General features: G+C 40.8%; 7 protein-coding genes, 1 long non-coding RNA gene, 1 other non-coding gene and 2 pseudogenes across 33 annotated transcripts; 4 read left to right on the forward strand and 7 right to left on the reverse strand.

Annotated features, from left to right (window-relative positions):
* Positions 1-14,552: 14,552 nt before the first annotated feature.
* On the reverse strand, positions 14,553-53,955 carry LOC113599385 (uncharacterized). Of its 3 annotated transcripts, XR_008294598.1 has the most exons (5): positions 52,996-53,955; positions 52,157-52,264; positions 32,937-33,125; positions 30,709-30,826; positions 14,553-15,575 (listed from the first exon to the last, which is right to left on the reverse strand). It is a non-coding gene; the product is annotated as an uncharacterized LOC113599385 (long non-coding RNA). The 3 variants fall into 3 exon arrangements; XR_008294597.1 differs by lacking the exon at positions 30,709-30,826; XR_008294600.1 differs by lacking the exons at positions 30,709-30,826; positions 52,157-52,264.
* Positions 20,690-20,815, reverse strand: LOC113599720 (uncharacterized; annotated as a pseudogene).
* A 7,201-nt stretch (positions 53,956-61,156) lies between the features above and the next one.
* HPDL (4-hydroxyphenylpyruvate dioxygenase like) lies at positions 61,157-63,507 on the forward strand. The gene has a single exon (XM_015066770.3). The coding sequence runs from the start codon at positions 61,714-61,716 to the stop codon at positions 62,830-62,832; it is 1,119 nt and encodes a 372-aa protein (XP_014922256.2). The 5' UTR covers positions 61,157-61,713; the 3' UTR covers positions 62,833-63,507.
* A 102-nt stretch (positions 63,508-63,609) lies between these two features.
* Positions 63,610-71,219, reverse strand: MUTYH (mutY DNA glycosylase). Of its 9 annotated transcripts, none has more exons than XM_027059333.2 (18): positions 71,087-71,212; positions 68,101-68,234; positions 67,914-68,018; positions 67,678-67,798; positions 66,979-67,127; positions 66,849-66,888; positions 66,653-66,726; positions 66,473-66,514; positions 66,326-66,397; positions 66,137-66,250; positions 65,954-66,051; positions 65,730-65,874; positions 65,585-65,648; positions 65,217-65,408; positions 64,977-65,113; positions 64,740-64,892; positions 64,507-64,548; positions 63,610-63,806 (listed from the first exon to the last, which is right to left on the reverse strand). In XM_027059333.2, exons 2-18 carry the CDS (start codon positions 68,146-68,148, stop codon positions 63,675-63,677), a joined length of 1,728 nt encoding a protein of 575 aa, XP_026915134.1. In that variant the 5' UTR covers positions 68,149-68,234; positions 71,087-71,212; the 3' UTR covers positions 63,610-63,674. The 9 variants fall into 9 exon arrangements, with proteins under 9 accessions (XP_026915134.1, XP_026915133.1, XP_053069262.1 ...); XM_027059332.2 differs by having other exon boundaries at positions 66,979-67,160; XM_053213287.1 differs by lacking the exon at positions 65,217-65,408 and having other exon boundaries at positions 66,979-67,160.
* Positions 71,220-71,273: 54 nt separating this feature from the next.
* TOE1 (target of EGR1, exonuclease) lies at positions 71,274-74,746 on the forward strand. Of its 4 annotated transcripts, none has more exons than XM_027059337.2 (8): positions 71,274-71,405; positions 72,079-72,221; positions 72,312-72,352; positions 72,486-72,582; positions 72,710-72,868; positions 73,123-73,382; positions 73,584-73,743; positions 73,826-74,746. In XM_027059337.2, exons 1-8 carry the CDS (start codon positions 71,354-71,356, stop codon positions 74,444-74,446), a joined length of 1,533 nt encoding a protein of 510 aa, XP_026915138.1. In that variant the 5' UTR covers positions 71,274-71,353; the 3' UTR covers positions 74,447-74,746. The 4 variants fall into 4 exon arrangements, with proteins under 4 accessions (XP_026915138.1, XP_053069290.1, XP_026915139.1 ...); XM_053213315.1 differs by having other exon boundaries at positions 72,528-72,582; XM_027059338.2 differs by lacking the exon at positions 72,710-72,868.
* On the reverse strand, positions 74,646-205,727 carry TESK2 (testis associated actin remodelling kinase 2). 3 transcript variants are annotated; one of them, XM_015066854.3, is made up of 11 exons: positions 205,382-205,727; positions 177,447-177,756; positions 141,070-141,191; positions 114,202-114,250; positions 87,119-87,265; positions 78,377-78,459; positions 78,053-78,137; positions 77,719-77,802; positions 77,426-77,512; positions 76,597-76,714; positions 74,646-76,330 (listed from the first exon to the last, which is right to left on the reverse strand). In XM_015066854.3, the coding sequence occupies exons 2-11, from the start codon at positions 177,666-177,668 to the stop codon at positions 75,606-75,608; spliced, it is 1,722 nt and encodes a 573-aa protein (XP_014922340.1). In that variant the 5' UTR covers positions 177,669-177,756; positions 205,382-205,727; the 3' UTR covers positions 74,646-75,605. The 3 variants fall into 3 exon arrangements, with proteins under 3 accessions (XP_014922340.1, XP_053069274.1, XP_053069281.1); XM_053213299.1 differs by lacking the exon at positions 87,119-87,265 and having other exon boundaries at positions 205,382-205,724; XM_053213306.1 differs by lacking the exons at positions 177,447-177,756; positions 205,382-205,727 and adding an exon at positions 171,514-175,181.
* LOC106970158 (60S ribosomal protein L36-like) lies at positions 157,312-158,198 on the reverse strand (annotated as a pseudogene).
* A 2,986-nt stretch (positions 205,728-208,713) lies between the features above and the next one.
* CCDC163 (CCDC163 homolog) lies at positions 208,714-212,336 on the reverse strand. Of its 10 annotated transcripts, none has more exons than XM_015066861.3 (9): positions 211,619-212,255; positions 211,496-211,529; positions 211,136-211,326; positions 210,963-211,044; positions 210,612-210,798; positions 210,431-210,498; positions 210,078-210,145; positions 209,243-209,359; positions 208,714-208,988 (listed from the first exon to the last, which is right to left on the reverse strand). In XM_015066861.3, exons 1-8 carry the CDS (start codon positions 211,694-211,696, stop codon positions 209,333-209,335), a joined length of 735 nt encoding a protein of 244 aa, XP_014922347.1. In that variant the 5' UTR covers positions 211,697-212,255; the 3' UTR covers positions 208,714-208,988; positions 209,243-209,332. The 10 variants fall into 10 exon arrangements, with proteins under 10 accessions (XP_014922347.1, XP_026915140.1, XP_026915141.1 ...); XM_027059339.2 differs by lacking the exon at positions 209,243-209,359 and having other exon boundaries at positions 211,619-211,812; positions 211,993-212,239; XM_027059340.2 differs by lacking the exon at positions 209,243-209,359 and having other exon boundaries at positions 210,078-210,231; positions 211,619-212,287.
* Positions 212,258-221,305, forward strand: MMACHC (metabolism of cobalamin associated C). The gene is made up of 4 exons (XM_015066856.3): positions 212,258-212,470; positions 214,414-214,608; positions 215,341-215,493; positions 215,976-221,305. The coding sequence occupies exons 1-4, from the start codon at positions 212,390-212,392 to the stop codon at positions 216,393-216,395; spliced, it is 849 nt and encodes a 282-aa protein (XP_014922342.1). The 5' UTR covers positions 212,258-212,389; the 3' UTR covers positions 216,396-221,305.
* Positions 217,561-231,031, reverse strand: PRDX1 (peroxiredoxin 1). Its single transcript, XM_015066863.3, has 6 exons — positions 230,884-231,031; positions 228,744-228,860; positions 225,964-226,117; positions 225,459-225,581; positions 224,662-224,792; positions 217,561-217,913 (listed from the first exon to the last, which is right to left on the reverse strand). Exons 2-6 carry the CDS (start codon positions 228,847-228,849, stop codon positions 217,828-217,830), a joined length of 600 nt encoding a protein of 199 aa, XP_014922349.1. The 5' UTR covers positions 228,850-228,860; positions 230,884-231,031; the 3' UTR covers positions 217,561-217,827.
* A 5,456-nt stretch (positions 231,032-236,487) lies between these two features.
* LOC113599728 (U6 spliceosomal RNA) lies at positions 236,488-236,594 on the forward strand. The gene has a single exon (XR_003420628.1). It is a non-coding gene; the product is annotated as a U6 spliceosomal RNA (small nuclear RNA).
* The last annotated feature ends 22,041 nt before the right edge of the window (positions 236,595-258,635 follow it).

Consider the following 258,635-nt stretch of genomic DNA (forward strand, 5'->3'; position numbering starts at 1 on the left):
TCTACTGTTCCTCAGAGAAAGACCTAAAGAAACTAACATCAGGGTTTCTTCAACAAATGGCTTGTGCAGGTCTGTCCATAGGGAGACTCAAAGTCAATAAGCCCCACTTCATGCTCAAGCTTCTAATGAGCTCTTCAACTTGTAATCATGAACAGACAACCAAAATTATCATCTCTCTGAAGAAAGCCTCTGACATGAAAGACATAGATCAAAACAACCAAACAATAAACAAACAAACAAAAAAAACCTCTGAGGAGATAAAGCCTCTACATGGAGTAGAAAATTCCTCAGACAGAAGACAGACTAGAACATCTATAAAACAAAAATAGTATGTCATTAATAAATTAATGAAAGGAGCATTCAGAAGGAAAAGAAAAATCCTCTCAGGGATGGAGGGCATCAAAGTGTACAAACTTAAAGTTGTAAGTCATATAGATGTGACATATAAACATATAAACAAGTCATAGAGATGTAACATATAGCATGGTGACTATAGTTAATACTTTATTGCACATTTGAAAGTTGCTAAGAAAATTGCTAAGTTGCAATTCTCATTGCACACAGAAAAATTCTATAACTATGTATGGTGATGGTTGTTAACTAGACTTATTGTGATCATTTTGCAACATATACAAATATTGAATCATGTTGTATACCTGAAACTAACATAATGTTTTATGTCAATTATACCTCAATAAAAAAATAATTTCTTGGAAATTAAATATATGATAGCAGAAATCCAAATATCAATAGATAAATTTGAAGAAATCTCTTAAAAGTAGTACAAAATGAGTTAGAGGTGGAAAATAAGAAAAGATGAAAATTAGATGACCAGTTCAAAAGTTACAACATCAGAATGATAGGCATCCTAGAAGAAGCAGAGGGGAGAGAATCATTAATGAAAGAATTCAAGAAAATATCCCAGAATCAGGGCGCCCGGGTAGCCCAGTCAGTGGAGCATCCAACTTTGGCTCAGGTCATGGTCCATAGTTCATGAGTTTGAGTCCTGCGTCAAGTTTTGTGCTGACAGCTCAGAGCCTGGAGCCTTCTTTGGATTCTGTGTCTTCCCCCTTTCTCTGCCCCTCCCCCACTTTAAAAGAATTTTTTTAAAAAGGAGAAAATACCCCAGAATTAAGGTTTCTAGATTTGAAAGAGCCATGGCAAAAAGTTTGAAGTTACTAAAGCATGAGGAATTTAGGACCACTTGGTAAAGGACCTTTAAGCTATTCCTAGGAACTTAAATTTTATCTCCTATAGGCACAGCAGAGATTCTTTAGTAGGGAATGACCAAATTAGATTATATATTGAGGAGCTGGGCTGGAGGTGGGGAGAAAGCAGTAGGATAAACAGTAATATGGAGGAGAGAAACAATAATGACAATGAGAATGTTTCCAAAACTATTGGAAATGGTTAGGAAAGAAATGTTGAAGCAGATTTAAGAACTATTTAGAAGGTGGACTAGGCAGACTTGGAGCAATAAAGAAAATTTAAAGGAAATTAAAGAAAGTAGAAAATGTTTTCCAGGTTTCTAATTTGTATTATACAGTAAAAGTTAAAGTTAATAACCAAAATAGAAAATTCAGGAGTAAGAGATTTAAAGGAAAGGATTATGAGTTCACTTTGGGACATATTATGCTTGAGGTGCTTGTGAGACATCTAGGTATAAATGGACTGAAGCTCAAGAGAGTAACTTAGGACAAGGGAGAATTTGATCTGGCTTAGGGTAGGAGTTGGGGTCTTATAGAACAAGTGGGATCACCCTGAGCAAGTATATAGAGTTGGGGAGTGGGGCAAGCAGCGAGGACTAGAATGAAACCAAGTGATCACCAACAATTAAGGAGTGGACACACAGGGAGAAGCAAACAAAGGAGAGTGGAGTTATACAAGAAAGAGAAAGTGAGATCATTCAAGCCCAATGAAGAATGGAAGTTAAGGAAAGGCAAAACAAAGCATTGAAGAAGTAGGATAAGGATAGAAAAAAAATTGGATTTGACCATTAAGAGATTCAGTTTTAATATTGTGGTGGGTGATGTACCAGATTTTAGTTTCTTAAGGATTGGGTGGGAGAGAAAGAAACAAGGACATGTAAACACAAATAATTGTAATACAAGGCATATGTGTATTGTAGTAGAAGATAAACATATATTATTCTATTCTGCTAGTAGTAGTCTGCTACGCATGGTCTGTTGTCTACATAATAGCTGCCTTCCTTCAGACTGCTGGCCTCCAAACTACTCAGACAATACTGCCCTTGTCCCAACCTCTAATACTCCTCCCCTTGCCTATTCAATAAGAGAGCACATTCTGCTTCCTAGAGCCAGCAGCTCAGTAGAGCTGATGAGCCTCTCATACTCAAGATTTTCTTCTGTTCAGCAATCTTCTACTAGAATACACAGGCACTCAAGAAGGGGTTGGAGAGGAGTAGATTAAATTATGGTCAGCATACTTTCCCCTGCAAGCACACACCTGAAATTTCTGTTGCCACCAGTCTCCAGGTCTTGTCATTCAGTCTAGTCCCCCGTGACAGACTTCTTCATTCATGAGGTTTTTCTCTCAGAAAATCTATGAGCTCTCCCTCAAATCCTGTTCTGCAGACAGGTATGTATATGCCAAAATTCAAACACGAGACAAGTTCAAGTTTTTTCCCAGATTTGTGGACTTGAAGCAAACCACAGAATTTCAATGGAAATATTGTTCAATATCCTCAAAAGTACTATGGCAGATAAGAAGCTGGAGATAGGTGGGGAAATATGGAGAAAAATAATAATAACATAAATTGAGCACTTACTGTGCATCAGGCACTGAGCTAAATTCTTTATCTGTATGTTACAGGTTAGGAAACTGATTCAGAAAGTAACAAACTCTGTTGGTAAATAACAGAGACATTATTTGAACATATGCAGTGTTAGTCCAGAGCCCTTACTAGGTTAAGGGCAAAGAATTAAGCTCTGAATTAAAAAAACAAAAGTACATTGTCTCTAGCCCCAATTTATCCATTTTATTTATTTATTTATTTATTTAGAGAGAAATTGTGCACACAAACAGGGAAGGGGCTGAGAGAGTGAAGAGAGAGAATCTTAAGCAGGCTCCATGCTCAGTGCAGACCCTGACGCAGGGCTCGATCTCATGACCCTGAGATTATGACCTAAACTGAAATCAAGAGTCAGGTACTTAACTGACTGAGCCACCCAGACACCCTCCAATTATCAATTTTAAACTGGAAGTTCAGTTTAATAAAAAGACTAAAAAGTAAATAAAGGAAATGTCAAGGAAGCATAAGAGCCAAATACATAAAACAAGGTATCAAAAATAGAATTAAATATCAATTATAATGATAGAGGTAAGCAATTTAAAACCTTGCATTAAAGGACTAAAACTGAGAAAGTCCATGTCAAGCTGCTAATTTGGGCACAAGAATTTAACTCCCTTTGTATCAGAGTCCAGCCTGATAGGTGAAAGAGAAATATACTAAAGGATGAAGCTCACAGCTAATCCATGAGGATTGCTAGGTGAGCACTAGTAGGCTTCCTTCATGTTGCCAAAAAAACAGTTCACTGGAACCATGAAATGAAGTATCTTTCGCCTATGACCGTGTAGTGTCCCTCCAGAACTCTCTTTTGACAAAGGCTAATATCAAACCAACTGACATAGTTTACATAGTTTACAGGGTCTATTACCAAAAGTGGGACAAAGAAGAATGCATTTGGATCTAAGAAACAATAGATTAATAATTGATAGAGTTCATCCCTTAACTTCCTTCTTTATATACACCTTTCTTCATACAAACTTCCATACAACAATAAAATAACTATTTCCACCTAATAAGTTAGCCGACAGCAATTTGTATAGAAAATAATAAAAAGGAAAGAGAAGAACAAAATAGTTAAATATACAAATAAATATACTACACATAATAAGTGAAGAAAAAATAGACAAAGCTAGTACAGTCCTCATTTTGGTAATTGGTCATGAGGTCACACTTAGTATCTGTGACTTCCTTCTTCCACTAACCACAGTAACCATTCTGGTCTTTTATACATTAGGGTGATCTGAACCTTCATTTTGGAAGGGCTTTCCAATAGTCCTGCCCTTGTTTGATTGCTATAGTTTTCCATAACCTGTACTTTGTGTGTGGGATTATTAAAGGTAGCCCCAGGGATCCCCTGGTTCCAGAATCACTCTTTTTTTGCTCTATGTAGCAACAACTTGATTTACCCTTGGTAATCAGGGAGTAAAAACCCAGTAGAGTAATTCTTTTGTCTGCCTACTGGTTCAGTGACATAAAAAGCCCAAATAGCCAAATGGAGTTTCGTCTTCGAATTCAGTGGAACCATTGTTGTATTCTCCATTAGAAGCAAAGATTTCCAAACCAGCAGAACTCGGAGTAGCTGAAAGAGGAAGCAAAAATCCTGTGAGTGGGTTATTAGGTATTAATTGTGAGAGGAGCCATCTCCACTTCCTACCCTTGATTTCCAGATCTAAATATAGAGGGGGCAGTACCATGTAATGGTCTCTGATTCAAAGCATAAACTGTATACTGTAAGACAAAATCCTATCCTTTCATGGTGTCATCTCCTAACCTGATAATCTAGTCATTCTTTAAGATTCATCCAACTTCTGCAGAGACCAAACAGGTATGTTAAATGCAGATGTGATAGATATCAGCATCCCAGCATGTTTCAAGTCTTTGATGGTGGTACTAATATCTGTAATTCCTGCAGAAATACAGTATTGCTTCTAGTTTGCTATTTCGGTAGAGAGGGTTAGCCTTTCTACCACAATGGTTCTCATAAACATGTTTATTCCATTATACATTCAGGGACTGGGGAATAACCATAGGATGTATCTGTGGACCAACTGGTTCTACCTTTGCTTAGGCTAAGACTCCATCTATTACCTACCGATCATAGTCTCCACTGTAAGCCACAGTGTTATTTTGGATCCCCCCATGATTAGCATTAATACCTGAAAGACCTAGATATTCCTTTTTTTTCCCCAGTACACAACCACTCTAGCAAATGGGTGAACACCCCTTGAAGAACGCCTGGAGGAAGATTTATGATGTATTCATGCTGCAAAATCATTCCTCATGGGAAGGAAGCCTCCCAGTCAATCAAAGGATTCTACATTTGTGAACTGGCTTAAGTTTGGAAACTGGGCAAGAGGCCATGACTCTATATTGTGGTAACTCAAGTGAGATTTTTGGCCACCCAACACAGACCAGGCTGTTTATCTATTTTACTCCAAGGGATGTCATGATCAATTAATTAGCCATAACCAATGGTCCCTATGGACCAAAGTCTTATTACTAATAACATACCTCCTGCCCTTTAGAGTACCATGCCCAACTTGTCTTTTATGCTTAAGTGCTGCTACTTGACCTGTTACTTGGGATCCCATCATTTCTAGTGAAATCAGGGAGTTCATCACAATGACAGCATCTTGCATGGTCCTACCTTTCCCACAAAGGAGAGTAACCGCAAATCTCTCTAATGTATTTCTCAATGTTTAATATTTCTCTTCTCACTAATATATTTCTCAATATCTTAGTGACAGGAGTGCCTTCCAGACCTCCCCAGGAGTTATAGTTGGGGGACAAGTATGACGTTTGCACATGATAAATTTACTCCAACTTTCCTGTCTCCTTAAGTCTTTGGATACCCTTCTTTACTTCAGGCCAGTGAAGCTCTGGTATCTTATCTTCATTCAACAGGCCACCAATAAGTCACAATTTTCATCAACCAACCCTTTAAGCTGTTAGAGCCACCTCCATTTGTACGAATTAACACATTAAATCGAATCTCTAGTAAGCAGCCCCATATCAATGAATTCTTCCTGATCTAGTTATGTTTTGCCCTCTGTGCTCTGATACCCTTAGAATTTGCTCCTACACACATTTCCAAGTTTTTTGCTGACACTGTATATATTAGCTAAACCTTGTGATAATTCAGGGGGAGGAGCCAAATGGTGGAAGAGCATGGAAGCTTTTTGTGTGTCTCATGTCCATGAAATACAGCCAGACCAACACTAAACCACCCTACACACCTAGAAAACTGATTGGAAGATTAACACAACAATCTGCACAACCTGCAGGTAAGCAGGTAACCAGGTAAGCAGATACATGACACGAAGAGCTGAACTTGGGGAGCAAGAAGCCGCAAAAGGAATTCACCCCAAAAGAAAGAGCACAAAGAAACGACAGCCAGGGATTTAACCAACACAGATACAAGCAAGATATCTGAACCAGAATTTAGAATCACAATAATAAGAATACTAGCTGGAGTCGAAAATAGATTAGAATCCCTTTCTGCAGAGATAAAAGAAGTAAAAAATAGCCAGAATGAATTTAAAAATGCTATAACTGAGCTGCAATCAAGGATGGATGCAGCAGCGGTAAGGATGGACGAGGCAGAACAGAAAATCAGCGATAGAGAAGACAAACTTATGGAGAATAAAGAAGCAGAAAAAAAGAGGGAGATTAAGGCAAAAGAGCACAATTTAAGAATTAGAGAAATCAGTGACTCATTAAAAAGGAACAATATCAGAATCATAGGGGTCCCCGAGGAGGAAGAGAGAGAAATAGGGGTAGAAGGGTTATGTGAGCAAATCATAGCAGAAAACTTTCCTAACCTGGGGAAAGACAGACATCAAAAACCAGGAAGCACAGAGGACTCCCAATAGATTCAACAAAAACCGACCATCAACAAGGCATAGCATAGTCAAATTCACAAAATATTCAGTTAAGGAGAGGATCATGAAAGCAGCAAGGGAAAAAAAAGTCCCTAACCTACAAGGGAAGACAGATCAGATTTGCAGCAGACCTATCCACGGAAACTTGGCAGGCCAGAAAGGAGTGGCAGGATATATTCAATGTGCTGAATCAGAAAAATATGCAGTCAAGGATTCTTTATCCAGTAAGGCTGTCATTCAAAATAGAAGGAGAGATAAAAAGTTTCCCAGACAAACAAAAATTAAAGGAGTTTGTGACCACTAAATCAGCCCTGCAAGAAATTTTAAGGGGGATTCTCTGTAGGGAGAAAAGATGAAAAAATATATATATATTTATTTATTTATAATATATATATTTATAAATATATATTTATATATATTTAATATATAATATTTATAGCATTTTATATTTTATATATTATATATAGATATATAAATATAAAAAATATAAATACATATTTGTATACATATTTATATATTTATATTAAATATTTTATAATATATTATATAATATTTATATATTTATATATGTTTATAATATTAATTAATATTTATAATATATATGAATATATTATAAAAATATATATTTATAAATAAATACCAAAAGCAACAAAAGATTAGAAAGGACCAGAGAACACCACCAGAAACTCCAACTCTATGAGCATCATCATGGCAATAAATTCATATCTTTCAATACTCACTCTAAACATCAAAGGACTCAATGCTCCAATCAAAAGACATAGGGTAACAGAATGGATAAGAAAACAAGATCCATCTATATGCTGTTTCCAAGAGACCCACTTTAGACCGAAAGACACCTACAGATTGAAAATAAGGGGATGGAGAACCGTCTATCATGCTAATGGTCAACAAAAGAAAGTTGGAGTATATATAAGTATATAAGCCATACTTATATCAGACAATCTAGACTTCAAAATAAAGACTGTATCAAGAGATGCAGAAGGGCATTATATCATAATCAAGGGGTCTACAGACCAAGAAGACCTAACAATTGTAAACATTTATGTGCCAAATGTGTAGCACCCAAATATATAAATCAATCACAAACATAAAGAAACTCATTGATAGTAATACCATAATAGTAGGAGACTTCAACACCCCACTCACAACAATGGACAGATCATCTAATAAAAAAATAAACAAGGAAACAATGGCTTTGAATGACACATTGGACCAGATGGACTTAACAGGTATATTCAGAACATTTCATCCTAAAGCGGCAGAATATACATTCTTCTCCAGTGCACATGGAACGTTCTCCAGAATAAACCTTGTGATAATTCATTTGATGTACTAACTACTCCTTTTTGGGCCATATTATATACCAGACCCCCTAGAGTAGACTGAGATTTGACCCCACTTATAGTTCTAGTGGCAACCAAGTATGATTGTGGTGTTTTTACAGAGGGTGCACACCCCCTTGTAAGTCATCTGTCCTTAGTTTACTGCCAGGTTTTTAAGCAAAACAAGGCTGGTTTCCTCAGAGCCCTGCCTTTTAGAGATGATGGGTATGTTTATGGCAGTAGTTTCACGGATATACACTTATCTCTGGACTCATCAAGTTGTATGCATTAAATATGTACAGCTTTTTGTATGTCATTCGCTTTTTGAACTCAATAATGTGGCTTAAAAAAAAGAAATTTAGGGGCACCTGGGTGCCTCAGTCGGTTAAGTGTCTGACTTCAGCTCAGGTCATGATCTCACAGTTTGTGATTTCGAGCCCCGCGTCAGGCTCTGTGCTGACATCTCGGAGCCTGGAGCCTACTTCAGATTCTGCGTCTCCCTCTCTCTCCCTCTGCCCCTCCCCCCAAAAATAAATAAACATTAAAAAATTAATTAAAAAAAGAAATATAAAATGAAAAAAAAATTATATTGCCTTACACTTTGCCCATCCCTCTATTAGAGGAAGAAGGAGGTGGTAAGAAGTTTACCACTGCTTGGGAATGCAAGCTGGTGCAGCCACTCTGGAAAACACTATGGAGGTTCCTCAAAAAACTAAAAATAGAACCACCCTACGACCCAGCAATTGCACTACTAGGTATTATCCAAGGGATACAGGTGTGTTGTTTTGAAGGGACACATGCACCCCAATGTTTATAGCAGCACTATCCACAATAACCAAAGTATGGAAAGAGCCCAAATGTCCATCGATGGATGAATGGATAAAGAAGATGTGGTGTACATATATATACAGTGGAGTATTACTCAGCAATCAAAATGAATGAAATCTTGCCATTTGCAACTATGTGGATGGAACTGGAGGATATTACACTAAGTGAAATTAGTCAGTCAGAGAAAGACAAATATCATATGACTTCACTCATATGAGGACTTTAAGAGACAAAACAGATGAACATAAGGGAAGGGAAGCAAAAATAATATAAAAACAGGGAGGGGGCAAAACAGAAGAGACTCTTAAATATGGAGAACAGAGGGTTACTGGAGGGGTTGTGGGAGGGGGGATGGGCTAAATGGGTAAGGGGAATTAAGGAATCTACTCCTGAAATCATTGTTGCACTATATACTAACTAATTTGGATGTAAATTAAAAATAATAATAATAAAATAAAACAAATAAATAAAAGGATAATAAAGAGAAAAAAAAAGAAGTTTACCACTGCTCAGGAAGTTCTCCTCTCTAGTCCTTCCTTCTGAGTTGCTGCCACCACCTGAATCAAACAGGCAACACAAAGCAGTCTCTGTCACTAACACACGCTACCCACTATTGCCAGTTGTCCCCACAAGTGTTAGGTCACAGTTTCCCAAGTCAATATGACTTTTTTTAAATACTGAAAATATATGGGGACAAGGAGTTTATTTGAGAGGAGGGAACCTAATAAGTTTCAATTTGTCTCAGTTGCCACATTTAGGAAGAACACTGATTTGGGATAACAGCTAAAATTGGGGGGAGGAGGTTTAAAGAACAAACAGCTATTCTTTTTTTTAAATTTTTTTTCAACGTTTATTTATTTTTGAGACAGAGAGAGACAGAGCATGAACGGGGGAGGGTCAAAGAGAGGGAGACACAGAATCTGAAACAGGCTCCAGGCTCTGAGCTGTCAGCACAGAGCCCGACGCGGGGCTCGAACTCAGGGACCGCGAAATCATGATCTGAGCCGAAGTCGGCCGCTTAACCGCCTGAGCCACCCAGGCGCCCCTAAACAGCTATTCTTTAAAGAACTAACAACTATTAGGTGCCTCCGTAGTGCAGTAGGTAGCACTTCAGTCTCATAAAGAACTAACAACTATTAAGATCACTGGCAGTTATTCTTAGTGGTAACAGGTGCTTATGTCCAAATAGAAATGGAGAAATAGTGCTATGAGAAAAGCAGCGTTAGAAACATAATCAAGTTACATAAATCATGGGAAATTTCTAGGAATGATCATGTATTTACAGTAAGCTTACTCTCCTTGGTCTGGTGAAAGATCTGAAGAAGGAGAAATAGACAAGTAACATATTAATCAAAGAATATTATAAAAAATTTTTGAAATAAAAAGTGCATCTAGAATCCATGAATTGAATAAGTTCATACCTTCTTTTTGACTAATGTTATACTCTATGATTTCCACATTAGAGGATGCATCTTTTGGGGGCCCCTAAGCCATATTATTTGGCTTCCCACATTTATTTATAACTAAATTATTAGTTATCCTTTTTAAGTTCAAACCATAGCTCTGTAATTGTTACCCATGCAGTTGTCCTTTCAACATGTTACCCATATGGTGAGAATAGTGCTGACCATGATGACATCAGGATTCCTTATGGAAAATATTTAGCAAGCTAATTACTTTGTAGTTATAGCATATGCAGTTGCCTTTAGGCCACAAGTTCTGAGAGTAAACATTTTTTTTTTTTTAGAGTAAACATTTTACAATATAGGTTCAGACCTAGGAAAAAAATCCCTGTCTTTTTCCTCCCAGGAACAAAAACTAAGATCAGATAAGAATCTAGAAAGTTACTTATCAGTATACAAGAATAGGCTTAGAGTCTCTCCTTTGCTGTCAGAGTGGTGCTGATTTCAGCATAAAGGCATCCTTCAGTTGAGAGGCCCTGTCACTCATCAGTGATGTTCACTTTGGTTAATTAGAAATACTAAAATAACATGGGAATAATTTTACTAGCCTAAAAGAGCATGAATAAATTATACAAAAGCCATGAGTAAACAGAACATTCACATTAGCTTTTCATAATGGTTCCCATCTCAACTTCATAGACTTAAAACGTCTCCAAATTTCAATGTAATTTAGTCAGAATAAGACTCAACTGGGTTCAACCACACTTTAGATATATAACTAGTTCTTGTGCAACAGAGGGGAGGCTGCAGGGGCTAGGAATCAGCTTCCTTGAAATGTATATTGGCCATACAATCATGTGTACTTAAATAGAATAAGGGATAAATTTCTGACCAAGGATGCAGTGTAACATTAGGATAAATTATTTTATGATGACCGACTTCAGAGGCTTCACTGGAAATAGTGGTGGGGAACAAAATGTAGTAATTACCCTTCTCTTGGGTCTCAAAGATGCAGAGTAATGGTTCTTACCAGAATGAATGATATCACATAGGAGACAAAAGAACCCCCCTGACATGCGGTTTCTCTCCTCTTCTCAGGAGGACAACCACAATCCCAGTCATGGCTGCCCCTAGAGAGTTCAAGGTATGGAAAAATTTTTTTGTATAAAGCCCCTCTCTGTATAAAAAATTTACTTAACCAAAACCAGCATGTCAGCACCATTCTGGTGATCCAATTTAATGCAATCCCATGAAAGAATACCTTGATGACTAGTGAATATCTAATCTCTAGGCCACCTTCTGAAACTGGGATTCAGCCATGGGACCCTAGAACAGCCCCATCCTATGAATTTCATAGTTACTCAGAATATCTGATCAACTCCATGCATGGCATAGAAATAATTAGAAAATAATTTAATTTTCAATAGCATCAAAAAACATCATGGGGCACGTGGGTGGCTCAGTTGGTTGAGCATCCAACTCTTGATTTCAGCTCAGGTTATGATCTCATGGTCGTGAGACTAAGCCTTGCTTGAGATTCTCTCTCCCTCTCTTTCTGCCCCTCCCCTGCTCATTCTCTTTCTCTCTCCCTCAAAAATAAATAAATAAATAACCTTAAAAAACATCAAATTTTTAGGTATTAATTTAACAAAGTATGTGAAAAACGTATACACTGAAAGCAACAAAACCAAGAAAAATTAAAGACCTAAATAAATGGAGAGATGTATCATATTAATGGATCAGAAAATTCATTATTGTTAAGATGCCAATTCTCCCCCAATTGGTCTATAGATTCAATCAATTTACACAAGGGTGTTGTTTGTTTGTTTGTTTGTCTGAAATTGACAAGCACTTTCATGAATGTATGTGGAAATGCAAAGGATCTGGAAGGAACCAAATGATCCTGAAAAAAGAAACAAGCTGGAGGATTTATACTACCTGACTCCAATATCTACTAAAAGACTACAGTATTAACATGTGTGATGCTGGCATATAGGATACAGATATATATGGATAGACATATAGATCAATGTAACTGAATAGCAAACCCATAAATAGACTCATATGTATATGGTGAGTCAAAGGCACCAAAGCAATCCATTAGGAAAGGAAATGCCTTCAATAAATAGTGCTCAAACAGATGATTATCATACAAGGAAAATGAACCTCAACTCTTACCTCATACCATGCACAAAAATTAATTCATGGGAGACCTAAATGTAAAACCTAAAACTAAAACTTTTAGGGGAAAAAAAGGAGACATGGGAGCAGGCAAATTTTTTTAGACATGACACACAAAGCAATAATCAGAAAAGAAAACAAGTGATAAATTAGACTTCACCAAAATATAAAACTTCTATTCATCAAAAATATCATTAAGAAGATAATAGGCAAGCCACACAATGGACGAATATATTCATAAAACATATATCTGACAAAGGATTTATAATCAAAATATATGAAGGATTCCTAAAGTTAACAATGAATAGGCAAAAGTTTGACATAGATTGTTCAGAAAGGAAGAAATATGAAAGGCCAATATGCACATGAAAAGTATTCAACACCATTACTCACCAAGTGAATACAAATGAGGCACTTGGGTGGCTCAGTCGGTTAAGCCTCCGACTTAAGCTCAAGTCATGATCTTGCAGTTTGTGAGTCCAGGCCCCACATTGGGCTTTGTGCTGACAGCTCAGAGCCTTGAGCCTGCTTTGGATTCTGTGTCTCCTCCTCTCTCTGCCCCTCTCCTACTCATGCTCTGTCTCTCTCTCAAAAATAAATAAGCATTTAAAAAAAATTTTAAAGAAAGAAAATGCAAATGTAAATCACCATGAACTACCGCTAACACCCACTACGATGGCTAAAAAATTTTAAAACTAGTATCACCAAATATTGAAAAGGATGTGAAGCAAACAGAACTCTGAGACATTGTTGGTGGGAATTTAAAATGGAACTCTTTGAGAAAAGGTTAGGCAATTTTTTACAAAGTCAAACACAAGCCTATACTTTATTTAGAAATTTCATTCCTAAGTATTTAAGCCAAAAGAACTAAAAATACATATTCACAAAAAGACGTGTACAAGAATGTTCAGAGTAGCTTTATTTATAATAGCACAAAACAATAAACAACCCAAACATCCTTTAGCAACTGAATGGATAAACACATTGTGGCATATTTCTATGATTAAATAATTACTCAGGAAATGAAGAAACAAAGTCCTGATACATACACCAACATGGATAAATTTCATGAACATAATGCTAAGCAAAAAAAGCTATAAACAAAAGAATACATACTGTATGATTCCATTTAGAAGAAGTTCTAGAATAGGTAAAACTAATCTAAAATGAAAATAATCAGAACAGTGGTTCCCTCTGAGAGGCAGAGAGAAGGGCTGATGGAGAAAGACAGGATGGAGCTTTCTGGGACTGAAACATTTTATATCATGATAGAGGGGTGTGAGTTATATAGGTGTATCCATTTGTCAAAATTACATAATTAGCTTTTTTGCATTTCAATATATGTAAATCTTACCTTAAAAATAACCACAAAAACAATAGTAACAAAGAGAGGTAAGTGGGTGAAAGCGTAGATAAAATAGGAATAACAACATTAAAATTATTAAAGCCAGATGATAGATACATCGAGTTCATTATATTATTCTGCTTACTTTGTATATGCTTGAAGTTTTTTACAATAAAAAGTTTTAAAAATTAGCTGGGTCCACCACATTTCCTGGTAAGACCCCTGTGGTCAAAAAGCTCATTTTCCTACTACCTAAGACTATTTTAAACCTCCTCCTCCACTCTCCAACCTTCCACCTTCCCTATCTCCTAGTCACAAACAGTTCCTCCCACCACTAAACCTACAGGTCTACTAGTATTCACATCCACACTTTTCTCCTCCCTTCTGTTCCAAAGAAAGAGGTGGCATTTCTTCTTTCCAATGTCAGTCTTTCTGTCTGAGCCTTACAGTCCTGTCCCCACCCCCACCGCCACCATCCCACTTTCTCAGAAATCTTTTGCCTTTGATTATCACTTTCTTCTCTTATCATCTCTGCTGGCTCCTTTCCCATCAACTTCTAACCACTTTCAGGCCTCTTCTATCCTAAAAACAAAAAACATAAAACCTCGATTCCACATTTTCACTAACTACTGCCTGTTACCCTCCTTCTTCAGAACCAAATTTCTTGAAAGAGTTGTGACACTAATTGTGTCAACTTCTTCCATTTCCATCACTCTTTGGTCATTCCAGTCTGGCTTCCACCTCCGCCACTTCATTTGAAATGTCTCTTATTAAGTTCACCAATGGCCTCCATGTCACTAAGGCAAAAGAATAGTTTCAGTCCTTACCTTGCTTAGACACTAGGTAATATTTATATCTCCTCCTTATCAAAAACCCTCTCAAAGTTTCTGTGACTCCATATTCCCTGGCCTAAGTCTCATTTGTTAACCTCTTGTCCCTTTCCAGAACCTTATATGTCTGAGTTTCCTAGGTCAATCTCTTACGTCTCTCTCAAAACATTGTACCTCTCCTGGATGATCTCATTTGCTTCCATCTGTATGCTAAGGACTCCCAAATGTACTTCTCCAGCCTAAATTTCTGTTCACACTCCAGAACAATATATCCAACTCTTTATAGTGCTCTTGGATATCCTAGGGGCATCTCCAACTCTGCATGTCCAAAGTTGAACTCTCACATTTGTTTCCCACAGGATTCCCTGTATCAGCATCTGGCACCACTTTCCACACAGTAGCTCAAGCCAGAGATCTGGGCATCCTTGACTTTTACATTTCCCACACCACCCACATCCAATAAATCACCAAATTTTGGAGATTCTACTTTTTAAATATCTTTCAAACCTTCACTGTCTCTGGTTCATCCTAGTCCAAGCCACTATTTTCTCTTTTTAGACTCCAGTTATAGCATGCATATTGATCTTCTTGTCCTCAGTCTCCCAAGTCTCCAGCCTTTTTAACATATAACAGCTGGAGTGGTCTTTCTAAATTTACATTTAGATCATTTTTCAAATTTTTCAAATTTACATTTGATCATTTTTCCCACTCCTCCCCAGTCTGTTTAAAAACATGCAGTGACTTCCAACTGCCCTAATGGCAAAGTAAAAAATACTTAGCATGGTCTAACAAGTCCTGTGTGTTCTGGCTTTGCTTACCTCTACAGCCTGGTTTTAGGCCTCTCTCCTTCAGTCTCTTTCTTCCAGCCATACCAAGACAAGTGTGGCAGTTGAATCTTCCGGGAAGGAATGCTGAGATGGAGTCAGGAAGGCAAAAGGTTTATTGGGAGTAAGACCTATGAAAGGAAAAGGGAGCAAGGAGGATTGGGCAAGAGGAGCCATGAAGATAGCAATACAGGTCTGTCAAAGTATTTGCCAGAGAGCTGTGGAGGAATGACTGCACATTACAGGACTCCCACATTAGGCAGAAATGGCCAGGTTCTTAAACCACAATCTTAGTTACTGGCTGAAGCCATGGGAGAAGAGCATAACCTCCTCACAAAAGCTGAGGTGGAACTAAAGGAGTTAAAGGCTGGCAGCTGGCAGTAGACCTTACCCCTAACAATCCTTTCTTTGAATGGGGAGCAGCCATTTTAGTGTCTACCACAAGGGGGCATATCACAAAAGCCCCTTTTGAAGCCTCTGGTTTTGGGGAACACTTCCTAAAGAAATAACATTTGTGTAGATTAAAATTGGCCAGGGAACAGTGAAAGTATACCAGACTAGGAAACAATAGTATGTGGAAAGGCCCTAAGTGGCAAGGGTGTTGGATTCTTGAAGGAACTGAAAAAAGGACCCAAGTGACTGAGCACAGTGTATTGAGAACAATGTTGGCTTCCAGCATACACTCCAGAAATGAATCTTTTAGGGTGCCTAGGTGGCTGTCGGTAGCATCCGACTCTTGATTTTGGCTCAGGTCATGATCTCACAGTTCGTGAGTTCGAGGCCTGCATCGGTCTCTGCGCTACTGGTATGGAGACTGCTTCAGATTCTCTCTCTCTCTCTCTCTCTCTCTCTCTCTCTCTCTCTCTCTTTTCTTCTCTCCCTCTCTCTCTCTCTCCCCCTGACCCCCCCTACACACACTCTCTCTCTCTCAAAATAAATAAATAAACTTTAAAAAACAAAAGAAATGAATCTTTTCCAAACTGAATGTGTGTAAGATGTTTTTGAGGACCTCTAATTAAAATTGCAGACCCCTGGGCCCCACACAGAAATTCTGATGCAGTAGGTCTGGTGCAGAGCCCATCACCTGTGTTTTAATAAGCACTTTTTCCTGGGGATTCCAAAACAGGTGGTTCACAATATACACCCTGAGGATTGTGATCAACAGTAGCTGTTATTATTATCTCTTTACTTGTTCATCTCCCATAGATTGAGCTTCTCTCAGGGAGTTTCCTAGCACCGAAAGTAAAATATGTATTGATAAATATTTGAGGAATGAATAAATGACAAATAAAAAATGGAGGCAGGGCCATGTAATAAGAATAGGATACCTAAAAGCACCTTGTAAACTATAAATAAAATTTTCTATGCTGTGAACAGTGACTTTCAATTTTTTTGACCATGTGAGACAAAAAGAAATACTAAGAAATACATTTTACTTTGTGACCTACCGCATGCACACACTATACGCTCTACACACAACTATAAAACAACAGACATACCAATACTTATCCTTTACTGCATTCTGATATTTTCTATTCTATTCTATCCTTTTTCAGAAAATAAATTGTTTTAATAGGTCATTAATGAGTATTGTACAGTTTAAAAAACAATGAGTGAAGTGATATTTTTTTCCCACTACTCCTTAACCCACCCTGTCTCCACTCCCCAGCTACGATTTGGCCTTGCTAAATTAGCAACAGGTACCTAGTTCTGTGAACTTAATTCTCAAGTCTGTACAGGTGCTTCCTCTGACTCAAAAGGCCCTTCTCCCTTTCCTTACTTGAGTAATTCCCATTTATCCTATCCTGTCCTGTGTCCTGGGAACCTTTCCCTCTCCTGGGCTAAGACAGCATAGTGTTCTTATCTCTGTCACTCTGTATGGAAATTGTCTGTTTAGGTATCCATACCCCTCAGCAGACTCAATACTTAAAAGTCAAGGATTGAATAAAATGAGCACTCAAAAAATGCTTTTCAAATACCTGAATAAAACCAAAGTGCTGTTATGTTATTTTGAGAGGGGAAATCTGGGTGCTGGAGGGACAAAGGAGAGGCATAAGCTAAATGATATAATTTGTGTTGTTAAAAACACGAAGCTTCTGTAAACAGACCAAGAGAAACCTAACATTTTCAGATCCCTCCAATTTCTATGACCCACTAAAACCATATATTAGTTAGGTTTTAGTTCAAGTAGAGTGCAGGTTTTTGCTCTGGTTTTTTACAGAGCCTAAATATTCAATTGTTTTAAACATAAATATTAATAGAGATATTGACTGAGAAGTGATAAAGGCTTTGGTGCTGGAATCAAACTGATTGGATCAAAGACATAACCTCAAAGTGCCCAGTATGATATGGCCATAAATGAGGTGGACACATAGCTCTTAGAGGGGGTAGAGAGGCTCTGCTCCTCAGCACACCCAAAAGGCACCTTGGCTAATGTCCACATACAAAGTGAGGAATTAAAATTACAAGGTCTTGTCTTGTCTTTATTCATACAGTTACTTCTGTTAGTTGAATGTATTCATACTGTATTTTGGGGACAGTATTAACAAAATCCAATAACATTTTTTAAAGTTTTTATTTAAATTCCAGTTAGTTAACGTACTCCAATAACATTTTATTTTTTAAGTTTTTTAATTTTTTTAATGTTTATTTATTTTTGAAACAGAGACAGATAGAGCATGAACGGGGGAGGGTCAGAGAGAGAGGGAGACACAGAATCCGAAGCAGTCTCCAGGCTGTGAGCTGTTGGCACAGAGACCGACACGGGGCTCGAACTCATGAACCGTGAGATCATGACCTGAGCCGAAGTCGTTGGCTCAACTGACTGAGCCACCCAGGTGCCCCATCCAATAACATTTTAAAGATGTTTGTATTGTCTTTATAAACTGTTTAGTCTTTGTGAAGACTTAAAGTATTTTTGTCATTTCTTAGTCCCCTTCACTTTACGCATTTCTACTTAAAGAGGCTCTTGACACACTCTCTCTCTGTCCCTAGAGTCTTTCTTCTGTCTTGTATTCCTCCTCTTCTTTTGAGTAATCAGAAACCAAAAGTATCTTTGAAATTCAGCTCTTTGACATTGAAGGAGGTAAGGGACTACCTTTCACCACACTTTATAAAGGCGGATGCCACAGAATGAGGCTCAGCCCTTGACTGCTGAGAGGTAGGGCTGGTGTTCAGCAGAGGTGGCAGTAATGCAGGGATCTGAGAGAAAAATGAAGATGTATGGTTACTTATGAAATGTCTATTGTGCAGTCTCATTCTGTTCTTCTAGAATACTGACACTAGGTGAACTCAATCAACCCAGATTTAATTTTTATAATCTTCATTTATTCTATTAAGATTTGAAAAGTGCCACATAACAGACCACCAGATAGTTGTATATTTACCATATGCACTTGTGAAATGGCCTTGCTTCCATTCTTTTCTTTTTTTTTTTTTTTTTGCCTGACATTAAGTGCTTTGTTTTTTTTTTTTTTAATGTTTATTTATTTTTAAGAGAGAAAGAGAGACAGAGTGTGAGCAGCGGAAGGGCAGAGAGAGAGGGAGACACAGAATCTGAAGCAGGCTCCAGGCTCCAAGCTGTTGGCACAGAGCCCGACGCGGGGCTTGAACCCACGAACCGTGAGATCATGACCTGAGCCGAAGTCAGATGCTCAACTGACTGAGCCACCCAGGCACCCCTTAAGTGCTTTATTTACACCATTTTATTTAATCACAATAGTAATTCTGTATGGAAGGTATAATTTATCCTATTTAAAGATGAGGAAAATAGGGTTCAGAGATGGTGATGTAACTTGGCAAAGTTCATACAGCTCTTAAATAACAGAAATTGAACGTGACCCCAGGTATGTCTAACTCCAGTTACCATGTGCTTATTTGTCTTGCCCTTCAGGGCAAGTTACTATCTAACTGAAGATATTTAAATATGATATATTAAAAGTATTAGGCAGCATAGCATAGTAAATGCCACATATACAACAAGATAATGTGAAACAAGTTCTGTGAAAATTTGATGAACAAGGGAGCATATCCAGCTGAGGTATGAAGATGTAAGTTTTGACCTAGATCCTAAAGATATAAGATATGACTGATGGGGTTGGTGGGTGGGAAAGAACAATATGCATTTGGGGTTGGGAAAACCACCTTCTTCAGATGTGTTGAGATGGAATAACACAAGTTGTATTCTGTAGACGGACCTGCTTCCATTCTGAAAGCATGTGGTCTAACACTGAGCAGCCTGCTTGTTCATGCTTAATACAGAAGAGAATTAAGAGAACTGTCATAACATTTACAATGAATGCTATGTTGTAAATATATATTTACAATACTATGCCTATTGAGACCTTTTGTCTTTTGAGAGTTTTTTCCAACATCCAGAACCCTTGTCAGTTATGAGTCTATATGACAATATTAGTAAACAATATTAGTAGAAATAAAAAAAATTACTCTGAATCCCGTGACTGCAACAAATCAATACTTTTTATTCCCCCTTGTTTCCTGTCCTTGACTATGTATCTATTAGACGTTTCACTTGCAAATGACTAAACAATAAAGGAATTGCTCAAGATGAGCTTGAGGCTTGACCTAGCAGCTCAAACTAAATCACCAAGTACCAAGTTTCTTTCATTTACTCTATTCTGCCTACCACTGTGTTGCTTTATCCTCAGGCACCATGTGGTAACCTTAAGGAGTTCCAGGCCCTCCCAGTATGGTAGCAACAGCTGTAGAAGTTCTAGATCCCACATCCTCACACTTCATCAAGCCCTAGCAAACAGGCTCTGATTGGGTTACCCACCCATCCATGAACCAACTTCTATGGAGAGGGAGATAAAGTTCAGATTGACCTGAATTATCAGGATCCACCTACATAGCTGAGAACTGGTGAGAAGTGGTTTCCTTAAAAACAAACACATGTGGGGCACCTGGGTGGCTCAGTAGGTTGAGCGGTTGAACATCTGACTTCAGCTCAAGTCTTGATCTTGCAGCTTGTGAATTTGAGCCCTGTGAACATTGAGCTCACTGCTGTCAGTGCAGAATCCGCTTCAGGTCTTCTGCCCCCTCTCTCTCTGCCCCTTCCCCATTTGCACTCTCTCTCTCAAAAATAAATGAATCTTAAAAAAAAATGTGCTCTTAGGAAAAAACAGAGAAAGGATGCTAAGCAGCATAAATAATATATGCCTATTACCATGTGCAAGCTTGATTTATCATTGTAATCATGGCCTGGATGTGATTTTATATTCTGCTCTTTAAATGTAATCTTTCATAGAATTATATTTCAATATGTTGGGCTGATAGTAAGCATACTTTCAATTAACAATAACCGCACCTCAGATAAACTCCATTGGCTACGACACTGCCACTGCACAAAGCTTGAGAATAAACATACTTTCAATGCTGTTAGATTTATGCCATTTTTAGTGACTCTGTCGTTTAAACTTGAATGTAAATATTGTTGATACTAATGAAAAAGCTAGTGACAAGTCATTCAAATAATATAAGCATGTAAAATTAACCATTTGTGGAAGCTGGTGTATCATAACAATGATCAAAACATATCTTTGGGGGGCACCTGGGTGGTTCAGTCAGTTGAGCATCCAACTTTGGCTCAGGTCATGATCTCGCTGTCCATGAGTTCAAGCCCAGCATCAGGCTCTGTGCTGACAGCTTGGAGCCTAAAGCCTGTTTCAGATTCTGTGTCTCCCTCTCTCTCTGCCCCTCTCCCACTCATGCTCTGTCTCTCTGTCAAAAATAAATAAACATTAAAAAAATAATTTAAAAAAGCCGTATCTTTGGTATACAACCCAACACCAAAAAATAATAACAATAATCCAATTAAAATGGGCAGAAAACATGAACAGACATTTCTCTACAGAAGACATACAGATGGCCAACAGACACATGAAAAGGTATTCAATGTCACTTATCATCAGGGAAATGTAAATCAAAATCACCATGAGATATCATCTCCCACCTATCAGAATGGCAAAAGTCAAAAACACAAAAAACAGGGGTGCCTGGATGGCTCAGTAAGTAGAGCATGTGACTCTTGATTGCGGGGTCATGAGTTTGAGCTACACTTTTGGGATAGAGTTTACTTTTAAAAAAACAAAAATTAAAGGGGCACCTGGGTGGTTCAGTTGGTTGAGTGACAGACTCTTGGTTTTGGCTCAGGTCATGATCTCTCAGTTCATGAAATCAAGCCCCGCGTCGGTCTCTGTGCTAATGGCATGGAGTCTGCTTGGGATTCTCTCTCTTCCTCTCTCTCTCTCTCTCCGCCCCTTCCCTACTCGTGCTCTCACTCTCAAAATAAACAAATAAACTTTTTCTTTAATTAAAAAAAAACAAAAAACATAAGAAACAAGTGTTGGTGAGGACGTGAAGAAAAAGGAACTCTCTTGCACTGTTGGTAGAATCAAACTGGTGCAGCCACTATGGAAACAATATGGAGGTTCCTCAAAAAATTAAAAATAGAATTACTGGGGCACTTGGGTGGCTCAGTCGGTTAAGCCTCCAACTTCAGCTCAGGTCATGATCTTGAGGTTCATGAGTTTGAGCCCTGAATCGGGCTCTGTGCTTGACAGCTTAGAGCCTGGAGCCTTCTTCGGAACATGTGTCTCCCTTTCTTTCTGTGCCCTTCCCCTGCTCATGCTTTGTCTCTCTCTGTCTCTCAAAAATGAATAAATATTTTTTAAAATTTTAATAAAATTACCATATGATCCAGTAATTACACTACCAGGTATTTACCCAAAGAATACAAAAACACTAATTTGAAAAGATAAACACCTCTATGTTTACTGCAGCATTATTTACAATAGTCAAATTATGGAAGCAGCCCAAAATGTCCATCAATAGATGAATGAATAAAGAAGATTATGGTATATACATACAATGGAACATTACCCAACCATAAAAAAAGAATGAAATTTTGTCCTTTACAACATGGATGGATATAGAAAGTATAATGCTTAGCAAAATAAGTTAGTCAGAGAAAGACAAATGCCATATGATTTCACTCATATGTGGAATTTAAGAAACAAAACAAAGGAAAAAAAGAGACAAACCAGAAAACAGAACTTTGTTTTTTAAGTAACCTCTACACCCAACATGGGACCCTAACTCATGACCCTGAGATCAAGAGTCACATGCTCCACTGACTGAGCCAGCCAGGCACCCCTAGAAAACAGACTCTTAACTATAGAGAACAAACTGATGGTTACCAGAGGTGGTGGGGGGGGGTGGGGTGGGGGGGAGGGAAGGAATGGGTAAAATAGGTGGAAGGGATTAAGAGTACACTTATCTTGATGAGCACTGAGTAATGTATAGAAATGTTGAATCACTATATTGTACACCTGAAACTAATATAAAACTATATGTTAACTCTACTGGAATTTTAAGAAATTAGGGGTGCCTGGGTGGCTCAGTTGGTTCAGCATCTGACTTTGGCTCAGGTCATGATCTTACAGTCTGTGAGTTCGAGTTCCACATCGGGCTCTGTACTGACAACTCGGATTCTGTGTCTCCCTCTCTCTCTGCCCTTCCCCCACGCATGCTCGCTCTCTCTCTCTCTCTCTCTCTCTCTCTCAAAAATAATAAAAACATTTTAAATATTGTTAAAAATTTTTAAATAGAAAACAATATCTGCTAAGGCCGAAGAAAAGAAAAAACCACATCTTTGGTATGGCCAAGAGTTTAAGGCCAAGACTTTAAGTGAATATTTATTCACTGGTTTATTTGCTTATTCAACAGATGTTCAACAAGTGCTTGTGTGTGCCAGTGTGTCCTAGAATTGTAGGGAATACAAAGATTAATTAAACCTGGTCCCTGAGCTCAAGGAATGTATGATTTTTTTTAAGGTTCATTTATTTATTTTGAGAGAGAAAGCACGCACATGTGTGTGCCAGGTGGGGGTGGGGGCAGAGAAAGAGGGAGAATCCCAAGCAGGCTCTTTGCTGATGTGGGGCTCAGACCCACGAACCATGAGATCATGACCTGAGCTGAAATCAAGAGCTGGATGCTTAACAGACTGAGTCACCCAGGTGCCCCAAAGAATGTACGGTTTTTATCAGCCTTTTCCCCAAACTGCATTCGGGGTTTTGCAATCTTGTTTTCTATATAATTTACTTTCATGTAGCAAAATTCAATTACAACCTCAAGTTTATATCTCTGATAAGTTTCTTCCCTGGGACAGCCAGGACATTATTTCAATCTTCAGACTGACTCTCGAGCCACAGGACTGCAGTGTCTGACTACAAAACAGATCCCTGCATATCTGTTTATGTGCTTCCAGAACTTATTATCAGAATATAATAATAACTATAAAGGAATATTTGACTAAATAGAGATAGGTACCATATTCCTGGATGTTGGTCCTTCCCCAGTTCTTTCTTTTTTTTTTAATTTGAGAGAGAGGGAGAGCAAGAGCAGGAGAGTGGAAAGAGGTAGAGAGAGAACCTTAAGCAGGCTCCATGCTCAGCAGGGAGTCTGATGTGGGCTTTGATCCCATGACCCTAGGATCATGACCTGAGCTGAAATCAAGAGTCTGACACTCAACTGACTGAGCCACCTAGGCACCCTCCCAGTTAATGTATTTTTAAGTATAATTCTAATCTTCATCAAATTAATTTTTAACTGTAACATGATTTAAAGATAATTTTAATACCTTCTGGAAGAATATAAAATAAAAAATGAGTGAAGATTTCCCCTTCCCAGAAACTTTAAGTGTTTTAAAAACTATAATTAATTAAAATAGTGGTAAATCTCTCAGAAGAATTCCAAATAACATATGTAGAGATTCCACCTCTAGGGTGCCTAGCTTAATTTCTGCTCTCTCCCCTCCAAGGGTCAGCTATACTTACTAATTCTATGAGAGGACAGGGCAGAGAAGGGGAAAAACAGTGATTTTATAATGGAGAAACTTGCTAACACAACCTTAACCAAGTGATGAAAATTAACATCATCAGTGAAGTCACATGAGTATCATTTACCCCTGATGGGATAGGCAAGCGCACTTGACCTCTGTGATATTCTTTTCAACAGCTCATAAGCCCAGTCTAATTATGAGAAAACATTAGACAAACTCAGATTAGGGGACATTCTACAATATACTTAGGCAGTACATCTCAAGACTATCAAAGTCATTAGAAGCAAGGAAATACTAAGAAACTACCACAGACCAGAGAGACTAATAGAAGTCATAGAAACTAAATGCCCTGGATTGAAACAGAAAGAGGACATTAATGGGAAAAGTGGATGAAACTCAAAGTCTTGCACCTGGCTAATTATAATGTACCAATGTTAGTTTCTTAGTTTTGACAAATGTACGGTGGTAATTAAAGTAAGATGTTAACAATGGGGGGAAAACTGAGTGAGGTGTATACAGGAGCTGTCTTTGTGGTTTTTTTCAATTAAAAAATTTTTAATGCTTTAATTTATTTTTGAGACAGAGAGAGACAGAACATGAGCAGGAGAGGGGCAGAGAGAGAGGGAGACACAGAATCTGAAGCAGGATCCAGGCTCTGAGCTATCAGCACAGAGCCTGATGCAGGGCTCAAACTCACGGACTGTGAGATCATGACCTGAGCTGAAGTCAGACACTTAACCGACTGAGCCACCCCGGCGCCCCTACAGGAGCTGTCTTTGTAACTTTTCTGTAAATCTAAAATTATTCTAAAATAAAAGTTTATTTTAAAAGATAGCATGGGGGCACCTGGGTGGCTCAATGGGTTAAATGTCTGATTCTTGATTTGGGCTCAGGTCATGATCTCATGGTTTGTGGATTCAAGCCCCATGTCAGCACAAAGCCTGCTTGGGATTCTCCCTCTCTCTCTGTCCCCTCCCCACATGCACTCTCTCTCTCAAAAATAAATAAATAAGTAAATAAATAAATAGCATGATGTAGGCATAATTACATGTAGATAGAGCAATGAGATTGAAGATAATTGCCTAGAAATAGTCTAGGTATATAAGAATATAAGAAAAAGAAGGTGTTATAAATTATGGGTAGTATATATATTATTCAACAAATAAGGTTGGACCACAGTTGTTCAGCAATTTGAAATGAAATGAAATTTGACCCTTACTTCTATTTACTCAACTATGAATAATCTATAAATATTATTGAGCACCACCTACATGCCAGGCATTATGTTAGGTATTAACACTGCCCCTGCTCTCAAGGTGCTTACAATTTAATGGGAAATGAGACATGAAAAAGCAATTAGAAATGTAATTATTGTAAAGGGGAAATTCTGAGTGCTCAAAAAGTGTTCCTAACCTCGTCCAAGGCATCAAGAAGTCTTAGACTCAGGGCATACATTTAGGCTAACATCTGAAGACCAACAGAAATTAGCCAGATATCAAGGGGATAAAGAGTATTCTAGGAAGGGAGAACAACCCAGGTAGAGACCTGAGATGTATGAGATGACCTACAGAGAATGGTTTGTGTGGCAAGAAAAGAAAAAAGCTAAGGAAGTAGGGGGCGCCTAGGTGGCTCAGCTGGTTGAGATCATACTTCAGCTCAGGTCATGATCTTGTGGTTCATGAGTTCGAGCCCCACATCAGGCTGGCTGCTGTCAGCGCAGTCCACTTCAGATCCTTTGTCTCCCTCTTTCTCTGTCCTTCCCTCCACTCTCTCTATGATAAGTAAACATTAGGGACACCTGGGTGGCTCAGTCGGTTAAGCATCCAACTTTTGATCTCAGCTAAGGTCATGATCTCACAGTTTGTGAGTTTGAGCTGCACATAGGGCTCTGCACTGACAGTGTGAAGCCTGCTTGGGATTCTCTCTCTTGCTCTCTCTCCTCTTTCTCTGCCCCTCCCCTGCTCACTCTCTCTCAAAAATAAATATAAATAAATATACAAACTTTAAAAAAAAAAAGCTGAGGAAATAGTCCTAAAATACCCTAACATTAAACAATGAATGGTGGAGGAAGAGCCAGGCTTAAGGCAGGGATGTACGGGGAGAGATGTACAGGGAATTCCAAAGGAGAATGCAATATTAAAGCCAAGAACAGAAATTGTAAAATGCTGCTAAAGGTGTCCCTTGGATTTAGCAACATAAGATTATTGGTAATCTTTTTTTGGGGGAGGGGGCAGGGGAGGAGAGAGAGAGCGAGAGCAGAGGAGAGGGGCAGAGAGAGAGAGAGAGAGAGAGAGAGAAAATCTTAAGCAGGGTCCACGCTTAGTGTGGAGCCTGACCCAGGGCTCAATCCCATGACCCCGGGATCATGAGCTGAACCAAAATCAAGAGTGAGACGCTCAACCCACTGAGCCACCTAGGTGCTCTAAGATTATTGGTAATCTTAGCGAGAGCATTAGAATGATAGGAATGAAAGTCAGATTAAGTGGTTTGAAAAGGGCAAGATATAGGACTTCTGGTTTGAAGATGGCAAAATGATCAGTTACAGCAGTCTCTTAAAAATACACTCCTTTCACCAGACTGAAAAATGCACTGGAAAGGGGGCATAGCATCCTTGAAAGGCTCTGTATTGCCATTCTCTGCAAGAGAGTGGGAAATGCTATCATTGAAATGGGCTCCCTGAATTCAACGTGTGATAAGAGTGATGGAGGCCAAGTGGAGCACTTTAAACTGTTAGAGATAACGTAGGCGTCTCTCTCTCTCTCTTTCTCTCTCTCTCTCTCTGTGGTGTGCGGGGGGGGGGGGGGGACAGTGTGCACTTATGCAAAGATAACCAGAGTGGGGCTCGCTCTCCCTCTCACTCTCCTTCTCTCTCTCTTCCTCGCTCACTCTCCCTCTCGCTCTCCCTCTCTCTCTCTTCCTCTTGAGAGGAAGAGAGAGAGAGGGAGAGCGAGAGGGAAAGCGAGAGAAAGAGGGGACACTTTTACTTGGCAGAAACAATGCACCTTCATTATCTTGTCTCGAGTCTGTGTTGACTCTCCAACTTTCTGTCATAATTTAGACTGTATAGAGACTTTGGTCATATCACCTTTCCATATTTCCTAACCAACTTCCATAGATAGTTAATTCACTACCTTGATAACATCGTGCTGACTGTACCTAATGAACAGGAAATTGCTTAGCAAATACCCTAGAAGCCTTTGTAAGACACCTGCATGCCAGACGGTAGAAAATAAACATTATAAAAATTAAGGAGACTCTTACATTGATGAATTTTCCAGGGGTCTAGTAGTCTGACGCATGTAAAGATATATTCTCCAAGATGAAATGGAGAGTAGAAGAAAAGATGCCATTATTCTCTGAAGTCAGTTTACAGCCAGATATGTGGGAAGACATGAAAGCCATAGTAGCTTCCCAGGAAGCTCTTGAACACCACCTGCTTCTATCTCACTACTGCAGACTAAAACAATTGGCTCTCAGGTTTTTGAGAATCACGGCACCCTCTCAGCGCTCTTGAGAATGACTCATTTATTGGTGTTTCAAAACAATATTTTTGGTAGCACCCCCTGATCTTTGATGGTGGTTTCTTCAACCTTTACTATTCTGCTTGTCCAATGGTTGTATAAGCCCCTAACTCATATATTAAACTTTTCATATCTGGACAACATAGAATAGTTCCTGTTTTCTGATCCAGTCCCATAGAAATCTAAATGTCTAAGTGGTTGTACAAATATACTATGCTATTGACTCTGTGGGTTTCCTCTTTTATGAATTAGCCATTTGTTATTATTTGTCCATTGTTCTGTGGTTGGTATCATGGTTAGTTTTGTATGCCAACTTGACTAAGCTATAGTACCCAGCTTCTAAATCAAACACTAATCTAGATATTGCTCTGAAGATACTTTGTAGATGTGGTTGCCATCTATAATCAGTTGACTTTAAGTAGATTATCCCCATTAATGTGAGTGGGTGTCATCTAATCAGTTGAAAGTCTTTAAAAACAAAATCTGAGGCTTCCCAGAGAAAAAGAAATTCTATCTCAAGACTGCAAGACTGCAGCATCAACTCCTGCCTAAGTTTCCAGCCTGCCTCATATCTCCCCTATTGGTTCTGTGTTTCTGAAGAATCCTAACTGATGCAGATTGATACAGATTCTGGTTTAGAAAATGGAGTGGTTCTGTAACAAATACCTAAAATTGTAGAAGTAGCTTTGGAATCGAGTCATGGGTAGAAGCTAGAAAATTTTTTAGGCACATGATAGAAAAGGCCTAGATAGCCTTGAAGAGACTTTTTTGGAAATAATGGAGATTAAGGTGCTTCTGGTGAGGTCTCAGAGGCAATGAGGAACCTGTTACTGGACACTGGAAGAAAAGCAATCCTTGTTGTAAGATGGCAAAGAACTTGGCTGAATTGTGTTTTACTGTTGGGTGGAAAGTAGAAATTGTAAGCAATGAACTTAAACATTTAGTTCAAACAATTTCCAAGAAAAGTATGAAAGGTGTGGCCTGATTTCTCCTTATTGCTTATAGTAAAATGTGAGGGGAAATAGATAAGTTGAGGAAGGAACTATTAAACAAAAAGGAACTTGCACTTGGTGATTTGAAGAATTCTCAGCCTATCCAGATAGCATGCTGTAGAAACAGAGCCAAGAGTGTTGCTGGACAAACTTTTGCTGAGGAGATTAAATTTGTGACTTATGGGTCTAAATCAACCTTCTCAGCATGATCCAGGAATAAAAATGGGTTCTCCAGAAAAAAATCTTTGGAGAACCCTCTTATGTAATGGCATGAATCCCCTTGACATATATGGAAGATCAACACAGTTTTTTGAAAATGGTATATCAGCAGAAACACTGCCAGTTTGGACTGAAGGGGCCAGAGACAGAACTAAATGAAGGAAAGTTGTCAGACTTCAAAGATTCTAACCAGCAGGAAATGAGCTGTATTCAACTACAAATATGTGCTATGCTTCAGGTAAAAGGAAGAATGACTCCAAGGGCAATACTGTAGACACAGACACAGAGGCACAGGCTATAGAGGCTTCCTCCAGCCCAGAGGGCAGATCAAGCCACAAAAAATGATTCTCAGGCCTTGAAACCAGATGGAATTTGCCCTGCTAGGTTTTGAACTTGCTTAAGACTAGTTACTCTTATTCCTTCCATTTTCTCCCTTTCAGAATAGGAGTATCTATCATATGTTTGTCTCGCCATTGTATTTCAGAATCAATTTGTTTTCTAGGTTTAGAGGTCCAGAGATGGAGAAGAATTTTGTTTCAGGGTGGTCCATACCCCGAATCTCACTTATACCTGATTTAGATTATCTATATTGTGAGATTTGGGATTTAGAGTTGATACTAGAATAAATTAACATTTTGGGGGATTTAGGATAGAATAAAAGTTTTTTGCATGTGGAATAGATATGAATTTGGGGGTTCAGATGGCAGATGGTAGGGGTTTGAATAGTGTCCCACCAGAACTTCAAAATGAGACCTTGCTTAGAAATACAGTCTTTGCGGATGTAAGTAAGTTAAGATTAAATCATGCTAGAGTAGGGCGGGCCCCAAATATAATGACTGGTGTCCTAAGAAGCCCATGTTAAGACACAGAGACACAGAGAATAAGGCCATGTGAAGACAGAGGCAGAGACTGGAGTGATGCAGCTACAAGCCAAGAAATGCCAAGGTTTGATGGCAATCACCAGAAGGTAGGAGAGAGGCATGGAATGATTCTCCTTTAGAGCCATTAGAAGGAATCAGTCTTGCTGATGCCTTGATTTTGGACTTCTAGACTCCAGGACTGAGAAAATAAATTTCTGTTTTTCAAGTTATTTGGTTTGTGGTAATCTGTTACAACAGGCCTAGGAAACTAACACAGTCAGTATTAAGGTGTTGATTGGTATGTCTTAATTATATATATATATAATTGGACGTTTCTTCCAACCTGCCACTTAGCTTTTCACTTTGTCTATGAAACCATTGAGGTACGTAATTTTCAACACAAAAGATATAAAATTTTTCATTCATGGTTTGTGCTTTTTGTGTCCTGTTTAAGAAATCCTTCATAACTTGGGGTGCCTGGGTGGCTCAGTTGATTAAGCATCCAACTTCAGCTCAGGTCGTGATCTCACAGTTCATGGGTTCGAGCCCCGCGTCAGGCTCTGTGCTGACAGCTGAGAGCCTGGAGCCTGCTTCCGAGTCTGTGTCTCCCTCTCTCTCTCTGCCCCTCCCCCACTCATGCTCTGTTTCTATCTGTCTCAAAAATAAACATAAAAAATATTTTAAAGAAATCCTTCATAACTTGAAATGATGAAGAAATTCTCCCATATTTGTTTCTAAAAGTTTTTATGAATGGTATGAAGTACGATTGTAATTTTTTTCAATCAGTTCCTCCAGCACCATTTAATAAATACCTATTCCTCCTCCATTGGCATGCAATTTTATCTTCAACATTTATCACATTCCATATTTGCAGGATTCTATTTTTGGTCTCTTTCTTCTGTTCCATGGATCCTTTGTCTATCTTTACACCTGTAACACATTAATTACTATAATTTTACAGCAGTGGTTCTCACCCAGAAGTTATTTTACCTCTCAGGGGACATTTGGCAATACCTGAAGACATTTTTGGCTGTTATAAACTGGGGGCAGGGGGCATGCTACTGGCATCTAGAGGGTATAAGCTAGAAATGCTGCTAAACATCCTACAATGCACAGTACAGTACCCCCACAACAAAGAATTATCCTGTCCTAAATGGCTCTGTTTTGACAGCCCTGTTTTTTTTAAGTATAATTAACATAGACTGTTATATTAGTTGCAGATGTATAATATGATTCAACAACTCTATACATTACTCAGTGCTTATCACAATCAGTGTACTCTTAATCCCCTTTACCTATTTCATCCATCCCCTCAACCACCTCCCTGCTGGCAACTACCAGTTTGTTCTCTGTATTTTAAGAGTCTGTTTTTTTTGTTTGCCTCTTTTTTCCTTTGAGTGTTCATTTGTTTTATTTCTTAAATTCCACATATGAGTGAAGTTATATGGTAGTTGTCTTTCTGTGACTGACTTATTCCGCTTAGATTATACCCTCTAGGTCCATCCATGATGTTCCAAATGGCAAGATCTCATTATTTTTTATGGCTGAGTAATATTCCAGCATGCATACATACACACACACACACACACACACACACACACACACACACACATATATATATATATATATATATATATATATATATATATATATATATACAGCCCCTGTTCAAATTATTGTAAAATCCAGGTGCACCAGCTGGCTCAGTCAGTCAAGCATGCAACTCTTGATCTCAGGGTTGCAAATTTGAGCCCCAAATTGGGTATAAAATTTACTTAAAAATAAAATCTTTAAAAAACTATTGCAAATTCCAAACTTACACAGTAGAACTTACACAGTAGAACTTACACAGTAAACTTACACAGTAGAACTTTACTGTGTTTAGGGGTATATAAATGTAGGGCAATAAGTATATAAAAAGGTATATAAGGATTGGACAGCAATGTTCGTGAAAAGACCAACAGTTAAATCCTTTGTTTGGAGAAAATGCTCATCAATTGTGTCTGAATTAATGGCAGAGAATCTGTGATAAAAACCACAGAATGAAAGTTAGCACCATTTAATCTCCCTCCCTCCACCCATCCCAGCTTTTCAGAAGTTTGGAAGGAAGGCCTGCAGGGTCATTAAATTCTCTCTGTGGTAGCAGGATGGATGTGTTAGTCTCAAACCATCCATAATAGATGGATGTCTAGCCTAGCCTTAGAAATCTATTCATATGCTGTTTGCTCCAAAGCTTCCCTCAACAGTTAAGTGTTTTTAGAATTTTAATATTTATTAAATCCAAACCTCATCAACTTACTTCCAAAGCCCAGATAATGGCAGGCAAGATCTGTTGTAATTGATTCGTCACCTGTTCTTCCCTTGCCAGGTTCTCATTTTACATGCCAGGCACTTTCCAATGTCAGACTACTTCCTTTCTCTCCTAATTGCCAGACTTTCTTCTATTTAGTCTTACATCACCTCTATCCTTCTCTCTTCCCATTTGTGCCTCTCCTCTCCTTTCCTGGGTGCTTGACTTTCAGTCTCCTTTAGATCCAATTCTTGGAGCACTTCTGATTCTAGCTGCTAGATTTTGCAACTTTTCAGTTACCTGCCTTACTTTTTCTGAACAGTAATGCTTTAGGCATAGGATTAAAATATCTACTTGTGTGTCACTGCAGCTGGCTAAGGGAAACTGATGCCTATTTTGTACACTATTTCGCCTGTGTAGTTCTCTCTCCATTGTGCACTTGTGTCCTGGTCTCCCCCTTCTCACACCTCCTTTTCTCCACTTCATCTCTCTCCTCCAGATAGAGGTATATAGGAGAGGTATATTTGTAGCTCTCAGAATGGAAGTTCAAGAGGGTAAAATGGAATGACTTAGGAGCAAGGCAAGGAGAGAGGGCAGGGTCAGTTGAGGGCATGTATAGAACAGGTGGGAGGCAGATTCAGAAAGGAAACGTGGCCCCATTGAAGAGGATTCATCCCGGGAGTCACATGGAAGAAGCAGCATTAACCCTGATCCTTATTCTCCCCAGTGCAGTGGTTTTTTTTGTCCTACCTTAGGTGAATTCACCTCAGATGAATTTTACTCCAAGTCTCAGGAAGGAGTGATTGAACCAGAGTCATCTGTTTTTCTCACAGATAAAGGTGGCAGGTCTGTCACTTCTGAAGAGAAGGTCTCAGGAGAAGAGCTGGGCTCCTCTAGTTTCTATCCTGCCCTAATCTTGCAGCATCATCTTGGCTGTATCTGGAAGTGGGAGATAAGAATACTGTTTCTTATCTGTAATACACTGGCTCTTTGCCTATAGACCTATTTAGATTATAATCTCCTAGAACCACATTTAGCAATGCTACATAGAAAAAAGCATAAACTGTTGTATCAGATAGACATAGGTGCAATTTTCAGCTCTGCCACTCACCAGCCATATGACTTGGAGCAAGTCAGTTAGTCTCTCCAAGCCTCAGTTTTCTCATGAGGATTAAAGTACCTATGGGGCACCTGGGTGGCTCAGCTGGTTGAGAATCCGACTCTTGGTTCTGGCTCAGGTCATCATCCCTGGATCATGGGATGAAGCCCCACATTAGATTGCTTAGGATTCTCTCCCTCTGTCCTTCTCCCCTGCTCTCTCGCTCTCTCTCTCTCTCTCTCTCTCTCTCTCTCTCAAATAAAAATAATTTCACTACATTTCATAACACTATGAGGGCTGAGACTGTGCCAATTTGCCCCCGTTTGTATTTCAGTACCTGGCACAGAGTATGCCCTCAATAAATATTAGTTACAACTGAATGAGTGAGTAGGCACCTAACAAACTGTAGCCAGATATCTCTTTGTCCAGGCTGATTCTGGCTGATGGTAATGATACTGTGCCCTGACACAGTCCAAGAAAAAAAAAAAATCACTACATCAAGGGGCACCTAGGTGGCTCGGTCAGTTAAGCGGCTGACTTAGCTCAGGTCATGGTCTCATGGTTTCTGAGTTCAAGGCTCGCATCAGGTTCTGTGCTGACAGCTCAGAGCCTGAAGCCTGCTTCGGATTCTGTATCTCCCTCTCTCTCTGCCCCTCTCCCCCGTGCTCTCTCTCCCACCACCGCCTCTCTTTCTCAAAAATAAATAAACATTAAAAAATTCACTACATCAAATCCAGAGATAGTGGCACGCTAGTCTAATGTGCCTAGGGGATTACATCATGTCCCACGGGGTAAAAGAGGCTTGTGTGAAACGCAACTTTCAATAGTATTGATTATGCCCACTGAGGAGTTTAATATAGTGCTTCTTAAACCTTAATGTGCCTCTGAATCACCTGGGGATCTTGTTAAAAAGCAGGCTCTGTCTGTGCCATCTCTCCATGCTGTCATATGGTGCATATCAGTGTCCTGACTGATGCTGTCAAGAATATCAACAATGCCGAAGAGAGGCAAACACTAGGTTCTTATTAGGCCATGCTCCGAAGTCATTGTCCAGTTTCTAATTGTAATGCTGAAACATGGTTACATTGATGAATTTGAAACCATTGGTGATCACAGAGCTGGGAAAGTTGTTATGAACCTCATGAGCAGGTTAAACAAGTATGGAGTAATCAGCCCCATATTTGATATGCAACTCAAAGATCTAGGAAAATGGTAGAATAACCTGCTCCTATCCCCTTGATTCGGCTTCATTATACTGACAGCTAGTGTCATGGACCATAAAAAGGCAAGACGAAAAAGGAGAAGAGGGGAAATCCTGGGTTTCTTTTCCTAGGGATGTAATACATACATGCAAATAAATGCCTCAATGGATTTTAAAAAAAAAATGAGATTTTGATTCAATAGTTCCAAGTGGAGGCCGGACAAGCTCCCTGGTGATACTGAGACTCCTGGCTTAGGGGCCTCATTTTGAGTAACAGGAGTCTACCACAGGAGTCAACAAACTTTTTCTGTAAAGGACCAAATAGTAAATACTGTAGCTTTGTGAAATGTATATTTTCTGCTGCTACTGCAGAACTCTGCTGGTGTAGAACAAGAGCAGCCATAGACAACATGAAACAAATGGGTGTGGTTGTGTTCCAATAAAACTGTATTTACAAAAACTAGGCCTATGGGCTGTAATTTGCCTACAGCCGGTCTAATATAGTTAAGATCAATATATCATTCTTATAATAAACATCAGTGAGCTTGTCTCCTAAGCTCCCAGTAATTCCCACATACATGACAATTTGCCCTTCCTACAGATCCACCTCCCTTTACCGACAATCTACATGATTCCAGGAGCAGAGCACCCACCGCCAGGTTCCCACAACAGGACTGACTCCAGACTCCAGCTGATTGGTACAGGGTAGGTAGTGGCATGATTCACATCCTATTCTACAAAATGTTGTGCTCCATGGGTGCATTTTGAATAGAAAACAGGATGAATGGCAACCTCTAGAGTTGTCCAACTTAATTGAACTCGGCACTTGACTGAAGTAGGCTACTCATAGTCTTTCCTCAAGATTCTGGAATTAAATCTAGGAGATCCCTACTTCAGTCTTCTGTCCTCTTTTGTTTTTAATTTTTTTAATGTTTATTTATTTTTGAGACAGAGAGACACAGAGTGTGAGTGGGAAAGGGTCAAAGAAAGAGGGAGACAAAGAATCCAAAGCAGGCTCCAGGCTTTGAGCTATCATCACAGTGCCCAGTGTGGGGCTTGAACTCATGAACGGTGAGATCAGACCTGAGCCAAAGTTGGACGCTTAACTGACTGAGCCACCCAGGTGCCCCTAAATTTTTTTTAAGTTTATTTATTTTGAGAGAGAGACAGAGAGAGCAAGAGGGGGAGGGGCAGAGAGAGAGGGAGAGACAGAATCCCAAGCAGGCTCCACACTGCCAGTGCGGAGTCCAATGCGGGGTCTGAACCCACAAAATGTGATATCATGACCTGAGCCAACATCAAGAGTAGGACACTTAACCAACTGAGCCACCTGGGCATCCCAGTCTTTTGTCCTCTTAAAGGGAGGGTATATAAGTAGAGATGGAATCCTTTTTTTAACCCTCTTGATTGGGATGCAGAGAAAGTTAGTAGTGAGAAGGAACGAAGCAGATATTCAGAGAAACAATGGTGAGAGGGCTTCCTGGGTTCTCTGTAGCACTGCAGTCCTTGGCTCCAGGACATTTCTGAGGCCCAGAGGCATCCTTGACCTTGGGTTCTATGAAAGGACCTGTATCCTTATATAAATTCATTTTGCTTTTGCTTAAATCCAGTAGAATTCTGTCACATTCAGTAGAATGCATTCAGTAGAATGCAAACCGCAGTCTAATAGCATTAACTAACCACAAAAGAGTACTTCAATAAAATTCAAAGTTGGTAGGATTTTTTTTTTTTAAATCAATGTACAGACTATTTCAGGAGCACACATTTTTGTTTGAAACTGGAGTTCCCGGACAAGAAAGTATGTGAAATTTCATAAATATTAAAGTACATCTGTATCCTAATGATCTATATAGTAATAAATAATTTTGTCAGCTGTACAGTAATTCTCAGCCCCTTGCTTCAGGTAAAGTTCAGTGGCAGAGGAAAAAAAAAAAAAAACAACTATTCCTTGGGGGGCAGAAAGGGATTTATTGCAAGGTATCAAATGGCTTACAATATTGTTAGATGGGCTAAAGAAACTCTAGGCTGATCTTCCAGGAGCAGTTTCTAAGCCAGACCATAGAACTGGGCTATGAAGGAAGCTGCTGTTCCTGCCAAGAACAGGAAGCTACCTGCTGAATCAGAAAGTAGCCACTAGTAGTCACAAGCTCTGGAATCATGCCACCTTTTCCATACCAGGAAGCTACCTGCCAAAGGAAGGAACTATCACCTCTGCTTCCAGGTCTAAACCAAACTGCTTGCCTCTAAACCACCAGGACCAGCAAGATAGATGCCTCAAATTTTCCCTTTCTTTCCCCTCTTAACTCAGTTCATTTTCAGGTCCCAGGTGAATGCATTTGATTGAAGAAACCCATATCTCATCCAAAACCCTAGCAACAAAGGAGTCTGGAAAATGTCGTCCTAAGCTTTTCAGTTTTCAGCATTCCAGGAAGACACACTATAATGAGACTAGAACAGATGTTGAGTGAGCCAGTCCACAGAATCAGTCACACCTCTAATTGACCACACAGTTGTAAAACAAAAATTATATTTTTGTGAAGAAAATTTAAACATGAGCAAACAAACAATAACACAGTAGTTCACTCCATTTGTCAGACTGATGCTAGCATAATTCAGACTTTCCCTATTTTTGCCAGATAATGTTACTTATGCATTTATTCCTATTTAGGCATCTGGAAAATCTTTTAACATCTGAATGATTATGATGAGTAAACAGATTTATTCACTCATTCATTTATTCAACAAATATGTTTTGAATGCCTGCTAAGTGCCAGGCATTGCTTCTGTGCTGCAGCTACAACAGGGAACAAAGGATGTTATATTCTCCAGGTCAGGATTCCCTGTGAAAATTTCCTCCATCCTCTGTGAGGCTGAAGGATTCAGCAGGTTCTGTTGACCGAGGTAAAGACAAAGCAATTGCACTGGGGGGTGACCCTTCAATATTTGGCCTTTTAAACCCAAAAGGTGCAAACATTTGGTCAAAGGATGCAACAACATATAAGCCAAGTATATTGACTTAAAAATTGGGTAAAAATCTAGATTTAAGATATATATTTTTTTTAAAAAACTTCTCGTGACCAAAATTCCACCATTATTTGATGATCCTTAATAATTTTGTCTCATCTGTTTTACTCTTATGCCAACTAATCTTTGGTAGTATGTAGTGAAAGAGCAAATATAATTAATCTTTCCTTGGACTAAAATTACTCAGTTAAACACAGTTGTTCAAGGGTCAGATAGTTTTGTTGACTTTTTCATCCATATGGATGAAAAATTCTATAAAGTAAAACACAGAGAAAAGTCAAAACAAAGTTTCAGACACCTGTTAGTAACATGACTAATATAATTACTGATTGATGCCAAATTAAAAAGCAAATAAAGGAAACAAAGTAGTATTCATGAATTTGCTGATTCATTCAGTAAATAAGTATTTATTGAAAACCTATCATAGTAGTTATCTAGCATGCAGAGGGGCATTGGGTGGCCCAAGGCATGTCCCATCAGGTTCACATGGAACAGCCTCTTGGACCAAGAGCTCAACTTGTAGAGCCTAATGTGGGGTTTGATTCCATTACCTTGAGATCATGACCTGAGCTGAAATCAAGAGTTGGATGCTTAAATGACTGAACCACCCAGGAGCCCCCAAAACATTTTATACTCAGAACGTAAATTACAAAATCACCAACTTAAATTATTTTAAAATACAGTAAAACCTTGGGTTGCAAGTAACTTGTTCTGTGAGTGTTCCACAAGACCAGAGCATTTCTAATAAATTTTAACTTGATAAGTGAGCGATTTCTCACAAGTAGTACGTGACGCTGAACATCACATGATCACAACTGAGCCAATGGCCCAAATTCGCTTTGATATACCAGTGCCTTGGATTACAAGCATGTTTCCAGAACAAATTATGCTCACAAATCAAGGTTTTACTGTATTAAAAAATGGAGCTGATAAGTTGCTGAACCTTAAGAACAAAGTTTTGTTTGCCACTTGGTAAAAGCAGCCAAAACTCACAAATAAAAGATGATGTCAACTTAGCAAAATAGGTATAATTCAACTATCACCTTGAGTCTCCCAGTCTGCTGGGGTTACTCTTTAATATCCAAATAAAAATTACTCAAGACACTGTCACAAGGAATGCAGAAGTTTATGCCCTCCCAGTGTTTTGTACATCCTTTGGGAAGGACCCATGTTTTCCTTCTCACTCATTCTCCTGTTCTCCAGCTCACAATGATTTCTTTTGCCCAAGGCTCTTCCTAAGACCTAGCCTTCCCATCTTTTCAGTGCTTCTCCTCACTGCTCTACTTTCTCCAAGTAGCCCAGGCCTATTGCCCTAGCTGCTCCAAAACTCCAAATTCCTCTCATTTCTTGCTTTCTTTGGCAGATCAGTTCTGCTCTCTCCAGTCCTCTTCTCCCCTACCCATTCCTCATCCCTCCTAAAACTCATACATTGTTTTCCTCAACAATAAGAACCATCTATGTGTGCCACGAATGCTGTTCCCATCCTGAAAGTGAAAATGAGTCATGCCTTTTTTCTGAAGAGCAATTTTTCCCAGGACACAGAGAATATTATTCCTTTAACATCAACATTGGCCTTTCCTCTGTCCCTCAGCATATACTGTTCCCTCTGCCTGAAACCATACCCCCCCCCCCCACACACACACACTCCTCCCAATCCCTCTCATGGCCCATAAATTCTATACAATTTCAAATCTCACTCAGGAATCATTATGTCCGGCACCTGGTATGTGATTGCTGACTAAATAAATACATTAATTATTTCTTCTCAACTGTCAAATACAAATCACATTCATTTCCAGAAAAGATCTTCGGGAAAAACAGACCAAAATTTACTCAGATTTAATCTAATCAATCTTATATTCTAAGCTTCCATGGCCATCAGTTTCCGATTTTTCTGCTTTGTCTCTAAAATTTGTATTGGCTCCTCCAGGTTGAAGATTAGCCAAGACTAGAACATGCTTCTCTCTCCTTACTCCTTCCTTATATTAATTTACTCCTGTAATTGATGTATTTCCAGATGGATCATGCTGCTTGTCAGAAACCCAGCTGCTTCCCGGTGGTCTTTTTTAAAAGACCTTTCTGGCATCTTGTCATTTGGTCAACATTTTAGGTTTGCATTTCTGCTTCTGCAAGTGGAATAACTGCAGCAAGGGCTATTGGCTAACACAGTGCTTTCAGTTTCTTAAACATTTATTCTTTAGATTGTTTAGAAAAGGGCTGCTTTCATACTGTAAGAAGCAAATTAGAGAAAAGAGTGCACACATTAATTCAGATTCAGTCTTAAGGTGGGGACAGATAATAATATGGCAATGATGTTATAATAATTATTTATTGTGTTGTTGGTTTTATTTACCCAGAAAATTCTTATATACATTACAGGTTAGCAAATCAAATATTTCATCAGCCTCAATCTTCTGCAAAATGTCGTATCGATAACCTGTAATATCTTGGGTGTTCTGTTGTCACCCTTTCAATACATTACAAATGGGAAAGATATCTATTATCAATAAGTTTATTATTTCCTGTTCCTGAAAACACTATTTGTACCACCAGAGAGATTCTTGCCTTTTTTCTTACACAGATTTTATTATCTAGTGATAATCTGACTATAAAAGAGGCTTGTTCAAACTTGACTATTGAGCAAACAGGAGAGTAATGCAAGGTAATGATTACTACATGGGCTTTGAAATCAACATCTACATACTGGCTCTGTGATTTTAGATGAATCATTTTAATTCTATGAACTCTAGGATGCTATATTATAAAATGGAGGGGCAGCATATTGACTACTTCAATTAATGACTGTAAGAATCAAATGAGATTAGACTTGTGGCATAGTAAGCATAGAGCCTGAAATACAGCAAGTGCTTCAACAGGAGTCACTACTGTTGTTGTTGTTGTTGTTGAGCCCTGTCATGCAATTTTATTAACTGTATGATATTTTTTCCAATTTTATTGAGGAATAATTGACATATATCTCTGTATAAGTTTAGGGCTACAGCATGATGGTTTGATTTATGTACATCATGAAATGATTACTAACATACATCTTCTCATATTATTGTGGTGCTTTTAGAATCTGAAAAATTCTATTCCCCTCAAGGTTCCTTTTCAGTTTTGATCAGTGTCCAAGGAAAACGTATAAGTAGTAAGTATCCTATTTTCATTCATGATTTGTTCATAAAATCTTGCATCAAAGTCAAATGTATGAAAATTTAACTTTGTCAAAGAAGGGAAAGGAGCTCTATTCTCAATAAGCAAATACATATGCAGATATACTTTTTCCCCCTTAAAACGAACACAAAAAAAGGGGCACCTGGGTGGCTCAGTCGGTTAAGAGTCTGACTCTTGACTTCGATTCAGGTCATGATCTCAGGGTTGTGAGATTGAGCCATGCATAAGGCTACACACTGAGCATGGAGCCTGCTTAAGATATTCTCTCTCTCCCCCCCCCCCCCCCACTGGCACTCTCTCTCTCTCTAAAATAAAATAAAATAAGACACAAAATAAACCAAGTTAACACTAATGGACATCCAAATGAAAATAAAGAGTTAGCACTTTCAGGTTAACCATTTGGTAGCCATCCCAACTGCAATGTATTTATAAGATATATACATTTGATCACCACTATCAGCAATTTCATCTTTCCATTTTCTTTTTTTTTTATTTTTTTTTTAATGTTTATTTATTTTTGAGACAGAGAGAGACACAGCATGAACAGGGGAGGGGCAGAGAGAGAGGGAGACACAGAATCTGAAACGGGCTCCAGGCTCTGAGCTGTCAGCACAGAGCCCGACGTGGGGCTCGAACTCACAGACCGTGAGATCATGACCTGAGCCGAAGTCGGACGCTTAACCGACTGAGCCACCCAGGCGCCCCTCATTTTTCCATTTTCAATTTATTTATGTAAAATATCAGTAAAATGCACAAAATATTTAAAGTTGGACTAATAGTGCTGCACCTACAAACACAGCAAAATCAAACTGTTGCTTGCCACAATGTAACAGATCAATATGTTCACTTATCAGCAGATGTACAAAATGTTTTATTTAGAGGTATAAGTTTAATGTATAAAAGTACAGGTTGTAGGTAACCCAAGAACTACACCTACTGCTCTTTTGACAATTTTTCTTTCTTTTTTTTTAATGTTTATTTATTTATTTTGAGAGACAGCACGCATGGGGGAAGAGCAGAGAGAGGAAGAGAGAGAGAGAATCCCAAGCAGGTTCCACACTGCCAATGCAGAGCCCAACACAGGGCTGGATCCCACGAACCCTGAGATCATGACCCGAGCCTAAATCAAGAGTCGGTTGCTTAACCAAATGAGCCACCCAGGCACCCTGACAATTTTTCTAAAGTTAATGCCACTAATACTTTTTGTAACAATCATTCACCCGAGAATGTTAATAAGCGACTCTTTTTTTTTTTTTTTTTAGTATTTGTTTATTTTTGAGAGAAAGAGAGACAGAGTGCGAGCGGGGAAGGGAGGGCAGAGAGCCTGACACGGGGGCTCAAATCACCAACTGCGAGATCATGACCTGAGACAAAATCAGACAGACACTTAACCACTTAACCCACTGAGCCACCCAGGCACCCCAGTGGGCAACTCTTTTTAATGATGGTGACATAAGGGAGCAGAGGAGACTTCTGGGCAGAAAATGCTGGGAAGTAACCCATTCTACCTTTTCATTAGGCTAGCTACTTCTAGGTGATATATGTTAGTAAGGCTAGTTAATTTCTTGGGTATGAGCCCACTGCTCATGGACAGAATACCATGACAGTGGATAAAGCATTCTCAAGAAAGTTTACAGATGTAGAGCTGAGAGAACATTACAGGCAGGGTTGGAAAATCCATATCCATAAAATGTTTATTCCCCTGAGGATGAATTTATGACCTCTCCATGATGGAAGAGATATAATGTATTCAGCTTGCTATCAAGTAGCTGGCTTTTCCCCCTAGGCAATGCTGCCATATTGAGGACTCAGTGTTAACATCATGTTAGCAGGTTAGGTACTCAAAAGCAGCAGTAGTCAAGTCAGCTTCCTTAAGGGGCAGTCCATGTTTTTGAGCCCATGAAGACTTTTCATCCCTACTACCATAGCCACATTTTCCATGAGTTCATTAAACATGGACTGGGGTGAGGGGCGCCTGGGTGGCTCAGTCGGTTAAGCGGCTAACTTTGGCTCAGGTCATGACTCGTAGTCCGTGAGTTCGAGCCCCGCATCAGGCTCTGTGCTGACAGCTCAGAGCCTGTTTCAGATTCTGTGTCTCCTTCTCTCTGACCCTCCCCCATTCATGCTCTGTCTCTCCCTGTCTCAAAAATAAATAAACGTTTAAAAAAAAAAAAAAAAAACATGGACTGGGGTGGATGATGAAAGGTCATATATTTGCTCAAAAATCCTAGAGGTCTATACTGTGATTCTCCTACTGGTGCTTACCTAACATTTTATTCACCATTGTTATTTGCTGGAGACCCTTGAGTGTCATTAGATCTGCTGGATCATAAGGACCAAATAGAAGAGCATCTTACTTTACAGCCTGGACATGTTGCAGAGCCTTTTCTTGCTCTGTTCCTCATTTTAAAATGGCAGCCTTATGAGTGATTCCTTAGATGATTCCAACTCAAAATATGGTACATATTACCTCCAAAATCCAAAAAGGTCTACCAATCATTGTAACTCTTTTGTCATGGTAGGCTATCCATCAACTCTTCTGTCACCTTGGAAAGGATAACTCAGCATGCTTCAGTCTACTGGATTCCCAGAAACTTCATTGAGGTCGCAGACCCCTATGATTTTTCTCACACTTCATGTTTATATATATCTTATAGGCTTCCAAATTAACTGCTAGTTTCTTATCCTCAGATCCAATCAGCATAATATCATCAACATAATGGACAAGAATGATGTTTTGTGGAATATCAAGACATTCAAGATCTCTGCTGACTAGGATATGGCAGAGATTGAGAGCTGACATAGCACTGAGACAGACAGTAAACGTGTACTATTGACAATGCCAGGTAAAAGTAAGCCACTATGGTTGTTCTTACAACTTGGTATGGAGAAAAAAAGCATTAGTCATATAACACGTGCTAGGGGCTCTTGATATATTCCAGTAAAACATCTCTTTTATAAAAGGACATGTAATTGAAGTCACACCCTAATTAAGTTTATTGAAATCTACAGTCATTCTCCAATGTCTATTGTACTTTTTCCCCAGCCAATGAGTGAATCAAATGCGGATATGCTAGATACCACCATTCTTACATGTTTCAAGTATTTGATGTTGCACTAATCTCTGTATTTCCCCCTAAAATTCAGCATTGCTTCTGATTTACTATCTTGGCAGAAAGAGGAAGTTCCAGGGGCTTCTTAATGACCTCATCCCATGGATTAGGGCGCCAATGCTCCCTAATATATATATATATATATATATATATATATATATATATGGATTTATTTATTTATTTCTGGGCTCTCAATTCTATCACATTGATGTCTATCCTTATATTAATAGTCTTTTTTTTTTTTTTCAATGTTTATTTATTTTTGAGACAGAGACAGAGCATGAACAGGGGAGGGGCAGAGAGAGAGGGAGACACAGAATCCGAAGCAGGCTCCAGGCTCTGAGCTGTCAGCACAGAGCCCGATGTGGGGCTCCAACCCGAACCGTGAAATCATGACCTGAGCCAAAGTCGGACATATTAACCGACTTAGCCACCCAGGCGCCCCTAATAGTCTTTGTTTTCTTACCAGTAGATCATTGTGATTAAGAATGAGCCCTGAGGGGCGCCTGGGTGGCGCAGTCGGTTGGGCGTCCGACTTCAGCCAGGTCACGATCTCGCGGTCTGGAGTTCGAGCCCCGTGTTGGGCTCTGGGCTGATGGCTCGGAGCCTGGAGCCTGCTTCCGATTCTGTGTCTCCCTCTCTCTCTGCCCCTCCCCCGTTCATGCTCTGTCTCTCTCTGTCCCAAAAATAAATTAAAAACGTTGAAAAAAAAATTATAAAAAAAGAATGAGCCCTGAGGGGCATCTGGGTGGCTCAGTCGATTAAGCATCTGACTTTGGCTCCAGTTATGATCTCAGGGTTCATGGGTTCAAGCTCTGTGTGAGGCTCTGTGCTGACAGCTCGGAGCCTGGAGTCTGCTTTAGATTCTGTGTCTCCCTCTCCCTCTGCCTCTCTCTGTCTCTTTCAAAATGAATAAACTTTCAAAAAATTAAAAAAAAAAAAAAAAGAATGAACTCTGGGTTCAAAAATGCTGAATTCAAATCCTGGCTCTACTATTTATTTACGGTACAACTTTAGGCAATTACTTAACCTCTCAGAACCTCAATTTTCACATCTGTAAATAGAGATATTAAGAGTACCTATTACCAGGGAAGGCTGTTAATAAAACTAGGATAGTGTGCATAAAGCAATATCTGAAATATAATTAGTACTCAATAAATATTGTTATTATACAGTATGTGTCAGGCAGGAGCAGGCAAAAAGACCCACCATTTCTCCAGAAACATTGAAAGGAGCTATGTAATAGGTGTGGTACTTCAGCTTGTTCAGATTGAGCACCTGATACATGTAATAAACTACAGAAGATGCCAAAATGAGTAAGGTATAGCCTGAGTCTCTTTCTACTTTTGTTGAAATTATTGATGGCTTAGCATTTAGTCCACAAAATGTGTCCAAAAGGAACTCAGAGGCTGCTGCATCTAGGTGAGATGGTACATGAAGATAAGTGATTCCTACAGATTCTGTTTTGGGGTCAGACCTACAAGGCTGACACTCAAAATGGCCTCAGGCTGCTTAACATTGGTCAGTCCAATCATGTGATACAAGTGCAACTCCAACCACAAGGTAGGCATCATAGGCTGGATTTCCCAGAAAGTACAACCTCATGTTCACATGCAGATAGTTTACTTTAGGAGGTAATCCAAGGGACCAAAGTAGAGGACTAGTGAGAGGGAAACACAAAAGAAGGAAAGCTAATTCAAGAGGGCATACCTGAGTTGATCACAGCTATGGAAACTGGGGCTTGATCTTGTTGGAACATTCTGAAGAGCTGTGAAAAACCACTTCAGAATTGTCTGCCCATATGCCAGAGGAGGGAGCATTTATCCTTCAACTCCCCTCTCCTTTTGGTCAAGGGTTGTCTCATGATGTGGTAAACCCTCACACTTCCCAGAGCACCAATATGAATGCCAGGTGGTTCTTACAGAACCTCTGAGACAGCAAGTAAGATATATGGAGAAGCCGAGATGAGGTGCTGTCACATGACATTTGTGTGAATGAAGCTGGTTCCCTGCAATGGTGGTGTCAAAGGAGGGCCTAGAAGGTATGAAGAAAGTACAGGAGATAGCCAGTATGGTGAGTAAAGCAGCTATTGGCTGGCCTTCAACACAGGATTTATTGTTGTCTTTTCCTGGTGGTTGACATCATCTACTGGCAGGAGCAAGGAGCTGAGATTAGAGTCCTAGGGGAACAACACATCTCTGTTCTTTATCTCTTGCTGAGCTCTTCCCCAAATTGGGAACTAAGTACATGCCTTCCCCTAATTACAAAGGCTGGTGATTTAAAACAGCTAAGGATAAACAGATACAAGTTCCTAGAAGAGTGGAGACAAAGCCTTGAATGTAGAAGACAGGATGACAAGTGTCTCAGTGAGGGGTTTGCCACAGGAATTGAGAGGAAGAAAGATTATCCATTGGGAAAAATGATGAGGATTCAAGCAAAAGGTGGCATTTGGGACAGTCCTTGAAAAAACAAATGGTGTTGGGGAGGCATGTTCTTGGGTTTAAGGATTCAGCAGTGTCCTCAAAGGGGCCTCTGCCTGGGTGAAAATTGGGAAAAGTCTAGCAGATCTTAGAGAAAATAGAGAATAATCTAAAGGGATAAAAAGAAACATAGATCAAAAAGTGACTCTTACTGTTGCCCCTGTGGGAATTAGATAGCCAGGAGGGTGTATTAGTTTCCTATTGCTTTTATAACAAATTACCACAAAATTAACAGCTTCAAACTATACAAATTTGTTATCTTATAGTTCTAGAGGTCAGAAGCTCAAAATGGGTCTCATTGAACTAAAATCAAGGTTATTGGCAGAGCTGTGTCCTTCTGGAGGCTCTAGGAGACAATCCATTTCCTTGCTTTTTTGGAGGCCAGAGGCAATCCTCACTCCTTGACTCATGGCTCCATTCTGCCTTCAAAGCCCTCAATGGTAGATTGAATCCTTCTTGCATTGAAATTACCCTAGCCATGGCTTCTGGTGTTACAAACCCTTCTCTGACTCTGATTCCTTTTCTGCCTTGTCTTCCACTCTTTAAAGACCCTTCTGATTATATTGGGCCCACCTCAATAATCAGTCAGCTGATTAACAACCTTAATTCCCCTTTGCTATATAATATAACATAGTCACAGGTTCTGGAGATTAGGACGCAGGTTTCTTTGAGGGGCTATTATTCTTCCAACAGAAGGGATAAGGGAATAAAAACTCTTTCCAGTCCTGTCCATGCTCTCTGAACATCCCAGCCTCCATTGTTGAGGGAGGTTTCAGCGTTCACAACTTTACTTTGGCCAGAGCCACCTGGTAGCACATCTTGCCTGCTGCAGTCTCTCAGAGGGGTTAACAGCAGTGACAATGTGTGTTGCCTTCTCAAAGAATGCCCTCTCCCCCATCTACCTACAAGGTTGGGACCCTGGGGCTTGGCAGCCATGTTTATCTGTCTTGACTCTGACCCCTTAACCTCAGCTGATTGGACTCAAGTTGGGCCAATCAGATTCTCTCTCCCAAAAAACTTGGACTTGGTTTTGGCCCTCTTGTCTCCACACATGCCATACTATCCCTCCAAGATGCCACTCTCCCCCACAGCTTCATTTCTATTACAGTGACTCCCAAACCTATATCACTAAATCAGACCAGTCTCTGAAGCTCCACAGGTGTCCATCCAGCTGACCCCTGGGCAGCTCCACTTGGATGTCTCACAGGCATCTCAAACTGTCTGATCCTTCACTTTGCTTACATCAGAGGCTGCTTTCTATTATCTTTTCCTGATGAGAACTAACACCCCAATGAAAACCTCTAGGTCCAGAGGTAAGGACTGTGTCCTGGATTTTTTTTTTGCGGGGGGGGGGGGGGGTGTCTTCCACAGCATCTGACACAAAAACTCACACTTGGTTAACACTGATTATTCAGTGGGTTAAGTTTGGGCTACCTACTGAGATCAATTATAGGTCCATTTTAGTAAAGTCTGCAGGCAGATATTGTCAGGGTTGAATTACTTTGGGATTGGCAGATAATGTTTCGGACTTTTTTAGCTAAATCAATATACTAAAAATAAAGTTAACTCCTAGAGTTTCAGTTGCTTTCAGACATGATGTGATTTATCACAATTCCCACCCCTAAGGAGCAGAGGAAAGCCCCAGTGCTTAAGAAAGTCAAGAGGTGCCTTAAGGCTGAAAGCTTTATTTATCTATGGAGTTCTGGGACTCTCTGAATACACTGCCATTGTCTGCTCTTCCCATTAGAGACAAAAAAGTAATTAGCATAACTGAGTCCTTGCTGTTTGCTGGTTACTGACATATGTCTATATCCCTGTTATAGGCTGAATTATGTGACACAAAAATTCATATGTTGAAATCCTAATCCCCCATTACCTCAGAATATGACCATGTTTGGAAATAGGGCCTTCGAAGAAGTAAGTAAGGTAAAATGAAGTCCTATGACTTGGCCCTAATCCAATATTCCTGTTGTTCTTATAAAAAGAGGTTAGGACACAGACGCATACAGAGGAAAGACTATGTGAAGACACTGGAAGAAGATGGCCATCAACAAGGAGAGAGGATTTAAAAGAAAGCAACCTCTTAGAAATCTTGATCTCAGACTTCTAGCCTCCAGAATTGTGAGAAAGTAAATTTCTGTTGTTTAAGCTACCTAGTCTGTAGTACAGGCCTATTTTAAATATATTGTGGGTGTAGTTCCAGACTACTGCAATAACGTGAATATTCCAATATAGAGAGTCAAATGAATTTTTTGGTTTCCCACTGCATATAAAAGTATGTTTACACTATAATATAGTCTACTAAGTGAACAATAGCATTATGTCTAAAAAACTATATATATATATATATATATATATATATATATATATATACTTTATTAAAAAATGCTAACCATCATCTGAGCTTTCAGTAAGTCTAATCAGTGATCATATATCACTATAACAAATACAATAATAATTAAAAAGTTTGAAATATTATGAGAATTACCAAAATGTGACACAGAGACACAAAGTGAGCAAATGCTGTTGGAAAAATGGAGCCAATAGATTTGCCCAACACAAGGTTAACACAAACCTTCAATCTGTAAAGAACAGTATGTGCAAAGTACAATAAAGCAACATACAATAAATTAAGGTAGCCTGTATAGTACTTTTCATGGCAGCCTGAGCAAACTAATAAAGTTCTATTTAACCCTCCTACAAACCCTGCAAAGTAAGTTCATTAGCTCCATTTCATAGATAAGGAAACTGAGGCACAGGGAAGTGAAGTGACTTTCCTGATCCTCCAGCCCATAAGTGACAGGGTAAGGATGGAAGCCCAGGTTTGCCTGATACACAGACCCCATTGCAACCAGTATCTTTTGTTCTAGAGGCTACAGGCCATTTGGAAATTTGACAGAAATGTGGTGTGCTCCTGCTGACCTCCCCTCTCTCCCTGACCTTTGTGGGTTGTTTTGATCTCTCCCTCCTCTGAGTACCTCCAGCCCAACCCAGGCATTGTCAATGACTCCCTGGCACAATTAGCTCCTCGGTTTCATTCAAATTATTTAGAAATTTTGTTTATAAAATTTATTCACCTTAAAAAACATTTTTAATGTTTTTATTTATTTTTGAGAGAGTGAGCATGAGAGGGGTAGGGACAGAAAGAGGCGGGGACAGAGGGTCTGAAGCAGGCTCTGTGCTGAGAGCAGAGAGTCCAAGTTGGGCTCAAACCCATGAACTGTGAGATCATGGCTTAAGCAGAAGTCAGATGCTCAGCCAGCTGCACCACCAGGAGCTCCAAATCACTTAGAAATTTTCGAGTGCTGTTGTGTAGATGCTCTTCCTTGAAACCCTCACATTTTAGGGCTTGTTTTACCCCAAGCTTCCCACCTAGAGTTGGGGAGGGCGTCTCCACTACTTTTCACATCTAGAAAGCCAGGCAGAGAGCAGGACAATTGTACATGCAGAACAATGCACCAGTCTGACCCCACAGTGGTTCCCATTCATCATTTTATTTAATCCTCACAACAAACCTATGAGTTTGGCATTATTATCATCTTCATCTTACAGATGAGAAAACAGAGGCATCAGGCAGTTAAGAAACTTGCCTAATGCCCATAGGAGACTGAAGGGTCTGTGAAGACCTCCTTAGGAAAGTATACTTAAACTGAAGGAGGAGTAGAAAATGGAAAAAAGCATGTGCAAAGATCCTATGGCAGGAAAGAGCCTTTGTGTTTGAGGGGCTAAAGGAAGAACATTCGCAGAGTACGAGAGAACAAAATGAGGCAGGAGCCAGGCTAAACAGGGCCTCCGAGGTCTCACTAAAGGTTTAAGTCTCTGTCACAAGAGCAACAGAAGCCATCATTAGGTTTTAACCAGGGGATAATGGGATCAGGATTGCAGCTTGAAAAAAAGTTTCTGGGGCGTCTGGGTGGCTCAGTCAGTTAAGTGCCAACTTAGGCTCAGGTCATGATCTTGCAGTTCGGGCTGTGTACAGACAGTTTAGAGCCTGGAGCCTGCTTCGGATTCTGTGTCTCCCTCTCTCTCTGCCCTTCCCTCATTCATGCTCTTTCTCTCAAAAAAATTTTAAAAATAAATAAATAAAATTTTAAAAAAAGGAAAAGACCTTTTTTTTTTTTTTAATGTTTATTTGTTTGAGAAAGAGAGAGACAGAGCGTGATGGGGGAGGGGCAGAGAAAGAGGGAGACACAGAATCAGAAGCAGGATCCAGGCTCTGAGCTGTTAGAACAGACCCCGACATGAGGCTGGAACCCATGAACTCTGAGATCATGACCTGAACGGACATCAGACGCTTAATCGACTGAGCCACCCAAGAGCCCCAAAAAGATCTTTCTGAGAGCAGTGCAGATAAAAAATGAGAGGGAGAATGAGATATAGGGAGACCATTAGGGTCCATGGCAGTAATCTAGGCAAGAGATGCTGGGAACACGGATTAGGACAATAGCAGTGGAGATAGGAGTGGAAGTGGAAGCAAGTAAATGCTTTTAAGAGCCATTTAAGAAGGAAAATTGACAGCATTTGGTGATGGATTGGGCATGGGGTGAGAGAAGTTGAGGTCCCAGGTTTCTGACTGGTGCCACTAGCTGGGTGTTGCATAGTTTCTTCAGATAGGGGACACTGGACAAAGAGAAGGTGTGTGCAAAATTATGTGTTCAGACACATAATTTAACATAGGCATGTTAAACTTAAGGTAAGACACCCACATGGAACTATCAAATAAGTATGTAGATGCGAAGGTTTGAAGGTCAGAAGGGAAGTATGGACTAGAGATGGATACTGGGGAGTTGTATCCAGGGCCAACTAGGCACATTAGTTCCCCAATATTTCTAGAAACCCACACACAAAAAAATGCTTTACTCTTCTTTAAATCGGAAGTAAAAACAAACTTTTAAATCAAAGACGTTTTAGAGGCACCTGGGTGGCTCAGTCAGTTAAACGTCTGACTTGGGCTCATCATGATCTCTCAGTTCCTGGCTTTGAGCCCCACATCAGGCTCTGCACTATGTGGAACCTGCTTGGGATTCTCTTTCTCCCTCTCTCTCTGTCCCTCCCCCTCTCAAAATAAATAAACTTTAAAAGAGAGGTTTTAATGTACAATATTAATATATGCATCTTTATGCCAATGCAATCATAAAAAATAATTTATTTATTTATTTTTAATTTTTTTTCTTAATGTTTTTATTTATTTTTGAGACAGAGAGAGACAGAGCATGAGCAGGGAAGGGGCAGAGAGAGAGGGAGATACAGAATTGGAAGCAGGCTCCAGGCTCTGAGCCATCAGCACAGAGCCCAATGCGGGGCTCGAACTCACAGACTGTGAGATCATGACCTGAGCCGAAGTCGGACGCTCAACCAACTGAGCCACCCAGGCACCCCATAAAAAATAATTTAAAAAGAAATTGTTCCGTAGGAAGGGGACCACAAAAGCCATAATGCTTCCCTGGTTGTATTGCTAAGAATGCTTTCTGCTACAAATATCAGAAAGCTCACTCTAAATGGTATCAGCAGTGACAATATTTAAAATTTCCCTTGTTTGAGGAAGTTCAGCATTAGGGTGGCCTCTGGGGTTGGCAGACTGAGTGCTGTCAAGGACAAAGACTCCTTCCAGCTCTGCGCTCTGGCATCCCTGCTGTTGGCTTCATCCTCAGCTGTTAATACGACTGCATTAGTTCCAGGCCACATCCAGACTTGACAACATTCCCAGGAAGAAGAGTCACTGTTGCTTCCAGTGGTTCTCTCCCAGGAGTGAGGAAACCTTTCCCAGAAGCCCCCCCAACAAATGTCCCCTTAGCCTCACTGGATAGGACCAGCGCATAGCCCCATTTCTAAGCTGATTATTACCAGCAAGAAGGATGGAATTAATATGATGGACTTACAGTAATCATCTGGGGTGGAACTGAAGTTAGGAAGTCAACCATAATGCCTTCCCTAGAAGTCTTCCTCCAGGAGATGAGAATTGAAGCCAAAAGCATGGATGAACTCACCTAGGGAGAACGTTTGGAGGGAGAAGCACGAAGGACATAGGAGTTTCAGCATCACCAACATCTACTGAGGGCTAACATTGCAGATTGAGTCAGTTATGGGTCCTGCTACAGAGGGGCTTCCTGTCTGATGGAAGAGATGCACCAATGAACACAGTTATAAATGGACTGGAACTATAGTTGGAAGTCAGCACAGAGCCTGAGAGCAGACTGGGTTGGAGTCTCAGTGTGTATTAACTGTGTGTCCAGGCAGGTTTCTTTAGCTCTCTGCCTCAGTTTCCCCTCTGTAAAGTACCCTTTATATACTAAGTATCAAATAAATGCATCTTTTATTATTTCATTATCATTCACATTATACAATATTTAGGCAGTGGGAAGCCATTGGAAGGGAATTAACAGGCAAGTGTCCTGTCAGATTGGTGTCTTGGTTAGATGGCTTGGGCAAGCTATGCTCTGTCCCTGCTCTGGGTTTCCTCTTCACTAGGTCACCATGAGCCACTCATCGAGTTTCCTTCCAGCTGCCCCCAAGGCTGAGCCCCTCCAGGCCCCAGCATCATCTCCACAAAACCTCTGTGTTGGTTTTAGCAGCGTTCCTGTGCCTTGGAATCAGGATGAATTACTGTCCCTCCTTTCACCCCTGTCCGCTTGCATTGTTGCCACTCAAAGAAATTAATCAGGCTTATTAAGCATGACCTCCCTTTTGTAAGCCCTGCTCCCAGTCTGCCACTCTGTACCTGTCTGCTGCTCTCCTAGCTTGCTTCCAGTCATAGAGGCCTCAGCTTCCCTTGGTTCTCTGATGGGGGCAGGGGCAGGCGGTCAGTGGCCACATCTTTTGTTGTTTGCAGAGACTGACGCACCGGACTGGATCGGACAAAGGCAGAATGCTCTGCTGTAGTGAGCACAAGGCTCTTTGTTGCCATGGCTGTGGAAAAAATAGGAACAAAAAGGATAGATGTTGCATCCAAATATGCTAATAATTAACACTTAGCACCATAGATATAAAAAGCACTTAATACTAAATTACTATGGTCATAATAGCTGTTCTTTATTCAGCCCTACTCCATATGGCATCATGGCTTGGTAGTTAAGTACACGTGAGCTGGAACCTGACTGCCTGGGTCCAAATCCTAGGTCTGCAATTTATCAGCTCTGGGACTTTGGGCAGGTTACTCAAACTTCTCAAGTCTCAGTTTTGCATATATAAAGCACAGACAATGAAAGTTATAACTCATGGGGCTAAATGAGTCCATACTATGCTTATAAAGCACTTAAACATGGCATGCCACATAATACATACTCAATGAATATCATACTTTTTAAGGCTTTATATACATTGCATAACAAATTTAGACCTCAAAACAAACTTGTGACATAGACATTATTATTATCCCTATTTACCAGTTGAGGAAATCAGGACTCAGAGAGGTTGTGTAACTTTCCCAAAGTCTCTCAGCAAGAACATAGCAGAACCCAATTCTGTTTGACTCTAAAGTCACGTGCTTTCCACTGCACCAAGTTACTGTCTTCCATGAGTGACTGGCAAGAGGCCCCACATCAGTGGGATGATACATTGTTGGTGACTGTTTCACAAAATCCTTCTCCCTTTAGTCAAATTGGAATATGTGAGGTATTTTTAGAATGTCGGACAAAAGAGTCCTGCATACAAGGACTAATTGCATAATTGATAGTTTCTCTCTTCCCCAGCCTGCCTTTATGCCCAGTATATGTGGCCCGGTTCTCTGGTAGAAGGTGGCAGGCCAGCTAGGGAAAAGCAGAGAGCCCAGCTCTGGGGAGGACTTCCTAAAGTTCCAGCTGTCTGATGACTTGACTGGCAGTGGAGCCATGGGCAGAACCTGGCCACAAGGCACCAAGCCATACCAGGTCCAGGGGCTGGGCAGATCTGGGGACAGATCTTGTACCCTAATAGTCTTTGGACATCACCAAGGAAATAAAGTGAAACTACATATCCCAAATCACCTTCTTGCCAGAGAAGTTTAAATTCTTTGTTTTTTAATGTAATGGAATCCAAAGTCTTATTAAACCTCCTGTACAGTAGACATTTGGCTGCCAGACCAATGCTCATCAGGGCCCTGACCACTGCCCAGCCCAGTTAGGCCTCTGCCCATACTGCTACTCAAACAAAGTCAGTCCTCTGCACATAATTCTACACGACAAACTCTTGTTTAGTATTCAAAAGCAGCTCAGGGGCACCTTGCTGGCTCAGTCGGTTGAGTGTCCAACTCTTGATTTTGGCTCAGGTCATCATCACAGGGTTGTGGGATCAAGCACCGCATCAGGCTCTGTACTGTGCATGGAGCCTGCTTGGGATTCTCTTTCTCTCTTCCTCTGCCTTTCTTCCCCCCACCCACCCCCACCTCTAAAAACAATAAAAAAGCAGCTCAATTGCTAAATAAATCCCTAGGCAAAAATAAAGCTCAGCCTTACAATATCTCTAGGAAAGAGAAGCAACTGGCTGTATCATTAATTGCAACCATTCACTGAGCCCACACTTTGGGCAAGGCACAGCGCTTAGCATAACACTTCTCACAGATTCCACCCATCCTCCTACCCCTCACCTGTCCCTCTAGTTTATGGCTAGCCTCTGATGGCTCCTCCCCTGTGCATCTCCCATGTCTCGATGTCCATTTGCAATCAAATAAGAACTGGCTGGGTTCATCCTGGACTCTGGAAAACATGACCCTGGCTCCTCAATGAGGACACAGTTTGGTGTTAAGACAACAGCCTGTGAAGGGGCCTCCCTGGAGATCCCCAGGCTATGTCCATACCTAGTTCAAGATGGCAGAGCCCACTTATGTGTGGACAGGCAAACTGTCTATGCTATGTGGACCCCCACATACACCTGACCACAGGCCTCTTCCTCAATCTCTTCTACCCACACCTGCCTCTTACCTCCTACTTACACCCCCCTGGACTCCCAAATGAAGACCAGAGCAGGAGGGAAATGGTGAGGCTATAGATTCATTAAAAATAGCAGGAGATGGGGCACCTGGGTGGCTCAGTCGGTTGGGCATCCGACTTCGGCTCAGGTCATGATCTCGCGGTGCGTGAGTTCAAGCCCCACGTCAGGCTCTGTGCTGACAGCTCAGAGCCTGGAGCCTGTTTCAGATTCTGTGTCTCCCTCTCTCTCTGAACCTCCCCCGTTCATGCTGTCTCTCCCCGTCTCAAAAATAAATAAACGTTAAAAAAAAATGTTTAAAAAAAAATAGCAGGAGCTCTGTAGTCAGATAGACATAGGTTTAAATTTCACTATTTTTCTAAATAGCTGTGTGACTTAGGCTGGTCACTTAACCTCTCTGAGTCTCATTTTCTCATCTCCAAAAGAGGAATTATCTTCTGTACTCTTAATATTTCTGTGAGGATTAGAAACAATATATATGGGTTATGCCCAGTGGCATTCAACCAATGGTAGCATTGTCAGACATAGGTGTGTCCTTTATGCTCATTTAAAGTATATATACATTCGGTCCCTAAATTCTTACAACCACCAGTCTGCAAGGTCAGCACACCAGTGGTGTTACTGTGATGAGCTTGGCTGGGTTATAGCTAAGCTCTCCTGCGAGACCTAGACCTTAGTCTCGTGCAGATATGAACATTTTGGCCCCTCTTCCCTGGTTTGGCTGGGATTGTCCCAGTTTTAACACTGAAATTTCCACTCCTGGGAGCACTGGAAGTTCAGTCTTGGGAAAACAGGAATGGTTGGTCACCCTATCAAGGCAGCTGACCCAGAGCAGATGGAGAAGGTGTCAGACCTGAGAGAAGAAGCTGGGCTTCCAATAACCTTTCCCAGCTGGATGGACCAGCCAGGCCCTGTATCTACTCAGCCCCTCATTCCTGGTTCCCAGCCAAGTCCTGGTTAAGCAGAGGTCAAGGGTGACACCTAGAGGTTATGTTAAAAACTGCAGTATGGGAGCGCCTGGGTGGCAGTCAGTTAAGGACTCTTGATTTCTGCTCAGGTCCCAAGCTCATGGTTTGTGAGTTTGAGCCCTACATCCAGCGCTGTGCTGACAGTGCAGAGCCTGCTTGGGATTCTCTCTCTCTTTGCTCTCTCTCTTCCCCTCTCACGCACTCTCTCAAAACAAATAAATAAACTTAAAAAAAAAAAGAAAACAACCCTGTAGTCTGATAATCACCCATCAGCCCCTTGAGGCCTTAGTTTGTTCATTTATAAATATTGAGGCACTGGACATAAGTCTTGGGGGTCTTGGAAGACATCCTCAAACAAGTTAAATTTAAGCTGATATCTACTGATTGATAAGTTGTTAGCCAGGTACAAGGCAGGTGGGAAAGAAAATGTATTCTAGGCAGGAAGGAACAGCAAAGACAAAGCTCTGAGTGGGAAGAAGCATGACACTTTCAAGAAACTACAGTATGGAGGAGGGGATAGTGGTGACAACAAAAGTTGGAAAGGTTGTCAGGGGTTAATCAGCTAGGGGAAATTTTTTTGTCTTTACCCCAAGTGCAAGCAGAACTTAGTGAAGGTTTTTAAGCAGGACAGTAACATAATCAGATCTACATTTTTCAATGCTAACTCTGGCTACCGGGTGGAGACTTGTTAGGACAGTAGTAAACCTAAAGCCAGGGAGGCAATTAGTAGTGTCCAGGTGGTGTGGCAACAGTGAGACCTTGCACTTGGGTGGTACAGGGGTATGAAGAGGGAGGTGATGGTTGGAGAAATGTTATGGAAATAGAATGGGCAGGGATATGGTGATTGACTGGAGGTGAGGGGTGAGTAACAGCAAGGTTAAAAAATGATGTAGTTTCTGAATAGGACCACTGGAAAGCAATGGGACAGCTGCTGAGATGGGAGCATAAGAAGGAGGACAGTGTTGAGCATGTTGAATCCAAATCAAGCCAGCAAATAAGCAGTTGAAGAAAGATTAGGAAGGGAGACATAAATGCAGGGATCATCTGGAAGGAGATGGTAACCAAAGCCCTGAGGAACACCAACATTTAAAAATGAGCATAGGAAACCAATTTGACAATAAATTTCATATATTGAAAAAAATAAAAAATAAATAAAATAAAATAAAAATGAGCATAGGAGAGATAATGAGACCAAAGGAAAACCAGGTGAGTATGATGTTATAAAAGCCAGGGCAAGAGTATTTCAGAAAGAAGACAGGGGTCAGGTCAACTGCAATAAAATATTTCTGAGAGGCAGTAAGATGAGATCTGAAGATTGTCCATGGGACAACTGAAGATCATTGGTGACCTTAGATCCTTTTAAGGTGGAATGATGGACAGAAAGAGTATATGATTTCACTTATATGAAGCTCCTAGAGTGATCAAAAGTAGACTAGTGGTTCCAGGGGTTGGAGGCAGGGGAGAGTGGGGAGTTATTTACTGGGGACAGAGTTTCAGCTGGGGAATAGGTTAAGAGTTCCACAGATAGATGGTAGTGATGGCTGTGTTGCAGGATTTTTTACTTTCAATACCCTGGGTTCGTGGTCTCACCCCTTCGAAGAATGAAGAGGTGGACACAAAATGAGCAGCAGGCAAAAGTTTATTAGAGTATAAGACCAAAAAAGAAGAATAGTATGAAAGCTCTCTTTACAGAGAGAAGACATTCGAAAGTGAATGCCAGAGATGATAGGCAAGGGCCTTTGTTTTATAAGGTTCTGGTCAGCACCCCCTTCCCTTCCCTCTTGTTCCTTCTCAGATTCTACCTTTATTGGCTAGGTAACTCTAAAGGCCTAGTCATTCCTTTTTGATCAGCTCATTTCCATTGTATGAGGTGTGGTCTTAGGCCATACCATCTACTACTTCTTTTAAGTCAGGTCTTTTGTCAAATTCCTGAGGGAAACCTGAGGGGGAGGTAATATCTGTTACATTCTTAAGAGGAACCTTATGCCTGAGAGGGTTTGCTGTGGTCGGACACTCCCAGCATTGTTCCAAAGTATGTTCTTTTCTCTTTTCTCCTCAGGTCCTAATCTTTCCCTCTCTGCCTACTGATTCCTAAGGTTTCCTATCATAGCTGCACAGTATGAATGTATTTTTTTCTTTTAAGATTTAATTTGTAGCTAATCTCTACACCCAATGTGGGGCTTGAACCCACAATCAGCAGATCAAGAGTCTCCTGTTCCACCGAGTGAGCCAGCCAGGTGCTCCACAATATGAATGTACTTAATACCACAAACTGTACACTTAAAAATAGTTAACACAGTAAATATTACCATGTTATGTGTATTTTACTACACACACATACATACATACACAAAATTCACCTTCTCTGTAAGGTCTGCCAGGTCACCGCTTGTAAAAAGACAAGCACTCCTTAGACTGGAAGAGAAGTGGAATCAGGTAGAGGCAGGGCGAGAAAGGCGGGAACTTCCGGGCCCGCCTCCTCCAGGGGAAGGGGCTTGAGATAGGCGGGTTAAGCTGAGACCAAGGGTGACACCTAGAGGTCACGTTAAAAACAGCAGCTGATAGTCACCCACGTGGCCCTAGAGTGGAGGGGAATGGCGGGGTGGGACCAGAGACGCGCGAGTTCAAGCACCCACCTTTTTAGGCTGGGAGAGAAGAGACAGGACAGGGTGGGGGTCAGGATTTTTAAGGAAGAGAGTGCACCTCCTCTAGCCCCGGGGCTTAAGCTGACTGACAGCTGCAGGAGGGGCGTGGCTCCGCCGGTTTGGCTCCAGGTCCACAGTCCCCACCTCCACCTACGCTGCCCTGGCCACTGTGGAAGGCAGATGTGGCAGAAGGCCTCCTGCAGCGCCATCGCCTCACCCCCTTAGACCTGCGTACTCTCCAGAGCCCACCCCTGGCATCCTTATCCCCAGGAGAAAGACAACGGCGGCCAGGCACGGAGGACCCATCAGGCGAAAGTTCCGCAGGGACTGCTAGGAAACAGGAGTCCTACGTTGGTCACGGCTCAGATGCCAGCAGGGCTGCAGGAATTGGAGTCTGGCCTGGAGGGAGACCAACATCAATGACCACCTGTACCCCACCGCGCTGGCTTCCTAAGCGCTGAATCTGTGCCCAGGGCCAAGGTCAAGCACAGTGCCCTTGTAAGGCAACTATGCCCTAACCAAGATCACCCTTTCTTTAAAACAGCCCCACTTGGCCTTCAGAAATCTACCCTCTCCCTCAAGAGCAAATGGGAAATGATGGGTCAGGGGTCCTGTTTCTGCTCTGTCCATCCACACATAGAGTCCTTGAGAGGAAACCCCTTTGGCTGGACCAAAGGCCTGGGGGCACTAGAGCTGCTCACCTGGGGCCCTGACCATGATAGTCTATTCTCTCTTGGGGCCCTGACCATGATAGTGGGGGCAAAAGATAGCCTATTCTGCCCCAGCTCTCACGGAGCACTATTCCCAGGGACCTTCCCCCAGAATCCACAGCAAAGCCAGGACCTTCATAGTGCCTTCCCAGTGCTCAAGCCTAGGGAGAGAGGAGTAGTCCTAATGTGGCTGTTATTCTGGGACCTACTGCAGCCCCCTCTCCTTGTGACATGTGTCCCTACCCAGCCCACTTTGTTTGCTCTGCTCCCACATAACAGGCCCAGGCTCACAGGTTAAATCCTAGATCCTTTGCCAGGCTGCAGCATATTCTACCTTAATCACAACAACCCTATGAAGTAGGTACTATTATTATTCCCATTTTTACAGAGGAGAAAACTAAGGCTCAGAGAAGGTTAGCAACTTGCCCCAAGTCATACAACTACTAAATATTGGAGGTAGTTTTCAAGCCCAGGTCTGTCTGGCTTTTGGAACCCATGTTCTAAATTTACTAGTCCACAGAATAACACCAAGTGCCTTTTACCACCACTGATCAGCTTCTGGGTACTGCCTTCCTGGCTGCAAGCCTGAACACCCTGCCAGACCTCTTTTTCTCAGCCCTATCCCTCCATCACAGCCTTCTTCCTCTTGCCAATGAAACTCAATGGTATTACATCAGGCTCCCTGACAATCTCCTTTGCAATGCTTTGAACCATAGTATCCATACCAAATGTCTCCCCAATTTTATGCTCTATTGCTCCTCTAAGGGTTTGGCTCATGTTCCTCACTGATTTGACTTTTTCTTTTCTTTTCTTTCCTTTTCTTTTCTCTCTTTCTTTCTTCATATTTTAGGTTCTACATCCAATGTGGGGCTTGAACTCACCACCCCAAGATCAAGAGCCACATGCTATACTGACTGAGCCAGCCAGGTGCCCCTCCTCACTGACCTTTTGCTTATCTTTACCCTTCTTGGAGTGCCCTTCCCAAACCCTCCAAGAGCCACTAGCTCAATTCAGGGTCTCACACAATTCTTACACAATTCTCACAAATCTCACACAATTCTGGGTCTTAAGGCCAGAAACACTCACAGAAAACTTCTCTGGCCCAGTACCCAGTCAGGAAGGTGCAAAGAGCAAGGAGGGCTTGAGTTCTAGTCCAAATAGGGTCAGGACCTGGAGAAAGGACACCAGTGCAGCTGTTTCTTTCAGATCCTGAGCCACCAGATTTTTCTCCAAATCTTTCTTGCAACAGGGGATAAAAGATTGTTGAAAGAGAAGTGGGGCTGAAGAAAGAGATAGGTGCAGTTGAGAAATTATCAGAGAGAAAGAAGAGAGTTTTGTAGAAGCTATATAAATGACCTATCTTTGTACAACATGTTTCTCTGGACCAATTTGGGGAAGGTAAGAAAATCTGTAACTTAAAACATTTAATATATATTTTTTAACGTTTTAAAGGAACATCAAGACTTAAAGGCAAAGTTCTCTAGGACTCTTTTTTTTTTTTTAATGTGAGGCTTGAATTCATAACCCTGAGATCAGGACCTGGATACTTAGCTGACTGAGCCACCCAGGTGCCCCCTCTAGACTTTTTAAGGTAAAACTGGTAGAAATGACACTGGTAAGAAATTCAGGGCTTCGGGAGGGGGTGGGAGGTGGTAGGGAGACGGGGAAGGATTCTGGCTTCTCCCCCAGCTAGGGCTTGTTCCCTTTGCTCTGGGTTTAAAGGATGAGAGAGCCCAGCGTCCAGCACCGAATGAAGGCAGCTATTGTGATCTCCGGGGGCGGAGAAGGGAGGCTCAGTGCCAAAGGGTGTGGCCCAGCCAGAGGCTCTGGGAAAGAGCAGCCTTGCGTCCCTACAGTACCCTCGGCGACTGCGTCTGGGCGGGAGGGGAAAAGTCTGCAGAGTCCCGGGCTCCGCCCCCTCCCTCCTGCTCCGCCCTAGCTCTGGCTCCACGTGGTTTTCACCAAGCGCAGCGCAGACCGGGTGGTCGCAAGGCAGACCCGGATTGCAGAGGGCGTGGCAGGGAGAACCGCAAGCCCCTAAGGGGGTCGGGTCTGTGACTTCTCCCCGGAAAAGAGCGAGGAACGCGCTCTGCGGGAAAAACTGGACTCCACAGGCTTCCGACGACAAGCCTGGGACGAAGAGTCCGGGAGTTCTCAAGGACAGGTGAACGGCCCCAGGAGAAGGACAGGCAGGGTCACCATCTGGACCGCCATGGCCGCGTCCGCCCGTCGTCTGTGCCACATCGCTTTCCACGTGCCCGCGGGGCAGCCCCTTGCCCAAGATCTGCAGCTTCTCTTCGGGTTCCAGCCCCTGGCGGTGCGGGAAGCAGACGGCTGGCGGCAGTTGGCCCTGCGCAGCGGCGACGCGGTCTTTTTGGTGAACGAGGGCGCTGGGCCCCAGGAGCCCCTGTACGGCCTGGACCCACGTCATGCTGTGCCCAGCGCCACCAACCTGTGTTTCGACGTGGTGGATACGGGCGCTGCCGCCCGGGCGTTGGTTGCGCGGGGCTGCAGCGTGCCGGTGCCCCCTGTTAGCGTGAGGGATTCTCAGGGCACCGCCACCTATGCCGTGGTCAGATCACCTGTGGGCAACCTCAGCCTGACTCTGCTGGAGCGCGCCGGCTTCGGAGGGCCTTTCCTGCCGGGCTTCAGGCCTGTGCCCTGTGCAACCCGCCCAGGCTGGGTCAGCCACGTGGACCACCTGACCCTGGCCTGCACCTGTGGCAGCTCCCCCACATTGATGCGCTGGTTCCACGACTGCCTAGACTTTCGCCACCTGCCACTGAGCCCAGGTGAGGATCCGGAGCTGGGCCTCGAGGTGACAGCAGGATCTGGGCCAGGGGGACTGAAGCTCACCGCCCTGCAGACCACGCCAGGCAGCGCTGCCCCCACCCTTGTACTGGCTGAGTCCCTGCCAGGGGCTGCCAGTGGACAGGACCAGGTGGAGCAGTTCCTAGCCCGGCACAGGGGACCAGGACTGCAGCACGTGGGGCTGTACACGCCGAACATAATAGAAGCCACTGAACGGGTAGCAGTGGCGGGGGGCCAGCTCCTGGCTCCTCCTGAGGCATACTACCAGCAGCCGGGCAAGGAAAGGCAAATCCTAGCTGCTGGGCATGAGCCTAGCCAGCTAGCCCGACAGGGGATCCTGCTAGATGGCGATGAAGGCAAGTTTCTGCTTCAAGTCTTCACCAAGTCTCTCTTTCCAGAGGACACCTTCTTCTTGGAGCTGATTCAGAGGCAGGGGGCGACAGGCTTTGGCCAGGGCAACATCCGGGCCCTGTGGCAGTCGGTGCAGGAGGAGCAAGCCTCCAGGAATCAAGAAACCTGAGAAGGGTTGGGGCTGGGTTCACCCTCCTGTCCTGGAGCACAGGGCCTATTGCAACGGAGAAACACCCATGGAGGCTTGGAGTGGAGAGGGCTTTGTCCCCAGGGCCATACCTGCCAGAACTTGAATCTCTCACTGGGGTGCCAAAGAGGTGGGATTTTATTTTTTCTTTTAAACTATGAAATATTCTTACATAGTCTATAACTAATATATATGCAAGATATAAAGAATAAAGGAATTACGTAATTAGGAAACAGAATATATCAATACTTTTGAACCTTCCTTGTGACCTCTGATCCCATTTCCCTTCACCCCACCCCTAATTTTATTAACTCCCTGATTTTCTATATTGTTTCACTACATATGAAACAATACAGATATAAATTTAGTATTTGAGGTAGGAATTTATGACAGAACAAATCCTCCCCTGTGTTTCCCTTCTCCCCAGGGAGCAGCCTCTGCAGGTGGGGAAGGGTTGGGTCAGGGCTGAGCCCAACCACCTGCTCTAAGACAATACCACTACTCCAGTCAGAGCTGACCAAAGACCTGGACCAAGGGTGTTGGGTGTCAGCCACTGGCAGGGGCCCCCTAAAGCTGCCTTCTCCTTCTCTCTTGGAGGTTAGGGGAGGACAGATCACTTTGGACAGAATGCCCACCTCCACTGCCCAGGGCTGGCTGGGAGCTTGGCCAGAAGTCAGCACCAAGCAGGACTTTACCACTTTCTGGGATCCTCAGAGGGAAAGAATGAGAGGACTAGGAGGAGGGCAGGAAGTCTCCAAAATGACTACAAAAATAAGCACTTTATGAAACAACAGGATTCTCAAGAAGTAGGGGCTCCAGCGGTGTCACTGCGCCATACTGTTGAGGCTGGATACATCAGTGGGGTGGTGGGGCCGAAAGAAACTATCCAGGACTTGCTGGCCTGGGCTGGGCTTTCTCTGCGTGGATGGAGCAGACACCTGGGATCTTTTGGAACCCTGTGCAGAAGCCAAAAGAAGGAGGTACTAAGGGGGCAACAGAGTCCTCTCCTTCCACTCCTCTCCCCATTGCAGTGATAGAGCTCAGTGGTTGTAAAGCTTCCAACCTCTTCTATCAACTCTATATGGCAGCCCAAGGTAGTCTTCCTAAGATACAAACCTCACTCCTCTCCACCAAAAATGCCTTAGTGGCCTGGTGTTCATGGCCCTGACTGGCCTGCACAGACCCTGCTATGCTTACAGCTCCTTGAGCACTGCAGACTGCATTGTGGCACCTTTGCTCATGCTACTCTTGGGCCTGGAAAGAACATTCTTACTGCTGATTCCCCTCCCAGACCTGGAGAAAATGATTCATTTCTTGAACCCAGATTACCAGCTGCATCTTCTAAGCAGCCTTTCCTGATCCTTGCCTCCCAGATAGAACTGAAAGCTCTCCACCTTATAAACCACAAAACTTGGTACAAGCATTTCACATACCTGTGACCCTGTTGTTAACATCATTTGTTCTTATTCCCTTTCCACCCTGGACCCTAGACTGTAAGGTTTCAAGATAAGAACTGTTCCTCTCCCTATGGTGAAGCCTGGTGTGGATAATGTTCATCCACAACTGAACTGAAAACCTGTGTGTCATTTAACTCAACTGAAAACCTGTGGATTCGGGCCCGGGGAGAGATGCCTGGGTGAGGGCCAAGAGACTCACCTTGCAGGTCCCCGGCCGCTGGCCCTCATACACACGGAACACCTAGCCAAGGACAGAGGGGGAGAGTGCAGGACTGGCATCTTTCCCCAGAAGAGCCAGACCCCTTTGTTCTCTCAACTTCATGCCCTAGTACATCTGTTTAAAATATGGTTTTTTCCTTTTACACAGTAATAGGTTCACATAGAACATATAGGAAGCACAAAAAGGTACAACGAAGACAACACAGGTAGTGCCTTTTTCATGGCGGTGGAGACAGCTGCGGTGTGAAACTCCTCCCGGGTCAGCCAGCGAGCTCCAGGTGGTGTGGTGGTCACTGGGATCTGCCCTTCCAGGGCCAAACCATATACTTGATATGTCAGCTTGATGTGAGAGAAGGTGTGGACCACCTGAAGGGAGGGTCAAGGGACTGAAACAGGCCTGTGGATATGTCCACAAAGCCATCACTCCTGCTCCTTCCACTGGTCACTCACCTGCCCAAAGTGCTGGAGGTGGGTGGCTGGGAGGGGCCCAACCCAACTCTGTAGTTCCCGCAGCAGGGCCTCACGCTGACATTGCCCTGAGGGCTCTGCAGTCACAGATGGGAACTCCCACAGTCCTGCCAGCAGACCTGAGAGGAAGGACAGCCAGGTGTGGTTGGGCCTTAGCTGCTGACTCCTCCATTTCTTCCGTGTTGCTCATGCCACTGCCCTCCACTCCGAGGATCCAGGTACCTGACTTAGGCCTCTGCACCAGCAAAATTCGAGCACCCCCAAGGGCCCTGGGCTGCTCCAGAACACAGGTGGCAGAGCACTCCTCCCTGGGGGGCCTCCGGCTGGCCTTTCTGGGAAAGTTGGCCACTCCCAGGGTCTGGTCCCAGGGCTCTGTGGGAGGCGCACACAGCTGGCACTGTCCAGCGCTGGGAGCTGGGAAGAGAGATCCCAAAGACCCACTCAGGCTTAGGTGAACTTAGATGCCAACCCCAGAGAGCCGGCCGTGGCCCAGCTCTGCAGAATCTTATTCAAGTTGTAGGATTAACTAGAATGATGCTTCCACAAGCAGCTCCATGACAGTGCAGTGAAGGGCTGGGGCTGGTACTTACCACACTCCTCCACATCAGGACTGCCTGGCAGGCTCTGTGAGGCTACAAGCTGTTCCCGCTCCACCTAAGAGGCATAAGGCAAGGTGTCATAGGGAAGGGGGTCACCCTCTAGGACCCCTGCCTGCCCCTTCCCCAGATGGCTCACCCTCTGGTGTGCCCGGCACACGCTCTGCACAGGGCACTGGCTGCAGCGTGGGTGCTGTGGGGTGCATACTGTGGCCCCCAGCTCCATGGCTGCTTGGTTAAAGTCCCCTGGCCGGGCTGGGTCTACCAGCTGCTGGGCTAAGCTCCTACAAGGAAACATTACTGTAAGCCAAAGACACTTTGGAGACACCCTTCCCAGTCTCCCCTATTACCCCAATATCCTACCAGAGCTGCTGGGAGACAAAGGTGCTTCCGGAATCAGCACCAATGGCTCGGACACGGCACAGCACCCGTACTACATTCCCATCTACCACACCAGTTGCCTGGCACAGAGGAATCCAGAAGTCAGCCTGGTCTGGGAGGAAGGTGGGTGGGCACACACAAAGTAGGGGTGGGCTATGGACTCACCTGACCAAAGGCAATGGAAGCAATAGCTCCAGCTGTGTACCGCCCCACGCCAGGCAGAAGCTTCTGCAGAGTCTCTGCTGTATGTGGCACATGGCCCCCTAGCTCTTCTACCACCTGATTGGGGTGGGAAGGCTCAAGGTTATGTGCTACCTGAGGCCCTGGGGCTCACCCTCCCTGTCTCCCCCTTACCTTCTGGGCTCCCTCCTGCAGCCGCCGGCCTCGAGAATAGTAGCCCAGGCCAGCCCAGAGCTGGTTCACCTCCTGTGGGTAGAGTCAGAGAGATCAGTGGTCAGTCCTCAGTTGTCCCCATTCCCCCTACCTTAGGGTGGCACTCACCTCCAGGGATGCACTGGCCAGGTCCTGCAGCGTTGGCCACTTCTAGAGCCCGAAGGTGATCAAAAGGAAGTAAGGTCAAGGGTGAGAGAGGTGAAGGAAGCCTTCTTTACCCCCACCCCAAAGGCTAGGCTTTCTCTGGGGTCTGGCTCAATGACCCTCCCCTTCTTTCCCTGAAGTCACCTGCATCCATCGGGTATAATAGTCGATCACCGTGGCAACCTGGGTCTGCTGCAGCATGACCTCTGAGACCCACACTGGGGGAGAGGGGTTGGCATGAGGGCACTGCTGAGATGCCCTGCTCCCAGCCCACAGCCCCTACACCCCAGACCAGTGGGCATCCAGGCAAAGCAGCCCTGTTCTCAGGAGATGCACTCACCAGCATACGCCCGCCTGTCAGGGTCCATCTCACCCTCTGCCTGCCAATGCAATCCCAGACAAGGAGTTAGTGTGGAGGGGGCCTGGCACTAACCCCCCACTCCACTGTCCCTGCCCCCTAGCCTGCTTACCCGCCTTCTCCAGGGCAGGTCCCGTTTCTCTCGGTCGTACCAGCTCAGAAGGTTCTCCCGAAAGACTGTGACCTCGGCTGTGTCTCTGAATAGATGGTATGGGGAGACAGAGGCCCGTAATACCACCTCCTTCTGCCGCCTGGCCAAGCCTGCTGGGGCCTCAGGAAACTTAGGCATAGTTCCTGCACGGACAGTGCACCAGGTACCCAGGGCACTGTAGTCTGGCTGCTCCACCTTAGTGCTTCCCCCAAACCCTTGCTTAAGCTTTGAACCTGGAGTCAAACCAAAATGCTGTGTATGTAACCTTAACCAAATTTCTAGCCTTAACTTTCCTAGGGTGGTAGTGCTGGCTCCTTTGTCTCTGGGTCACGATGAAAATCCAACAGTTTCAGCCAAGCATAATGTGTACCTGTTCAGGACTTTCCCATTTACAAAACACTTTCAGGCTCATAAACTCATCTGATCCCACAAAAGCCACAGGAGGAAGGAAATACACAAGCTACCACTCCATGTCACTGGTAAGAAAGCAGCCACTCAGAGAAATCATCCCAAAGTTACACAGCAAAGTCAGAATTAGATCGTAATTAGTCCCTTGAAGCCTTGATGCACAACCACGCTGTCTTCCCAGCCTGAATCGACCTTTCTTTCATGGCCAACGAAACCAACCCCTTCACCTTTGACTCAGACCAAGCTCCTCACCATCAGGGGTAGAAGGCTTGACCTGGCTGCTGCTAAGGACCTGCTTCTCCCTTCCCTCATGGCCAGACGCCTGATTCTGGCGACAACTCCTCACAGCGGTTTGTGGCTTCTTCATGATGGCCTAGAAGAGAAAGGCCCAAAGTAGTCTGTCACAATGAGGTTGAATCTTGGGGCCCTTCAGTGAGTATAGCCACTTTCTCTACAGCACTTATTATAGAGTGTCTAGCTTTTCTTACTCTCCAGATGCTCATGGGGTTGCTCTTGGCTGGCTGTGGCACTGAGGTATGACCAGTAGGGCTGTTTTTGCAAGTGACTTCAGAGGGACCAACATTAGCATAGTCCTGGAGACACACACAAAAGAAGAGGCTGGGGCTGGGCTGGGGGCTGTACAGGAGCACCTGTATGTGTGTCCCTGATGTTTACTGTGACTGTGTGTGTGGACAGGGCTTCTTTAGGTATGTCTAAGAGCATGGGGCAGGTAGGAAGTTTATCTGCTCAGAGATGTGGCACATTTACACCGAAACAGGCTTTAGCAGTCATGCAATCCAACCACCATTCTGCAGAAAGGAGAAACCAAGGATCAGAGATGTTAAGATATTTTTTTAGGGTGCCTGGGTGGCTCAGTCAGTTGCACGTCTGACTTTGGCTCAGGTCATGATCTCGCAGTTGATGAGTTTGAGCCCCACGTCAGACTCTGCTGACAGCCTGGAGCCTGCTTCAGATTCTGTGTCTCCCTCTCTCTCTGCCCTTTCCCCGCTCATGCTCCGTGTCTCTCTCTCTCTCTCTCTCTCTCTCTCTCTCTCTCTCTCTCAAAAATAAAAATAAGCATTAAAGATATTAAAAAAATACCTTTTTTTTTAATGTTTGTTTTTATTTTTGAGAGAGAGAGAGGCAGAGAGACAGGGAGACACAGAATCCAAAGCAGACTCCAGGCTCTGAGCTGTCAGCACAGAGCCCAATCCAGAGCTCAAACCTACAAATCGCTAGATCATGACCTGAGCCGAAGTTGGATGCTTAACTAAACTAAGCCACCCAGCTGCCCCAGAGATGGTAAAAGATTTGCCTGAGAGCAGATGGCAAGTTGGGGTGGTGGTGGGAGGGGATGAGCTATTTTTTATTCCTAATCTTTTCCTGATCTAGTAAATCATAGCTGGCTGGCCACTAGTAATGAGAAATAGGTCTCAATTTCAATGAGAAATTGATCTTCACTACTCCCTTACTGTTCTTTTGGTGCCCTTTTCTCTATATAGCTAACAATTAGTGAAGGTTTGCCATATGCCAGACCTTATGCTAAGTGTTTTACCAATTTCTCGCACAATCTCCAGATGACTCCATTAGGTACTTTCTAGTATTACCTCCATTTTACTGATGAGGAAACTGAGGCTTGTAGAGATTAGGCAACTTGTCCACCCAAACCCTAAAGGTCTGCTTCCAGAGACTGCACTCTTGTGCTGTGCTATACTGCAGTCCCTGAAGCTTCAAACTCTCTCCTTAAAACTTAACTTCATCACCTCATTTTTATCAAAAGAGCTTGCTTGCTCCCTCAGAGGAAAAAAAAAAAAAAATGAATGTACAGATTTGCTACACTCTACACTTATCTGCATTCTCCTTTTCCTTCCTCCCATTAAAGAATGGTCTCTCCTAAACTGTCCAAGCTCAGGGCCCTGCTCCTCAATCCCTTTTACAACACCCACTCTCCCCTTCATAGCCAAACTTCCTTCACCAAACTCACTAGCTCCGTAATTCATTCTACAATCCATTCTCCAAAGAGTAAAGCAATCTTATAAGACATGATCGTGTCACTTCCTTACTTAAAACTTTCAATGGCTTCCCACTAATTCACTGAATAAATATTTATGTAGTGCCTACTTTGTGCCGAGCAGTTTTAAGTACTTGGAATACTTCGGAAATAAAACACCAAAGGTTCCTGTTTTCATGGAACTTGTATTCTAATGGAGAGCAAAAAATAAATAATGCACATAAGTAAATTATATAGGCTGTCAGGTGGTAAATACTAGGATAAACATAAAAAAAATATGTGAAGGGAAATAGGAGTGGTGGTGGTGGAATGTTGCGATTTTAAAGCACATGGATGGTCATGGTGGGCCTTATTAAAGTGGTATTTGACCAATGATTTATGGCAGTTAAAGGAGTTAGCCATGTTCTAGCCACGGGAAAGTCATACTAAAAAAGATCTAGTGGAATAGCCCTAAGGAAGGTGCCTGTTTGCAGAATAATAAGGAAGCCAGTGTGGTTAGAATAGACTGAGGAAGGATAAGTAGTAGATGAGGTCAAAGAGGTAAAGAAGGTGGGGGGCATAGAATCACTAAGTACCTTGTAAGCCACTGGAGCACTTTGTCACACTCATTGCTCTGAAAAGCCAATCCTCTTAAAATAGTTCTGTAAGCTCCAAAGATCCCCACCTTCCTCATCCCCTCACTCACTTTGCTCCAGCCATTTGTTTGCCTAAATAGTTGCTTCAATCATCCAGGTATCTGTCCACCTTGACACCTCACCCAATCCTTCCCCTCTGCTTGGACAGCTCTTATCCTGTGCTTCATCCAAGTTATTCATTCTTTCAGGTCTTGACTTAAATGTCCAAATCAGCCCCCAGTATTATCCTCTTGTGTAATTCTCCATTTTTCCTCTTACACTAATTGTAATTTTACATTTGTGTTTGTTTGATGACTGTCTGCTTCCCCCACTTGACTATAAAACTCCATGAGCAAGTACTGAGTCTCTTGTTGACTATTGAGTCCCCAGAGCTTAGCACAGTGCTAAGTAAGCTGTATACGATAAACAGGATGGGAGAAACCCAAACAATTCTGAATAATGATGAAAAAGACTCAGTAGAGAGAGAAAAGTTGAAGATGAGCTAGAAATAGTGACTAACTAACGAAAGGGTTGACTCCTTGTGGGTCCAGAGATGAGAACGGGAGCCTTTGAGAAAGAACAGGTCTCTCGCGGTATCAGGAGTCAAGTCTAATCACCCTCTAGGTCAAATATACCTCCTAAGTGCTTACAAGTTGTCCCTTCCTTGCCGTCCCTACTGCCGGAGCCTTAACTCAAGTCCTTATTATCACTTCCCTATATTATTTCAAAGGCTTCCTAGCCAGTCGGTGGCTCTAATCCCTCTGGCAGCCTCGTCTCGCGTCCCCCTCTCCGTCTTTTCACTTCCTGGACACGAAGCTCCCATTCCTCCCTGGGAACTTGCCTATTCCCAAAATATCCTTTCCCCCACACTCCCGTCTCTGCATAACTCCTATGCGTGCTTTAGGCTGCACCTGGGTACCACCACCTCCTCTGGGGAGCCCGGACCCCATCCCCAACCCTGGGCCGAGCGGACGAAGACAGCGTAAAGCTCCCGCCCACGTTCCCACAAGGTGCATGCGGGGAAGGAATTACCTACCTCCCGCGCAGTCTCCAAGGCCCGGCGTCCGACGCACGCCAGAGGGCGTGGCTCCAATCCACGCTGTGCCAGCCAAAGAGGTCCAAGCGCGCGGTGGGACACTTCCTCCGCGCCAGACCCGGGTCGTGTGAACGGAAGTCAGACCCGTCTGCGACTCGGGGCGGGGGCAGGCCCCGCCCCGATCCCTACAGCAGAAGCCGCGCGGAGAAACGAAGCGGAAGCCCCGAGTACCCCCACACACCACTCAGGCGAGGGGCCCTCCGTGTCATGGCCGCCGACAGTGACGATGGCGCAGTCTCAGCCCCAGCGGCCTCTGATGGTGAGTGGCTTCCCAGGGCTTCCTCCTTAAAACTCTGTGCGCTCCGGCAAGGGGAAGGCCTCGGGCTTACGGCTCTAGAAACTGACTTGGAACGTTCAACTAGCTCACCTCCGAACCAGCCACGAGGAGACTACAAGTCCCGGTGTGCACCGCAGCTCGGCTGCAAAAGCCTTGCATGTTGGGAGCTTAGACGGGGACCGTGGGGGCATGTCGGGAGATGTAGTCTAAGGCTCATGGTTAAGTGTAGCGGATTAGGAGTCGTGGTCCAAAGAAGTGGGACGTGTTGGGGGCTTGGGTGTGAGGAATTATTTATGAGGCTCTGGGGCATAGTGGCTACCATCGCTTTTGGCTACTGGGGCACAGATCGGACTGGGCCACAGTCCGACCTTCCTCTTCTGCGGATTGTGTTGCTGAAGGGAGAAGTTATTTTCCCAAAAGCTCACATAAACCACTGGAAGACGCAGGCTTTCTCTCCCCAAATTCAGGGTACTGCTCATTTCAAGGCCTGTGTGCAGAGCATGTATGATACAAAGGGTTTGAGGAGAAAGCTGCCATTTCTTGCCTTAATGGAAACTGCCCCCCAACATTCCGCCCCCAGCCATGGCCTGGCTTGGTGTTGGTTTCCCTGGACCCCTGCCTGAGCATTAACATCCATTGCTCTCCTTACCCTCAGGTGGTGTCTGCAAAACCACAAAATCTGGGGAGGAGCTAGTAGTCCAGGTTCCTGTGGTGGATGTGCAGAGTGACAACTTCAAGGAGATGTGGCCATCCCTCCTGCTGGCCATAAAGACAGCTAGCTTCGTGGCTGTGGACACGGTGAGGGTTGGGGAATGGGGAGGACAGGTAGTTTGAAAGGGCTGGTTGGTGCTGGGAACCTAACACAACTCTCCCTTTACCCACTCATAGGAACTGAGTGGGCTTGGGGACAGGAAGAGTTTGCTGAACCAGTAAGTATAAGCCCCGATCTTAGTGTCAGCCTTGGCAGGAGGGGAAGACCTCATCCCTGGAGTAGAATTCACAGTCCTGGGTGGTTTGAGGGCTAGCTCCCAGCCACAGCCACCCCCTAAACCCAACCCCAAGGTGCATCGAGGAACGTTACAAGTCCGTGTGTCATGCTGCCAGGACCCGTTCTATTCTCTCCCTGGGCCTCGCCTGCTTCAAGCAGCAGCCAGATAAGGTATGGGCTGATCTCACATCTATCCCTGGTCTTTGGCTGGCAGGGAGGAGGGTTGAGATCCTGGAGAACATCAGGTGTGAGGTGTTTTTATCCCAAATCCTGATATAGCAGATCCTTTCTCTCCCAGGGTGAACACTCATACCTGGCTCAGGTGTTCAATCTGACCCTGCTATGCATGGAAGAGTATGTGATAGAACCAAAGTCTGTGCAATTCTTGGTACAGCATGGCTTCAACTTCAACCGGCAGTATGCTCAGGGTATCCCTTACCACAAGGGTAATGACAAGGTAGGTCTCCAGCCTTGAGACTGCCCCTTCTGTGGCTTCATTTCTTCCTAACCTAGGCTGGGTACGTAGGGAGGATCTGCTCAGTATGGGAAATCACTAGGGACAGGGCTGGGGAAACAAGCCTGATACATAGAATAGCATTGGGTAAGGCAGGGAGGTAGAGCTTTCCAGGTAGGGGAGCCAGGGCGAAGTGTCCTGCAAAAGAGGCTCCCTAGGGGACTGTTCTTCCTGATGACCCCTTTCTTTCTACCCAGGGTGATGAGAGTCAGAGCCAGTCAGTGAGGACACTCTTCCTGGAGCTAATCCGGGCCCGCCGGCCCCTGGTACTACACAATGGTCTCATAGACTTGGTGTTCTTGTACCAGAACTTCTATGCACACCTTCCCGAGAGCTTGGGAACCTTCACTGCGGACCTGTGTGAAATGTTCCCAGCTGGCATTTATGACACCAAGTATGCTGCTGAGTTTCATGCCCGCTTCGTGGCCTCCTACCTAGAATATGTTTTCCGGAAATGGTGAGGAACTGGTTGAGGTTTAGGGATGGGGCCTGGTATAAGCCTGACTGTTTCATTTACGTAAGGTATTTATTGAGTGCCTACCATGTGCCAGGCACTATTTTAGGTGCTGAGGATTCAGCAGTGAGCAAAACAGACAAAAAACCCTGTTCCTATGGAATTTATACACTAGTGGACCAATACCCTCTTACGCTGTTGCAGTGAGCGGGAAAATGGGAAGCAGCGGGCAGCCGGCAGCCCACACCTTACCCTGGAGTTCTGCAACTATCCTACTAGCATGAGGGCCCATATTGACTACCGCTGCTGCATGCCCCCTACAACCCACCGTCCTCATTCCACCAGCATCTGTGACAATTTTTCGGTAAGAGCACCCACCCATTTCCTGAGGGGGGGGGGAGTTCTGATGCCTAGAATTCCTGTCTAAGCCTCTTTCCTATCTCTAGGCCTATGGCTGGTGCCCCTTGGGACCGCAGTGTCCTCGGTCCCATGATATTGACCTTATCATTGACACTGATGAGGCTGTGGTGGAGGACAAGCGGCGACGGCGGCGACGTAGGGAAAAACGGCGGAGGGCTTTGTTGGGCCTGCCTGGGAAACAGACCTCTGAGGAAAATGAGGATGGCCCTCCCATGAAGCAGGTCTGTGGGGATGGCCTCAAGGCTGAGGAAATTGATCAGGAAGTGGCTGAAGATGAGACTAGGAGCCAGCCTGGCTTGGAGAAAGGTCACAAAAATGACTTGGAGATGGGGCTCAAAGCAACAAGGCTGGAAACAGCTGATGTGGCTACCTCAGAAGTGCCAGGAGGTCAAGCCAATCCTCACCCAGTGGTTGGGGATGGGTTGCATCGAGCTGGTTTTGATGCCTTTATGACAGGTTTTGTAATGGCCTATGTGGGAGTGAGCCAAGGACCCCAGATCTGTAGCTCTGGACCCTGGCTACCTGAATGCCACAACAAGGTATATCTGAGTGGCAAGGCTGTACCCCTCACAGTGGCCAAGAGCCAGTTCTCCCGTTCCTCCAAAGCCCACAACCAGAAGATGAAGCTGGCTTGGGGCAGCAGCTGACACAACTTCTGCCTAGCACTCAGGGCCCAGGACAAGAACTGAGAGTGGAATACAAGTGTCTGGGTCCCTCTAGCTTGTGAATGACAGAGTTGGGGGGGGTCAGGGGGTGGGGTCCTGGCAGAGATACTGCTGCATCTGTCTTGGACCTTCTCCTTTACCCCAGAGGATGAGGAACAAGGGTACACGTAAGAAGGCTGACTAGCACCTGTAACACCAACTTTATTTATTTTTAAATCTGAAAGTGTCTTGGGAAAAAGTATTACCAAAAAATCAACAGAAACAAGTTATGAAAATATTTGACCAGCTTCATCTTTGGTTATTTCTTATTGCGGCTCTGTAAGGACAGACTGTTCCCATAGCTCCAGCCATAGCAGGAAGGGAAGAAAATCAGTCTGTGTATAAACCATTTAACCAGTTGGGTGTGTCACATGTTGACAAATACATAGAGCAGGCCCTGGGGCCTACAAAACCAGCCCCACTCCCAACCACAAGGTTGAAAGTTTTATGGGGCAGAACATTAAGACTCCTTCATAAATATGAAAATAGATTAATCAACTGGAAAAGACCTTTGAATAGGTTAGCTAAGAGCCATGACCACTACACGGCCTCACCCCCCCCTTGCATAGAAATGTAGTGATGTGGTCTGACTGTGCAGTAAGTGCAAACAGCAATTATTCAAGTGTCTTAGACATACTGGCAAGAAGCTCCCCAGTCTTCAGGTCTGAGAAATAGCCATGCCCTTTATGGCTTCCTGGTCAGCGCCAGGTTCCATCCAGTAGCTTATATGCCCCAGGAAAGGGCAAAAGACAGACCTGGAGTAGGAAAGGAACCTGGGGTAATAGCTGCCTGCCAGCGCAAACTAGAACTAGGAGTCCTCTGGTCCTGTCTGGGGAAGTGCATTGGGAGTCGGGTGAGAGCCAGAGCTCCTTGCTGGATTTCAGAAGCTTGGTATCATCTGTTGGCCCTAAGTAGGAAAGCCTTTCACTGCTATCTCCCCTCTCATGCACAGCCGTTAGGCACTTGGAATCACCATATTGAGCCTGGCTTGGCCTAGCCAGCCTGCTCTGTAGGCCACAGGGAAGGGTCAAGGCTGTACATAAGGGGGCCCAGTGGCTTCAACTGAAGGCCCACCCCCAAGGTGAGCTGGGACTAGCCCCCCTCACCCATCCTGTTCTCCCTGGGTTTTCAGGCCTACGCCTGAGACAGAAAACGGGACTGGAGCCAAGCTTCTTGGCCTTTCTTCTTCTACCTCCATCTCCTCAGAGGCACCTGCAAGGCATGGACTAGCTCCCTGGGGCCTGGGCCCAAAACCGTTTTCTTCTTGGGGACTGGAGCAGTCCATGGCTTCATGGGCCTGAACAGGTGGTAGGGCAGATGCTCGGAATGGCGGGATCTCTCTTACTCTGTACTTGAGACTACTGAGGCGTGGTGGGGGCCCGTCAGATAGTGAATCTTCTCGGCCCACAAATGGACAGGCCTCTTGATGCAAGAACTCTGGTGAACCAGGCAAAGAACGCCACCGGCGAGCAGGTGGGGCCAGGGGCTCCTGCCAATCAGCCAGAGGCAGAGTTCCAGGCCCTGGTGCATCTAGGTCAAATACCAGGGAGATGACAGACTTGCTGGGCAGGTCAAAGAACTTGATCTTGCCACCCTTGAGGTCCTGGCGAGCACTGAAAGGGTTGATTTTGGGGGTGCGGACAGTACCACCTCGTTGTGGCTGATAGTAGGGGTCCAAGACGTTTACTGTACGTGGGGGCTTACGGGAAAAGATGTCTGACTGGCTTCGAGACAGCCAGATATTACGTCTTGGGCGTGGGGACTTGGGAGGGATCTTGTCATCCAGTGAGCTCAGTCGCTTTACACCAGGTCCCTTCTCCAAGAGTCCTGAAAAACAGTCAAGCCAGGGTTACTCACACTAGTCATGACAAACAGAAGCAGCACCTTGTGCCACAAAGTGTTTCACCAGTGAGAAACAAGAGAGGCAATATGCCAAGTCATAACTCTGAAGAGTCCCATACTTTTTCCATCATCCCCTGCCCCTCTGCCTTTCTTCTGGACATGAGATCCTGCAATGAGCCCTAGAGAGGAAGGCCCCACATCCTAATTTCTTCCCTTGGGATCAGGTGAAACACTATGGTCTAATCTCTTACCCTTGGCTGTGGGCTGCAGCTTCCTGTCCGTCTCCAGCTCTTCTTCCTGTAGATGGCTCAGAATTTCCTCCAAGGTCTTCCCAATCTCCGCAAAGGATGGGCGTAGTTTGGGGTCCATCTGTGGTCATCCACACCAGCCATTAGCCCTGCGCTCCTATTTTCCACCCCAAGGATGGCGTTTGAGTCTGTTTCTGGCATCTTTTAAGATTCAGGTGTGCAGCTAAGCTCTTTTCTGAAGGCCCCAGGCCATGAGGATGATTCCCAGAGCTAAGGTCAGGGGAGATGCTGTTGTCTAATACCCTCCCCTATCAGCACCCTTTCTGTATGGGTCTTATCCCCTTGTTGGGCACAGAACCCTCCGAAAGAGTACGCTTAACATTAGTTTGTTCTGTTTTTGAGTTCTGCTGCTAACATGTTTCTGGGAGCTACCTGAGGAAAGCCCAGCTACCCCTTGGTCATAACAGGTAGGTCCAGCCCCAGAGCTGTATAAAGTGAGGGTTAACAAAAGTTCTTCCCATAGGCCTTAAGACCAGCTGGACCCAAAGTCCAATCGAAACCTGACCAGAGCTCTATCAGTATCGAAAACAAGAGGTGGTAAGTCTACCCTGCAGGCTGAAGACTACAATACAAAGCAGTTTTCCTTTTCTTGGTCCGGGGCTCTGGACTATCTGTTAGGCCTGGAGGAGGGGATGTGGGCACTGCCACTCATCAGTGAAAATGAGGCTCCTCGTGAACCTTAATGAGCAGCTTGTCCCTACAGTCCTAACCAGGTGAAAGGGGTTCAGCCAGCCCCTGACCAAAGCTGGGGGAAGGGGAGGGAGACACTCACATTACAGCAGTTGAAGGTGAGCTGCAGAAATTCTGGGGGACAGTCTCCCACCATATGCTGGAAAGCGTCATAGTCTAATCCGAAGTTCTGTGGATGGGTATGGTGGGGAGGGGACATTGGTAGACTGGTCATTAATCCCTCCACCCATCCTGGCCTGCTTAGGAGAGGCTGAGAATTGCCCCAAAGAAGTAACCACACAGACAGTTCCAGCAACTCCACCCCAGTAACAACAGTTCCATAGCCTCAAAACCAGCCCCATCCCAGTGGCACTGTCCCCTATGCCTGCAGCTCACCTCTGTGCGAGGAAGGTAGTCCGGATCAGCTTGGATGCGGGCGATGATCTCACAGAGGATGATACCATAAGAGAACACGTCCGCCTGGTGGGTAGTAAGACCTCAGTTTCCTTCTCAGTGGGGTGAGAGTAGGGTCTGTGTCCCTCAGGTCTGCCTGCCCAGGCCTAAGCCCTGTATTTCATTCAGTTCATTTACTGGGTAGCTGCCAAGTACCAACCCTGCTCTGAGCAGGATGTAGATACTTACCGTGAACATACAGGGTGATTGATCCTGGACACTTTCCTGATAAGAGTGGATTCTAAGGAGAACCAGGCCCTGGGCTCCCCAGACTCACCTTTTCATTGTAGGGCTCATCTCGGAGAACCTCAGGTGCCATCCAGAAGGGTGAGCCCACTACAGCCAGCTTCTCATTCCCCATGCTGTGGGGTGGGGGTGAGGGGAGAGATTATATGGAGAATGAGCTCACCACTGTCTGGTGCAATGGGATATCTGACCATTGGGAATTCTTCTCCCTGAAGAATGGACACAGACTAAGACTGACCAAATTTAGGGAGCTGAGATTGAACTGTAACCAAGTTCTGGCCTCTGGGGAGGAAGCTGGCGTTTTTCCTTTGCTTCAGTCTCTTCTGTGACCCCAGCACCTATTAGGGCTACCCACCTGACGTCAGGAATCTTCTCAGCCAGGCCAAAGTCAGCTACCACTGCAGAGTAACCATTCTCATCCCTCTTTATCAGGCAGTTCTAGGGTTCCCAAAGAAGAAGACAATGTGGCTCAGAAGGGGGACCAGCCAGCCATAGTGTTACCACCACCCCTCCCTGCCACAGGGCACCTTGTCTTCTCCTTGGTGAAACTACACTCAGGCTGACCCAGTGGTCAGACCTGGGACTCCATCAGCCATGTGAAATGAGTTAGGCCTGGATCTTGGGTGGCTGCCATAAGAGTCATATGCTTCAAACAAATATTTATCTTTGCTTTTATATACTAAGCATGGATCTAAGTGCCAGAGAAAGCTCAATGAACAAACATCTTTGTCCTCTTGGAGCTTACAATCTAGTGGAGGAAGACGGACTATCAGGTCCCTGCCTCCCATTCTCTTTTCCTCAGAATGCAGAGACCCAAAGTAATGTAAGTGTAGGACAAGTGCCAGGCCTGCACTACCTTTCATTGCCCAGAGGATCACAACCAACCTCCTCAATGGCATTAAAAGTCTATGATCTGGCTCCAACAACTGGCCTGCCCCCTACCCCCCGCTGCTGCTCCTATGCACACATCTCCATCTAAACTTGTCACAGACAAACCTGACCTGTGAAGCCTGAACAGCCCCTTCAAGCCTTTGTCTTTGCTTCTATTGCTTCTTTCCATTTGGAATGTTCTCTCAACTCTCCTTTTCATCTCAGATTTTATGTGTTTTAAGGTAAGTGACCTTTCCATCCTGTCGTCTCCAGCTCTCACCACCCTCTCTCTTCTCAGCTCCTTTAACAACTCCTCTATGCCACTTCCTCTTACAGTCTAACAGAGAGCAGGTTCTGGTTCAGGCCCTGCACTCAACTCATGAGAGAGGCTCAGGATGTGCTCACCGAACAAATGCTGCTGTCCCCAGAGAAAAGATGAACACAAATGGCTTGTAAATAAACACAGATCAGCAACCGGCTCTCCCCAAACAGCTACATTCAAAATAGCCCTACACCACTCGCTCATGAGGCACCTCACACCACCTTCTTCCTCCAAAGGCAGGAGAGAGTAGGGATCCTTGGCTCAGGGACATTTCTGGGGCCAGCAAGACCCTATTTGACCCAAACCTACCCTCCCTCCTTACCAGGTTTGGCATGCAGTTGCCAAGTCACCTCCTGCTTACTCTACCTCAGGTACCAATCACCCCCCGCCCCCTACTTTGGCCTTGACATTATCATACTATTTTCTCCCTGAGCTGGAGGGAGCCTGTGATTTCATCACATCTAACCTGGGCCCGAGTAGACATGCATCATCTCTGGCTTCCAAGCAGGACCATCCTTGTACTTGTCCTGGCTTTGGCCTTCCCATCAGGTTCTGCTGGCTCAGCACCCCATAACCCCTTGACTATGACCATGAGAAGATGGGCCCTAGGCCAGCTTGCCTATTAAACAGCTGAAGCCCAGGCCATAGGGCACAGGCTTATGAGGCAGTGGCAGCTCAGATCTGTCACCTATTTTTCTCCCCTCCTATTTGATCTGCAACTCCTTTCTCCTGTCTCCAAGGCTCAGTCTAAAGTCCTACTTACTATTTGCTTTATAGCCCTCAGAAACTGGCCTGTAAATTCAGCCTGGGAGGAGGAGATAAGGAACAGAACATGGCCACAGTACTCTGCCCTTGTCAAAGCTCTGTGGTTTCTGCCCGATCTTCACATTCATAGACATCTACTGTCCACTCACTGCAAATCATCCATCTAGGAGTACAGGACTTCACAGTAGCTTCTTTGAACAGCTGAGAAATGGCTAAGGCAGGGATGATCGGGGCCCCACAATATGGGGCAAGGCTACCCAGTTTGCCTCTGGTCTGGAGGGTGACCACTGCCCCTCATAAAGTTTCTCACAGCCAATAGCTGGGCATTGGAGCCAAAGACAAAGATGGGATACTGAAAAACAAAAGAGCCAAATTTTAGAAGTCTGTATTTCTAAAGGGATAAGGCAAATGAGGAGGAGCCCTGATGGATTAGCCCTGGTGGTATTTTCCAAAACCTCCTGAGCCTGTCCTTAATGGGGTCTAGGCTAGCGAAGTTTGGCTGGCAACACTTGCCGTTTTTACTTCCTTATCTCCCACTCATTCCTCATGGGTTTCTGCTGTAAGTTCTCACATGACTCTAGGGCTTTAAGCTCAATAGACAAAAATTAGTCCTTATATTAACTTGATCTTTCTGCTGTTGACATTGTTGATTCTTTCAACACTTTTACATATGATTCAGGAATCATTAATACTAGGAGTGCAGAGAATAAACAGTTGTGGTCCTGAAGCTAACAGACTAGCTATTAGAGGCTAGTTAGAGGCTATTCCTGTTCCCTTTCAATTCTTCTCTCCTGGCTTCTGTGACACTACAGCCCTGGTTTTCCTTCTCTACCTTTGGCTACTGTACAGGCTCCAGTGCAAGTACTTCTTCCCATCTCATGCTCTCAGAGTTCTATCTTGAGCCTACATCTCTCAGGCTCCATTTGTGCTGATGACTCCCAAATGTATATCCTCAGACCTGACCTTTATCCTCAAGCTTCAGATTTGCATATCCAGTCTATTTCTGGACATCTCCTGGATTACTCATATTGAATTCCATACATGCAAACCTGAACTCACTTTTTTCCTCAAAAGCTAAAGCTAGCTAAGCTAGCAACCTGGGATTCACCCTAGATTTTTTACTCTTACTCCAACTAATTTAGCTTCTAAATATTTTTCAAATCTGCCCCTCCCTCTTCATTCCCCACACCTCCCCGCCCCCACCTTTGCATTAGTCCAGGTCCTCCTTATTCCTCCCCAGGATATTGCAGTGCTCTTCTAACTGATCTCTATGGCTTAGTCCAGGCTTGAACTCCATAATCCACCTTCCTCATTCCTGCCAGCATGACCTTAGTAAAATGTAAATCTGTGTTACTCTCCTGTTTAAAAGCCATCAATGACATACTGTGTGATTGTTTTTATATTAAACTGCCCAGAATAAGCAAATCCATAGAAGTGAAAATGGATTAGTGGTTGCCCAGGGCTGAAGGGAGAGGGGAATAGAATCTGGGGCTTTCATTTCGGATGGTGAAAAGTTCTGAAGTTAGATAGTGGTGATGGCTGAATGTACTAAAAACCACTGAAATACATACTTTGAGAGGGCAAATTTTATTTTATGTGAAGTGTATCTCAAAAAGCTATTACTTTAAAAAAGCTGACAGTGGTTTTCTTCATTTCCTGTCTAGAAGATTAAATCCAAGTTTGATAGTATATGATCAGAGTCCTCTCTTTTCAGCTCTTATTCCCTACCACTCCTACCTCCCAGTCTGCCCATCGTACTGTTCATGCCACTATGCCTTTGTTTATGCAATTCCCTTTGTCTACTCTGCTCTGGAATATTAGCCCCACCACATGCATGTGCACACACACACACTACTTATTCATAAGTAGAATTCAATTTTCAAGATTCAGCTTAGGTATTTTCTCTTCCAAGAAGCCTGCTCTGTACCCTCAGGTTGGGTTAAATACCACTTTTTCAAAGCATCTTATGCATTGCCCTTTCTGTAACCTTAGCATCTGCTATATTATAATGAAAGTGTCTGTACAGTTCATTCCCATGACTATAGACTATAAGCTGTAGGAAAGCAGTAATGTCTTAAGAGGAAGGTGGCCCAGAGAATACTAGGTAGTATCCCTTCCCTAGGGTAAGGAGGGAAAGATTGCCTACTTCTGTCTGTATGGTACCATAGGAATTACAAAACATTCTTCACAAACATAATCCTAATGGTTCTTCAAAATAACATTGTCAGATGCGCAGATCTAAGATTTTTACATTTAAGGTGATAAAAATGAAGCTTTCAACTCTAAGTGGTAAAGACCCAAGTCTCCTGATTCTAAAAGGTTCTCACATAATGATTCTGTCCTCCCCAGAAAAAGAGGCTGATGAGCTTTCCCTTGGGGACAGCAAGGTCATGGCAGGAGCAATGCAGTCTCAAGAGAGTAGCCTGGTCCATGGAGAAGGCAACACTGTGTACAATAACATAAGACCCTTTCACTTGTGACTGCAGCCCCTACCTCAAATGTTGCCCTTGGATTCAAGGGCAATAGTACAATGCTTGCATTTCTCATCTAACTTGGATGCAGCCCCAAAATAGACTATGTGGCTAGAAAGTACAAAATATGAAGCCAGGCCAATTTTCAGGCTGTGTGAGGTGCAAGATCCATTGCATAGAGGATAGAGACTTCTTTATTCAAAAGTATCCTTGCCTATAAAAAATTTTTTTCCCTTGCCTATAAAATTAACAACACAGTAAACAACAGATTTTGGTGAGGATGCTGAGAAAGGGGAATCCTCTTACACTGTTGGTGGGAATGCAAACTGGTGCAGCTCTGGAAAACAGCATGGAGGTTCCACAAAAAGTTAAAAATAGAACTACCCTGTGACTTAGCAATTGCACTACTAGGTATTTTCCTCGAAGGATCCAAAAATACAGATTCAAAGGGGCACATGCACCCCAATGTTTATAGCAGCATTATCAACAATAGCCAAACTATGGGAAGAGCCCAAATGCCCACTGACTGATGAACTGATAAAGAAGATATTGGGGGGGTGGGGTGTGCACACTGGAATATTACTCAGCCATCAAAAAGAATGAATTCTTGCTATTTGCAACAACAACATTGGTAGAGCTACAGCGTATTATGCTAAGTGAAATGAAATAGATCACTCAGAAAGACAAATACCATATGATTTCACTCATATACGGAATTTAAGAAACAAAACATTAACATATGGGAAGGGGGAAAATGAGGGAAATAAACCATAAGAGACTCAATTACAGAGTACATACTGAGGGTTGATGGAGGGAGGCGGGTGGGGTTAGCTAAATGGGTGATGAGTACTAAAGAAGGCACTTGTTATGATGAGCTCTGGGTTTTATATGTAAGTAATGAATCACTAAATTCTACCCCTGAAACCAATATTACACTATATGTTAACTAACTTGACTTTAAATACAAATTTGAAACAAAACAAAACAAAACAAAACTGTCCTTGCCTAGAGTAAGCAGCAACCATAAGAAAGGCTCAGACAGACTTCCCTGAGGTGAGGGTTGACCTTTTCAGCTTCAAAAAGGAGCCCATGCACTGCTGCTACTTGGCTCCCATTCCTCTGTCCTCACCCCTATTATAATTCATCACACCATAGCAGAGAGACTTCTATGTTTGCCTCTTCAAAGACAGTGAATGATCCCATTCATCTATGTGTCTCAAAACCTAGAACAGACACACAGAAAGGGCTTAGCAAAAGTTTGTTATATGAAAGTTTGGGCAGATAATCGAAACAACTGGGCTTCTTTTCACATATGTCAAAGGCATACACTAATCATACATTCAACTCTCCATTGTGGGGACTGAGCTGACAAGAGACTCAAAAAGGGTGGGCACGAATGCTTTCTGGAAGCCAACACAAACCCTTCAGAACTGGGCCACAGTAGACACTTGAGAGCAGTTCCTGAGGTCTCCTAGAACAGCTGTACAGTCAATATTGACACTGAATAAAACCACCTGAGCGAAGAAATGCCAAGTCCATTTGTTAATGTTAGTTCCAAGCTAAAGCTATTTCTGCAACAACAACAAAATGGCTTTCATGTGCCATCACCTCTTTCCCCTCACACAAATTCACTCCATTAACCCAGTTAGGATCAGAGAGGAAAGTACTGATTCTACATCTCAAGAAAGGTTCAGAGGTTCTTTTCACAGCACAGGGAAATCAGAGACTGAACTGCACTCCAAAATGCTCAGAGGCTGCTACAGTCCAAGTTTCTTAGAAGATTATCCGGTTTACTGTAATGTGTCCCATGCCTTGCACTCTATCCCACCCTGTGATGCCATATCTTTACCACAGCTCTTATGTAATAATCTTCACATACCTGTCCCCCCAACAAGACTAAGAGCTCATGGATAGTAAAGATTGGGTTCCAGTAATTTTCTATGTCTCCAATACTAGGTCTTCTAATAGAATAGTATGAATGGTTCCCAAAAATTATTGATGTTATTCATTATATTAAAAAAAAAAAAGAAAAAACCTACTACAGGGTGCCTTAACAGACACTCTGTCTCTCCAGCACTCAATGTTGTTTCTAATTCTTGCTGTCTTCAGTCTCTGAAAACTGGCATTTTCTGCTCCTAGTTGTGTGGTATAGCCTAAGACCATAGTTGAATAGGCTTTCTACTCTGGTGGAGTCACCAGAGTGGTTTCTTTGGAGTCAGTGAAAAACCAAAACCAAACAACCAAGAATAGAGGTACAAATTCATAATTCACACTCCTAGGGATAACCTAAGAAGTAATGGTATTAAGCAGAAACAAACTGCTCTCGGCTGCTCCTACAAGCCAAACCTTATGTGTAGTACTAGTTACTTCCAGAGCTACTGATAAGAGCCTGTGTGTGGTGATTGCCACTTCTTGATGGAGCTCATGAATTGAGTTTCTTATTTAAAAAATTTTTTTAATGTTTATTTATTTTGAAAGAAAGAGCGAGTACTAGCAAGGGAGGCGCAGAGAGAGAGGTGAGAGAGAATCCCAAGCAGGCTCTGCACTGTCAGCACAGAGCTCCATGCTGGGCTCAGTCTCATGAACCGTGAGATCATGACCTGAAACAAAATCAAGAGTCGGACACTTAAATGACTGAGCCACCTTGTGCCCCCATTTGTTTTTCTTGAACTTGAGATTCCCTACAGTGCACTTCCCAACCTGTCTCCAGGTTGCAAAGTCATTTTTTCTCAACATGGGAGTATCCTAAATATCTCCTTACAGTTCAGATCCAAGAAATCACAGCCTAGAGACACGGAGAGTTCTTTCTCTTAAGTTCCTAATTTCTCTTCTCAAGGGGATACCCACTCCCCATTAGGAAATGGACCTATAGGTCCAAAGAGGTTAGTCATTGTTACAATACAACATGACAATCCCAGACAGAACTACACTTGGACACTAGCATGATGGAGCAAAGTACTTTGGAGGCACAGAGGGAATATGATCAGCTCTTAGGAATTTGTTGGGGGGAGTTTTGTTCCAGAAAGCCTAGCTACCCTAACCTAGTGATCTTTCTTTTCCCAAAACCAATGGTCTGAAGCTGAACACTCAATTATTAAATGCTGTAGGCTGTTCTTTAGTTATTTCCCAACAGACTATAAGTACCTCTAGGTCAGAAACTGTCCTTTTCTAATATTTCTTCACCCATGGTGCCAGGCATAAAAGACGCTCATGTAGGTGTGGGGGAAATATATACATAGATAACTCATCGGGATGTTTCTCCACCTTGGAAGAAATGATGCTTTCTCAGTAGGAAGCAAAGATTTGGTTCTGGCTGCATGCTCAAGGTGAGAGAAGGCTATCAACCTAAGGCAGTATCTTGATATACAACCCTACCCATTTACCTAGAATAAGTACAGTTTTCTTAGTCTTGATTTTCTAAAAAACAAAGGGATAAGATGACACCTTCTAGGTCCTAACCCTTACAAGTGCCAATAAAGATAAAGGACTCCTCATAACTAGGCCTCAGTTGGTCACTGGATTCCACTCGCCAGTCTTAATGCTGCTTCAGTAACAGTGTAGCTGACTACAAATGGCCCTGCCATACCCAAGGGCCCTACACTCACCTCCCCAAAGCTGTTTTCTCTGTAGTAGTTTATAAACCAATGGCCAGGGCCCCTCAGGGGTAGTACTGCTGTTTGGAACCCCAGAACCACTGTAGTGAAAGGTAGCCAGCGACTTACTTCTCTAGGCCTTATTGGCTCTGAGAGTACAGCTTGCTTGTGTTCCTTTGCAAACTTTCTCTGATAACAAGCTTTGTTACCCCTCATTCATGACAGAAGGGGTACAGGAGTATGTATATGCATGTCTGTGTATGTGCATGTGTAGATGTTGAGGGTGGAGAATTAAATGACAGCTATTCTTGGACAAGTACAAACTCCTCTAAACCTCCGTAGAAGACTAAATCACTCTTGCAGAGAAATCATATTAGATGATTTACAGTTCCCACATCAATGATCAAACAGTACTATTTATATAAGCCTTGTTATGGTGGTGTCCTGGGCCACTTGGCCTTGAGATGCCTGCCTTGTAGCATGGCCAACATCCTCTAAAAGCAACTCTTTTCTAACCTGGTCACATAGCAATTTGGACAGTAAGAGACTAGCTGATGCCAAAGAACTGGCAGAATGGCAGAAACTCAATCACACAGATAGAAAATGGGTCAGTACGTTATGGCCCTCAAAACCTGCACTCAAATGACAAAACCAGTGAACTTCTGTTCTCAGTTAAGAGCTACTTCCTGGAGGCCACGAGAGAGAACACTAAGACATAGGCTCCCAATTTGCCTTGACTGCTGTCTCTCCTATAGGGCAAGAATCTCTTAACCCTCCTCATGCCAACTGCTCCTGCAACATACATTCAGATTGAAGTAAAGCATTAAGGTTCTTAAGTGTTGCCTGGCTCAACATTCAACACTCAATCCTGCTGAAAGATTGGTTTTCTAAGGACAGCTATACTATATATGTATACTAATATACAGAGTAGTAAGTTGTATTCTCTGTGATTGAATGTTAAATCTGTAAGAGATCTCCATTATTTCAAAGTTCATTAATAATTGGTTTTTTTAATACTGCTTTCTTGGTAATGGAAGACAATGTCTCAAAGAGTTGTGCAAGAAAAGCCTTCATACCTTAGATGTGAGGTCCCGATGAAAAATGCCTTTGAAATGAAGGTAGCTGAGGCCCACTGCTATGTCATAGGCCAGTTTCACCCTCACAGTCCAGGGCAAATGCAGGTTACTGTCTAGTAATTGTTCCAGGTTTCCAGAGTTGATATACTGCAAAATAGAATGGAAAACCCAGCCACCATTTGTCAGGAACGTTTAGGCTGGTGTTGAAACCGTTAGAGAATAAACACCTAGAAGATAGAGACTCTAGGTTTTTAATTTTTTTTTTCTTAAGTTAGTGAGGGTTTATTCTGCATCCAAGCACTACGGTAGGTGCTACACACAAAGACCCTTTCCTTTGAAGAGATCACAATCTATTCAGGGGTACAAACTATATCATGTGGTAAATGCTAAAATATAGCTTTGTACAGGTACAACAGCACTATGAGTGGATAAAGTTACAAAACCAATCTCGGCATGTCAAAGGAAGCTATACAGAGGAAATAAGGAGTTAAAAAGATGACCTGGGGAATCAGGAAAGAAAGATACTACATACAGAAGGAGCAATATATGCAAAGTTATAGGTTAAACACATGGTGCATTCAGGAAACTAATTTACTCAATATGGCCAGAGTGCATGAATAGTAGAAACAGGTGAGGCCAATATGTTTTGCTAAGATATATGGACTTTATCCTTCTATTGGGAACAAAATAAGCCTTTTAAGCAGAAGAGGGAAATGTTCATATTTGCTTTTTATTTTATTATTATTATTATTATTATTAATGTTTCTTTATTTTTAAGACAGAGAGAGACAGACCCTAAGCAGGGGAGGGGCAGAGAGAGAGGGAGACACAGAATCCGAAGCTGGCTCCAGGCTCCAAGCTGTCAGCACAGAGCCTGACGTGGTGCTCAAACTCATGGACCATGACATCATGACCTGAGCCTAAGTTGGATGCTTAACTGACTGAGCCACCCAGGTTCCCCTATTTTTTTTTTATTACTTTTTAAAAAGTTTATTTATTTATTTTTAGAGAGAGAGAGAGAGAGCACGAATGGGATAGGGGGAAGAGAGAGAGGGAAAGAATTCCAAGCAGGCTCTGCATGGTCAGCACAGAGCCCAGCATGGGGCTCGGTCTCACAAATGATGAGATCATGACCTGCGCCAAATGCTCAACTGAATGTGGCACCCAGGTGCCCCCATTTTCTTTTTAAAGAAAAGATTATTTAAGCAATGGTATGATCGGTGGGTTAGATGGAGAATATGGAGAAGGATAAATAGGCAATTATTACAATAATCCTGATGAAAGAAGGGTGCCTCAGTTAAGGCAATAGTGGAAGTATTGGAATAGAGCAAGATTCAAGATATATTTTTAAATGGAAGAGTCAAACAAACAAACAAACAAACAAACAACTTGACTACCTGGATGGGGGGATGAGGGCAACAAAAAGCTCTAGGTTGATCCTAGGTTATTGGTCCCTGGATGCCATTATTAAATATCCACAAAATAGAAGGACAGGTTTTTAGAAGAAGCAAGGTTAAAAGATAGTGAGTTTAGCTAGGAGATGTTGAGTTTAAGGGCTTGTGAGACAGCCGAGGTGAAGATGTCCTATAGAGAATCAGCTTAAAGTTTAGGAACAAAGTCTGAGCTAGAGACTAACATTTAAAAGATAGTAACATTGAGCTGAAGTAGTCATGATGCCAAGGGATGTATGAAATTGTCCAGGGGTTAACATATAAAGTGCAAATTAACAGAATCTTAAGGAATGGTAACGTTTAAAGGAGCAGGCAGAGGAAGTAGAACCAAGGAAGAATGTTACCACAGAAGCCAAAGAAGGAGAACATTCCAAGGTGGAAATGACCAAAAGTATCAAATGCCATAACTATCAAGTTATGTGAGCATAAAAAGTGTCCACTGAACTTGCAACTGAGAAGTAATTGGCAACTATGGCCGGAGCAGTTAGTTAAGACCAGAGTTAAGACCAAAGGGAACGGAGGAGTGAGTAGGAAGATAAGGCTGTGGAGAAACTATATGACGATGTACTCTTTCAATAAAGTTGGCTGTTCATCATTTCTACATACCCATGAGGGGCTGCTTTGCATTTTTCTTTTTTTAAAGAACAAATAAACCTTTTTATAAAGAGATTCTAATAATAGAAACAATAACAATAACAATGAAACAACAATGGCAACAGTTAATATTTATTTATATAGTGTTTACTTTGTACCAAGCACTAGTCTAAGAACTTTACATTAATTATCTCATTTAATCTGCACGTAACCCTATGAGTTAAGTGTATTATTATTCTCATTTTATAAAAGGCATTTAGAGGTTAAGATCTAGGGTTCAAACCCAGACAGTCTGGCCCACAGTCAATGTTCTTTACCACTACACTACATTAGAGTTAGAAGCCACAGCATCTGAGTCAAAGAGCCTCATACAGAACAGGAGCTCAATTTTTTTTTCCAATTAGGTAATGAATTTATTCAAACCTTACATGATATATTATCTCCCTTCAAGAGAGAAAGAGGGAAAATTCCTCTAAGCCTAAAATTAAGCTCTTAATATCTATTTTTTTGGGGGGGGAATACTGAATTTTCAAAAGACTAGGGAACCTAATGGGTTAGCAGGCAAGAGATCTGAATTTTAGTCCAATTCTGCCTCTTAACAACTATTTACCTTTGGACAAATCAACTAATGAGGCTATCCTTCAGTTTTCCCCTGTATAAAATAGATATGATAATTCCTGATCCATATAACTCACAATGTTATTATGAGGATCTAATATAAATACATGAAAGTGCTTAGAAAAAAATTTAAGTGCCATATAATCTGAGATTTTATGATGTAGTAACATAAGCACCAAAAAGAGCCAGCTGGGGGCAGTAGGATGCAACACTTTAGATCCTTGGATGCGGTGGATCAGGTTGGCTCAGGCAGAAAGAAAGGCTAAAAATATACCTAACTTCTCAAAAGGGAAACTTGTCAGTCTGCTTACTTCTGCTTCATAACCCATCTTGGAAATCTCAAAATGAGGCATAATGACAGCATTAGAATAGCACCTTTAATCTCTTCACTCTAGTTGAATCTGTCCACAGTTCACAATTGAGGAGCCCATTTGTTAAAAAGAAAGTGAATTTGCAAACTCCAAGCAACATGGAGACAATGAAGTGGACATCTAATCACACAAATTTCTTCAGTTCTGAGAGTCAAAACAGTCTGAAAAGATGGTGGTTCACTTCTTTGATATGGTGACAATGTGACATGGAAAGCCTGACTTCAGGAGCCACTGAGGTTTCCTAATTGAGGGTCAGTCAGAAAAGACTATGATGAAAAGGCCGTATCTGCATTCTCTCTAGGCCAGGCTAAGCCAGGACCCTTGATTCTGGTTTGGAAAAACACATATTTACTCTTTTCAGCATGTCTCAGGACCTGAGAAATCCACAGACCAAGGCAGAGGGTGGAGAGCAGAAGAGAAAGGTGAGACAAGGTGAGGAATCACACCATTAGTAGGCTCTGGTTTTTTCAACCAACATGGAAGAAGCACAAACCAGGACCAGAGAAGGAAATTAAAGGGAGTTTATTGTTACAGCCTGTTCCTCTTGCCTGCTTTTGGTGAATATTTTTAGAAGGGGCTGATAGGCCTCTGGGCCTTTAGAAACCGTAATTTGCAATGTCTCAAGACCTTTGCATATGTAAGTAAAGGAAGTTCGAGATCTGCCAACAAGGAAGACTTCTAAGTTGCTACATACTCTGTGTGCCCATTAGTTGGAATGTTCACTTCCCCATAAGCAACTCCCAGTGCTGGCTCAGCTGGTGTCCTCTGAACAAATCCCTCTGTGCGAAGCAGAGGCAAAAGCAATTGCACTAGCACATTCAGTTTCTCAACACCTGCTTTGCTTTGTTTTCTTCCAGACCACTCCCTTGACCGGCTCTACAAAACAACCTAAGGCATTGGCAGTGTATTCAAATAACCTACTAGAAAGAGTTTTACACTTTTTATTGCTGTTCTTTTAAACTTTCAAGTTCAGAAAACTATAATATCAGCCAGTCAAGTGTCATAGGTACTTTGGTACCTCTTATTGACGGATCCCCAACTTTATCTACACCAAAACCTGCCTTTCCTTCTCCTGTCTAATAAAATATTATAACAGAGTTTCTACCATTTCATTTGTGTTTGATACTTGATTTCATTAAAGACTCTTCATAAAGGCGGTAAATAAATAAATGTGTGTTGGAGACTAACAATATTATGTATGCAGGAAATCATACGTCGATACCATAAAAAATCACCAATGGGTCAGATTAGTGGACACTCAGTTCTCCACTCAGGAATATCAATTAAAATTACTTCTACCTCATTTATTGAGCACTTCTCTGCCTCCTGTCACCCCCATATGACAGTAAGAACTTATCAGTTTACATCAGCATTATTTTCCCCAGTGATTAGAAGAGTGCATTCCACATAGTAAATGTGGGTATATAAAGATGAATAACAGTTTATATATACCTTAAAGATGTCCAGTGAAAGACACAGATGTAAGTAAATAATACCAATAACCCTTTAGTAGAGGTAAATACTTCAGGTATGAAAGTAGAAACTGACTCTCCTTGAGTTTGGAAAAATTCAGAGAGTGTGGTAACATCTGAGTTGGATCCTAAAAGATAGCTGGGAGTTGTGTAGGCTGAGAATATGGCTCTTCCCATGTATCCCTATAGGCTCTCATGGTACTAGTTCAGACACAGACAGACACATAAACATACCCACACAGAGAATATTCTGGAGCAGCAGTAGGCAACACTTAACCTCTCCTTAAGGTAACACTCACTACACCCAGGGCTCCTATTCCCAATTCTTGTTGATTTTAGTCAGCTATAGTAGGCTCACCCAATCATAACCATCAGAAGAATAAGACAAAAGGGTTACTTTTTTTTTAACTTTGAATTATCAATCTACTGATACCTGCAACAAACAAGCTTATCTCTAAACATTGGTTCAAAGGCATATCCAGAGGCTCTGAAGAAAATATCAACTGTAAGAACTGTTACTCCTTTTAGAAAAACCTACCCAACTGGCCTAGAGCTAGGGAACTCACCCAAGGCAGATAAATATGCTGCCATCTAACTACCACAGATCATTTGCTGCCACTTAATTAGCAGGGCTGTCCTGAGGAAGATCTATCCATCTCTTTATCCATCCACCTACACAAACACTGAAAACGTATTATATGAAAACACAAACCTAAGTGGGGCCAGTCTCTGCTCTTAGTTCACAGTCCAGTCTAGCCTAGTTCACAGTCCAGTTGAAATGATAATCAACTAAAAATTTTTTTCCACACAAGACAATAACCTCATATATCCTATACAGAAAAATCATTTTAAGAGTAATGTAAAAACTGTGTGGGAAAGTCAGGAGCTGAAGCCAGGAGAATAGTTAGGAGGCTTCTGGAATCATCCAAGAGGGAAGAAGTAACAAAAGCCTGAATAGGACAATGACAGCAAGAATGGAAAGGAGGTTAATATCTGGAGACATCTTAGTGGTAGAAGCAACAGGGTTTGATGTTTAATCAAAAGCAGGGAGTAATTAAAAGAAATAAGGTATACAAAGTATGCCTAGCATAGGGCTCAGCTCATTCTCCCCACTGTCAAGATTTTATCTTCATAATCCATCTCTTGGGTTATTCCACTAGCTGTCTAACTAGTCTTCTTGTCCCTTTCTTGAACAGACTTAGCCCTCATTCCAATCCTTTTTCCATAATACACCACAAATAATCCTTCTGAAATGCCAATCTAAAGCCAATCCCTGTTAAAATTATTCAGTGATGCCCTATTTCTCTTAGGATAAAACCCACAACCCTTACTTAGCATGGCATAAGAACCCTTTCACCCCTGCTTATAAAGGTCTGATCCCTGCTTACTTGCACATTTGTGCACATTGCTGTTTGTTGTTGTTGTTGTTGTTGTTGTTGTTGTTGTTGTTGTTGTTTTTACCTGGAATACCCTTCCCTCACCCAGGCCTGGCTAAATCACTCATTGTCGAGGATTCAGTTCCATTTCATGGAAGCCCATATGTAGAACTAGGAATAAGAAAGACATTTTTTTGCAAAAGGAACACATAGATAAAGTGCAGAGATTGGTAGTTATTCCTTTTCTTTCTCCTGAATAAGGTATAAGTAGAGAGAGGGGATGAAACTAAAAAGTAAAGGGGCGGTACAGTATAATGGTAAAGCCTACATACTACAGAGTTAGACTGCCTAGGATTGAATCTAACCTCTGACAAGCTGTGTAACCCTGGGTTGGTTATTCAATTTCTTTAACACTCAGCTATAAAATGGGAATAAGAATAGTATCTAATGACAACAACAAAAATATTAGTACCTAACCTACAGAGTTATGAAGATTCAATGAGTTGATGTGTAAAATGCTTAGAACAATATCAAAGAAAGTTCTCAGTATATGTCAGTTGTTGTCTATTGCTGTTATTATTTATTATTATAAATATACACTATTTTTAGATAAGTTCTGAAACACCACGATGAAATGTCTATAGTTAATTTGTCAGACCATGGCAGTACTAAAGGTTTATAGGTAAAGGTATACTATGATATGTTATGTGTTGAATTATGTCTCCCCAAAAGATATGCTCAAGTCCTAACCTCTGGTACCTGTGAATGTGACCTTATTGGGAAATAGGGTCTTTGCAGATAGAATTGAATAAAGATGGGGTCATACTGAAGTAGAGCAGACCCTTAGCCCAATAGGATTGGTATCTTTATAAAAAGAGGAGAAGAGACAGAGACACAGGGGGAATGTTATGTAATCAGGGAGGCAAAGATGTGAATGATAAGAGTGACACATCTGTAAGCCAACAGATACCACCAGAAGCTAGGAAGAGGCAAGGAAGGATCTTACCCTAGAGCTTTCAGAGAGACAGCATGGCCCTGCCAACACTTTGATTTTGGATCCAACCTTCAGAATTGTAAAACTGTAAAAGAATAATTTCTGTTGTTATAAGCCACCCACATTGTGGTGCTTTTTTATGGCAGCCCTAGGAAACTAATACATGCCCAAAACTACATTTTAGAAAGATCATGCTGACAGCAGGATAGAGGAGTAACTAGAGGAAGGTCTGGAGGGTACTGCAACAGTAGAGATGAGAGGTGACCAAATGCCTGACTTAGAGTGCTATTATTATAAGCATGAGAGGGTGAGCTAGAGTTAGAATATGCAGAGACAGAATCTAAAGGATATAGCAACCGAGTGGTAAATATGAGAACTGAAGGAAAAGAGTTAAAGACAACTCAAAGATTCCAAATTTAGGTGTTCAGAGAAGCAATGGGAAGAGATCCTATAATCGTAGGTGCCGTCAGTAAGTCAGAAACAGATCAGAAATCAGTATTAGTGTCAAATCAGTATCGGCTAAATCAGTGACTTGTGAAACCTCTGTTCTTTGGATGAGCCCTCTACAGATGAGGGCCTGGGCCCCGACCTAGTTTTCACTGAAGCCCAACAATGCCATTGTGCTGGCCACTGTATGTCTTTTGGTCGGCTCCAAACACAAAGGCTAGCAGACATCCCATCCTGCTGGCTTGGTTTAAAGAAGAAAAGAAAGCTTTGTTACTGCCTTGGGTAATTTCAGGACAGGCATCCCAAGAGCGCCCTGTGGGAGGCTTGTGCTCCAAAAGAGGCTCCTGTTCTCAGCTCGAAGTTCCACAGCCACTACAAGCATATATCCCTACATCTGCCAAGGTCCGAGTTTGCCACTGTTCAGGAGATCCACCAGGGCTGCCTGACTGAAGCAGTCAGTAGTAATGAACTGACCCAAAGGGAAAGGGAACCTAAAAAGTATTTCAGAATATTTAAATGTTTCATTCTACCTTCATATATGCTTATCTACTGCCAGAATACTCCTCTTTCTTTTCATAGCTTTGTTAATTCTTATTTATCCTTCTAAACCTAGTTCGAATCTTTTATTTTGGAAAGCATTTCCTAATACCTCATCCTATACTTTGTGCCATTTATCCCTCTGTACATATTTCTACTATTGCTTATCACATTGTACTATAACCTTGATGGCAGGGACCAGGTCTTTCTCAACTTTGTAAGCCCAGTATCCAGTGAAGTAAAAATAAATTGTTGTATGAACAAATGAATGATTGAGTACATTGAAATAAATGGAGGCAGGTTTTAAGTTCTCTCTCATTAGAAGCCATCCCAATTCTAGTCATTAATGTAATTTAAGATCAAAAAGAAGTATGCTTTTAGAGAATTTTTCTGATAAATACCATCCAAAATAAATATTTAATAATGCCTACTATCTGGCAGACACTATGGTAGCACTGGATATAAAGTGAAATATAAAACAGTACATTTAGCTGCTCAGATATGAAATTCTGAGGATATTTTTTTATCACCCTCTTGGTAAACTCCTTAAAGTGGTCAAAATCACATGGACTTTAAAAATATAAGTAAGATATCTTTTTGGAAATTATGGAAGATATTTCTTTTATCAGCAACTGAAAGGTAAGTAGAAGAGGCCATAAAGATATCTCCCCCTCTTCTTTCGTACTTCCCATAGACAGACACTTAGTATGACCCCATTCACTGCTTAAAGAACATGTTTGTTTAACATACCTGAAATAGTACAAGTGTTTTTCTAAGATGTAAGCTACTATAAACATCAAAATGAAATCTTCCCCACAAGATTAAAAGAAGTATGATTAATCTTTCCCCACAGATTTTTAACTCTTACAACAAATATCTCATAATCAAAATCAAATATGTTTAAATAAAGTAAACATTAGAAGATAAATCTGTAGAACAAATCTTCTCAAAGGAATAAACTAAGAAATAATAAGACTATTCTCTTTACCCTGTGAAGCTCTACTAGCAATCAATAGTTTCAGACATGATTTCAGATCGGCCCAGGGCTCCTGACCACTCCATCCAGTCTGCTTTCCTATACCCAAATATTGGTTTTATGCTTAAAATGATTCTTTTCTCCAGCTTGCCACACCAAATCTACTACAACCCTGTACTCTGCAGATGCACATAGGAATCTTTTGACATTGACCTGATGATTGGGCTCAGTCAGAGTGAACAAAGCAATCCATTAAAGAAGACACACACACCCTGTCTCCCCACCAGATCTGAGGAATAGGGACTTGACAGTGGACAAAATGAAAATAGAAACGAGAAGAAATTAAGTTTCTAATTAAGGTGATTTATATAAAAGGAACACCATCCTCAAATGAACCAATCATTTCTTCTACCTATTCTGCCTATATTAGCATACCACTTAGCCTCAGAATAAGGAATAAATCAAGCAAAAGTTAAAGGAAGCAAACTACAAGTTCAAATAGTATCTTCTAGTGGCAAATGGTAGGTAAAGGGATAGAAAGGGAGGAAAGATTTCTAACTTGCTATGTGGAAGACAGCTTCCCAGCCCAATAGTCCCTCCAAATGCAGACAGAAATCTCCAAAGGCTAAGAGTCAAATAGGTAACTAAATACCCTCACATTCACAAAAATTCATGATCTCTACTAGCAGTTATCAAAAGAAGGGGTGGGGAAAATGGACCCAGACAGTTCTGGTTTTACTGCAGAGAAAACATCTGAGGTCTGGTGTATATGTAAGTATCTACATCCTAAAACAAGAAAGGAGAGCCTTTTCTCTCCCTTGGTTTTAAACCATCTCAAATGTCAGAATGATATGCCCTCTTTAATAAGAAAGTGAGAAAAATCAGATGGTTAATCTTCAGTGAATTAAGTTTATATTTATTTTACCAATTTGTTCAAAATTATCTTTCCTCTGTCAGACACTGGGACTCTCTGGGAAGCAGCTAATACTAGTCTAAGGCCAACTCTCAATTTAAGCAAAGCAGCAGACCTGGATATGATGCCACTCAGAAGGGTTTGGGGAATTCTAAATTGTAAAAAAAAATTTCTAAATGACTAAAAGCAGAGAATGAGCATAGCATTGAATTCTGAAACCCTTTCCAAATAAATTCAGAAGATCCTGACATTTCATTTCATAAGTTCATTGAAAAATAGGTTTAATACTATGCCTAGATCAGTGTCTGGTAAAGTAGGCCCTCATAAATACTTGTTGAATGAATTAATGAGTGAAGTGTCCCTGACCATCTACTATATACAGGGATTCCATCCCCATTCTCTATGAGTCAGCTCTTATCACCTACTTCAGTCTTTAGAGCTTAAACCAGGAAAGTCTTGCCCAAGTAAGGGCCTTAAGATGGGCTAAGACAAAGACTGGGTCTGGTCTTCTATAGTGAAGAGACTAGGCCGATAATAGCATTATGTTTAAAAAAAAAAAGTTCTCAGGTAATACAGGTCATATACGCACAACAGAGGGAGAAGTATTCTAGCTGTACTCTCCAAGTTTTCCACATCTCAGTAAATAACACCACCACCACCTACCTAGAAACTGTGACCATTTCATTTCTCATTCTCATTCTTCAAAACACAAATTTTTTTTAATGTTTATTTATTTTTGAGAGAGAGACAGACCAAGCATGAGCAGGGGAGGGGCAGAGAGAGCGGAGACATAGAATCTGAAGCAGGCTCCAGGCTCTGAGCTGTCAGCACAGAGCTGATGTGGGGCTCAAACTCATGGACTGTGAGATCATGACCTGAGCTGAAGTCTGACGCTTAACCAACTAAGCCACCCAGGCGCCCCTCTCATTCTCCTTCTTATCAAAGTCACAATCAGGATCTTGTGCTTCTATTTCCAAGACAGATCTTTAAACATTTTCATGGATATCACCCCAGTTCAAACCACCCACATTTCTCACATAATCTCTAAATTTCTCCTTCTGTTCTCCTTGCCCTTACTTTTGCCCCTCAACAATCTATTCTCCCTAGAGTAACCAAATTACTATTTTTAAAATGCAAATTGTATCATTTACTTTCCTATCTAAAATCTTTCAATGGCTTCCTGCTGTATTTAAAATAAATTTCAAAATCCTTACCATGCCCTAAGGCCTTGCATGATCTAGTCTCTATTTCCCAAAATGTTAATGTTCTTCTATCTGATCTTCATGAATGCCTCCTTATCTTTTAGGTGTTCTCAGAAAAGGATTTTGATGACCTTATGTACAGGATAAGTTAGTCAATATCAGAATATATACATTACACTGTCCTTATTTATCTCACTTGCCATGATGGATAGAACATTTTTTCACAAGTGCATACTCATAGGGAAAACAATGCTCAAGGCTACAAAATAACAATATGACAGAATGGATCTGAAAGGCAATCCATTCTATCCCCACATTATACATTTTCCTACTATAACATCCTTGTAAGTGGCCAAAGCAACCCATATTAGCTTCGTCAAGAGAAACAGGTAAAAAGAGTAAGTAAGAACCACACTAAACACAACTGTCCTCCTAACTGTGGTGCCCTCTGGCTAACACTCTAGCCTTCCAGCATCTAACAACATTGTCTTTAGCTTTCCTAGTGACAATTCCTGAAGAAGCCCAACTAATTCTTCTAACCCAACTCCTACCTCTTCAATGACCTGTTACCTATTTCTTGCTAGTAGTAAACAAAACAGAAAAGGTCCCAGTCCTCATGGAAGTAATATAGGGGAAAGAGAGGGACAATAAACAAACATTCATATAAATGAAGAATTATAAGATGTACTACAATGAAAAAGGAAAGAATGCTATCAAAGAAAATAAGAAGCCAACTCACAGTCTGGATGTGGGAGATCAATTAGGAAAAGCCACTCTAGCGAAGTGAAAATTTAAACTATGACTTAAAAATTGAGTTAAGTAGGTAAAAAGTGGGAGAATTGCTTTCCAAATATTATTTAATCTAATTCTCAGTTTCTTCTTACATAAAATAACAGTAATAGTGGCTATATCTCAGAGGGTTGTCATAAGGATGAAAAAAGAAAACACATGTAACACAACATTCAAGAAATATTAACTATTTCTTTAATGAGTACATCTGATTTTATAATCAGAAAAAAGCTTATTTTTAAATGTCATAAATAAAGGGTCCTTGATACTGCCAACTACAATAAATTATTGGTTTAAAAAGATGAAATATTTTCTTATCCAAAATTTTAGCTAACTTATCAGGTAATATGTCTATTGTTTTATTTGTATTTCTAAAAGTCCAGTGCTCAATTCTGTTCTTTCTGGGTGTACCAGAAATACATGTTTGACTGACTAGTTAATCTGAATGGAAAATAAATTGTTGAACAAATTAGTTACAGAGTCAAAGGATAACTATGCAAGAGGTCTTATAATTTATAATTAATCAATGCAAAAGCATTCGCAAGGCAAGAGCTTATGCATATAAGCTCTAAAATACATTTTAAAAATCTATTAAAAAAATTTTTTAGGGGGCGCCTGGGTGGCTCAGTTAAGCATCTGACTTCGGCTCAGATCATTATCTCACATATCCAATGAACTCAAGCCCCACTTCTGGTGAGTCTCACTTATCTCTCTCTCTCTGCCCCTCACTTACTTGCACTCTCTCTGTCTCTGTCTTTCTCTCTCTCTCTCTCAAAAAATAAGTAAATAAATGAAATGAAAAAAATTGTTAATGTTTATTTAATGTTTACTGATTTAATGTTTATTAATGAGAGAGTGCATGCAGGCATGGGAGGGGCAGAGAGAGAGGGGAACAGAGTATCCAAAGCTCTGCACCAACAGCAGGGAGCCCGATGCGGGACATGAACCCACATACCATGAGATCATGACCTGAGTGGAATGCTTAACCTACTGAGTCACCCAGGCGCCCCTAAATAAAATAATTTTTTAAGTTTATTTATTTTGAGAGAGAGAGAGAGAGTGTGTGTGTGTGTGTGTGCACATGTGCAGGCATGCACACGCTAAATGGGGAGGGACAGAAAGAGAGAACCTAAGCAGGCTCTGCAAAGTCAGCTCCGAGCTGGTGCAGAGCCTGATGTGGGGCTTGAACTCACAAACCTGAGAAATCATGACCTGAGCCAAAATCAAGAGTCTGATGCTTAACCAAATGAGCCACCCAGGCTCCCTTAAAAGAAATTTTTAAAAGAAAATTCACCTCTACTTCACTTTTTAAATGGCATAAAACATGCTTCCTTTTCCCCCATTCAATCAGTCAGTATCTATAGTGTCTTTTAATACGAGGTACTGCTGGGAAATCACAGATATGCAGATGAGTAAAATACTATCCCTATAATAACCAGCAACTAATTTGTTTTATGAAGCACTTTCATCTCATTTGAACCTTGCAACACCCTGAAACATTCTTGTTATCTTTTTTTTTTTTTAATAAACAAGGAAATCAAGCCTAGAGAATTTAAATAATTTGCCTATGGTTACTCAACTAGTAATAGTGGGGCCTGACATTTTATCTGAGCATTTTGACCCCAAAGCCTGGGTTCCTTCTACTCTGGAAGCTTACATTTACATAGAGAAACCAAAGCAAAAATAACTTCAATACATGGCAGAACGTGTAATAAGAGAGGTACATACACAGACACAGACATACAGACAAACACAAAAACTATTCAGGAGAAGAAGATCAATGGAGGGGAACATTATGACCAAATGTGGCGAGGAGAGGGGAGGAAGCACTGGCAAAGAAAGAATCAGAAAAGGTTTTATGGAGAAATAAGTGGACTTTGAGCCAAGTCCTGAAGGGAGAGAAGATTTCTATACAGGATAAAGGGGAAGAGTACATCCTAGGATGAAGAAATATGAATAAGGAGACAAAAAAAAAAAAAACAGAAAAAAACACAGACCGTGTTTAGTAAACACATGAAAACCAGTTTGTTTGAATAACAAAGTATTCATTAAAGAAGAGGAGACCTAGCAGAAAAAAGGCAAGATGATGTTAGAGCACAGAGGACTACAATACCAAGCTAAGAGTTTATCCTGAATTCCATGTTTTAACCCTAGCTGTATATCAGAATAACCTATGAACTTATTTTTTTATATATAAAGTTTATTTATTTAGTTAGGGAGAGAGTACACGAGCCGGGCAGGGGAAGAGAGAGAGGAGAGATAGAGAATACCAAGCAGGTTCTGCACTGTCAGTGCAGAGCCCAATGCAGGACTCAAACAAAACTGCAAGATCATGATCTGAAGTGAAACCAAGAGTCAGACGCTTAACTGACTGAACCACCCAGGCACCCCCTATGGAGTATATTAATTTATTTTTAAATACAGGTGCCTAGGCCTCCGCCAAGACTTTAATTCAGTGGGTCTTGTGTGAGGTTCTGGCATCTGCACTTTCTAAAAAGCTCCTAAGCAATTCTGGTAAGCAACTAAGGTTATAAAACTACACTGTAGGGGCATCAGGGTGGCTCAGTTAAGCATCTGACTGTTGGTTTTGGCTGGGGTCATGATCTCACATTTCGTGGGTTCAAGCTCCATGTTGGGCTCTGCACTGATAATGTGGAACCTGGTTGGGATTCTCTCTCTCTCTCTCTCTCTCTCTCTCTCTGCCCTCTCTCCTCTCTCTCAAAAATAAATAAATAAAAATTTAAAAAAACTATACTGTAATCAATGAAGAAATCACTGAAGGTTTTGAGCCAGAAAATGCCACTGATTATTCATTTATTCATTCAATCAACAAATATGATAAGCAGCTATCATTTGTCAGGCACTATGCTAGGAATCCACTGGTATCAGTGTAAACAAAATGGTCCTTGCCATTAAGGAATTTATAATCTACAAATGCAAACAGTGAATAAAAATCAATGATAAGTATTATTGTAATATGGAAGCATATAGGAGAGATACCTAACCTTATGAGATCAGAAAAGACTTCTGAGAGAAAATAATATATGTAAGCTGGATTCTGAAGGTTAAGTAGGAGTTGGCTAGGCCAATGGGAGATGGAGAGGTTGTGTTATAGGCAGAGGGAAGAACTAGTACAGAGGATCAGAGGTGGAAAGGGTCATGTCCCATTTGTGGAACTGAAAGAGGTTAATAACTGTGGTGCATAACTGAGACAGGAGCAAAGAGGTCAGAGAAGTGAGCAGTGAGGCCACACAGACAAGCAGAAGTAGGATTAGATGTTTTGACTTGACCCTGAGGGCAATGAAGAGCTATAGAAGGGTTTATGCAGGGAGAAACAAAATTAGATTTGTATTAAACATGGTGTTTATGTCCATCAAATGGATGAATGGGTAAGTAAAATGTGGTATACATTTACAATGGAATATTTTTCATCCTTAAAAAGGAAGAAAATCCCATCACACGTTACAACATTGATGAACCTTTAGGACATTATGCTAAGTGAAATAAGCCCATCACAAAAAGACAAATGCCATATGAGTCCACTTCTATGAGGTACCTGGAGCAGTCAAAATCACAGAAACAGAAAGTAGAAGATGAAAAAGATCTGGAGATCTGTTGCACAATAATGTAAACATATTTAATACTATTGAACTGTACGCTTAAAAATGGCTAAGATGGTTAAAAAACAGATTTGTATTTTAGAAGGACCACTCGGCTGGCAACATGGACAGTATGGATTTTAGGTGAGGAAGAAGACTGATAGACTAGTCAGGTTACTGCGAGATGATGGCAGAGGAACTGGTGTAAAGTGAATGGATTCAAGATAGTAAGAAGATAAAGTGGACAGGACATTGTGATTGATAAGACATAGAAAATGGAAAAGGTCAGGGATGAAGGAAAAGAGAACTATCAGCTAAGATAGCAGAAAAGCTAAGCGCTATATTAACACATATATTACAAGTCATTACTTAAACATTTATGAAGCAGCTACTTGTGCCATGCACCAGAAGGCTTTAGGCAATTGTTCTGCCACCTTCATAGACCAGCTTCTCTTTTTCGAAGTTCAGCTAAACTGGCCTTTGACACAAAGTGTCTGCTTAGTAATTATTTGTTGAGTAGAAAATAAATATAATCAAAAATAAATAAATAAATAAACAAACAAACAAACATAAGCAATTACTACAGGAAAGTGAAATGTGCTAAAATGAGCATGTTGAGGATAGAAATGCTTATGATTCACTTTGGAAATTGTTGATCTAAGAATTTACTATATAGGCAAATAATGGTGACCGTGATAGCAAGAAAAGACCAACATAAAGAACAAGTAAACATAGAAAATGCAGACAGTGGGGGCGCCTGGGTGGCTCAGTCCGTTAAGACTGCGACTTCAGCTCAGGTCATGATCTCACAGTACTTGAGTTCGAGCCCCATGTAGGGCTCTGTGCTGACAGCTGGGAGCCTGGAGCCTGCTTCAGATTCTGTGTCTCCCTCTCTCTCTCCCTCCCCCGCTCATGCTCTGTCTCTCTCTCTCTCTCTCTCTGTCAAAAAATAAATAAACATAAAAAAAAATTTTTTTAAAAGAAAGTGCAGATAGTGATGATGTTTCAGGTGTAGGAATGCTAAAATGGAGTACCAGGAATGTATGAGAGGTATATTGGGAAACCACCCTCCTTCCACTGTCTTCATTCTTGCTACAGTATCCAAAGTAGGAACAGCTCTCAAGTGCCTACATAGACCCACCTGTGAATGATACCACTTATCAAATTAAGAAAAGTACACTTGTCAAAACTTCTGTTAAAAACTGGTTTAGCCTAAACTCAAAAAGAGCTCTATGAATTCAGTTGCCACACTAGTCTCACAGTCATGGAGAGGATCAGGAGAAAGATTAGCTAGAAATACCCTAAAGCACTTTTCTAAATCCTCCAGCTATCTTATCACTACCAACACTGAGAAAAGATTCATCAAATGGATGGCCAAAACAACCTTGAAAGAGGCAAATGTCTTTGTGCAAACAGACTAACTGCTGTAAATCCAAGTGTTGGGAAGCAGTATTCATTCATTCATCCATTTATCCATTTGCTCAACTAGTATTTATTGCATGCCTTTATGTGCCAGTTGCTGACGATTCAGTAGTGAATAAAATAACCAAACCCAAGGAGCTTAAAGTCTGGTAAACACAGGATTACAGTGAGCCAGAACTTGATTCAAATTCCAGCTCCACTACTCATCCAAAGAGATCTTAAATTCTCTGCCCTCCTCTCTCTCTCCCTCTCTCTCTCTCTCTCTCTCTCTCTCTAGATAGATAGATAGATATGGATAGATATCTATTATATATAATAGATATTATATACCTATTATAGATATATATATCTATTATATCTATATATATCTATATAGATATCTATATATATAGATATATATCTATATATCTATATAGATATCCATATATATAGATATATATATCTATTATATATCTATTATATATAATAGATATTATATATAATAGCTATCTATCCATAGATATCCATAGATATCTATTATATATAATAGATATATATGGTAAAAAAAAAAACGGGGTGCTTGGCTGACTCAGTCAGTGGAGCACACAACTCTTGATCATGGGGTCATGAGTTTGAGGCCCATGTTGGGTGTAGAGAAAAGAAAAAAAGAAAGAAAAGAAAAGGAGAGGAGAGGAGAAAGAAAGACAACTCAATTAATAATATTTTCATTATTATTACCCAAGAAGTAAGTAATACAACAGTTGAAAAATGCCTCCTTCCAAATCAGTGGAATGTTTTCTAGTGAAAAAGCTAAAAACAGGAACTGAACAAGTAAGGTATCACTCAGAGTACTCCTTGGAATCCCTGTGCTCTATAAAGTTATCTCCACTTGGATGTCCAATAAATATTTCAAACTCAATCTATTCAAAACTGACATCTCAGGGTGCCTGGGTGGCTCAGTCAGTTAAGCATCCAGCTCTTGACTTCAGCTCAGGTCATAATCTCATGGTTAGTGGGTTCAAGCCCCGCATCAGATTCTGCACTAACAGTACGGAGCTGGCTTGGGATTCTGTCTCCCTCTCTCTCTGCCTCTCCCCTGCTAACTCTTCTCTATATCTCAAAAATAAATAAAAATAAACTTAAAAAAAAAAAACCTGACCTCTCAGTCATCTTCCATCTTGTATCCTATAGTCTTCCCCATCTCCATTAATAGAAACTCTATCCAAAGTTTTTGTTTTTGTTCTGACCAAAAATCTCAGAGCTATCCTTGAGTCCCTTTATCTTCTCACAGCCCATACCCAACGCATCAAGAAAGCCTCGTTTACTCTCAAAATAGATCCAGAATCAACAGAAGCACAGTTACTGCTACAGCTACAACTCTGGTCCAAGTTACCATCATCTCTCACCCTTTCTACATAGTCTTTATTTCTTGTACAGACTCTATTGCAATTGTCACTTAACTAGTCTTCCTGCTTTCACCCTTGCCTCCTTTTCAGTCTATTCACCTCACAGTAGCCAGAGTGATCTTTTAAAAGATAAGTCACATAATGTCATACCTCTACTCAAAAACCCCAAAGACTTCACAATTCCTGAGTAAAAGCTGAAGTTCTTACAATGGTCTATAAGACCATGTGATCTGATCCCACATTTCCTCTCTGACTCACATCTACTATACTTTTCACTTTCTCCTCTGCAGCCATATCACCTTCCTTGGAGTTCTTCAACCATACCAGGCACATTTCTGCCTCCATGTCTTTGCCCTTGTTGTCCCCACTTCCTAGAACACTCTTTCCCCAGATGTTCATGTAGCTAATTCCCTTAATTCCTTAATTTTTTTTTCTTCTGTGAGACCTCCCCTGTCCATATAGTGAAACTGCAAACACACCCACAGCACTTAAACCATATATATTCCAATTTGTTTTCCTGTTTAGTCTAACTCCTCTACCCACCCCCTGCTGATTGCAATATAAATTCCATGAGGGAAAAGATTATTTTTTGTTCATTATTACATTCCCAATACCTGGAATAGTGCTAGATACATAGTAGGAGCCCAATAAACATTTTTAGAATGAGTAAATGAGCCAGAAACAAGTTAGCAAGTCAGGGGAAAACTGCCTTAAGAATAAAGTAAACTAAATGAACTCTTCTATTATTTGTGGGTTAGACTGCCAACCTCAAATTCTTGTTTTTCAAATGTCATAGGGAGTTACCAAAAATAAGGGCAGAAAACATGAGCCACAATTTATTTACAGATTTTTTATTACTAAATGACCAAACCAAAAAACTTTAATAAAAGTTACCTTTTTCAAAAGTAAAGATGCCAACACGTATTTACAGAAATGCTTTTAGCTATTTTTACAAGTATAAATGAAATAAACTTCTGGTTATGAAAGAACTTGAGATGTGGCATTTCATACTATTTGTGACCTTGGGCTCTTTCCACTGGGGCTAATTCAGCTTTCTCAGAGTTGGGTCTACACTAAACAATCTACTCTAAACACATCCTAAACATATACTATGAGCCTAGTCACACAAAGCATTATCATTGACCCTATTTAGGAGACTGAGGTCCATTAGAGAGCCTGGGATTTGACATAACTTGGAAAGTGGGAGGGAGAAGAGATATAAGGGCATCCCAGGTCCTAGAAGGCACATCTAAGGCCAGCAGGTGTAGAAGACAGCAGAAGACCCACCTAACTAAAGGGAGAGCTATGTATTCTGACATAAAATAGTCTAGAATGCTACACAGAAGTTTTAAAACAGAAGCATCACATTATCAAAGTATGCCTAATGGATTATTTGAGTACTGATATGCCAAACTGAAGCAAAGAAAGACTAGAGACAGGAAAAACAGCCACAAAGTCTTTGTAGGAATCAAGGCATGGAATAACATCATGGCAAGAATGCAGAGAAAGGAGAATCAGACATCACAAAGAAAGTAAGAGGATTGGGAACTGATTAAATTCAAGAGATGAGAAAATGTAAAAACTAATTCTGTAGTTTTCTTTTCGAGGAATAAGTATTCTAACAATAGAAAATGGTAAGATTGAAGAATGACCTAACCAGAGCTATGTTCTATTTGAAATACTAGTAACATAATTGAATGGAAAACAGGAGATGACAGAAAAAAAGAATATGAAGTATAACGAGTAACAACTATCAAAATATATGGATATCTAAGAGTTAACAGCATGGAATAATGGCTGGATATTTAAAAAGAGCTTTTGGGGTACCTGCATGGCTCAGTTGGTTGAGCATCCGACTTTGGCTCAGGTCATGATCTCACAGTTTGTGGATTCAAGCCCTGAGTTGGGCCCTGTGCTGACAGTGCGGAGCCTGCTTGGGGTCCTCTCTTTCTCTCTCTCTCTCTCTCTCTCTCTCTCTCTCTCTCTCTGCCCCTCCCCTGCTTGAGCTCTCTCTCTCTTTCAAAAATAAACATTAAAAAAAAAAATCAAAGAGGTTAGAGTGGAAGAGAGCCAAAGCATAAGAGACTCTTAAAAACTGAGAACAAACTGAGGGTTGATGGGGGGTGGGAGGGAGGAGAGGGTGGGTGATGGGTATTGAGGAGGGCACCTTTTGGGATGAGCACTGGGTGTTGTATGGAAACCAATTTGACAATAAACTTCATATATTGGGGGAAAAAAACCCTAAAAAAAAAAAAAAGCTTTTAAGGAAGGACATAGTAAGAAATTTCTTACTACCCCAGTCACTAAACACTGAGTCCCTGAAAGACATTGCAGTGGAATAAAAATGGTCAGTGAGATGTAGAGTCTGATAATTCCCCTCCCTATGAATCAGATCTGACCAACAGAATGCAGCTTAAGTGACATTCTGGAACTTCCAAAGGTATGTCATAAGAAATCTTTCAGTTTTCACTTGGGTGGCTTATACCTTTCGCCAGTCACCACATAAAAAGTCTATCTTGAGATCGCCAAGCTGTGGGAAGCTCAAGCCATATGGAGATGACCCAGAGAATGAGACACCATGTAGTGAAAGACAGGGGCCAAAACACCTTCATTCACTGTGGCACCAGGCATATGAATGAAGCAGCCATCCTGGAAGTGGGTCCTCTAGCTGACACATGAGCATCAGAGACCTAGCAAAGCTCTTCCAAATTCCTGACCTACAAAATCATAAGCAAAATAAAATGGTTGTTTTAAATTACTGAGTTTTAGGGTAGTTTGTTATACAGCAATAAATAGGGAAATAGGTTTATTTTTTTATCTTGATAAGTCCCGAGCCTAGCAGAATACCTAGCCTACAGCAAATTCACTCCAAATGTTATGTGTAAAGTGAACCTCTTTCTTCCCTTGCAGTTCACATCCTGTCATTTCTTCTACACCCATCATTCCTTTAGAAGTCCTGGGTCACAGGGGCAATCATTGTTGGCACATCTGGAATGTTCTCTTAACTATCATGTAGTAATAAAGGCCCCCCCACAAAGCCACCCCAAGCTTGAAAGATAGGCATGGCTATGCTGCCAAAGTTAACCCAAGGCAGGCACCAGACAATATCGCATCTGGCTCAAGGTAAATAAGGCCAACATAATACTCTGTACTGGGCTACACAGAAACAAAAAAGAAAGAAGCAGACACAACTAATAGCAATATCACTGCACACCAAGAAACTGGAATCGGGGTCTGGCTGCTCATTTTTATAAATAATACATGAGTTTGGTCACTGAACCGACAGAGTTTCCTTTCATTGTAAGCTCTCTGATTATATAAGGCTTCTTATAAGTCTGACAAGAAATAACACATATCAACCCACATAAACAAGGAATTTTCAAAGTAACTATTCTTTTAAAAAGAAAGAAGGTGTACAATGGGGGTGGAAATGGTGAGTGAGAAGAGGATGAGGGCTATGTGAATAAAAAGTTCTTTTCAGCCGCCTGCAGGGCTGATCCATTCCCTCGTGAGCTAAGAGTGTTTCTTCTTTTTTTTCCTAATGTTTATTTTATTTTTGAGACAGAGAGCACAAGCAGGAAGGGCAGAGAATGGGGGAACAGAGGAACTGAAGCAAGTGGGCTCTCTACTGACAGCAGAGAACCCGGGGCAGGGCTGGAACTCACAAATTGTGAGATCATGACCTGAGCCAAAGTCGGACTTTTTTTTTTTAACATTTATTTATTTTTGAGACAGAGAGAGACAGAGCATGAACGGGGGAGGGTCAGAGAGAGAGGGAGACACAGAATCCGAAACAAGCTCCAGGCTCTGAGCTGTCAGCACAGAGCCCGACTCGGGGCTCAACCTCACAGACCGCAAGATCATGACCTGAGCCAAAGTCGGGCACCAGCTGACTGAGCCACCCAGGCGCCCCTTAAATTTTTTTTTTTAACGTTTATTTATTTTTGCAAAGTCAGACATTTAACCAACAGAGCCACCTAGGTGCCCCTGGAGTCTTTTTTTTTTTTAATTTTTAAAAATGTTTTTATTTATTTTTGAAGGAGAGAGAGACAGAGCATGAGCAGGGGAGGAGCAGAGAGAGAAGGAGACATAGAATTTGAAGCAGGCTCCAGGCTCTAAGCTGTCAGCATAGAGCCCGATGCGGGGCTCAAACTCACGAACTGGGAGATCATGACCTGAGCCAAAGTCGGGAGCTTAACCCGACTGAGCCACCCAGGCGCCCCTGGAATGTTTCTTTCAGTACCAAGTATCTGCCTGACTGAGGTCACTTTGCTATAAAGAGAATGAATCACCTCACTAGGTCAAGTAATTGCCAAGTGGTTCTTACTGGCACAGTGGGGAGAAAAAGCATAATTTCTCCTAGAAAAGGCAAGAGAGACCCTAAAATATCTGCCAAGAAATTCTTTTCTTTTGCTGACTCTTTTGACCAGAGAGTACTGTCACTTGAGATCCCTACCCGACAATCTTATATTCCACTCATTCCCAAATTTCCAATCTTCTAGGCACTGAAGGGTCCTGCACAAAGAAGCCCCTTAGACTGTTTGATTATGAGGATATTTCTCTCTTTGTGCCTTTCTTAACAAGCTTAAGAAGAAGGCATTATGAGATGACACATACTCTGTCTGGAAGAATCTCTCTCTTGTCTGTCTTTGACAATCTCCCACACCTCCATCTTGGATATGGAAGAGAAAACATATAGCATGTAAGTTGGTGGCAGCTACTTTTTGAGTAGAATGACATCCAACCTTAGGATGAAGTTGACAATATAAAGACAGAGTGAAGAGACAGAAAGACGTGGGGCCTCTAAATAACATTTAGCTGCTGAATTAAACCAACTCTTAACCTAATAAAACTGCTGGAATTCCAGTTATATGAGTCATTTTGTTGTTTAAGGCTTTGTGACTATTTTCCATTACTTGCCAACCAAACGCATTCTAATATATCCAATAACCAGGAAATATCTTTATCAAATAACAAAAAAATATATAAATAGAATCAAATTCTACAAATACTATACATGCTACACATACAAGAACATGTGGGGAATATGCATAAGTGCTTAGCACTGTGGGGAATAGATAAGTGAATTAAGGACAGTGTGTTAAAATGGAATGGGTATAGGCTTTGAAGTCAAATGAATCTGGATCCAAATCCTACTTTGGGAATTCATTTAATTTCTCTAAGCCTAGTTTTCTCATCTATAAAATGGAGAAAATATGACTACAGAATTGTGAATTATACCTAATATATAAAGCATTTTTTTTAAATGAGAGAAAGTCTTTACCCTCAATTAGAGTAGAAAAGACAAATAATTATGATCTGCTAATTGGGATATTTATCAGGTATGGGAAAGTGCAACAGTGGTTCCAGTTCTTCACCCTTTATGGAATCTATGCCCTCTGACATATAACTTTGCAGTATGCTCCCAATGTGGACTCAGGCATGTGACTTGTTTTGTCCAATGGCGATGTTGGCCAAGCAAACTTGAATATAGGCAGAATCATGAAAAGCACTTATGCAAATGGCTGGCATACTCTTGCTATTCTGGTATCATCATGTCCAGGCTAGTCCGCTGGTCCCAGAAGAAGGATGAGAAGCAGCTAGAGCAAAGCGGTCCCAGCAAAGCCCAACCTAGATCAGACTACCGGATGACCTGACAGATGCATGAATGAGCCCAAGTGAGACTAGCAGAAGTGCTCAACTTGCAGATGTACAAGAAATAAATGTTTATTGTTGTATTCTTTTGAGGTTTTTATGGTTGGACATTATATAGCAATAGTTAACTAATAATACAAAGGGTTATATTTTCTGTCTTTAAAAACTGAAGATTTCCACTTCCTTGATACTCATGACCAAATGAAAGACAATGTTAGGTCTCCTGAGTCAAAGAAATACTTATGGAACACTCCTATTTGATACATGAAATTTAAAAGGTTCTGTTTGATCTTTTATCAAACTGTTTTCTCTATAACAAACAACTCGTTTGCTTAAAAACTCAGAAGTCTATACTTACTACAGGTAAAACTACCGGTGGTAGTTAGTAGTACCTAACTGTCTGATTGTTCCAAGTTCAGTTAATGTCTACAATTACAAACAACACTCACAGAAATGGTTAAAGCCTAAAAAAGTCCAGATCACTACTGTATACGAGAAGTACTCTTCCTAATAATATCAACACTTTACAGGCACTAACAAGAGCTATGTTTGTCTACTGTAATTATTGAAAACTTATTTTAAGAGAAATAAAGAATGGTGTTCACATTATTGTAAAGAGCAGGCATTCCACCAATCAAGAGTTCCATCCAAGTTCCCAATGCTGTGCTAGATGTTAGTAGTAATTTATTTTTATAATCCTTAGTGAAACCAAAAGTATGCTGCCAAATTCAATTCTAAGACAAACATGTGAGTCCTCAGATATCTATGCCATAACGGCCCTTGGGGATCCCCTTCTGAAAATAACCAGTAACATTTGGATATTTGGCCTAAATGACCATCAGCCTATTAACATCACAATAAAAATTATAAATTATGCCAATATCTGATTAATGATACTGGAAATATACACTCTTTCACAAAGCAGGCACTGTATGTTGTATATGGCTACAACAAGCTAACAAACACAGAGAATATTACTTAAGTGCAACATGGCCAAAAGAATGCTGCATTAAGAGCATTCATTTCTGCCATTTCGACTACACTCCACTTCTAAATTTACAACTTGATCACAGATTTTTCTTTTAATGTTTATTTAGTTTTAGAGAGAGAGAGAGTGCGAGTGGGGCAGGGGCAAAGAGAGAGGGAGACATAGAATCCGAAGCAGGCTCCAGGCTCTGAGCTGTCAGCGCAGAACCCGATGTGGGGCTCAAACTCGCAAACTGCAAGATCATGACCTGAGCCTAAGTTGGATGCTTAACTGACTAAGCCACCCAGGCGCTCCATGATCACAGATTTTAAAGCATGTTCTTTGTCAGAAAAACCAACATACAAGCCCTTCCAGTAAACTGACATTTCAGAGAACAATGATACAAACATGGAGTACAACAAATACTTTAACAATTATTAGTGTCAGAGCTCTGGCAGAAAGCTTGAGAGAAGGAGAGAGTTTTGTCTTTGAAGAATTTATAGGCTCACTTCTGAGAAAAGAAATACACAGAAAATGTTTTTGATCTGAAATGCTGGTTATGGGCGGGTTCATTTGTAAAAATTTAGTGAGCTGTACACATTTCACATGTTATAACATTTCTGTTATGTCACACTTCAATAAAAAGGGTTTTTTTTAAGTTTATTTATTTTTGAGAGAGAGAGAAAGTGCAAGTCGGAGAGGGGCAGACAATGGGGGAAAAAGAGAATCCCAAGTAAGCTGTACGCTGTCAGCGTGGAGCATGATGTGGGGCTTGAATCCACAAGCCATGAGATCATGACCTGAGCTGAAGTCAGACACTTAACCCACTCAGCCATCCAGGCGTACCCAATAAAAAGTTTCTAAAATTTTTAATAACATTAACCACAGAATTGAACTAAGTATCAAATGAAAAATATTGACAATTTAAGGAGTGTGGGAGGGACCAGTCATTGCTAATAATAAAAGCTGTAACAGTTAAAATGTACTAAGCAATTACTATATGCCAGCCACTGTGCTAAATAAGCATTTTATATTTCATCCTCACAAAATCCCTGTGAGGTCATCTTCTTATCAGTAGGATCTGTTACAATTACTGACTCCCTCCTTCTTGAAACTCCTTCCTTTCCATTCCAGGCCAATACACGCTCGTGGTTTCTCTTCCTACCTCGCTAACCACTCCCTCTCAAAATGTCTTCTCCTCAGACTTTTAAAATTAAATACTTTAGGATTCAGCTATTGGTCCTCTTTTCTATCTAGACTCCCTGGAACAGATACTATTATTTTTTTTATTCCCATTTTACAGACAACACCACTGAGACACAGAGAAATTCAAACCTAGGCAATCAAGACTTCAGAGTCCATGCTCTTAACCACCTCATTATTCTGCCTTCTTTGGCCTTCCATATAAGAGGCAGGACAGAACTATACACATTCCACATTCTGGTGCCCTCAGTAACTGAGAAAAGAGACACAGAGTGAGGTACATGGGACCTTCCTTTATCAGATATTAGGGACAAATATAGGGCACCAAGCCAGCAGGAAACCAATACTTGCAAATTCTGTTAAACAATTTTCCTTCCTAAGTTTCTTCACTTTGTATTTTGATACTTACTTCCTAAGGAGGAATGTGAATACATTCTAGAACATAGACTCTTAAATCTAGATGCTCATTTGAATAATCTTGGGGAGCTTTAAGAACACATATGGCCCTATGAAGACCTACAAAGCCTAGAAGATTCCAGGAAGCTGTGTTTCTGAGAAGGATCCAAGTAAATTCTGAGTTGATAGGTCAGTACCTAAGTTTAGGAAGCCTTTGTTCTAGAGAGGATTCTCTGGTCCTCAGAGGCTAAGTAGTGGTTTTACTACCTAGAAAAGACTGAAAATGAAATAAGACTTAAGATGTAAACTGATTCCAAGGAGTAATAAGACCAATCAGGACACTAGAACAGTGATTGTGGAATTCTATATCAGGACACCAAATGTTTCTGGATAGTCCGGGAATTTGTTGCCATGAAATAATCTGCAGCCAAGTGATGTCTCCCTTAGCTTTGGAAGGGGTCATCCGGGAAGCAAGAATCAGTATAACATTTGAGCACTCGTATTCTCAGATTATTCACAAATATTATGAGAGAATCCAAGAGTATTAATAGATATGGCTATTTTCCCCAGGCAAGAGAAGAAAGCATTGTTAACACTGTCATTTTTGTATAAATATAAATGCATACACATTTTGCTAACATTACGCAAGTAACAGTATGGAACCACAAATGCTAAAACTAAGGCAAAGAAGTTACTTCAATATGCTTAAGTCTTACCTCTGTAAGTGCATGCAATTGTCCTTGATGTACACACACACCCATGAACCTATGAAACAAACAAAAAAAATTTTTAGCAAAGGAAAACAATATAACTGCCATATAAAGAAACTAGTTTAGCTACTCATGCATTGGAAATAATCCAATACCTGTGAAGTCTCCTGGGTTCTTGTATAATGCTGCAGCCTCTCAACTTTGATATCAGGCTGGTAATTTTTTTTTTCCTTTAACTTTATTTATTTTTGAGAGAGAAGGAGAGAGCAAGCAGAGGAGGGGCAGAGAGAGAGAGGGAGACCGAGAATCCCAAACAGGCTCTGTGCTTTCAGCACAGATCCTGACACAGGGCTCAATCCCATAAACCGTGAGAACAATGACCTGAGCCAAAATCAAGAGTCTGACCCGTAACTGACTGAGCCACTCAGGCATCCCTCATTTGTTACCAAACTTTAATAGGTTACATTCACTATCTACATTTCTTTAACCTTCGTTCATTCCTAAACTCATTATAATTTGCCCTCTGCCAATATCACTTTTTTTTTTAATCTTTATTTTTGAGAGAGAGACAGAGCGAGAGCAGGGGAGGGGCAGAGAGAGAGGGAGACAATCTGAAGCAGGCTCCAGGCTCTGAGCTGTCAGCACAGAGCCCAACGCGGGGCTTGAACTCACGGACTGTGAGATCATGACCTGAGACGAAGTCGGACGCTTAACCGACACAGCCACCCAGGCACCCCAGCCAATATCACTCTTTAGTAACTAACCATCCTTACTATGAAGAATTCGGAGTTTTACATACTTTTGCATTTCTAGTACCTAGTATAGTATCTGGCACAAAAGATTTGTTGAACAGCATAAATGATTTTTATGACCTACAAACTTAAATTCAAGCTCTTCTCTTTATTTCATTTTACTGAAAATAATCCTTCCAGGATCAGCTAAAATTTCATCTTCTCTATATTGATCTCGGGGATATCTTCACTTATCATTAATCCTCTCTCTCCCTCCTCATCTCAACAGTACTGCTATGCACTTTCACTTTGCTTTGAAAGATTGTTCATTAGCCTAACTGAGGTGGTCCAGGGTCTGAAGTCAGACTGCTTATATTTGAATCCTGGCTCTGCCACTTCATGATGACATCCCCGTATTTTAGTTTCTTCATATACAAAATGGGAGTATTACTATTACCTAACTCATATGGTTATTGTGAAGATGAAATGACATAACTTGGGCTCCTAGAACATACTAAGAACTAGAATATATTAACTGTTCTTCTTTTAACATTTGTGACTTCTTCTCCAGAATGGAATATAAGAAAGATTTTCAAGAATACAGATCTCTTCTCATTTGTTTCTACATATAGTGCCTGATACACAATGCTTTGCAAATAAGATGCTAAACAAACACTTCTTGAATGAAAAAGCAATGATCACCAAATTAGCTTCACAATGTAAATTCATTTTATAAGAAAGAACCTTTTTTTTTTTTTTTTTTTTTTTGTAGGCTCCATGCCCAGCATGGAGCCCAACACAGAGCTTGAACTCACAACTCTGAGATCAAGACCTGAGGTGAGATCAAGAGTCAGACGCTTAACCTACTGAGCTATCCAGGCACCACAGAAAGAACATTTAGAGGCAGGTACAAGGCTGGAGAACGAAGGAGTATTTATTTTATTTAGTCAAATATTTATATAGAAGTTAGGCAGTAGGATTCTACTAGCAAAACAATAGCTACATATTAGACATATCTCCAGAAGCTAGGGAAGCAAAAGATGAACTACTGGGACTTGATCAAGATGAAAAGCTGCTGCACTGTGAATCAAACAATCAACAAAACTAAAAGGCAACCTATGGAATGGGAGAGGATATTTGCAAATGACATAGCTGATAAAGGGTTAGCATCCAATATCTATAAAGAACTCACCAAATTCAAACCCAAAAAATAAATAATCCAGTTAAGAAATGGGCAGAAGAGGGGCACCTAGGTGGCTCAGCCGGTTGAACACCCGACTCTTGGTTTCAGCTCAGATCATGATCTCATGGTTTGTGAGTTTGAGCCCCACATCAGGCTCTGCACTGACAGTGTGGAGCCTGCTTAGGATTCTCTCTCTCCCTCTCTCTCTCTGCCCCTCCCCCACTCTCTCTCTGTCTCTCTTTCAAAAAAAAAAAAAACTTATACAAAAAGAAACAGGCAGAAGATATGAACAGACATTATTCTAAAGAAGACATCCAGATGGCCAACAGACACATGAAAAGATGCTCAACATCACTCATCATCAGGGAAATATAAATCAAAACCATGATGAGCTACCACCTCACATCTGTCAGAATGACTAAAATTAACAACACAGGAAAACAGATGTTGGCAAGGATGCTGAGAAAGGGGAACCCTCTTACATTGTTGGTGGGAATGCAAACTGGTGCAGCTACTCTGGAAAACAGGAGGAGATTCCTCAAACAGTTAAAAATAGAACTACCCTATGACCCAGCAATTGCACTATTAGGTATTTACCCAAAAAATACAAAGATACTGATTCGAAGGGGCACATGTATCCTGATGCTTATAGCAGCATTATCAAGAACAAATTATGGAAAGAACCCAATTGTCCATCAACTGAAATTGGATAAAGAAGATGGATATATATAATGGAATATTACTCAACCATCAAAAAATGAAATCTTGCCATTTACAGCAACATGGATGGAGCTAGAGTATATTATGCTAAGTGAAATAAGTCAGAGAAAGACAAATACCATATGATTTCATTCATCCATGGAATTTAAGAAACAAAACAGATGAACGTAGGGAAAGGGAGAAAAAAAGGAGACAGAAGCAAACCCAAAGACACTCTTTTTTTTTTTTTTATGTTTTTATTTATTTTTGAGACAGAAAGCACAAGCTGCAGAGAGAAAGGGAGACAGGAACTGAAGCAGGCTCTACGCCATCAGCAGAGATCCTGATGCGGGGTCCGAACTCATGAGCTGTGAAATCATGACCTAAGCAGAAGTCACACTTAACCAATTGAGCCACCCAGGTGGCCCAAACCATAAGAGACTCTTTTTTTTTTTTTTTAATTTTTTAAGTTTACTTATTTTTGTGAGAGAAAGAGAGACAGACAGAGCACAGCAGGGGAGGAGGAGAGAGAGAGGGAGACACAGAATCTGAAGCAGGCTCTAGGCTCTAAGCTGTCAGCACAGAGGCCGACACAGGATTCCAACTCACAAACCGTGAGATCACGACCTGAGCCAAAGTCGGATGCTTAACCGACTGAGCCACCCAGGTGCCCCACCAGAAGAGACTCTTAACCATAGAGAACAAACTAAGGGTTGATGGAGGGGAGGTGGGTGGGGAAGGGGTTAAATGGGTGATGGATATTAAGAAGGGCACTTGTCATGAGCATTGGGTGTTATATGTAAGTGATAAATCACTAAACTGTATTCCTGAAAGCAGTATTATACTATATGTTAACTAGAATTTAAATAAAAATTTGAAACAAAAAAAAAATTAAAAAATAAAGTCATGAGCCTCCTAAAAGCTGAAAAGACCTGGTTTGGGTATGATACACCCTTGCTTCCCTTCCCCCCAAACCCACCATTCACTATGACCACATCATCCGCAGAGATGTCACAGCCAGCACATTCGGGCAGGCACTGGTTTCATGTGACAGTTTTCTTCTGCCTGCCTTCCTCCCCACTCCCAGCTCACATCACCACATCACAGTGGTGTCACACAACTCTACGTCTATGTGAAACTTTTCTGCCTGACCTCCTCAACCTCATTTTCTTTCCATCACCCACCACATCCAAAACAGTTTCACAGAGCTCTCAAGCTAAGATAGGCATTAGCTTTATATTAGAAGAAGAGCTTGAGCAGAGTACATGATTACAGTTGCTATAAAAAGAATATACTTTAAAAGGGAAATATTTCTCAGGGCGCATGGGTGGCTCAGTTGGTTAAGTGTTCAACTTCAGCTCAGGTCATGACCTCCAGTTCGTAAGTTTGAGCCTTGAGTCCGGCTCTGTGCTGACAGCTCAGAGCCTGGAGCCTGCTTCAGATTTTGTGTCTCTCTCTCTCTCTGCCCCTCCCCCACTTGTGTGCGTGCGTATTCTCTCTCTCTCTCTCTCTCTCTCTCTGAAAAATAAACATTAAAGAAAACTTTAAGGGAAATATTTCTCATCCTTAACAGGGAAGTGATATATGCCTAGAAAAGCATTTAATATTAACAGTAAGTTTTCACTGAAATTTTTATTACTAATTATATTAAAATCTAAGTTGTGGACAAAACCTCAAATCTTTTTTGGTATGAGACTGGACCTAAAAATTATTACACTCTGAATGATTCATACTCCCTACTACCACCACCCAAAATCAAGCCAGCTAGAATTACTTAGCTCAGGAAGGGAGGAGCACTTTGTTAATGCATGTGCTTGAGACTAAGTCATTACTGAAATTTATTATTTTTAGTTTCATATTATGCACACACACTTGTGTTAAGTAAGAAGAGGGATGCCTGGGTGGCTCAGTCGGCTGAGCATCTGACTTTGGCTCAGGTCATAATCTCTCAGTTCATGAGTTCAAGCCCTGCATGGAGCTCTCTGCTGTCAGTGCAGAGCCTACCTCCAATCCTCTCCCTCTTTCTCTGTCCCTCCCCCACCCTGGCACAAGAGCACTGGCTATCTCTTTCAAAAATAAAAACATTTAATGGGACACCTGGGTGTCTCAGTCAGTTAAGTGTCTGACTTCAGCTCAAGTCATGATCTCACGGATTGTGAGTTCAAGTCCCACATCAGGCTCTGTGCTGACAGTGCGGAGCCTGATTTGGACCCTCCGTCCCTTCTCTCTGCTTCTCTCCCTCTCTCTGCCCTTCCTCCAAGCACAAGTTCTCTCAAAAGTAATAAACAAATATTAAAATAAATAAATAAAGGGGCGTCTTGGTGGCTCAGTCGGTTAAGTGTCCGACTTCAGCTAAGGTCGTGATCTTGTGGCTTGTGAGTTCCAGCCCCTCATCAGCTCTGTGCTGACAGCTCAGAGCCTGGAGCCTGCTTCAGATTCTGTCTCCCTCTCTCTCTGCCCCTCCCCTGCTCACACAGTCTCTGTCTCTCTCTCCCAAATATAAATAAACATTAAAGTTTTTTAAATAAATAAAAACATTTAAAAAGAAAAAAAAGAAGAGTTGCTTTTGTTTTTTAGACGAGCACTTCCTAAATTTTAATGTGGACACAAATCACCTAGGACTTATATAAATTCCAGGCTCTGATTCTACAGGTTGGGGCAGAGGGAGGTTGGGAGTCTGAATTTCTAATAAGCTCCCAGGTAATATTGACACTGCTAGGTCCATGGACCACACACTGAGTAGCAAGGCTCAGTCTTGACTTGACAAACGACAGCTGATCACCCACTCTAAAGTTAGTAAGACCATAACAGGAAACTTCCAACTCTGATACTACTGGTAAACTAGACTTTGATCAGAGACTTAATTTGCCTCAGCCTTTCCTGTAGCATGATTTACTATTTTCCATAAAGTGTCATTACCATGCTTTTATACACCTTTGCTTTTCTAGGGCTGTTCCCACTTCCCAGAATGTCCCTCCCCTCATTTCTACATAGTTACATTCTACTCACCCTCAAAGCCCAGTTCAGATACTTCCTTTCCCACAAAACAAATCTGGCTCCCTCTAAGTAGAAGTACTTCTGAACTAGCATGCTTCTGAACTATGAAGACACTCCATCTACACCACTCTCCTATAGCATCATTGCTTCCTACCTTTAACTATGTTTTATAAAATGAAATGAATTCTCTTGCCTGTCATATGACAGTATATAAACACTTGCTGGGTAAATTTAACACACAACTCTGACCACTTAAAAATCACTGAATGCTTGTTATTTGCCAGGCACTGGTAATTATTGTTATTATATGATTATTATAACAGCTGACGCTTTTTTCTGAGAGAGAGAGCAGGGGAAAGGCAGAGGGAGAGGGAGAGCGAGAAAGAGAGAAAGAATCCTAAGCAGGCTCCACACCCAGCACAAAGCCTGATGTGGGGCTTGATCCCACAACCATGAGATCACAACCTGAGCCGAAATCAAGAGTCAGATGCTTAACTAACTGAGCCACCCAGGCACCCCAACAACTGACTCTTAAAGAGCACTTACTGTGTAGGCATTGTTTTTATATTATATTCATTTAATCCTCATAATAATCCAATGAAGTAATACTTTTATTCTCCCAATTATAGTGATAAAGAAATTTAGGCTTAGAGAAATAAAGTAACCTGCCCAAAGTCATACAAATAATAAGTGGCTGAGCCAGGCGTCAAACCTAAACAGTGGGTTCTGTGCTCTTAATCACAATGTTATATTACCTCCCCATATAGTTATAAAAAGGATTTAAAAATGAACAAGACACAATGCCTTTCATTAAGAAGCTACTCAAAAAGATTTTTGTGGCAGTTCACAGCTCCTGATCAAAGTCCAAATTCCTTACTTAGCATGTTATTCAAGAATCTGAATGATCTGACCCACACCTCTTTTACCGTATCTCCTATTACTCCCACCTGAATTCTCTATGTTTTAGTTATATAACCTGTTCCTCCTAAATATGTCCTAAATTCTCCCACTTCCATACTGTTGCTACAATAAGGCCATCTGGAATCCACTTTTTTACTATTTCTTTTAGGGGCAGGGAGAGTGGCAGAGGGGGAGGGAGGGAGGGAAGGAGGGGGAGGGAGAGAGAGAGAGAGAGAGAGAGAGAGAGAGAGAGAGAGAATATGAATCCCAACCAGGCTCCATGCTCGGTGCAGAATCTGACATGGGGCTTGATTCCACAGCCCTGGAATCATGACCTGAGCCCAAATCAAGAGTTGGACGCTCAACTGACTCAGCCACCCAAGTGCCCCTGGAATCCACTTTTCAAAGCTCTACCAATCCTTACAAACTTAGTGCAAGAATGTCTCCGAATAATAACAATAATAACAATAGCACCCAACATTTATATACCATTTAGGATGCCAGGAACTGTCACATATCAAGTCATATGATTGAGAATGGTTATAATAATTTCTGTCTCAGAGACATAATTTCACATATTTCCCTACTCTTTCTAATCTGAAGTAATCTTTCTCTTCTCTATACATTTATATTACTCTATTTAAAACTCTATTATATAAACACATATCAGGCCTGCCTTCTACATCAAGTTTTATCTATGTCTGCTTCTTCCACTAAATTAGATGGTTCTTGAGGGCAGGAATCTTAAGTGTGGAAAAGAATGGCTATTTACTCACTAAATTACCTCCCTTTTCTTCCTGAAGTTTCCCAATGTCTATAACAGTTAGTTAAGACCATAATATTGAGTTCTGGAGAGTAGTACAGGGGCAGAAATTATTATGTCATTTCTAGGCCTGTCCCATAAAAACCTCAACCCTCTCCTCTATACTTTTCTCCTTCATCTGTCAGCAGATGCAGAAGATCCAGTGAAGGAATCTGAGGCCCTGACCTAGGTTTAAAAAAAAAAAAAAAAAGCTCTCTGTCTAACTCAATCCAACACACGCTGAACTAGGACATGAATAAGAAACATGCCTTTAAATCAATAAGATTTTACATGGTTTACTACAGTAATTAGCCCACCTGGAATAAATATACTAGGTGGTTTTGTGTCTCTATATATACTTAAAACACTGCCTTCTTCATAGTTAGCATTTAGTAAATATTTACCGAATTCAGTTAAAAGTTAAATTTCTTTTTTTTTTTTTTTTACATTTTATTTATTTTTGAGAGAGTGAGAGACACAGCATGAGTGGGGGAGAGGCCGAAAGAGAGGAAGATACAGAATCTGAAGCAGGCCCCAGGTTCTGAGCTGTCAGCACAGAGCCCAACATGGGGCTCAAACCCACAAACTGCAAGATCATGACCTGTGCCAAAGTCGGGTGCTTAATTGACTGAGCCACCCAGGCACCCCTAAAAGTTAAATTTCTTAATTCCAAAGCAGGATCTTTCTTCAGTCCTAGTATTATCCAGCAGTCTCCAAAATGGGGTATGAGTAAGATTACCCATTGAAGTCTGGGAAGAAAATTGGAATTTTTAAGCTATATTATTATTTATTTTTAATTTTTTAATGTTTAATTTTGAGAGAGACAGAGAGCGAGCAGGGGAGGGGCAGAAAGATTGGCAGACACAGTCTGAAGCAGGCTTCAGGCTCTGAGCTGTCAGCACAGAGCCCGACACGGGGCTCAAATCCATGAACCGTGAGATCATGACCTGAGCTGAAGTTGGACGCTTAACTGACTGAATTGCCCAGGCACCCCATTACCTATATTATTTTTATATAAAGAAGAAAAAATAAGTTTAGTAATATTTAACATGGGTTAATAATAGCACCTGGGGATGTGCTCAAAAATGTTTTCTTAATGGGATATTATGATAGGCAGAAGATGTCTAGAAAGGTCCATGTTCTAACCCTCAAAACCTGTGAATATGTTATGCTATATAGCAAGGGAAATTGATTAAAGTTGCAGATGGAATTAAGGTTGCTAATCAGCTGACTTTAAAATAGGGAGAGTATCCTAGACTAGCAAGTGTTATCATACTTGCAGTGTTATCATAATGGTCCCCAAAGGTGGAAGAGGGAGGCAAAAAAGTTAGTATTAGAAGGATACAATATGAAAAAAAAATCAGCCTGTCACTATTGGCTTTGAAGATGGAAGGAGCTACAAGCCAAATAGAAACTGAAAAAGTAAGGAAACAGATTCTTCCCCAGAGCCTCCAGAAAGAAACACAACACTCTCAATACCTTGATTTTATCCTAGTAAGACCCACATCAGACTTCTGATCTATAGAAGATAATGAATTTGTGTTGTTTCAAGTCACCAGGTAATTTGTTATAGCAGCCATAGAAAACTAATGATACAACAAGAAAAAGAAAGAAAAGAAAAGAAAAGAAAAGAAAAGAAAAGAAAAGAAAAGAAAGGAAAAGAAAAGAAAACTAATATTACATAATAAAAAAAATCATGGGTGGAGAAACAAAAGCAAAAATGAACTATTGGGACCTCAAAAAAATAAAAAGCTTCTGCACAGCGAAGGAAACAATCAGCAAAACTAAAAAGCAACCAACAGAATGGAAGAAGATATTTGCAAACGACATATCAGATAAAGGGTTATATCCAAAATCTATAAAGAACTTATCAAACCCAACACCCAAAAAACAAATAATCTAATGAAGAAATTGGCAAAAGACATGAATAGACACTTCTCCAAAGAAGACATCCAGATGGCCAACCGACACATGAAAAAATGCTCAACATCACTCATCATCAGGGAAATACAAATCAGAACCACAATGAGATACCACCTCACACCAGTCAGAATGGCTAACATTAACAACTCAGGCAACAACAGATGTTGGTGAGGATGTGGAGAAAGAGAATCTCTTTTGCACTGCTGGTGGGAATGCAAACTGGTGCAGCCACTCTGGAAAACAGTATGGAGGTTCCTCAAAAAATTAAAAATAGAACTATCCTATGACCCAGTAATTGCACTACTAGGTAGAAACAGGTGTGCTGTTTCAAAGGGGAATGTGCACCCCCATGTTTATAGCAGCACTATCAACAATAGCAAAGTATGGAAAGAGTCCAACTGTCCATCGATGGATGAATGGATAAAGAAGATGTGGTACACACACACACACACACACACACACAATGGAGTATTACTTGGCAATCAAAAAGAATGAAATCTTGCTATTTGCAACTATGTGGATGGAACTAGAGGGTATTATGCTAAGCGAAATTAGTCAGAGAAAGAAAAATATCATATGACTTCACTCATATGAGGACTTTAAGACACAGAACAGATGAACATAAGGGAAGGGAAGCAAAAAATATATAAAAACAGGGAGGGGGACAAAACATAAGAGATTCTTAAATATGGAGAACAGACAGAGGGTTACTGGAGGAGGGATGGGCTAAATGGGTAAGGGGCATTAAGGAATCCACTCCTGAAATCATTGTTGCACTATATGCTAAATAATTTGGATGTAAATTTAAAAAAAAATTAAAAAAAATTATGGGTCACTATGTTCACAGACCTAAAATAGACTTTGGGCTTTGACTCCTAAACAAGCACAAGGAAAATAACATTATTAGTTCCTTGGTAGCATTTTCGTCTAATCAGTCAAATATTTTTTGAGTTCATAGTTCTGCTCTCAGAGTTAAACATTAAAGTTTAAATACTGTCCCTTCTCAAAAGCTTATTACCTAAACAGAAGAGTGAGGGAGAGGTGTGACAGTAGTCTGAAACACATCTAGCTGTCTTCATTCTGGAAACACACACACACACACACAAAACACCAACACACAACTATTTTGGACCAACTCAATACTACACAACAGGACCCAGTAAGAGTCCTGTAGCCATTATATCAAAGCTGTCTGGAAAATTAGTAGTTATTGCTAACTTACCTAGAATTAGGTATATATGCCAATATACCTAGAAACTGTCCTAGGTATTTTATATGTATTATCTGAGATTAAATTATCCTCATTTTATCATCTAGGAAAATAAGGTTCAGAGCACTTAAGTGACTTGACAAAAGTTGGAGAATCTGATCTGTTTTGCTCTGTGACAATGGGAATAAAAGAAAAAAGGCCAGTGGTTCCATAATAACTTCATTTTGTATTCATAAATAATAACTAATGATGCCTGGGTGGCTCAATCAGTTGAGCATCTGACTCTCAATTTCAGCTCGGGTCATGGTCCCAGGGATCAAGCAAGCCTCACATCGGGCTCCTTGCTGAGTTTGGAGCCTGCTTGAGATTCTGTCTCTTTCTCACTGTGCCCCTCTCCCCTGCTTAGGCTCACTCACTCTCTCTCTCTCTCTCTCAAGAAAAAAAAAAAAAAAAAAAGATTCTCTCTCTCTCTCTGTCTCCCCAAAACAAAAACAAAACCCTGCCAATCTGTAAACCAATGAAAATCTAACTGGTTTGCTTTATAAGACTTTCTACTGTCAGCTTTGAGCAAAAAGCAACATCCGTGTTAGGAGTTCTTCTGATCTGTACTGGTCTTTGCAGAAAAATGTCTGGTTCTGAAGTTATGGTAAAAACAATTAAGAGGTTTGAAATAAACCTATAATAGAATAGTAAAATGTGAGCATGATTTTCATATTAAAATGCTTTCTAAAAGGCCTACATTGGAAACCTACTGATACTGGTTTACTTTTTTTTTTTAAGTTTTTCCAGAAATTTGATATATTTTTATCTGATTTCCCTCCCATAATTGAAGGAAAGGCTCTGCGACATACTCCACCGGATTCCACTAAGCTTTAATATGTGGCATTAAATGAACTGCTTTGCATTTTACTCCCAAATAAAGCAAAGATACCATCACTCTCTTAGACCAGAAAAAATTACCAGTAACCAAAAAGGAGAAGAAAGGGCAATGGCTCAGATCTCAAGTCCCAAAAGAGCTATGAATCTAGACCCATAAAAAAAGCAGTAATATCTCTGGGTAAGGCTTAGTGCAGTTCAAACGTGCTTTAGAGGTATTACATCATGGAAAACTGGTTGTGCTAGGTTCTAGCTTTGAGAACTCAAAGAAAACTCAGCTGAACAGACATTAACCACTAATGTCTCACTTCAAGTGACATTAAACAGAGCTGGTTCAGTCTGGCTTTCTCTTTTCTGTCCACGATTTTTATAGTCAGATTTTAAGATAGGTAAAGGCAAATAAACATTGCTCAATATTCACTAGATCATGTCAATAGCACTACATATAATAACAAGAGGACCAATAAAGTTTATGGTCTAATCTTACTGGGTTTTTTTTTAGTGAAACAATACAAGTACTTAAAAAGTTAATATAAGATCTGCTTACTTACAAATAGTAAACCAGTTCAATAAACACAAAAACATCCTAGATTTTTTTTTCATTTTTTTTCTTCAATATATGAAATTTATTGTCAAATTGGTTTCCATATAACACCCAGTGCTCATCCCAAAATGTGCCCTCCTCAATACCCATCACCCACCCTCCCCTCCCTCCCACCCCCCATCAACCCTCAGTTTGTTCTCAGTTTTTAAAAGTCTCTTATGCTTTGGCTCTCTCCCACTCTAACCTCTTTTTTTTTTCCTTCCCCTCCCCCATGGGTTTCTGTTAAGTTTCTCAGAATCCACATAAGAGTGAAAACATATGGTATCTGTCTTTCTCTGGATGGCTTATTTCACTTAGCATCACACTCTCCAGTTCCATCCACGTTGCTACAAAGGGCCATATTTCATTCTTTCTCATTGCCACGTAGTACTCCATTGTGTATATAAACCACAATTTCTTTATCCATTCATCAGTTGATGGACATTTAGGCTCTTTCCATCATTTGGCTATTGTTGAGAGTGCTGCTATAAACATTGGGGTACAAGTGCCCCTATGCATCAGTACTCCTGTATCCCTTGGGTAAATTCCTAGCAGTGCTATTGCTGGGTCATAGGGTAGATCTATTTTTAATTTCCTGAGGAACCTCCACACTGTTTTCCAGAGTGGCTGCAGCAATTTGCATTCCCACCAACAGTACAAGAGGGTTCCCGTTTCTCCACATCCTCTCCAGCATCTATAGTCTCCTGATTTGTTCATTTTGGCCACTCTGACTGGCGTGAGGTGATATCTGAGTGTGGTTTTGATTTGTATTTCCGTGATAAGGAGCGACGTTGAGCATCTTTTCATGTGCCTGTTGGCCATCCGGATGTCTTCTTTAGAGAAGTGTCTATTCATGAAAAACATCCTAGATTTCCGAGAGAAAAACAAACATTCTCCATCTTGATTAACAACTGAAAGTAAACTTGAGACTGAGAATTAAACTCATTCTGTAACTATTTTTTCACAGAAAATTTTAAACCACACTACTCACAACTGCCATGCAAACAGCAAAATACCAAATCTCCTGGCAAAGGTAGAAATATTAATACATATACAAGCAGTGACCTCAAATGTTCCCCAAATGTTTTTTAATCCAGGAAGTTCGGACAAGAACTAATAATATCCACAAACCCAAGTATCTATATTGTCTCCTCACAAAATGAGAATGCTTCTTCATCCTTCCCAAACTTATTCTTTATTCTAAGATTACTCATAAACTCACATCCAAATAGCAAAATATAAACACACATTTCAATTTATGTGAGTATACTTCTGAAACAGCTCTCTCACATGATTTATGTCTTCCCCCTCTCCCAAAGTAGAAGAAATATACAGAGGAGAAAGAGAATAATTCAATCTAAAAAGCAAGAAAATTAGTATGTGCAAGCTTTGTACTCTTCTACAGATAAACAGAACCCTTAAATTTTTTTTTTACTACCTATCACATATATACTAAGCACAGTGACAGGCAAAGGTGACTAAGTGGGTGCTAGAGAAATAAACATGATGGTACCTACTTCAAGGAGTTCACAGACAAATAATGATAATGATGTATTCTAAGTGCTTTACAGGTATTACCTCATTTAATACTTATGAAAACATTATGTTACAGGTACTATTATGATCTCCATTTTACAGATAAGAAAACGGAGGAGAGATTAAGTGGCTTGCCCAATATCACACAACTTGCAAATGGCAGAGTCAGGGCTGGATTCTTAACTCTTAAGCTTTATGTTCTATAGCCTCAATAAATGACACTTCAGATGATTATGACTATAGTAGTAACAATAATAGAATAATTATAGTTAACATTTAGTGCCTTGCACTGTGTTAAGTTCTTTATCTCATTTAATTCTCCCGTCCACCTGGTATAGTAGTACTATCATTACTCTTTATAGATGAGAAAACTGAGGTTACAGAGGTTAATTTGCCAAAGGTCCCCTATCTACTAAGAGACACAACCATACTGAACCTCTCCTCTGAATTCCAGACTTTATCCAACTGTTAATTTTTAAATTTGTTTTTATTTTATTTTAGAGAGAGAGAAAGAGAGAGCAAGAGGGGGAGAGGGGCAGAGGGGGAGAGAGGATTTTAAGTAGGCTTCATGAACAGCACAGAGCATGATGAGGGAATTTGATCCCATGACCCTGGGATCATGACCTGAGACGAAATTAAGAGTCCTAGGCTCAGCCAACTTGAGCCACCCCAGCTACCAATTTGATAACTTCTGATGTCATATCCCCAAAACTGTTCCCCATGCAGTCTTCACCAGTGTAGTTACTGGCAATTAAATTCTCCCAGTTATTCAAGTCAAAAGCCTAAGAGTCATCCTTGACTCCTTCCCCTGTGCTAATATCCCAATCCATTAGGAAGTCCCATTGTCTCTACTTTAAAAAATATCCAGGGGCGCCTGGATGGCTCAGTTGGTTAAGTGTCTGACTCTTGGTTTTGGCTCAGGTCATGATCTCATAGTCCATGGGTTCCAGCCTTGTGTTGGGCTCTGTGATAACTGCTTGGGTTTCTCTCTTTCCCTCTCTCTCTGCCCTTCCCCAGCTTGATCTCTGGGTCTCTCAAAATAAATAAATAAACTTCAAATATATATATATATATATATATATATATATATATATATATATCCACAAATAATCAGAATCCAACTATTTCTCTCCACCTTCATTGTTACCACAGTCAAAGCCACCATCAGCTCTCTCTAGATTACTGCAATAGTCTTCTAACTTAATTTTCATCAGTTACATACTTAGATAGCTTAAAATAAGCATATAATGAAAAATAACAGTCCCCTGGCCTCCCCATACCACCAGTGAATCCTATTCCCCAGAGGGAACCACTCTCCCCTCTTTCAGCTGTTTCTTCTGTTTACCATCATAGCTCTAGCTATCTACTGATTATACTGCTATTTCTTACCTTCTACTGACTTTCCAGAATGGAGGCTGAGGATTCAGCCCTCTTAAATTACTTCCCTTTCAATATTTGCATAAGACAATCTTGGGTTCCCAAAGCAATCTACAGTTTTAATGCAATCCCTATCAAAATACAGCATTTTTCACAGAACAATAATCCCAAAATTTGTGTGGAACCACAAAAGACCCCAAATAGCCAAAGCAATCTTTTTTTTTTTTATGTTTATTGATTTTTGATGGGGGGGGGGGGGCGGCAGAGTGTGAGTGGGGGAGGGGCAGAGAGAGAGGGAGACACAGAATTCGAAGCAGGCTCCAGGCTCTGAGCTGTTAGCACAGAGCCCGATGTGGGGCTCGAACTCACAAGTTGTGAGATCATGACCTGAGCTAAAGTCAGTCGCCCAACCAACTGTACCACCCAGGTGCCCCATCAAAGCAATCTTAAAAAAGAAAAAGAAAAAGAAAAAAAACCAAAGGTATCACAATTGCAGATTTCAAGTTATACTACAAAGCTGCAGTAATCAAAACAGTATTGGACTGGCACAAAAATAGACACATAGATCAATGAAACAGAATAGAAAGCCTAGAAATAAATCTACGATTATCTGGTCAATTAATCTTTTTTTTAAGTACTTATGCATGAGAATTTTTAAGTTTGTTTGTTTATTTATTTATTTATTTGTTTGTTTGTTTATTTTGAGAGAGAGAGAGAAAACAAGGGAGGGGCAGAGAGAGAATCTCAAGCAAGCTCCACACTGTCAGTGTGGAGCCTGACATGGGGCTTGAACCTATGAACCGTGAGATCATGACCTGAGCTGAAATCAAGAGTCGAATGCTTAACCAACTGAGCCACCCAAGCACTCCTGGTCAATCAATCCTTGACAAAGGACGCAAGAATATGCAACGTGAAAAAGACAGTCTCGGGGTGCCTGGGTGGCTCAGTTGGTTAAGCATCCCACTTCAGCTCAGGTCATGATCTCCCAGTTCATGGGTTCAAGCCCCACATTGGGCTTTGTGCTAATAGCTCAGAGCCTGGTGCCTGCTTCAGATTCTGTGTCTCCTTCTCTCTCTGCCTTCCCCAGCACACATACTCTCTCTTTCTCAAAAATAAATAAACATTGGGGCACCTGGGTGGCTCAGTCAGTTAAGTGTCAGACTTCAGCTGAGGTCATGATCTCACAGTTCGTGGGTTTGAGCCCTGCATCAGGGTCTGTGCTGACAGCATGCAGCCTAGAGCTTGCTTTGATTCTGTGTCTCCCTCTCTCTCTGCCCTTACCCCACCCATGGTCTCTCTTTCTCTCTCAAAAATAAATAAACATTTAAAAAATTTTTAAAAAAGAAATAAACATTAAAAAAAAAAAGAAAAAAAGTCTCTTCAACAAATGGTGTTGGGAAAACTGGGGAGCTACAAACAAAAGAATGAAACCAGACCACTTTCTTATACCATACACAAAAATAAACTCAAGATGGAGATGTGAGGCCAGAAACCATAAAAATCCTAGAAAAGAACACAGGCAGTAATTTCTCTGACATCAGCTATAGCAACACTTTTCTGTTTTTTGTTTTTTGTTTTTTTTTTTAAGCAACACTTTTCTAGATCTGTCTCCTGAGGCAAGGGAAACAAAAGCAAAAATAAACTATTGGGACTACATCAAAATAAAAAGCTTCTTCACAGCAAAGGAAATAATCAACAAAACTAAAAGACTAGCTACTGAATGGGAGAAGATATTTGCAGTTGATATATCCAATAAGTGGTTAATATCCAAAATCTGTAAAAAACTTATAAACTCAACACCAAAAAATAAATGATCCAATTAAAAATGGGCAGAAGACACGAACAGACATTTCTCCAAGGACAACATACAGATGACCAACAGACAAAAGAAAAGATACTCAACATCACTCATGACCAGGGAAATGCAAATCAAAACACAATGAGATATCACCTTACTTCTGTCAGAATGGCTAAAATCAAAAACACAAAAAACAAGTGTTGACAAGGATGTGGAGAAAAAGGAACCCTTGTGCACTGTTGGTAGGAATGCAAACTGGTGCAGCCACTGTGGATGGTATGGAGGTAGAACTACCATGTGATCCAGTAATTACACTACTGGGTATTTACCCAAAGAATACAAAATCACTAATTCAAAAAGATACATGCACCCCCTATGTTTATGGTGGCATTATTTACAATAGCCAAAATATGGAAGCAACCTAAGTGTCTATTGACAGATAAATAGATAAAAAAGATACTATATATCTATACAATGGAATATTACTCAGCCACAAAAAGAATGCAGTCTTTGGGGCGCCTGGGTGGCGCAGTCGGTTAAGCGTCCGACTTCAGCCAGGTCACGATCTCACAGTCCGTGAGTTCGAGCCCCGCGTCAGGCTCTGGGCTGATGGCTCAGAGCCTGGAGCCTGTTTCCGATTCTGTGTCTCCCTCTCTCTCTGCCCCTCCCCCGTTCATGCTCTGTCTCTCTCTGTCCCAAAAATAAATAAACGTTGAAAAAAAAAATTAAAAAAAAAAAAAAAAGAATGCAATCTTGCCATTTGCAACAGCATGGATGGATCTAGAAGGTATAATCCTAAGGAAATAAGTCCAAGAAAGACAAATACCGTATGATTTCACTCAAGGAATTTAAGAGACAAAACAAATGAACAAAGAAAAAAAAGACAAACCAAAAAACAGACCCTTAACTATAGATAACAAACTGATGATTACCAGAAGGGAGGTGGGGGGATGGGTGAAATAGGTGATGGGGATTAAAGAGTACATATATCATGATGAGCACTGAATAATGTATAGAATCAATCACTGAATCACTATTATTGTACACCTGAAACTAATATAACACTGTACGTTAACTATACTGGAATTTAAAAAAAAGAAAAGAAAATATGTTTACCACAGACAGTTCAGTTGAAAAGATTTAAAAGATACTAAAATAAACATTAATGACAATTTTAAAAAAGAGAAAAAAGAAAAAGAAAGGCATAAGATCTAGAAAGAAATGGGTAGAAAGATGATAGCAAGTCCCAAGGTGCCTGCTGGGCAACAGTCTAGAGAATAAGCAACACAAACTGGAGCAGAAGAATCAAGAGCTCCAGGAGAAATGTTGGGGGAAGGAGGTTTGATGAAAGAATTTTTAGATTTCCAGATGTGTTTGGCAGAGTGGAAATTCATATTCAGAAAAATTTTTTACAATTTTGGGAGCATCTGGGTGGCTTAGTCAGTTAAGCATCCAACTTCAGCTCAGGTCATGATCTCATGGTTTGTGAGACCTCCACATTGAGCTCTCTGCTGTCATCACAGAGCCTGCTTCAGATCTTCTGTCCCTCTCTCTGCCCATCCCCCACTTGTACTCTCTCAAAGATAAACATTAAAAAAAAAATGAAACAAGTTGAGCACTTACTTGCCTTTAAAAAAAGAAGAAGAAGAAGAATTCTACAATTCTGTACAAAGCTTTGGTAAGAATTTGTGGTATATAATAACTAAGCAAATGAAAAATTAGGCTAAACACAAAAATATTGTACAAGAAATAAAATGTAATTATAATACATTACTTGGCCTGGTAGTGATTATATTCAATCATTATAATATACATGCTGAGCTTTGATTTATTTCTCAAGTTTTTAATTTTAATTCCAGTATAGTTAACACACGGTATTATATACGTTTCAGGTGTACAACTACTTGATGGTTTGAAAGAGGGTATAAGGGAAAGATATTAAAGATGACTCCTAGGTTTTTTCGTCTAAGTAATAATGGTAGTAACAACAAGTCCATTTGCTGAGATGGGAGAGGTCTAGACAGGAAAAAATAGGGATGGGGTAAAAAAATAATCAATAGTGGTCCATATAGGGGTGCCTGGATGATTCAGTCAGTAGAGCATGTGACCCTTGATCTCGGGGTTGTGAGTTCAGGCTCCATGCTGGGTGTAGAGATTGCTTAAAAAATAGTGGTCTATAATAGGTGTTCAATAAATGGTAGCCACTGTTTACATTAAAAATCATCTTCTACTATATCTCAATTATATCTCAATAAAAATAAATTTTTAAAAAATCATCCTTTTGGGGTTGTACTACTTGATTGTCCACAGACAATGGCATAAATATTACTGAAGATTATTCCATATTTTATTTTACAGAATTGTTCTAGTTATATTGAATTAGAACTTACACACAGTACTAAGTCATTAAACCTTCTACCTTGACACAAAGAAGAGAAAAAAATGTTAAGCCTCCTTTTCAACATGCTAGTGTTATAAAATTTGCTTTGAGGGCTATATTGAGACCCTTTCACCTAGTTACTCACTAGAATTACAGGATAATTGTATAATTTATAATTCTGATAAAATCAGAAAGATCTACTTTAAGCCAGTATTATTTGAGAGGGGATGGGGGAAAGAAAGAGAGCATGAGCATGTGCACACATGGGAGGGGCAGAGAGAGAGGGAGGGAGAGAATCCCAAGCATGCTCTGTGCTGTTGTGGAAGCCCAACTAGGGGCTCAATCCCACAAACTGTGAGATCATGATCTGAGCTGAAATCATGAGTCAGGGGCTGAAGTGATTGAGCCACCCATGTGTCTCTAATGCAGCTTTTTAAATGTTTCCAATTTATTCTGGAGCACACACGTGCATATACACACAGACACGTACACAGACACACAGGTGCATATACACCTGAGATAAAACATTCTTTAAACCTGATCATTTACAAATTATTCAACATTGGGGCACTTGGGTGGCTCAGTTGGTTAAGCATCCGACTTTGGCTCAAGTCATGATCTCTCAGTTTGTGAGTTTGAGCCCAGTATCAGGCTCTGTGCTGACAGCTCACAGCCTGAAGCCTGCTTCAGATTCTGTGTGTGTGTGTCTCTCTCTCTGTCCCTCCTCTCTCTCTCTCAAAAATAAACATTAAAGAAAAAAAAAACAATTAAGAAAACCAAATTATTCAACATTAATCGAACATGGATTTCTTTTTTTTAATTAAAATAATTTTTTATTTTAGATAGAGAGCAAGCAGAGGAGAGGGGCAGTGGAAGAGAGACAGAATTTCAAGCAGTCTCCATGCTCAGTGCAGAGCCCAATGTGGGGCTTCATCCCAAGACCCTGTTACCATGACCCCACCTGAAATGAAGAATCGGATGCTCAACTGATTGAGCCACCTAGGTATCCCTCAATGTGGATTTCTAACCACTGATCTGGTCCATTCCCCTAATTTAATGAAAGAAAAAAACCAAAGCCTAGAGGTCAAGTATCTTGTCCAAGAGAATACTATTAGGAAATCATGGAGTTGTGTTAAGTACCTATGACAAATAGTGGAAGATAAGGCTAGAAAAAATAGATTAGACCTTAACTGTCAGTCTAAAGGATTTTCAACCCAATTCTGAAATAAAAGGTTTATAAGAAATAAGTTATACAATTAGAGCTGTGTATCAGGAATAGAGAAGGGGGGTCAAAAAGATAGGGAAAATAATTCACTCCAGGAAAAATTCAAGAGGCCTGAAATGACAAATATATAAAGGAAAGAACAGATGCAAAAGTCTTTGAAGATCTAGAATCAAGAGCATATTAGCTTCTGGTTAGAAGCAATGAATAAAAGGAATAAGTAAAGATGACTTTGGGATTTTCAGAATGGGTAACTGGAAAGACAGCTATCTTAATAACTGAGACTGGAAAAATATCCTGCCATATTCTCACAGGATTAGCTGATACTTATCTGTTTCCTAGATGTAAAGTTTACTTCCCAAGGAGACTGGGAGATAACAGTGTTCTATTTCCCTGTATTCACCATGATATTGCCTAGCACAGGTCTGGACTGAATAGTTCCAAGTAAATATTTGGTGAATTAAAAGCATATTCTCCATTTTAACAAAATGATAACCACATTGCTACAAGTGGCTTTTGAAGAGGAGCTAAAACAATTCTGAACAAAAATTAGTAGACAGAAAAATAAATTCAGAATGTAGCCTAAAAAAAGGAAGCATGAGAATATAAATAAGGCATCTAAAAGAAATTCTAAATTTCTCGTGGCATGAAGAATAACAAAGAGGTATGAAAACAAATCTTGGTACAGGTCCTCAGAAAGACCACTGGGGAATGGAAGTTAGCAGGACATGGAATTGGGTTACAGATCTTGAGCATAAGACTTCCTGGCATAAACAACCTTATTCACAAGAGGCCCAAACAATCAGTCCATGCAGTCAACAAAGTACTTTATTGTTCCTTGTTCTAACTGATAACTTAGAGCAACTGATGATAAAAGAGCCAATCTTAACTGTGGCCATGTATTAAAAAAAAAAAACACATATACACAAACAAAATATACACACCTACTGCCTCTATGACTTAGCAGGCATTCTTTTCCTTCCAACTAGAAATCTTAGGAGTGAGAAAGATAAAAGGAAAAAGAGGAAGTAGGGAGGCTGGGGTCAAGAAAAAGAGAAAAAAAGCTGCAAAAGTTCAGCTCACTCACTCCTGCTGGGCACAAAATAGCTGTGCCAGCACAGGACCAAGGCATGCCCAGAGGATTAGATGCCAACCATCTGGCAGGTCATACAGATACCGTCTTTTTCAAGTAGACTTTCCAAATCACTAATGCAGTGATTTCTGACCTCTTCTTTGATTTCAAGCAGGAGACCCTTTCTTCAAAATTCTTATACACATGTTTAACATAAAACAGATAAAAAAGTGAAGCTGCCCTGGCTGGATGAAACATCGGAGGGAACCAAAAGCCTCCTCTGCTCATCAGTCTCCCCCCGGGGGTCAACCTCTAAGGAGGCAGGTCTGCGAAAAACCTAGGGTTCTGAGAGATGGATTTTTCCCAATTTAAATCTAATAATCTCAATTTGAGGGAAAACCTTGGTTCATAATTCTGCCTCAGCTTCTGCATCTATAAAGGAGAGCTTGTTAAGCGTCACAGCTTGAAAACAGCCTAAAACCCTTATTAACAAATAGTTACAAAACATTTAAATTACAAGCACTTGGATGGCTCAGTTGGTTAAGTATCGACTTCAGCTCAGGTCATGATCTCACGTTTCGTGAGTTTGAGCCCCGAGTTGGGTTCTGTGCTGACAGCTCAGAGCCTGGAGCCTGCTTTGGATTCTGTGTCTTCAGCTCTCCCTGCCCCTCTCCCACGCACACTCTCCTTCTCTCTCTCAAAAATAAATAAACATTAAAATTTTTAAATTATAAAAACAAAGTATTAATAGTAAATTTCTAAGACAACTAGAAAAGCATCTAAGAAATAAAAATTCTAAGTATTTTGAGAATGACACACAGTCATGCTTAGTTTGATATTTAAGGTAACCTAAGGAAGTATAATAGATGCTTCTATTGCTATAGTTAGTGTTCCTCCTAATAACAAAAGTCAAGAAGACCCTGCTTCCTCTAGGCCACTGGTAAGATAATTTCTTTTTGTTGTATTCAAAATATATAATAAAAGTGAAAGCACAAAAACATGAAAGATATAAACAACCAGAAGCTTCTTTTTAAAAGTAATCTACAAGAGCACCTGGGTGGTTCAGTAAGTTAAGCATCTGACTTCAGCTCAGGTCACGATCTCATGGTTTCTGTGTCCAAGTCCGTATTGGGCTCTGTGTTGACAGCTCAGAGCCTGGAGCCTACTTTGGATTCTGTGTCTCCCTCTCTCTGTGTCCCTCCCCCACTCGTGCTCTGTCTCTCTCTCTCTCTCTCTCTCTCAAAAATAAAATAAACATTAAAAAAATTTTTTTAATATTCTACTTCCAGGGACATCTGAGTGGCTCAGTCAGATAAGCACTAGCTCAGCTCATGAGATGGAGCCCCACATCAGGCTCTGCACTGACAGCCTGCTTGGGATCCTCTCTATCTCTCTCTTCCCCTCCCCCACTATCTCTCTTTCTCTTTCAAAATAAATAAATAAAACTTAAAAAAAAAAAAATAAATCTATTTCCAGGCTTTTAATGACAATATATTTGAAACAGATGGCTTATACAGAACAAAAAGAGTCATCATCAAGAGTGCAAAACCTCTATGGTTAACAATAATTATAATAATTTTCATGTATTTTATACTTTCTTTGGATTATAACGGATGCAAAGGCTTTTATAAAGTATCTCATTTGTGGCCTACTGCCAAATCAAGAAGAAGTTAACATTATCTTTTATATATTAGAAAACTTAGCTGAGTGCAAAGAATATTATTACTTGTTGAAAGTTAAAAGGAAGGGGTGTGTCATTCCTGCACAATGGAACCAAAATGAGATAGGCTAAGTAAGAAAGATCAAGGGGACATCTGAATAGGAATAGTATCACTGGTCTCATCACACATTTCTAGGCTGGAACATATATATTAAGCAAAACAAGAGTAAAGATCTAGGTGGATTCTAGCCCAGTATTTTGCAGTACAGTAGCCAGTAGCTTCATGTAGTAATTTAAATCAAATTAAAAAAATTCAGTTCTTTGTTTGCACTAGCCACATTTCATACAATGCTCTTTAGGCACATGTGGCTATTGGAAAGCACAGATAAAGAACATTTCCACCACTGCAGAAAGTTCTATTCAACAGCATTACTCTAGGAAAAAACCTTTGAACGTATTAAAACCAGCAGCACTCAATAAATGTTTGGTGAATGAATGAATGATAAGCAACAGGCTTCAATGGGCCATTAAAAAAACAAAAAACAAAAAACTAGGGGCACCTAGTTCGAACCTGAGTTCGAACTCTGCATGGGGTGAGCTGGAGCCCCGCTTTGGGATTTCGAGATTCTCTTTCTCTCTCTCTCTCTGTCTCTCTCTCTCTCTCAGCCCCTTGTGGGATTCTCTCTCATTGCCCCTCGCTCACTCGCACTCTCTCTCTCTCTCAAAAACAATAATAAGGGCGCCTGGGTGGCGCAGTCGGTTAAGCGCCCGACTTCAGCCAGGTCACGATCTCGCGGTCCGTGAGTTCGAGCCCCATGTTGGGCTCTGGGCTGATGGCTCAGAGCCTGGAGCCTGTTTCTGATTCTGTGTCTCCCTCTCTCTCTGCCCCTCCCCCGTTCATGCTCTGTCTCTCTCTGTCCCAAAAATAAATAAACGTTGAAAAAAAAATTTTTAAAAACAATAATAATAATAAAAACTAGCCAGAGAAAAAGAAACTAAGAATAGCAGCTAACATTTACCGGGCACTTAACACAAGCCAGATACTCTTCTAGGTGGTTTATATGCACTAATTTAATTAACCCTCAAACAACTTCATGATATATTTACTGTCATTACTCTCATTTTATAGATGGGAAAACTAATACTTGGACAGGTTAAGTAACTTTCCCAAGATCCAGGATTTGAATCCAGTCAGCCAGATCTAGAATCTAGAAACTTCATTTTTAATCATACTATACTATGCTATTTCTATTATATAACAACTGTATTTTAAGTTTTTGCTGTGCTAGAATAAAATTTATTTAATGTCATTCTTCCCATGCATTCACCAGTCAAGTTTACATAAAGAAAATAAGAAAAGGAGTGAAATAAAAGACTGGCAAAAAATATACCAAATGTTAATAATAGTTTGATCCCTACACACTGAGATGAAGAGCAATTTTTATTTTCTTGTTTTGCTGTTTTCTAAATGTTCCATAGTGATGATGTATCACTTCTATAAAAATGAAAAACAATAAAAATATTATTTTCTTTTTAATGTTTAATTTTGAGAGAGAGAGACAACATGTGCAAGGCAGAAAAGGGGCAGAGACAGAGAAACAGAAGATCCGAAGCAGGCTCTGTGCTAACAGCTGAGAGCCCAATACAAGGCTCGAACTCATGAGCTATGAGATCATGACCTGAGCCAAAGTCAGATGTTTAACCAACTGAGCCACCCAGCCACCCCTAAAAATATTTTTAAGCAAGATGAAAATATGATCAGCTTAAAATCAAGACTTATACAATCTCACTCTCAAACATTATATAGGCCCCCTAACTGATCTCTTGGCCATGAGTCTCCCTAACACTAAACCATTCTGAATTTGCCATCAGTTACCTCTGCCATGTTAGTCCATGCTCAGAATCCAATACACAGAGGATAAAACATACTGTTTTTGGCTTTATGCAAGCCATTCTTGATTATTTTTATTACATTTCCACCTTTATCTACCAATAGTATTCTGTCAAATCATCAATTCTTCTACGAGAAGAATGGTAGAAAGAGCCCAGGCCTCAGAGTCACAGACCTTGGCCAACACATCATCTCTTACCCTCAGTCCCTTTAATAGTGATTAGTTGTAAAGATTAAATCTTTAAATAGGTAAAGTATCCAGCATACAAGCCTTCAATAAATGGTGGCTTTCTTACTATTGTTATTAACCAAATGGGTTTTTATTCACTAACTCCTCAAAAAGCTTTGCACTTTTACCTCTGTGTTTTATTACTGCTTTGCTTCTATTTTCTGAGTTCCTTCCCGATCTTCTAAAAATCCTTTTAAAATTCAAGTTCCAGTCCCAGTCAACCTCCTCCAAAAAGGCTTCCCTCACTCTGCCAAGCTAATATGATCTCTCACTCCTTTGAACTTCTATAGCACGTAGAGTTTATTCTATGCAAGTGGTGGGGTCCTAGATGATTTTATTAGTTCTCTTTTCATATATGTAAGTCCTACATTCCCAGTTAGAGTCAAACTCTTTCCTACTAGCAGGCATTCCATTTTATATATGTCTTTATACTTTTCTGGTGTCTCACAAATCACCAGGCTTATACTACATGCTCAAAAAAAATATGTTAATCAGATTTGTGCATTGGGAAGAAAGTCATCATAATAAAAATACTGGCTGAACATTTTTGTAGTAGACTAGGAAGCCAACAATTCTATATAAAGGTAGAAAGTTTAAAGTAAACAGTATAATCCAATTCCATAATATACTATCACTGACCAAACATGTAAGTCATACTTAAGCTGTATGATTCCTTTCCAGTCCAATGTAAATATTAGCAATAAATGACCCTAAGTAAACAGCACTTTTAACTTCTTAAAGTGTCTTACACATAAACTCTATTAAATATATATTGACTCAAATTGTCTTATTTGATTTCATTCGGAAATACACTCACCTCACTAAAAATAATCAAGATAATTTGAGTGAGAAAGATTCAGATACTGATTACTAGAAAGTGAGGATCATATAACCTTATTTTATATAATATGAATTCTCCTGTAAAAAGGTAAACTATTGGGGTGCCTGGGTGGCTCAGTCAGTTAAGCAATTGACTCTTGATTTCTGCTCAGGTCATGATCTCATGGTTCGTGGGATCATGTCTTCTGCCAGGCTCTATGCTGGCAGTGTAGAGCCTACTTGGGATTCTCTCTCCCTCTCTCCCTGCTCCTCCCCTACTTGCACTCTCTGTCCCTCTCTCAAAACAAACATTAAAAAAAAAAAAAAAAAAAAGTAAAAAAGGTAAACTATGTCTTCTCCAGTGATACAAGTTAAGGGTAGATAGCCTAGGGGCACCCTTTTATTTTCATTCACTGATTTAATTATGATATCTCATAAAGCAATTAAGAAAATTAAATAACAACAAAAAGAGAAAAATCTTTTCTTCTTGATAAATTACTAATTTAGTGGGGCACCTGGGTGGCTCAGTCAGTTAAGCATTTGACTCTTGATTTCGCCCAGGTCATGATCTCACAGTTGGTGAGACTGAGCTCAGTGTCAGCCTCTGAACTGATAGCACAGAGCCTGCTTGGGATTCTCTGTCTCCCTCTCTCTGCCCCTGTTTGCACTCTCTCTCTCTCAAAATAAATAAATAAACTTAAAAATTTTTTAATTACTAATTTAGCAATAGTAAACAATTGTTCTAGTGAGCTGCTTTTAAGAATAAAGCAATTTGAGAGACAGAAGGAAGTTGCTTTATTAAATGCAGTTACAGAAAATTAATTCTCAATAGGTAGAAAAATACCTATAGCACAGCTAAATCCTAGCAAGACAGATTCAGCACAAAATTCTGAATCCCTTTTTACAGCTATTAATGCTATTCTAACAAGCCTCCAATAATGTCCCAGCTTTCTCACTAATCCTCAAAAGAAAGGAAAAGCCATTACCTAAGGATGTTGGGATGGGAGAGTCTATTCATAAGCTGAACTTCTTTCAGCATGTTTGCCCGGTTACTGCTCAATGTGTTCATCTTAAGAGCCATCACCTGGCCAGAAGCTCGATGGCGCACCTAGAAAATAAAATAGAGCAAGAGAAGGGTTCAAGGACAGCAGTTAAATATGAGGTCAAAGTCTCCACATGTAAACATGCCAAGATGTTTTAGTGCCAGTTTAGATAAAATAGATATACTTCAGGATGTTCTCCTGTAAACTGATCACATTAGGGTCTCACTTCCATTAATGAAGATGGATTTATTCCATCAAAGAGCAAAACTGTTTCACATTAAGCTGGCCAGAAAAACATTGTTAATAACACCTCAAGAAATGGCAGCTTTTTTTAATACCTTAGAAAAAAATGGGGGAAATTTATTAGGCTAGTTCCTTATGGTCAATATTGCTGAGTCTTAGGACACTAACAGGAAAAAGTCCCCTTTGTGGAATTTTAAGTGTGCACAGAAAAGATATATGCATAAGCCTTATATAACACTTAAGGAACTATAAAACTATCTTTATAGGACACTAAAGCCACATCCTCAAAATCTCCCCCAAGCAGCATGTGTGTGTGCATCTGTGTGTGTGTGTGTGTGTGTGTGTGTGTGTGTACGCACACATAAATATATATGAAAAAAAGCATTCATGTTAAATATAGAAAGAAGTCAGTGGACCTTTTAGGGATAATATAGTGGGCCAACCCAAAGTACCTTATAATCACATAAACATACTCAAGTCAGATACAAAAAAACATGGGTCACGCCATTCGCACTATTACCCGTACACACAGAGGAAAGTCTACTTCTGAAACATTTATTCTCTACAGAATTCAATATATTTTGCATGTAAAACTATTGTTTTATAATTTCAATGCACACTCCACAGTTTCCAATAACTGTAATACTTTACTCACAAGAAAATTAACTATGTTTTTACCCTCTAAATGTCTCAGTAGTAGCAAAAGGAGACTACCAGAGAAAATATTTTGTCTTACCCAAAAGAAACTCAATTATTTACTGAAATGTGTTTTTCCTACTGAGAAATTATGAATGAGGCAGTAGAAAAATTACCAAGTACCAAGGACCTCCTTACTCTCTGGTTAAAAAAAAACATTTCAGATCTGGCACAACAGAGACTTGCTATGCAAAAATGTCATCGTCCTATGGGCTTTGAGTATTCTTTTAGTATATTGTAATTGACCAAGTGGAAGTTTCAGGAGAAAATATGACAACCTACTTAACTCTTCAATCTACAGAAATTCCTTGAAATGACAACAGCCCCAGAATTTCAGCATATCTATTAATACAGGACAGACATAACATTTTATCTTAAGAGTTCAAAGAAACAATGTTTCAGATCAGCCAGACATAAGGGAAAGAGGAAGCAAAACACTCAGAGCCACAGGGACCCTGGTTAGAAAAACTGAGGCAGAACACTGGCTGTCTCTCCCCTCTTCTAGATCTCTTAGTGAGATTTGGAACCCAACTCTCTTCCTAGTGCATCAATGATTCTGTTGTCATGTACCTCGTGATTGAAGAAAGAGAAGTGACTTTCCTTTTCAGATCCTGCATGGATAAGTTAAAAGAAACGTTTATATACAAAGAACACACTGACAGTATTTTTCCAACTCTATTTACAGAAGACATCTGTGTTTTAATAAGGGCTCTCCATTCTGAAAGCTATTCTTCTTTTTTCATCATCTGAAAACTATCACTCGGAAATTTTAACAAAATGTGAGCTTTTAAGAAAGTTCAATATTAAAACAATGTGAAATTCAAGGATCAACAATCTGTATTTCAAACTAATCAGAAAAAATCCTATTTCCTTAAAAAAGTGAACAAGATGATGAACATGTTCATAACTCATTGCATTCTATCTTTCATCTGCATAAAATACTTTCTTCTAGCACCTCAAATTCTACTTACCTTTCAAGACCACACCCAAATGTTCCCTCCTGCCTGACTCTCTGGGAATCATTTATTTGTGGTTTCCATCTTTATGCCGCCTCAGAACAACATTCATAACACCAGTATACCACTCATCACATGGTTCTGTACATAAATATCTCCTCACCAGTCTATAAAGCATCTTGATACCAGGATCTATACTGTATCCATCCTTGTCTTGCAGTGCCTGGAAGGCCTGGCACATCATAAGGGCACAGTGAAAACAATGGCAACAACAGTTAAGTGAAACTTCTAATATACTTTCTATATATTATCTAAGGGCCAGTGAATCATTTATTCAGGTGAATTATTTGGGCAGAAGTGAGCCAGGAGTAATTTTTTTTTGAGGGGGGCAGGGGTTGGGGGGAAGATTCAAATGGAAAAGAAATATAAAATTTGGTAAAATTTTTTGGGGTTTACCATCTAGAAAGGGACAAATAATAAGCTATATGGAGAGTCAGAGAAGAAAGACAATGAAGAATAAAACACAGCACACAAAGTATTTATATAAATGTTGAAATGTTGACAGAATGAGCACTTAGGCAAAAACTTCATGGAACTTCAGTGAAACCTCAAAAGATTAATAGACATTGATAGATTTTTAAAATACAGATTACAGTTGATAAAGGAAGAAAAAAGTATCATTTAAATATAGAGGTCCACAAAAGATGGGGTACCTGCCTAAATGTAGGAGGATCTTCATTCCAAGTTTCCAAAACTACAAAAATTAATTACCCTTCAAATAGACTTAGATTTTCAGAGTTAAAAGAAGGTGTTTTTTTGCTTAAGTTTGTCCTCTACAGATAGATCATGGTTACTATTAATAAGAATATTCCTAAGAGAGTGACATCTTTAACTACCTTGGAAAATAAATGTTAAAATGGTTGCTGCTAAGGGAGAGAAATGGGAGGGATAGGTAAAATAGGTAAAGGGGATTAAGAGGTACAAAATTCCAGTTATAAAATAAATGCATCAGTGATGAAAATCACAGCACACGGAATATAGTAAATGATATTGTAATAACATTGTATGGTGACAGATGGCAACTATACTTATTGTGGTGAGCATTTCATAATGTATATAATTGTCAAATCATTATGTTGTACACCTGAAACTAATATAATGTCAACTATATTTCTATCAAAAATTTATTTTTTAATGTTTTTTAACTTATTTTTATGTTTTTTAATTTATTTTGAGAGAGACAGAAACAGAGTATGAGTAGGGGAAGGTCAGAGAGAGAGGGAGACACAGAATCTGAAGAAGGCTCCAGGCTTTGAGCTGTCAGCCCAGAGCCCGAGGCGGGGCTCGAACTCGTGTACCACAAGATCATGACCTGAGCCCAAATCAGATGCTTAACCGACTGAAACACCCAGGAGCCCTCTATCAAAAATTTAAAAATAAAAGTATTATTATAAAAGGTAAGACCTCAAAAAATTAAAAATAAAATTGCCACATGATCCAGCAGTTCTACTTCTGGGTATGTACCCAAAAGAACTGAAAGCAGAGTTTCAATTTGCACACCCATGTTCATGGCAGCATTATTCACAATAGCCAAGACGTATATGCAACACAGGTGCTCACTGACAGAGGAATAGATAAAACAAAATAGTATACATAGAATGGAATATTATTATTTAGCCTTAAAAAGAAAGGAAATTCTGACACATGCTATAATACAGATGAACCTTGAAGTTATTATGCTAAGTGAAATAACCCAGTCACAAAAAGATAAATACCATATGTTTCCACTTACTTGAGGTACTTAGGGTAGTTAAATTTATACAAACATAATGTAGAATGGTGGTTGCCAGAGGCTAGGGGAAGGGGAGGGATTTGGAGTTGTATGCTGGGTATAGAGTTTCAGTTCTGCAAGATGAAGAGTTCTGGAGACTGGTAGCGCAACCATGTGAACTGAATTATACACTTAAGTATGATTAAGATGGTAAATCTTGTATGTACTTTACCATAATTATAAATAAATGAAGAGAGGGAGGGAAGAAAAGCAAGAAAAAAGAGAGAGGGAGAAAGAAGATAACAGAAGAGAAAATCGGTACTTCTCCTTGACTTTTAAATTCATCTGATGCTACCACAGGATCTTCAAATCTACTTTCTAAAGAAGAGCATAGCAGAGTGGTGAAGGGCTCCAGGTCAGGAAATGAGCAGACTGAATACAACGTTTTAATACTTACATGATTAGAATGACTTCTCTGTGAAGACTTCTACTGTAAAATGAAGAGAACAATAGTCTCTATCTCCTAGCACGATTATGGAGGACAAAATAGTGTTATGTTAGATAAATGAGATAATGGATGCAAACTAACACAGAGGTTGGCCCAATAAGCATTCAATAAATAGGTATTATTTTTAATAAAAATAAGAAAGTATAGGGGCGTCTGGGTGGCTCAGTCAGTTAAGCGTCCAATTTGGGCTCAGGTCATGATCTTAGTGATTTTGAGCCCCATACCAGGCTCTGTGCTGACAGCTCGGAGCCTGGAGTCTGGTTTGGATTCTGTGTCTCCTGCTCTCTCTGCCCCTCCCTTGCTCACACTCTGTCTCTGTCTCTCTCAAGAATAAATAAACATTAAAAATATATTTAAAAAAATAAACTATATGCTCATAAGAATTTAGCATATCAGGTGAATTTGACATAACACAGAAAATACAATTATAATTTTAAGTGAAAAACAGTAGTATATATAATTGCTGTATAATACCCCCAAGATTACTTATATACTACAAAGGGAAAAATATGTCTTTACAATGGAGAGATCTGCTGGTTAGCACCTTAACCAAGGAGTTGGTCACATTTAGCATTACCAAAAGTGAAACACCTGGCATTGTCAACTTTCTGATGTGATGTAATATACATACTGAAATGTTTAAGTCAAATCTAATCATAAGAAAACAATTAGACACATCCAGAATATCTAAAAGACAACTAGATAATACTCTCCAAACAAAATGTGGGGGAATATTCTAGATTAAGTGACATTAACAGACATAACCCCTGAAATGAAATGTATGAAACCTTGATTTGATTCTGGGTTCAAAAAAGCTGTAAAAAACTTTTTGTTGGGGCCCCTGGCTGACTCAGTTGGTAGAGGATGTGACTCTTGATCTCAGGGTCATGAGTTCAAGCTCCATGTTGGGCGTAGAGCTTACTTAATTAAAAAAAAACAAAAAACAGCCACCTTTGCTGGCAAATAAGAAAACTTTTAATAGGAACTGTATATGAAATTATTTTTCTGAATTAAGGTTAATTGCCTCAGTTATAAATAATGATACTATGGCCTCGTAGAAGAACGCATTCTTAGAAGATATATACTAAAATATTTATATTAAAGTGTCATGATATCTGCAATTTGCTTTCAAGTGTTGTAAAAAAAAAAAAAAAATACCAATGGGGCACCTGGTTGGCTCAGTTAGTAGTACAGCATGTAACTCTTGATCTCAGGATTGTAAGTTCAAGTCCCATGTTGGGTGTAGAGATGACTTTAAAAAATAAAATAGAATCTTAAAAAAATACAGATAGATAAAGCAATGTAGCAAAACATTAGCTGGCAAATCCAGGTGAAGGGACTATAGGGGTTTTATACTATTCTTTCCATTTTCTATAGATTTTTATTTTTTTAATTAAAAAAATTTTTTTAATGTTTTATTTATTTTTGAGAGAGAGAGACAAAGCGTGAATGGGGGAGGGGCAGAGAGAGAGGGAGACACAGAACCCAAAGCAGGCTCCAGGCTCTGAGCTGTCAGCACAGAGCCCGATGCAGGGCTCAAACCCGTGAACCATGATATCATGACCTGAGCCAAAGTCGGATGCCCAACCGACTAAGCCACACAGGCACTCCCAATTTTCTATAGATTTTTAAAGCTTCCAAAAGTTGGAAGAAACAAGTAAAAAATTTATCTTATTTTCTCCCATAAATTTAGCATTAAGAAATAAAGAACAGTTTTTTAATCACAGAAAAAAAAATCCTGCATATGATATATGCCCAAGCCTATGCTAAAACAAAAAGTGGAAGTAAGTTTATCAAATGTTAATAGTGACTGTCACTGGTGGTAGAACTAATATCAATGATTTATTTTCTTTTACTTTTCTTCATTTTCCAATTCTTTCACAGTATATTTGACTAAAATTTCTAATAGAAAATATAACTTTTCAACTTCAATTTATATTAATTTTTACCTAAATAATACATGCATATATTTTCTTTGTAACACATTAAAAGAATATAAATAAAAATAAATAAGTCCCTTTGATTATCCAATCCATTAAATGCAATCTTCTGTGTTCATTCCAAGTAGTTATTGTCTCAAGCTTGATGAGTACCCCTCTAGGCCTTTAAAAAATGCACTGACAACACTCCCTCAATACATACACAGACACACAGATACACACACATTAGGAAACTGAGAGAGCATGGCATCTAACTGCAGACAAAATTAAAGTTTTATAGAACAGAGGCTTATATTCACATGTTCAGAAGTCCAAGTACCCTGCAGGTTTTAAAGATGTTTCAGTAATATACCAAAACAAACAAAAAAGCACAGATACAATCAATAACAATACTAAGTCACCAGAAATGTCTGTGTACATAAGAGTTTCTCTACCAGCATGGTAGTATTCTAATGAGTAACCCCCATCATCCCACAGTTCTTCTGGATAAAGTATGAACAATGGGAAAATTAAAGGAAGAGGCCAACCAGAAGAAAGAGAACTATATAAAGGGTGAGCAGAAAAATTGAGAACTGCTACTTAGAATGAATGATCACAGACACCAAGAAAACATTCAGTGGCATTAGGCAGGCAACTATCAAGAACACAGTTTCTCCCCTTGATCAAAGATTCAGACCCTAAAACTAATACCTGAGTTGAAGATAATTTCCAGATCTGCAAACAAGAGTTACATATCACAAACAAAAGTCCAGTCAAGTGTGTACATGCAGGCTGGAAGTGACCGATTACCTTTCATTAGTCTTTTCAGGTACAAATAGTAACAAATAGTATCATCCTCTATGCAAGGCACTGTGCTGGATGTTGAGAAGCCTATAGATCAACACTAGGCATCAGCTTGTCAGGTCTTCCAGTAATCCATGCCCCCAAATCACAAAGTTATCTTGTTGCTCTCCAGTTTAAAATTCTTCAATGGCTCACTGATACTTAAGGAATAAAGTCCAAACTCCTTAGCAAAACTAAATTCATCTACTGCTCCCTGTCTATCCCCGTGCCCACTCCTCCCCCATCTTTATCTATTATATATTTATATTTGTAATTCTTACAAATGCATCACAATCTCATACTTCCTTGCCTTGACATATACTATTCTCCTTGCCTTGATGCAATCCTCACCTCCTGAGCCCAATACCAATCTCCCTACTAAATTTGTTTCAATTATTCAAGATATAGAAACACCACTTTCCCTGGGAAAAATCTCTTTACTTCAAGAAAAACTGGATGCTCCATTCTGTGTTTTCTTACTACTCTACCCTTAATTATCTGTATTACAGAATTTGCATTACATAATTTGCATATTGTATTACAGAATTTGCATATTGCATTTGTATGTTGGTAGTCTACCTATCTTCTATATGTCTAAGAGCAGTTTGGGTTCAAGATGGCAACATAGGAAGATCCTGAACTCATCTCCTTCTATGGACACATAGAATCTACAACTACAGGGGCGCCTGGGTGGCTCAGTTGGTTACACTTCCGACTTCCACTCAGGTAATGATCTCACGGTTCATGGGTTCGAGCCCCGCGACAGGATCTGTGTTGATGGTCCAGAGCCTGAGGCCAGCTTCAGATTCTGTGTCTCCGTCTCTCTCTGCCCTCCCCCACCCACGCACTCTCTCTCTCTCAAATATAAATAAACATTTTTAAAAATCAGATTAAAAAAGAGATTAAAAAATCTACAACTACATATGAATAATTTCCCATATGCTTCAAGCCAAGAACTTGCCCCGTTCATTTTTCTATCCCTGAAAGGGTAGTTCAGCTTTCTTCCACACCCCACATACACACCTTCTGACATGTAGGACTTATTTTTATATGGGCAATCTAGATTTTTGTCAAAAATCATACAAAGGTAAGCAGGAAAGAGAAACATGACAATAATTATATAACTATGAACAAACATTAGATTTTTTCAAATAGAAAAAATAAATTACAGGTTACAAATACAATCCTATGTCCATTAGCTATTTCTATAGCCCATTTTTATTCCATTCAAATAAGCATATTAACCACAAATGAGAGTGACAGTTAATATAGGGGTACCTCTAATTCAACTCTAATTTATATTTTTAAAATTAAATTATTTGCATATGTTTAATAACAAACCACATGCCATATATTCACTTTTAGCAGTGTGGTATAAAATCAAGCTAAGAATCCCTTCTCTGGCACAGTGCCTTTAGTTTAGCATTTAGAAATTGCTCAAAAAATATTTGCTGAATTTAAATAGTTAACTTGAGTCAGGAGGCTTAATTTCTAGAGCAAATGAGAAACATAAACCTCTGACCAGTTCAGAGAAATAGTAAGGAGAGAATTAAATAATAATTAGGACAAGAACATAAGAACTGTCACAAAGCAATTAATCATTAAGTTAACTGTTAAATGAATCGCTTAGGACTTCCAGTCAAGAAGTCACAGTGAATATACAATAAGTATACAGTAAGCTGGTATAGCAACGTAAGTATTAGGCATATGCAGTGTTTAAAGCAATAATTTTCAATAGAGCCTATAACAAGTCACTTAGGAGGTGTTTTTAAAGTTTTTAGATTAAGGTTTTGGTTATAACAATGACTGGGGGCAAGGAGTGTTGCTGGCCAGAGATGCTAGACATCCTGCAAGGTACCAGGACAGTACTGCACAAGGAAGCATTGTTCTATGTGCTGTATGAAATTCAAATATCTTGCTAGACATTCATGTAAATGAAGAACATATATATGTATTATTACCTGAACTTGGATTCTAACACCATTTGACAAAAAAAAAAACAAAAACACAAAGTCATCTTGCATGGTTTTAATATATACTAAATTCTCTAGAAATACAACTATATTATGAATTGAGGAAAAATCACTTCTTTCATTATGTTCAGAAGAACACATGAAGAATTGGTCAACATTTCAGAAAATCAGACCACCAGTAGCAATGCTGCTCCTAGTATTTGAAGTATAGTATAGTCATATAGTATTTGAATCCTATACAACTGTATTGTATTATACAATATGTATCAGAACCCATTTGTAGTTTTTATACTCACAATGATTTATTTAGCCTTTATTTTAAAATATCACCTATGCTGGGGAGCCTGGGTGACTATCAGTTAAGCATCTGACTCTTAGATTTCAGCTCAGGTCATGATCTCATGGTCTTGAGATGGAGCTCCATGTCAGACTCCACGCTGTTAGTGTCCGACTCTTGATCTTGGCTCAGGTCATAATCTCACAGTTCGTGAGTTTCAGTCCCACATGGGGCTCAGCACTGATGGTGCAGAGCCTGCTTGGGATTCTGTCTCATTTCTCTCTGCCTCTCCTCCGCAGGTTCTCTCTCTCTTTCTTTCTCTCTCTCTCTCTCTCTCAACATAAACTTAAAATAAAATATCAACTAGAGTGGCACCTGGGTGGCTCAGTCGTTGGACCACCCAACCCTTGATTTTGGCTTAGGTCATGATCCCAGGGTTAGGGGATCGAGTCCCGCAGTGGTCTCTGTGCTGAGCATGGTAAGAATCTCTCTCCCTCTGCCCCTCTCCCCTGCTTGCACTCTCCTTCTCTTTCTAAAAATTAAAAAAAAAAAAAAAATCAACCATAAATTAAAAGCATATTTTTGCTTTGCTCACAAATAAATTTACCAGTGTTCCTACTCTGTCAAGTTTTTTTCCCTCAATGAAACATTCAAGATTAAATGAATATTTTACAAAGAAACACTGATAAAGCTGGCAAAGATATATCATACCTCGTTCTTTTCTCTCCTTCATCAATCTGTAATTTGCCTTGGCAAGCTATCGCTATTTCATTTGAGGTCACTGTCCTCTTTCCCTTATCACATACAAATAAGTCTAGTCCATTAGATTTTTTTGGTCTGTTATACTTTTATTCTAATATCCACTGGTATCTCTGCTCTTTAATTTTTCTTCTTGCATGGAATGGCTTCTGTCTTCTTTCTCTTAAATCTAAAGCTAATCATTTGTGGGGCGTCTGGGTAGCTCAGTTGATCAAGTGTCCGACTTCAGCTAAGGTCATGATCTCACGCTTCGTGGGTTCGAGCCCCACATTGGGCTCTGTGCTGACAGCTCAGAACCTGGAGACTGCTTCAGATTCTGTCTCCCTCCTTCTCTGCCCCTCCCCCACTCACGCTCTGTTTCTCTCTTTCTCTCAAAAAAAAACATTAAAAAAAAATTTTAGGGGCGCCTGGGTGGCGCAGTCGGTTGAGCGTCCAACTTCAGCCAGGTCACGATCTCACGGTCCGTGAGTTCAAGCCCCGCGTCAGGCTCTGGGCTGATGGCTCAGAGCCTGGAGCCTGTTTCCGATTCTGTGTCTCCCTCTCTGCCCCTCCCCCGTTCATGCTCTGTCTCTCTCTGTCCCGAAAATAAATAAACGTTGAAAAAAAAATTAAAAAAAAAAAAATTTTAAACCAGTCATTTGTGAGAGGGTAAAAGCATCAGACTACTTCGTTAAATTTTCTACAGTAGTCAGGCCCCAAATTTTGCATATTGAAATGTATATTTTTACTAATTTAATTTTCTTTTACTTCTTGTTTATCATGGAGTTAGGGTATCATGTTGATGCTTTATAATTATGAACAACAGTAACCTAATTACCTATCAATTTCATTTCCAAGGTAGTCAGAATTCATTAAAAAATTGTTATAGTAGCAATAATATAGCTATTATTCATAGCACTTGCTTCATACTAGGCTCTGTTATACCATATATACATATATGTATATATATATATATATATATATATATATATATATATATATATTAACTCAATCCTCAAAACAATTCTGGGAGGTTGGTATTATTAATGTCTCCTATTTTACAGCTATGGAAATTGGGCACAGAGAGATTAAAAGGACTTTCTCAAGATCCTACATCTAGTAAACGAGAGAGCCAGAATTTGAACCCAGATAATGGAAACATTAGGGCTAAAATGCTTGAGAACAACTAATCTAAGGGAAAAAGCACTGCATGCACCTTACAAAACTGCCAAGAAATAATAATTATGACCTTGTATGTATCTAACAACACAGACTTGTAATATATAAAACAAAAACTGACAAAACACAAGGCAAGTTTAACAAATCCACAGTCTTCATGGGATTATTTAACATACCTTTCAGAAACTGAAAGTTCTAGAAGATAAATGAGTATGGATATAGCACTTTTTTTTTAAAGTTTATTTATTTTGAGAGAGAGCAGAAACACATGTGCATGAGCATTGGAGGGGACAGAGACAGAGAGGACAGAGAGAGAATCTCAAGGAGGTTCTGCACTGTCAGTGCTGAGCCCAAAGTGGGGCTCAAACCCAGAAACCATGAGATCTTGACCTGAGCCGAAATCAAGAGTTGGATGGTTAACAGACTAAGCCACCCAGATGGCTGATATGATACATTTTAATAACAAAACTGATATGCTTGATTCAATCTTGTCCCAGTAAAGGTAGGCTTTATTTATCTTTTTTTTTTTCAAGTCCATATGAAAAAATTGACCAAAATGCCTAGATCATAAAGGAATTCTCAAAAAATTTCAAAGAATGTAGTTCCAAAACCACATTCCAGACCACTATGAAATAAAATTAGAAGTCAACAACAACAACAAAATAATTAAAAACAAGCATAGTAGACACACTGTTTATCAACATCTATTTTCCCCCTCTTCTTGACTTACAGGACCTCAGTTAGTTGGCAATGTGCTTGGTTAATTAAAACATTCAGGGCGCCTGGGTGCTCGGTCGGTTAAGTATCTGACTCTTGATTTTGAATCAGGTCATGATCTCACAGTTCATGAGTTCCAGCCCTGCATCAGGCTCCACACTCACATTATAGAGCCCTCTTGGGATTCTCTCTCTCTCCCTCTCTTTCTCTCTCTCTCTCTCCCTCCCCCGCTCTCTCTAGAGTAGCCAGGTGACATAGTACTAAGTAAGGAGATATAAGTGGGAATTGCTAGGTAGGGATTCTAGAAATGTTTCCCTGATGAAACTGCCCTTTATCGTTTTTTATAGACTGGAGCAAAGACGTAGTGCTTGCATCAAGAACAGCTACCTTGTAACCAAAAGGCCACGAACTACACACTAAAGACAAGGAAACTAGAAGCTTGGTTTGTTGAGGACTTCCTTAAGCAGCTGCACAGCATAGGCATTTCTCAAGATTTCTTGAGAAAAATTTGAATAAGCCACTGTGTTCAGGTTTCTGTAACACACTGCCAAAAACAATCCTAACTGATTTGCAAAAAAGATTAAAAATAAATGGGTTAGGGGCACCTGGGTGGCTCAGTCAGTTGAGCCTCCGACTTCGGCTCCAGTTGTGATCTCACGGTTTGTGAGTTCGAGCCCTGCATCAGGCTCTGTGCTGGCAGGTCAGAACCTAGAGCCTGCTTTGGATTCTGTGTCTCCCTCTCTCTCTGACCCTCCCCTGTTCATGCTCTGTCTGTCTCTGTCTCAAAAATAAATAAACATTTAAAAAAAGGTAAAAATGGGTTAGAGTTCAACTAAAAATGCCATATAAAAATATAAAAATAAAGATAAAAGCAAAAATTAATGAAATAGGAAACAAAGAAACAATTGAGAGATTCAACAAACCAAAAGCTGACTTGGGAATACAAAAAACTAATAAACATATCTGCAGTGACTCTGGATCAAGAAAAAATCTTTTAGAGGCGCCTGGGGGGCTCAGTCAGTTGAGCGTCTGACTTCGGCTCAGGTCATGATCTTGCAGTTTGTAAGTTTGAGCCCTGCATTGGGCCCTATGCTGACAGCTCAGAGACTGGAACCTGCTTTGGATTCTGTGTCTCCCTCTTTCTTTGCCCTTCCCCCACTCTGTCTGTCTGTCTCTCTCTCACTCAAAAATAAACATTTTAAAAATTAAAAAAAAAAAGAAAGAAAAAATTAAAAGAAAAAATCTTTTATTGTCTAGCTCCTGCCTATCTCTCTAGATTCATCAGTTTTGCCATTCCTTTACATGCATCCACCAGACTTAAACTAAATCAAATTTCTCACCGTTCCTAGAATATTCCTCTGTGCCTCCACATATGCTTTTCCAACTGCTTGAAATGCCCTTTCCCTTACCTGTCCACCAGACAAGCTCTATTTTCTCCTTCAAGAAAACTAAAGGGTGACTTCCTCTATGAAGCCTTCTCTGACCCCTTCACACAATGTTTATACTGGTGCCCAGTATTATATTCCTTAGTACCCTATGCATACTTTCACACACTTAGCAAATATGTATTGAGTAATTTCAGGCTCTTGCTAAAGTTCTATTTTAGCAAATACTGTGTTTTAAATATATTTCCTATATTTAAGAGCTCTTTTAGGGCAGGATTTTATTCCTCTATCCCTAACACCTAGCTCAATGTCCTACACCTAATGAGTATTAACTAAATATCTGCTGAGTAAATAAATGAATAAGATAGCAAATAATTGCAATGTTTATCACATGCTGCAACAGAAGTAGCAACAGAGTGCAATGAGATTACACAAAAGGACAGTAACCAACTCTCTCACTCTCACTGACGCAAAATAATACACTCTAGAATCAACTTTTTGTAGTATCTTTCACGTGCCTTCACATATATCATATCATTTACAGAAATACTTGTACGAGCTGAGTGAATGCAAGTTGTACAATACAACTTGTGTGCTTCTAGTTTTTGTCCCCCCCCCCCCCCCCCCGCCGAATTATCAATTAAAGTGAAGGATCTTGGCAGGTATTTCTACACAGCAATATGAACACAGTAAAATTTGCTACCTGATAAATTATCACTTGTCACTCACTGAGTGCTGAGCTTGGCCCACTGAGACATCTACAATATTCTTTACTACTTAGCCCAACTTCCCACAGCAGCTCTAGGGGTTATATTAAATGTACTGAAAAGGGCCAAAAGCTCCAATCATATATTGCTGTGTGTGAACCTTAAGTGCACATATGATACACAGTGCCTCCTATAAAATACATCATTTCCCCTCCACACCAGCCAAACACCAAACCTCCCCAGGAGAGCTCCTGCTCTGAAACCCCCAGTATCTCAAAGAGGTTACAAAACCAGATAAATGCAACAAGGAACACAATAGGAAATTTAGCAAGAAGTAGTTTTGACAGACAATAAGGCTATGCAACAAAGACGATTACCAAGGTGCAAAGCCCTAAATTGCAGTGGACTGTTACCACCCTCTTTCTCCACACTTCTCAATGCTAAACTCCTTTAAAAAGGGTGGTAGAAGGTGGGGAGGGAAGTTTGTTTTCCTCTTTATACCCTCTTTTGTAAATGTCTGTAACACGGTGTCAGCTCTTTGGAATTTATGTTTGGTAGCTCTGGCAGCTTCCTTGAACTTTATGAACCTATCTCTGACTGCTACTTGTCTCTTCTCCTTCTTCACACCCTCCCCATGTAAAGATACTTAAGGTTCAAGCCTTGCTGCTCTAGTGTCTCTATCCACTCTTTTCCTTGACTGTTTCTAACACTGAAAACATTTTCTGATGGTTAAAAATGCACTCAATTCCTGAAAGAAAAAAAAAAAGAAAAAGAAAGAAAGAAAGAAAGAAAGAAAGAAAGAAAGAAAGAAAGAAAGAAAAACATTTTAAAAAGCGCTCAATTCCTATAAAACACTGCTTTCATGCCAGAGTAATATTGTACAATGAAGGGTTTTCTCTACATTTGTTCTTCTTTAATCTCATTCTTCATACTGAAGGTTACCTTAATTCTCTGACTATATGGGGCAATTTACTTCTGAAATGGCTGATCTGACACAAGGGGACAAACATGGACAAACACACACACACACACACACACACACACACACACACACATCCACACACATCTTGCTCACTGATGTTTTGGAGTTTGGGGGTAGGTTCAAATTACTCCCAGAACTCATTACTTTGTTCCTCCAAACAGCTTTGGTATAAACAGACATTGCAGTCAGAGCAGTAACTCTAAAAACTGGTACTAAACAGTACCAGAGATGGCTAACGGGCTTACTCCTAACCTTCACACTCAGGTAGAACATTCACTACCTCACATCATCCTGTCTACTTCTTAGTCATTTTATAAAAGCTTCCTTATACACCTTCAAGACTATAGAACTTAACTCTTCTCTGACACTGTGACTATGAAAGCATGCAGTCATTACATATTGTTAAGAAGAGGATCACACATAGTGTTGATGAAAACACTTTTTATGGTGAGGTCTCAGAGAGGCAGATGGAAAAGCACAAACACTGGGTGGCTCAGTCAGCTGAGTGTCCAACTCTTGATTTCGCCTCAGGTCATGCATGATCCCAGTATGTGGAATTGAGCCCTGCATTAACTTAAGATTCTCTCCCTCTCTCTCTCTCTCCCTCTGCCCTTCTCAACCACTCATGTTCTCTCTCGAAGAGAAGAGAAGAGAAGAGAAGAGAAGAGAAGAGAAGAGAACAAACACAACTATGAAAATATAGACAATTTAAGAAAAATCCTTGAGTTTCTATAGATTCAGATTGTGACAATGATCACATTTGAAAGAGAAAGGATTCAGTGTCTTGCAGATCTCACAAGATGTAGTTTGAGAGACTAAAAAATTGTAGGCAGTTGGCACACTAAGACCGCTGCAGCAACACCAGCATTTTGAGACCCAGTATCTTACTTCTCAAAGTAGATAAAACCACCAGAGAACACAAAAACTTTACCTTCCCAAGCACAAAAATAAAACATCTTAGAACAAAGTAACATTCACATACTAAAATGCTCCCCTTACTTTCTTTATACCACAACTGTTAATACTGTTACAGATTTAGAGTTTGCATGACAACTCCATGTGCACTAAATAATAAATGTATAACCATGAATGTGAATAAATCAATTTTTCAGTACCCAAGCAGATGGCAGATATCTGGCTCTTTTAGTTTATAAGTTTATTATTTCTTACAGCTTGGCATTTCCACATGATGCTGTCAATTTGGGAAAATATAAAGGGGGAGAAAGTAGGAACTTTGCCTCTTTTTTTTTTTTTTTGAGAGAGAGAGCGCAAGTGAGCGAGGAGTAGAGACAGAGACAGAGAGAGAGAAGCGGGGCTCACCCAAAGCGGGGCTCATGCTCACCAGAAGCAGAGCTTGTGATCACCCAAAGCAAGGCTCATGCTCACCCAAAGTGGGACTCAAGCTCATGAACCGTGAGATCATAACGTGAGCTGAAGTCAGATGCTTAACAACCGAGCCACCCAGGCGCCCAAGCCTCTAACTTACATAACTAGTTGTATACTTGCCACTCAAAATGAATCAGGTTGAACTCTATAAGAAAGCATACACACACACACACACACACACACACACACACACACACACACACACACAGAGTATTCTAAAAATATAGCATAAATATATAAAAATTAATAAAATAATCTTTAAATTTTTTCTTGTACACTGGATCAAAATTAGCTATAATATTCCATTCATCAATTACACAGATAGGAATTCAAATCCTAGCTGTACCATTTACCTATTGGCAAGACATTAAACATTTTTGGACCTCAGTTTCCTCATTTATTTATGTATTTATTATTTTTTTTCCAAGTTCCAAAAGTTTCTATTACATACAGAGGAGAGGAGTTCAATCCTTCTTGGCTGTGACTTTCCCCATGGCTACTAGCATGTTGCTCAGCTCCTCTCTCTTTCTCTTGGCATGGATGTGTGTCTCCACCTTTTTCTTGAGAACTTGATGGCACCATTGTCCTTGGAGACCTTGAGCAACTCCATGCAGGCTGCTCATATGAGGCAAAGCCATATACCTCTCGGATCATGTACCACACAAACCTGGTGTGCTTGGTGAGGCGCCTGTGGCAGCAGCTATACCTCAGTTTGCTCACGTTCTTAGTCACCTCATGGCCCTTGTTTAGGCCCCCGGCCAGAGGGTAGCATAGAGCTACGGCTGCTGCTTCTTAATGGCTCCAGGGCAGGAGCAGTTTCCTCATTTATATAATGGAAGTATAACTGCTTATAGAATTATTGTGGCAAATATAAATATTTGTATAAATAAAAAGATCATGTATACAAGTCCTTAACATAGTACTTAGCACAAAATTCAAAATCTTAACTGCATTTGTAATAGAAATAATAACTAGCCCTTATATAGGGTATATTATATGCTAGACAGTATTCTAAATACTTTACATATACTAGCTCATTACATCTGCTCAACAACCCCATAAGGTAGGTACTATCATTACCTCCATTTTGCAGATGCAGAAACTGAGGCACAGAAGTCAAGTAACTTGCCCAAGGTCAGAAAGCTTATAAGTGGTAGAGCCAAGATTCAAATAGAGTCAGTATAGGGGTGCCTGCCTGGCTCAGGTGATGCAGCATGTTGACTCTTGATCTCAGGGTTGTGAGTTCGAGCCTCATATTGGGTTTAGAAAAAAAAATTTTTAAAGGCTCAAACAGAGGCAGTCTAGCTCCAGAGTCTATCTCTCTCTCATGTTGCTTCTCAATGCATTCTTTTCTTTCTTTCTTTTTATACTGAAGTATAATTGATATACAGTGTTATATTAGTTTCAGGTGTACAATTTGATTAGCAAATTCTACATATTCTTATAACATATATATGGGGTTTTTTTCATGCAACAAATATTTAGTGAGTACCCACTACTTGGCAGAGTCTGTGCCAAGTGCTGAAGACACAGAGATGAAAAACATAGGGAGGTCTGATCTAACAGAGAAACGCAAACACGTAAAAAAAAAAAAGTCATAAAATGTAGCATTGCTCTGATAAAAGTCTATATAGGGTATACAGGAGGTACAAAGGAGAGAAGAGGCAATCATGCTATGAAAAATATGATAATTGTAAGAAAAGAAGGCATTTGATATCACATGACCATCAAAAATGAAATCATATCTGGGGCTCAGCTATGGGCCCAGTTAAGCGACAGACTCTTGATTTAGGCTTGGTCCTGCGGTCATGTGATTGAGCCCTGGGTCAGGTCCTCACTCAGCATGGAGCCTGCTTGGGATTCTCTCTCCTCTCTCTCCCCTCCCGCTCCTCTTCCCCACTTGTGCTCTCTCTCTCTAATAAAAATAACAATAATAAAATTTTTAAAAATGAAATCACATCTAAAAATAGTGGGCTAACCTAAGATCAAATTTGAACTGTTGTGCAAAAATAAAATAGAGAAAATAACATCTAAAATAACAAAAGCTATTATTTGCTCGATCAACAAAACATTGTACAAGATGCCCTACACATTTCATTTGATCCTTCCAACATTACAAGTTAGGTATTGTTATACAGGGTACAGTGAAAAGAACACAAACTTTGTGTTCATCCTAGGTTCAAATTTCTTCATCAAGTCTCTCTCTCTCACTCACTAACACACAGGTACACAGATACACACACCGGTACTCTTACCCCCTTACTACTTGTATTCAGGCTCCTTTGCCAGCTCTTCCTTTCTCTACTCAACCCTTAAATGTTTGAGTTCCTCAATACTTGGTCCCAGGCTCTCTTCTGTCTGTTTATACTCCCTGTATAACATCATTCATATCCATGGCTTCAGTTACTCTATGTTTTTTTTTTTTTAACGTTTATTTATTTTTGAGACAGAGAGAGACAGAGCATGAACGGGGGAGGGTCAGAGAGAGGGAGACACAGAATCTGAAACAGGCTCCAGGCTCTGAGCTGGCAGCACAGAGCCCGACGCGGGGCTCGAACTCACAGATCACGAGATCATGACCTGAGCCGAAGTTGGCCGCTTAACCGACTGAGCCACCCAGGCGCCCCCAGTTACTCTACGTTAATAGCTCATATCTACATTTCCAAGCCAGATCTGTCTTCTGAACTCTAGATGTTAACTGCTTGTAGAGGTTTCACATTCTAATCCAAATCTGAAATCATCAAATACATTCCTCCTTCAGAGTTCAAACATCCAGCTACTTGTACTTGAAATCATCTTTGATTCCTCCTTCCTCTCACCATCACATCCAACCATTCACCAAATGCTACAGTTAATACCTTCAAAGTATCTCTCAATTTTTTTATAAGCATACTTAAGTTGGTAAATTAAACCGCATGTCTAGAGGCACCCGGGTGGGTGGCTCAGTTGGTTAAGCGTCTGACTTCAGCTCAGGTCATGATCTCGCGGTTGGTGAGTTGGAACTCTGCATCAGGCTCTCTGCTGTCACCTGCTTCAGATCTTCTGTCTCTCTCTCTGCCCCTCCCAGCTCATGCTCTCTCTCTCAAAAATGAATAAATGTTTTTTTTAAAAGATTTTTAAAAAGCATGTCTAGTATTTCAAATCATTTCACTCCACACCATTCCAGTTACCACCATGCACACTTCTGCCACAGTCACATATCACATCTTTCACTTGGACTATTGCCAAACTGAATCAATTCTTACCCTCTCCAACCCACTTACTTAAAATTAAAAGCAAGTCTCTTAAGATAAAATCGAAAATTCTTATCCTTGAGGACCTCTACAGATGATGAGGTCCTCAACAATAAACCCCTGCTTACCTCTGCAACATATTTCATCTCTTACCAATCTCCCCGACCCTCTGCTGAAGCCATTCTAGACTTCTTTCAGATCCTTAACTGCATCTCAGACTTCTCTCATCTAGGCCTACAAATAGATTGTTCCTTCCTCTTGGAATGTTCATTTCTCCAACCTATTCCTTCACTTGGCTAGTTCTTATTTACCCTTCAAGTCTCAACTTAAACTTCACTTTCTCAAGAAGAGCATTCTCCCGCTCCAAATTAGACAATGGATTTTTGTACTCCCATTGCAATCCATGTGTGGCAACAGACTCTAGACTGGCTCCCATGATCCCTACCCCTAGTGTTCATGCCATTGTGCGATCCTTTCCCCTTGAGCCTGGGCAGGGTCTGTGACTTACTTTTAACCAATACAATATGGCAAAGGTGACTCAAAATTTAAAACATCAAAAATGAATTAACTGCGGGGCACCTAGGTAGCTTAGTCGGTTGAGTATCCGACTTCAGTTCAGTTCATGATCTTGCAGTTCGTGAGTTCAAGCTCCACATCGGGCTCACTGCTGTCAGCCTGTCAGCACAGAGCCGGCTTCAGATCCTCTGTCCCCCTCTCTCTGCACACCCCCTGCTTGCACTCTCCAAAAAAAATAAATTTAAAAAATAAATAAATAAGAAGAAAAAAATGAATTAACTGTGACCTAAATGTCACATAAGATTATAACCTATCTTACTAGAAGACTCGCTTACTAGCTTCAAAGACTCAAGCTGCCAATATGAAACATATCAAGCTGAAGCCCTCAATTTAACAGCCTGCAAGGAATTGAATGCTGCCACCAACCACATGAGCTTAGTAGCAAATCCTTCCCCAGTTGAGCCCCAGATAAGATGTCAGCCCCAGATGACACCATTTTGTAAAAGTTTTTTTTAATTTATTTAAGTAATCTCTACACCCAACATGGGGCTTGAACTCACAAGCCTGAGATCAAGAGTCACACCCTCTTCTGACTGAGCCAGTCAGGATCTCCACCCAACCCGACACCTTAATTACAGCTTTGTGAGACCATGGAGCAGGGGACCCAGCCAAGTCCTGACTGGACTCTTGAACCACAGAAAAAGATATCATAAATACGTATTCTTTTCAACTATTGCATTCATGGTAATACTGCTATACAGCAATAGGAAACTAATATGCCATGTTTCTCTTTGTGTTGTAATCACCCTTGTAATTACTTAATATAAATATTTACCATTAGATTCTAAATTCCACAATGGCAAGAATAACAAGTCTTTTTTTAATTTTTTTTTCAACGTTTATTTATTTTTGGGACAGAGAGAGACAGAGCATGAACGGGGGAGGGGCTGAGAGAGAGAGGGAGACACAGAATCGGAAACAGGCTCCAGGCTCTGAGCCATCAGCCCAGAGCCTGACGCGGGGCTCGAACTCCCGGACCGCGAGATCGTGACCTGGCTGAAGTCGGACGCCACCCAGGCGCCCCAAGAATAACAAGTATTAATCATTACTATATCTCAGCACTTAGCACAATGCCTAACATATAGAAGAACCACAATATAGTGAATGGATGGATGGATGGATAGATGCCTATTCTATGCCAGGTACAGTGCTATACCCTGGCGAAACAAAAGTAAATGACACATAGTCCCTATCCTCATGGAGCTTAAAGCTAAGTGGGATTACAGACACTTTAAATAGATCATTTCAACAGAATATGATAAAAGTAACAAGTTTCTGTGAAGACAACAGGCCTGCAACTCAGACTGTGCAAGGGTCTAGGTATGGGAGAGGAGAAAACTTATATAGTCAAGATTTATGTTAAGCAGGTGACGTGATCTTGTACATAGAAAATTCTAGGGGCACCTGGATGGCTCAGTCAGTTAAGCATCTGACTCTCAGTTTTGGCTCAGGTCATGATCTCATGTTTCATGGGTTTGAGCGCTGCGTCGGGCTCTGTGCTGACAACGCAGAGCCTGCTTGGGATTCTCTTCCTCTCTCTGCTTCTCCCCCACTTACTCTCTCATTCTCTCTCTCTCTCTCTCTCTCTCTCTCTCTCTCTCTCTCTCTCAAATAAATAAACTTTAAAAAAGAAAATTCCAAAATTCTAAAAAATAAAAGAGTTCAGCAAAGTTATAGGATACAAGACAAATACAAACATCAATTGTATTTTTTTACACTAGCAATAATCTGAAAAATGAAATTAAGAAAACCATTTCCCCTATAATAATACTGCTAGAAACTAATTCCTTTCCCTAGAACCCTGGGTGACTGAGGCATTCTTCTTGTAGCACATAAAGTTCTCTTCTGAGGTGAAAAGAGTACAGCTCCGCCCACGTTTTACCCTGTGGTATCTTCTACTGTCACTTTGGAAGACACCAACTAGCTTTGACCTGATACTGGTGTTCTTTTCCTAACTTGATCTTATGTCAGCATTCCAACACTTCCACTGCTAAAATTAAAGGGTCCTCATTACATGAATATAAGAATCCTCCCAAACCAAAGATTACTCTTCTGTTTTTTTTTTAATTCATCTCTTTTCATTGTACTCATTTTTGCTTTAATAAAAAATTTTTTTGTTATTTTTAATGTTTATTTATTTACTGATTTATTTTTGAGAGACAGAGAGAGCATGTGCACACGTGAGGGAGGGGCGGGGCGGGGGGGGAGGGGGGCCAGAGATCTGAAGCAGCTTGGTGCTGACAGCAGATAGCCTGATGCGGGGCTCAAACTCATGAACAATGAGATCCTGACCTGAGCCGAAGTCACACAGTTAACTGACTGAGCCACCCAGGCAACCCAATAAAAAATATTTTATTTTTTAAATTTTTTTTTAATTTTTATAATGTTTTATTTTATTTTTGAGAGACAGAGAGAGACAGCATGAGTGGGGGAGGAGCAGAGAGAGAGGGAGACATAGAATCCGAAGCAGGCTCCAGGCCCTGAGCTGTCAGCACAGGGCCCGATGCGGGGCTCGAACCCACAAACTGCGAGATCATGACCTGAGCCGAAGTCGGATGCCCAACCTACTGAGCCACCCAGGCACCCCCTAAAAAATATTTTAAAGATAGAAAAGAAAACAGGGGTGCCTGGGTGGCTCAGTTGGTTAATCTTGACTCTTGATTTCATCTCAGATCATGATCTCATGGTTTGTGAGTTCAAGCCCCATGTCAGGCTCTGCACTGACAGTGCACATGCGTGCGCATGCTCTCTCTCTCAAAATAAATAAATAAACTGAAAGAAAGAAAGAAAGAAAGAAAGAAAGAAAGAAAGAAAGAAGGAAAGAAAATAAAAGAAGAAAAGAAGGAAAAGAAAACAATACCATTTACAATAGCATCAAAACTTAAGAGCTAAAACTACAGAACTCTTAGAATAAAACATTGGGGGAAATCTTTATGACTTTGGATTTGATACCAAAAGCACAAGCAACAAAAGAAAAAAATAGATAAACTGAACAGCATCAAAAGACACTATATAAATATGGGAGTACCCAAACTGGAAGTCAGTAAATGAACTGATCTACAAGTGTGGTTATGGCAAAATCAACAAGAAGTGAATTACCTTGACAGATAACACATTGACTGCTCACTCTCTTGGTAAATATGGCATTATCTGCATGGAGGATCTGATTCACAAGATCTATACTGTTAGAATATATTTCAAAGAAGCAAATAACTTCTTATGGCCCTTCATATTATCTTCTCCATGAGGGGGAATAAAGAAAAAAACCACCCGTTTGGCAAAAGGTGGAGATGCCCACAACAGGGAAGACCAGATCAACAGGCTCATTAGAAGGATGAACTGAGCAGGGTGCCTAGGTGGTTCAATCAGTTGAGCGTCCGACTTCAGCTCAGGTCATGATCTCACAGTTCATGGGTTCAAGCCCAGCATTGGGCTCTGTGCTGACAACTCAGAGCCTGGATGGAGCCTGCTTCAGATTCTGTGTCTCCCTCTCTCTCTGCTCCTCCCCATTTGTGCTCTGTCTCTCTGTCTCTCAAAAATAAACATTAAAAAATAATAATAATAAGGCATCCAAATCGGCAAGGAGGAAAAACTTTCACTCTTCGCAGATGACATGATACTCTACATGGAACCCAAAAGATTCCACCAAAAAACTGCTGGAACTGATCCATGAATTCACCAAAGTCACAGGACATAAAATCAATGCACAGAAATCCGTTGTATTCTTATACATCAATAATGAAGTGACAGAAAGAGAAATCAAGGAATCCACCCCATTTACATTTGCACCGAAAACCATAAAATACCTAGGAATAAACCTAACCAAAGAGGTGAAAACTCTATATACTGAAAACTACTGAAAGCTTATGAAAGAAATTGAAGAAGACACACACACACACACACACACACACACACACACACACACACACAAATGGAAAAACATTCCATGCTCCTGGACTGGAAGAATAAATATTGTTAAAATGTCCATACTACCCAAAGCAATCTACATATTCAATGCAATCCCTACCAAAATAACACCAGCATTCTTCACAGAACTACAACAAACAATCCTAAAGTAGGGAACCAGAAAAGACCCAAAATAGCCAAAGCAATCTTGAAAAAGAAAACCAGAGCAGGAGGCATCACAATCCCAGACTTCAAGCTATACTACAAAGTTGTAACCATCAAGACAGTATGGTACTGGCACAAAAACAGACACTGAGATCAATGGAACAGAATAGAGAACCCAGGAATGGACCCACAAACATATGGCCAACTAATCTTTGACAAAGCAGGAAAGACTATCCAATGGAATAAAGACAGTCTCTTCAGCAAGTGGTGCTGGGAAAACTGGACAGCGACATGGCAGAAAAATGAACCTGGACCACTTTCTTACACCATACACAAAAACAAATTCAAAATGGATGAAAGACCTAAAATTAAGACAGGAAGCCATCAAAATCCTCAAGGAGAAAGCAGGCAAAAACCTCTTTGATCTTGGCCACAGCAACTTCTTACTCAACTTGTCTCTGGAGGCAAGGGAAACAAAAGCAAAAATGAATTACTGGGACCTCATCAAAATAAAAAGCTTCTGCACAGCGAAGGAAACAATCAGCAAAACTAAAAAGCAACCAACAGAATGGAAGAAGATATTTGCAAACTACATATCAGATAAAGGGTTAGCATCCAAAATCTATTAAGAACTTATCAAACTCAACACTCAAAAAACAAATACTCCAGTGAAGAAATGGGCAAAAGACATGAATAGACACTTCTCCAAAGAAGACATCCAGATGGCCAACCGACACATGAAAAAATGCTCAACATCACTCATCATCAGGGAAATACAAATCAAAACCACAATGAGATTCCACCTCACACCTATCAGAATGGCTAACATTTACAACTCAGGTAGTAACAGATGTTGGCGAGGATGTGGAGAAAGAGAATCTCTTTTGCACTGCTGGTGGGAACGCAAACTGGTGCAGCCACTCTGGAAAATGGTATGGAGGTTCCTCCAAAAATTAAAAATAGAACTACCCTAGGACCCAGCAATTGCACTAGTAGGTATTTATCCAAGGGATATAGGTTTACTGTTTTGAAGCGCACATGCACCCCCCATGTTTATCGCAGCACTATCGACAATAGCCAAAGTATGGAAAGAGCCCAAATGTCCATTGATGGATGAATGGATAAAGAAGATGTGGTATATATACACAAGGAGTACTACTCGGCGATCAAAAAGAATGAAATCTTGCCATTTGCAACTACGTGGATGGAACTGGAGGGTATTATGCTAAGTGAAATTAGTCAGAGAAAGACAAATATCTATGACTTCATTCATATGAGGAATTTAAGATACAAAACAGATGAACATAAGGGAAGGGAAGCAAAAATAACAGGGAGGGGGACAAAACATAAGAGACTCTTAAATATAGAGAACAGAGGTTTGCTAGAGGGGTTGTGTGAGGGAGGATGAGCTAAATGGATAAAAAGCATTAAGAGACACTTGTTGGGATGAGCACTGGGTGTTATACATAGGGGATGAACCACTGGAATCTACTCCCAAAATCATTGTTGCACTATATGCTAACTAACCTGGAAGTAAATACATACATACATACATACATACATACATACATACATACATAAAATTAAAAACAATTAAAAAAATTTTTTTAATTAAAAAAACAGATTAACTGAGGTATCTACCATGATTATTTTTGTAATCTGGACAGTTAACAAACGACTACTTTCAAATTGAAAAAATAAAGGATACTATATAAAGAACTACAACTCGACAAAAACAACTCAATTCAAAAATGTGCAAAGAACTTGAATAGCCATTTCTCAAAAGAAGATATACAAATGGCCAAGAAGCACATGAAAAAAATGCTCAATATCACTAGTCATTTGGGAAATGTAAATCAAAACTACAATGAGATACTTCACACCCACTAGGATGGTTATTAGAATTTTTATAAAAAGAAAAGAGAGAAAATAACAAGTTTTGGCAAGATTGTAGAGAAACTGGACCCCGTATGTTACTAGTGGGAATGCAAAATGATACGGCCAATGTGGAAAACAGTTTGGTACTATTTCAAAAAGTAAATCTTAGAGTTACTTTATATCCCAATAATTCCACTTCTAGGTATATACTCAAAAGAAATGAAAACAAGTACTCAAATACTTGTACACGAATGTTTACAGCTGCACTACTCACAATAGCCAAAAGATAAAAACAATCCAAATGTTTATCAACAGATGACTGTATAAACAAAATGTGGTACTATCCATACACTGAAATATTACTGAGACATAAAAAGGAATGAAGTGGGGCACCTGGGTGGCTCAGTCGGTTAAGTGTCCAAATTCAGCTCAGGTCATGATCTCAACTGCTCATGAGTTCAACCCCCATGTCGAGCTCTGTACTGACAGCTCAGAGCCTGGAGCCTGCTTCAGATTCTGCCTCCGTCTCTCTGCCCCTCCCCTTCTCGCTGTCTCTCTCTGTCTCTGTCTCTAATATAAAATAAAACATAAAAATGTTTTTAAAAAAGGAATGAAGTACTGATATATACTATAACATGGATCAAAGTTGAAAACATTATGCTAAGTAAAAGAAATCAGTCATAAAGGCCACATATGATATGATTCTCTTTATATGAAATGTCCAGAATGGACAAATCCATTGAGACAGAAAGTAAAATAGTGGTTGCCAAGGGCTGGGGGAAGGGAGAAATGAGTGGTCACTAATAATGAGTATAGGTTTTCTTTTTAGGATGATAAAATAATTTTTATTTATTTTTTAAATGTTTATTTATTTTTGAGAGAGACAGCGTGAGCGAGGGAGGGGCAGAGAAAGAGGGAGACACAGAATCTGAAGCAGGCTCCAGGCTCTGAGCACAGAGCCATATGCAGGGCTCCAACCTGCTAGCTGTGAGATCATAACCTGAGCTGAAGTTGGACACTTAACCAACTGAGCCACCCAGACACCCCGATAAAAAAATTTTTAATTAGGCAGTGATGATGGCTGCACAACCTTGTAAATATACTAAAAAACACTGAATTATAGATTTCTAAAAGGAGAATTTTATAGTATGTGAACTATTTCTTAGTAAAGCTATTATTAAAAAGAAAAAAGCTACATTGATACTTTGTTCTGGAATGGGATTCCAGGTTTTACAGTTTTCACAATACATGCTAAAATACAGAGTTATATCATGGGGTAATAAAAGGTGAGTTATCTCAAAAGATTGGAACAATCACCTTCCTAGAAAGTCTCCTTCCAATCATATTCTCAAACAAAACAGGACTAGATTAAAAAGAAAGGAAGAACCTTCTACTGTATCCCAAAAGAAGCACTCTTAATTGGAAACATTAAGCAGGTTGTCAGTCACTGCTAACAATGGAATTGGACAGATTTTTCACTTACCAGAAGGTGAGAAGTGGGGTCCACTGTGCCATTTGGTTTTATATTTTTCTCTCTTACTCTATTAAATGTGCACACAAACACTAATGTCATCTCCACTTACACATGCTTCAGTCCTTCCCTAACATCCAAAATATTCTAAGTCATTTGCCTAGAAATAATGAAATTGCCCTTAATCTCTATTTCATGATTTTTTTAATGAAAAGGAAAGATTAACAATCAAAGGTGAATATTTGAAGCTCACAAATGTTATAAATGCAAATCCAACTTACTTTGTTTCTAGAAGTATATTTTCCCCAAATTCAATAAGAGAGGTTATAAAATGCTTTCAACTTTTCTATGCTTTTAGGCCACAGATTTATAACCTCAGCACTATTAACATTTAAGGCCATATAATTCTGTGTTGCAGAGCACTGTCCTGTGCATTATAGGATGTTTTGTGACATCCCTGGCCCCTACCCACTAGATACCAGTAGCATTCACTGCCTAATTGTGACAACCAAAAATAACTTCAGACACTGTCAAATATCACGTTCAGAGCAAAACTGCCCCCAGTTGAGAACAACTGCTCCAGTCCAAGTCCATCTGCCTTAATTATTTCCTAACAGTAGATTAGCTAAACTTATCATTAACCTTAAAAACAAACACATTTTTTGTGAAATACAGAAGCTGAATACACCTAAAAGAGAAGGCTTGTCTTTTGGGTTTGTATAAATCCATTTCTGGAACACATAAACATAACAAAGATCTATTTTTAAGGATGAGTGACCAGAAGGTCCTAAATTCTAAAACTGAATTATTTTAAAGGAATACAAGCAAGTCACATAAATCCACATTCCTCAGTGTAAAGTCATCCATCAACCAGTCTTCCTTTTGCTATCTAAAGCAACTGAAAGTCCTTAAATTATCTGCATAATTTCTATCTCCCATACCAGAAATCAAATATTTCCTTTTATTGCCAGTGATACACTTTTTATTTAACCTGACCTTTAAAACTCTGTAGTCATTTGTACTTTGTAATCAAAGATAAAAACTAACCATATCCTAGCTGCATTATAGTTATCAGACCAGGAGTTGGCAAACTTTTTCTGTAAAGGATCAGAGAGTAAATACCTTAGGCTTGAAGGGCCACGTGGTCTTTGTTACAACTATTTAAATCTGTTATTGTAGCACAAAGGCAACCATAAAACATACATACTGACAAATGGGTGTGGATGTGTTGCAATAAAACTTTATTTACAAAAAAAGTGGCAGGCTATAGTTTATCAAACCCTGTATCAGACTATTACATGCAGAATAAATAGACAAATTTCTCTCTTTCCCAATGATAATGTCCTCACCATAAAATTAACTAATTACTTTCTAAAATACCATGAAATAATGTTAACTAGCTTTCTCCTTTTCATAGTAGGCATTTATAGTAGGATAATGCTAGATCCTACCGCCTTAAATGAGGAATAAAAGCCAACTATGAAAATCAAGTTCAGGTTTGAGATCTATACAGAAAGCCTGAGCCAAGAAATCAAAATAAAGCCTTTAGGTTCAGATCTAGAACCTATATGACTCCAGCAGAGGCAAATGTGAGACCACTATATTAAGTACATCCACAACTTAGAACAAAAGAACTCGGGGCACCTAGGTGGCTCAGTCGGTTGGGCATCCAACTTCAGCTCACGTCATGATCTCTCAGTTCCTGAGTTCAAGCCCCACATCGGGCTCTGTGCTGACAGCTTGGAGTTTGGAGTTTGGAGCTTGAAGCCTGCTTCAGATTCTGTGTGTCTCTCTCTGCCCCTCCCCTACTTGTACTGTTTCTCTCTTTCTTAAAAATAAATAAACATTAAAACACACACACACATACACACACACGAGCTCCAAGGGAGGGGCACCTGGGTGGCTCAGTAGGTTAAATATCTGACTCTGGATTTCAGCTCAGGTCATGATCTCATGGTTTGTGAGTTCGAGCCCCATGTCTGGCTCTGTGCTGACCGCAAGAAGCCTGCTTGGGATTCTCTCCTCCTCTCTGTCTGCCCCTCCCCTCCTCATGCTCTCTCTCTCTTTCTCGCTCAAAATAAATAAATAAACATTAAAAAAAAAAAAGAAAAGAAATCCTTTTTTAAAAAAAAAGAACTCCAGGGGAAATCGTCTCCCACTGAAAACAGATTTTCAATAAAAAAAATTATAAATCACAGGAGAAATGAAAATCCATGAAAAAGGACCAACAGACCAAATAGTGTAGGGTCTATACTCCAAGAGTTGCAACTAATCTAAAAGTTACTTAAACAAACAAAAGACTTAAGTCAAAATTTACTCATTTCTATGCAAGTATATTAGAAACCCTATAAGAAATAATAACTTTTTAGTAAAATATAATTTACCAACATTGACCCAGAAGAAACAAAAATCTAAATAGACCAATTACCCCAGAAGAAAAGGAAAAGTATCAAAGTACCTGACCAAACATTGCACAGGAGAATTCTATATTAATGAATTCTTAAGGAGTAATTCCAAAACTATTTCAACTGTTCCAAAGCATAGGGGGGAAAAGACTTCAAAATAATGTTTTTTGAGGTAAGAATAACATTGCTACCAAAACTAGTAACAAAAGCATGAAAGAGAAAACCACAGACAAGTCTCACAAATATCAAGGCAAAAACCCCCAGCAAAAAGAAGTTAGCAGCACATGAAAGAATAATATACCAGGAATGCAAGGATGGCTCACTATTAGAACACCTACTAATACAACTCACTTTACTAAGAGATCAAAAGAAAAAAATAGTTTTATCACCATATGTATTAGAGTTCTCCAGAGGAACAGAACTAATAGGATATATACAGAGAGAAAGAGATTTATTATTAAGAATTGGCTCACATGATAATGGAAGCTGAGAAGTTCTAAGATCTGCAGTCAGCAAGCTGGAGACCCAGGAGAGACAATGGTGTAGTTCCAGTCCAAGTCCGAAGGCCTGAGATCCAGGAGGGCCAACGATATAAGTTCCAATCCAAAAGCTGGCAGTCTCAAGGCCCAAGAATATTTTGGTTCCAATCCAAAAGCAAGAAAAAGACCAATGTCCCAACTCAAGTAGTCAGGCAGGAAGGGTTCCCCTCTTAATTATAAGAAGGTCAGCCTTTTTATTCTATTCAGATCTTCAAATGTTTCAATGAGGGCCACCCACATTAGGGAGGGCAATCTATTTTACTTACATCTACTGATTCAAATGTTAATCTCATCCAAAAACACTCTCACGGACACACCCAGAATAATGTTTAACCAAATATCTGGGTACTTGGTGGCCCTGTCAAGTTGACACATAAAAGTAACCATCATACCATAGATTCTGAGAAGACATGTGGTAAAATTCAACATCCATTCTTCATAAAAATAATTCTTAAGAAAATAGAAGATTTTTGTTAATATTTTAAAGATCTAATAGAATAAAATATATTTATTTCAGCCTCCAAATCATATTAATTAGGAAACACTACAAGCATTCCCATTAAAGTCAGGAACAAGACAAAGATGACAAATATCACTATTAATATTTTAGGAAGTATTAGTCATTGCAGCTGGTTGAGAAAAAGTGAGGTATAAAAATAAGAAATAAATAAACATATCATCATTTATAGCTGACATGATTATAAACCTGGAAAACCAAAACAAATCAACTGAAAATCTATCACAAACATTAATAATTCAGTATGTTAGGGGAGCCTAGGTGGCTCAGTTGGTTTCCACTCAGGTCATGATCTCATAGTTCATGAGTTCAAGCCCCGTGTTGGACTCTGTGCTGACAGCTCAGAGCCTGGAGCCTGCTTTGGATTCTGTGTCTCCCTCTCCTTCTGCCCCTCCCCCACTTGTGCTCTGTCTCTGTGTCTCAAAAATGAATAAGCATTAAAAAAATTGTTTTTAATTCAGTATGTTGGCTGCATCAAAATTAATATGCAAAATTTAGTAGTCCTCATATGCAAACAACAAACAGAAGATATAATGGAAGGAGAGCTCCAATTTACAATTGCAATAGAAAAGAGAAAAAACTAAGAATAAACGTTGCAGAAAATGTGCAAGCTAAAAAATTTCTGATGTCTACCGAGGGGCGCAAAATACTTGAAGAAATACAAAATAAAGGTATGGAATGTACTTACATAAAAGATTCAATACCATGAAGACATTAATTCTCCCTAAATCTATAAATTCTCTCGAACCTCAGTAAAAATGGCAATAGTATGCTTTAGGAAACTGACAAGCTGATTGATTCTAAAAGTCACCTAAAGGGGTACCTGGCTGGCTCAGTCAGTAAAGCATGCAACTCTTGATCCCAGGGTTGTGATTTCAAGCCCCATACTGGATTTGGAGCCTAATTAAAATAAAAAAGTTTTAAAAATAGATAAATCTCACATAAAAAATAAGGAAGAAACACCGAGACAATTCTGAAAAGGAAGAATAATGATAGAGAACTAGACTAACCAGATATTAAAATAAAGTTGCAATGATTAAGTTATTATAACAGTGTGTACTAGTATATGAACAGACAAATCAAGGCAACAGATTAAACAGACCTAAGAAAACAGACCTTGAAACATACCAAAACACTTAGGAAAATTCAGTAAATTTTCCAATCAGTGAGAAAAATATTAAATACATAATAAATATTGCTGGTACAACTGAATGATGAATTCCAGATAGATCAAATATTTAAATATAAGTAGTAAAATCATAAGATTAAAAAATGATAATTTTATTTGTAACATGGAAATATAGAGAATTTCTAAATAAGATAGAAGATAGAAATGAAAAGACACATATAGAACTTTATGCAAACAAACACATAAAACAGAGAATTAATACTTGTTTCAAACACATTGGCCAAAAAAAAAAAAAAAAAAAAAAAAGACCATGTATTAGGTCAAAACAAAATCTAAGTATACTCTAAAAGGTAGACATCATGTACATCATTTTCTCTGATCATCATTAGAAATTAAATATCAGAGGTACCTGGGTGGCTCAATCAGTTAAATGTCAGACGGTCAGGTCATGATCTAGCAGTTTATGAGTTCGGGCCCATGTCAGGCTTTGTGCTGACAGCTCAGAGCCTGGAGCCTGCCTCAAATTCTGTGTCTCCCCCTCTCTCTGCCCCTGCCCCTGCTCACACTCTGTCTCTACTTCAAAAGTAAACATTAAAAAAAATTTTTTTAATCTTTAAAAAAAAAACCAAAACCCTACAGCAAACATTATGTTAATGGTGAAAAACTCAAAGCTTTCTGGTTAAGATTAGGAAAATGGTACGGATGTACCTTCTCTCTACTGCTTTTCTTTTCTTTTTTTTTAATGTTTGTTTATTTATTTTGAGAGAAAGAGAAAGCACGAGCAGGGGAGGAACAAAGAGAGAGGGAGAGAGAGAATCCCAAGCAGGCTCCGCACTCAGCATAGAGCCCAACACAGGGCTCCATCTCACCACTGTGAGATCATGACCTGAGCCAAAATGAAGAGTTAGATCCCTAACTGGCTGAGCCCACCCAGGTGCTCCCTCACTACTGCATTTTAACATCATACTATAAGTCCTAGCTAATAGATAAGATAAGATAAGATAAGATAAGATAAGATAAGATAAGATAAGATAAGATAAGATAAGATATACAGGTTGGAAGGAAAAAAGATAAAACTGTCTTTGTTCACAGATGACATAACCATCTATGTAGCAATCCTAAAGAATCTATTAAAAAAACCTCCTGGGACTGATAAGCAATTGTAATAAGGCTTCAGGATACAAGGTTAGTGTAAAAAAAGTCAGTCACATTCATACACACCAGTAATGAACAACTGGAATTTAAAATTAAAAACACATTACTATTTACATTACACCATATACAAAAGCTAACTTGAGTGGATCAAAGACCTAAATGCAAAGACCTAAATCTATAAAACTCTTACAGGAAAACACTGGGGAAAATCTTCATGATATTGGATTTGGCAATAATTTCTTGGATATCACACCAAAAAGCACAAGCGACCCAAGAAAAAATAGATAAACTGGACTTAATCATAATTTAAAACTTGTATATATCAAAGGACACAATCAAGAGAGTTAAAAGACAATCTATAGGAGAAAATATTTTCAACTCATATACATACATACAAATGCAACCCAATTCAAAAATGGGCAAAGGAACTGCCAACAGACATGAAAAGATGCTCAGCATCACTAATCATCAGGGAAATGCAAATCAAAACCACAGTGAGATAGCACCTCACAACTGTCAGAATGGCTAAAATTAAAGCACAAGAAACAACAAGTGTTAGGGAGGATATAGAGCAAAAAGAACCCTCATGCACTGTTGGTCAAAATGCAAACTGGGGGGCGCCTGGGTGGCTCGGTTAAGCGGCCGGTTAAGCGGCCGACTTCGGCTCAGGTCATGATCTCACGGTCCGTGAGTTCGAGCCCCAAGTCAGGCTCTGTGCTGACAGCTCAGAGCCTGGAGCCTGTTTCAGATTCTGTGTCTCCCTCTCTCTGACCCTCCCCCGTTCATGCTCTGTCTCTCTCTGTCTCAAAAATAAATAAACGTTAAAAAAAAAAATTTTTTTTTAAATGCAAACTGGTACAGCTACTGTGGAAAACATATGGATGTTCCTCAAAAAATTAAAAATACAACTACCATATGATCCAGTAATTCTGCTACTAAGTATTCACACAAAGAATACAAAGATACTAATTTGAAAAAATATATGCACTCCTATGTTTATTGAAGCATTATTTACAATAACCAAAATATGGAAGCAACCCAAGTGTCCATCATTAGATGAATGGATAAAAAAGATGTGGTATATTTATATACAACAGAATATTATTCAGCCATAAAAAAAGAATAAAATCTTGCCATTTGCAACACCATGGATGAATCTAGAGTATGTAATGCTAAGTGAAATAGGTTAGTCAGATAAAGAGACAAATACCATAAGATTTCACCTATATGTGGAATTTAAGAAACAACATATATGGACAAAGGAAAAAAAGAGACAAACCAAAAAACAGACCCTTAACTATAGAGAACAAAATGATGGTTACCAGAGGGGAGGTGGGCTGGGAGATTGATCAAATAGGCGAAGGGGATAAAGAGTTCACTTATCATGGGGTGCCTGGGTGGCTCAGTCGGTTAAGCATCCAACTTCAGCTCAGGTCATGATCTCATGGTTCATGGGTTCTGGCCCTGCATCAGTCTCTGTGCTGACAGCTCAGAGCCTGGAGCCTACTTTGGATTCTGTGTCTCCCTCTCTTTGCCCCTTCCTCATTTGCACTGTCTCTATCTCTCAAAAATGAAACATTAAAAAAGAGAGAGAGAGAGAGAGAGTACACTTATCATGATGAGCACTGAGTAATGTACAGAATTGTTGAATCACCATTGTATACATGAAACTAATATACACTGTATATTAAGTATAGTGGAATTAATTTTTTTTTTTTTAATGGGCAAAGGGGGGCTCCTGGGTGACTCAGTCAGTTGAGTCCAACTTCGGCTCAGATCATGATCTTGAGTTTTTGTACGTTCGAGCCCTGCATCGGGCTCTGTGCTGACAGCTTGGAGCCTGGAGCCTGCTTCAGATTCTGTGTCTCCCTCTCTCTCTGCCACTCCCCTGCTCGCACTCTCTCTCTCTCTCAAAAATAATAAACATTAAAATTAAAAAAAAAAAACACCTGGAACTTGAAATATGGCTTAAATTGGAACATGGGTAGTTCATCCATAGTGACAGGTATAAAGACTGAGTAAGTGGGTAAGGATACTGGATTAGTAGGTATTTGTGGTGATAGGAGGCTGTGGAAGTTCTCCAGCTTGCTTCAGTTTTCTCAGTGAATTAGGAAGCAAGCTCATCACTGAAAAGAAGTACTGAGGTTTTGATGAGAGAAGAAAAAGTATGAAATAATGTTCTGGGAGAGTAAGTGAACTTGGGAAATAGGAATACTTGGAAGCATTAAGGGCTCAACTTTATTAAAAAATAACCAAATAAAAACTATATGAGTGGGTATATATGTGTATTTTCTTACATTTATATATAAATTTTTATATATGTATATAAGATGTCTGTGTATAATATATGTATAAGCACAGAAAAGGATCCAGAAGTATACATACCAAATTGTTAATAATGCTTACTATTAGAGAGAGAGATATATATAGGGAGGGGGAGTGGAAGATACTCCTATATTATTTGAATTTTTGATCAGCATGTATTATTTTTATAATTAAAATAAAATAGCCTAGAAGTTTATAGTGTGAGAGGACAGTTTATTTTTTTAATTAATTTATTTTTTTGATCAAAATAAGGGCCTTGATAAATGTCTCTGGAGAGATGGAAAGAGGAAAAAATAGAATATAAACAACTATTATGTACAACTCCCAATGGTAAAATTCTCCCAGTCATCCCCTCCATCTCCAAAGTGTCTGAGGCAGTGAATACAAGTAAATACAAAGTACAAGTAATACTGCTGGCTGGCTCAGGGCATCCCCAGAACCCTTCTGCATTCTCCTGCATGTTGAGTGCATCTGGTAGCAGACCCCAAGTGAGACCCAGTATACTGGCCAGGGTCATGGTGTCACACATGGACCAGCAAAAGCACACATAGCACTGGCCAGGCCCATGGCCACCAACAGTCCCAAAGCCGGAGGAGAGGAAAATTTAGAACACTGATCAAGATGCACAGCACCCTCACCTCAACTAGGCAAAGGATATGTCATAATTAAACACAATTATCAACTCTGTAGTAAAGCTGATTATCAACAAGACACTATGAGAAAAGCAGAGGCATCACTCACCTTGAACACTTCAGAGAAGAAGCCAGACCCTATTTTTTCACAGGTGAAGTCATCTAAACGCGTCAGTCTAGAAAAGGCACTTATAAGAGCTCGATATGAAGATGGCCAAACTCTTCCCACCTGGGTCATGTTCCCATCTCCCCCACCACCTCCTTCAAGATCTTCAAGACGCTCCACACGTGGAGGAAAGCCTGCAATTGAATTCCGTTTGCTCCGATCCATAGTCTCAATAATCACTTTTTCTTCTTTTAAGAAGGAACTCCACACATAATACGATTTTGTTGAGTTTTACTTCTCTTCCGGTTTGATGCTAAAAGAGATATCAGAAAGATATTTCATTAAAACCATTAATGAATAAATACATGCAAACCAATGAATTATCAATGTAAAAATATTTCCTCTTTCACATTCTAGGTCCTGATTTTCAGATCTAAAAAATATACTTTATACCTTTACCTTCAAAAATACTGATATATTTAAAGCCCAAAATGTAGTCAGTCTTTAGAGTAGACTATAATAAATATCAACTGCATTCTAAAAAACAAAATAACAATATCTATCATTCATTGAGCACCCATTCTAGGAATCATAGTATAAAAGCTGTACATAGGTCATCATTTCATTCTCAAATAATCCATGATAGGGGAGCCTGTGTGACTCAGTTGGTTAAGCATCCGACTCTTTGTTTTGGCTCAGTCATGATCTTGTAGTTCATGAGTTCAAGCCTGCATCAGGCTCTGTGCTGACAACCTGGACTCTGCTTGGGATTCTCTGTCTCCCTCTCTCCCTGCCCCTTACCCATACTCATGCTCTCTCTCTCTCTCTCAGAAATAAATAAACATTTAAATAATAATAATAATCCATGATATAAGAATTAGTATGTTCTTGGGGCACCTGGGTGGCTCAGTAGGTTAAGTGTCCAACTTTGGCTCCGGTCATAATCTCACAGTTTGTGAGTTTGAGCCCTGCATGGGGCTCTGTGCTGACAGCTCAGAGCCAGGAGCCTGCTTCAGATTCTGTGACTCCCTATCGCTGCCCCTCCCCTGCTCAAACTCTGTCTCTCTCTCTCTCTCTGTCTCTGTCTCTGTGTCTCTCTCTCAAAAATAAACATTAAAAAAATAAACTTTAGAAAAGGGGATCAGTACTTGAGTGTGGAGAAAGACAAGGGTGACTGTAATGTGGACAGAGATAGAAAAGATGGGGAAAAATAAACTTCACTTTAGAAAAATAAAATACAATGGGGCACCTGGGTGGCTCAGTTGGTTAAGTTTCCAACTTCAGCTCAGGTCATGATCTCACGGTTCGTGAGTTCAAGCCCCATGTCAGGCTCCATGTTGACAGTTCAGAGCCTACAGCCTGTTTCTGTCTCCCAGTCTCTCTGTTCTCCCTGCTTGTGTGCTCTCTCTCTCAAAAATAAAAGTAAACATTAAAATTAAAAAAAAAAGAAAGTACAAAATACTGAAGTTAAAACTACATAAAACATAGTTGCTTGTGAAATTACTGAACAATCTGACTGCCTTACTATCTACTGACTTCTAATTTTTTTAGATATATTTCATTTTGAATGAAATACATTATTAACTTCCACAATGCCCTCAATTTTTCTGGTGGGTAGCAGATTCTATTGTCTATACTAAGACTTGGAAGACAGAATTGCTCATTGCAGCTCAATAGGTCTGAGAGGAGGTAAGGAATACCTAATACCAACTAAACTGGTTTGGTTGGAGCTGTTACAAGTTTCAAAATAGCACAATAGGCTGAAATTTTTCTTTTTTCTTTCTTTTTTTTTTTTCAAGTAGGCTCCATGCCCAGCGTGGAGCCCAACACAGGGCTTGAACTCATGATCCTGAGATCAAGACCTGAGGTGAGATCAAGAGTTGACTGCTCAACCAAATGTGCCAGTCAGGTGCCCCTAGGCTGAAATTTTTGATATTTTTATTCTGAAAAGCAAATATCTTTGTATCTTGGTTCATGGGGAAGGGGGAAAGTATTTATTTAAAAGGTATATGCTGGGGCGCCTGGGTGGCTCAGTTGGTTAAGTATCTGACTTTTGCTCAGGTCATGATTTCATGGTTCATGAGTTTGAGCCTTGCACTTCGGATCCTCTGTCTCCCTCTCTCTCTCTGCCCCTCCCCTGCTCATTCTCTCTCTCTCTCTCTCTCTCTCTTTCTCAAATAAATAAATAAATACAATTTTTTAAGAAGGTTAAAAAAATAAAAGGTATATACTTATACAAACTCCTGCACAACAGGAGATGTGAACAAGAATATTCATTTTATTTCAGCATTGTTTGTAATAAGTGTGAGTGTGGAGGGGGGAGGAAACAACCCAAAGTGAATCTGTAAGAACAACAGGAAACTGTAGAATATTTTCAATGAAATACATAGCACTTACAATGAATGAACTCTATCTAGCAATGTAGATGTATTTCAAAAGCAATACTAAGTAGGGGGAAAGAAGCAAGTTGTAGTTAAGTGGTATCATTAAAATGTAATTCAAAAACATTTGTTTAAGTTACAAAAAAATGGAAGTGAAAAGAAAGCTGGGGTAGCAATACTTATATGGACAAAATGGGACTTTAAAAAAAAGATGATAAAAAGAAACAAAGGAGGACACTACATAATGATAAAGGGAAAATTTCAACAAGAGAATGTAACAACTATAAATACATAAAGTAATTATTAACAGACATAAAGGAAAAAATTGACAATGATACAATAGTAGGGGACTTTAACACCCCACTTACATCGATAGATAGATCAGACAGAAAATCAACAAGGAAACAATAGCTTTGAATGACACATTACACCATATGGATCTAATAGATATATTCAGAACATCCAAAAACAGTGGAATACACATTCTTTTCAAGTGCACATGGAACATTCTCCAGAACAAATCACATGTTAGACCACAAAACAAGTCTCAACAAATTGAAAAAGACTAAAATCATATCACGCATCTTTCCTGAGGATAATAGTATGAAACTAGAAACCAATCACAAGACAAAATCTGGAAAGAACACAAATACACAGAGGCTAAATAACTTGCTAGTAAACAATAAATGGGTCAACCGAGAAATCAAAGAAATTTAAAAATACATGGAGACAAATGAAAAAGAAAATACAACTGTCCAAAATCTTTGGGATGCAGCAAAAGCTATTCTAAAGGGAATATTATAATAATGCAGGCCTACCTCAAGAAACAAAAAAAAATTTCAAATAAACAACCTAACTTTACACCTAAAGGAGCTAGAAAAAGAGTAACAAAGCCTAAAGCTAGTAGAAGGAAGATAATAATAAAGATTAGAACACAAATAAATGAAATAGAAACAAAAAAAAAAAAAAAAAAGAACAGATCAATGAAACCAGGACCTGGTTCTTTGAAAAGATCAACAAAATCGATAAGCATTTAGCCAGACTCATCAAAAAAAAAAAAAAAAAAAGAGAGAGAGAGAAAGAGGACTCAAATGAATAAAATCAGAATGAAGGAGGAAAAATAAAAACAACACCAACACCAAGAAATACAAAGGATTATAAGAGAATATTATGAAAAATTATATGCCAACACCCAAAAAACAAATAATCCAGTGAAGAAATGGGCAAAAGACATGGATAGACACTTCTCCATAGAAGACATCTAGATGGCCAACCAACACATAAAAATGCTCAACATCACTCATCACATCAAAACAGTGAGATACAACCTCACACCATTCAGAATGGCTAACATTAACAACTCAGGTAACAACAGATGTTGGTGAGGATGCGGAGAAAGAGGATCTCTTTTGCACTGCTGGTGGGAATGCAAACTGATGCAGCCACTCTGGAAAACAGTATGGAGGTTGCTCAGAAAATTAAAAATAGAACTACCCTACAACCCAGCAATTGCACTACTGGGTAGGAGAGAGAGAGAGAGAGAGAGAGAGAGAGAGAGAGAGAGAGAGAGAATTGCAAGCAGGCTCTGCACTGACAACACAAAGCCTGATGTAGGACTCGAACTCATGAACTGTGAGATCATGACCTGACAAGAAACCAAAACTCGGACACCTAACTGTCTGAGACACCCAAGTGCTCCCTAAATGACCATGTTTTAAATGAAATCAACCAAGCTACAAGTGACTTTCAATTTAATCTGATAAATTTTAATTAGCCATGAAAGGCAACAAAAGTACAAATGAAACCACATCCTATTTTTTAAGTCTGAAAATGATTAATTAAAAAAAATTGTTTAATGTTTATTTTATTTTTGAGAGAGAGATAGAGCAGGGGAGGGGCAGAGAGAGAGACACACACAAAATTCAAAGCAGGCTCCAGGTTCTGAGCTGTCAGCATAGGGCCTGACACAAGGCTTGAATCTGCAAACTGTGTGATCATGACCTGAGCCGAAGTCAGACACTCAACCAACTGAGTCACCCAGGCACCCCTGAAAATGATTAATTTTAAAGTAAAAAAGAAATTATTTGAAATGTGTGAGATTTTTACATTTTCAGCCTCTCAATTACCTCCCTTAGTCTTATTTATGGAATATTATATTTTTTATACTAATTGTACCCCTGAAAATATACAATTTTGGGGAACAAAGACAAATGCAATTACTCTCACATTTACTAGAAAGATTCAATGACTGAAAAAATGCAGGTTTCACTTTAAACAGACCACTTGAGGGGCGCCTGGGTGGCTCAGCCAGTTGAGCATTGCACTCTTGACTACAGCTTAGGTCATGATCTCATGGTCTGTGGGTTCGACCCCACATCAGGCTCCATGCTGGCAGTGCGGAGCCTGCTCGGGACTGTCTCTCTCTCCCTTCTCTCTGCCCCTTCCCCGCTCATGCTCTCTCACTCTCTCTCAAAAACAAATAAATGTTAAAATAAAAAAAAGAAGAATTAATTTTCAGAGCACCTGGGTATTTTAGTCGGTTGAGCATCTGAATTTGGCTCAGGTTATGATCTCACAGTTTGTGAGTTCGAGGCCTGCATTGGGCTTTGTGCTGACAGCTCAGAGCTTGGAGCCTGCTTCGGATTCAGTGTCTCCCTTTCTCTCTACACCTCCCCCACTCATTCTTTCTCCCTCTCTCTTTTTTTTTTTTTAATTTATTTATTTTTGAAAGACAGAGTGAGACAGAGCACGAGTAGAGGAAGGGCAGAGAGAGGAGACACAGAATCTGAAGCGGGCTCCAGGCTCTGAGCAAGTGTTCAGCCCAGAGCCCGATGCAGGTCTCGAACCCACAAACCGTGAGATCACAACCTGAGCCAAAGTTGGACACTTAACTGACTGAGCCACCCAGCCCCCCCCCTCAAAATTAAACATTAAAAAAAAGAAGAAGAATTCATTTTCCTGGGACAAGATGGAGCCATTCATGCTGTTCCTGACAGTGTGAGGATCAGAAGAACTGCACATGGTAAATGGACCACCACATTTCACAGAAAGTACATTGTTTCCAAGGGAATGTGGGAAAAACTGCAAAGTCTACACATTTAGTAAGGATGGCACCTTGTTTGCCTGGGGCAATGGAGAAAAATAAATATTATCAATGTCACTAACAAGGGACTACTGCACTCCTTTGACCTCCCAAAGGCAATTTGCCTTGAGTTCCCACCCAAAAACACTGTCTTGGCAATGTGGCAGCCTCACATTACTTCTAAAGACAGCACAGCTAGGATACCCAACCTACCACTTTACGATGTGAAAACAGGTACATGTTTGAAGTCTTTCATCTAGAAAAAAATGCAAAATTGGTGTCCATCCGGGTGAGGAGATGAATATTTGTGTTGGAAATGTTAACAGGGCACCTGAGTGGCTCAGTTGGTTGAGCCTCCGACTTCAGCTCAGGTTATGATCTCATGCTTCATGGGTTTGAGCCCTGCATGACACTATCTGCTGTCAGCACAGAGCCTGCTTTGGATCCTCTGTTTTCCTTTCTCTCTGCCCCTCCCCTGCTCTCACTTTTTCTCTCCTTCAAATATAAATAAACATTAAAAAATAAAAAAGAAATGTTAACAATGAAGTTCACTTCTTTGAAAAAAATTCTAGTATGGAAATATTTATGAAATAAATTTACTATTTATTATAAATGTATAGTTTTATTGCCTTATATGGCATCATAGGGTTTCCCTAAATACTGTTAATAGATTAAAAATTGCTATTAATTCATTTGAATAACTCTTCTACATCTAAATGCTAGTGAAATTCTAAAACACAAAGATTTCCTTTTATAATAAGTTTTTACTTTTTAAAGACTTTTTAATTTTTATTTTTTGTAGAGAGAGGAAGAGAGAGTGTGCGTGCGAACAGGGGAGAGCAGAGAGAGGGAGAAGGAGAATCCCAACTAGGTCCTGCGTTGTTAGCATGGAGCCCAACACAGGACTCAATCTCATGAACCTGAGATCATGACCTGAGCTGAAATCAAGAGTCGGATGTTCAACCAACTGCCCCAAACTTGGAATTCTTAAATGAAAACTGGTGATAGTATGATCTGCTTCACTAAAAATATTTCAGCTGGAGTCCCAGTGGTTCTCATTTAGGGACATGTGAAAATTTAGGGGGAGGAAGGTCCTTGTCAGGGAGGAGTTACTGTCACAGTGGTGAAGGTGTGGGGTGGGCACTACTGGCATTTTAGTGGGCAGGGGCCAGGAAAGCTAAATGTCCTACAATGCATAGAACACTCCTGCACAACAAAGAATTGTCCTGCCCTAAATGCCAATAGTGCCCTCGTTGAGAAATACTGTGTTAGAAAAGCTACATCAGTTTGGTACTTTAAACTAGGAAATAGCCTTTAGCGGTCTTTCAAAAATGCCAAAATTATGTTGCTAGGAAGGACACAAATCATTTTTTAGTAACTGTATTCTCAATTTCAACACTTATAAACTTGGAAGTTCAAACCTTTTGCTTTCTTTTTTACATAGGCAAGTGTTGCTTTTCAAAGGCTAATTTTCACTTATATTGGGGATTGATTTATTTTTCACAAAGAAGGTACAATTAAAAACTTTGGGGAAAGTAAAAGCTACCAGTAAATGAGCCAGTGAATTAAATACTCTATATCCAATATTACATATATTATTCTTCAAAGCAGGAACTCCACAAATGATTTTCCAGAGAATCAAGGAAACTTTTCTAGGACTCACAGTTAGATCATACTCCCATCTGAAATGTTTCTGGAAATAATAACTGCAGTTACCATTTACCATGGACCATGCATTCTACCAAGTGGGTTTTTGTTTGTTTCATTTTGTTTTAAATTTTTTTTAATGTTTATTTATTTTTGAGAGAGAGAGCACAAGCCGGGGAGGGCAGAGAGGGAGACACAAAATCCACAGTAGGATCCAGACTCTAAGCTCACCACACAGAGCCTGACGCGGGGCTCAAACCCATGAACCATGAGATCATGACCTGAGTTCAACTGACTCAGGCGTTCAAACGACTAAACTACCTAGGCACTCCTACCAAGTGTTTTGCATACGCTATCTCTAGTATTTATGACAACTCTGCAAAGTAGGTGTTATCTCCAATTTAAAGAGGACGAAATTAAGACACTGAGATTAAAAGACTTGATCAAACTCAAATAACTAGTGACAAACTTGGGATTCAAATTCAGTACTTCCAAATTGAAACACTTTCCACCATGATATGTCCCTTCCAGAAAAACAACTAAATTTCGTGAAAAATTATTTGCATATTAAGCTAGGTAGAAAGCTACTATTATTCCACTCCCACCCACCCCTCCACCCCCATCTTGACAGCAGAGGCTAAGGAGTATACAATGATAGCTCCACCAGCCTCTGGAACAAAAGCCTTTAGTCATTTAATCACATTCCACAGACATAAAAATGAGCATTGGTTTAAAAAGACAGACTGTCTAAAGAATGGATGCCAAGCTGCAAGCTGACAGGGAAGATAGGTCAACTCCCAATCATATTTCTTTTCCATTCTGATATATAGTATTTATTGTTTCTTACCCTCTCATTTAATAGGCACAAAGTAGAGGAAACTTCACAATAATGAAGATGCAAATAAAATCCTGCAAGGTACTGACTAGTTATCAACCATCAGGTAGCAGGCAGGACATGGCAGTGTCAGTGTCAGCCAGCAACCAAAAATTTTCAATATCCATCCAAATATAGAATTGTGTGTGCACAAAGTTGGTAATGAAGTTCCACAAAGTGAGTAAAAAAGTCTGCTGAGATTTCAGTGGACTTTTATAACCTGGGTATAAAGAGTAGAAAAAGAAGGCAAACAGTATCCTAATCATATATTGCTTTCTTTCTATTATCATAAAAATTTCCTAAGTCAAAACAAAACAAGGATTTGTTATGGGTAAGATGTAATCCAGAAAACTGGCCATTTTCCAGAACATGAATACTGACAAGTGCATTAGCTGTGTATCAAGACCAACCACATAGCAAATCTATATGACAGGTCTGCTCAGCTGCTATCCTTTCTATGAACCAACATAGCAAATACAGACACATTTCAGGATGACTGCCCAATTAAAAATAAAAGCAATACTGCTGAACTTGCCATCCTACTGCGAAATAATGAGTTGCAGTTTCCATTCAAACCAAAGGCAATCTAACATAGAAACTGGCATCCCCTATTTAATTAGCCATGAATTACACAATGGCATATATTGGTGTCAGACAGATCAAAAGCCAGTTCTTAAAACTGTATTATCTCTTTTGGATAAACATCTTTTCTACTCTTTTAACTACAATCTACCAGGCCTTATTTCATGACACAAAACAGAAACTTAGGTTTAAAGTTGTAAAGGCATTTACATTAACTAGTCCAGTCTTTCGGACAATTCAGGAATCCTCTCTGTTAACTGACTCAAACGTTAATTGGATAACTAGGTAGGTACAAGGCATTATAATAAAATTTAATTAGTTACTATAATCCAAACAGTCCTCCAAGTGCTTTATATTTAATATTCATAACAGCCCAATAAAATAGATACTATTATTATTCTTGTTTTTTAAATGTGGAAACAAAGACATGAAGGAATTAGTTAACTGGTCCAAGCTCCTACAGCCAAGAAGTTGTAGAGCCAGAATTCAAATCCAGAGCCTGTACTCTTAATCATTATACTACTGCCTCTCTTAGATAAGCATATAGAAAACCAAATAAAACATGATTCAACCCCTCCAGGAGCTTAGTCTCCCCTTGGAAAGACACATGTAATTCAATGAGTACAATACAGTGTGATAATTGCTAATGACATGTTAAAAATAAGGAGGACTTAATTAAAGCACTAGCAGTAAGGACAGAGAATTAGGAAAGCAGGTAAGTGACTTTAAAAACAAGAGCAAAAATTGGGGTGCCTGGGTGGCTCAGTTAAGCCTCCGACTTTGGCTCAGGTCATGATCTTGCGGTCCGTGAGTTCGAGCCCCACATCGGGCTCTGTGCTAAAGCTCAGAGCCTGGAGCCTGCTTCAGATTCTGTGTCTCCCTCTCTCTGCCTCTCCCCCACTCATGCTCTGTCTCTCTCTCTCTGTCAAAAATAAATAAACATTAAAAAAAATTTAAAACGAGAGCAAATAGAAGTAGGAGAAAGTAGGAGGTATGAGCAGTACTTAGGATGACTCCAAGTTTACCTAGAATCCTCCCCATGTTTCAAGCTTGGGTGATTTGGGGAATGAGTAGGAATTCACCAAAGGAAAATATTTGTGAACTGATTAAAATTCTCTTCTGATCACAGAGTTTGAGGTGCCTAAAAGAATACCAAGTGACAATATTTAGGAAGCAGCTATCGACACCACACTGGAGTCAGAAGAGAAGACTAGCCTGGAGACGCAGATTTGAAAGTCATTAGCACTTCCAAATATTCTAAAGAGTCTCTCAAAGTAGAGAATATGAGTAATAGCTAATATTTACTGAGTTGCTATTATGTGCCACAGCCTAGTCTCCTTCTCGACATCCTTAAATGAGATCAGATAAGAGGCCAAGGAAACACTAACATATACAGAATAAAAGGGAAACAACAGAGGTAAAAATAAAACCAGGAGAAAGTATGTCACACAAGCCAAAGGTGGAAATGATGAACATTATCAAATGCCACAAGGTAGTCAAATAATATGAAGAATGGTGGCCAATGGATTGAACATTACAGAAGCAAGAGTCAGCCCAGCCTACTGAAAAAACACCACTAAGAAAGAGCCGGCTAATTCTTCCAGTGGCTTGTTCTATTATTGGAAAGTTCTAATTGTTACAAAAGTTTTTCTTTCTGAAGAAATATTAGAATGGAAAACAAAGTATCCTATTCAAATTCTGACTCTGAAGGAGAATTAAGAGCTATAATGACTTAAATATGGTAATGATACTTGATTGAATCCTGATTTGAACAAACTAGATATAAAAGATAACTGAGGAAATTTTTATAAGGATTTCTACTAGATGATGGTAGAAAATCATTTTTTTAAGTTTATCAATCTTTTTTTAGTAATCTCTACACCCAACATGGAGCTCAGACTTACAACCACGAGATCAAGAGTCACATGCTCTTCTGCCTGAGCCAGTCAGGCACCCTGATGATAGTAGAAAATTATTATCAATTTTGTTAAGTGTGGCAATGACATTAAGATTATATAAGACTTATTTTTGGAAAAACAGAGGCGAAATAGCATGTCTGTAGTTTCATTAAAATATATCAGAAAAAAATAAATGTAGCAAATTTTACAAAATGTTAATAACTTATATATGGGAGATGGGTAAATGGGTGTTACTTACATTTTGCTCATAATAACAAAAACAAAAAGGCTTCAGAAACAAAAGATAAACATTTTTTCAATTAAAAAAATCCAGCAAATTAATATAGGTATACCTTATTTTATTGTGCATAAATTACTATGCTTCACAGATAGTGCATTTTTTACAAACTGAAGGTTTATGGCAACCCTGCATTGATTAAGTCTACTGGCACCATTTTCCAACAGCATTTCTTCACTTCTCATCTCTCTCTCATTTTGGTAATTCTTCCACTACGGCAAACTTTTCATTATTATCGTACTTGTTATGGTGATCTGTGATGTTACTAATTATCTGGGGATGTCACAAACTGCACCATATAAGATGGAGAACTGAAATGATGAATATTGTGAGTGTTCTAACTGTCCCATTAACCAGCTTTTCCCTCTTATCTCTCCTTCTCCTAGGGCTTCCCTAGTCCCTGAGACACAATCTTGAAGTTAGGCCAGTTAATTTTTACTTTCAAGTCTTATTACTTAAGGAACACATTTCAGGAGCACCTGGGTGGCCCAGTCAGTTAAGTGTCTGACTTCAGTCCAGGTCACAATCTCATGGTTTGTGAGTTGGAGCCTAGCAGGCATCGGACTCTGTGCTGATAATGCACAGCCTGCCTGGGATTCTCTCTCCCTCTCTGCCCCTCCCCTACTTGTGCATTCTCAATCTCCTTCTCTCTCTCTGTCTCTCTCTCTCAAAAATATAAAAAGAAAAAGAAACACATTCCATAAGGCTACAGCTGCTATAGGAAATGATACCTTTGATGAATCTGGACAAAATAAACTGAAAATCTCCTGGAAAGGATTCACCATTCTAGATTCCATTAAGAACATTTGCTATTCATGGGAAGAAGTCAAAATAGCAACAGTAAATAAGAGTTTGGAAGAAACTGATTCCAATCCTTACACATGACTTTGTCAGGTTCAAGACATCAATGGAGGAAGTAACTGCAGACAGGGTGGAAATAGGAAAAAAATTAGAAGTGAAGCCCAAAGATGTGACTCAACTATTACAATCTCATGATAAAACTTGCTTTTTATGGGTGAGCAAATAAAGTATTTTCTTGGGGTGGAATCTACTCCTGAAGATGCTGTGAAGATTGTTGAAATGAAAACAAAGGCTTTAGAACATCACATAAACTTAGGTGATAAAGCAGCTACAGGGTTTGAGAAGACTGACTCCAGTTTGGAAAGAAGTTCTCCTGTGGGTAAAATGCTATCAAACAGCGTCACATGCTACAGAGGAATCATTCCTGGAAGTAACAGAAATATCAATGTGGCAAACTTCACATTCTTGTCTTATTTTAAGAAATTTCTACAGCTGCCTCAACCTTCAGTAACCACTATGCTGATCAGGGAGCAGCCATCAACATCCAGACATGGCTCTCCACCAGCAAAAAGATTATGACTCACTGAAAGGTGAGATGATGGTTAGCATTTTTAAGCAATACAGTACTGACCCTCAAACAACACATGTTTGAACTACATGGGTCCACTTATAAATGAGTTTTTGAGGGGCGCCTGGGTGACTCAGTCGGTGAAGCATCTGACTTCGGCTCAGGTCATGGTCTCTCAGTCCGTGAGTTCGAGCCCCGCGTCGGGCTCTGTGCTGACAGCTCAGAGCCTGGAGCCTGTTTCAGTCCGTGTCTCCCTCTCTCTCTGACACTCCCCCGTTCATGCTCTGTCTCTCCCTGTCTCAAAAATAAATGAAATGTTAAAAAAAAACATAAATGAGTCTTTGATAAATATAGTACAGTACTATAAATGTATTTTCCCAAGACTTTCTTAATAACATTTTCATTTCAAAACAAAACAAAACAAAAAAAAACAAATTCTTTTCTCTAGCTTACTTTATTGTAAGAATACAATACATAATATATATACAAAATACATTAATCAACTGTCTTTTTGGTAAGACTTCCATGGGGCACTTGGGTGGCTCAGTCAGTTAAGCGTCTGACTTGGACTCAGATCATGATCTCATGGTTCGTGGGTTCAAACCCCACGCTGGGCTCTGTGCTGACAGCTCAGAGCCTGGAGCCTGCTTCAGATTCTGTGTCTCCCTCTCTGTCTGTTCCTCCCCTGCTAACACTCTGTCTCTGTCTCTCAAAAATGAATAAATGTTAAAAAATTTTTAAAAAGTGGCACCTGGGTGGCTCAGTCAGTTAAGCGTCCAACTTCAGCTCAGGCTGATTAATAAATAAACAGCAAAAATTTTTAATAAAAAAAAAAAGATTTCCAGTCAACAGCAGGCTATTAGTAGTTAAGTTATATGTGAATTTTTTACCATACCGGGGGTCAACACCCCAACCCCTGTGTTGTTCAGGGTACACTGTATTTTTTAACTAAAGTGTATATATATTTTTTGATATAATGCTACTGTATACATAACAGACTACAGTATAGTATAAACATAAATTTTACATGTACTGAGAATCAAAAATTTCATTTGGCCCATTTTAATGTGTTGGTATGGAACTAAATCTGCAATATCTCCAAGGCTATGCCTGTACAGCAAAGAGATCACAAACATCAACACTAGAAATGGAAAAACTAGCTGCTTTTATGTTGTGTGAATGAGTACTTATTGCTTGGAATAAAATTTCTAAAAAAGCAACACACATATATTCAAAAACTGTTATATCTCAAACAGTTTAGATGGAATAGCAGAGGATATACCATGGTGAACTGTACTAGATAATTCAAAAAGGACCTAGTGATGGCGAAGATACTGAAATTGAAAAAGCATGTAAAGCCTTAAAATTTCATGAAATGAGAGCAGGAAAAAAGCGATTTTTCTAAAATATTATTATATATTTAACATATATGGAGGGGGCACCTGGGTGACTCAGCCTGTTAAGCGACAGACTTCAGCTCAGGTCATGATCTCACAGTTCATGAGTTTGAGTCCTGCACAGGACTCTCTGCTGTCTGTGCAAGGAGCCTGCTTCTGATCCGGTCTCCCTCTCTCTGTGCCCATCCCCCATGTGCATGTGCACTCTCTCTCAAAAATAAACACTTAATAATTAATTAAATATATGTGTGTGACTAAAATAAACAAAACAAATTTTTAAAATTTTGAATCCGGGGCACCCGGGTGGCTCAGTTGGTTAAGTGTCCAACTTTGGCTCGGGCCACGATCTCTTGGTCCATGAGTTCAAGCCCCACGTCCAGTCAGCTCAGAGCCTGGAACCTGCTTCAGATTCTGTGTCTCCTCTCTCTGCCCCTCCCCCACTCACACTCTATCTCTCAAAAATAAAAAAAATTTTTTTAATTTTTTTATTCCAATTTAGTAGCTTAATGATCTTGGGCATGTTACTTAAATTCTGCCCTTATCTATAATATGGAAACATTAACTATATCTCATTGAGTTATTATGAGAATTAAATGAGAACATACTAGGGGCACCTAGGTGGCTCAGTCAGTCAGGCGTCTGACTTCGGCTCAGGTCATGATCTCACGGCTGTGAGTTCAAGCCCTGCATCAGGCTCTGTGCAGGCAGCTCAGAGCCTGGAGCCTGCTTCAGATTTTGTGTCTCCCTCTCTCTCTGTCCCTCCCCTGCTCATGCTCTGTCTCTCTCTCCTTCAAAAATAAATAAACATTAAATGAGAACATACTAAGGAGTTAAAGAATAAAAATGCATATATGAAGTACTGGGCAAAGTGCCTGTCACACAGTAAGAATTTACTAAAAATGAATTCCCTTTCCTCTCCCTTCCCTGCTCCACCCTTAATCCTAGTTTTGAATGCTGCAAGAATGCAACAAATTAAGACTTTTTTTTCTTCTTTATGATAGCTTTTCAGTTACCAAGTCTTCCCCAGGGAAAATATACACAAGTGTTTCAGGCTTCCTATAGAACAGTGCATCAAGATCTCCCTGGTTACCTTCTTTATAGTTTAGCCTTGATTGCCCTCCAAACTGTGAAAGGTCTGCTAAAACACAATAGTAAAAAATGTACACAATATTAAATATATAATCTAACTAGGACAAAATTGGATAGGACTATTATTTTCCATAATCTAGATATTAAAAACATGGCTTCTGATCTTCTAAATACACTAAATGTATCTTCAACTTTGTATGCTGGAACATGAAACTTGACACAAGGTAAACTGATATTATTAGACCCCATTCAAATAAGCTGAAATGCTAAAGTACTAGGAGAATGTGTGAGTTTCCAGGATAATACCTCTTCTGATAAATGTTCCTATTTTATTTTAAGAAGACCTAAACATGACCACTTAGATCATCAGACAAACAACTCCTCTGTTCTGATAAAGTAAGTCAGAAGCCCATTGCAGAGACTGTAGCCCATTGCAGAGCCCATTGCAGAGAGCTATCAAGAAAGCAATCAAGAGGAAAGAGGAAGTTAGTTCTGGGGTTAGGGTAGACTATTCTATAGTTTACATTGCAAAGGTTAAAGGAGGAATCTGATAAAAGGGAAAATAAAATTAATAACATGAAGTACTATCAAAAAATATTCACCAAAAAATATTTTTATTCAATTTTGTTTTTCTCAAATGTATTATTTCCACTAAAAGGAATATTTTATAGCCATTAAAAATGACAGTTAAAACAAGTACACAAAGATATATGTACAAGAATAATAACTTACATGTTGTCATTATCAGTAACAGAAAAAAAACACAGATAATCCAAATGTCCATCAACAGGGATAGGTTAAAAAAATTATAGCATATCCATATAATTTAATAGTCATTAAAAGAATGAGATCAATTTTATACATACTAACATGGAAAGATGTCTAAGTTTCACTGTTAAGTAACAATAGCAAGTTGCAAAATAGAATAAATAGTGGGATCTTGTTTTTATTTTTTGGTATAATAGTGAACATTGTATCTTCTTATCTATAAAATAGAGATAAATATTAATTATATCTCCCTGAGTTTTTAAGAGAATTAAATGAGTATATGCCTAGAAAACAATTTAGAGGAATATATACACTAAACTGTCATCTTGGTGGAAGAAGTGATTATAAGAGACACTCAATTTTTTATGGAATACATTCTTTATAGTTGTTTCTTGCAATGATCATGCATTACTTTTGTTTAAAAAATGAAGTTAAAAAGGTAGATCTATCCTTTCATCCCTCCTACAACAGTAGCTTAGACCACATGAGACAAAATTTATGATATATATGAAATGGGAAGAGGGAAAGGCAAAGAATGTAAAAATTGAATAATCGGTGATTATAATTATATAAAATTATGCACTGGAAAAAAATAAGGGAATAATACCAAGTGATAATGTTATTTTGGGGTAAAAAGATTATGACTTGTTCTTTACTCTTATTCTAAACCTTCTATAATGGTATATAGCTTCTATAATTATAAAACAAAGTATCAATTTGACATAATAAATGTGGCAAAGTTCACATAATTTCGAAATCAATCTATATGAACTTGAATCTCTTAAAACATTTAATTATGAATGTATATAAATACAACTACAAAGGATGTAGTCATTAAACTGAATTCATATTAATTGTAGCATATTACCTGGCATTTCTTTAACTTTCTGATAGGGGTTTGCTTCCTTGAAATATTTTTTCTGATTTAAGTTTAGGAAAAAATTTCAATTGCAGTTTAAAATGTATTCTCTGGGGGTGCCTGGGTGGCTCAGTCAGTTAAGTATCTGACTCTTGGTTTTGGCTCAGGTCATGACCTCAGAGTTTGTGAGTTTGAGCCCCGCATCGGGTTCTGTGCTGTCAGCACGGAGCCTGCTTGAGATCTCTGTCTCCCCCCCCCGCTGCCTCTCCCACGCTCTCTCTGCCTCTCTCAAAAATAAACATTTAAAAATAAAATAAAATGTATTCTCTGGTATAATTATGGTGCTTTAAGAGGGCTTTCAATATGATTTCCTTAAATTTGTTATGAAGCCCCAACATGACCAGAACTTTACCATGCCAGAGGAATTATCTGGTCTTAAGAATCCAAAGGAAACAGCATACAACTATTTAAAAATGTATTTTCTGGGGCACCTGGGTGGTTCAGTGGGTTAAGTGTCTGACTCTTGGTTTCAGTTCACGTCATGATCTCGTGGTTCATGGGATCAAGCCCCACATTGGGCCCTGCGCTGATGGCTCAGAGCCTGGTTGGGATTCTCTCTCTCTCCTCTCTCCCTCTGCCCCTCCCCCCACTTGCTCACCCTCTCTCTCTAAACATTTAAAAAATTAAAAATAAAAAAAAGTATTTTCTCACAATGCCTTTTCTCAAGGGTCTTTATCAAATACACACATAAGTTTCCTTTCAAATAAAGGGTCATTTTCAGGCCAAAATTTCACTCCTGTGAAATATTTCTCCTACTTCACAGGCATGAAAGATTTCAACATTATTTCAGACTAGCCAGAAGGAAGCACACTACAACCTGTAACAGGTCACATAACATGACAATCTTCAGTGACATTTGTTGCATCCATAATTCCTTAGTCTGGTTTTCAAATACTATGCTCTACTAAAACGGGCCTAATCATATCCACCTTAACCCACCTTTCAAGCCTACCCTTCCCTTCCTATTTCAGCTGAAGTGATATTCACCTCATTCTAACTGGTTGTACTCAATTAATGTCTTCCTATCTCTACTCTTGCACCTCTTCCAATCTATTCTCCAAGGGGAGTAAACTTTTGAGAATTCTTCATGTGTGATACAAAGGCTCTTTCTTATTTTCCGCTACCCTCATCTCCAGCCTCATCTATCTCTATCCCTTTACCCACAGACACGATCTATTCCAGACATAGAGAACAATTTGTAGAGCCCTGCTCTTACTTCAATGCCTGTACAGGTAATATTCTTTCTCCCTGTTATGTTCTTCATGACCTCTTCAAATGACTCTCTCAATAATCACCACACATGGGAAGTGTCCTCTGACCTCTCAATCTCCTTTTTTTGTGCTTTGATAATGCCTTGCACAAATCTTTGCTATTACAGTAATTACATAGTATTTTAATTGTTGTTTATCTATCTCTTTTACTGGACTATGAGCTCCGTGAGGGCTTAGACTCAAACTTACTCACCTCCAAATGAATTGTGGCATACAAATTTCAATACTACTATATGAATCAAAATTTACAGTGGAGGAAAAAAATAGGCCATTGAGATTCCATTTTTTTTTTAATGTTTTAATGTTTATTTATTTATTTTGAGAGAGAAAGAGAATGCACGCGTGAGCAGAGGAGGGCAGGGAGAGAGGGTGAGAGAGAATCCCAAGACGACTCTATGCTGACAGTGCAAAGTCTGACGCAGGGCTCAATCTCACAAACCGTGAGATTATGACCTGAGCTGAAATCAAGAGTTAGATGCTTAACCAACTGAGCCACCCAGGCGCTCCAAGATTCCATACTTTCTATGTAAAAGCATATTCATTCTTTTATTCATTCAATCAATAAATATTTATTTAGTACCTACTAGGAGCCAAGCACTATGCCAAGCTCTAGAGAGTTGGTGATGATAATACAGACACAAACACAAGAAGAATTCTGAGAGAATACAGTCCAAACTGTTAACACTGGCTATTAACTGTTTGAATCTAGGGAGGATTTGAATAATTTCTATCTTTTCCTTTAAAATTACCTCTATTTCCCCATTCTTCCTTAATGAAAATGCATTAATTTTATAAACACACATACACACAAATATATATGTGAGATATCCTCACAAATTACAAATTCCTACAAATCAGTAGGAATATAATACCCAAAGTAAACAATGTATAAATTTGTGTATCAGAGCTAGTATGAAAGCAAAACAATTTTTTAGAACTTTTAGTCAGATTCTAATTATAGATTTCAAATATAAAGAATAAACTGGGGCACCTGGGTGGCTCACTTGGTTAAGCATCCAACTTCGGCACAGGTCATGATCTCTCAGTTCACAAGTTGGAGCCCTGCATTAGGCTCTGTGCTGACAGCTCAGAGCCTGGAGCCTGCTTTGGATTATGGGTCTCCCTCTCTCTCTCTGCCGCTCCTCCCCCCTTCGTTCTCTCTCTCTCTCAAAAATAAATAAAACATTAATAAAATTAAAAAAAAACAAGAACGGGGTGTCTGGGTGGCTCAGTTGGGTAAGCATTCGACTTCAGCACAGGTCACAATCTCTCGGTTCACGAGTTGGAGGCCCAAGTTGGGCTCTGTGCTGACAGCTCAGAGACTGGAACCTGCTTCAGATTCTGTGTCTTCCTCTCTCTCTGCCCCTCCCCCACTCATTGAGCTCTGCCTCTCTCTGTCTCTCAAAAATAAACAAAAACATTAAAAAAATTTTTAAAAAAGAACAAAACTAATGTATGCCAAAATACTTCTGGATTTCCACAGTATCTACTTTTGAAAAAGATCCCATGTAAATTGCCCAAGAAAAACACTGACCACAATATTAATACCACGAGTTTTTCCACACTGCAGAAAGAAAATTATGTCAATGTATTCCACTTAATGCAGAAGAGATGACAGCCTCCATACAATTTATTCAGAAGTCAAATTAATAAATAACAACACCATATTTCATCTGTATAATGATTTACAGTTTATAGTTCACAAAGCACTTTGACCTTCACAATAATTCTGTTTTCTTGTTCCCACTGGATAGATTAAAAAATGAAGGATTAAAATGGAGGCCTTTCTAAATAGGACTCAAAATCCAAAAGCCATAAAAGAAAAGACTAAGAAATTTGTCTACATAAAAAAAAAGAAAGAAATTTGCCTAAATAAAAATCTAAAAGTTCTGCATGGGAATAAAATAAGACAGATGACAAATACCAAAATGGGAACACATACCACAGGAAAACAAACTATCGTATATACGTGAATTATATAAAGTATGTGTGTGTGATGTGTATAAAAATAGAGAGAGACCTAGAAATCAACAGAAAAGAAAATTTAAACAGGTAGTTTATAGAAAATGAAATATGAATAATTAAAACAATATAAATAGATGCTTAACTGTTACTACAACTTTTTTAAAACTTAAAATTAGGTACCATTTTTCTCTATCAGATTGGCAAAAACTCAACTTTGATAATAGCAAAGCATAATATTAACAACACTGACCCTAGAGCCAGAGTGCATAGTTTGAATTTCTGCCACAATAGCTGTATGATTTGGGCAAGTCACTTAAATTCTCTATTTCTCAATTTATTCACCTGAAAAACAGAGATAATAATAGTACCTATCTCAAAGGGATGTTAGTAAGATTAAAGGAAGTAATATGTATAAAGCACTTCAGATATTGCCTGCATGTAGTAACCACCTTATAAGAATTAGCTATGATAGGGGCGCCTGGGTGGCGCAGTCGGTTAAGCGTCCGACTTCAGCCAGGTCACGATCTCGCGGTCCGTGAGTTCGAGCCCCGCATAGGCTCTGGGCTGATGGCTCAGAGCCTGGAGCCTGTTTCTGATTCTGTGTCTCCCTCTCTCTCTGCCCCTCCCCCGTTCATGCTCTGTCTCTCTCTGTCCCAAAAATAAATAAAACGTTGAAAAAAAAATTAAAAAAAAAAAAAAGAATTAGCTATGATACAGCTAATGTTGGTGAGTGATCAAGCAAGCTTGATATACCTCAAGCAATGTATCTTAGAACAACCTCTAAGGAAAGCAATTTGGCAGTATTTCATATTTATAAATGCAAATATCCTTTGACTTAGAAATCCCACTTTCTTCCAATTAATTCTATAACTACCCTTATACACATGTAAAATGACATATGTTCAAGGGGCTTCCTTACAGAATTGCTTACAATATAGGAAACCTGGAAGTAATACAAATGTCCAACAATAAGGAACTAGTTAAATAAATTATGATAGAGCCACTCAATGGAATACTATGCAGGTGATTTTTTTAAAAAAGAAAGAAAGAGGGGCACCTGGGTGGCTCAGTGGGTTGAGTATCCGGCTTCGGCTCAGGTCATGATCTCACAGTTTGTGGGTTCAAGCCCCGCATCAGGCTCTGTGCTGACGGTTCAGACCCTGGGGCCTGCGTCGAATTCTGTCTCCCTCTCTCTGTGCTCCTCCCCCACTCATGCTCTGTCTCTCTCTCTCCTTCAAAAATAAATTAAAAATTTTTTAAAAATTTTTATAAGAAATAAATAAAATAAAAAAGAAAGAGGTTGGGGCGCCTGGGTGGCTCAGTCGATTGAGCGTCCGACTTTGGCTCAGGTCATGATCTCGCGGTCTGTGGGTTTAAACCCTGCATCGGGCTCTGTGCTAACAGCTCGGAGCCTGGAGCCTGCTTGGGATTCTGTGTCTCCCCCTCTCTCTGTCCCTCCCCCGTTCATGCTCTACCTCTCTCTCTGTCAAAAATAAATAAACATTAAAAAAAATAATTAGAAAAAAGAAAGAAAGAGGGGCACCTGGCTGGCTCGGTGGAACATGTGACACTTGATCTTGTGGTTGAGTTCGAGCCCTACATTAGGTGTAGAGATTACTTAAAAAATTTTTTTATTTTATCTTTAAAAAAAAAAAAGAAAAGAAAGCAGAAGCTTTTTACATACTGATCTAAAAAGGTCTCCAAGATATAGTATGTGAAAAAGCAGTATGGGGGGGCAGGGAGTACAGATGAATGGGGAACCATGTGCTAACTTTTACATTAAAAATGGGAAAAATAGGGACGCCTGGCTGGCTCAGTCAGTGGAGTGTGGGACTCCTGATCTCAAGGTTGTGAGTTTGAGCCCCATGTTGCACGCAAAGCTTACTTTAAAAAAAAAGCTGAGGGCGCCTGGGTGGCTCAGTCAGTTAAGCATCCAACTTCTACTTAGGTCATGATATCGCAGTTAGTGAGTTCGGGCTCTGTGTTGGGCTCTGTGCTGACAGCTCAGAGCCTGGAGCCTGCTTCAGATTCTGTGTCTCCCTCTCTCTCTGCCCCTCCCCCACTCTCACTCTATCTCTTGCTCTCTCTGAAAAATAAACGTTAAAAAAAATTGTTTAGGGGCACCTGGGTGGCTCAGTTGGTTAAGTGCCCGACTTCAGCTCAGGTCATGATATCACGGTTCATGGGTTTGAGCCGCATGTCAGGCAGGCTCTGTGCTGACAGCTTGGACCCTGGAGCCTGCTTTGGATTCTGTGTCTCCCTCTCTCTCTGGCCCTCCCCTGCTCACGCTCTCTCTCTCTCTCTCTCAAAAATAAATAAACATTAAAAAAAATTTTTTTTAATAAATAAAAAAAATTGTTTACCTGGGAAAAATAAGATTTTATATTCATATTTATATGCATTTGCCTGAAGAAAGTCTAAAAGAGTATAAAGAAACTAGTAGGGGCATCTAGCTGCCTCAATCAGTAGAGCATGCAACTCCTAATCTCAGGGTCCTGAGTTCAAGCCCCATATTAGGCATGGAGCCTAGTTAAACAAACTAGTAAAAGTAGTTGGGAGGAGGCATGGAACTGGGTGCATGGGGGATAGGCACAGGAGTGAGACTTTCACTGTTTATATTAAATATATAAATATGCAAACATTTATTTAATCATGGAATGTATTATGTCTTCATAGATTAATTTTTTAATTTTTTAAATTTTTTTTAACGTTTATTCATTTTTGAGACAGAGAGAGATAGAGCATGAATGGGGGAAGGTCAGAGAGAGAGAGACACACAGAATCCAAAACAGGCTCCAGGCTCCAAGCTGTCAGCACAGAGCCCGACACGGGGCTCAAACCCACGGACTGCGAGATCATGACCTGAGCCGATGTCAGACACCCAACCAAATGAACCACCCAGGCGCCCCCATAGATTAATTTTTTAAATGTCTGTTTATTTTAAGAGAGAGAGAGAGAGAGAGAGCAGGGAAAGGGCAGAGAGAGAGAATCCCAAGCAGGCTCCGTGCTATCAGTGCAGAGCCCATGCTGGGCTCAATCCTACGAACTGTGAGATCATGATCTGAGCCAAAATCAAGAGTTGGAAGTTTAACCGACTGAGCCACCCAGGTGCCCCAAAAGATTAATTTTTTTTTTGGAAAACCTGAATCTCACAGAGGATAAGAAACTTGCCTACAATCATATAGCTAATAATAAAAGGTTGATTACATTGTTTTTCCTTATACCATACTGCCTTTCTGAAATTTTCAGGAATGGAAGACTTTAAAATGATCACAAATAGGGACGCCTGGGTGGCTCAATCAGTTGAGCATCCATCTCTTGATTTCAGCTCAGGTCATGATCTCATGGTTCGTGAGTTTAAGCCCTGCATTGATCCCTGCTTGGGCTTCGGTCTTCCTGTCTTGTCCCCTCCCCCTGATTACTCTCTATTGCTCTGTCAAGATAAATAAAAATATGGGGCACCTGGGTGGCTCAGTTGGTTAAGCATCCGACTTCGGCTCAGGTCATGATGTCAGAGTTCGTGAGTTCAAGCCCCATGTGAGGCTCTGTGCTAACAGCTCAGAGCCTGGAGCCTGCTTCAGATTCTGTGCTTCCTCTCTCTCTGCCCCTCCCCCGCACACAGTCTGTCTGTCTCTCTCAAAAATAAACATTAAAAAAAATTTTTAACAAACAATAAATAAAAATAAACTTAAAAAATGTATCACAAAAAGTTTTTTAAAAAATTTTAAAAGGGAAAAAAAAATTTTTAAGGGGCACCTGCCTGGCTCAGTCAGTGACTGAGTGACTCTTGATCACTCAGTCACTGAGTGACTCTTGATCTCGGGTCAGGAGTTCAAGCCCACGTTGGGCCTAGAGCTTACTTATAAAAAAAATTACCACAATGGGAATGCAAGCTGGTGCAGCCACTCTGGAATACAGTATGGAGGTTCCTCAAAAAATTAAAAATAGAACTACTCTACGACCCAGCAATTGCACTACTAGGCATTTATCCACGGGATACAGGTGTGCTGTTTCGAAGGGACACATGCACCCCCATGTTTATAGCAGCACTATCAACAATAGCCAAAGTATGGAAAGAGCCCAAATGTCTATCAGTGGATGAATAGATAAAGAAAATGTGGTATATATATACAATGGAGTATTACTCGGCAAACAAAAAAAATGAAATCTTGCCATTTGCAACTATGTGGATGGAACTAGAGGGTATTATGCTAAGCAAAATTAGTCAGAGAAAGACAAATATCATATGACTTCACTCATATGAGGACTTTAAGACACAGAATAGATGAACACAAGGGAAGGGAAACAAAAATAATATAAAAACAGGGAGGGGGACAAAACATAAGAGACTCTTAAATATGGAGAACAAACAGAGGGTTACTGGAGGGGTTGTGGGAGGGGGGATGGGCTAAATGGGTAAGGGGCATTAAGGAATCTACTCCTGAAATCATTGTTGCACTGTCTGCTAACTAATTTGGATATAAATTAAAAAATTAAATTAAATTAAAAAAAGAAAAAAAATTATCACAAGTAGGCTTTTCTCTGAAATAACCACCTACTCTGAGTGCTCAGCAAAAATAATACTAGTGACACCACACTGAAGTAATTAATCTCTGTATGATGACTTGGAAAATAGTATAATACCCATTGTTGGTCCAAAACATTCACCATCACACATTTACTGGAAGGAGATGAAATTCTTATAAAAGCCCTTATCACAGGTTTCAAATTCCAACACAACATTCATTTTGCAGAACAGTGAAGGGTACGGCACTAAGAATATATCTATAAACACTTTCACATAGGGGGAAAAAACATTAAAGCAAGTCGGCTTTCTACTATAAGTAAGCCAAGGAATGAGTACATGTAAATATGTAATTTTCTTTTTACAAATAACATAAGCACAAAATGTTATTGGGGATCCTGGGGTGGAGAGTCCCTAGCCTAGCCTGCCAATACTTTTATTCTTATTTTTTTTAATGTTTATGCATTTTTGAGAGAGCAAGCATGACCGGGGTAGGGGCAGAGAGAGGACAGTGGATTCAAAGCAGGTTCTGTGGTCACAGCAGCAAGCCCGACATGGGGCTTGCACACATGAACCGTGAGATCATGATCTTTGCCAAAGTCAAACGCTCAACCAACTGAGCCACCCAGGTGCCCCCATACATACACTTTTAAACAGAATTAAACAGGCCCACCATATGCTAAATCTCAAAGGATTTGTGTTTGAGACCATCCCAAATACATATCGGTATAAGAGAATACATCAAATATCCAGGGCAGTAAGTATCAAGGATCTCAACAGTAATTCACAAACATCTGTATCACCTAGTACTACTTCTAACAAGTAACCAAGAACCTCCAACTCGATCCTCAGTCTCTCAGTTCTGACCAGCCCCACCTACAGACCCCAACATCTCCTGTGTTCCATTCCCTGCTATCATCCCGGGCAACTATGACATCCATACTAATGACATGTCCAACATACTTCACAGCCCCATAACCTCCCACTACTTCAAAGCCTGTACTTCCACTAGCTTCAACAGCACTATGACAGTTACACCCTGGTTGTTTTGTTTGTTTGTTTGTTTGTTTGTTTGTTTAACCTTGAAATATTGAACTCTCAGCTTTCCCATTCTGTATTTCTTAAAGAACCTGATCTTCAACTATATTTCTCATTGTCTGCTTATTCTTCAAGCTTTTACTTATAATCCCAACTTGGACTCTCAGATTCCATCATATCTCCCACACTATTACTAGCAGTATAAAGTTACTCTCCATTTTATCTTTCTCTATTCCAACTCTAGATCAACTCAACCATCTTTTTTGCTCTCCTGCTCTTAGGCTTCTGGAGAAGTATAAAATCCATGCTACTAGGCCCTATTACAAATATATTATTTCTAACTTTTACTGGGCCCTCAATGTGATCAGCAATGTTCTTTTTTTTTTTTATCCTTAATCTATTCTTCTTTCATTTCCTATTGAAGATTTCCATGGCCCTAATATTTACCATAGTTCCTTCAGTCTCCAGAAATAATTGACTTCTCTACAGATAACTAATCTCATCAAGAAAATAAGGCCACCTGGAGTGCCTGGGTGGCTCAGTCGGTTGAGCATCCGACTTCAGCTCAGGTCATGATCTCACAGTTTGTGGGTTCGAGCCCCGCATCGGGCTCTGTGCTGACAGCTTGCTCAGAGCCTGCAGCCTGCTTCAGATTCTGTGTCTCCTTCTCTCTCTCTGCCCCTCCCCCGCTCATTCTCTGTATCTCTCTCTCAAAAATAAATGTTAAAAAATTAATAAAAAAAAAAAAAGGCCATCTGTCAAACTCCCTCATCTTTTCCTTCTACCACATCATTATCCATCTTGACTTGTATTATTGTCAAGGAATAAAACCCAACTGATTTCTTAGGTAAATTTTCCACTCAATCTACAAAATTCTTTCACTCATGCTAAAAAGAAAAACACACATGTACCATAGTGGAAAGAACACAGGTTTCAGAGATAGATAGATTTTGTTCAAATTCTTGCCTATAGTCTTCCCAATTGTTAAAGAAGGATACTGATACCTAAACCACAAGGCTGTTGTGATCTATAAAGCATCTTTATGGCATCTGGCAGAATATATTCTCTCTTTCTTTTAAAAAGATTTTATCTCTAAGCAATTTCTACACCCAACATGGGTCTCGATCTCACCACCCCAAGATCAAGAGTCGCATGCTCCAGCAACTGAGACAGCCAGGCACCCCTAAGTATATTCTCATCTCAATAAAGATGTTTCACTACTATCATCTCTTTCACAACCACACTTGTTGAAAGAGTAATTTTACTCACTGCCTCCCATTTATTCCTCAATCCATTATGATCTGACTACTGCTATCATTGCCACCACTGCACTATCTGAAGCGTCTTTCAGAGGAAACAAGAGATCTCCTAATTGCTAAATTCAGTGGTTTCTTTCTAATCCTCATTCTCCTTGACTTCTGCAGCACCTGACAGTGATGGTCACCCCCTCCCATCCTGAAACCCTTCCTCCTTTGGTTTCCATTATAATGCCATTCTGTTCCAGTTCTTATCCCATTCCTTTAACCTATCTTGGTGTCTATTGCCCTTCAAATAATGATGTTCCTTCTGGTCCACAGCCCTTTTCTTCTATTCTTTCAGTATTACCATCCCATATCAAGTCTTCAAATATCCCTGTTATATTCTCTGTTGACCCTCAAATTTATGTATTCAGTTCCAACCTTTCTCCCAATTTTCAGACCCCACAGTATTATCTGAAAAACACCTCAAATTAAGCATGTCCAAAGGGAACATTATCTTCCCTCAAAATTGCTTATGTTCCATCCCTATTACAATTAACACGACCAACACATCCCACCAATGAAGTCAGAAACTTCCCTCTCAACTCTGGAAACATCATGGAATTGAAGCCTCCTGGAACTGCATGCCATTGTCTTCATTTTCCTACCACTATCCCAGTTCATCCCCTCTGACCTAGAGTAGCACACTGGTTTCCTGCCTACCTAGGTTTGTTTTATCTACCTCCACACTGTCTTCACTTTCATTTCTTCCTCCACATTTTCACCAGAGATAATCAATCATACCAAATTCCTGCCTACAAAACTTTCAGTGGCCCCCCATACCTACAGAACAAAGTCCAAATTCTTCAGCAAGGTTTTCTCAGAGTTATAAACGGAAAGGTTTTAGATCAGACAAACATGGTTTTCAAAAACAAAAACAAAACAAACAAAACCATGGGTTTCATTTCTAGCTGAATCTAAATACTGGCTTAGTCCAGAGTCTTCCAAGTGAAAGATAAAAGGCAGAGAAGGGAGAACGAGGGATGACAGGAGAAAAGAAGGAGACAGTAGTGTCTGAGGTGGGGGACGGAGTATTTTCGAGTTTAGAAATGGAAAGTTTCCAGGGAAGAGTATTTGAGGGAAGTTTTGAGGGAAGTAAAGTGACGGAGACCAGATCTCTGAGGGAGGAGGGATTACAGAGACGAGGGAAGCTCTCAGTGTGGAGTTGGAGGTCTCTGAAACAGGAGTTCTCCGAGAAAATGAAGGATTCTTGAGTCTGTGAAATGAGAAAAGTTCCTGAGAGGAGTCAAGGACCAGGTCCCCGATACGAAGTAACTTCTAATGGGTTCCTGGCCTCTGAGGCAAGAAGGCGGGGGTCGGGGTAGGGGTTGTCCCGCGACCCTGAGGGAAGTGAAAAGGGAAGGGGAAGGGGCGAGAAGTGTCCCCAGCCGCTTAGAGGAAGACCTTGGGAAGCGAAGTGGTCCTGTCGGTGTTGAGAGACCCGAGCGCCAATGCTCCGGAACCGCGGCGGTGTAGCAGCAGCGCGCGCGGGCCGGGGTGCCCCGGGTTTGTGCCCTATGCGCTCTCTCGGCGTTACCTGAGGCGGGACTGAGCAGCCAGAGCGGTGCCTGCGCGGGCGGGAGGCGGAGGCAGCAGCAAAGTGGGAGCATAGTAGCCCTCACAGCTTGGAGGCGGCAGAGGCTCTTAGCCTGCGGAGGCGGTGGGGGTCCCTCGCGCAGAAGCCGGAGACTTGGCGGAGCTAACGGCGGCGAAGGACAAGGAGGCTACTGCCATGGCCCCGCAGTCGGGACCGTTCCCCCCGTCTGTTTGACGGGGCCAGGAGAATGATCCCAACGGCGAGCCAGAAAGGGCAGCTGAAAGCTCCGCTTGAGCTCCGCGACCGCGAGCCACTGAAACGCCTGCCCAAGTAGGCTGGAGGACTGGGGGCGGGGCCTCGGCGGCCACGCCCCTCTTCTCAAGCCTCCCAGCAGCCAATCAATCGTCGATCCTTGATAAACCAGCTAGTGGAATTGCCCAATTAGCGTTAGGAATGCCACGTGGTATGAGGGTGGACTCAATAGGCGTCCGGGAAAGCCAATCAACAGCCCTAGGCGCCAACTCCGGAGGACGAAGAGAACCAATAGAAAGTAAGAGGAGGTTAAAAACAGAAGAGGCAGTGTGCTGGAAAGGCGGAATCAAGGAGGAGGGAATACACCTGGGGGAAACTCAAGTCCCTGGAACCTCCAGAGGGCGGGACAGTAAATACGAGAGGGAACAATTAAAATGCCAAACATATAAACGATTGGTAATTAATAAAACTAACAGAAAATGTGTTCGACTGGCGCGGCTTTGCAGTTGGTGAAGGAATAGCTGAGTAAGGACTCTCTGAATAAGAAAAAGCCATTTGAGTCCTGCAGGATCTCGGTATACTGTAGGGGAGAAATTGATACATAAACTATTATTATTAGCTACTTGAGATAGTAAAAGCAATGAGTTGGGTTCAAACGCTGAAGCAACAATTAATCTAGACTAAGAATTGATTCGGTGAAGCCTTCTTGGAAGAGAGAACGCTTGAGCTGGCTTGAAAACTGAAGATTTTGAAAGAGCTGGGTAGGGAATAAGAATTCTATTCAACTGTTCACCATGCACATATTTCCTTCCTCATGCTTTCCATATGCCTGGACTTCAGGTGCTCATAATCTCACGCCTGAGCAGATTGGAACAGAGTTTCCAGGGCTAGAGCAGGCAAAGAAACACCAGAGTATGGGCCTTCCTGCACCAATATTTCCTTGGATTAGAGACCTCCTTTCAGACATCTTTAGACTTGCCTCCTACTGGAAGAGTCTTGACAGATAAGTGGGATTTGAATAGTTGGAGTATAGGTGGTGTGCATTCCTAGTGGCAATAAAATGTAAGAAAGATGTGTGTATGATTTCACTCATATGTGGAATCTAAAAAACAACAAATGAATAAACAAACAAAAAACAGAACCAGACCTATAAATACAGAGAACAAACTGATGGTTGCTGGAAAGGACAGGGAATAAAATGGGTGAAGGGGAGTGGGAGATAGAGGCTTTCCGTTTTAGAATGAGTAAGTCACGAGAATAAAAGGCACAGCACAAGGAATATAGTCAAAGGTATTGTAATAGTATTGTATGGTGACAGATGATAGCTATACTTGTGACCATACCATAATGTATAAATTTGTCCAATCACTATGTTGTACATCTGAAACTAATGTAACATTGTGTGTCAACTACAGTTAAATAAAAAGTTTTAAAAAGATGTGTGATAGGAGATAAGAATGGAAGTTAAATGTGTATTGAGCTTAAATGCCAAATTTGTCCTTTTTTATGCTGTGAGAGTTGTCAAAGGTTCTCGAGCAGAGTAGTCTCAACAGGACACTGGTTTAGTTAGATTAATAGGTAGCTCACAGTATCTCCAAAAGGAGAAAAGAAATCACCCAGCCCTGTACCCTTGGCTCAAAGCCTTTTCTGTATCATTCTTTTGGCAACACATGATGTGCTGCCACCTGGTGACAGTTCAAATACCATTGTTCCCCACTGCTATTTAATTTTTCTGTTGTTAGAGCCCTGGCACCTTTTAAACCTGTCTCCCACAAAGCCTGATGCAAAGTATTTGATAAATAGGTACAGCACTGGTAGCAAGTATAATTGAATAATGCCATCATACCATATGTATCACATACCCAGTGAAAGATGTAAAAGAGAGGGGTTACTTGTACCTTCAGTAGGAAGATGAGCCTTGATGGCAAGTTTTTAGGTTTTTGAACAAGTTCTGTTTGACCCAAGTCTGATCTCTCCCATTCCACTGTCAGAAATTTCCTTTATAGTGAGGGGAAAGAACCAAGGATTGCCTTATAGTTATTTGGGTGTCAAAGGCCCACTCTTCATTATCTGTCTCCTAGTTAGGCCAGGGCCTTGAATGCATCGTATAACCTGCCCTACTGATCTCAGCCCTTTATTATGCTTTTATTTCAGAATTGTCTCCTCTTCCCAGCTAGATGGAACTAAGAGCTGGGAACTTTATAAGCCCACTGCACATCTTAACTCAGGGCAAATACATACCAGGGCTGGTATGTATTATGCTCAATAAATATCATCTGGGTGGATGAATGGCATTATCTTTTGTCTATATTTAGCGGTGGAAGAGACCTCATGAGTCCTTAGTGGGATGCTGCTGCTTCTGAGGAAATCTTGGACTGCATGCTCTAGAATACAAAATCCAAGTAAGAAGCAAGTAAAGCTGCCTTTAGCCTACATAGAAAGATCTACTTTCCAGAGAGCAAGCTTGTGATGGAAGGATTAGAACTAATAACCACAAGGCATTTTTTTTAAATATAACAAGAAATATAGAGTACATCAGCCCTAGTGATTCGATTAATATTAAATCATGAAATTTGTTTCATCTAATAAATATATACATGTATATTTACTAGGCCACAATGTAAACTGTATTTCTTACTGGAGGTCACGTCAAAAAATTTTAAAGCCACTGGATTAGAGGCAGAGACTGAAATAAAGGAGACCAGGAGACTGTTGCAGAAATGCAAGCAGGGCTGGGCTACTGAGGATGAGGAAATGTGGAGGGACTAGAGTAAGCCTTAAGAGGTAGAAGCTGGAGGTGAGGAGAGGAAGCCTCCTATTGCTCAGGTCCAGGGCCTATATAAATGTCTTGCCCTCCTCTGCATCCCCACAGCAATACTGGCCTACCTATTCTACCCACCAGAATGGGAACTCCCATCTCCTTCCAAATTCCACTGAGCAGAGGGCTTGCACTCAGCTATGAGTATCTATGAACTTGGACTTCAGAGAGAGGGATGGCAGAAAGCAGTCCAGTAACAGGAGGAAGAATGGGTACAGTTGAGTCTATCCCATGTGGGTGCTGATTCACAGAAAACATCAGGAAGAGTTAAAACATTTATTGTAATTATTGCCTGGTGGGCAGGCAGTGACAAGCCTCAGTAAGAGGGCAGATACCAGCTAGATCTAGAAAGGAGGGACATGGGGCCCAGAAACAGGGGCTTGAAGGGGAAGGTGAGCAAAGCTACTCTTACACGTTCTTACAGGTCACTCAGGAACATTGTGGGGCCCTTAAAGAATATGTTCTCCTGCTCAAGGCTCTGGGCCTAAAGCTGAAAGCTGCTGGGCTCCAGGTTAGAAAGTGTGCTCTTCTGGAGATCTAAGGGGATAAAAAGGGAAAAGAAAACAAACCATCAGCAAGCACTATGATACACACAGAACTAGGCCCTAGGCCTGTCTGATGGGGAGGAACATACAAGCCTGACCTGGGATAAGTAACGACAGAATGATGGATTCACTAAAAAAGAGGCAGAGACTCCATTCTACCCAGTGCCAAATAATCAGGCAGCTGACACACACGCACCATTCAGATTCACCCTCCCCCAGACCTGGGATCCCTGCCCTTACTCCCACCTAGTTTCCCAGCTACTGTTGCTGTCTGGAAGACTGACTTCAGAGGTAGATGAAGAAAGAGACATGGTGAAGGTGGCAGCCAGGGACAACTTAGATTGGAGGATGTGAATGGAGGTCCTGGAAAGGGGAACAGAATCAGAAGCAGAGAAGGAGACAGTGGGTCAAGAGGACCCTTCCACATAGAACTGTTCTCCTTCATGAGGCCAGGACCCCGGTCTCCTCTCCCTTTATCCTTCAAACATATAAAGATACCTCAGTGACCCTGTATCAAGTAAAGAATGCCCAGTACTGCCTTTATAGGCTGTAACCCAGATACCATACCACCCCTACCAGCCCATGTCAAATCTAGGATAGCTGAACTTTGGTCCCCAATGCCTGGCCTCTGAGACATATCCCTTCCACTGCCACAAGCATCCACACCCCCTGACCTGAGGAGGTTGTGCTCCTGCCGGGCATCCTGGACCTCTGTCCTGGCAGCCTCCAGAGTGTGACCCTTGACCTCCCTGCCACTTTGCAGCTGCTCCAACGTCTGCCAGACCATGGGCCCAGGTAGGACCAGGTAGGTACATTCCTCTCCCTCTCCAGGAGGAATCCCCCTCCCCACCATTGGCATCTTCAGCACACATGGAACCCTCATGTGGGCAATGACAGTCTCTCAACCTGGAGAAGAGGGCTTGGGAAGAAAAGCTTTGGAGGGAGGTAGAGTCAGCACAGGGAAGAGAGAAAGAGACAGGGGTGGGAAAGGGTATGCTGGCCTGCCTGCACAACAGAAAAGACAGAAAGGAAGGAGCCTTCATAGGGAGATATGAAGAAATAGGTCTGATCCTGGTCCTACCTTCCAGCTGTGGGCCTGAGCTTGCCCCCCTTCAGCCATCTGTTTCAGCAGCAGCTCCTGGTGCTGGCCTTCAATGAGAGAAAAATGTAAGAGAGCTGTTCTCCAACTTCTTTCTTTTCTCCTCCTGGCCTTGTACCCAGCCTGGTGCTGAAAACTGAGACAGAAGCATTCTGGTCTAGCATTCCAAACTGACTGGGGAAACTAGACTCACACCATGGAGGCAAGACAAAACACTTGGCCAGACTTCTGAGCAGCTCAAGAAATCAGAGCTATGGCCACTTACTGGGACAGCAAAAAGGCTTTCCAGAAAAGGGGACAGGTGGACTCATACCCACCCCCAATCTTTTACTCACTCAGCTGGTCCTGCAGCAATTTCAGCTCCTCCTGAAGAATCTCTGATTCCTCCCACAGGAGTTGACACCTGCACAGATGACAGCAGTGTCATTCGAAAGCCAATCAACAATCCCTGAGGACACTACCAGAGTGCCAAGAATTCAGAGGCCCAAAGAAGGAGAGGTCTTGCCCATCACTTACTCATTCTGCAGCTCTTGGTGAAGGCCACCAGTAGCACTACGTTTTTGTGGTCCTGTTTGTATTTGGGCTTGGGCCTGTTCCTGCACCTGGCTTCGAAGGCCCTGCAGTTCCCTTCTCAGCCCCTCCAGGCATTGATCCAGCAGAAGGACCCTCTGCTCTGGGCTCCCCTGCAGCAACCTTAGTGATGCTGTAGTGGGACAAACTGAGGATCAGTCCTTCTGAGACTTTTACACATGAGCCTACAGATTCCACTTGCAAATCAAGACACAGGTGCACACACAGGAGATATGTAACAAAACTGTGTGCATACATAATGAGCTGTGTGCAGGAAAAAAATAACTGGCCATATACCTTCCAGGGTACAGATCTTATACTTCTGCTGCTCTTGCTCTTCCAACAGCCCCTGCACAGCCTGTCTTAGTGTCTCAGTCACCTACCCAGGCAAGAAAAGCCACCTGAGCTACTGTGCAAGGGGCATCTCACACAAACACAAACACATACACACCTAGGATTCCACACTTTACCTGAGCCTGGGATTGAAGCTGGGATTGGAGAATAATAACTTCATCCCAGAGAGAAGATGCACCATGGGCCTTACCCCAACTCAGCCTCTCTGGGACAAAGGGAGTCTCTAGAGCCCAAGGCTGTTGAGCATGGACTCCAGACTGAGGAGGCAAGTGATGAGGGGAAATCCAGGTCCCAGCCAAATCTCCTGCTGAGGGAATAAGCAAGGGATGATTGTAAGGCCTAACTTTGGGGAGAAAACAGATGTTTGTTCAGGAAAGAAAACAGTTGGAATTTGGAATAGTGGATGATACAGGCACTGGAAAAAAGCAGATCCTGGAAAAAGAAAAGAACGGGGGCAGAAAAGGGACAATACTCACCCGCTGTGGAGACTCCAAGAGGATACAGCCGCTGCTACAAAAAAAAAAAAGTTCACAGGCCAATAGGCTCTGAGTGGTCCCTAAACCCAAACCTCTAACGGGGGCCCTCAGGTGCCCCCTCACCTTAATCCTGGCCACATTTCCATCAGTAGCATTGAGAAGCACGTCGAGGTGCTCAGACCAGCTCAGGCTCCTACTCATAACCTTCCGCAAGGCTCCCTGACGTCTTGTGCCTTTACTCTTCCAGCCCGGAACACCAGAGACACAGCCCAGTAAGGCCACACTTCAGATCGAAAGTGGGGAGTGGGGATGTAATACTAAAGGTAGGGAGGGATGCAGTTATCAAGCCAAACTGGGACTGGTCAGGAGAGCAGCGCTTGGGGACTCTAGGGGGAAAGCGGGATGCTTTGATACTCAATTATCAGGTGGGAATTGAGAGTGCCGACTCTTGGTCGAAACCTTCCCAGACCCAAGACACAGGTACCATCACTCCGAACCTGTGCCAGCGACTACTGCCCAGTTCAAACCCTCCTGTAGGCCGGGAAAGTCCGACCTCGGACTGGCTGCCGCAGCGCCACGTGGGAAACTGAGTTCGTCTCTCGCGGAAACAACCGGCGACGGAGGCTGTAGAACTACGTTTCCCTGGTAGCGGCACGAGCATTGACGCCGCCACCGTGAAGCTTGCCGGGAAACCGAGGCTTTCTGATTCTGTAGTTGTTGGACCCAAGGACCAAGTGCACTACATATCCCAAGATGCATTGCATAGAGCCAACGTTACCCCGCTGCTGATCCCAGTGGTTCTTGGGAAATGGAGTCCAAGCTACCTTGAAACTTAACGGCCCAGGTTATCCTTGAGACTCCATTCCCCAGCAAGGTCTGCGCGTTGCGTGCGCTATGGAGCTGCAAGTCGCAGAACTGAAGCAGAAGATCGAAGACACATTGTGCCCTTTTGGCTTCGAGGTTTACCCCTTCCAGGTTGGTTTATCCCTCTGCGGTGCTGGAGCGAGGTGTATGATTGGCCTCGGTGCTATTGGCGTGAAGCTCGAGAGCCTTCTGATCTTTCCCGAGCTCCTCTGGCCCCATGTCCATCTGACGTACGGGAACATGGTGTCAATGGGGACTTTGTTAAAGAGGTAGAGAAACGGCCGCACATTTGTCCTTGAAATCCCATATAACGCCATATTGATGAATGGGAGACACCACATAACCCAGTAATCTTGTGGCTCTACCACCTCCATAGTTTACAGGAAGAAAGTGACCAGTGGGGTCAGAGTCATTTGAGAAGCATCCTTCAGAAGGGGCGCCTGGGTGACTCAGTCGGTTAAGCGTCGGTTTTAAGTTCGAGCCCCGCCTTGGGCTCTGTGCTGACAGCTCAGAGCCTGGAGCCTGCTTCGGATTCTGTGTCTCCCTCTCTCTCTGACCTTCCCCAGCTCGCTCGCTCTCTTGCTCTGTGTCTCTCTCCCCAAAAAGTAAACATTAAAAAAAAAAAAAAAAAAATCTTCCTTAAGGAGTTAGGATAGAGCAAGGCCTTGTAGGTTTGTGTAGCTAAGATTTAGGTTATCTGAGGGGGGAAGGGCATTCCTGTTGTTGAACAAGCAAACAATTGGCTGGTTTGTTCCATCTACCAACAGAGGGCTAATTCATGATGTTGCCAATCACCAGCACTGGGCTGGATACAGAAACTGTGCACTCGCCTGTCACAGAAGTCTGGCACCACTACCTACCCTTGTTTACACAGATCCTTCCCCCTTATCCAGTGCCCTTTGTACTGAGCTGTGTGCTTGGACACAAAGCTAAATCAACTCAGGTTGAGCCCTTTGCCTGATGCTTAAGAGACAACTCACTCCCACCCCTTCCACTGAGTGGCACACAGCAGTGCTGGGAAAGAATATAGTGAAAGTATGTTGGGTCTAGCTTGAGAAGGACTTCCCAGAAAAAAATATAGAGTTGAGCTATATATGAAAAGAAGGAAAGGGTATTATGTACATCCCAAATATCAGGAACAGCTTAAGTAAAGGTGTGGAGGTAGTGGTGGATGGCACGTGTGGAGAGAGTGAGAATGTTTGGTGGGTCAGGTAGAACTGGGTGAGTAGTAAGAGTTATTGTACTAGACTCCTACTTCTCACCCTTTCCCTCCCCCACATCCAGTCAGACACCAAGACCTTTAGGAATCTGTCACTTGAGTCTCCCAAGTCCATTCCCTTCCATCCAACCCCTCTGTGCTTGGATTACTGCAATAATCTGCTTGCTATCATTTTGCATTCAACCTGTCCTTACACTGCAGCCAGATCTTTCCAAAGCCGATCATGTACATTTCCTCCTTAAATCTTAAATGGCTAACCCCCCCCCATTGTCACCAAATTAGACCTATATTCCTTAAATTAGTATCTAGGCCAGTCATAATCTCACGCCTACTGATCTTTCCACCCTTCTCTCCTGCTCCCCTTTACACACCCTTCACTTCTATCAAACTAGACAATTTGCTGTTTTCCAAATATGTCTTTTTTGCATGTCTTTTTTAATGCTGTGCCCTCTATTTAGAATAAAACACCAGATTTTCTCTCCCTACATCATCTTGTCAGTTTCCTTCCTACCGTTCAAAAACAGCTTCCAAGAAGCCTTTTCTAGTTTCACGGGATCCTCATCAGGCCCTGTCATTGCACTAATCACAGTACAGTTTCTTTCGGTTCTTAGTCATGAATTCTTTGCCTCTTTATCCCAAACTCCCTGTCAGATTCCCCTATGGAGGAGTCCCCCATAAATATACATCATGCAGCATCAGTAGAAATCCATTCACTGAATGAATGAGATGGAGACAGCCCAAGATGTATGAGGCCTTGAATGCTGGGCCAAGGTATGGACCTGACAAAGGCCTAAATTGGCCCTCCTGTGTAGCCTGAATTTTCTCTCTGTTCTAGGTGGCATGGTATAATGCACTCCTGCCTCCAGCCTTCCACCTACCCCTGCCAGGACCTACCCTGGCCTTCCTGGTACTCAGCACACCTGCCATGTTTGACCGGGCCCTCAAACCCTTCCTGCAGAGTTGCCATCTCCGACCACTGACTGACCCTGTGGACCAGTGTGTAGCCTACCACTTGGGCCGTGTTAGAAAGGTGAGCAAGGTTCATATATTCCCCCAGCTATGAAACCCATAGCTGCTTTCAGCTACTCTAAGCTCGGTGCAGGATCTAGACCTACTTACAGCTATGAGCCACTTTCAGATGGGCTATGCTAGAGCATCTTTGACATTGTGAGCTCTCCCCATTCTGCCTTAGCCCAGTTTCAACCACCTTCTTCTAGCAGCCCCCCAGGTCTATAATCAGTCTCACTTACCCTATCTCAGATGGGCAATTACATGAACTTCAAACCAGACTTCCCTTAGCCTCCAAGTGAAATAGGAATAAGCCTAGCATCCCCTAAGCATCTTTCACCTGTCCTTGCCCTAGACCTGGACGTTTTATGTGTCTTTGGGGCCTTTTGAGGGTAGAACAATATCCCCACCACCACCAGACACATGCACACATATATATATACACACATACATTGGGTCTCCCCAAAGCTGGGCCATGTCTTCCTCCACACTGAGACTTGGGAGGGCAGAGCCAAGTCACCCCTTGTAATAGGCATTTGTGAGCAAGACCTTGTTATTTCCCTTCAAATATGGACCTTCCTGGACAGAGTATCATTTTCTTCACAGTGGAGCTCCCCCCCCCCCCCCCACGTTTAAAGTCATGTTTTCCCTTTAAACAACTTCTGAGGACAGGACCAAGTTAACACAACTCGGGCTCTCTAGGACAAAGTCATGATTCCTCTCATGTTGAAATGAACTTCCATCTCTATCCCAGAACCTCCCAGAGTTGCAAATGGAAGTCATCGCTGACTACGAGGTACACCCCAATCGGCGCCCCAAGATTCTGGCCCAGACTGCAGCCCATGTGGCAGGGGCTGCTTACTACTACCAACGGAAGGATGTGGAGGCTGACCCCTGGGGGACCCAGGTCAGAGGGCAAGTGTGAATGAGTAGGGACTGGGAGAAAATGGTGAAGACTCCTCAAGATACCAATTCACATTCTTCCACCTACCCTGGGTAAATGATTTGGTAGACACAATCCAAGGGAAAGGTGTGCCCTAGTCAGGAGCCCAACCCCACATGCTTTCTGGAGTTGGCCTGGGAACACATCAGGTCAGAGAACTTAGTCTGTTAAAATCTCGTTACAGGATGGAGGGGGTAGAGCAGTAATCAGGAAACCCAACAGTAAGACTGGGAAGTTGACAGAGACTCAGCTTAATAAACCCTTCTAGGTTCCTCATGGCCAAAGTGAGCTCATGAAAAGGGTTGTCCATGAGAGGAAATAGGGGAAACCAGCCAAAGGAGAGGTTCAAATGTGGAGTCAGTGTTCCTTGAAAATAAATGAACAAGCCTAGCTTGCAGTGATGATAGTTGGACTTACTCCATGACCTTGCTTTACCATCTCCTCAGCACATATCAGGTGTGTGCATACATCCCCGATACGGAGGCTGGTTTGCCATCCGAGGAGTAATGCTGCTGCCAGGAATAGAGGTGCCAGATCTGCCACCCACAAAGCCCCTGGACTGTGTACCTACAAGAGCTGCCCGAATCACCCTGCTTGAAGGCTTTAATTTCCACTGGCGTGACTGGACATACCGGGATGCTGTAACACCACAGGAGCGTTACTCAGAAGAACAGAAGGCTTACTTTTCTACTCCACCTGCCCAACGCTTAGCTTTGTTGGGCTTGGCCCAGCCCTCAGAAGATCCTAGTTCTGCATCACCTGAGCTTCCTTTTACCACACTCCCACCTAAGAAGCCCCAGAATCCCAGCAGAGCCCGAGGCTGGCTCAGCCCCAGTATCTCACCACCTGCATCCCCTGGCCCTTGATATCCTCCCTCCTCTGAGACCCCTATTTATAAGTGGTACTTGGCTCTAGAACTCCTTTGGCTTTGGCAAGGCCAGATATTTTATTTTGGGTACAGTATTTGTTTAAACAGGCTTCATGCCCAGTGTGGAGCCCAACATTGGGCTAGAACTCACGATCCTGAGATCAAGACATGAGCTGAGATCTAGAGTTGGATGCTTAACCAAAGGAGCCACCCCAGGTGCCTGGGTACAATATTTTTGATACAAGGATTGTAATAGAGCTCTTCAGTGAAGATAACAAAGCTCAGAAAAATTTAGTCAAAAGAAATGAAAGACAAGACAGATCCAGAATTCCCACCTTAAAATATAGGATTATTCCTTTCCATTTCTCTCCAGTGCTCCAAGATCCTACTTGTTACAGAGCCTAAAAGGCAATCATCTCCTACCTAACGGCACCTGCCTCACAGGCTTGTTGTGGGGAATAAACACATGCATTTTTGAAACCATGCCTGGTTTATATTAAGGGTTGTATGAGCTGTCATTGAAAGCCCTGGGAATTCTGTACTACTGCTCTTAGGTCTTGCTTGGGAGGAGGAGGATAGACTAGACTAGCTTATGTCTGAAAGGGTACATAATACACCAGACTCAGTTTTGAATCTTTCTTACCCACAAGGGCTCAGGAGAAACCCACCTTCACCTCCCCTATACCCCTCCCACCTCAGAACAAGGAGATGAGTGTAGCCTTCCCCTACAAACAACAGGGCAGTTTGTCTCCCCCTCCCCCTTTTAGTTTCAAAGCCTCTAATTCTGATCTTCTACAGAGCCAGTACTGGACATTTAGAAGAGGCCAAGCTTCAAGTTCTCATGCAGCCCTCCCAATAGTATAAATGTCCAAGTAATCTCATTGGGGCCTCCATCTGCAACCTGCAATTTATGCTTCACCTATAGGACAAATTGCAGTGTTTTGACCAACACTGCAGATCTTGCTCTTCTCCCCCAAATGTAGTGAAAATGTTAACACCTGGGTTCAGTTCCTTTCCTGTGTCTACTTGCATATCCCCCCACCCAATGTAACTTTGATTCTGAGGCAGCTATCAACCTTCATTTTACCCTAAAAAAGGAAAGCAGAGAGTAAATTACTCTTAAAATCAAAGCTAGTGCCCCCTGAAATGAAGACTCAACAAGGTCTCAGTTCAAGTTTAATAGAAACAAAGATCAAAAGTGATGCCCCACTACTGTACACATCAGTTGACTTGCCCCATAGCACAGCATGGGCCATTCTCTCCAGAGGAAGAAAGGCTGCCCTCCCCAACCCCTGCAGGAAAGGCCTGTCCCATCCCATACCACATCTGCACTGAATCTAAAGTCTTGTGTCTTAAGCATGACAATAGTACAAAAGAGATTTTGTTTTCATGGCCAGCCAATGCAGCCGGGCCCTAAAAAGGCCCAGCGCTCACTTCTGCTTAGAGAAATATTCTTTGCTCTTCTGGACATCAGGCTTGATGGTATCACTGCCAGGCTTCCAGCCAGCTGGGCACACTGCAAGAGAAGAGTACTATCAATTAATAACCTGCTCAGTGGTGAGTTCCACCCTCGTCCCATGGACAAATGGGTGACCATCAGACAAAAGGCTCAAAACCAAATCTGATACCTTAAGAGGCTGAACACTCAGGAACCAGAATACTTATGCTATAGCGTGAGATAATTCAAGTCTTTTAGTGCAAGGATAACTACAAACATAATTCAATCCCCACCACAGCCCTAATGCTATTATATCTAATTTATTCATGCAGCACCTGAAATTTAAAGAAATTAAGTAACTACCTTACAAGCTTCAATTGTATGCTTTGGTCTACAAATAATCTGCGTAATGCACATACAGCAAAAAAAAAAAAAAAAAACCACATGTATTAATATTTGTTAACAGTAGACAGTGGATGAATCGGTATTTGTATTTCCTCAATTATTTTATGCTTCATGTATATCTTTAAAAAAATTTTTTATATTTATTTATTTTTTGAGAGACACAGAGAGACAGAGCACAAGTTGGGGAGGGGCAGAGAAAGAAGACAGAATCCAAAGCAGGCTCCAGGCTCTGAACTGTCAGCACATAGCCCAACACGGGGCTCACAAACCATGAGATCATGACCTGAGCCAAAGTCAGACACTTAACCGACTGAGCCACCCAGGCACCCCTTCATGTGTATCTTTTTAAAAATCTTAAATGCTCTTCAATAAATGGTGCTGGGACCAGCTGGACTTCCACATGAGAAAGAATGAAGGCGGATCCCTATTTTACACCTCATAAAAAAAAAAAAAAAATCAACTCAATGGGTCAACCTAAAGATAAGGGCTAAAATCATAAACTCTGGAGAAAACAGAACTTCACAACCTTGGATTTGGAAATGTATTCGTAGATAGGATTATAAAAGCACATGCAACAATAAACAGATAAATTTGACGATCTAAATTATAAACTTTTGTACAAAGGCCTTTTTTTTTTTTTTTAAGTTTATTTTCATTTATTCTGAGAGAGAGAGTGAGCAGGGAGGAACAGAGGGAGACAGAATCCCAAGCAGGCTCCACAATGTCAACACAGAGCCTGATGTTGGCCTGGAACTCCCAGATCATAAGATCATGACCTGAGCCAAAATCAAGAGTTGGATGCTTAACTGACTGAGCCACAAAGGTGCCCCAAAAAGGACATTTTAAGAGTTAACACACAGAATGGGAATATTTACCCATCATGTATCTGATGAGGGATTAATATCCAAAATGTATAAAGAACTCCCACAACTGAAGAGATCCAGTGAACTCGCCTGGGTGACTGTCGGTTAAGCATCTGACTCTTGGTTCTCACAGGGTTTGAGCCCCATGTCAAATTCATGCCCCACTTGCAATTCTCTCTTCCTTTCTCTCCCTGTCCCTTCCCCACTTGCTCTCTCTCAAACTTAAAAAAGAACTTCTACAAAGAAAAAAACAAACAACAAAAAAAAAACCTCCCACAACTCAACAAAAGACACCCTAGTTCAAAACAGGCAAAGGACTTGAGTAGACATTTCTCTGAAGATATGCAAATGGTCAATAAGCACATGAAAATATGCTCGATATCACTGATCATTAGGGACATGCAAATCAAAAGCACAATGACACCTCTTCACACCCACCAGGCTATATAGCATTTAAAAAAAAAAAAAAAAGGAAAAAGACCAAGTGTTGGCAAGGTTGTAGAGAATCCTTGATGTTACTGGTGGGAATGTAAAATGGTGCAGCTGCTATAGAAGAGAGTTTGGCAATTCTTGAAAAAGCTAAACAGAACTACATGACCCAGCAATTACACTTCTAATGTAAATACTCAAATAGGAACAAAGATTCAGATACCTGTTCACCATTACTCTAGCAGCATTATTCACAACAGCCAAAAGATAAAAAACTCTGTGTCCATCAAGAAATGAAAGAATAAATAGGACATATATACATAAAATGGAGTATCATTCAGCCTTAAAAAAGAAAGTTTTGATACCACTGCAACATGAACCTTGAGAATCTCGAATACATTATGCTAAGTGAAAGAAACCAAACATAGATGGACAAATATCGTATGATTTCACTTACATGAAATATCTAGAATAGACAAACTCATAGACACAGAAAGTAAAAGTTACCAAGGGCTGGAAGGAAAGGGGAATGGGGAGTTAATGCTTAATGGTTATAGCTATTTGGGATGATGAAAACATTCAGAGAATACTGGTGATGGATACACAAAACTGTGAATGCAATTAATGCCACTGAATTATACACTTAATGACAGATTAGGCCACACTGTATTGCATTAAAAATCTAAAAACTTTAGAGGTGCCTGGGTGGCTTAGTTGGTTCAGTGTCCGACTCTGGATTTTGGCTCAGATCAAGATCCCAGGGTTGTGGGATTGAGCCCTGCATTGGATTCCATGCTGAGGGTGGAGCCTAAGATTCTCTCTCCCTCTGCCCGTCTTCCCCAGTTTACAGGCTCTTAAAAAAAAAAAAAAAATCACCATTTGTCTACATACCAAGAAATAAGCTAAACAAACAAAGCTAGGACTGTGTAACAACAGTTAACACTAAGCTGCTTCTTCCTTCTGACAGCCCTTGGAGGATCTGAAGATAGCAACCAGTTTGCCTCCTCAGTGTTAACTGCCAAACTGGACAGCCTGAAATACATGGGGGCAGGACCCCCATAACAGGCCCTATTTGTCTAAGTAAGTGCCTTCTACCCCATGGTAAACAAAGGTCTGCATTTGAATCTTTCATACATTTATGCAGAAAGCATAGCTTTTAACCTTTTCCTATAATCCTGAGCCAGCAATGCTCCTTGGACTAACCTGAGGAGAGAGAAGCAAGGAAACCAATCTCTGATTTTTCACTTCCATTTGCTATTCCATCTTCTAGGAGACACATAGTCACCAAGTCCAATAATGAAGCAGCAAATCTCTCTTGCTCAAGTGAGAGAAGGGGAGCCCCTTTCAGTCCAAGGATATCATAGCCTTAGATGTCACTCTGCAACCAGCTGTCTGGGAACAAAGTATAGATGGACCCAGCTGCCATCCATTACTTTCCTGGAATCTTCACTTGATTGTTACAATTATTAGCTTTATTAGCACCAAAGGGTTAAAACACAGGTCCCTAAAGCATAAAAAAGCTAGAGACCAAAGAACAGCAAATAAGCAGAGACCAGGTGAGAGCCAGCCAGAAGTTTGATAGTAGATGTGAACAGGGAACCAACAAAGTTGGTCTTAGAAAACATATAACCTTTAAAAGAAAAGCCCAATTATAAATCATGACACAAAGATAGGAATAATGAACCAGAAAAACCTTGCCAACTTATTCTCATGGGCAGTAAAGGTTCATGGCACTTAAGAATATGTTAAAAAAAAAAAAAAAAAAGAATATAACCAGTTATCAGTGACAAGACAGAAAGAACCACACTTGCATGTTTCACTCATACCCAGCAGTGTTGGTTTTCTCAGAACATGGGGTACAGAAGAACTGGTTAAGCCCCACATAAACCACCTTTCAAAATAGCATGACTCTCCAAGGAGAAAGTGACATAGTCATGGTAACCTCAGTATAAGAAACTTCCAAAACAGCCCTCAAGAGGGACTTTTTTAGCATTTTAAAAATTAAAAAAAAAAAAACAAAAAAAAACCAGCTGTGAATTTGGTTTGATTTCCACATTTACTATGAATAAATACTGTATTTAAAATATTCGTTTGAGTCCTCAAAAATAACAACGTAGTTTCTCAACTACAGAAAACAAACTGAGGGGCACCTGGGTGGCTCAGTAGGTTAAGCATCTGACTTCAGCTCAGGTCATGACCTCATTACTCGAGTTTGAGCCCCGTGTTGGGCTCTGTGCTGGCAGCTCAGGGCCTGGAGCCTGTTTCTGATTCTGTGTCTCCCTCCCTCTCTGCCCCCTCCTCCACTCACATTCTGTCTCTCTCTCCTTCAAAAATAAACATTAAAAAATTAAGAAAAAAAAACAGGGTTACTGGAGGGAATGGGGGGGCAGGATATGGGTTAAATGGGTGATGGGTATGAAGGAGGGCACTTGTGTAGAGCACTGGTATTGTAAGTGATGAATCGCTAAGTTTTACACCTGAAACTGTTACATTATGTTAACTGGAATTTAAATAAAAACTTGAAAACACAGGAACAAAGAATATATAAATACAAATGAAACAATTTCATTGTATACCTAAAACGGACGTTATATGTCAATTACATCAAAAAAATAGAAATGTAGAGTTATCTGTCAAATAACACACGCAAAGTACCTCACATACCATGTTTGGTATTCATACGCTCTCAAATGGCAATTATCATATAAATCATAAAGGCTACACACAACAAGCTATGCCTGTTCTAGTGAGATGGAAAGAAGAGACCAAGACTCTGAAGAAGCAATCTTCAGTTATGAAAGCTTGGGTTCAAGTCTCACCTATATGCAAGGTGCTAGGAAGTTCAATAAAGGGCTTTACCAACACTCCTCAGCAACTTCTTTGTGCTGAATCTCATCCCCCACCAGGAGGCAGTCTCAGCAGTGGTCAGCTCCTTCAATCCACACAAGCTTCCGCAAATGGTGCCTTTGGGTATCAGCGCTCATGGATTCATACTAGCGTTCCCCTCTAGCCAAACTATCACTTTTCGGTTCCCCTAAGAGACATCATCAATTCCAACTCTTATCAACTTCCAGGTTCTTTACCACAAAATCAGAGGTGAAATGGGCCTTAGAAAACTAGTCTGAACTATTTATTACCTAGAGAAAGAAAATGGAACGTAAAGACAAATTTATTGAAGTACACTTGTGCAGCTGATTTGACATCAGTAGCACTTGATCACAACTATTCTGTCCTTAGGGCACCGAGGTGGCTCACTTGCTTAAGTAGTCTACTTGGGCCCAGGTCATGATCTCATGGTTCGTGGGTTCAAGCCCCATGTCTGGCTCTGTGCTGACAGCTGAGTCTGAAGCCTGCTTTGGATTCTCTGTCTCCCTCTCTGTCCCTCCCCTGCTCGTGCTCGGTCTCCCTCAAAAATAAACATTAAAAAAAATTAAAAACAAAATAACTATCTTGTCCTTCTCATCCTCAATTATGTTAAGCTTGGAAAGGTGTAGGCTTCAAGATCTCCATTCCCCACATACCCAGCACCTGTAGCCTCAGGAGCTAAGTCTTAAAAAACTAAACTAACTCTTAAGATAAGGTTGTCTCATTCCAGCAACAACTATACTCCAGTGAGGGGGGAAAAGGTAAAAAAAGCTACAGCCTTGGGGCACCTGGGTGGCTCAGTTGGTTAAGTTTCCCACTCTTGATTTCGACTGAGGTCATGATCTCAAGGTCTGTGAGATCAAACCCCACTTCAGGCTTTGTGCTGACTGCGTGGAGCCTCCTTGGGATTCTCTCTCCCTGTCTCTCTCTCTCTGCCCCTTCCCTGCTTGTGCACATGCTCTGGCACGGTCTCAAAAACTTAAAAAACATCTAGGGGCACCTGGGTGGTTCAGTCGGTTAAGCATCTAACTTTGGCTCAGGTCATCTCAGTTTGTGGTTTTGAGCCCTGCATCAGGCTCTGCACAGACAGTATGGAGCCTCCTTGGGATCTCTCGCTCTCCCTCCCTCAAAATTAAACTTTAAAAAAAAAAAAAAAAAAAAAAGCTACACCCTTACAAACTCAAAAGCTGGGATCAAGTAGTTCAGTACTTTATCATACTGCAATAAGAATATTAGAAGGAAAGTACTAATGCTGGATAAATAGGAAAAGAAAGGTCTACACTCTCTAAAATGCTAGGTAAAAAACCCTAAATTGAATCTCTTTAGTGATGTGTAGATTCTCTAAGGACAACCTTGTAAAACATTATCTTTGGGGTACCTGGGTAGCTCAGCCAGTTGAGTGCCCAACTCTTTGATTTTGGTTCAGATCATGATCCAAGGGTCATGGGAATGAGCCCTGCGTCAGACTCCATGTTAAGCATGGAGTCTGCTTCACATTCTCTCTCCCCCTGCCCCCTCCCCCACTCACAGGCATTCTAAACAAAAAAATTAAAAATAAAAAATTTAACAAAGTCTTTGATCCTCAAATGTCTAATGAAGAACCTTGATATTTCATTTGAAACCCTCTATCCCTAACCCTCTTCCTTCAAAAAAGTTTTGAACATTTACATAATTTGGTTATTTGCAGAGTGTAATTCTTACAAATACAACAACGCTGTACAATAAAACGTTTTATTATTTATTTTTTAGAATGTATTTAAGAAGATAAAAAAAAGTATTAGCTGTATCTGTCCATTGTCCTTGGGCAAGTTATCTTAGCCCTATTTATATTTTCCAAAATTCAAAACTGGTCTTAGATTTGTGTTTTAAAAAGATCATAAAACAAATACGGACCACAGGGATTAAGCTCCTCTCCCAATAAACACTTGTCAAGAATGGCATGCTTTATCTCTAGATAGAATTCTCAAGCCTTTTGTTTTGTCCTTATACACCTATGAAATCCTCCTACACTCCTTTAATAACTTAAAGGCTTCAGCAGTGATTCTAAATGAGCAGGGCAGAAGCTGGGAATGTGGAGCTGGAACAAAAAACCTTTATATTCTCTTCCCCAAGCTTTTCCATTATCTCATTCCCACAACCCAGTATAATGCAGAGACTTCAATTTCTTGGAGAAACAGATTTTTCTCATTTGATAGACCATGTTCCTGCCATCTTTCATATCCTACCACCATTCTATTGTCAAGTCACTAGGTGAATTGGCTTACCTTCCCCATGCTTGTCAGTAAACTGGAAGGCCTGAACTAGTCTCAGAGTCTCATCCACAGAACGGCCGACAGGAAGGTCATTTACTGTGATCTGTCGAAGGATACCTTTCTCATCAATGATAAAGAGGCCCCTGGGAAGAAGAGATTGAAGGCTTGAAAGAGATGCAATATCAGTTTGGAAACTGCTTGCAATGGAAATGAAAATGTGCTGGCCTCCCAGACTTGCACTGGCTTTGCCTCCAGTGAAGAAGCATCCCCCCCCCCAACCCCTGCTCAGTTGGAAAATCGTACTACTCTCGAGCTTCAGGTCTTAGGCATACAGATAAGGAAGGAGAGAAAGAGAGAGGGAGAGAGAGAAAGGAAAGGCAAGAAGGAAGATTAGACCACCATGCTGTACACTTTAAACACATATAGTGATGGGGGAGCCTGGCTGGCTTAATTGGTAAAGCATATGACTCGATCTCAGGGTTGTGAGTTCGAGCCCCACGTTGGAAGTAAAGATTACTTAAAAAATAAAATCTAAATTTGGGCTCAGGTCATGATGTCATGGTTTGGGAGACTGAGCCCTTACATCAGGTTCTACACGCTGAGCACGCTTGGGATCCTCTCTCCCCTTCTCTGCATCCCCCTTACTCATGTGCTCTCTTCTCTCCCAAAATAAATTTAAAAAATAAAATAAAATTTAAATAAGTAAAATTCAAAAGAGTCTACAGATCAGAGTCCTATCTTTCTCCAAATAAAAAAGGCCCTCAAGTCAATCAGATAATTTTGATGACAGCCCACTGGTAGGTATATACCTGAATGAGATGCCTTCATCAGCCTTTAAGACTCCATAGTCCTGAGCAATGGTACGCTTGGGGTCTGATACCAAGGGAATGTTCATGGGTCCCAGTCCTCCTTGTTTCTTGGGTGTGTTGATCCTACAGCAAAAGGCACACATACAATCACATTCATTTAAACTCTTGTGTAGCAAAAGCATTAACTGTTTCTATTCCTTCCCTTTTTCAACATTCCTAATGTAATGTGAAGTAACTGTAATCTAATCTAATCCCCAAAAGACTTCAAACTTTTTCCAGCAGTAAAGTGAGTGCCTGAAGACCGTTAAGGTCACCAGGATACTCAGCTGCAACCCAGGCTGCTGCTTCTTTGCTGCCAGATGAGAGCAACAAGAAGTCACAGCCGTTGCACACTCCTTCCATCAGAAGCCAGAAGGCAATACTTGAGCAAGTCTATTATCAAAGCCTCCAGTCCCAGTTGCGGTTAGTTCAAAGTTCATATGCAAAAGTTGACCAAGAGATTTACCATGCCAGGTGACAGAAATGAGAATCCACAGAAGCACCAATCACTTGGCAGTTGAGTTTCTTAAATTCTTCCGCTCTGTCACTGAAAGCAATGATCTCCGTGGGGCACACAAAGGTGAAATCAAGAGGGTAAAAGAAGAACACAACGTATTTTCCTGGGGAGGGAGGGGGAGGAAAAGCCACAAGTTTGCCTTTGAAACATACTTCCTTGCTTTACAAAGGGCACCTGGCTGGCTCAGTGGGTGGTGTCTGTGACTCTTGATCTCCCAGCTTGGAGTTTCAGCCCCCCTGTTGGGTGCTGATATTTAAGATAAAACCTTGGGCCACCTGGGTGACTCAGTTGTTAAGGATCTGACTTAGGCCCAGGTTCAAGCTCTACTTCTTTCTCTCTCTGCCCCTCCTGGGATTCTCTCTCCCTCTCTTTGCCCCTCACTCGTGCCCTCTCTTTCAAAATAAAGAAAATATTTTTTTAAAAATAAAAACCTAAAGGCATTTTTCTCTGAGAAAAAAAGCCTTTTTATAAACAATTGCTAAACACCAACACTCAACACAGATGTCTCATAGCAGCTACTTTTAGAACATCTTGTGGCAGGAAAGCCTGTATTAAAAAAAGTTCCTTTCAGTTCTGTGCTTTATTTTCCTGCCTCCTCACTAGCTGCCAATTATAAGATAAACACTGTTCAGTTTGATCTTTATCTCTAGGTAGTTAAAATTAGCACAAGAGGGGGGCACTTGGGTGGCTCAGTCCATCGAGCTTCCGACTATGGCTCAGGTCATGATCTCACAGTCTGTGAGTTTGAGCCCCGCGTCATGCTCTGTGCTGACAACTCAGAGCCTGGAGCCTGCTTCAGATTCTGTGTCTCCCTCTCTCTCCGACCCTCCCCCTTCATGCTCTGTCTCAAAAATAAACATTAAAAAAAATTTTTTTTTTTTTTTTTTTTAATTAGCACAGGAGGGGGCCTGAATGGCTCCTTGGGTGAAGTCGGATTAAGCCTCCGATTTCAGTTCAGGTCATGATCTCCCCGTTCCCAAGTTTGAGCCCCACGTCCGACTCTGTGCTCGGAGCCTGGAGCCTATTTCAGATTTGGTGTCTCCCTCTCTCTCTCTCTACCCCTCCCCTGCTCACACACGGTCTCTCTCAAAAACAAACATTAAAAAAAAAGTTAGCACAAACACCAAGTTCTCCAATGAAGAAAAGCAAAACCAAGGATGCAAATACCTACTAGATAGCCTAATGCCAATGATTACAATTAACCCACAGGAGAAGCTCAATTACTGGATTCTATGCTACAAAGCAATAAAGAAAAACAAAACAAAATGCCTTTTGTGCTTCTTCCACAATGAACCACATCAACGGGACAAGTAAGGTTTAAGTGATCACCTGAATCAGCACAAATCCAACAAGCCTAATAGGACAAGAAAAATTTCTTGAGGCAAAAGTTTCAAAAGTCCTGAAAGGTAACAGGAAAGGTAGAGATCCTGAAAGGATCTCTAGTGTAAATTTTACTGAGGTCACTCAGATTACCAACAGAAGTAGATCTTCAACTGGCCAAGCAGCCTTTCACCACACCTAATGGGCTGAATTATTAAAAACAGTTCCAAATATTCACTCATTTCCAGGTAGCAGCAATGTCTGAAAACCAAAGGTGCTCCTTTTGACATTTACTCTGAAAACCAAAATCAGTAGAAACTCACTCATCTAAACAACCTCTCCAGGGCTTTGCCTAACAAGCACTTTGAAACCTCAGGTCAAGCCCTGGAGGACAGAGAGCAGCTCTTTCTAAACCCTTGGGCCAGGGTCACCTCCCTATGGTGCTACTTATCCTGTTTGCCAGAGGAGCTTCCCTCCATAGGGCCCCTCTTACTTGCTTCTCATTCCAAACAAGTGTGCTGCATTAGGAAACCTTAGTCACATGTTCATGCAAAAGCCGAGTCTAGGAACTAATTACCACACCACTAAGAAAGGTACACTTAAAACCGGAGTTTCAGGTTCGCATTTCAAGGAATTTGTATCAATTATCCCAGAAATCGCAGCTGTTAAGGTTTAACAAGAAAGAAAAAAAAGGAAGAGCCTCATTAGAATTTGCCAAGTGTTTGCATGAAACTGTAACAGGAAGAGTTGTTCCAACTGTACCATCAATTCTTGGGGCAAAACAGTCAAGGGAATGTACCTAAGCCTTCTGCCTAATAATTATAGCAGCTGTGCCATACATTATTTCAAAAACTTAATAAGCAGCTTAAGCCCCAAAAACTTGAGCTTTCAATGAAATACTGAGAAGATCTCCAAAACAATACAACTGAGTACTGAGAAGATAACTGAACTAATATATCCAGACATAATGAAGCATGGGCTTTTTCCATAGCAGTCTGAACCTAAAGTCTACCCCCATGACCCTGGTTGGTAATCACTACTTCAACATGTAGGTAAACGGCCTCCTACCCTAAAGATGGTGACCTACAATATATAAATTCATTTTACAATCAAACATGACAGATACAGAAACCTAATGAGCCACCTTAAATTGTAAAATAGTTAAATCTTAATTTTTTTTTTTTTTGAGAAAAAGAGAGCATGAGCGGGGGAGGGTCGGAGAGAGAGGGAGACACAGAATCTGAAGCAGGCTCCAGGCTCTGAGTTGTCAGCACAGAGCCCAACATAGGGCTCGAACTCACGAACCAGGAGATCATGACCTGAGCTGAAATCGGATGCTCAACCAACAGAGCCACCCAGGTGCCCCTAAAGTAATTCAATTTTAATGAATCTAAAGTAATTACTCTCACCTTTGTAGTCAGATAGGCTGATGTCTTTGAACTGGCCATCTGGCATAACAGCCGTGGCTTTGAAGTTGGGGGCAGGATGCCCAATTTTGGCATTTCCTGAAGACATCTTACTATCAGCTGAAAAAGATAAAAGAGGAAATGAATTAGAAACAAGCCTTACTTTTTTTTTTTTTAGATAACCAGCACATTTCATCTACTTAGAAACTTAGCTGTAGAATGATAAAAGAATTGTCCAGTGGCCCTGAACATATACATTAATTTTTACATTAGTAAGAAGCATAAACTGAGCTTTCCATCTTTTGAAACAAAACCAGATACTCCATGTCTGAGTATCATTTTCATTTAAATACTGCAATTTCTTTATAAACTAAAGTAACCTCTATTACTTTTTCTAAAATAGGATTTGTGCAAAGGCATTTTCCTTCTGTATTTTCATTATAAAGAAACAAAGGAAGGTTCAGCCCCAAACCTGAGCCCAAATGAACAATGCCAGTGTCTGATTCCTAGATGTGGTCATGTTGCCCCCCTCTTTCCCTGGACTGCACCTTCATCTGCCTTCATAATTCAGGAAGCACACTTGAGGTTTCTCCAGGTACATTTGCCCACAAGAGCACACACCCTAAAGCAATCCAATTTTTTAAGAGGCAAGACCACTATTCTAGCATCTACTAAATTCCAAAACTTCAGGGGTTGTGTTTTAAGCACTTGAAGTGCTTACAAAAATGGGTTTCTGACCTGGGGCCAGGACAACGAGAGTCTATGGCTAAAAAGCAATGCTGCACTGGATTCACCCAGGTGGAAACAAAGATAAGGAGTTAAGAGCTAACCCAGTACGCCATCAGTTTGAAAGCAGCAAGCTAATTTTCCAAGTCCCAAAGTTTTTTGGTGCATAGCACCACAACCAAAAACGTTGTGAGCATCGATCACTGAAAACTTTTTTTTAATATTTATTTTTGAGAGAGAGCACCAGCGAGAGAAGGGCAGAGAGCCTGATGCGGGGCTCTAACCCACTGAAGGGGAGATCATGACCTGAGCTGAAGTTGGACGCTCAACCGACCAAGCCACCCAGGTGCCCCAATCACTGCAAACTTTACTGCTTAACACACACTTTTAACAACAAAAAAGCAGCGCCTGGGTGGCTCAGTCGATTAAGCTTCCGACCTGCTTTGGATCAGGTCATAATCTCGGCGATCCGGAGTTCGGGCCTCGCTTTAGGCACCGTACGGACAGACAGCTCAGAGCCTGGAGACTGTTTCAAATTCTGTGTCTCCCTCTCCGCCTTTCCCCTTCTCTCGCTCTCTCAAAAATAAACATTAAAAAAAAAAATTTTTTTAACTAGTAAGGCACGCTCCAACTTGGCGACCAAATATATAGGGTGTGACCAACATAAAGGCCCTTCTCGTCCAAACCTGCTTTTCCAGACGGCCCCCACGTCCGCTAAAGTCCAACTTAGCCAGGGGAAGGCTGTTGGACCTTAAGCCCTTTGTGGGCACCCTCCGAGGATCCGCCCCCAAACTCCACAGGCGAAAGCCACACCCCCAAACTCTACTTCTGGTACCCTCCTGCCACTCCTATCATCACCCCCAACACTTCGAAAAGCACCAGAAAAAAAAAAAAAATGCGCAGTCTTCACAAAGGCATTTGGGACCACCACAAACCCTATTCCGTAAATGAAAAAAATAGATACAGGGAAGGGAATCTTCATATCCGAAACTCCTCATCTAGTCACAGCTGAGGACCGGAAAAAGCCTTTGCCTCTACCACAAGTCGGGCGGGTAGCCTCAGGTCAGTTTCCAGGTCCATTCTAGAAGCTTCCCGAACCCGCCGCGCCCAGAAGGCTAGTCGAGGAGAGCCCACTACTACCACGAGTCCGCCCCGGCGCCATACCAAGCCAATGAGCGCCCTCTGCTCGGGCTGCCGGGGGAAGAGGAAACTCGAGCCGACATTAACTTCGGGGTTTAAACAAGTCACCGCATCTCTACGGAGGGCCCACTGGAGGGTGTACGTACCACCTAACCACTCTCGAGCGCGCCACACCTCGCCGAACCGCCTCCCCCGTCACAACAACCCGAACCTAGTAGGGCAGGTCCCCGGATGGACGAGGAAAAGGCGACAACAGGGGTATAGGGGCGCCTCTTACCAGGTCTAAAGCACAACACACCAAAAGCCAGCCAGGAAGAAAACGCGTGAAGCACGCGGGAGGCACTGCCTTTATAGCCTGTAGGGCTCTCGCGAGAGTCAGAGCGGGCCGGGGGTGTAAGAGGTGGAGAGAGGAGGGGGATCTGGTCCGAGCCCCGCCCCGATCGAAAGCGCCCCGCCAGAATGAGTCAGCACTTTCCTTGTTGTGGGCGGGCTAGGACGCGGAAGGTACGAATACCCCTCCTTGCCCCCGACCTTTGGGGTCGGAGAGCTGAGAGCTACAGTTTCCAAATCCATACTGCCTCGGTTAATCTGGGTCTCTGTAAGGGGGGGGCCTGCGTATCTTGCGCTCAAGGCCGAGACCAGGGTCCTGTTGCCGTCCACGGAGGATCACGTCTGATCCATACGAAGCACTGAAAAGTATCCAAATGTTTCTCAAATATTCCACCCCGATCTCCCCAGCCTCTGCCCTATTGCTGATCCTCGGTAGACAACTTCCTTAATTGTTCTGATCACAGGATTGCTGCTTTACTTCTCCCATCCGCTCCTTCCACAGCTGCTGGAGGGAATCTTTTTGAAATCTGATCGTTTCACTCCTGATTTGTGGTTTAAAAAACTGGGGCTCTGTATTCAGTTTCCTCAGTTAAAACTCATTGTCATTTTATCTGTGGCCTTCAGGCAAGAGCCTTACTTTTCTTAACCTATAAAATGGGAATATTATTAATTCTTTGAGATCATCTTCGTAGCTTACTTAGCAGTTCCTAGTTCTTATTATACATTAGAATGTTAGCTATTGTTGCTATAATTCTTCCTTGCTCCTAGATTAATTGTAATACCCACAACAATGTGTCGCTGTTTCAAGACTTCAGGCTTTTGTTCAAGTATGAAGAATCCGTTCCCTCCTAGTTGGCCTAGAGAAAGTATCTTTAAGGACTCAGCTGAAGCATGACTTCCTCTGAAACTGTTCCTGACCTTGGCTCATCCCCAGAATTCCTCTGAAGCTGTTCTGGCTTTTGCTCATCCCCAGAATTTACCATTCCCTTCTTTGTGCCCAAACAATATCCTGATAGCGAAAAGCTATACAAAGTATCTAAGCTATTTTACACGTTTACATGACTGCTGCTTCTTGGTAGACTTTCTGGAAAGTAAGGTTTGGGTTACTTCCATCTCTGTATCCCCAAGACACAACAGAGCACCCCCTATAAAATATCAGGCGTATAATAAATATATTTTGTCCCCTTTCTGCCCCCCATCCCCATTCCCCCATCCGATTAACTCCCTTGGATGTTATAGCAGAGTAAGAAATGGGAATGTGCTGTGTCATGCTGGTTGAGCATCTCAAAGTGTTTTGGCATTTATCCTACATTGCAACAGTAGTGATTTTTTATTGGGTTTTTTTTTTCCTTCTCTGCCTGAGGCTGAACAATTATTTGGCCATTATTCATTTCCTTCCAGAGGCGCAGGGGAGACATAGAAGTTCAGAGCTTAATAGTGGATGGTTATTGGGCACCTGGGTGGTTCAGTCAATTAAGCCTCCGACTTGGGCTCAGGCCATGATCTCAAGGTTTGTGAGTTCCAGCCCAGCTCCAGCTCTGTGCTGACGGCTCGGAGTCTGGACCCTGCTTAGGATTCTGTGTCTCCCTCTCTGTTCCTCCCCCGCTCGCACTCTGTCTCTCTCTCAAAAATAAATAAAGACTTAAAAAAATATATAGTGGATGGTTATTGCTATAGGCAGTTAAACCAACAACACACAGTCCTACTTCAGCCAGAATAAAAAATGACCATTTATTGTATCTAGCCCTGGGCTAGGCACTTAGGTTTACTTGGGTCATTCAAGAACCAAAAGAGTTATGCTGGCCCAAATAAATCTTAACAGCCTATCCCCATGGAAATAAAAAACTGAGGGGCTCCTGGGTGACTCAGCTGGTTAAGCGTCTGACTCTTGGTTTCAGCTCAGGTCATTATCTCATGGTTTGTGAGCCCCCTATAGGGGGCTGCGTGCTGACAGTGTGGAGCCTGCTTGGGATTCTTTCTCTCCCTCTCTCTGTTCCCCTCCCCTGCTTGTGCTGTCTCTTTCTTAAAAATAAATAAATAAACTTTAAGTATATATACAAAAAAATAAAAATAAAAGAACCTGAAATACCAGGACAGAGTTCTGAAAAGAGAAAAGAATCTGTTGAACACTTGCCTAAGCAAGTGACTATGGAATCTCTTTCCTGAGAACAGCAAAGACTTGGAAATGGGAGCAAGGAGTCTTTCTTCTTTATCCTTCTACAGTACCTAATATATACCACTAGCTCTAAGTTTACACGTGATTGTTTTGTCCTTCCTTATTTAACAGTGGTCTGGGAAGGATTTTACTGGTTTTATTTATCTTGTAGTATCAGAACCTAGCAGAGTAACTGGCATAGGAGGAATGCTTAATTTTGGAATGTACTTAAGATTTTTGAGGGGCGCCTGGGTGGCTCAATCGGTTAAGCATCTGACTTCAGCTCAGGTCACGATCTCGCGATCTCGCGATCTCACGGTCTGTGAGTTCGAGCCCCGCATGGGGCTCTGGGCTGATGGCTCAGAGCCTGGAGCCTGCTTCCAATTCTGTGTCTCCCTCTCTCTCTGCTCCTCCCCCGTTCATGCTCTGTCTCTCTCTGTCTCAAAAATAAATAAACATTTAAAAAAAAAATTTTTTTTTAAAGATTTTTGAGATGTAAGGGTGCCTGGGTAGCTCAGTCGGTTGAGCCTCTGACTTCGGCTCAGGTCATGATGGCATGGCTTGTGAGTTGGAGCCCCATGTCAGGCTCTGTGCTGATGGCTCAGGGCCTGGAGGCTGCTTCAGATTCTGTCTCTCTCTCTCTGCCCCTCCCCGACTCATGCTCTATCTCTCAAAAATAAATAAACATTAAAAAAAATTTAAAAAACATTTTTGAGATGTGAAGTTAACTTATTTGAACTATGTTTTAGGAAGATAACTCTAGCAGCTATGTGATATGAAAAATAATGACTGGGAGACAAGAAGCAGAGACCCACAAGAGAAGTCTCAGAACTAATATGACATTAGCAGCAAGATGGGATGAAGGAAAGAAAAAATATTTCTACAGGCCTTGTATTGGATTTAGGGTGAGAAGAAAGAGGAAGTTCAATCCTTCAATCTGATGCCTTGGTTTCTTATCTTGGTGACAAAGGAGAAATGTCATGGGGCGGTGACTGGGTAGCTTAGTCGGTTAAGCAGCTGACCATGATTCATGAGTTCGAGCCCCTTGTCAGGCTCTGTGCTGAGAGCTCAGAGCCTGGAGCCTGCCTCAGCTTCTGTGTCTCCCTCTCTCTCTGCCCCTCCCCCACTCATCCTTGTTCTCTCTCTCTCTCTCTCTCTCTCTCTCTCAGAAATAAATACAACATTAAAAAAATTTTCAAGGGGCGCCTGGGTGGCGCAGTCGGTTAAGCATCCGACTTCAGCCAGGTCACGATCTCGCGGTCCGTGAGTTCGAGCCCCGCGTTGGGCTCTGGGCTGATGGCTCAGAGCCTGGAGCCTGTTTCCGATTCTGTGTCTCCCTCTCTCTCTGCCCCTCGCCCGTTCATGCTCTGTCTCTCTCTGTCCCAAAAATAAATAAACGTTGAAAAAAAAAATTTTTTTTTAAATAAAAAATAAAAAAAATTTCAAAGGAGTAATGTCATTTACCTGTGACATAGGAGATACTAGAGGAGAAGCAGATTTGAGGTTAAAAATAATAACAAACAAGGGCGCCTGGGTGGCTCAGGCCATTGAGCACCCAACTTTAGCTCAGGTAGTGAGTGATCTTGCAGTTTGTGAGTTTGAGCCCCATATCGGGCACCCTGCTGTCTGCTGTCAGCCTGGGACTGTCAGCGCAGAGCCCTCTTCAGATCCTTTGTCCTCCTCTCTCCCTCTGCCCCTCCCCTGCTTGTGCTCTCTCCTTCTCAAAAAGTAAATAAAACTTTAAAAAATAAAGACATTTATTGAGTATTGTTTTACGGACAAAATACCTGATGCCTAAAGAATTTAAGTAAATTGTCCAAGGTCACAGCTAAGAAGTGTTGGGCCAGGCAGCAGAACCATCATGTACAATATGCAAATGTGACATTTATATAGACTATAATGTAAATGGTGCCCCCTGGAGTTGTGCCTTACTGTGTGGTCTGGCCAGGCTTTGTGACTCTGGAGTCCACCCTATTACTATACTGACTCCTTTCTTTTTTATTTTATTTTATTTTATTTTATTTTATTTTATTTTATTTTATTATTTTTTATTTAAATCCAAGTTAGTTAACATATAGTGTAATAATGTTTTCAGTAGAATTTAATGATTCATTGACTCCTTTCTTAATGGAGAAGGTAAGCAGTTTGGTTTGAGATAAACGACACTAAGATGCTCTTCAGACATCCAAGTAGAGTTGTCCAGAGTTCACCACTGGAGATATAGATTTGAGAATTAGCAGCACAGAGGTTTCGTTATGTATTTATTATTCTTCTATTTACAGGAGGCCTATACTTTGCTAGACATGCAAAGATGAATAAGACACCATGTATTCAGGTGTTGAAAGATCACTAAAGAGTTAGTTAAGGAGGAAAAAAGTGAAGGACGAGTTCCAAGCAGAGAAAACAGTAAAAGAAGTGGGAAAAAATACAATGTGTATGGGGAAGTACAAAAAGTTCAATATTGGCAGAATGTAAATGCCAAAGACTAGAATGTAGAGACAAAAAACACAGAGATTGGTTATGATGTATCTCATAAGCCAGGATTCTAATTTTATGGGTAAAATTAAAGTGGAAGTATAGAAAGAAATTCAGAGTTTTAAATAAGAGAGTGACCACATTGGGTTGCATTATTGATCATTCTGGCAGCTGTAGAGAGAACAGATTTAGGGGACCAAGAAGATATGGGGTAGGGAGACAAATAAGGAAGCTATTGCCATGACCAGGGAAAAGAGGTGGAGAGCCTGAATGAAGGCAGTAGTGCAGAACATGGAGAGATGGGATTCGAGGGCAGTAAGCAAATTCTGGGCATCAGATATGGGAACTGAAAGCGAGGAATCAAGGAGGAGTCTCAGGGGAATTAGGTGAAGTGTGGTGTGCCTCACAGACATGCAGTGAAACAGAGTTTGGAGGAGATGATAAAGACCTCACTTTGGGGTATGTTGAATTTAGCATTCCAAAGGGGAGATGACCAGTAGGAAGCTAGAAATGTGGAAACTTGTGCCTATCTTGTTCATCACATTATAACCCTAATACTTAGCAGCATGGTCCATAGCACACGATAGATATAATAGGTATTTTTAAAATACATTAATGAATTATATGTGTTCACATCACTTACAATAACAAGGATACTTAAAACTGTGAGAGTAAATGAAAACCTGTAGAAGGAGGTAAGCCAAGACCAGGACTTCTGAGAATTTCTATGAGAATAGGAGGAAGGACAAAGTCATTAAGAGCAACTTAAAAAGAATAGCATTTTGTGGCTGAAGGGTCATTCATAAAGATGGGCTGTTTCTACCAATAATAATTTCCATTGGTCCCCACCATCAGCACTGAAGTTTCGTACACCTGGGAAAGGGTAACAACAAAATGGAATGGTTTAAAAAGTCAAATAGTGTGCTCGCTTCGGCAGCACATATACTAAAATTGGAACGATACAGAGAAGATTAGCATGGCCCCTGCGCAAGGATGACACGCAAATTCGTGAAGCGTTCCATATTTAAAAAAAAAAAAAAATCAAATAGTATGCAGACAAGCTGCCACCTGTGAAATTTACTAAGTTTTCTCCAAACTCTTTTAAATGAAAAAAAAATACATATATATCTCTTACTAAGTCGCTGGTTGCTGAAGGCATTAGATAGAACTTTGTTAGGAAGAATTGCTTGGTGTCATGGCAGCAACTGAGAAAATGCTTGCATGAATCATATTTTGCTTCATTTCTTAGAAGTGAGGCCCTTAAATTTTTTCTCTGCCAATTCAAGTAAGTATGGCTCTTTGCTGGGCGAAGCATTGGTTTCCAGTCCAGTTCTTCAGAAGATCTGGCTCCCTCGACCTAGTAGGTTAAAGTAGTTTTCTCAAATATTAGTAATATTAGTAATATGAAGTTCCTTGTGAAAGGAAAAATATTCTTGAGGAAGTCCAAAGTTGGCTTCATTTCTCAAATTTAATTATTTAACTTTTATTACTTTTATTTCATTTTTTTCAGACTATGTAGTATTTTACTTTTTAAAATATATTTTTTAAAACACTATTTACTTATTTATTTTAAAATGTTTTTAATGTTTTTATTTATTTTTGAGACAGAGAGAGACAGACCATGAGCAGGGGAGGGGCAGAGAGAGAGGGAGACACAGAATCTGAAGCAGGCTCCAGGCTCTGAGCTGTCATCACAGAGGCTGATGTGGGGCTCGAACCCAGAGACTGTGAGATCATGACCTGAGCTGAAGTCGGACGCTTAACTGACTGAGCTACCCAGGTGCCCCATTTACTTATTTATTTTAGAGAAAGAGTGTGAGCGGGGAGAGGGGCAGCGGGAGAGGGAGAGAATCCTTTTTTTTTTTTTAATGTTTATTTATATTTGAGAGAGAGCGAGAGAGAGCAGGGGGAGGGGCAGAGAGACTGAGACAATCTGAAGCAGGGTCCAGGCTCTGAGCTGTCAGCACAGAGCCAGATGTGGGGCTGGAAATCACAAACCGTGAGATCATGACCTGAGCTGAAATCAAGAGTCAGACACTTAACTGACTGAGCCACCCAGGCACCCCAGACTCTGTAATACTTTAATAAGTTGCTCCAGAATGCAATATTGAAAATTATTTGCTTACTAATTTAAAATACTGTTGAATAAAAATGTTTTCCTTAATTACTACTATCTGGCTGCTAAGGAACTATTGCAAGTTAAAATATTCAAGATGAGACTCCTCAAGCAATACTCTCCACGAATATCATCCTAATGCTATAGTGCATCTCCTTCTGGGGTCTGCATACCTATACTGCCTACACCTTGCAATGGTGTCTCGATTCTCCCACCACCTTTCTCCCTTTAAGCTAGCATGAGACACTTGTTCATGAGGTGTTCTTTGACATCATCTGACCATCACTTAACAAAGCATTAGTTACTGATTAATGAACAGCCTTTGCCCCTTCTTCATAGCTAACTAGATACACCAGGTAAGGCGATTCAGTAGGAGTATAAAGCAGATGCCCTGCAAGAGTGATCATTTTAACATTAGGAGTTGCTAAACTAATAACAGCCTGCAATCAACTTATAAACCATTACAGTTAAACCTATAAACCATTAAAATTAAACCTATAAACATTAAAGCTAAATGCTTTCTTGTAATTGTAATAACCAATGAAATCATGGAAATCAAAATCATAGAGCAGCATTCAGTTATGATCACATCCAGATGATTCAGAACATGTTTATTTTTATTTTTTTAATTATCACTAAAAGAAAAACATTACATTTAACAGTTCTCAGAGAACACATGAATCCTTAAATTTATAAGAATTGAATTTATAAAATTATATTTAGGACACATAAAGACCTACAGATAACCCAGTTGAGAAAAACTATTATCAAGGATGTTTTTTAGAATTGAACACAGCTGTAAGTAACAGTTTAAACTCAAGTAACAAGCTTAACCAAATAGGGGATTAATTTTTCCCATTGAACAAGTAAGTAGTCCAAGGCTCTTAAAGTGATTCCATGCTGCTATGAGGGAACCAGACTTCTTTTAACTTTCTGTACCTAAATTCCTAGCATGTAACTTTTATTCTTACGATTACCTTATACTAACAAAATGTCTGCTCTACTTCCAACAATACACCTGTATTCCAAGGAGAAGGAAGAGGCAGCCAGAGGGGGGTGGGGACTATAATAAGGAAGCAAAGCACTCCCAGAATCTCTCAGTTGAAATATCTCCTAGAACTATGTCACATGGCTGCTCCTAGCTGTGAGGGAGGCTGGAAATGTGTCTACTAGTTAGGTATATTACCACTCCTAACAAAATTGAGATTCTGTTAGAAAGAAAGGAAGAGAGAAGGACATTGGATAAACTAGATTGACCTTGATGGACTTTGAAAGGAAAAACTTGGGATTCTGAATGTGACCATGCAAGCATGTTGAAATGCTAGAAAAAAAAAAAAGAGCTTCAGTTACTATTTTTATCTTCTACCATTGATAGAAATGGCAACTTGTTTTACTAAACTTGCCTTATATTTATACGGACCTCTGTGTCATAGAACTTTAGGGGGTGATATTCACTTTATGTGTTCCATGAATAGTGCCCCTGGAATTGGGTAACACAGCAACACTATTTGTAGTAATGCTTTTGGTATTGCAGACCTTTCATGAAGTGATATAAAACTCTTGGTTACATGCATGATTAAATAGTTATTTATGCACAATTATGTCCTCAAAAAAATATAGAGCCCTAGACCCTCAAAGTTGGAAGGAACCACAGTTAAATAATTTAAAATGAATTTGCCACCATGTGCCATGTACTCTTCTATGCCCTGTCCTCTGTGCCCTATACTTACTAAACATGGAGCTTAACACCCAACCTTCTATCCATTACCAGAATCCCTTCTTCAGTAGGCCTAACAGTCACTTGGTTTTGGCTTGCACACTTCCGTGATAACTGACTTGCAGGTGTTCCTGTTGGTGCTCTCTAGGTTATCTGTGACCCCTAGAAGGGGGCAACAATTCAGATGCATAAAACCACTATAGTATTACTCACGTAGAATACAGTGGAACTGTCTCCCTACCTTTGCTTACTCACCAAGTGTCGGGGTAGTTTGTTACACAAACATAGATAACTGAGATCTCATGTAACTCCCCTCAGCCTCAGTTTTCTTCTCATGAAAATGGTATGACAGCACTATCTGTGGCACAGAGTAAGTGCTTAGTAATAATCATTCTTATGATCATCATCGTTATCATTATAATCTGTATCAAAATTTGTTGTCTTGTCTCCAATCCATCATTTGAATCCATCAAAATATTAATGAATTTAAAATTGTTGTCTTTTTTTTTTTTTAAGACAGAGCATGAATGGGGGAGGGGCAGAGTGAGAGGGAGACGAGAATCTCAACCAGGCTCTGCATGGTCAGCGTGGAGCCTGAGGCAGGGCTCAAACCCACAAATCCATGAGATCATAACCTGAGCTGAAACCAACAGTCAGACATTCAACCGACTGAGCTACCCAGGCACTCCCCAAAATTAATGAATTTAAATAGCTCCTTACCTAATCTTCAGTTGAACTTGCTTCTGAGACTACATTGACTTCCACTCATTTCTGGTTTTTATTTCTACAAATCTGACATCCCAATTCATACATTTTCAATGACTCCAACTTTAAATTCAAGTATGATTTGGTATTTGGTATTTTTCTGTCATTGTCCTGTTTTATAATGAACTGCTATTTATATTTTAAAAAGGTACATATTTAAGATATTAAACTCAATTTTAGACTCCAGTTTTCACCCTCTCACACCTAACTAGAAAAATAAAGTGTTGATTTTTCTTCTCTTCCTCCATCTTCCTTCTCCCCAATTTTAGGAGAACTAGAATGAATGCACAGATACAGTTGAAAACAGAGCAGTAAAGGGGAAGTCCACCATGACATATCAATAAGCTAGACTAACAGCAAACTTGCAGACTATGCTTATACAATTAAAGTGGGCTTTTACTTTTAGCCACTTGATACCTCAGGGACTACTGCTCAAATCCTTTTTTTACTGCCCCCCCCCAACCAAATCCTTATACACATAAGCTTTTATCAGTTATTCCATCAGCATCAGTGCTATCAACATTTTGAGTCTGATGATTCTTTTTTTTTCTAATTTTTTTTTAACGTTTATTTATTTTTGAGACAGAGAGAGACAGAGCATGAACAGGGGAAGGTCAGAGAGAGAGGGAGACACAGAATCTGAAACAGTCTCCAGGCTCTGAGCTGTCAGCACAGAGCCCGACGCGGGGCTCAAACTCACGGACCGTGAGATCATGACCTGAGCCGAAGTCAGACGCTTAACCCACTGAGCCACCCAGGTGCCCCTGAGTCTGATAATTCTTTGTTGGGAGGGTGGAGGGTTGTTCAATGCATAATAGGATATTTAACAATACTCTGTCCTCTAGATGCCAGTAGCAACCCTCCCACCCCCACACACATTACCAAAATGTGCCCTGGGGGACAAAATTTCCCCAGGTTGAGCTAGAGAAAATCAAATAAATGACTTGAGGACTCATAGCCTAAATAGCCTTCTGGCCCATTTGTCCTGGCTGGTAGGGTCTTCTCTGCCTGGAAGCAGGAAAAGTAAAATGTACCTCTTTCATGTATTCATACTTTACTTCCAAATATCTTGGCCAAAGCTTCCAGAAGAGTGCCTTCACTGTCAGAAGTACTGCAATTAGGTGAGTAATGATGTTGAGACTAGAAAAGCTCACACCCATTGTAATGACTCTGGCTTGCTCTTCTCAGGGCCACTCTGCCATTGACAGATGGGAAAGAAAGGGAGACAAAGGACAAAAGGCTCTGAGAAATCACACAGATGGAAAAGAAGAGCTTTACCTCTGGGCAAGAAGGCTTTACTGATTCATTCCCAGCCTTAACCACACCTTTAACCACAAGCTGGGTTCCTGCCTTTCATGGCACCCTTAGTCATGTTCCCTTAGCCCTCTGCAAGCTGTAATTCTGCAACTAGAGGTATCTCTGTATTCTCTCCTTCCACCTTCCACAGAGGAACATCAGGACTGACAAGTAGACCCTAATCTGAGAACTCTAGAGTGGGATAGGAGTCAGGGCCATCTCATATGGTTGAACAGTTTGGGGAACTGACCAAAGAGGCTAATGGAGGTCTGGTAACCTGCCTCTAACCAGATCATCATGTATGGTTTGCCAAGCTAGGATAAACAGCCTTTTCTAATTCTGAAGTAATACGGAATAAAAAATTCTGCACATGCTATAAACCAGGTTTTTTTTCCCTTAACGTCTTCTCCTCAATTTAAACAGACCCATTTCCCCAGCCATTCCTTATGTGAAGTAATTTCCAACCCCCTTGCTGATATCTGCCCAGAGCACTGAACTTAGCGTAATGTTCAGCATAATATTCCTTATCCTGACACACAGGCCTTCCACCATCTGACATCTTGTCTCTCCTCCCTCACATACACCTCATATTGCTCTAACCATAAAGCACTGAGTGAAATCCCTGAGTGTACCATAATGTTACAGATCTCCCACATTCTGTTCACAGATTCTTATTTGCCTAACTCTTGCTTATCTCTCAAAACTGGGTTCAAGTATCACCATTCTGGGACACCTTTCCTGACAAGCTCCCCATTCCTAATCTGATTTTCAGTGCTCCTTTCTCTGTATTTCCACCATATCCTGTGTTTATTTCTATCACAAATAGCACTTATCACATAGTTCTATAATTATTATTTCTTTTTCCCACCCTCCCCCACCATGGACCATGATTTTAGTAAGTTAAGGATATGATGGTAGCAAGTACCCCATAGCATCAAAGAGAAAACAGATTGAGAACCATTGCACTGGACTGTCAATTCCTCGAGGGCAGGGTCACATCTTTACCTCTGCATCTCCAGCAGTCCAGTACGTGGCCTGAAAGCAGATGATGCTCAGTGAATGTGGAATAAATGCAAGAATGCCTCAGGCAGAAGGGAATTGCTCTCAGGTGACTAGCCACACATTTAGTGCTTATTTTTGAGTGTCATGAGGATGCAAAGGGGACCAAGATGGAGCCAGAAAGCTGATTGAATCTTGCCATCACCCCATTCACCTATATCCGTCACAAGTGTGCAAGTTCCTTATTCATGTCAACAGAGAAAGTGTTGAACAGGTAGGTATCTGCTGAGTTAATCAATGCCACAATTTTCCCACTTTCAAGAACTGAGGTTCCTGCTACCTTCCACCATAGGCTAGCAAGAACGTTGAACATAAAACAAAAAACAGCCCTCTCATATATTTAATATTACTTTCTAAGTTCCTTGAGAGACAGAGAGCATTATGAGTCAGCCTCACTGAAAACTGAGCCAACCATAGCCATTCTGATCTGGATGGTGGCCCAGAACTGCTGACAGGAATGGAACTAATCTGAGCCTGAGAATTGCACTGTGACTTCTGTCCTCCTCCTCTCTGTGGGGTGGGGGAGGGTGGGAAGAAAAGGCATTTTTTTTAAGAGTGTAAGAAGTGGGATTCTGGCACCTTAGGTGGGAAAAACCAGTGCGGAGACTTTCTCTGGAGAATGTTTTTGATCAGTAAGTGTTGTACACTGGATTTACTACTTCAGTCCCTAGAGGATTTCCAGACAGGGCCCAACCTGGGAGTTCCAGAGCTCTAATTAGCTACTAATTGGTTATTTAAGTAGTAATAGTTTGTCCAGTGTTCAGATCCTGAAATACAGTGAAGAAATTATTTTGCTTCCTAAGATCTTACTGGAAACCTAGGCTTACATGAAGCTTCGTGTTTATCAAGTACCTACTACTGTATTATGGAGGACCCTGAAATCTTATGATCCTCTTGCTCCTCAGAAATGGACTCAAATATCTCTCCTCTAATAGAACACGACCAAGACAAATGTTCTGGCTATAGCTGGTCTATAATTAAAATGACAGCCTTACAGCAAAGACTTATCTGCTAGATTCCCTAGAAAAATGAAATCAGATTTCCAAAGCCTAGCACTAGCAGAGCTCAGAGAAGTCACCTTCTTATTCTAACAAAGTAGGAAGGGCACCAGTAAGCACCCAGGGCTTTAACTTTGACCCACATTCTGCCCAGAGAAGGAAATCTGGGCTTCAGTGCAGGGATCTGGATCCTGGGCTCTGTCATGGCTGTGACAGGGCTGGAGAAGAAATCCCCACCCCCACCCTCCCTTGACTCTGGGCCAGCCTCCTCCTTCATTGTGCACAACCTTAATCCAGGAGCAGACTGGCACCCTGGCCTTTGAAGCACTAGGACTTTGATCTCTGGAGCTGAATGAGCTGAATACACCTAGTGCCAAACCTGCTTTTGATAACCTCCTTTTTTTTTTTTTTTTAATGCTTATTTATTTATTTTTGAGAGAGAGGGAAAGAGCATGAGTTGGGGGAGGGGCTGAGAGAGAGAGAGAGAGAGAGAGAGAGAGAGAGAGAGAGAGACTCTCAGGCAGGCTCCACTTTATCAGCACAGAGTCCAGTGCAGGGCTTGAAGAAACCATGAGATCATGATCTGAGCTGAAATCAAGAGTTGGATGCTTAACTGACTGAGCCACCCAGGGGCCCTGGTAACCTCCTGTTTTTCCCCCCACTTAACAATGTATCATAGACATTTTTCCACTACAACACTTACAGATCTACTTTCTCCTTGGGGCTATATTGTTTTTATTGTATGGATATACAATAATTTATTTTGCCAATTCCCTTCTTATGAACATTTGGGTAATTTTTCTCTCCTTTAAACAACACAGTAAATATCCTGGTTGCTTTTTTTTTTTATTATTTCCTTTGACTAAATTCCTTAAAATTGCTGGATCAGAAGTGATGCACATTTAAAATTTTAATATATATTACCAAATTACCCTGTAGAAAGATTATACTATTTTGGGGGCATCTAGGTAGCTCAGTTGGTTAAGTGTAGACTCTTATTTTGACTCAGGTCATGATCTCACAGTTCATGAGTTTCAGCCCCGCATTGGGCTCTGCACTGACAGTGCACAGCCTACTTGGGATTCTCCCTCTCACTCTCTCTCTCTCAAAATAAATAAATAAACTTAGAAAGAAAGAAAGAAAGAAAGAAAGAAAGAAAGAAAGAAAGAAAGGAAGGAAGGAAGGAAGGAAGGAAGGAAGGAAGGAAGGAAGGAAGGAAGGAAGGAAGGAAGGATTGTACTGTTTTGCATTCCCATCAACAGTATATGAGTAGATCGCTTTTTCATATTGTCCCTAACACTGGGGCTTGATCTTTTTAATTTTATCAACCTCATGGGGAAAATGATTTGTATGGGGAAAATTATTTTTATTAGTATATTTGAATAACACTTTTATTGCCATTTTTCTTTTTTTCTATTGAGAACTACTTGTGAAGAACTTTGCATATTTTTTCAAAATATTTCTTTTTCTTAATTTTATAGCAATTCCTTACAAAGTAAGCTTTGAACTCTTTAATCATTAAACATTACAATCTTTTCCTACTTTGTTATTTGTCTTTTAATCTTGCTTATGTTGGTTTTGCTGTGCAATTTTCACTTTTATCTAGTGAAAACTGTCAATAGTTTCCTTTACACTTTCTAACTTTGGTTGTAAAGTTAAGAAAGGCCTTTTCTACCCCCAAGATTATACAAATATTCTTCTGTTTCTTCTTTTAGCATTCTGTTTGTTGTTTAATATTCAAACCTTTAAACCTTCTGAAATCTGCCTTTATGTATAGTATAAAGTAGGAGTTGAACTTTTTTTTCTCAAATGGTTAGTCAATTATCCAGACGTTAAAAAAATTTTTTTTTCTAAATGTTTATTTATTTTGAGAGAGGGAGAGAGAGCATATGTGCACACACAAGGAAGTGAGGGGCAGAGAGAGAGGGAGAGTGAGAATCCCAAGCAGGCTCTGCACTGTCAGCACAGAGCCCAACATGGGGCTCAGTCTCACGAACCGTGAGCTCATGACATGAGCGAAGACCAAGAGTTGGACACTCAACCAACTGAGACACCCAGGTGCCCCTATCCAGACATTTTAATGTTATATATAAGTCTCTTTATGAATTGACCTTATCCTACCTCTGCAATTTCATCTCCCACTTTTCTGCCTGGAATTTTATGCCCCCTTCTTATCAAACCATAGATAATTTCTGGAATGTAACACCCTGCTTTATTCCTCCACAATTTGGCACATTAGTTTCTCTACCTAGAATACCCTTCCCCAGCTCCCTTTAATTCCCTGATCAACAACTGTTTATCCTTCCAGAATATTCCTGGCACATGGCAGGTATCATTAAATGCTGGTCAATTGAATGAATATATCAATCACTTCTACCCACTTTTAGCACAGAGTGGGTCTGTGGGTGATATGTGCAATGGAAGGATGTAAAATTGGGAAGTGAAGTTGACAGGGGAAATCCGCACTGCCATATGATTTAGGCTGTCAGCTTCCTGCTGTGGTTCTGCTCTTGCTTGCCAGACCTGCTCACATCACTCCTTCCTCTTCCCCTCCCTTTTCCAGCCCCAGACCAATAGGTTGCATTGGTTGGCATTCAGTTGGCTGCAGCCTTCTTTCCACTTCACTGCACATCAACCTTTGTGACTATGATTCCTGCCCTGATACAACCATAGCTCTATACTAACAGCTGCTGCTCTACAGAAAGGTGTGTTTGCACACATGTGTTAGTATGAGAGAAAAAGAGAGAGAGAGAGAGAGAGAGAGAGAGAGAGAGAGAGAGAGAGATGGAGACCGTGCAACCTTTCTTCAGAGTCCTCCTCCATTTGGGAGTCCTGCTGTCTCTCTCAGGTCTGGAGAGCAGTTTCAGCAGCTTTACTGGGTGCTGGGTACTTGTTTCATTTAATCCAAAAACATATCAGCAAGGTGGATATTAAAATCTCTATTTCAGGGAAGCCTGGGTGGCTCAGTCGGCTAAGTGTCCAACTCTTGATTTTGGCTCAGGTCATGATCTCACAGTTTGTGAGTTTGAGCCCCGTATCTGGCTCTGCACTGACAGCATGGAACCTGCTTGGGATTCTCTCTCTCTCTCTCTCTCTCTCTCTCTCCACCATCTCACACTCTCTCTTTCTCTCAGAATAAATAAATAAACCTTAAAAAAAAATTCACAGATGAGAAATTTTCCCAAGGTCACACAGCTACTAAGGGGTACAGCAAGGATTTAAATACAATTCTATCTAAACAACAACTGTCTTAAATGATTCACAACCAACCTAGTTGGGCAGCCTCAAGCCTAGAGGTTTAGGGCTGTGAGATTCTCAGCTCCCCAGCCTGATATTCTAGGAAGTCCACAACTACTATCCAGCTTCTTGAGTAGTACACTTCTTTGCACATTCCTCATTCATTGATTCAACAACCTTTGTTGAGCTCAGTCAAATGTACACTCTCTTTGAAAGTAGCCAAAAATTTTAATCCCATCTCCACCACTATGTTACCTTCAGCAAGCCACTAGACCTCTCGGACACTCAATATACTTCACTCTGAGGATGATAACACCAATGTTTTGGATTAGTCTGAGGATTAAATGAGATATTGAGATAAGAAGGCATCAATTACTTTTAAAATATTTATTAGTCTGCTCTCTTAGCAAAGGCATGAGAGTCCACACTACTCAAAGATATTGCTCCTGCAATTATCTTCTATTTCTCCTGAATTGTTAATTTTCCTCACTCAGCTGGATCAGTACATAACCTACTGTAATAGTGTATCTGCCAAATCAGGGGGGAAAATCCCACCCTTAACTTCATTACTCCTCCAACTACTGTCCCATTTTGCTAGAGCAAGTTCCTGAAAGGGTTGCCTATATGCACTTTATCTACTTCCTCACCTCTAATTCTTTTCTTTTTAAAAGTTTTTTATTTGTTACTTATTTTTTAGAAAGACAGAGAGAGTGGCACAAGAACAGACACTCAGATCAATGGAACAGAATAGAGAACCTGGAAATGGACCCATAAACGTATGGCCAACTAATTTTTGACAAAGCAGGAAAGAATATCCAATGGAATAAAGACAGTCTCTTCAGCAAGTGGTGCTGGGAAAACTGGACAGCGACCTGCAGAAAAACGAACCCGGACCAGTTTCTTATACCATACACAAAAATAAACTCAAAATGGATGAAAGACCTAAAATTAAGACAGGAAGCCATCAAAATTCTCGAGGAGAAAGCAGGAAAAAACCTCTTTGATCTTGGCCACAGCAACTTCTTACTCAACTTGTCTCTGGAGGCAAGGGAAACAAAAGCAAAAATGAACTACTGGGACCTCATCAAAATAAAAAGCTTCTGCACAGCGAAGGAAACAATCAGCAAAACTAAAAGGCAACGGATAGAATGGGAGAAGATATTTGCAAACAACATATCAAATAAAGGGTTAGTATCCAAAATCTATTAAGAACCTATCAAACTCAACACCCAAAACACAAATAATCCAGTGAAGAAATGGGCAAAAGACATGAATAGACACTTCTCCAAGGAAGACATCCAGATGGCCAACCGACACATGAAAAAATGCTCAACTTCACTCATCATCAGGGAAATACAAATCAAAACCACAATGAGATATGACTAACATTAACAACTCAGGCAACAACAGATGTTGGCGAGGATGTGGAGAAAGAGGATCTCTTTTGCATTGTTGGTGGGAATGCAAGCTGGTGCAGCCACTGTGGAAAACAGTATGGAGGTTCCTCAAAAAACTAAAAATAGAACTACCTTTGACCCAGAAATTGCACTATTAGGTATTTATCCAAGGGATACAGGTGTGCTGTTTCGAAGGGACACATGCACCCCCATGTTTATAGCAGCACTATCAACAATAGCCAAAGTATGGGAAGAACCCAAATGTCCATCAATGTATGAATGGATAAAAAAGATGTGGTATATATATACAATGGAGTACTACTTGGCAATCAAAAAGAATGAAATCTTGCCATTTGCAACTACATGGATGGAACTGGAGGGTATTATGCTAAGTGAAATTAGTCAGAGAAAGACAAATATCATATGACTTCACTCATATGAGTACTTTAAGACATAGAACAGATGAACACAAGGGAAGGGAAACAAAAATAATATGAAAATGGAGGGGGACAAAACATAAGAGACTCTTAAATATGGAGAACAAACTGAGGGTTGCTGGAGGGGTTGTGGGAGGGGGAATGGCTAAATAGGTAAGGGGCATTAAGGAATCTACTCCTGAAATCATTATTGCACTATATGCTAACTAATTTGGATGTAAATTAAAAAGAGAGAGAGAGAGAGAGAGAGAGAGAGAGAGAGAGAGCGAGCAGGGGAAGGGCAGAGAGAGGGTAAGAACCTGAAGCAGACTCTGTGATGTTAGCGCAGAGGTGGGACCTCGAACTCACGATACTGAGATCATGACCTGCACTGAAATCAAGGGTCAGATGCTTAACTGACTGAGCCATCCAGGTACCCTTCCAACTCTTTTCTTAATTCACTCTAATCAAGCTTTGTCTACAACTTCACTGCAGCTTCTATGTCAAGCTCTCCAATGGCTGCCATTATGCCAAATCCAATAGTCCAGCCTCAGTCTTCATCTTACACGACCTCTCAGCAGCATTTGTCCTAGTTAATCATTCTTTCCATGAAAAGATTTATTTGACTTCTGGAATTCTGCACTCTATTTATTTTTCTTTCATTTTATTGTTCATTCCTTTTCTGGGTCCTTTTCCCGACTTCTAAATTTTACAGGCCCTCCAGATCAGAGTCCTTGGTCCTCATTTCTCTTATGTCTCACTCACTTCCTAAGTAAGCTCATCTAATTTCAGGATTTTAGACATCATTTATACAGCCCTTACCTCACCACTGGGCTCCAGACTCATATATTCAATAAGTCTACTTGGATCTCCTCTTTTAATGTCTTACAGGCATTTCAAATTCAACTTGTCCAAAAATCATTCTTTTCTCCCTCCCACTCATGTACTGCTTTCCCAGTTTTCCCCCCTTACTAAAGGACACCAATATTTGCACAGTTGCTCAGGTCAAAATCCCAGGAGTCATTCTTTATTACTCTTTCCTTCATATTCCTTCCTCATCTACTCTATCCTGTCAGCTCTGTCTTTAATTTTTTTTGTAATGTTTATTATTTTTGAGAGAGAGAGACAGAGACCAAGCAGGGAAGGGGCAGAGAGAGAGGGAGGCACAGAATCCGAAGTAGGCTCCAGGCTCTGAGTTGCCAGCACAGAGCCCAAAGTGGGGCTCCAACTCACAGACTGCGAGATCATGACCTGAGTTGTAGTTGGCCGCCCAACCAACCGAGCCACCCAGGCGCCCCGAGCTCTTTAAAATGTATCCTAGGGATGCCTGGCTGGCTCAGTCGGTAGACATGCAACTCTTGATCTTGGGGTTGTAAATTCAAGCCCCATGTTGCATGTAGAGATTATGTAAAAATAAAATCTTTTAAAAAATGTGTCCTGGGGTGCCTGGGTGGCTCAGTTGGTTGAGCATCCAGCTCTTGGTTTCAGCTTAGATCATGATCTCATGGTCGTGAGATCGAGCCCCACATTGGGCTCTGTGCTGACAGTGTGGAGCCTGCTTGGGATTGGGATTCTCTTTCTCTCCCTCTCCCTTTGCCCCTCTTCTGCTCACATTCTCTCTCTCTCTCTCTCTCTCTCTCTCTCCCTCCAAAAAAAAAATGTATCCTAGGGGTGCCTGGGTGGCTCAGTGGGTTGAGTTCTGACTTTGGCTCAGGTCATGATCTCATGGTTTGTGACTTTGAGCCCAGCATCAGGCTCTTTGCTGACAGCTCAGAGCCTGGAGCCTGCTTTGGATTCTGTGTCTCATTTTCTCTCTGCCCTTCCCCAACTTGTGCTCTCTCTGTCTCTCAAAAAAACAAAACAAAACAAAACAAAACAAAACAAAACAAAACAAAAGTATCCTGAATCTGGGGTACCTAGCTGGCTCAGTTGGTAGAGCATGTGACTCCTGATCTTGAGGTCATGAGTTTGAATGCCAAGTTGGGTGTAGAGGTTACTTAAAAACAAAATCTTTTTTTTTTTTTTACTAAAAATAAAAGCTTTAATAAAAAAAAAGTATCCTCAATATGACTTCTTACCTCTGTATTGCTTCCATCTTTTTCTAAGTCACTACCACCTCAACTGTGGTTTACTCATAACTTCCTAACTATTCCTCACACAGCAGCCAAAAATGCAGGCTAGATGCCAGGGCAAGATCTTGCTTGGTTACTGTAGCCCCTGGCCTAAGCCTCAACTCAACTTTTGTTACAGAATCCTGACCCAGGGGAGCTTTACTAGCATTTACATATCCAAAAAGGATGGATATATAAATTAGAAAATCAATATATTAATTCATCATGGAAAGATTACATTTCAAGGATTGCCATGTTCCTGCTGGCCCTCCAGAAGACTCTCTTCTTGGCATTAAGGAATATAGGAAGCAAAATATTACTAGGAACTTTGCTTTAATGAATATGGAATCAACTTGATGATCAATTTGATGTACATGGAATGTATGGGTGTATATTCACTCTGGCTGAAGGAAAGCCAGATGGAATCTCAAGCCCCCAACCCCCCTTTCAGAGATGCCCTTGCCCAGTTACTGCCTCCCTTCCATAGCAATTTCTAGCATCTCAATTCCTTTAATCATTGCCATGAGAATGATGCTAATTAAGTTGGCTCCCTAGGTATGCTCTGACAGATTACAGTTTGTTAGAGTTTTAGCAGAAGTTTGCTATCCTGATGGACTCCAAGGAGTGTTTCACCCTTTGACTTCAGGGGTGACAGAATCATCTGCCCACATGACCAATTTTTCCCCATCTAGAAGGTACTTCACTTTTCCAGTAATGAAGTGCCTAATTCAGACTTTTACTACACAGGCTTTGTCCTGCTGCGGCCTGATTTCTAACCATCACTCTATCTGTTTTGTATATACCCAATTAATCTTCCCAATGAACTCCTTTAATCATGTTTTTTTACTTCTGAGAAACCTTACTGTCTCTACAAAAGTCTAAACCACTTGGCTAAGCAATCAGTGTTCTACATGAACCTACTCTCCAGCTGAAGTGGCCCACCTGCTAAACATACCTTGGTTCTTCTTGCCAACATGCTTTTGCTAACTAGTGTTCTAGAAATGTTCCTTCCCTCAATTTCTACCTATCAAAATGATAGAAACTTCATGGGAAAATGCCATCTCTAAAGTAATAGCCTTCAACATTTTCTAATTTATGTCCTATGAGTCACTTCCCAAACACTCTTAGTCCTACTACTACATTTTTTAAATGTATTTTTCTCATATTCATCTACATGATTGAGAATAAACTGAATGTCTATGATTAAATCACATCACAAACTAATAAACAGAATAATAATTTTAGTAGTTCAGATTACAGAAACACAGTTAAAAACAGAAATACAAAAGAAATAACTTATAATATGCTGAAAGATAACAGTAGTTGTCTTTAGGGAGTGGGACAATTCTTTCACATATTTCAAAAGTTGCCATAATGGACATGTCCTACTCCTTTTTTTTCTTTTTCTTTTTCTTTTTTTTTTTTTTAAGAAAAGAAATATTTAGATAGAAAGTGTCTTAGTTGGGGTATCTCGAAAGTCAGACCTTGAGACAAGGATTTGGCTACAGGTCATTTATTTGGGAGATGATTCCAGGAACCAGAAAGAAGGGAGGGGGAAATGAGATAGAAAAGAGGGAAAAATATACATATTAATCACTTAATACTATGGGCAATTGCGAACAATCCACCTAGAGATACCTCTAAAAAACTATGAAAACCACACCTCAGAATTATCCTAATGGAGACTGTGTTGGCTGAAGCATTTACCTAAAGATCCCTGTCCCTCAATTTTTTGAGGGTTTCCCCTAGAGACCTTAATGCCTCATACTTCCATGTTGCAGCTGCACATAGCCAAGCAGCCTTTTGTGGTTTGGAGAAAACCCTGAGGCAGCAAAGCAGAGAAACACTATAGTACATAATAGATACTGTGGGGTTATTCAACTCCACAGCTATCTCAAATCTGGCAGGTTGATGCATCACACACATCTCCTACAAGACAGAATAATTGTTGGGAAATTCTGTGCCCAACCTAGCTCACTTCTATTTCCAGTAGTTGGTACCTGTACAAATGCTTAGGAGTGTATGACTCCCATAGGTGTTACTCATGAGATCTACTGACCTACTAAGGCCTGACTCTAGTCACAGCTTCCTTATTACTTCCCATACTCCTTTGAGTGTCTGGACCTTAGGTGAATACATTTTCAGACGTTTATTGATTGAGCCCTCAGTAGGAGCCAAACATTATTCTTGGCACCAGGGTTACACAGATCAACAACCCACTAGGAGAGACAAAGTGGTATCTTGGAAAAAGCATGGACTTTGAAGTCAAAGATGCAGGCTATGGTTCCATTTATTGTGTGACTCTGCACAAGTCATTTGGCCTCTTTTTTCAACTGAAAAAGGGAGATGATAATGGTTCCTACCCTGTGGCACCTGGATGGCTCAGTCAGTTGAGCGTCATACTCTTGATTTTGGCTTAGGTCATGATCCCAGGGTCATGGGATCTAGCCCTGTGTCAGGCTCCACACTGAGCATGGGAGCTTGCTTAAGATTCTCTCTCACTCATGTGCTCACTCTCTCTCTTTCTCAAAAAAAAAAAAAAAAAAGAAAAAGAAAAAGAAAAGAAAAGAAAAGTCCCTACTCCTAAGATTGTTGTGAAGATTAAATGAGGTAATTTCTATGAAATATTCAGTACAGTGTCTGATGCGTATAGTAAGAGCCCAATAAATATTAGCTATTATTTTGCTATTTAAAATGATAGTTAGGGCATGTTTCCTAAACCAGTCTCTGGCATTGAAGAGGGTTCCCAGATATGGATAAGACAAGATAGAGCACACAGTCATAGTCCACAGTAAAATCAGTGAAATATGGTACAGTGGAATCATGAACAGGTACAATGGCATGCTGGGGAGAGGAAGGGATTGGAGCTTGGATCTTGAAGGATGAAGAAGCAGACTGCAAGGTATAGCCCACAGGGTCTAGTGCCAGGCTTGTTCAGTAGGCTCTTGAATTGGACCACACGATCCAAGGGACTGAGACAGAAAATATTGTCCATTGTCTAGGAATGCCCATGGCCATTCCTAGAAGCTATGCAGGCAGGGATTCTGTCTTTTTTGGGAAAATCAGGTCTTATAAAGTTGGGATCATCCCTTTACTACAGAAAAGTTACCATCCAGGGCACCTGGGTGGCTCAGTCAGTTGAGTGTCTGACTATAATTTCTGCTCAGGTCATGATCTCAGGGTTTGTGGAATCAAGCTCTGCATCAGACTCTGCACTGACAGCATGGAGCCTGCTTGTAATTCTCTCTTTCCCTCTCTGCCCCTCCTCCGTCAGTGCTTTCTCTCTCAAAATAAATAAATAAACATTAAAATAAAAAGAGGGGCATCTGGGTGGCTCAGTCAGTTAAGCATCCGACTCTTGATTTCAGTTCAGGTTATGATCTCACGCTTCGCTGTATGCTGACAGTGCAGAACCTGCTTGGTATTGTCTCTCTCCCTCTCTCTCTCTCTCTCTGTTCCTCTCCAACTTATACGTGCTCTCTCTCTCAAAATAAATAAATAAACTTTAGGGGAGCCTGAGTGGCTCAGTCAGGTGAGCGTTCGACTTCGGCTCAGGTCATGATCTCACAGTTCATGAGTTCAAGCCCTGCATTGAGTTCTGTGCTGACAGCTCAGAGCCTGGAGCCTGCTTCGGATTCTGTGTCTCCCTCTCTCTGCCCCTTCCCCACTCATGCTCTGTCTCTCTCTGTCTCTCAAAGGTGAATAAACATTTAAAAAAATTTTAAATAAACTTAAAAAAAAATTAACAATTAAAAAAAATAAAAACAAAACTTAACATCCTGCATTGAGGGCTGGTTTCTGAGTTGTCCAGGGGTTAAAAATGATTCTACCCTTTAGAGACATTTATGGACTGGAAAGGATCAGGTTTTCCTTAAATGTGCTCCTGCCCTCTACTATAGTATCACTAGGAGGTCAGCTCACGAAGGCAAGATCTTGTTCAAGGTATTCTCAGCACACTAGCAGAATATCTAGTACACGGCAGGAATTCAGTAAGTATTAGTTGAATGAAGGACACTCTATTGGATGGAAAGACACTCAGTTGTTAACTCCTAGAGGTAAGTCTGGATTATGAACTCCTTCTTCCAGAGGCAAGTTTCTTACTGACAATGATAAGGAGTCTGGAGAGGGTCTGAGAAGTCCTTCCTGCTAAGAGCCAGGCGAGACTATATGGACAAGCACCTTGCCTCACATTCGTTTCATCTAGGTAAGACATATAGGCCTCCTTCCTTGGTCTCCTGTTTGTGAATTTATGGGGTGGCTCCTTTATTGTCCTGATTTGCATAAGGGAATCTGTTATGGGAACCTGAACTTTGTTCTTGGTTTCTGCTCTGACAGCCCAATCTAGAGTAAGCAGGAAGTGCCAGCAAGTAAAATACCAGGATAGCCCCAAGACAGACTCAGAGACTTGGGAAGAGGGTGTTTCCTTACTTATCTCTCTGACCTGACCACATTCCTCTCAGATTCTAGAAACTTTTGCCAAATGCTTAAGTGCTCAGTGAGGCAGGGTTGAGACCTTGTTCCTCCCACCCAGTAATCCAGAGAAGGGCATGCCCTCCTTCGACTTAGGGCCCTTCTCACTTTCCAGCTCTTCACCAGTTTCAGCCTCTTCTCCTTGCATTCCATAAGGCTGTATCTGTGCAAACACCTCTGGGTCTGCATTCTACCTGTTCCACATTAGTCCCTCTGGGCTGTGAACCATGAAGCCAGAGGATAAATCTGGTCCATTTTTTTTGTTCATCTTTTTGCCTAGCAAAAGGACTAGGTGCTATGATCTGAATGTTTGTGTTCACCCAAAATTTATATGCTGAAATCCTACTGCCCAATGTGATGGTATCAGTACATGGCACTTTTGGGAGGTGCTTAAATCATGAGGATAGAACCATCACGAATTGGATTAATGCCTTATTAAAGAGGCTCCAGAGAAATCTCTTGCCCCTTCTGTCATGTGAGGATACAGTAAGTCTGTTGCCTGGAAGAGAGCCCTTACTTGATCATGCTGGCACCCTGATCTTGGACTTCCAGACTCCAAAACTGTGAGCAATAAAGTTTTGTTGTTCATAGACTACATAGTATGTGGATTCTGTTATAGCAGTCCAAATGGACTAAGATACTAGGGCTTAATAAATGCCCTGTGAGCAATAAAGTTTTGTTGTTCATAGACTACATAGTATGTGGATTCTGTTATAGCAGTCTAAATGGACTAAGATACTAGGGCTTAATAAATGCTCAATAAATGTTAGCCAAAAACCTGATCCCATTATTCTCTCCCCTTTCTTATCTCCAGTCTCTTCTTCTGGACACTTCCCGTTAGCACATGTTCATGTTCAAATTTCCCATGTAATGAAAAACTCTCTCCATCTGCTTTTCTCTCAAGTCACTGACTTATCACTTTCTTTCTCTATATTCTTGAGAAATCTGTTCACTGATTCTCCACATCTTCATTTCCTGTTCACTCCTAAATCCAGACCATCTGGCTCAGGATTAACTATTTCACTGAGCCAGATCTCCACGAGGTCACCAATGACATTCATATCAACCAAATCCAAAAGTTTCTGTTGTGGAGATTAGACAGCATGAATGTAGAGAGTAGGACAAATAATGGATGGTCAATAAAATGGTAATTGTTCTTATTTGTCTTAGTTTCTCTAACATTAAACTTACTTTTGGTTCTTCTTTTTAAATCATTTTTTCCCCTTACTCCTCTCTCTCTCCCCATTATAAAGTTAATATGGTTTTGGAGTGCCTGGATGCAACTCTTGATCTTGGGGTTGTGAGTTCGAGCCTCACATTGGGTGCAGGTGCAGAGATTACTTAAAAATAAAATATATTTTAAAAAATAACACTTTTTTTTTTTTTTAATCTTAGCCTGTTTCTCTAGAAAACCAGAGCTCAGGACAAAGTTTACATGCTGAGGCTTTATTGGGAACTTCAGTAATTCATTCTCAGGGCAATAGGGATGAGGGAAAAACAGAAATGAGGCAAAGAAGGGGAGCCTGGGTGGCTCAGTCAGTTTAAACTTCCAACTTCAGCTCTGGTCATGATCTCAAGGGTTTATAGGTTCGAGCCCCACATCAGGCTCCGTGCTGACAGTGAGGAGCCTGCTTGGGATTCTTTGTCTCCCTCCCTCTCTCTCAAAGATAGACAAATAAACTTTAAAAAACAAAAACAAAAACATAAATGAGGCAAAGAAGGGAAAGAAAAGGTGGTGTGCTACAGAGCTTGCTATTGCTTTATAAAAAGACACAGCTAATTGGTCAGTTATAGAGGTCTGAGAAGCTATATGAAACCACTATATGGTGTCCAGGAACTATTTATTGGGTAAAGGAAAAGCAAACTATCTGTTGACTCTTTCCTTCTATCTCTCATTGGTCAATTTCCTTATACCCTATGAGACATTAACTTCCCTGCACTCCCTGATCCTCAGGGAAGCCTGAGGAGACTGATCCCAATCCCCACATCAAGTGCTTCTGCTTACTCTGAAAGTGGTGTAAGTGGCAAAATTCTCAGCGGGTCTACTTAAGTCATAACTGAGTGAGTGCCATAGCTGCTATGGCTCCCACTACAACAGGTGCAAAAGAGAGGGTGTTTGGCCCATGCACGTGGGGATGTGAGACAGACCACTGCATCAGGAGATGAGCAATAGTAGGGACTAGGGTGCTCCACTGAATAAGTGGAGAACCTGGGAGCAAGTGGGTCCAAGTGAATCTGCAGAGTTACTAAACTAAATCCAATGCAATAGTTCAAAATCTTGATATAGAAGAAAAACAAAATAACCTATACTTCCACTAATCAAATACAACTGTTATAATTAGTTTTGTGTGTTTCCATCTACTTTCTTTCCTTATACATATAGGGTTTGGTGGGGTTTTTTTAAATTTTTTAATGTTTATTTATTTTGAGAGAAAGAGACACAGCACGTGAGCAGAGAGGGGCAGACAGAATCCAAAGTAGGCTCCAGGCTCCAATCTGTCAGCCCAGAGTTTGATGCAGGGCTCAAACTCATGAACTACGAGATCATGACCTGAGCAGAAGTTGGATGCTTAACCAACTGAACTACCCAGGCACCCCTAGGTTTTCTTGTTGTTTTTTTTAATATGAAAGGTTTCTCTTTTAAATTGAAATACAACACAATATGGAAAAATGTACATACCAAATATATAACTTAAATTTTCACAAATTTTACATATCCTTTAAAAAAACTTTTTTTTAAATGTTTTTGAGAGACAGAGTGTGAGTGGGGGAGGAGCAGAGAGAGAGGGAGACACAGAATACAAAGAAGGCTCCAGGCTCTGAGCTGTCAGCACAGAGACCGATGCAGGGCTCAAACTCAGGAACCGTGAGATTATGACCTGAGCTGAAGTGGACACTTAACTTACTGAGCCACCCAGTCACCCCAGAAATTTTATATATCCTTATAAGTCAAATCAAGAAACAGATCATACCTATCACTCCACAAGCTTCCCCTCTTGCCCACTTCTAGTCACTGTATGTCCAAGGGTTACCACTATCCTGACTTCTAACAACTCTAAATTTTATTGTTTTTTGTACTTTATAGAATTGGTTGGAATTAATAGTCTTTCATGTCTGTCTTATTCCACTCAGCAGTAAGTTTGAGAAATTTATTCATGCTGTTGAATATAGCAGAAGTTAATTCTTTTTCACTCCTGCATCACTCCCAGAATTCCTATTTACCTCTTTTTTGAAACTGACTTCTTCTTTCATGCCATGGTATTATCTTATGACTCAGTTTATATGGGAGGCTCCAGGCAGTTTCTGATCTTGAGAGAGTTCCCAGAAGTTACTTCTGTGGAGAAGGTGGTAGCTGAGATGGAAGGCGAGATGTGCCACAACCATTTTGCCTCCATGAGGAAAGCAACTTCAGGATGAAGAGAGATTGGAGAGTGGAGAGAAAAAACAGAAGGAAAGGGGTCCCGGTGACTTTGTCAAACTGCTGAAT

The sequence above is a fragment of the Acinonyx jubatus genome, chromosome C1, assembly GCF_027475565.1.
Source record: "Acinonyx jubatus isolate Ajub_Pintada_27869175 chromosome C1, VMU_Ajub_asm_v1.0, whole genome shotgun sequence".
NCBI lineage: Eukaryota > Metazoa > Chordata > Mammalia > Carnivora > Felidae > Acinonyx > Acinonyx jubatus.

Excerpts from the sequence above, each read along its gene's own strand:
- HPDL (XM_015066770.3), top strand. The coding sequence starts at position 61,714 with ATGGCCGCGTCCGCCCGTCGTCTGTGCCACATCGCTTTCCACGTGCCC.
- MUTYH (XM_027059332.2), bottom strand. The coding sequence starts at position 68,148 with ATGCTCTTAGACATACCTAAAGAAGCCCTGTCCACACACACAGTCACA. Across the intron at positions 66,889-66,978 it reads ACCTGCCCTGGAGAAGGCGG|GCAGAGGGTGAGATGGACCC; the intron begins GTAAGCAGGCTA and ends TTGCATTGGCAG. Across the intron at positions 66,515-66,652 it reads ATTATACCCGATGGATGCAG|AAGTGGCCAACGCTGCAGGA; the intron begins GTGACTTCAGGG and ends TTCGGGCTCTAG.
- TOE1 (XM_027059337.2), top strand. The coding sequence starts at position 71,354 with ATGGCCGCCGACAGTGACGATGGCGCAGTCTCAGCCCCAGCGGCCTCT. Across the intron at positions 72,869-73,122 it reads ACCACAAGGGTAATGACAAG|GGTGATGAGAGTCAGAGCCA; the intron begins GTAGGTCTCCAG and ends CTTTCTACCCAG. Across the intron at positions 73,744-73,825 it reads GCATCTGTGACAATTTTTCG|GCCTATGGCTGGTGCCCCTT; the intron begins GTAAGAGCACCC and ends TCCTATCTCTAG.
- TESK2 (XM_015066854.3), bottom strand. The coding sequence starts at position 177,668 with ATGGATCGGAGCAAACGGAATTCAATTGCAGGCTTTCCTCCACGTGTG. Across the intron at positions 78,460-87,118 it reads ATCGGGACCTCACATCTAAG|AACTGCCTGATAAAGAGGGA; the intron begins GTATGAAGGCTT and ends TGGGAACCCTAG. Across the intron at positions 76,331-76,596 it reads GCTGCAGCCCACAGCCAAGG|GACTCTTGGAGAAGGGACCT; the intron begins GTAAGAGATTAG and ends ACTGTTTTTCAG.
- CCDC163 (XM_027059339.2), bottom strand. The coding sequence starts at position 211,696 with ATGAGTAGGAGCCTGAGCTGGTCTGAGCACCTCGACGTGCTTCTCAAT. Across the intron at positions 210,499-210,611 it reads CACCAAGAGCTGCAGAATGA|GTGTCAACTCCTGTGGGAGG; the intron begins GTAAGTGATGGG and ends TCATCTGTGCAG. Across the intron at positions 208,989-210,077 it reads CTCAGGCCCACAGCTGGAAG|ATCTCCAGAAGAGCACACTT; the intron begins GTAGGACCAGGA and ends TTATCCCCTTAG.
- MMACHC (XM_015066856.3), top strand. The coding sequence starts at position 212,390 with ATGGAGCTGCAAGTCGCAGAACTGAAGCAGAAGATCGAAGACACATTG. Across the intron at positions 212,471-214,413 it reads TCGAGGTTTACCCCTTCCAG|GTGGCATGGTATAATGCACT; the intron begins GTTGGTTTATCC and ends TCTCTGTTCTAG. Across the intron at positions 214,609-215,340 it reads ACTTGGGCCGTGTTAGAAAG|AACCTCCCAGAGTTGCAAAT; the intron begins GTGAGCAAGGTT and ends TCTCTATCCCAG.
- PRDX1 (XM_015066863.3), bottom strand. The coding sequence starts at position 228,849 with ATGTCTTCAGGAAATGCCAAAATTGGGCATCCTGCCCCCAACTTCAAA. Across the intron at positions 225,582-225,963 it reads CATTTCTGTCACCTGGCATG|GATCAACACACCCAAGAAAC; the intron begins GTAAATCTCTTG and ends CTTTTGCTGTAG. Across the intron at positions 224,793-225,458 it reads GATGAAGGCATCTCATTCAG|GGGCCTCTTTATCATTGATG; the intron begins GTATATACCTAC and ends TCTTCTTCCCAG.